The sequence below is a fragment of the Euprymna scolopes genome, chromosome 19 (assembly GCF_053919585.1).
Source record: "Euprymna scolopes isolate OS-2025 chromosome 19, ASM5391958v1, whole genome shotgun sequence".
In the NCBI taxonomy this organism is placed as follows: domain Eukaryota; kingdom Metazoa; phylum Mollusca; class Cephalopoda; order Sepiida; family Sepiolidae; genus Euprymna; species Euprymna scolopes.
Window position 1 is genome coordinate 19,522,530 of NC_136500.1, and position 288,038 is coordinate 19,810,567.

Consider the following 288,038-nt stretch of genomic DNA (forward strand, 5'->3'; position numbering starts at 1 on the left):
AAATAAATTAAATTGTAATTCAATGAATTTCAAAAAACTCTCATTGAAATGAAATGAATTGGTTGAGTTTCATATCAAAGAATTTTTATTATTCTAAGCAAGACAAAGAATGTTTTAGAAAGTTTATCTCCTTAACCTATAGGGTTTCGATGTCTACCATCTCATCAGAGGAGTGAAAATATTAGCAAATAGTTATAAAGGTATGCACCCTATTTGCTAAAGTCAGTGAGACATGGAAAGTCAAAGTGAAAATAATACATTTATCAGAAGTCCTGTAGCAGGAGTATTTGTAGACTTTCCATGTCTCACTGACTTTAGCAAATAGGGTGCATACCTTTATAACTATTTGCTAATATTTTCACTCCTCTGATGAGATGGTAGACATCGAAACCCTATAGGTTAAGGAGATAAACTTTCTAAAACATTCTTTGTCTTGCTTAGAATAATAAAAATTCTTTGATATGAAACTCAACCAATTCATTTCATTTCAATGAGAGTTTTTTGAAATTCATTGAATTACAATTTAAATATATATATATATATATATATATATATATATATATACACACTAGCAGTTCAGCCTGGCTTTGCTTGGGCCCTATGTACTGTTCATAACTTGCCCTATGTGTGAATACACTTTATGTAAGATTTCAGATCAAATTTGTTTGAGTAATTTCGTAGAAACCGTAGAGGTCAATTTTTTTTTTTTAATTTTGACCCCTTAACATTTTGGGGGGTTCAAATCAAATTAAAAAGTTAGAGCCATGTTCAAGTAACCTACATTTAAAATTTCAAGTGTTTAGACCCAAAATTGGCAGAGAAGTTTTCAAAGGTCAAATCGTTGAACAGCCAAATTTCTGGCCGAAAACCGATTAAAAAGATTTTCCCAAATCTCAATACTCCTTATGTCAAATCTCGAGTCTCTAGACCAAAAATTAACAGAGTTATTTGGTAGGGAAATGTATACAAACACACACACAGACATTTTCACTTGCATATATATATATATATATATATATATATATATATATATATATATATACACTAACATTTCAGCCCGGCGTTGCCCGGGTATTTGGAGGTGTATGTTGAGTAAAAAAAAAAAAGCGGTCAATTTTTTAAACTTTGACCCCTTAAGATTTATTGTTTTGGGCCCAAATCTAGTTATTAAGTTAGATCCATGTTCAAGGAACCTATATCTAAAATTTCAAGTGTTTAGACCCAAAATTGTCGGAGGAGTTTGGTAGAGTTCTCAAAGGTCAAATCGTTGAACTTTGACCCCTAAACAGCCAAATTTTTGGCCGAAAACCCATCAAATAGATTTTCCCAAATCTCAGTACCCTGTATATCAAATTTCGAGTCTGTAGACTTAAAATTGACAGAGTTATTGCGTCGGGAAATTAACATAGACAGATACACAGACACGTTCACTTTTATATATATATAGCATTTCAGCTGGGCGTTGCCCGGGTGTTTGGATGTGTATGTTGAGCAAAAAAAAAAAAAAAAAGTGGTAGTAGGAAGGCAGGCTCGAACCCATACCGCAGAGGAGGAAAAAAACGGGGAAAAAACCTGACGTCTATGCTGTTACGATCACCGCCAAATCAGAAGGGACATTTTTTAAAATTAAGGCTAGACAATCGAAAGGAGACGATGACTCTCAAAAATATCGGCGAAAAAAGCGACCTCCCCCTGTATAAAAGTGCCCAGTTGAAGGTGAAGATATTAATGATTTTAGCCAATTTTTCGATATTTGTCGTCTCAAAAGTCGAATTTCAAAATGATACTGATCTTGTAAAAATCCGTCACCTCTGTCGGAAGTTTTAGGCAGACATGCAAACATACATACATTTATATATTATTGCTAAAACATTTTGACCCAAACAGATGAAAAAGCTTGTCCTATCTCTGAATACCCTTTATGTAAAATTTCAAATTTTTAGACCAGAAATTGTCTGAGTAATTTGGTATAGACCGCAGAGGTCAAATTTTTTGAAACTTTGACCCATATTATGACCCCTTTACATTTATTGTTTGGGGCTCAAATCATGTTATTAAGTTAGATCCATGTCCAAGAAACCTATATCTAAAATTTCAAGTGTTTAGACCCAAAATTGTCGGAGGAGTTTGGTAGAGTTCTCAACGGTCAAATTGTTGAACTTTGACCCCTTAACAGCTAAATTTCTGGCCAAAAACAGATTACAAAGATTTTCCCAAATCTCAGTACCCTGTATATCAAATTTCGAGTCTGTAGACTTAAAATTGACAGAGTTATTGCGTAGGGAAATGTATATGCACAGACAGACAGATACACAGACACGTTCACTTTTATAGGGGGGGGGTCGCTTTTTTCACCGATATTTTCGAAAGTCATCCTCTCTTTTCGATTGTCTAGCTTTAATTTAAACCTACATCACTTCTGGTTTGGCGGTGGTCATAACAGCAAAAACGTCAGGTTTTTTTCCCCGTTCTTTTCCTCCTTTGTGGTACGGGTTCGAGCCTGCCTTCCTACTACCACTTTTTTTTTTTTTCTTTTTTGTTCAACATACACCCCCAAACACTCGAGCAACGCCGGGCTGAAATGCTAGTATATATATATATATATATATAGTTGAGTTTTTGCTTCCTCTGACATTAATATTAAAAGCCTACTTTTTCTATTGGTATTTAATTGCTTCCTTACGAGAGCAATATGTGACACAAAGTAGTTTTTAATTTTGGGGTAATCCAGCTCCTCAAAAAGGGGCACTCTGGAAGTACGCAAAAATAAAAATTGCCTTAATATACAAGGGTTTCCTCTACATTAACTAAGGACAAATTAACTTGAGTGTAGCATCAGAACAGATGCTACACTTGGATCTTAGTCTGAAGGCCAGAACCTACTGTTTCTATTTAAAAATTAGTAAAACCAACCTTTTAATATACTCAGTCATGTATATGTGAGCGATTACATGAAAGTTAATTAATTTGCATATTCCTTTGAAAAAAAGGTGTTAATTAATTAATTATTCAATTTTTTTATGATTTCTTAGATGATTGGTTTCATTTCACCATTACGTTGAATTCTATTTATGCATAGTTTCTACTTTCTGCATAATTGCGTAGAATTTATGATAAAAACATTCTAGCACATGGAAATATTTATTTATATATACATATATATATATATATATTTCATTATTCGGAAAAATTTTTTATATATATATATATATATGAAGGCTTCCATCAGTCTTGACAGACTATGGATACCCACTGTAAGGGTGCCTGCGCGTGAAATTTGTGTGGCAAGACTTGCGCAACCTCTAACCACGCCTCTCCTGAGTCAACATTGTTGCATACCAGTGGCAAGTTGAGGTACAAGACGACTGGAAACAATGCCGAGATAAGCGGAGAGCACATACAGCGCCTAGAATTCCCAAATGGTCACCCATCTGGTATTAGCCAGGCTCAACGTTGCTTAACTTCGGTGATCTGACGAGAACCGGTGTGTCAATGTGATTATGCCGTGTATATATATATATATATATATATATATATATATATATATATATATATATATATATATATATATATATATATATATATATATATATACATATATATATATATATACATATATATATATATATATATATATATATATATATATATATATATATATATATATATATACATATATATATAAGTGACCTTGTCAGTGTGTGTGTGCAAAAGTCTCCATCAAACTCCTCTCTGAATACTTGGTCTACAGAGTTGAAATTTTATAGAGTATTTGGTATTTAGCCAGTAAATAAGTGCTAAGGGGTCAAAATTGAAAAAACATTGACCTTGGCCTGCTATAAGTCGTTGGTTTTTTTTCTATGCATGTGCTAATTCAAAGTTTATAGGTTAAACAGCAGTATTTTTTCCAGTTTTTGTATACGCACTGGAGAGTTATATGCTTTTGTTTCGATTCTAAATGATGACATGCGTCAGTTTTTTTTGTTTTTTTTTTAACTTTTGAAATCACTACAATTGACTCTATAATAATAGATACAAAATCTGCATGAATTAAAATACCATATTTAAGCATAGTTTATGACCGAGCAATGCTGGGTGACCTGCTAGTAATTTATTTATATATATTTATTTATATATATATATATATTACTAACAGTAAAGTGTCTTGAAAGTTTTTCAGCCTGTATGAAAAAAAAATGCAAAACTTTTAATCCCAGGTCCTTCTTTGTTTGTAATTCAATCGTTTGCCAACACTGAATCAGTTTGCCTCCAGAAATTAACACTAGTTCTAATATTGTTGTAGGGATCATCAGTTGTCTATCATGAAAAACTGTTTCATGAAGTATAAAAGAACTCTTTTTCTGATCTTCATTAATCATCTTCCAAGTCATATATTTTGAGGTCATTTGTTGACATCTATGAAGAAGATACAACTGTCTATGGCAACACTTTGATGTGCATTGGTGATAATCTCTTTTCTAATCTGAAGTACATGTGTTGAGAAGGAAGCAGGAGTGGTTTATTACTTTTACCACCAACATTCAGGTTTTTATTTTACCTCAGTCGAAATGAATGGGTCGTCCCTTGTTTTGAGAAGCTTTTATGACTGATTTTCATTTCAGATCTAGAATAGACAACTGATATCCAATCTGTTGCTAAAGTTGTTGGAAAAATGGTTATTCTACCGGACTCTTAATGCAATCGTCTACCCATATAAGAGTCAGAGACGTCCTAAAATATATCATTGCCGCATCTTAGAATGTGCTGCTCTGAACACTGTTTCTTGCCTTGACTGACACAAAATAAACTTCGCCATGTAGTGGGGGAGAGATTTCTGTTTTCTACCACTTCTTTCTCACATAGAAGACATTGCTTTCTCTACTCTATCGTTATTTCCATATAGTGCTGGATTGAGCTCCAATCCCTTCATGCTTATAAGACATTCACAGCAGGAACTCTCTTCCTGAAAACAACTTTGCTTTGTGTGCCTTGCGTCAGGTAGAATTTCCATAAACAGAGTTTCTTACCAAGAACATGATCGTCTTTTATTCCAATATATCAACAAATATTTACCACTAGCTCTACCCAGCCATGTGTTGCTGTGGCTCAGCTTGTTTAAATAGAAATACAATAAAAAAAATGAAAACCTGCTGTAAATTTACTGAGAATTTTTATTTATTTCACGAAAAGTTGCATTCTATAATGTTTATATATATACTTATTTTTTACAATTGTTTTATTCTATTGAACACACACAAACACACCTGCACAGACTATAATAAGAACCATTAGCCACACGTTTTTCTATTCATGTTTATGTTTTCAATATTTGTGGATACACAATATTTTGAGACTTGTTAATGTTTATAGCAAATGCCCAGCAAATTGTGAAATGTAACACAAAGGCAGTAATGGTTTAAACATGAAACGAACTTGATGCTGTGCGAAGTAATATGTCTCTTAGTGGCGCCATATTGCAATTTTAGTAACTGTCTATTTATGAAGCATAGAATTGAATTCCAGAAAATGAGAATTATCAGAGCACAGCCAATCACAATGGACGGAGTTTGGCGAGGGAGCCATTATTATTTATGAATTGGAAACTATGAAGATTATGTTAGGTTTATGTAATTTCTAGCCAGTTATGGGCGGTGAGAGCACAGAATCTGTGGAAAGTGTAGAATTTGTTCCAGTGGCAACTGGGAGTAGTGGTATAGATTTAGAGAGAAAAATAGGGATTTCTTCCTCTAAAGATGTTGTGATTGTGATGATGTTGCTCATAGGATGCAATGTAGCATTTTAATATCACAACTGCAATATTGTTCAAAAGCTACATAAGATAGTGGCTATTAGCATAGATATATTGAATTTGTATGTGGCATCTGTTGTTGCAAACCTACAATACTTTGGTCCAGAGGGGAATTTCTGCTGTCATCTATTATATAAATCTCACCTGTCTGTTTAAATGTATGCATGTTTGTATATCTCGCAAAAACTTTTGACAGAGACAATGGATCCTGACAAAATCAGTATAATTTTGAAGCTCAACATCTCAGATGACAAATATCGGAAAATTGGCCAAAAGCATTCATTTCTTCACTCTAAACTTGCCCATTTTGTACAAAGAGGGGTTAATTTTTTTCATCAACATTTTAGCAAGTCATCTTCATCGTAGTATTGACTTTGGTTGATTTCAGTGCTTTTGACTTCTGGTCGCATCATGGAGACATTGGCCAAGATGTCAGATTTTCTTTTACTTTCTTTTCTGCCTTCGTATCACAGGTTCAAGCCTGCCTGCCTACTACCACTTTTTTTTTTATTCCCTCTCCCCGCTACTACCACTTTTTTTTTTTTTAAACACCTCTTCTTCACCCTGGCTGCCTACTATTTTATTTTTGATTTCCTCTCCCCGCTACTACCATTTTTTTTTTTAACACCTCTTTCCCCATTCACAGGTTTTAGTCTGCCTGCCTTCTATCACTTTTTTTTTTTCTTGCTCAACACACACCTACAAAAACCCAGGCAACGCCGGGCACTCAGGTTAGTCTATTATATAAAATGCAAAATAGGCGCGAGTGTTTGTGTATGTCCGAGAAAGGCTTTTTGCGTTGGAGTTCTCGCGTTGGTTAGATTCCGGGAGAAGTTTTCTTATATTTCCTAGATGGTAATATCTCAGATTCACAAACAAATATTGTTTCTACCTTTTTTTTTTTTTTTTGATTGAGTTTTAAAAAAAATTCACGCTGTCTCGTCATGGTGTTTGTTTGTTTGTCTTTTTCATATAAATAAAGCAAAACTATTCGAATGCCAACTCCTGGCTTTCTTTTAGAACTTTTAATTTGTGTATTCATTTTTTTGCAAACTATTATCCTCATCTTCTTTTGCAAACTATTATCCTCATCTATGGGCAGATGTTGAGTCTCTATGGTTCCAGGTGAGCATTGTCTGAAGATAGCGGTTTCAATCCTACCCAAAGCAGGCCAGAGAATTAGTTGGCCAAAACGTGGTGAAACAACAACCACTATGAAAATGAGGATAACAGTCCACAAAAAAGAATGAATGCACAAAATATATGCCACAATACATGCTCATAATAACCAAACTTTGTTTATTCTATTTATCTTACTAGCGGGACCTGTGGAAATTCCACAGCAGACTCTTTCATACGTAATATATTGATGTTGGCATTTTGTAGATGTTCAGTGTAAATGGAGATGCTCTGATATTATTGTAGCTTTTTTGTTAAAACTGCAAAAATATTAAACTAAGCTAGTAGGGATGCCCGGTATAACCCGGTTGTAAAATATGCTTAAATATGATATTTTAATTTATGCAGATTTTGTATATATATTTAGAAAGCCAATTTTCTAGTGATTTTTATATATTATCAAATTGTGATTTCAAAAATAAAAAATACATATTTATATGACTTGGGTGCATCAGCTTGAATCAAATCGAAGCCAAAATTTATGAAGAATTCTTGGTAAAATTATTTATTACAAGAAATGGAAGAAATTAAATGGGAGTTACTTGAAAGAAAAAAGATGTAAGCGTGACACAAAATATCGTATTAATATATAAATATCATTATTCATCATTCAACTGACAATTCATTCATCTCATTAACCTTTATCTTCAAGTGGATTTTGGCCTTCATAAGTATTAACTCATTAATAAAATGCTAGCATCACACGATATCATACAACTGAAGCTACTAATAAACTTCCACATTTTTATGAAGTTAACAATTTAGAACATTAAATCAACTAGAATTGACACAATACCATTTTTGGAGAGCTAGATTTTCTCCATATTAAAAACCGACCTGGTGTCCAACAATGCCTTCATGGGGAGGTATGTAAATAGGTAGTTGTCTGCAAGGAGCCGTGGCGCAGTTGTTAAAGTACAATTGTAAAAGTTATATTCTCCTCAAGGTCCAAGGTTCAAGTCTCAGTGTGGGCAACCAAAAAATACAATTGTGAATTACTTAAGACCTTTATCCAGTCATGGCTGATGGAACAAGAGCATGCTACCCTCGTGAAGTAAATAAAGAGTTCCATTCGAAATTCCGTCCAAATTCCTATGTTCGACAGAAATACATTTGAAGAAGGTCGGAGGTTACATCAACCGAAACATTGTGCTCTCTCCTCTGACCTTGAGCACAAAAAGAAGTGACTGGTTAATTTTAATGCATCAAAAACCAAGTTTCTATCTTTACATCATCAACGCTCTGATCTCCATCTGACATTAATTGAAATGAATGACTCTCGTCTTGGAGAGGCTTCATGTTTTGACAAACTTCGGGGTCTGACCATTACACGTACATCAAATCCATTGCCAAGATCGCTGGAAAAATGGTGGGATCATCTACTGATATCTCATTGCTGATGCAATTCTCTCCCTGTAAAAGAGCCAAATATGTCCAAGGATAGAGTTGTTAAAAGCACCTTACCCTGCCTTGACAGAGTTCAAAATAGACTTTATAGCCTAGTAGTTGGGAATGCCCTTTGCTTTTCCATGAAACCTCTTTCCCACAGAAGGGACGTTGCAAGCCTGTCTCTGCTTTATCGTTATTTTCATGGCAAGTGCTTGTCTGAGCTCCAACTTATGGTCCCCTCCCCCCACCAAACTTTCATGAAAAACACTCGTCTAGCTGAAATCACTATCAATAATTTCCCCCACTCTTTATCTGTATCTAAACCTAAATGTACATTCCATAAACAAAACTTCTTTCTCAGAACTGCACGCCTGTGGAACTCTCTTCCGTTTCCCTGTTTTCCAGCTGACTACAATATGGTCATCTTCAAATCCAAGGTAGAAAAGTTCTTGATGAGTCATCCCCTTAATCCAATTTTACCAAATTTCCACTAATGATTATTACATCATTACGATATTGTCCCATTGACTACTCATTAATCCTTATCCTCGAGTGGCCTTCAGACCTTAATAAGCAGTGATTCCTTTGTAAAAAAAAGAAAAAAAAAAAAAAGATACTCAAGATGAGAACAGTAGTCCGATGAATCCAAATAATATGAATAGGTAACTGAATTTAGAAAAAAAATATTTATGAACGGTTCAAACTATTACATAAAATATTATAGGGATAATTCATATCATTTTAGCTTTATGCATTAAAGCAGGCAAGTTCTTTTTATCAGACTAGAAAAATGCTGACACCTGCCAGTAATCTTATCTCTCTACAAAACCACCATTTTCCCATACATGGAGTATTGTGGCTATGCGTGGTCTGGTGCACCAGTCACTAATCTCTCTCATCTTGACAGGGTGCAAAAAGGAATTCCTAAACGCATAAGTCCCATACTGTCTACTAAGCTTCAACCCCTGTCCTATCACTGCAATGTTGCATTCCTGTACCCGTTTTACAAGCACTTCAACAGAATGCACTCTGACAAAGTTGCCGTACTTGTGACCCCCTCAACATAAATACTCCCTACCAACTCAACAAGCAACAAAATCATTCTCCTTCAATACAGAGGTTTGCAGTTGCAAAGAAAGCTTTCTACTCTAATGGCTTCTTTCCTTGCATCGCTTGCGTTTGGAATTCTTTCCCTGCTCCTTGTTTCTTCGACTGTATCAGTATGCAACAATTTAAATGTCAAGTGCTCAGACAAAAAAAGTCTGGAAATTGGAAAAATCAGAAGTTTTTTTTGATATTGGAATCAGAAAAATTAGTGCCCATTTTCCGATGCAAAAAATGATTCCTTTAATTGCTTAGTGTGTTGGTGCCACTTGCCCTCCTATCTCACTTGCAGACATCTTGTAGCATATGACAGGTTTTTCCGCTGGTCTGGATCCTCCCTGATCCTCCCATTATCCATTTGTGTAGCATTGGGCATCATTAAGTGAGCAGAGAAAATACTCTTGGGATGTCCCCCCGATTAAGGTGATTCCCAGGATTCTCTTGAAGTTGCGCAGGTGGAAGGTGTTGGGTCTGTTTTCTTGCCATGAACAGACGGCCCTGATCTGAAACAAGTGCTTTGCTTTCACTATCCCCAACTGCCAATATTCTATATTTTCAAATTATCTGATTTGTCTATAAATACAAATAAGCATGACTTGTAAAATCGAAAAATAAAAGTCAATTAATTCATGATTTATTTAAGCTAAGTGGCTGACTATATTCGAGAGTGATCTGAAGGCTCCATTTTCATAGGCTGGGGATAGAAGAGGACGTCATTCTATCCCCAGGATTACTCCACTTACCCTTGATCCTCCCCTTATAATGCTGAATGTTTAGCATTATAAGGATACAAATGTGGACTACATTTATTTTCATTTAGTTTTATGCAAAAGGGGCAAAAGGTGTAAAAATCCTATAGCTACACCCTATTTCTGTGAAATTTTAACTATACGTATTAAACATCAATTAATAAATATTCCCCAAATTTTAGTTTGGTCTTTGGGGTATTTTAAAGGCTCCCTAGGGAGAATGATATGTGCACAACGTCCCATGTGAAAACTTCAAATAGATCAGATTTACATTGAATCAGATAAATAAATATTACCTATTCTTACACAGTTGGGTCTCAATATTCATAATAATTGGTTAACCAGTTTAGGAATGAATCCTATATATACAAGTATATAAATATATGCACATACCTAACTTTTTATATAAAGAGATATAAAATATAAAACTCGTATTTCCTTTTTATGGATGCCAAATGCAGAGCAGACCCCCCCCCTTCCTCAGTATAATGTATCCTTTTTTATCAAAATGAAATATAATTATCCAAGTACCCTGTATAATGTAGATTCAGAGTATTTATGGTCATAGGAGTTAGGGTTAGAATTATAAACAAACAAACAAACAAACAAACAGATAAGAATGATAATTTTATATATATATTTATTGTTTTTAACTTTTCTCTCTTTTAAGTAGGAAAATAAGTTGGGTTTTTTTTTGTTTTTTTTTTTCTTGAAAATAAATTTGAAATTCAGAAAAATATTCTGGGGAATGTAAACAAAATATTTGTTTTACAAAAAAAAAAAAAATTCTAACACCAAATTCCACACAAAATAAAAAGGTTTTTATCTTCGAAGGTTGTCATTTTATTTCTTTTAGTTTTTGGATTATTCAGACTATTGTTCTCATTTTCAATGTTATTTTCACAATATTTCAGTGAATGTAACCTCTAACCTTTTTCAGGTATATCTTGTCAACAAGAGACATCTTAAGAAGGCCAAAGTTTACATCAAGCAAAACGTTGTAAGAATAACACTCAAAATGAGAACAGTAGTTTGATTAATCCAAATTCTTAATTCTCATCTTAATTCAGAAACAGAAACTTATTTATTTTCCTTTTTTTCCAATCCAAATCTCAAGATTAAAATTCAGAAATAATGCAAAGATCAGTTTGGAATTGAATTAGAAATTAATTTTCTTTATAATTCACAGCAAACCATTACCATGAAGGGCCAAATGATAAAAAGCTTTTAACAACCAGGAAAAAGGGGGCAATGCCTGTAGTGGGGTCCAAGTGGGCTTTTCTGTTGTGGGTGTAAGAGAGATATCATGATGATGGAGAAGAGAACAGAAGGTCAATCCCGGAAGGGCTTGGGGTCAGGCAACAAGGTCAATGGAAGTTGGGTAGGTGGTAGTGTTAAAGTGTGGCATTTTTTTGCTATGTGACAATAAGAAAGGGTCACTGACAATATAGAAGATTATTGACAAAAGATAAGAGTCACAAAAAAATGACACTGAATTAGGTTTGCTTATAATATAGAGTCACAAGAAAAAAATATTTTTAAGAGGCAAGACAGGAAAAAAAAAGGAGAGTTACAGTGAGAGAGAAAGAAAAGTGAGAGAGAGGAAGCATGAGGGAAAAAGAGAAGAGAGGAGGAGTGAAGGGAAGAAAAAAAGGTGATAAAATGACCCTGGTGTCTAACTCTGTCCTGTGGGGAGGCATAGTAAATAGGTACAATTAAAGGTAAAGAAAATACGGAAAGTTTGTATGACGTATGTACTTGTTATAGAATGAAGATGTCATATTTCAAAAATTACATAAATCGATTAAGTAGTTTTTTTTTTAAACAAAGAAAAGCAACCAACTATTCCTCTCACCTTCATCAGGCAGGAATAGTTGGCTGAAACGTGAAACAACAGCTATGAAGATGAGGATAACAGTCCGCAAATAAATAAATATACAAATTGCTCATCTCAAAGAATTCCAACAATTAATAAAGAAAATCAAAACTTATAATCTTTAGCAATTTTACTACTAAACTATTGAACATAAGGTTGATTTTCGACATCTCAAATTCGATTTGTGTTGACTCCCCTTATTTATTTCATCATGCGCAACAAAAACACTACAACTCGCTTAGTGGTAAAATTTGATTTTCCTTAATAAAAATAACTTGATCAAATTACATAATTTTTGGAATATGACATATTTGTTCTATAATGAGTATGTATACCATCCGGACTTTTCTATATTTTCTTCACTTTTAATTGCCACCATAAATGCCAATTTGAATAAACACTGGAAATGTTAAAGGGGATATCATGAAGTAGAATGAATGTTTGAAGGGGAAAAGAGGAAACAGAGATTTAGTACCAGTAAACAAATAGACAATTAAAATTTAATATCTAAAGAAAAAAAAGAAAGAAAGAGCCAACTGAGGAGAAAAGAAGAAAAAAGAAGTTCAATCTGACAACAAATTGGAGATCAGGGGAGAAAATCTTGTACCTGGATTGACCTCTCACCTCTTCTCTAACCACTCATTTTGATTCTTGTCCAGAATTTAAACTATTTAAAAATACTAAAGTACTGATAAATATTGATGGTATAGGTACTGAACAAAACTGTCAGACTTCGAAAATCACTAAAAATTGATCAAGTAGTTTTATTTTTAACAAAGTAAATAAAATTTTATGCGTAAACAAAAAGGTACTGTCTCCTTCCACCACATCTAACAAACAAAAGCAGATAACTCCACAATAATTCAAACTTGCGAGATCAGCTTTGTAATACTAAAAATTTCACATTAATTGCTGAAACTCTTTTAACAATTATTTTCTTTATAAAAAAAAAACTACTTCATCAATGTATATGATTTTTGGAATATGACATTTTTATCCCATGACGGGTAAGGGTAAGTACATCATTAATATTTATCTGTATTTTTGTACATCAAAGATGTTTCCGGATTTAAAAATTTTTTTTTAATTAGGTTGAACTGTGGACTTACACCCTCCTTTTGTATTAGATCATATCAATCAGGGTCAGTAAGTAATGAGAGGGGAGGAGATGAGCATTTTGTCAGTTTTTAAAATGCAAACTTCTCTTTTTTCCCCCAAATTAGTTGCTCGCCTATTACTAAAGTATCTCGCTTGACTGTGATCTTTTCTTCAAACGAGCAATTGGCTGCATAATGACCAAGCAATTCCTCAATAGCTTTTTCTTCCATCTGAAAAGTAAAAACAAAAAATTCAAAGTGGAAAGAAAACATGAAAATATAAACATTTTTGTAAAAGACTATTTCAGATTTTTCTGTGGATATAATAATTGCAAGAAAATTACTATCTGGGGTAGTTAACACACCTATATCCATGATAGTATGGATTCATCTGGCACTATGTAAGCCAGACATTTCTGCCGTCGAATAAAGAGCATGCACAGAGTTTAACCGTTCGTAGTGAACACCAGGACTCTTTCACCTTAATATTGTGACCCAAACAGGACCACAACACTTATATATGGGAGAAGGCATACAGCAGGTTTAGATTGGCAAATAATGGTAATTTTTTTATGGAAACTGCTTCAGACTTGATGTAAAGGAGCTAACAAGAACAAAAGCTAATTATTGCAAAGACAGGAGATGCCTATTGACCTTAGTTTTGGAAAGACTTAAGCTTTAGGTAGGAGGAAAACAGCAGGAAGAGAGTTCCACAATGCAGTTTTTGGAAGGAAGTTACTGGAATAGAAAGCTGCATTGTAATGAGGTATCAAAACAATGAATTGATGATTTCGGCATAACTTTGGTAAAAATAATCAGATTTTAATGGTGTTTAACTCTTTGGAATGCTTTTGATAGCAGGAATACATTTAGATAAACATTGTTAACATCATTTTCATGTTTTTTGAGACCTGCCTGAAACTGACTATACATATTTGATCATCGTGGTTTTAAAATACTAAAAATACAATGTCTTTGTTTTGAGATAAGATAAAGCGATCAAATAGGGTTTGTTGGGAAGCTTTTCATAACAGGTATACAATCAAATACTGAATACAAAGATTTTTCATTTTATGGAAGTCTAGAGTTGAATTTCGTTATTTGAGTATAGTGGCCCCAAAATATTAAAAATAATAATTATCCAACACAAGGATTAATGGGAAATCCAAATCAAGAATTTGTAAATACCGTTAAATAAAATTATTTTGTTTTCAATAATTTCATTTGTTATTTTGATTTCAATAATTTTATTTTCATACTTTCATAAACATATATTTATGACGTTTCTAAATTTTTGAGATGAGGATTGGTTATTTGTAATGCTATTCATCAGACTAATGTTGACTCACTTGAGTGTGATTTTCACAATGTTTCAGTCGGTATAATCTCCGACCTTCTTCAGATGTATCTTGTCGAACTCGGGAATTTTCCATCCTCAGTGTGGGCAACCAAAAATACATTTGCGAATTACTTAGGACCTCTATCCAGTCATGGCTGAGGGAACAAGAGCACGCTACCCCCGTGAAGTAAATAAAGGGTTCTGTTTGAAATTCCGTCCAAATTCCCGAGTTCAACAGAAACATTCCTGAGTTTGACAAGATACACCTGAAGAAGGTCGGAGGTTATATCGACCAAAACGTTGTGAAAATCACACTCAAAATGAGAACAGTAGTCCGATAATAAAAACTTTTTTTTAAATTAAAAAAAAAAAATTGCTTATTTTTATAATTTTATAAACATATATTTATTATAAAATTTAAAATAAAATAAAAACTTTCCTTTTTTATTAATTTTGTTATTAAAAATGCAAATAAAAACTAATTGTGTTATTTTTATCTTTTCATAATTTTGTTAATTTTTATTGTATACTTTTCAATAATGTCCTTTTCTTATATTTTATTTCAATAAATCGCCTGGGGGTAGAGGGGAGCTTTTATGTGCATGTGTGTGTTTGGGGAGGGGGATCATTCTTCTATCTTGTCATACTCATATCATGAATTTTTTTGAAGTATGACGCAAATAAAAATTAAACTGAAACAGACAGAAGAAAAGAGAAAGAATAGAAAGAAAGAGAAAGAAAAATAAAGAGGAAGAAAAAAGAGGGAGGAAGAAAAAAGAGAGAGGAAGAAAAAAGAAATAAAATAAGCCAAATGGCAAAAAATAGGACATGATTTCATAGAAATAATTTTTTGCTTAAAAAATATTGTTTTCTGAATTTCAAGCAAAAGCAGAATTCTGATTTACAAAAGAGAGATATTTAACTAAAAATCGACGGCCTCACATCCCTGTAGCATGTAAAACAAATTGATGATGATGATGATGACTTAAAAATTTGTTTAAGAATTATATTTCATTCTCTTATGTTTTTCAAAATGTTCCTAAAAAGAAAATTCACTATTATTTTTTAATGACATCATTGCGATCCTAATTTAATGCTTGCCATCATTTAAAAGTCGTCATATTACAAAATTACTTTTGCTTTTGCATTTCAGTTTTTTTTATTTTGAAAAAGATTAAAAATTAAATCAAAAGAGAAATGGCTAAAGAAATAAAACAAAAAAAAGTTACCTGAATATATTTAAGCGGCTTTTTCTGTATTTTGTTGCTAGTTTTCATTTTATTCAACTCATCTTGCATGATGTTGGAAAAATTAGGTTGGATGGAAATATTTTCCTGTTTCATATTCGTTTTCAGCCAAGGATTCTGTGAAGATGATAACGTCGCTGTTGGAGATTTGTTTTCAGAAACTGAAGGTGTTTTCGGGATGGATTTTTTTGCAGTTTTTTTGTATTGGAAATTACTGTAATGAAATCAAACGAATGGGGAGAAACGATTTTTAGAAAACCTATGTAAATGATTTGCAAAAAAAAAATTTTTTTTAATTTGAAAAAAAAGTGCATTTTAAAGAACTGTTATTGAAAAAATTGCAAGAAAAAACGTATGCAAAAATGCATTAAAAACTCTTATGGAAAAATTGCAATTAAAAAAATTATGGAAGAAAATTAAAAATAAAAAATATGGAAAAATTTTAAAAACTTAATGGAAAAGAACTAAAATATAAAAAAAAATTCTTGAGAACAATTGCAATTTTATTCAGAAAACTTATGGAAAATTTTCTCTTATTGGTTCTGTTGGTTGGAAATAAATCTAATAGAGTGCTTGATTATTCTTTAAGAGCGTTATATCTATTTATGATTTTACAAAAGTTTTGATTTTATGGTAGGTTTCATAATGAAACTGGAGCCTGAAGATATTGCTGTATAATCTGTTCCGTTGCTTGTCAGCAATTTCAAACTCTAATTTAGTTGTGAAATTTTTTGTACTATGAAATCTAAATTTTTCTAAAATCACACACACACACACACACACACACACATATGATGGACCCTCCCATCAATTTTGACATATGAGCTCTGCCACAACAACTAAGTGTATCAACATGGTTATTATGCTATATATATATATATATATATATATATATATATGTGTATATAAAATGGTTGTATAATTTGGTTTCCTAGATGTAGATTCATTAAGAAATTGATTATTAAAGAGTGCTCAATGGAGGACAGAGTAGGTATATAGTATGTTTATTATACAAACATTATTAGTAGGGCTAGGACAACAGCATATTCTTTTCATTGTTTTGACTCTCGAGTGTGTATCCATTAATATCTTATATGCTTATTTATAGAGTGATGTAGTTCTTGGTTGATTAACTGTGCCTTACTGTGTCGGATATATACTCGAGAGTCAAAGCAATGAAAAGAATATGCTGTTGTCATAGCACTAATTATCAGTTACATATGTGCATATATGTTTCAATGGAATCTCAGTTTAGAGAGACCCACCTCATCAGAATGAAAAAAGGAAAATCAAGGTTCATTCATTTTGTATATAAAAAAGATAACTGGGTGTGACTAAAACCCTGGAAAAAAAGGAGGGTGTTTAGTTCATGAGGTCAGGTAGGTAAGTGGGATTAGGGGAAAAAGGTGCAGCAAAGAAAGGGGGATAGGGAGGGGGGGATACAATCCAGCCTAGTCAAGGTGTCTCAGTGTGTAGTAGAGGGGGATACGGTTATATTCTATTTTTAGGACTTAAAGTGTCTATAACTTTAATCTGAAGTAGTCAACATCCCTAGATGTAAGAAAGCCTTCTACTCTAATAGCTTCTTCCCCAAAACTTTGGAATTCTCTTCCGGTTTCCTGCTTCCCCAACTGTACTGACATGCAGAAATTCAAGTGTAATGTGAACAGACATCTTGCTGCTAAACTCCCTACATAGTACCCTTGTAACTTATATTCCTGATAGTAGCCCCCTACATCAAAGTGGCAATGTACCTTGTTTGGGGTGAAAATGTAAAAAAAAATGTTTAAAAAATCATACATTCTTTATTTATTAATGTGTATATATTTTTTAATTTCATTTATTGCAGACTATCATCCTCATCTTTTATTAGTTGTTTCACAATGTTTCGGCCAATTATTCCTTTGGCCTTCGTCAGGTGGTAACCACGACAGAATAGAAACTCCGAATCTCCTAACTGCATTCTCAGCAATTACTGCCATCCATAGTTGGTGTCGTCTCACCATGTTTTGGACAAGCAAACCTCTGGTCATCTTTGGGTAGGATTGAAACCACTATGGATGGCAGTAATTGCTGAGAATACAATTAGGAGATTCGGAGTTCCTATCCTACTATCCTATCGCAGTTACCACCTAGTCTGCTATAAATAAATAAATAAATAATACTCATCTCAATAATGAATTCCAATTAAATAATATATATATATGTATATAGTAATTACAGCTAAAATGAAGGTTCATTCATTTTGTATATAAAAAAAGATATCTGGGTGTGACTTAAATCCGGGGAAGGGGGTTAGTTCATGAGGACGGGTAGGTGGGGTTAGGAGGTGATGATGTAGCAAAGAAAGGAACAGAGAGTGAGAGGGGAGGAGGGGAGAAAGAGAAATACATTCCATTCTGGTCAATGTAAGTGCCTATACTTTGATTTGAAGTTGTTCCAGTGTTTTTTTTTTATTATTCTCATTGGGGCTGTTTCTTAATTGTAGACTTTCTGTCTATTTCATGTGTTAATACAATTACTTCGATGCATTATTTATTTCCTTATTTTACTGATAAACTTAATTTATTCTTTTACAACATACGTCTATATAAAATCAACAGCATGTAACATGCATACAATTATTTTTTATATGATTTAAATGAGGGTTGCATTCTTTATATTAATGTGCATATAGTAATTAAACCTTAAAACATAGATGTAAACATTTAAGCGTATGCATAGGTTTTTATATCTATATATAAACTTTATTTCAATGGTTGTCATTCTTTCATTTGAGCCGAATTTGGGTTTAAAGAGGTTCGTAATTTATTCTAGGAATCTATAGGTTTATGCACCAGTCGTTTTTATTTAATTTTCTGCTATTTTATTTATCCCTTCCTCAATACTATATTTTTAATTGTTATAATTTACGATGCTTTATTTTCATAAAAAAAAGCAACATTTAGTTCTTTTTTTTTATTTACTACTGAAAACCATAACTTTAGTAAAAGTATTTTTTGTTTAAACAAAATAATAAATTTCCACTAAGATTTAAATAAAAATAATTAGTTCATTATATTCTGTGATCATTATTTGATAAATACTGAAAATTTCATTAAAATTGATTAATTTCCTGATTTTTGGTGAATTTTAAGTAAAGGGAAGGACCAAAATGTTTATTCATTTTGAGCATCGGCATTCATTTTCTGTCTATATATATATATATATATATATATATACTCGGGGTTTTTTATTCAAAAGTAATGGACTAATGAATTCAACGAGGTTGTTAGATAGTGCTCAATAAAAAGAGCTGATAATACTTGTTTATTGTTATATAAACATGGTCATATCCTGCTGCTACAAATAGCCACTTGTTTCAATCAAACAACAGATATCATCAGGCAGCGACTTGACTATTCAAAAGTTCAATGAATTCATTGAACTTTTGAATAGTCAAGTCGCTGCCTGATGATATCTGTTGTTTGATTGAAACAAGTGGCTATTTGTAGCAGCAGGATGTGACCATGTTTATATAACAATAAACAAGTATATATATATATATATATATATATATATATATATATATATATGATTAGTTTTTTTGGAAAAAGAAATCCAGCAGAGTGCTCAATTAAAAGGAAAATCCAAAAATAAGAGCGCATTTATATTTTGTGTACAGAAAGTTGTTAGATGAGACAAGTCATTGGTACCGTCGGTTTCAAGCCCAATAGTTAGGACCACTTAAGATATCCATATCAAACTCTCTTTAGCCAATACTCATCTACACGGAAACGAGTATTGGCTGAAGAGAGTTTGATATGGATATCTTAAATGGTCCTAACTATCAGGCTTGAAACCGACGGTACCAATGACTTGTCTCATCTAACAACTTTCTGTACACAATATATATATATTTTTTAAGCAAACATTGTTAAAGACAACAGGAGAGCTTTTGTTCAGTTATACCTTTTTGTGTTTTTTACAATTTTTCTGATGATGTTTTTTGTGTATAAATCAAAGGTATTAATAAATGTCCTATAGTTAGATCTGTCTCTCTGAAGTATGTCACGATTTTGTTAGTTTTCGTCTTTTGTCAAGACATCATCAGAATTGTGTAAGATTTGACAGGGCGAATGGTATTAAAAAAAAAAAAAGTTATGTCAGTTACACAACGACCACGTTATCCGATTGCCTTACCATGCATAATGTACAATCTATTGCTATATCACAATATTTACAGAAAAAAAAAACATAACTGCCCCCTCTCCGAAGTTAGAGAAATTTTAGTAGTCGGAAAACGGTTAATATGTGTGAAGCTGTTTGTGCCCAGTGGGGAGTGGAAGGAAGTGCCTAGTTTTGAGGTGAGGGCAGGTCAGAGAGAAGGAAGTTATGATATGCATTTTAAAATGTTTTGGTTGGATTGATAAGTAATCATATTTAGGACAGGTTTCTGAGTTCTTATATATATACTGCTTCCAAAATTTTAAATCTTTTCACGTTGGCTTCATGGTGTATTATTTGTGTGTTGCTGACTAAAATTTCTCTAACTTCAGAGAGGGGGCAGTTATGTTTTTTTTTTCTGTAAATATTGTAATATAGCACTAAATTCTACATCATGCATGGTAAGACAACGCGATAATGTGGTCGTTGTGTAACTGATGAAACCAACATAACTTTCTTTTTGTTATTATAGGAGTTACACTCTCTGACTGTACAAAAGTACCTTACACATTCTATCATCACTTATTCTGTCTACGTGTCCGGCCCAATGTAACTGACACTGTACAAATTTCAATTCCACTGATATCACACTTTTCAAAGAGATCAGCATTGGTCACCTTGTCCTTCAGAGTAAATCCACATATTGTGTGAAGGCAGCTGTTCGTGAAATATGTCTAACTGCATGATATGTGAGCAGTAGGGGCCCAAGCTTCAGCACCGGACAAGAGAGTTATCAGAACAACAGCTTTGTACACTCTGATTTTAATATATATATATATATATATATATATATATATATATATTAGATAAAAAAAAGAAATAGTTTGTGTAGAGCATTGTTCAAATTTCAAGAGCATGCCATAAAAATGAAATAAATACAAATATGCATTTGGGCGTGTTTTCTTCTTTGAAAAAAAGAGGTCTACTCTTGAAATTATTAAACACATTATACCATCCTGATTATATATTTTATCTTTTTATCTTTTAAAATATATGAAGATTTGTAATTAAAATGCTGCCTTTGGTTGTCTGTTTGTTTTTCATTTTCATATATCATGTCACTTCACAGACCTGGTTTCCTACATTGCTAACAGCCTTCTTAAACACTTATATATATTAGATAAAATGATGTGATAGTCAAAATTGATGTTTGACATCGAGTTCAAATTTTATTGTTCACCAACATATATAAAAGAAAGTTTTGGATGGAATTATTCTCCTTTTCAATATTTAAAACAAAATTAAATACCTTTGATGCTTTGGTGGTGTCAGTCGAGACAAATTATTCTGTTCTGTTGCCATGATGTCTGCTAAATTGACAATTTTCGAAGGTGAAAGGACATTGAATGATGATTGCGTTGAAACCATTGTGTCTTCAGTCTTTACAGGCAACATTCTATTCCATGGGTTGTTTTTATCGCGTTTCTTCGTTTGTGGAGAATTTACGCCCAAACAATATACCTAGTGAGAGATAGAAATAATAAACAAATGAATAAAAACTGCTAAGTATTGAGACGGTGGTGAAGAATCAGTGCAGTTCCGATCTTGAGTGTTAAGTAATTCCTAGTAACAAAGATGGCGGCGAAGAATCAAATGCAGGTTCGTGACAGAGACAACGGCGAACTGATTGAATCCAAAATTCGATAAATTTTATAGTAACTTTGAAAGCTTCTGATTGGTTGGTTATTATAACTTGTTTTTATAAAAACGATTGTCGAAATCATTGGTGTCATACCCCATTAGGAGTCAAAAACAGTTTTGCACACCCCTTTTTTGATATAATGGAAAAGTCCTTTCGAATTCAACTTGGTTTGACTTGAGAAAAGGAAAAAATAAATAAATAAATAAAATAAACAAATAAATGAACAAATAAATTTTTTTTGGGGGGGGGGGTTGTCATTATTCTCATTGGTCAAAAAAGAAATATCAATATATTGGTATAATGTGTGCAAAAAGAAGCCATTTTTTTTTATCACATTAAGTTTTTTTTTTTTAATATATATAAAAATAAACACTTTTCAAATATATATATATATATACATACATACATACAAATATAATCCTATTCAAATACATACATACATATGTATATATATATATATATATATATATATATATATATATATATATACTTTCTTTTTTTTTTGTTTAACAAAAACCGGAAACATTCTGTTATGTATTAGTTGGTTAATTTGATTAGTAAGATAAAAATGGTTGCAGTTTAACGTTGTGCCCGGGACAATTTACAATCTATTATTGTTATTTTTTTTCTTTCATGATTAGATTCCAAAAAGTTTGGCTATAAAATTAATTTTATCCTTTTTATAGGTTTAGTGAAAATGTCAGCTATATTATTCTTAGATGTTACATAACTAAGAGTAATAGATTTTTTACTTATTTCATCCCTTATGAAATGATATCTGATATCAATATGCTTCGACCTTTGATGAATCATAAAATTATTTGCTAATAAGATACTACTCTGGTTGTCACAATGAATTACTATAGGGTTTTTACTTAGATCTGGTTTTAAAATAGAGTTTAGAAGGGTGTTCAGAAAAATTGCCTCCTGCACGGAATGGGTGAGGGCCACAAATTCTGCTTCACAAGTAGAAAGGGCAATAATTTGTTGTTTTTTAGTTTTCTAGGAGATCATAGGTTCAGTCTTTGACAGTGTAATTATACTTTTTCTATCCTCAGAGTTACTTCAACCTGAATCTGAAAATTCTTCTAAATTTAGAGGATATGTTGACTTTTTAAATATTAAAGATTGTTCCTTGGTTTCTTTTAGATAATGAAGAATTTGTTTTGCATGATTAAGGTCCTTAATTGTCGGTTTCGATAAGTTTGGAGATAGCTTTGTTACAGTGTAACATATGTCAGGCCTAGTAACGATCATCAAATAGATGAGACTTCCAAGCATTTCTCTGTATAATTGATCGTCTATTAATTTTGTTTCAGTCTCTATATTTTTATTTATATCCATCTCAACAGGAGTTGTATGCGGTTTGCAATCTTGCATTCCGAACTTGAACAGAATTTTTTTAATGTACTGTGATTGGTTCATTGTTATAGTTTCATTTTCACAGGTAAATTTTATACCGAGGAACCATGACAGTCGTCCAAGATCGGCCATTTTAAATTTTTTATTTAATTTATTTTTAACATCTTTTAAAGTGTTGTCACAATTTGAGGCGAGTAATATATCGTCAACCCAAGAAACCAAAATCAACAATTTATTACCTATATTTTTGGTATACATGCATGTGTCCAAGGGACATTGCTTGAATTCTTGTTCTATTAAATAATTATGGAGTGTTAAATTCCAATTGTGAGCACTTTGTCTTAGTCCATATAACAATTTATTCAGTTTCCACACAAAATTTTTATTTTTCATTTTAAATCCCTCTGGGAAGTAAATATAGATTTCACAGTTAATCAGAGCATTTAAATAAGCATTTTTTTACATCCATTTCATGTATTTTTAAATTGTATTGAGCGGCAAATTGTAATAAAATTCTACTTGTCGTTAAATTTGTCATTGATAAAAATGTGGCAAAATATTTAATTCCAGAAATTTGTGAAAATCCTTTTGCAACAAATCTTGCTTGTAAAGTTTCACTGTCAGAAGCTGTGATTTTTTTTGGAGAAAACCCAGCAAGAAGAAATTATATTCTTATCTTTTGATTTTACCACTATTTCGTATCTAGAAGTGTAAGCCATTTGGAGTTTCAGATGGTTCGCTGTTACACACAAGTCCTGGGAGGTGACTTGTTTGTAGTAGACAGTTCCACAGAACAAAATATTCTTACCGTGTCAAAACCCGGGAAAAGAACATGTGAAATTGCTCCAGAAAAGGTTTAATATTTATGAAGCAATTCTGGTTTCTGATTGGTTGGTAGCAGAACGTGAATTAATTTGATTCGTCAGTTCTTAGCAGCATCGTTTATAAATAGAATTGTCCGACTGTGTGGGATCATACCCCATTACAACTCCAAAATATTGCAACATCGTATGTGTTATTTTCAGATAAAACTTTCAATTTGGATTTCATAGCCTTTTCCCATTCTTGGTGATTTTCTGAATTAATCGCCTCATTATAACTTTCTGGTGCACTTTTCAACAAGTAACAGTAATCCACTGCGTAGTCTTGTATCTTCTCAATTTGTAAGAAGTCTGGCCTTTTTCACTCCCTTATCGGGTATTGATATGTCTGTTCCATATTTAAATCAGTAGTTTTACTGTAGTCGTTGTCGTTATTAATATTTTCATTGTGATCGATTAAGATACTAGGTAATATTTCCTCACGTTTTTCATCCACTGGCTCGTCATTTTTTAAATTTAATGTATCATTGAATTTTACACATCTAACCCTTTTTATGGTATTTTGGTCTGGAAAATAGATTAAATATGCTGGACTGTTTTTATCATAACCTACAAAAATACCTTTTTCACTTTTAATATTTAGTTTACTGGTATTTTCTATAAATGCAAAGCAATCTGAACCAAATATATGCATTCAGTTCATTTTTGGTTTTACACGGCAAAACGCTTCATACAGTGTTTTGCCTAATCTTTTATTGAGCGATCTATTTCTGATATATGCTGCTGCTATTAAAGCGTACGTCCATAATGCGCTGATTTTGATTCAATAAATAGATATCTTGCCATCTCAAAAAGGGTCTGCCATGCTCTTTCAGTGGTGCCATTTTGAAATGAGGAATACGGCACTGATTTCTCGTGTTTAATACGATGGTTAATTAATAGAAGTTCAAAATCTTTACTAGTAAATTCAGTCCCATTGTCTGAGCGAATACATTTTATCGAGCTGTACAGGGCAATATCAGCTAAATATTTCTTAGTGGCAAGGATAGTGTTGAATTCTTTTTTTAAAAAATAAACTATAATTAAATCTGTATAATCATCAATAAAGTTCAGAACATGCCTTAGATTGTTTCTCCCCATTGGGCTGATGGGGCCTGCTAAGTCGCAGTACATAAGGGAGAGAATTCTTGTGGCCTTTTTGTCTGGCGTTTTGCTTATATATTTTGTCATTTTCCCCTGTGCACACACATCACAATTTGGGAGATCGTCTGAAGGTATTATTTTCATGCCTTCGACTACATTTGGTATTTTTTTTAATATCAGCTGTATTGTAGTGTCCTAGAATTTTATGCCAGGTTTCCAAGTCGTGACAGGCAGTTTTTGAGGGAACCATACTTTTTAAATAATGTAGTCGGCCATTTTCTTTAATGTCAATACAGTTCCATTAAAGTATATTAATTTTTACTTGTTTTGGCCAAATTTTATATTCGCGCCTTGTTTAATTGCAGCCTGCACGGAAAATATGTCTTGCTTAAATGTAGGTATGAAAAGAGCATTTTTTAGAAAACAGTTACAGATTTCGCCTTTATTATTTTTAGTGATATTTTAGCATCACCTCTTTTCAAGACAATATCATTTATTTGACTACCGTCGGCAAGTTCGACAAAATGATTCTGTTGATTAAAGTTTTAATCAAAATTAATAAAATCAGATTCCTTGGTGACACAGTCTACAAGAAGATTTTTACCATTTGTCGTATTGTCAAAGTTACATGTGAATAGAAATGCATGTTCTTCATGAAAGTTCTCAACTTTTTTTATGGAGTCCATTTTTGAGCTTTTATATCGACATTGGAAACTTTTGTGGTTGGGTCATCCACAATCAATAATAGATAATATATAATTTTATTCTTTTTCTTGGGAAAATTATTTTTGGGGAAAACATTGTGGTAAGATGTGTAATTTGGTTGTGTCGGTTTTCAAGAAGCATTTTTGAACTTCATGATATTGCTAGAATTATTGTCCACGATCATCCAATTCATCTTTTCGTAACTTCGCAATGCCACTTCAAATTCACTGAAATTTATGGATTTGTCTTTTTGCGTTATAACAGTTGTAAATGGTTTAAAATCGGCTGGAAGTCCCTTGAGGATCATTAATATCAACAAGCTATCACTTATTATTTCACCAGAGTTTTAAGGCAGTTGTTTCTGCCCTTATAACGAAGTCGGTAATAGTTTCATCCTCATTATGTTTTAGAGACGTTAGTTCTGTATATAGGGATAAAATTTTCGGTTTCCCTTTTGATAAATAATGCTCTCTTAGTATGTTCAATGCTTTCCGTCCATCACCCAACGCATCTCTTATAATCAGAGACAGACTTCTATTGTCTAAGTATTGAATCAGTTCTGCAAAAACAGTCGCGTTCTTTTCGAGAAATCCAGGGTCATTAGGATTCTTTGTTGGAGATTGTATAACTTTGTGTAGTTTCCGAATCCTTAGATACCCCAGAAATTTTACTTGCCACAATTTGAATTTAGATTCCGAACCGTCAAAGAAAAGACGATGGCTGGGTGCATAACCTGTTAAGTGTTGAGACATTATGTTGAACAAAGATAGCGGTGAAGGATCAGTGCAGTTCCGATCTTGAGTTTTAAGTAATTCCTAGTAACAAAGATGGCGGCAAAGAATCAAATGCAGGTTCGTGACAGAGACGACGGCGAATTGATTGAATCCAAAATTCGACAATTTTTATAGTAACTTTGGAAGTTCTGATTGGTTGGTTATTATAACTTGTGGTTATAAAAACGATCGTTGAAATCATTGGAGTCAAAAACATTTTAACAAAAATATAAAGAAATAATTACTTAATCAAATTTATTAAGTAATAATAGCAATAATTTCATATATTAGAAGCTTTATTGTACATCTTTTTTAGAGAATTGTCCATTAATTCAAAGATTCAGGACAGACAACCCTTAGATATTTCTGAATTATCTCCCATTACTGTTTTGCTTTAGTTTTGGTTAACTTTGAAAATTTAGTACTTGTACAGTTTAAGCAAAAAAAAGGTTATATTGTATATATCCGTTATGGAATGAAGTTTTCCGAAAATAAATTTCACTTAATTTCATTAAAAACTTACAAAAAAAAAACTTAAAAAAAAAAAACTTAAAAAAAAAACAATTTATGATACCGAGCAAAAGGTAGTCATGTTTTGATCTTTAGGAAGAAAAGTTAGTATTAAAGATGGGGAGGGAGTGTCAGCACTTTAAACGGAGTTATCTCCTCGTGACGTGTTCAAAAAATTCAAAGATGGCTACTTTCATTGTGCTCTGATAAAAACGTGTTTTTCCGCTGTAAAAAAAAAAAAAAAACTACTCGGTCAAATTAAGTGAAAAAAATTTTTTTTAGAGATATTCAGTCCAAAACGGATGCGTACAAAATAACCTTTTTTTTTTTATATTTCCATTTTTTAATGCCTTGATTAAACTGTACAAGTACCCAAAATTTAGTTTTTTTTCTTTTTATCTTATACCAATTACTAGATGATAAATCTATTGAAAAATATCTATAGAAACCTTGAAAAAATAACATCTCGTTAAGGGGAATTAGAAATAGCTATTCACAAGACCAACCTATGGTTTAACCTTTATGCTTTACCGGTAGCCTCTTATTTTCATAAATTACGTTTAAGAATTTACAATTGATTAATAAATCTAATTAAATTTAGCACTCCATTTTTGTTAAAAAAGAAAATAATTCAGAAATATTAACTCCCAGTGTTTTGTTTGATCATTTTTATTATTTTTATTTTTAACTAGAACTTAAATCTTTCCCAGCATCAAACATGGCGATTTATACACCTGAAGAAGGTTGGAAGTTACATTGATTGAAACATTGTGCAAATAACACTCAAGATGAGAACAGTAGTTTGATTAATTCAAATAATACAACCAAATTTATTAACAAAAAAAATAGCAACATGCAACAATCTATGATAATTAGAAGATCTTAAATCATGGCTTATCTAGTTTTACTTTAATATAAACAAATTGCTTGTAAAAAGAAAAAAATGGTACAATAAGTTCGTCTATTTATGTGTTAGGTTTAAAAAAACAGCACACACAAAATTACACAAATTCATTAAGTATTTTTTAAATAGGAAAAAACACATTTTAATAGTGAAATGTCTCATCAGCCATTTTCTGCTTACGTTGAGGTCAACGGTCAAGAGACATAATTCAGAATTTAAATATCATACAGTCATCATAATAATACTGGTTAGAATTCGTTTACCAATCAAATTTTATTTTATTTTATGAAAACAAAAAATACTGGATAAAGTTTCAGAATTTTGGTGTTCAGCCTTTTTTTTTTTTTTTTTTTTAACTTAACAGAAGATTGCCGAGTTCTGGTGATATCTGAGCTTCAAATTTTACATAAATTTAAATTGATAAAACACATTTTTTAATGAAAAAATTATATTTTTACAAAATTAATACATATATAACAAACTAAAAACAAAAGATCATTTTAAAGATAATGATCTATAGTAAAATAATAAAATAACTTCAGAAAGATTCAAAATAAAAACTTTTTCAACTTTTAATAGTTTTCCTTTTTGCTACTTCCTCATTTTATTTGTTTTTTTTTTGTTTTGTTTTTTTTGTACTAATTAGTTTAGTTGACATGGTGGATGTCTCTTTAATCACCAAATCTTCTGTTTTCTTTAGTTTCAATCTAAGATCCAAGAATTCTATGAAAGTCAGAAACAATGTTATCATTGATTATAATGTCAATAACATGGTACAAAAATAACAAATGACATTTGGTTATCTGGAATATTATTGTATCTTGTTGTGGCTGCATCAACAGACATATTTAGGGTTGGAACCTTATCATACTGGGCACAGTGCCACCAGTCTCTGGAGGCCATGATAGTCACATCCTGTTTCAAGCAGCAGCTGACCATTTGAGTCAAGTTCAATAGAGAAGAGCTTGACACCCTAATATCTGCATTGTGTGTGAACATTTCTGAACTAATACTGCACTACTTTGAAGTTCTTTTAAAACTCCTATACATTTTATGCACAGTGAGCACTGATACAGGTTTCTTTAGTGAGGATTTCCTTATTCAAGAACCCAGATTTGGATTACTTCTTCGGTACCTTTTCAGAGTCATTACAGACACTGAAATCTTTCTTCTATGTAACTTCACTCTTTATCTTCTCAACTTATTTTATTTATATATATATATATATATATATATATATATATATATATATATATATATATATATATATAGTAATAGGAGCAAAATTCGAAAGATAAGAAAAAAGTAATAGGAGGAAAATTCAAAAGATAAGAAAAGATTAATAAAAAAAAAAACTTTTCAAATTCGAAAGTGCAGAAATATAAATATTGAAGTATATATTTATAGAACAGCAACCTTATCCAGATTAAAAAGTTCAATATCAGTGATAGAGTCTAATATAGGTAGAAAAAGTTAAGATATTGTAGAATTAAATTTATATTTTATTCAAAACAAGGAATGAGAAAATGTTCATATTCCTTGTTTGGAATAAAATATTGTCAATTTAATTCTGCAAGTGTTTGTCTATGCTAACAGTAAAAGGTTGTTCATAAAAAAATCATCATCATCATTAACAGTGACTACTTGGTCAGTCCAACATGCCTTTCCAAAATCAGCAGCAGCCAGCAGCAGATGGGCAATCATGTTGATAACATAAACAGTAAAAAAAATCTTACCTTTTGTGTAATACTGTCATCTTTCTTTCTTTTGTGAACATCTTCAGCAGTTATGATCGGTTTTTTGTCTGCTTCGTCAACACAGTTTCCTACTGGACTGGATGTACTGTCCGTATGAATACAATCTTCTTCCGAGATACTTTTCGTTTTGACACGAGGACGACGCTTAGAGAATTTCTGTTTACACACAGAATCGGGCTTTAAATTCTTTTGCTTCTTGCTACGTAAATATGTCGTTAATGACTTTATGTAATTGTCTTCAGGACCCGAGGAAAACGGCGTCACTAGACGACGGGACATCTTGTCGACCTTGAAAAACAAAGGCAAAAACACTAATACAACAAGAAGCAATAAAAAACAAAGTCGAAACAGTAAAATAGGGTTTTTTATGAAAACAGATAAAAAATTTATTAAATTTTTAAATATTTAAAATGATAGCAGATGACGGAACATTGGGCTATTGAAGTTAAAGACTTTTAGGTATTTTCTTAATTTAACTAAGGTGGTGAACTTTAAATCAAGAACTAATTCCAGATTGGGCAACTATTGATTATCTTGAGTTCAGCTTGGTTTGGTAATTCATTGTGTTGTTTCAGCAGGATGAAGCCACATGTCATGCAGTGAATAATATGATCAATTTACTAAGAGAAACATTTATTAAATGGAGGATTTCACAAAATGAACCTGTCAACTCATTTGTGCAATTTAACCCCATTAGATTATTTTCTTTGGGGATATGTAAAGTTCCAGGTCTATGCTGATAAACCAGACACAATAGAACACTCGGAAGACAATATTTTTTCACATCTTTTTCTTCCTTAGTTTCCCTCTCTGGGTTACTCTAACCAAGTTTGTTGACCTATTCCACAAATCCTAAAACTCCATCATGAAAAATCTCCAAAAAAAATACATGATTAAACCCAGAATTCCAACTTCCAATATAGACACCCACTACCATGCCTCCTTCTCTAACATCAGGGGTCTACGTTCCAACCTTCCAGTGGTTGAAATCCAATTATGGGAGACCAAACCTGACCTATTCTTCCTAAGCAAAACTGGCCCAACTATTGGACAAACTATTTCTCTAGATGAGTTCATAATTAAAGGATATTCTAATTTAACATCCAAATCTGACCGCCCCACCCCAGATCGACATGAGCATGGAATATGTGCCTGCATTAAAGATGGCTTTCCATGTGGTAAAGACATCTCCAGAGAAGACCCTAAATTGCTCTATATGTGCTTTCGGATTGCACTTTCTCACACCACAGCGTTTATATTTGCCCTCTATCGCCCCTATAACAGTGGAGTTAGTATATTTAAGAGCATATTTGAGAATATTGACCACATCCTGCTTGCTCATCTTCCGACTAACATTCACATCTGTGGAAACCTCAATGTTCACAATGTGAAATGTTTAGCCCACTCAAACAAGACAGATGAGGGAAGGTTCTGTCACGATTTTCCCATTGCTTATGACCTAACTCAGACTGTACACGAACCCACCTGTGTGCCTGAGACTGATATGCAAGTCTTCTAGACCTTTTTCTAACAATTTGCCCTGAGCTATGTTCGTCTTCCATTGGGATCTTCAGATCACTCGGTTGTCTCCGTTAAGATAAAAACACAATGAAATAAGTCATCCGACATACCTCTTCATCGTACAGTATACTCTATACTCTATGGCTGACTAGAATAGCTTTCGTACATTTATATCAGATATACCTCTTCGATCCATGTTTAAAAAGAATGTGTCTTCCATAGTATCATGGTTGACTGAATAGTTAATTGTAGGTATAGACCGATTTATACTCTCCAAAAAATTCCAGCAAAAACTTAACAGCCAGTCATGAGCCATAGTTCTCTCCAGAATGTGCTGCAGCTCATTCTACTCCATGAGATCAGGGCCGCCAACCCCCTGTATTTTCTCCTGTGTCTGAAAACACGCTATGCGACATCTGTGCATGATGTTGCCAAGCTAATTAAAAACCTCGATTCCAGTAAATGGCATTCCTATTCTAGTGCTCCAAAAGCTTCAACCAGAACTAGCTGCCATACTTACAAAGTTTCCCAACACCCTGGAAAACCTCATCAATACAGATCAATCAGTCTCCTGTGTGTCATGAGTAAGTTACTAGAATCTGTGTTAAATAGAGAAGTAGTCAACCACCTCAGCAAAAATAACCTCCTCAGTGACATGCGATATACTTTCTGTTCTACTAAATCTACAGCTGATGTGTTAACAGTTATATCTCATAGGATTAGCAAATCTCTTGATGGAGGCTTCCTTTCTAAGGCAATTGCCCTTGACATATCAAAGGTTTTTTGATAGGTTGTGGCACAAAATCTCCAGCTACGGTATAGCTGGAAATGTCTTTTCAATTATTAAATCATTTCTCTCTGATAGGTTCATAAGAGTAGTGGTTGATGGGCAAAAATCTGAAGCTCACAGAATTAATGCTGGAGTTCCTCAGGGATCCACCCTGGGTTTAACTTTCTTTTTGATCTACATCAATGATCTCCCAAATTACATTCTAAGATCATTTGTAGATATTTGGTAGGATCGTTCTACCGTTCCAGTACATATCTCACTGTTGATGCAATTCTCTACATGTATAAGAGCCAAGTACATCCAAGGATGGAGTACTGTTGCCACATCTGAGCAGGACCTGCTAGAAGTAGCTTATCCTGCCTTGACAGAGTTCAAAATAGACTTTGTAGCCTAGTGGGGGATACCCTTTTCTCTTCCCTGGAACGTCTTTCCCACAGAAAAGACGTCGCAAGCCTGTCTCTGCTTTATCATTATTTTCATGGCAAGTGCTCGTCTGAGCTCCAATTTATGCTGCCTCCTGGCCTGACTTTCATGAAAAACACTTGTCTAGCTGAAATCACTATCAATAATTTTCCCCACTCTTTATCTGTGCCTAAACCTAAATACAGATTCCATGAACAAAGCTTCTTTCTTAGAACTGCATGCTTGTGGAACTCGGTTCTATTTTTCTGCTTTCCAACTGACTACAATATGGTTGTCTCCAAGTCCAATGTGAACAAATTCTTGATGAGCCATCTCCTTAAGTAATCCAATTTACAAAATTTCCACTACTAATGATGACTGACATTTCCCCTTGACCACTGTATACTCATTAACTCTTATCCTCGAGTGGCCTCCAGACCTTGATAAGTGGTGACTCCTTTGTAAAAAAAAAAAAAAACACGTTTGACATGTTGACAAAATACAGTATTATTTAATGTGTAAAGTTTGTGAAAATTTTACCTTTAGATTACGTCATATACACACAAGCCATCAGGCCATACGCACAAAATTGTATTTTAAATTATAAACACCAAAAATTAATCTTTGGAATAAACCACATATTTGTATAATAAAAATATTTTCTACGATTTACTTTAATTTAAAAAACATGCTTTATAATAGTACTAGCAGAGGTACCTGGCATTGATCGGGGTAATACAAATTTAAATGGAAGTGAAATTATGTGTAATATCTTTATATTAAAATTTCTACTTCTTACCCTTTCTCTCTCTCTCTCTCTCTCTCTCTCTCTCTCTCTCTCTCTCTCTCTAGCAGTCTCTATGTTTCTCTCTTTTCCTCTCCTCATTTTACGGCCTTTCTTTGTAACCTTTTAGGTATGTTTCATCTAACTCATTCCTCTCTCTTGTTATACTGTGCTGAAGCTAAATGTAATTCATATATTTGAGCAACTCTTTCCAAATGTAATACTGCATCATATTTATTGCTTTTAGGCAACTCAAAATAGAACAAAACAATGATATTCTTGATTAAATGTAATTCCGTTCCCTCCACCCGCTTTCACAATAAAATGCAGAGAAATTAAAAAGAAAAGATCTTAAAAATATATATATGCAATAAAGTAATTTTCAGATCATAAACTGCTTCAGCCATTTCTGGGACTGGCTCTATATACCCCCTCTTAGAAATATGTATGAAATAAATTGATTTTCAGATCGTAAATTGCTTCAGTTATTTCCGGGACAGACTCCATATATCCTCTTCTAAAAAATATATATGTAATAAAATAATTTTCAGATCATAGACTGCTTCAGTCATTATCAGGACTTACTCCATACAACTACCCTCTTAAAAATATGTATGAAATAAAGTAATTTTCAGATCAAAAACTGCTTAAGCCATTTCCAGGACTGCCTCTATATACACCCCTCCTAAAAATATGTGGGTGAGTGTCTGTGGAGCATTGCCTGTGCATTGACCCCCCACACACACACACACACATACACCTAAAAAAAAAAAAATAAAAAAAATCAAAACAACTTTTCTTTCAATCAGATTAGCAGGGAGTGGCCCGTGCAACTGAAAAAAAAAAAAAAAAAAATGAACCGTGATGGTGAAACGCGAAAAAGGGGAAGAAGGCAAAAGCCATATGGTCAAACACTTTTGCCCATATGGCCACGAGTGCTTTGTGATGTCATAACATTGCAAAATAAGCATTTTAAACATAGTTTTAGTTTAATGTGCATGCAGGACTTGCGAAAAGAGACATGAAAAACGGATCCCCTCCTCCAAAAAGTGGTTAAGTTGACCCCCACAGAACAAATTTTTGTTTTCAATTTTAACATATGAATTATTAGGCATGATAACAGTTTTGTGCCAGTCAGATGTGGATGACAAAAGTTTTTAATAGACATACAAACACACACAAACATCTCTCCTTTATATAATAGACTAGCATCAATACTCAGCATTGTCCGGGTTCACTTGAAGTTCGATTTGGACACCCCTGCTATACTAAAAATATTGAGCAGTTTTTCATTATAATATGTCAACTCGATCATGGGCAATGTCGATACCCCCAGTTAAAAACGCATAAAAACACAAAAATGTAATCGTCTCAAAAAAGAAGTATGTGACAACCTCCCCACCAGATATTTCGGCAGAAGGGATACGAAGAGAAGAAGCTATTCTTTGGATATTGAGCACTTTTTGTTGCCTGTGTGCTGACCCCCCCCCCCCCAAGATAAAAGAGTATATAAATCAAAACAACTTTTCTTTCAATCAAAATAGCATGGAGTGCCCGTGCCACCAAAAAAAATAAAATGAGCCGCGGTGTTCAGGCTTGAACATAAAAGGCAAAAGAGAGGAAGAGAAAAAATGAACTGCAATGGGTGAAACACGAAAAAGAGGACTAAGGCAAAAACTTATAAACAAACACTTTTACCCACACGACTACGAGTGTTTATGATGTCAAGATGTTGCAAAATGAGCATTTTAAACATAGTTTTAGTTTGATATGCATGCATCACTAGCAAAAAAAGCAACGCAACAAAAGATCTCCCCTTCCAAAAAGTGATCCAGTTGACCGCCACAGAATTAATCTTTTTTTCTAATTTTTACATATCTAGTTTAATAATAATTAATTGTAATTTTCTAATGTTACGATTTTGCAGCCTTCCATGAGATGCCTGAAATTTTTCACATGCAATATTTAAAAAAAATGCTTGGAGTGACAAGCTTCAATTTTCAGGGTTGCCTAGTTTTTATGATACCAACAATTGGGGAAAGTTTTAAGAAAATCTGAGATGTATTGGAGACATTATCTGGATGATTTGACTCTGCAGGAAGATGGGTAGATAAAGTGATTGAAGTTAAGCATGTAAGTGATTGAATCATACAGATTTTAATATGACCAAACCAACAAAGTCTCCTGTTCTGCACACATTTCCCTATGCTATTCGGATTTAATAGCCTGTCTTAAACACTCACATTTCTCTCCATGCAACAAATGTTCTCAGTCTTTAATTTTCCAGATTTTCCAAGTGCAAAGTAAACAAAGGTCGAGACAGCAAAATGAAAGCCATGAAGAAGATATGATCTACATGTCTAGAATCCAAGGTTTTTTTTTGTTTTTATGTAAATCGTTCCAGGCTAGGCATGAAGCTACTTGATGTAAGGAGCTAAAAATAAATAAGTAAATAAAAAATACTTGAAGGTTAAAAACTAGCCAATGATAAATGTTAGATGGATAGATTCAGACCCAAAAAACAGCAATTCTTCTCCCTTTATCAGAAACATCGTTCATGGAATGTGAGGACTAAAGGACAAAATAAGGGAAGCAGGAGTTATGAATGCTAATGCAATGGATAAAAGTGTTGTTGTACAATACAGCTCAGCTAATATGAAGAATTACTAGACTTTACTGAGGAGAAGAAATTGATACTAGCACAAATTGCATTAAGTACAACAGTTTTTTTTTTATTATTATTACATCATTTTTGGTTTGTAAATTTAAGATATGTTTGTTTTTAAAGGGATATAATTTTTTTTTGTACTTTGAAATTTTCTTCCTTGATACATTCTTTAAGCAGGATTATCTTCCTTGTTAAGAGACACTTAAAAGCAGAATTATATGCCCTTGGCGAGCGACACTAAGGAAGGGTTATCGGTCTTTGCTACACACATTACTATAGGGTAGAATTCAAAATGGATGTTACTGATCACAGTTTATCTACACATAATTTAACCTACATTGTTTTATGTTTCAAATAAATCATTTTCATTTGTTAATTTCTGCATCTCGCATCATTTAACCACCTACTAATTTCAAATAATAAAAAAAACACAAAACTCACCTTTTTCCGATAAAACTTCTCCAATTCTCTGATGACCTCATCACTGACCATATCCAGCATCCTAGACAAGAAGATAAATGATAATTCGAATCATGTAAATATGTAATCACCTATGTAACAATCACAGAGTCTGAAAGTATCGTGGCTGTTTTAAGTACAGAAGTTTTCATTGTGTTCGTAGAAATTGTGTTCGTGCCTTCCTCTGCCTTCTCCTCCTGTAAAATGCCACCAACCCATTGAAATCATTAATAAAATTCACAATGCTTTCTACAATCCAATCATATTTGGTACAAATAAACTTTAGTCTATACCTTACTTGTCCACCAAGTTTCCATCCAGAATGCCCGACAGTTTTTGTTTTATCAATGTGCAATTATTCACACTTTTACATTTCAGTCACACTTGGATACGACTGATTTAGGCTGTGATGGTCCTCTTCAGTTCAGAAATAGTCTGAGTATTGTTTTGATAGCTATTATCTTTAAGAGAATGACACAGATAAAAATCTGGAAGAAGCAGGGGCTTAAGGTCCAGTGAATGTCGTGCCCATATAGAATCTACTGATGAGACGACAACCAAAGTGTCCAACATATCATTGAATGCAATAAAACAAAGACTGTTGGCTACTTAAGATTGGAATTTTGTGGTCAAGTCAGGTTTAGACTTTATACGAAATACACGCCTGGGCGCCTGGCATTGCCCGGGTGTTTGGAGGTGTGTGTTGAGCAAAAAAAAAAAGTTGTAATAGGCAGACAGGCTCGATCCGTGGAAAAGAAAGTGGAGGTGTGTGTAGTAAGCAGGCTCGAACCTGTAACACGCCAGAGAAAAAAGAGGTGAAAAAAAAAAAAAAACGCTCTTATTGATAAGCCTACCGTGGTTGTGATGTCACATGCGGTTGACATAATGCCTTTTATGTGATGTCATTTAGCCGAGCTTTGAATGACTTGCAAAAAATGTCAGTGAAAAAACTGACCCTCCCTATAGAAAAGTGCCCAGTTGAGGGTGAAGGAATTAATGTTTTTGGCCAATTTTTCGATATTTGTTGTCCAAAGGGTCGAGCTTCAAAAGGATACTGATCTCGTGAAAATCCGTCGCCTCTGTCTAAAGTTTTAGGCAGGCAGACATACATACATTCATACATACATTTAAACAGACAGGTGAGATTTATATTATAGACTAGCGGGGCTACCCAGCATTGCTCTGGACCATATAAACAATGAGAAAATTGCATTTGATTTTGAATATATTTGTTATTCTTAGGAGAGAGGAATTTTTAATGTCTATGTATCATTTGCTATTTCAAGCAAAAGAATATTTTACCTAGCTAGGACGGGTATTACACATATGAAATAATTGTATCTTACCTAGGGTAGGTGATTTACAGCATGTATATGAAATAATTTTACATTTGCAAGGACGGGTAATATACAAGACATATTTAAAATATTTTACCTACACTAAGACAGGTAATTTAAATACATATATGAAACAATTTCACATACTTTTTTACCCCAAAATGGACATTACTCTCTCCAACCCAACCCCCAAAAGAGAACTCGAGCACATTTAAAATTAACATAATCATGCTTCTTTCTACCCACCACTAACACCATTTACATCATTCCCGGATGATAACATCAAAAATTTTTTTAAAAATATAGATCACCCCCAACAGAAACTGGTCAAGTAAACTTTCATAGAAAACCAACAATATATATGTATTAATCTAATTTTGAGATCGTAAACTGTTTCAGCCATATCCAGAATCGACTTCACAAATAAAGTAATTTTGAGACATAAAATTGTTTAAGCCATTTGCGATACAAACTTTATAGTCTACTACCCTCATTGAATTCAGAGTGACACTGGTTATTCTGCTATTTGCCCCTATCTCATTCAACCCCGGGCAACACCAGGAATTCTGCTAATATATATTTCCATAAATCTCCTTCAATCTCAGGCAACGCCAGGGATATTGCTAGTATATTTTCTCACCGACCTCATTCAATCTTGAGCAATGTTGGGTATTCTGCTAGTGTATATGTGCCGCTATCTAATACAATCCTGGGCAATGCCAAGTATTTGTCTATTCTGTATTTGTACCAATATCATTAAATCACAGGTGATGCCAGGTATTCTATTAGTATTTATTTACACCTGCCTCATTAAATCCCGGGCAATGCCTGGTATTCTACTTTTATATATTTTCACCTATCTCATTCAATTCCAAGCGACGCCAGGTATTTTGCTAGTATATATTCTCATTTATTTCATCCAATCTCGGGCAATGCCGGGTATTCTGCTAGTATATATCTCCATCAATCTCATTAAATCCTGGGCGATGCAAGGTATTCTGCCAGTATATATTTCGATTAATCTCATTCAATCCCAGGCAACGCCAGGTATTCTGCTAGTATATATTTGCATCTATCTCATTTGATCCCAGGCGCCCGTGCATTCTGCTAGCATACATTTGCATGTATCTCATTCAATCTCAGGTGACTCCGGTTATTCTGCTAGTATATATTTGGACCTATCTCATTGAATCCCATACTTCTTGGATATGTTACTAATTCGACAATCATTTTTTCTGATTTAACCAACAGTATGCTGCCCTCTTTTACTAAAATAATAACTTTGAGACATTGCCTGGGCTTTTTATTTCATTACAAACACATCAATCAAATAACTCACATTTCATCATGTTTCATAATTCTTGAACATATTATTAATTTCGACAATCATTTTTCATGATTGAACCCATATTATCACCATCCCCCTCTTATGAAAATAATAACTTTGATACATTGTCTGGGATGTTTATTTCATTACAAACACACTAATCAAATAACTCATATTTCATCATTTTTCATAATTCTTGGATAGGTTACTAATTTCGACCACCATTTTTCATAATTTACCCCACATTATCGCCCCCCCCCTTACTAAAATAATAACTTTGATACATTGTTTGGGCTGTTTATTTCATTACAAACATACAAATCATATAACTCACAGTGTTTCATAATTCTTGGACATGTTATTAATTTCGAGAATCATTTTTGATGATTTGATCCAGATTATCGCCTCCCTCCTATGACTAAAGTAATAACTTTGATGCATTGTCTGGGCTGATTTCATATCCCCCACTTCACTGTTAAAAATATACATGAAATAAAGTAATGTTTAAATCGTAATTGTTCGCAGCCATTTCCAGGACTGACTTCATATCCCCCACCCCACTGTTAAAAATTTACATGAAATAAAGTAATGTTTAATTCGTTAGCGGTTTCAGCCATTTTCAGGACTGATTTCATATCCCCCAGTCCACTCTTAAAAATATACTTGTTTTCAAAATTAATACATAAAAACATTAACACGGTTAGGGATTAGGCAACCATTACTTCAACATGAATTCCTTAGGGTAGTATCAGTCTCAGCATTCCAGTGACTTTAATCCCCCCTCACTTCTTTAACTCAGGATTACTTGATATATTTACATGATTTTTAGAATGTTACAACTAAGCCCCTAGCATGCACTTATTTATCTGATTTTTGGAATCAGCAGTTCAACCATGTAATTTTTGGAATATGACATCTTACGTCAATTTTTTGTCTCAAAAATTAGTATGCCACTCTGGATTATAATATCACGATAACCTTCGAAGGTGGTTAATGTAAGTATTAAAAGTCACCATGAGAGAGAGCTGATGTCACATTCGGTGACATGACTAAGCATTTTTTTCAAATATGTATAAACAAGAAAAAGACCCTTAAACTTAAAGTGGTCAAGTGGGTGATTTCTCTTGAACTTTGTTGGAGACGCCTCTCCATGGGATTAATGGACTATCTCATGATGTCACTTCCGGTATTGAGTACCGGTGCCCGGCAGTCTGAGTTTGGCATGCGACCAAGGCGGTCGGGTGCAAACACCCAACCGTTGAGGAAGGGTATTGCTCCACCTATTTTTGCCTGTAGTATATGTGAATACATGTTCGTTCTTAAAAGTCCTGCATTCCTTCGTTCTTATTACCATTTCACCCCATAACAGACTTTTGCAAAATTAAGCTTTGTATACTGTTGGAACAAGACTGAGAATAAATTTGCTTTCTTTCAGTTTTGCTTTTTTTTTATGTTGAAAAGCCAAAGAAACACACAGCGAGTGAAAAAAAAATCGCAAACATAGCGTTTAAAAATCGCCAAAATTAAAGGTACACTCAAGCTCATTTCGTAAATCTTAGATATTATAATATATGGAGCATATAAAAAGTTTTAAGAATAAGTGACCCCACCGAGCACCCCCCCTGAAAAAAGCCTTTGCCAGACATACACAAAAACTGCACACACACACACACACACACACATGTTTGCTTTTATATATATAGACTAGCGGGGGGTACCGGAGGGGGGGGGGTTAAATGATAATAAAAAAATGTTTTGGTAGGTGAGTATGAGAATCGAACCCGTACCCTTGAGTTGGAAATTAATGTGTGAAAAAAAAAAAGTGCGATGTTACCATTGGGCCACCGCGACATACAGCGTAGACATGTTTGAATTTATTTATCTAACTATAAAAACAGGCGTGCGTAATAAAAGTTAACTTTGCTGCTTCCATTTGAACTAATTAAGAAGGTCAAATAGAAGTCACGCAGCGTCTGAGTTTGTTTATCGAAATTTGACTGTCTGATATACAAGATCTGATATACAAGATTGATCAAAGCTGATTGCTTCTGGACGTTTTTCCCGGCGCAATGCCGCGAACACGTCCGTTTGAGTTTAGTTTCACTTTATTTATACTAAAAAACCCAATCAACACGCGAGAAGCCAAAATAGCAATAATTTTGTAAAAATCGACGTAAATAAATCTATACGCTACGCGCTTTCCTAATTCCTAGATATTATTATATAGGACCTATATACACAGTTTTAAGCGATAGTAACGACCCCGGGAGCGTGTGCGAGAAAAGCCTTTTGAAGACATACACGAAATGGTCACACACATTTTGCCTTTTATATATATAGACTAGCGGGGATACTCGGCGTTGCCTGGATGTTTGGAGGAGTGCGTGTAGGGGGGGGGGATAAAGAATAAGCGAAGTAATAACCCTGTTTAAACTTTCTTAAAAAATCGAAAAATATAAAATAAAAAAACAGCGAACGAACGTAAAACTTCTTTTAAAAAAATCAGATAAATAAAAACCAAAAAAAAAAAAATGAAAAAAAAAATGGACGAGTTCGGAAAAACAAAAACAAAAAAACACAGCGAAAAGCGAAAAAAAAATGGTATAAATAGCCTTGTTTCAATATTAAAAGTTTAAAAATTGAAAAAAAAATATATCTGATAACTGGGATTGAACCTGCAATCTTAAGATAATGGTATAAACGAATTCAAGGTACAACGTCTTTTGTGCGTGTTGACGCATGCATAGAAGCCATCGTGTCATGAAGATACAATTTTTTTTCCACCTTTTATGGTAGAAAAGTGTCTGGTTGAGGTTGAAGGAATTAATTTTTTTGGCCAATTTTTCGATATTTGTTGGATGAAGGTTTGAGCTTAAAAATGATACCTATCTTGTGAAAATCCGTCACCTCTGTAGGAAGATTTTGCAAGACATACAAACACACATACATACATACACACATTTTCGCTTTTATATATATAGATGGTTGGATTGTAGAAAGTATTTTGAATTTTATTAATTTCATGGCTAGCATTCTATAAATAAATCCATTTTAAAGTTTGTTTTATTTATCTTTTTTAATTTAAGTGTCACCACTTATCAAGGCTAAAAACCACTCAAGTATAAAGGTTAATGTAAGTTATGAATTTTCAATTGAATGATGAAGAATATTATGGGATGATTGAAAATTATGAATGGAATGAACAAAGTTTGAGTATTCATGAGGGCAACATTTGTTGACATTGGACTTGAAGACAGTCATCTTGTAGTTTGCAGAGAAGTAGTTCTGTTGTAATGTGCTCCACAGAAATTCTGTTTAATGTTAGACACATGGAGGAAGAAACAAAAGTTTGTTACAATTGTCGCAACAAGATGAGTTCGTTTGTTATGAAATTTTTACAAAGACTGAAGCTCAGCCGTGCACTTTCTATGAACATAGCAATAGAGTAGAGAAAGACTAGTGACGTTTCTAGGGAGATGGGGATGAAATATGTATCCATGAAAGGTGAATATTTATTTATTTAGGTTGTGGTCTTCATCCAACTCACCTTGATTCCAGTAAAAGCGCCAAATTATCGTAAATAATTTGCAGACACGTCTTTTTCAGTTGATTTGCATTATAGTCAAATGCAAATTCTAAAATTTCACACACATTTTTTAAATTGACTATAAAAAAGAAAATAGAATTTAAATTATTTTTTTACAAAAAACTGAGACAAATCATAACAATCATCATCTTTGGTTTAACATCGGTTTTACAGTGTGAAACGATAAAATTGTTGCACTAGAAAAGATGATATGATTCCATTTCCATTTGATGAAAACCAGTTTTCTTTTTTTGTTACAGACCATCTACTAGTTAGCCAGAGTGATAAGCGCCTTCTATCAATTCTGAAAGTGACACAATATTCAATGAGTGAGATCGGAGATGCACCGCTGTACAATTCATACTCTCCACCAATCCAAGGTATGACAGCAGGACCATTGCCAGCACCCTCAAAATGCAAATCCAGACAGTTCAACGCTTGAGGACAAATCTCAATGAAGTTTCCGGCCATTTTCCGGTCTTTGGTGTGGTTCCAAGTGAGGGCCACATCATGCCACTTTGCATCTTTGAAATCAGCTTAAAAGTCAACACCGAAGTATACCTGGATGTGCTGAAGAGCGTGGTGATCCCCTGGTGCAATCAGGTGGCTGCTGGCGACCCTGGCCCACAAGAACTCGGCGCTGGCCCACAAGTCCAAAAAAACCCAGGCTTGGCTTCAGAAAGAGTGCTACGACTTTGTACCTTTCTCTCATTTGCCCCCCTCCTCCCCCGATCTGAATCCGCTCTTTAGAACAACAAATTTATCATTTCACACTGGACATGCTGGCATGTTTAGCTGGCTTTAAGAAATTGACTTCCAAACTAATCTATCTCTGAACAGATCTTATTTATCCTTTTCAATATGATTAAACCAACAAACATTTCTGTTCTGCACATGTCTGGCCAAATTTATTCTTTCTCTGAGGTCATCAGATCTAGGCCTGTCTTTAAGATCCATATTAACCATCCATCATATTATTCTCTGTCATTAGCACTATGATAATGTACTTTTACTACAATTTATTCTTAAAATTATGTAGTGCCATCTGGACAACTAAGAAAATAGAAACATTTTTCAATCACAATCACAAAAGAATTAAAATTGTCAAAGGAAATAATTGATATTTTTGAGTGAAAAATATAAACACCAGAGTTCCTCTTACAACAAAAACTTTTTTTTTTCCTGCATATGTTTAATACATACGCAAACAAATAAAATTTAAAAACTAACATGATTTGACTGCAGTTCTGAATACAGCTAGTATGTATATATTAGTAATGGGACGATTCCAATATTTTTCCAAATTCCGATACAATTACCAATTCTGATTCCAATTCTTTAAAAATCTTGATGATTAAGCTAGCTTTGATGTTGTGGGAGGTCATTTTGGTGATGTTTTCGATGTATGACCAAATGAAGTAGTCCAGCGGGTTCAGGCTCCTGAAGCACTCCTGAAGTCAAACCTGGGTATCTTTGGATTTGTGGGCCAGCGCCGAGTCTTGCTGCCACACCCTACGTCTGCCAGTGGCCACCTGATTGCACCAGGGGATCACCGCACTCTTCAGCACATCCAGATACACTTTGGTGTTGACTTTCAAGCCGACTTCGAAGATGGGAGGTGGCATGATGTAACCCTCAATTGAAAACAAACCAAAGACCATAACCATGGGTTACCTAATGCATTGAGACGTGCCCTCAAGCACTGAACCGTCCGGATTTGCATTTTGAGATGTTAGCAATTGTCCTGTTTTGATAACTTGGATTGGTGGAGAGCATGAACTGTACAGCGGTGCATCTCTGATTTCACTCGTTGAACTTTGTGTCACTTTCAGACATGACAGAAGGCTGCTATCACTCTTGGAATTTGGACACAACTGACCAACTAATAGATGGTCTGCAACAAAAAAAAAATATAAAACGGTTTTCATCAAATGGAAATGGAATCATGTCTTTTCTAGGGCGACAATTTCATCATTCCGCCCTGTATTAATAAGCTTGTTAAATTCATTGGTTTTTATCTTTGGATACATTTAACCTGACCTGAAATTATGTGTGTGTGTGTGTGTGTGTGTGTGTGTGTTAGGGAGGGAAATGAAAAAGAAAACTAAAAACCATCTGTTTAACGGTATCACTTTTGCATTTTTTTGAGAAAAGGAAGGGCTCACTCTCAAAATTATCCCAGATATTTTTTTTTTATTAATGTTTAGCAGTAAGTCTAATATTCACAAATTTGATAGATTTTTAGAATAGTCTGTGATTGATTTTTGTTTATATTTTCTTTCACCATTGTATATTTTCTGCATTGCTATAGCCTTATATATGTGTGTGTGTGTGCGTGTGTAAAAATTAAATTTACATAGATAAAATGATTTTAGAAGAAATTGAATTTTCATTATAAAAGACATTATTTTCCCGAAAGTTTAGGGAAAACGCTGCAAGTTTCATGATTTTTTCTTTTTCTGTCCAATTTATTCCAATAAAAAAATATATTATTTCTGTTATTACAAAGATAATTCAATGAAAATAAATTGAAAAACAATGTTCTTTTTGTTGTTAAAAATGATACCATTAATAATTATTGGACAACTTTTACAAAACTTTAAGAAAATTAAAATTAAAATCAAGAAAAAAAAAAGACTGTTTTCCTCCTACTTATAGACTTGATCATTTTTAAGACTAAGATCTAAAGGCATCTCTTGTTGTCATATTCTTTGTCTTCCTTCGTCGTCGTCATCATGGCAATGAAGGACAAGAATAAACCCAAGACAATAATATTATACTATTTATGTCTACTGATGAAATAATCGACTCACGTTTACTTTCCTGTGTTTTTGTTTCAAACTCTGGTGACCCTTTTCTTATTCAAATCAAATGCGTGCGGGCAAAACGTTTTCGCACTCCCAACTACTTCACAATAAAAATACAAAATATTTTTACAATGCAAATATTGATTTTTAATAGCTTTCATAATAATTAATACTACAATTTTTTTACAGGCATTTAAAATTGTTGTAGACTCTTGAAAATTCAGTATGTTATTGCTATACATCTTATGAGATGACTGATGAATTTTTATGATTTCAGATTCAAAGGAACAGCTACAGCAGGAATTGGAATACTCTACTAAAGCCTGATTGTCACAGATGGTGAACTTCAAAAGTGCAATCTGGACGTGAAGACACTTTCAAAGAACAATATGCAATAAAATTCTGTATCAAACTTGGAAAAAATGCCACAGAAATGTATGGAATGCTTTAGACTGCTTTTAGACCATCTTACATGAATCGAGCATCAGTTTTTGAGTGGCATAAGAGATTCAAAGAAGGCAAGGAGTCTGTGAGAGATGATGAAAGGTGTGGGAGGAGTAAGGAAGTCAAAACACCAGAGTTGATTGGCCAAATAAAGAATTTCATGGATAAGGACCGTTGTGTATAGACAATAAGTGCCCAATTTGATGTCAGTGTGGGAACTGTACACACAATTATTCACGAGGAACTGAAGATGTGGAAGATTTGCGTAAATGCACCAGTTCCCAACTCTATCCTTGTCATAGACTATTTGACCAAGATGGGCATCAAGACAGTTCCTCACCCTCTCTTTAGTCCAGACCTTGCTCCCTGTGAATTTTGGTTATTCCTTAAGTTCAAGGAAAACCTTAGAGGCTGTTGTTATGAAACAATTGAGGAGATGAAAGAGGCTGTGACAAGAGTCACTGACACGCTCACACAAGATGATTTTCATGGCGCCTTCCAGAAGTTGTTGGAGCAGTACAACAAGTGCATTACAGCTGAAGGAGATTACTTTGAATGGGACTAGAGTTTAATGTGTGTAATATCAATAAAAGTGCCCATACAAAAAAGTCTGGAAACTTATTGAAGACACATATAAATACAGATACAAATGGTTGATAAGTCTTAGCAACTGCTTTTTTTAAGTGATAAAAAAATCAACACAGCATCAATAAGTAATAGCCATTTCATAAAAGAATAAAGGATATTTTCGTTCAACCTAATCAAAAAAACAAAACTGCAGAAAAATCTTTATGATGCGTGTCCCCAACACAAAACAAAAATGCTATATTCCAAAAATCGCATAAATTGATTAAGTAGGGTTTTTTAACCAAGGAAATCAAATTTTATGATTTTTTTAATGATTAATAATATTTTGAAGCCATTACAAGACCGATTAAAACAAAAAAAAAAAATCTCGGTAGTTGAATTGAGTTATTTCTCTTGATTTCTAAAACATTCTAAAATATGACAGATCTGTCTGATTCTTTATAAAATTTGATTTTCTTAGTAAAAGAAAACAAAAAGCTACTTGATCAATGTATATGATTTTTGGAACATGACATTTTCGTTCCATGATTGGTTTTTCTGCATTTTGTTTTTTTACTTAGGTTGAATTCTGAACAAGCACTGATATTTTTTAATGAGAAAAACTTACTCAAAGTTATGATTTCTTTTTCCACCATGTCTTTAAGTTCTGTCAAAAGTAACTGATCCGCCATGATGAGCACTTCACAAAAAAGAGCAAGTGTTTTATTTACTGGAAAAGAGAAAAAAAATAATTAAAAAAAAATATATATATATATATATATATATAAAAATGTAAATGTTGGTTCGTTCGGAGTTAATTGTCTAAAAAAACCACTGGACGGATGGCTTCCACGTTTTGGTATAATATGTTTACTATATCCATGTGTGTTTTTATATATTCCTTTTTAATTATAACATTATACTTAATTTTTCTATGATAAATAGGTGGATTTCTTTTTACCGAGAGGCGATTTTTTTATTTAGGGACAATTACCGCTTCCTGTCACGTGACCAGTGTTACAATTTAGCGGTTTTCCTACTAGATCTGGAGATTTCGTTTACAATCTAGCGGGAAATTCTAGAAAATCTGGAGGTATTTGGCACCCAGAGACACCCGCATTAGATTACTTGAAAATACTTTAAAACATAAAATAAACTCATTCATGTAAGTAAAAAAAAGTAGCATTTATTGCCTTTGGTAACAATTATTTATTGATTATTTGTTTTGTTTTTCACCTTTTTTTCGACTAACCATTCTTAAATCTCACTATAAAATCGATTTTTCCAAGTACATTTTAGGGGGGGGGGCATTCCAATCTCCCCGAAGGGGTTTGTATTACTGTACACGGGTTTGTATTACTGTACACATAGATTCGAAAAAGTTGTCAAAAAACAAATATATAACAAATAAATGTTATCAAAGGCAAGATAAGTTACTTTTCTGCCAAACTGGCTAGCGATTTTCTGGACATTTCTTTCTCCTGATCTCGCGGGTTTTTTTTAAATCTCAGTTGACAACATTGCATCACTAAAAAAACACCACAGGCTTAATGTAAACAGAATGTGTTTACAATATGGTAAATTTTCAATGGGTTTATTGATAATGTAACCATGTGATTGAACTTTAATTTAAATTAACCACACGTGGTCGAAAAATGAATGCCGACGCTCAAAGTGTATACACATTTTGATTCCTCCCTTTACTTAAAAATTCACCAAAAATCCGGAAATTAACGAATTTTAATGAAAATTGCAGTATTTTTCAAATAATGATCGCAGAATATAATGAACTAATTATTTTTACTTAACTCTTGGTGAAAATGTTTTATTTTGTTTAAACAAAAAATACCTTTACTAAAGTTATGGTTTTCAGTAGTAAATAAAAAACGCAAGAATTTATTTTTGCTTTTTTTAAAGCATCGTAATTTGTAACAATAAAAAATAATTTTTACAGTAACATTACGAAAAAAGCCCCTAAAGTCCGTATTAATGTATTCGATATAACTCGAAGAAAAATGAATTATCGGATACTATTCAGGAAATTAAAGATTCAATTAGATTCCTATTTCAGTCACCTAAATTATTTAAGGTGAAATGAGTTTAGGAATTTATAGCCAAACCTAAATATTTTTTTTTTGGTAAATATCCAGATACGCTACTACAGAACACCGACCACTCTAATTTGTTTGGGGGGGGGGGGATGTGATGTGATGTTGGGGCGCGCGCGCGCCAACATCACATCCACCCCAAGTTTGACTATCAGATTCGTTGTCAGCGACCTCAATTACCTATAAAAAAACAAATTAGAGTGGTCGGTGTTCTGTAGTAGCGTATCTGGATATTTACCTTTTTTTTTTCTTGCTTAAAAAAAATAGCATTAATACAGTAAGTTAGGTAAACTGACTTTTTCGTTTAAAAATGGAATTATTTCCCTTTCGCTATTAACTTTTTTTTTTAAATTTTTTTTTTTAATAAATATTTTGTGGGGTTTGTATTACTGTACACATAGATTCGAAAAAGTTGTCCAAAAAGAAATATATAACAAATAAATGTTATCAAAGGCAAGATAAGTTACTTTTCTACCAAACTGGATATATTTTTTGTGTTTTTATTCAATGTAACATGTTTATTCAGCTCAAAAACCATACAGTGTTTACCGATGTATTGGAACATTCAAGATGGCGTCTGATTCTCTCTTTAACACGGTAAGTGTGGGAAAAGATGTTATAAATAAAAAACCGGATAAAATACTGTTAAAAACTCGCTCAATATATTGACATATATTCGGTGGGTTTTTAATAGTATTTTGTATAGTTTTTTATTTATAACACCTTTTTCCATACTTACGGTGTTAAAGAGGGTGTGAGACGCCATCTTGAATTTTCGAATACATCGGTAAACACTGTATGTTTTTCGAGCTGAATAAATATGTTACATTGAATAAAAACACAAAAAATATATCCAGTTTGGCAGAAAAGTAACTTATCTTGCCTTTGATAACATTTATTTGTTATATATTTGTTTTTTGACAACTTTTTCGAATCTATGTGTACAGTAATACAAACACCCATTTTGTGTTTTATATACATAAAGTACAAATGTTGAATGTTACTGTTTTGATTATATTCGTTTGGGGGAGGCACAATTAAAAAATTAAGAAAGATTAAAATGAAGCGAAATTTAAGTTTCCGTTCCATTTTTACAACAACCGTAAAACAGTGCATACTCAGCAAGTTTTATCGTAATTTATAAGCATATTGAAACACTAAATCAACATTTTATTTATTTTTTTGCATAATTAATGATGGAAGTATTTTTCTGTTTATTTTCTTAACATCTGTTAAAAAAAATAAATAATTTGTACATTCTCTTGAAAAAAAGAATCAAACTTTTCTCTACTTTCACATGTGTTCCATTTTAACAAACTGAGCCACAGCAACGCGTGGCCGGGTACAGCTAGTATATATATATATATATAGCTTCTTCTTATTTATTTAGAATTCAATAAAGCTTCCTCCAATATTCTATAATTCCTTAATCTCTTTTGTTCCTAATGAACCTTACGTTAGATGCCGCATCTTCCCCATGCTACCTAGCACCTTCTCTACTCTTCTGATGAGAAGCATTAGGCTTCGAAATGCCCTGGCATAAAGAGTCCCTTCTATCCCCCAAATTTTGCCTGTATTCCATTATTAAATAAATGATCCATTCTATATCTATCAATATATAGTTTTGTGTCTTCATTTCATACTCTTGTTGTCCTATTGTATAAGCTCCAATAATTATTGTTGAGCTTGGCATTATCCGTCAAAATATTTTAATAGATTTGTGGAATTGAACTTTCTCTTTTCCTTTTAAATTAAGCTATATATATATATATATATATATATATATATATATATATATATATATATATATACACACACACAATAGGAAATCCACCATTTGAAAAAAGCATTTCTATTTATTAAAATAAAATTGAAATTTTTTTTTTTAAATTTCCAAATAATAAAATATTCTTCTTCAGGAAATACAGACAGTTTTTTCTTTTTTTTTTACGTGTCATGGTGGAGGTAACACCTGGCACGTAGAATTTGGCGATTGTTGATTCATTGAACCATGAGAAGTGAAGAGTAAGCTTGTACAATATTAGGAAACATTTGACCCCTTAATAAGGGAAAAGGGACGTCAAATAAATGAATGATGTAAAAGATGCTGCACGATTGCCAATAATCAATAGAAGATTACATTTTCTTGCATTTGGTAAAAATTATTTCTTGAAAATTAGTTTGTTATTTTTTCACACCTTTTTTATTGTTAACTATAGTACACAATTGCCAATAATTGCAATTTCATTGTTTAAACATAAAAAACATAAAAGAGAAGAATTTTATCTCTTACCAAACAAACTCGGAACTTCATTTTCATACAAATACTCCATGAGAAAACTTAATATATCTGCCGGGAATGCAAACTTTATAGGTTTTTTTGTGGATGCCTTGAAATTAATAAAAAAAAAAAAAGATTGTTACACATAAAAAAGTCAATGTTATAAAAGAAATTTTGAACATTATTCAGCAATTGACATAGTCAGTCAGTTGGAAGATATCAAAGGAGGAAGCAGAATGAATAAATAACAAATACGGTAGACACTCTCTTACACACACTGTAACACACGTTAACAAAAGTTTCATTGAAAAATCTGATGGGGCAGGTATTACTCTGTGTTAAAAACAATATTTTTTTAACTTTTGATTGAGTTCTTAAAATTTCATATTTAATCCTGATTAACATTTGCTTTTTTTTTGTTTTTCTTCATGAATAAAGGAAATGGAAAGACTCTTCACTCTATATTTTATATATACTCTCACTCAGTTGGCACTGGCAAAATCATTTAATTTAATCTATTAAATAATGTTTGTTGGATTTTAAAAGTTAGCTCTATTTAAGCTGATAAATTCAATTTTAGCCATACAACTTTCATTTGTTATTGTTTCCTAAAGTTATAACAGCTGTAATGTTTACTAATTTTATAGGCATGTCCATGGCTGTTAGATGAATGGAGATCAGAAAAGTGCTCAGGGTTGTTATTGGCAAGATTGTTAATAATTTTGTGGGTGTTTAAGAAATCAGTTGCAAGATGGAGCCTCAATGAATCCAAGTTCAGGGGAAAAAACGTGTTCAGAATATGGCAGGTGTCTGATAGAGGGTATTTACTTGGTTACACATCTCTGAACATTTTATAGGTGGTTAATGTCCTGAGAAAGATAGAGGTTTTAAATGTGAATACTAAACATGGTTGTACCATAGCTGTGTCACAATATTTAGATATAGGGGTGTATAAAAATTATGTTAAAAACAAACTTTTTACCTTAAGGTTAGAGTAAGGAGAAAAGTTAAAAGATTAGAGTCAGTGTTACATGTTAGGATAGTGCATAATAAACAGTAAGTAGCCAGAAATGTGCAGGAGATAAGCTGAAAAAATCTTTCTCATTTTTCAGGATTGCAATAGAGAACAGAGGATGAAGTGGGGGTATTATGCATGTATATACCATATACTGGAAAAGAAAAAGTTACTTTTAAACCCCCAAATGATTTTATGCTTTCATTAATTAATAACTTTTACAACCGCTGTTCAAAAGAAAAAGATGACGACAACGAAAAAGAAGAGGAAGAATGAACTGCTGTTATCTATTCTATCAAGATTATTAAGCTTTTTATATGATGAGCTGTAATTGATGTCATGATAATCTACTAAGATCAAAGAATTAGTTCACTGTGTAATGTGGCTGTTACACTTTAACCGTATTGTTATATTTCAACCACTCAGACCCACACGTCGTCTGGTACCATCGCAGGAACAAACAAATAACAAAGGACATAAAAATATGACTCAGCATATTTTTAAATTGCAAACGAAAAGCATTTATTTGTGATTCTTCCAACAATAATGCATTTCATTATCTTTCAAAAGTGTTTTCGCACACCCATGTGTTTTACAACACTCTGCCATATTAGAAGTTCGTTTTAAAAGTCTCTCTCCCCATCACCTGATGCTGGCCATTGTCAGCGCTTTCTCATCCCAGACATAACACGGCCATCTTCCCTGGGACACACTTTACTTCACACCTTGACCCCATACTGTCCTTTCTTCTTCCAATGACGTCAGCGCATGCACACTTACTGTTAAGTGTCGAGACATTATCTTGAACAAAGATGGCGGTGGAGAAACAGTGCAGTCCAGATACTGAGTGTAAAGTAATTGCCAGTAACAAAGATGGCGACCAAGAATCAAATGCAATCCATGATGTAGTTAACGGCAAACTGATTGAATCCAAAATTCGACAATTTTTATAGTAACTTTGGAAGATTTTCATTGGTTGGTTAGCACAGCCGGTGGTTATAAAAATGATCGTCAAAATCATTGGTGTCATGCCCCCATTAGGAGTCAAAAACATTTAACACTTACTTAATTTGCATATGTGTTAAGATGGCTGCTGCTGTTAATATTTTCGCTAGTCAAAGTAGCTATCCTATGGTTGCTGCTGATTTTCTCATACACGCTATGTGACAACTGTATGGTTTTTAATTTTTCCTGTTTTGAGAACATAATTTTCAGAGCATTCTAATTTTTATGATTTTAAGTTTTATTCTTTCTTTTTTCCGAAATTTTGAAAAGAAAGAATAAAACTTAAAATCATTTATTTCAAAATAAATTTGAAACTTATTTATTATTATCATTTACTTATTTCCAAAATTATGTAATTTTCCAAATTGTTATCTGAATGTATCAAGATTTCAAAATGTGTGGGGTTTTTCCTTAAGGAAAGTTCATTGTTTTCATAAGCTCCTTCAAAATAAATGGCTCTCTCCTTAAGAAAGCATTTTGTCTTTATAAGTTTCTTTGAAATGAATGGTTCTTTCCTTGAAGGAGACCCTTATTTTTATAAAAAAAAAAAATATGAATGGCTCTCTCCTTAGAAAAAAGCTCTTGTTTTACTAAGCTTCTTTGGAATAAATCTCTCTCTCTCTCTCTCTCTCTCTCTCTCTCTCTCTCTCTCTCTCTCTCTAAGGAAGCAACTTGTTTTGATAAGGTCATAGAATTGCTTTTCACTCTAAATCTGAAATGGAAGACTTATATCCAATTGGTTGCTATGGTTGCTTGGAAAATGGTTGGATCATTTTACTAGTAAATATCTGACTCTTTGTGCATTCCTCTCTATAAGAGTCAGATTTGCCTTGAGAAGATAACACTCAGAGCTCTCTTTTTTGCATTAACAACTACATCACTAATTTTGTAATCTCGTGGTGAGGGCGATGATCATTTTCTATTCTCTTTCTTATAGAAGAAATGCTGCTAGTCTTTTTCTCTTCCACCATTATTCTCTATGGAAGCTGTTCAACTGATCTTCAATCTCTGGTTTCTCTTATAAGATATTCACAGCAAGGAAATCATCTTTCTACCACAACAGAAAAGAGCTTTCCTTTGTTCCTCAATTAATATCAAATGGAATTTCTATGAAATCAAATTTCCTCTATTCGATTCATCATTTTCAATGGATGGTATCCGCTTGGTTGTACCTTTATGAATGATTCATTAATAAAAAAATTGAAAAATAAAAAAAGATTTTAGGAATTTTTTTACTCTTGTAGTATTCACCACCAAAACTGGACTAAAGAAAAAATAAAGACGCATTTTTTTTTCATAGGGAAGGGATTGTAAAGGAGTATAAAATGTTGTTTATAAAAACAGAATTGAAATGAACTTACTTCAAGCCAATCATTGGTTAACATACTAAAGAAATATTCTGAACGAATAATTAATATGCATCGATGACACTTAAATTCAGTTCCATCTTCAGCTTCCAGGGTAACATCAGAAAATTCACAGCTTCATGTATAAAACGAGAGAATAGGATAAAATGCAAAAGAAAAAATATGTAAAAAAATAAAATTACTCATGTAAAAAAATAAAAAATAAAAATCCAAATTACCCATGTAAGAAAAAAAATATAAAATAAAATTACCTATGTAAAACAAAATAATTAATGTTACCCATGTGAGAAAAAAATAAAAAAATAAATTACCTATGTAAAAAAAAAAAATAATCAAAATTACCCATGTGAGAAAAAAATAAAATATAAAATAACCTATGTAAAAAAAAAAAAAAATAATCAAAATACCCATGTGAGAAAAAATTTTAAAAAATAAAAATTAAGAGAAAATTGAACTTTCTGGATGAGAATAATTTAAATATTCAAACATTTATTCAGGGTGTTTGGTTTTGTTCAGTTGTTTTTTTGGGGGTTTTTTTTCAAGGAAAATTTTTGTTTTTGCTTTAGTCTTTGCAGGACATGATTGGTTTTTATAAAGAGAAAGGAAAATAAAACAGTACAGTATATCGATACTCTATGGCTGACTGGGATAGCTTCCGTACATTTATATCAGATCTACCTCTGCGTTCCATGTTTAAAAAGGATGTGTCCTTTATAGTATCAGACCTGACAGAATGGTTAATTGTAGGTATAGACCATTTCATACCATCAAAAAAGTTCCAGCAAAAACCTAACAGCAAGCCGTGGTTCTCTCCAGAATGTGCTGCTGCCAGTGCACACAGAAATCACCTTTTCCATTGCTTCCAACATAACAAATGTACTAAGACTAAAGCAGCTTTCAGAACTGCCAGCAACCACTGTAAAAAAAGTAATAAAGAACGCAAGAGAGTTGTATACTCAATCTGTTAAGTCCAAAGTAGCTGAGCAGCGGCTTGGTTCCCACCAGTTTTGGCAAATTGCAAACAGAATCCTGAACAGAAGCATGTGCTCTATCCTATCACAAATGGACCTGAGGTAATCTCGTCAGCATTAGACAAAGCCAAACTCTTTGCCTAGAACTTTGCAGCTAATTCTACCCTTTGCAACCGAGGCCACCAACCCCCAATATTTCCTCCTGTATCAGAAAACACGCTATGTGATATACAAATATTTGTATGCGATGTTGTCAAGCTAATCAAAAACCTTGATTCCAGTAAAGCAACCGGCCCTGATGGTATTCCAATTATAGTACTCAAAAAACTTCAACCAGAACTAGTCCCCATACTTTCAAAACTGTTTAAACGTTGTCTTAAGGAGAATTGCTTCCCATCACCCTGGAAAATCTCATCAGTATGCCCTGTATTTAAGAATTCAGGTGATCGCTCATTTCCCTCTCAGTACAGGCCAATAAGTCTCCTTTGCGTCATGAGTAAGTTGCTGGAATCTGTGTTAAATAGAGAAGGAATCAACCATCTCAGCAAAAATAACCTTAGTGACACACAATATGGTTTCCGTTCTGCTAGATCTACAGCAGATGTTCTTACAGTTATATCTTATAGGATTAGTGAATCTCTCAACAGAGGCAACCTTTCTAGGGCAATTGCTCTTGACAAAGGCCTTTGATAGAGTATGGCATAAAGGTTTACTTCACAAGATCTCCAGCTACAGTATAGCTGGAAATGTCTTCTCAATTATTAAATCATTTCTCTCTGATAGGTTCATAAGAGTAGTGGTTGATGGGCAGAAATCAGAAGCTCACAGTATTAATGCTGGAGTCCCTCAGGGGTCCATCCTGGGCCCAACTCTATTCCTGATCTACATTAATGATCTTCCAAATCACATCCTTACATCATTTGTAGACATTTATGCTGATGACACTACCATTTATGGTAGCACATCTAAGACAGTAAATGACCAAGTTCTCTTCAATTCTCTCCCCTCTGATCTTGAGCATGTGGTACAATGGGGAAAGAGGTGGCTTGTTACTTTTAATGCATCTAAAACCAAGCTTTTATCTTTACATCATCAATGCTCTGATCCCCATCTGGCATCAACTGAAATGAATGGCTCTCATCTTGGGGAGGCCTCATGTTTTGACAAGCTTCTGGCCGCTTGAAAAATGGTGGGATCCTTCTATCAATCCAGTAGATATCTCACTGCTGATGCAATTCTCTATCTATATAAGAGCCAGGTACGTCCAAGGATGGAGTACTGTTGCCACATTTGGGCAGGAGCTGCTAAAAAGGACTTATCCTGCCTTGATAGAGTTCAAAATAGACTTTGTAGCTTCGTAGGGGATGTCTATTTCTCTTCCCTGCAACCTCTTTCTCACAGAAGAAATGTTGCGAGTTTGTTTTTGCTTTATCGTTATTTTCATGGCAAGTGCTCGACTGAGCTCAAATCTATGGTCTCCCCCTCGCCAAACTTTCACAAGAAACACCCATCTAGCAGAAAACACTTATCAATAATTTTCCCCACTCTTTATCTGTGCCTAAACCTTAACGTAGATTCCATGAGCAAAGCTTCTTTCTTAGAACTTCACAGCTATGGAATTGTCTTCTGTTTACCTGCTTTCCAGCTGACTACAATATGGCTGTCTTCAAGTCTAACGTAAACAATTTCTTGATGAGCCGTTCAATCCGTAAACAATTTCTTGATGAGCCGTTCCATATAAGTTAACAAATTTACCGAATTTCCATTACTAATGATTACTATATTGTCCAATTGTCTACTGTACACTCTTTAACCCTTATCCTCGGGTGGCCTTTTGGCCTTGATAAGTGGTGATGCCTGTGTAAAAAAAAAGTAACATCCATGTTGGGTGAATTTTTGATCAGGAAGTTAGTATCTTCAGACAGGCTGATCTGGTAGCAGCCATAAAATAGAACTAAATGAAAGACCGAATGGACAACTTTTGGTGCTCGTTTAGATGGGTGGTCTTTTAAACCAACACATTTCAGGTGAAAACTTACGTGGCATGGCAAAATTAGTATAAATTCAAAAAATTATGAAAAATGACCCAGCAGATATGCTAAATGTATTTTTAACAAAAAATCAACCATAATTACATTCTGAAATGTGGTTGTTTAAAAATGGTGGACCGTTAATTTGTTTGTCATACTGAATTGGTTGCACAACTCTTCCATATTAAAACATGCAATAAAACTAATTTCAACACGACATGTAAGTACATAATAATGTTTTCACCTGAATGTTGGCTTAAAAAATCACGAATGTAAACAAGCAACGAACTTTCTTCTTCTTATCGAGGAGAATTCACAGATTTTATTTTCATTGTTGATTTTTTACAGTCAATGTATAACATGTTTCGCTTGTTAAAAATGAGTTTAAAATTACTAATAATCTTCTGTTTGACTCTTTCCTAACCTTTTAACTTTCCTAAAACCTCATTAAAAATAAATTCTCCATCATCTCTTACATGTAATTCTTTTCTGTTTATTTTTTAAGTTCGGGAATGGTTGCTTGTGGGTGAAGGGAACCGTCAGTTGAGCAGATCCGATTCTGTTTCCACTGATGCCAGCTTCGTATAACACATAACGCTCAAACCAGATAGTTTAATTAAGATCAGAGCAAGATAATCATTTAGACATTCCCTTCTGACGACTCACAGTACAAAAAATAACTTAACAAATAAGCTAAAATTATCGCCCCCAAGAACTTATTTGTAAATGTCCAGTGTTATTAAGACCGGTGGATAGGTTGCCTTGGTAATGGCATTCGTTTCCATTTTATCTTAGTTTAAGAAAGAAAAAAAATCTAATATTTTGAGAATAAACCTACTTTTGGTGTTAAAAACAAATAAATTCAGCAAGTGAAGAATGGCATATTATGTAAATATAAATAGAAATGGATGACTTATTGTGTAAAAAAAAACATAAAATGAATGGTATATTGTGTAAAAAAAAACATAAAATGAATGGTTTATTGTGTAAATAAAACATAAAATGAATGGTATATTGTGTAAAAAAACATAAAATGAATGGTATATTGTGTAAAAAAAACATAAAATGAATGGTATATTGTGTAAAAAAAAACATAAAATGAATGGTATATTGTGTAAAAAAGAACATAAAATGAATGGTATATTGTGTAAAAAAAACATAAAATGAATGGTATACTGTATAAAAAACAACATAAAATTAATGGTATATTGTGTAAATAAAACATAAAAATGAATGGTATATTGTGTAAATAGAACATAAAAATGAATGGTATATTGTGTAAATAAAATATAAAAATGAATGGTATATTGTGTAAATAAAACATAAAAATGAATGGTATATTGTGTAAATAAAACATAAAAATTAATGGTATATTGTGTAAATAAAACATAAAAATGAATGGTATATTGTGTAAATAAAATATAAAAATGAATGGTATATTGTGTAAATAAAACATAAAAATGAATGGTATATTGTGTAAATAAAACATAAAAATGAATGGTATATTGTGTAAATAAAACATAAAAATGAATGGTATACTGTGTAAATAAAATATAAAAATGAATGGTATATTGTGTAAAAAAAACATAAAATGAATGGTATACTGTATAAAAAACAACATAAAAATGAATGGTATATTGTGTAAATAAAACATAAAAATGAATGGTATATTGTGTAAATAAAACATAAAAATGAATGGTATATTGTGTAAATAAAACATAAAAATGAATGGTATATTGTGTAAATAAAATAGAAAAATGAATGGTATATTGTGTAAATAAAACATAAAAATGAATGGTATATTGTGTAAATAAAACATAAAAATGAATGGTATATTGTGTAAATAAAACATAAAAATGAATGGTATATTGTGTGAATAAAACATAAAAATTAATGGTATATTGTGTAAATAAAACATAAAATGAATGGTATATTGTGTAAATAAAACATAAAAATGAATGGTATATTGTGTAAATAAAATATAAAAATGAATGGTATATTGTGTAAATAAAACATAAAAATGAATGGTATATTGTGTAAATAAAATAGAAAAATGAATGGTATATTGTGTAAATAAAACATAAAAATGAATGGTATATTGTGTAAATAAAACATAAAAATGAATGGTATATTGTGTAAATAAAATATAAAAATGAATGGTATATTGTGTAAATAAAATATAAAAATGAATGGTATATTGTGTAAATAAAACATAAAAATGAATGGTATATTGTGTAAATAAAATATAAAAATGAATGGTATATTGTGTAAATAAAATATAAAAATGAATGGTATATTGTGTAAATAAAACATAAAATGAATGGTATATTGTGTAAATAAAATAGAAAAATGAATGGTATATTGTGTAAATAAAACATAAAAATGAATGGTATATTGTGTAAATAAAACATAAAAATGAATGGTATATTGTGTAAATAAAATATAAAAATGAATGGTATATTGTGTAAATAAAACATAAAAATGAATGGTATACTGTGTAATTAAAATAGAAAAATGAATGGTATATTGTGTAAATAAAACATAAAAATGAATGGTATATTGTGTAAATAAAACATAAAAATGAATGGTATATTGTGTAAATAAAATATAAAAATGAATGGTATATTGTGTAAATAAAATATAAAAATGAATGGTATATTGTGTAAATAAAATATAAAAATGAATGGTATATTGTGTAAATAAAACATAAAAATGAATGGTATATTGTGTAAATAAAATATAAAAATGAATGGTATATTGTGTAAATAAAATATAAAAATTAATGGTATATTATGTAAATAAAATATAAAAATGAATGGTATATTGTGTAAATAAAACATAAAAATGAATGGAATATTGTGTAAATAAAACATAAAATGAATGGTATATTGTGTAAAAAAAACATAAAATGAATGGTATATTGTGCAAATAAAACATGAAAGCATTCATAAATTAACTCCAATAAATACTTACAGTTTTAATCGATCAAATTGCAATTTAGGAACAATAGTAAGTTGAATGGAGTGTTTCTTCATATCACGACTGGACTTCTTGTTTTTTAACCTAATAACAAAAATATCAAATTAAAAATGAAATTAATCAACATATAAGTAGATGTAGACATATAAGATGCAGATATAACAGATTTTGTGATTGAACATTTTATAAGCGAGGATTAATAATTCATTTTATTTGGATTAGCCAGACTATTATTCTCATTTTGGTTGGTATTTTTTTTTTTACAATGTTTCTATTAATGCAACCACGTACCTTCTTAGGGTGTAACTTTTTGAACTTGGGAATCCATACAGAATTTGGAAATGAACTCTTTGTTTAATAAATGGATGGAGATAGAGTGTTTCTGTTTTGTCAGGCATGACTGAGTAGATGCATTAATTTTATTTTATTATTTTTAGTTAGTACCTTGAAACTTTAACCCTTCTGAAAACTGTCACTTAGAATTATGACTCAATGTATTTATCCATTGTGTCATAGGTTCATGCAATAGATAAAGATGTTGGGTAAAAATTTTTTCTGGAGGTCGAAGTTTCAATCCTCACTGCAGATGATGATAAGAACAAAATAAAAAAAATCACTTAACAAAACAATCTATCCCAGTGAATTAAATCGAGGGTTTGGTTTGAAATTTCATATAGATTCCCGAGTTCAAAAAGGAAGCTCAAAATTTATACCAGTCGAAATGCTGTGAAAATAACAGCCAAACTGAAAATAGTAATCTAAATAATTCAAATAATACCTATTATTAGTTTTTGTATAGTGTATTAGACTCATATTACTGCTTAGACCTCGTTCAATAATTCTAATATCTCGGGTCTACAGACTCAGACAACCTATTTCTCAATGTAGAACTCAACAAGTGCATCGAAAAGGCATCCACCAGTGTTCCAAAACTGACGATTCGGATGTGGGAAAATATAAATCTCACCATCTCTACAAAAATGAATGTTTACATGGCCTGTGTTATCAGCACCCTTTTGCATGGCAGCAAAGCATGGACAACCTACAACCACCAAGAATGGAAACTGAGGACATTTCACATGTGTAGTCTGCAGAGAATTCTTGGAATCTCTTGAAGGGACAAAGTTACCAACAATACTGTGCTTGCAAGGGATGGTATCCATTCATGTTCACCCTCCTTTGCCAAAGATGCCTATGCTGGATAGGCCATGTGCACCGCATGAACAATGGGCAAATCCCAGAAAACATTCTCTACAGAGAACTCACTACTGGCAAAAAGAAAATAGTCATTCTCACTTCCGCTAAATCAATGTGTACTAACACGATATGAAAGCATGTGGCATTGATCCAAAGCTAAAGTCCACAACATCTGGAAACAAATGGTAGCCAAAGGCCTGACCACTGGGAAAGGTTCATTGTAGAACAGGCAGAGATCAAAAAGACTATTCAAAAAGGCCAGTCAAAAAAATTCAACAGACCTTCAACATGATGCACTGACCTTCACTTGCAACTTCTGCAACCGACAATGTAGTTTGAAGATAGGCTTATCCAGTCACAGAAGATGGTGTTCAACCACCTCTACAGGTGCTTGCTGTGCACATGTCAATCACATGTCTATTTATTTCTGATTTCTATCTTTCAAAGAAAATTAAGCCGCTGATAGAAAGCCCTAAGTAGGGGGCTGCATGGGTTTTAGACATTTAGAGAAGGGGTCACAAGTGCCAAAAGGTTGGGAGCCAATGCACTATACACATATTAGATAATACTGCAAGTAAATCTTGTGATGACAACCTTCTGTCTAATGAGACAATGACGTTCCGCATTTAGTCTGGTGTGGTGCAGCATTTGCTGTAGCAATAAAATCAAAGCTAGAGTTGCCTCTCTGGATGCAGGCCTGGGCAGGTGATGAGGAAACCTAGGTTTGCCTAGTTACCTCTCAGTGTTGCAGACAAAGTCCGATAGAAAGACAAGCCAATATAGCCAGAGCCAGCGCAAATGCAGGAGTTGCCGGAAAGGTGTTGAAGTGCTTCACCATCTGCCTATCGGGACTTCAAGCTGGATTTTTTGTTAGGATTTAATCCCTTAGCCTTTGCTTTTCCCAAAGCTTCCAGAAGACAGTGGAACTATTTGCTCATAGCTGGTGAAAATTTGAAAATATTTCATTTTGACAAAATTAACAGAGATCCTTATTGTAGTCACGATAGTATTAAAATAAAAGCGAAATCCTTAAGCAAGCAAAGTACATCACTTTATGTTTTTTGTTTATGCAGAATTCTCATGGATTTTAGATGTAAAACACCCACCATTTTATAAAGAGGTCTATGCATGAAGAAATGGATAATTGGTTGGTTGGTTGAAGGAATCAGGTGATAAGACAAATGTAAGATATAGATTTGATAGCAAGTTGTAGTTGGCGACTTCAACACAATGTAGCTAAGGTCCTGAATAGTTGCAGCTAGACACCCCCACCTTCAACAAATAGCCACAAGCAACTTTCTAGTTTTGTTTTTATGGAAATAGTGCCAGACAAAATGTGAAGCCACTTAATGTAAGTGTTATATGGTGACCCTTTAGCTATGATTACAGCATAGTGTCTGTGTTATGTTGTGGCAGACAGTGCCAAGGGTGAAAACAATTATCATGATTAATTATTAAATTATTTAGGATAAAAAAATATTCAGAAAAATGCTTTAAAAGAAAAGGAAGTTAGTTAAAATATTTATGTTAAATATTTAACTGGGGAATTTTGGCTCAAGGAAAAACCTTATGAATAGAGGAAACGCATAAACAAAGCTAGTTTGGAATTTGGTTTAGTAAACAACGTTGTGGCTTGCAGACAAACAAGATTATCTACTCTGGCTGATGTAAGGCAGGAAAAATGAGAATTAGGAGTCAGTCTGTAACAAGAATTCAAAGAGACAAGTGTGAGTTAGCTAGCCACTGGGTTAGTTAGCAGACCAGAGTTGTCTCTACGGTCTGATGGAAGCAACTATGGACCAATTAAGGAAAATGTAAGGGAGATTAAGAGCTACAAACTTCTAGACGTGGAACATTTGAAAATAAAGATCTAGAAATGATAATTCAGCATTTTGGGTGTTCCATTCGGAAGAAGATGTTTTCATTTCAGGTGCCTGCTCCAGATAAGAGGAACACTATGAATAAGGCATTTGTCAAACAGACAAGGATGTTATTCGTCATTGTTAAAAATTGTCCGTTTTATTGTTCTGTTTGTTATTGTCATGAATATGTGAAAACACGAACATAGAAAGACTATTAGATATACATGTAACAGATTGACACGTACAGACACGTACAGACACAAAGAAAAGTAACTGTACTTATAATTCTAATCACTAGATGATACACGAGCAATGATTACAGAAACACGTATACCTTATATACAGTAGACACAGTTATATAAACCCAACAACACAACATTTGTTCGATTTCGTGAACAAGAACAAAAGATGATTATCGCAAAGACAAGAGATGTCTATTGACCTTAGTCTCCAAAATCAAAAAGGTCAAAATTAGGGAGAAAACAGTCAATACAAAGAAAGTTCTACAAACTTGCAGCTCTTAGAAAGAAGCTAGTGGATAAGAAGTTGTATTACAAGGAGGCAAAAAAAAACAAAAAAACAGTGAACTGATGAAAACCAACAAGTGAAACAAGTTGGAACTAAGGAAGCAAGAAATAGATAAAAAAAATTCTGAAAAACGCATGCCATAATAGTATTTATAGTTAGAGAAATGATACTCTGGTTGGGTAAATAAACTGTTTGTTTTTTTTATTAATGAATCACAATCTATTCAGACCAAAAACCACCTGAGGATAAAAGTAAATGAGAATTGGATTGACGATGTGCATTTCTTCCAAATGTGACTGAGACTCTTGTAGATGATGCCCTTTTCTCCTCCTTGCATCTTCTTTCCCACAAAAGAGACATCATAAATCTATCTTTGCTCTATCTTTATTTTCAGGGCAAGTGCTCAACTGATCTTCAATCTATGCCACCTCCCTACAAAACATTCACAATAAACACCCGTCTAGCTACAACCACTATCAACAATTTGCCCTACTCTCTATTTGTGTCGAAAACTAAACACAAATTCCATGAACAAAGTTTCTCTCTAAGAACTGCCCGGCTGTAGCTGCCTACAACATGATCCTTTTAAAGTCCAACGTAAACAAACTATGATCCATCCTCTTAAATAATCAAATTCTACCCAATTTCCACCACCACTGATCATTACAATGTTGTCTCACTGACCACCATTAACCTTTATCCTTGAGTGGTCTTCAGGCTTTAATAAGTGGTGATTCCCATGTAAAAAAATAAATAAAATTGATATTTTTCATGAAAAATTTGCTTTGTTGATGCCTAAGAGCATTGCCAAACTAGCAAATAAGAAGAAAGGAAGAAATTTGTCAGTGTACAAACTGCTGCTCTCAGCAGACTCAACTGCAGCATTTCATGTGCGAGACTGATCAAAGTTCACTGGTTTGGTCATGAACTTTGGCATCGACGAGGTCAATTTACCACAAAAGAAGTGAGGGATAAACATCGGATGTTGTCGCAAGGAAAATGCTACACTGTACTCCTGAAAATACGAAAAATATGGAAACGTGCAAGAAAAGCAAAAATGAATCTTACATGTGTGAAAGTCTTACGATTTCCAACTTGTTTGCGATTAAAAGAAGAAGGGAAACTGGATCATTACACAGCGTAGAGTTTTCTATGGAATGTTCCTCGGAGGATGTAGAACTTTCAGATTTAATTACATTAGCAGAATCGTTGCCCGAAGACGTTTTGAAGAAATCAAAATCTATGTATCGTTTCTGTTGAGTCGTCCAAACAAATTCAGTTTGACGCCATAACAAGTCGCACGTGTCAGTGTAAAAAAATTGAAAAAGTTGTTTTACTATATCATCGTGAATGTAACCAATGGAAATGACCGGGTTGGGAGTTCTTTTTTTCTCGAGTAACATTTTTTTCAAATAGTTGGAATGAGAAGCAAGGACGTATTGATGAGCGGGAAACGTTTGTTCACCACACTGAAATAAGGAAATAAAAAATTTTTTTAAATTAAAATTTTCTTTAAAATAAAGCAAAATAAAAAATTTTTAAATCATGTTTAATCAATTAAATTTGACAGATAAAACAAAAGTTCTAAAAATAAGAAAAAAAAAAGAAAAGTTTTTTAAATAAAAAAAATTTTAAAAACAAGCATAAATAGTAAAAACAAAATACTTCTATAAACAAAAAAAGTAAAAACAAAAAATAATAAAACAAAAGACAATATTTGTAAAAAAAATTGAAATCCTCAATAAAAGTTAGAAAAAATAAAAATTTGATTTTAGTACATTTATTTTTTTTTAGTTTAAATTTCATATACACAAAATAAAAACAATCATATTTTTTTAAAAGTTTTTTTTACTCCCACCTAAACAAGGTACAGTGCTACTTTGATGTAGGGGGCTACTATCGGGACTATACATCGCAAGGATGCTATGTAGGGAGTTGAGCAGCAAGATGTCTGTTCACATTACACTTGAACTTCTGCATGTCAGTACAGTTAGGAAAACAGAAACCCAGAAGGGAGTTTCAGGGTTTAGCAGTTTTAGGGAAGAAACTATTAGAGTAGAAGGCCTTCTTACATCTAGGGATCTCGACTGTGTAGGGGTGGGATTTTGCTGATTGTCGGGTTTGTTGGGGGTATTTACATCGAGAGGATACAAGGGCTTGTAGTTTGTCAGAGCACTCAACATTAAAAGACTTGTAGAACATGCAGAGGGATGCAACATTTCATCAATAGGGCAGAGGTTGAAGTTGTGATGATAGGTTAGGATCTATCAGGTTGGTGACTCTCTTTTGAACCCCGTCCAGGAGCAAGAGACTAATAGCAGATGCATCAGCCAAAATGTAACAATACTCCATACATGGGCAAATGGTAGCCTTGTAGAGGTACAGGATACTTTCAGGCGTAAGTAATTTTCTAGCACAGTATATAGAGCCAACCTTCCTTGCAGCAGCCCTGGCAATGCTTTCAATGTATCTGTTCCAACTCATGTTCCCTGTGAACGTTAAGCCAAGGTGTTTGAAAGAAGTACTTTCAGGTAATGTATCTTTAGCCATAGCTATTAGTGGTTGAGAAGGTTTGTTGTAATTATTGAAGGAAACAAGCTTAGTCTTGGCAGCATTGAATGTTACGATCCATTTTTGTCCCGATTCCATTACAGATTGGTGATCTCCCTGTAGTGTTTCTGCCATTTCCTTAGATATGTGTTTTCCCATTGTGCCTGTTGTAGAGCATGGTGTCATCAGCAAATATACCCATCTCAGAGACAATTTTATCAGGGAGGTCATTTATGAATATTAAGAGTGTTATCAATGGACCAGAGGTCATCTCATTAGCATCAGACAAGGCCAAACTATTTGCAAAGAACTTTGCAACCAATTCTACCCTATGCGGCAAAGGCCATCAATTCCCCATATTTCCTCCTATAACACAGAACACACTAGGTAATATACAAATATCCGTGCATGACGTTGCCAAGCTAATCAAGAACCTTCATTCCAGTAAAGCAACTGGCCCTGACGGCATTCCAATTATAGTGTTAAAAAAGCTTCAACCAGAACTTGCTCCCATACTTACGAAACTGTTTAAGCACTGCCTTAAGGAGAAATGCTTTCCGACTCCATAGAAAACCTCATCAGTTTGCCCTGTATTTAAGAATTCAGGTGATAAATTATGTCCCTCTCTGTACAGACCAATAAGTCTCCTGTGTGTTATGAGTAAGTTGCTGGAATCCATATTAAATAGAGAAATAGTCAACCACCTCAACAGAAACAACCTTCTTAGTGACACACAATATGGTTTCCGTTCTGCAAGATCTACCGCAGATGTGCTAACGGTTATATCTCACAGGATTAGTGAATCTCTTGACAAAGGCTTCCTTTCTAGGGCAATTGCTCTTGACATATCAAATGCCTTTGACAAGGTATGGCATAAGGGTCTACTTCACAAGATTTCCAGCTACGATATAACTGGAAGTGTTTTCTCAATCATTAAATCATTTCTCTCCGATAGCCTCATAAGAGTTGTGGTCGATGGACAAAAATCAGAGGCCTGCAATATTAATGCTGGAGTACCTCAAGGGTCAATCCTGGGCCCAACTCTCTTCCTGATCTTCATCAATGACCTCCCTAAACACATACTTAAATCATTCGTTGACATCTATGCTGATGACACGACCATCTACGGCAACACCTCAAAGGCTGTAAATGACAAAGTTCTCTCTGATTCTCCCTCTTCTGATCTCGAGCGCGTGGTTCAGTGGGGAAAGAAGTGGCTGGTTACCTTAATGCATCTAAAACCAAACTCTTATCCTTACATCATCAATGCTCTGATCCCCATCTGGCATCAATTGAAATGGATGGCTCTCGTCTGGGAGAGGCCCCGTGTTTTGACAAGCTTCTGGGTTTGACCTTTACTCCTGATCTGAAATGGAACACGTACATCAAGTCTGTTGCCAAGGTCGCTGGAAAGATGGTGGGATCATTCTACCACTCCAGAAGATATCTCACTGCTGATGCAATTCTCTATCTGTATAAAAGCCAAGTACGTCCAAGGATGGAATACTGCTGCCATATCTGGGCAGGAGCTGCTAAAAACAACCTATCCTGCCTTGACAGAGTACAAAATAGTCTTCGTGGCTTAGTGGGGGATGCCTTTTTCTCCACCCTGCAACCTCTCTCCCACAGAAGAGATGTTGCGAGCCTATCCTTGTTTTATCGTTATTTCCATGGCAGGTGCTCATCTGAACTCCAATGTTTGGTCCCCCCTCGTCAATCTTTCATGAAAACACCCGTCTAGCTGAATCCACTGTGAAAAATTTCCCCCACTCTTTATCTGTACCTAAATCAAAATGTGGATTCCATGAACAAAGCTTCTTTCTTAGAACTGCACGCCTGTGGAACTCTGTTCCGTCTGCCTGCTTCCCACCTGACTACAACCTGGATGTCTTCAAGTCCAACGTTAACAAATTCCTAATGAACCGTCCTCTTAAGTAAACACTTCATCAAATCTCCACACTAACGTACTGTACTTGCAATAACCCTTATCCCTGAGTGGTTTCCTGGCCTTGATAAGTGGTGACCACCATGTAAAAAAGAAAAAAAAAAAAAAGTGTTTCCGGGAGAAGAAAAGGTTATGGAAATAAACTGAGGCACTCCTGCATCCGGTGATACAGGAGGCAGTCAAAGTATATGACAGTTTGGATCTGAAGCTAGATATACAGTGACTTTGTCAGAGTAAAATCTCAATTGTCTGCTTCCTATTCATTTTTGGTCGTCCTCTTATTCCATCAGGGGTCTATTGAATCACTTGGTTGGCAATTCTCTCTAGGGACAATCTAAGAGTATGTCTGACATTTACAGATTATTAACAATACTACCTGTTGGTTAGTGTGGTCATAACTACTATTTTGAAAGAGAAGTTTGGAGATAGGTCCCTCCTCTCATGGGGTTTGTGGTTTAGAGATTAACATTGACTAAATACGGATGCTTGCTATGACAGACTAACAAGATTTAAGCAGGAAGTTTTGGTCGTGAATTAATGCCGTTGAGTCATGGACCTTCCACTCACACCAAGAAAACAGACTCAAAATCCTTCCACCTGTGCAATCTCAGGAGAATCATAGCAATCACCAGGCAACATGACATCTCAAACAAGAGCATCCTTGATCAGGCATGTTCACTCTGCTTACTCAATAGTAATGGATGATTGAGAATCCCAAAGAATATTCTTTATAGTTCTACCATCTGCCTGCAGAAAGCAATTGGCTCCACCATCCATTTAAAGAAAGCAACTGTTTACATCTGTTCACATCTGTTCTAACAGTGAGTTGGTCTGCAAATATCAAAACATAATTCCTTCCTGAAAATATTTGAATTTATGTTAAATAATTTGCATAAAAAATCAATTGAGAAAAAAAAAATTACCTTAATTTGAACATCATACAAATGGCCATCCATTAATTCTTTGAAGTTGAGAGTCATTTGCGTTGTTTTTGTCTCCGGAGACATGTTGATACTGGAAAGGCAGAAAAAGTAGATTGAATGGATGACAACATTCGAAAAGTAATTTAATTTGGATTATTCGGACAATTGTTTTCATCTTGATTGTTATTTTCATAATGTTTCGGCCGATTTAGCCTCCAACCTTTTTCAAGTATATCCTGTCTAACTCGAGAATCTTTTGGTCAAACTCAAAAATTTGCACAGAATTTCGAACATAACCCTTTATTTGTAACGTGGTTGTTGCATTTTAACTCTAACGGACCCAACATATACGTAGATTCAATTGCAAAGAAAAATGATAACAGTACACAACTTTTCTTGGTGGAGGAAAAACGTATTTTGTCATTTATTTTGTCATTTCATGGAATTAAAACAGCTCTTGCTAGCAGTACAGAGCATCAATTTTACAAAGTTTGACTTTTATTATGAGTAGGGAGAGATGGTAGACTTTCATGTGCGCAAACAATTACTGATCAACCTGCCAATGGCAGTTCTCTTTTCCTTTTCTTTTCTCCTCTCTTTTGTCTCCTTGTTCCACCTCCTCTTTTTCTCAGTATTAATATCTTAATATATGTATTTGAACCTCTAACACCATGTTTATGTCATGCCCAAATGGTCAATATTTCATTTTTATTAAAAAAAAAAAGGAGTTATTTAATTGTAAAAGCATATCTATGTAAGGTTCTCTTATATTATTATGATCTGTTAATTTCTTAAAATTTCTAAAACACAGATTCAGTTTAAAAATAAGTCCAGTCGTAAAATATGCTTTAATAATTTTAATTCATGCAGATTTCATATCTACTATTACAGAGCCAATTTTCTACTAAATATTTTATTTTTATATATATATATATATATATAATAGAGAATTGGTTCTGTAATAATAGATATGAAATCTGTATGAATTAAAATTGTTTAAGCGTATTTTACGACTGGACACACACATATATATATATATATAAAAGTCAAAATGTGTGTGTGTGTGTGTGTGTGTGTGTGTGTGTGTGTGTGTGTGTGTGTGTGTGTACACACCCTACCAAATAACTCTGTCAATTTTCGGTATAGAGACTCGAAATTTGACACAAGGGGTATTGAGATTTGGGAAAATCTTTTTATATATATTGGCGACACTGATGTCTCTGTTTTCATATGATATAATCAATTTCATGTATTATTCAAGAAACAATTTTTTGCTAAGTAGCCATTATAGCCAGCTCACATTCACAAATATAAAACTACATAATAAAATAGGAAACCTCAAAATTAGCTTTATTCTTAATTTTCATTAATAGAGAGGTAACATGAATTCATTTTAAATCATATCATATTATATAACTATTGACTCCATTTATCTATTTTATCTTAACTGTATTTAATAAGAGAGTTAAACTAATATTAATTGCTTATTGCTTATCTAGTGAGATTATTATTAAATTAATGAGTACTATAAGTATCTCTTGTTTGTTTTAAATATATTGAAACGTTCAATGTCACTTTTATTGATGGCCAGAAAACTTGAACATGGAATGGTTATCATCTGTTGTTTAGCCTGCTTGAAAGCATCGACTGATAGACAACACTCAACAAATTGCCAGTCGGATTTGGTTGGATAGAATGCAATTTGATAGTATCTTTTAACACTCACATTCATCCCTATCAAGGCATATCACCACTTGGACGTAAGGCGTTACTATTTAAGACCATGTTTAGGAAAGATTAAGAAGATGTTGGTTTACATTACATTTAAATTTCTGCATATCAGTACAATCAGGGAAGCAGATAGCAGGAAGGGAATTCCAAAGTCTAGCTGTTTGAGGGAAGAAACTATTGGAGCTTTCTGGCATTTAGGGACCTTGACAATGAAAGGGTGCGATTTTGTTGCTAAGTGGGTTTATCAGGGATATGTATGTCGAGGGGGCACAAGTGCAACAAGTTCATCAGGGCATATTCCAATAAAATATTTGTAAAACGAGCACAGAGATACAACATTGTGGCGATGGGACACAGGTTGGAGCTTAGTTGACAAAGTGGGACCTATTAGATTGGAGACTCTTTTTTGGACTCTATCCAAGAGAGAGAGATTAATAGTAGATGCATCAGCCCAGATGTGGCAACAATACTCCACGCATGGGCGAATGGTAGCCTTGTAGAGATACAGGATACTCTCAGGTGTGAATAGTCTTCAAGCACGATAAAGGGAACCCATCTTCTTTGCAGAAGCCTTTGAAATTTCCTTAATGTACTTGTTTCAGTTCATATCAACCGTAAATGTTAGGCCGAGGAGTTTGAAGAAGGAATTCTCAGGTAGGGTGTTATTTGTCATGCATATCAATGGTTGGAGAGGCATCTTGTAATTGTTAAAGGAGAGCAGCTTAGTCTTACTAGCATTAAATGTTACTATCCATTTACAGCGTCATTCCACTATGGTCTGGAGGTAATTTCCTAATGATTCTGCCATTGTCTTAGATTTGTGTACCAAAAGGAATTCTAACAACATCTTTTGGGCCATTTGTTTATGATCTTTTTGTCTTTCTGATCATAAAATGGTAAAAGTGACATTAAATTTCTCAATATATTTAGAACAGAAGCCATCATGAACAAAAATGGTAGCAGTATCTCCAGATTCAGATTTCCATCTAATTCCATGGGGATTTTTTTTTTTTACATGGGGGCCACCACTTATCAAGGCCCAAAGGCCACTCAGGGATAAGGGTTATTGCGTGTACAGTAATCAATGAGATAGTATAGTAGTAATCATTAGTATTGGGGGTTTTGATAGAGTGTCTTACTTAAGGGGGCGGTTTGTCAGGAGTTTGTTTATGTTGGACTTGAAGACGTCCAAGTTGTAGTCAGGTGGGAAACAGGCAAGCGGCAGAGAGTTCCACAGGCGTGCAGTTCTAAGAAAGAAGCTTTGCTCATGGAATCTACGTTTGGATTTAGGCACAGATAAAGAGTGGGAAAAATTATTGACAGTAGTTTCAGCCAGACGGGTGTTTCTCGTGAAAGATTGACGAGGGGGGACAAGGGATTGGAGCCCTGCCATGGAAATAGCGATAAAACAAAGACAGGCTTGCAACATCTCTTCTGTGGGAGAGAGGTTGCAGGGAAGAAAAAAAGGCATCCCCCACTAAGCCACGAAGTCTATTTTGTACTCTGTCAAGGCAGGATAGGCTATTTTAGCAGCTTCTGCCCAGATGTGGCAGCAGTACTCCGTCCTTGGACGTACTTGGCTTTTATAAAGATAGAGAATTGCATCAGTAGTGAGATATCTTCTGGAGCATTTTCCCAGCGCCCCATTTGATGTACGTGTTCATTTTAGATCAGGAGTAAAGGTCAAACCCAGAAGCTTCTCAAAACATGGAGCCTCTCCAAGACAAGCCATCCATTTCAATTGATGCCAGATGGGGATCAGAGCGTTGATGATGTAAAGATAGGAGCTTGGTTTTAGATGCATTAAAAGTGACCAGCCACCTCTTCCCCCACTGTACCACGTGCTACAGGACTAGAGGAGAGAGAATTAGAGAGAACTTTGTCATTTACGGCCTTTGATGTGTCATGTCATCAGCATAGATGTCAATGAATGATTTAAGTATGTGTTTTGGGAGATCATTGATGTAGATCAGGAAGAGAGTTGGACCCAGGACGGACCCCTGAGGGACTCCAGCATTAATACTGTGGGCCTCTGATTTCTGCCCATCAACCACTACTCTTATGAGCCTATCGGAGAGAAATGATTTAATGATTGAGAAAACATTTCCAGTAATACCGTAGCTGGAAATCTTGTGAAGTAGGCCCTTATGCCATACCTTATCGAAGGCCTTCGATATGTCAAGACCAATTGCCCTGGAAAGGAAACCTTTGTCAAGAGATTCACTAATCTTGTGAGATATAACCGTTAGCACATCTGTGGTAGATGCAGAGCGGAAACCATATTGCGTGTCACTAAGAAGGTTGTTTCTGTTGAGGTGGTTGACTACTTCTTTATTCAATATGGATTCCAACAACTTACTCATGACACACAGGAGACTTATTGGTCTGTACTGAGAGGGAGATGACTTTTCACCTGAATTCTTAAATTCAGGGCATACTGATGAGGTTTTCCAGGGTGTTGGAAAGCACTTCTCCTTAAGCTAACGCTTAAACAGTTTTGTAAGTATGGAGGCAAGTTCTAGTTGGAGCTTTTTCAGCACTATAACTGGAATGCCATCAGGGCCAGTTGCTTTGCTGGAATCAAGGTTCTTGATTAGCTTGGCGACCTCACGCACAGATATTTGTATGTTGCATAGCGTGTTGTCTGTTATAGTAGGAAATACAGGAAGTTGATGGTCATTGTCACATAGGGTAGAATTAGCTGCAAAGTTCTTGGCAAATAGTCTGGCCTTGTCTGATGCTGACGAGATGACCTCAGCTCCATTGATGATGGTTGGGATAGAACGCACACTTCTGTTCAAGATCCTGTTTGCTATTTGCCAGAAATGGTGTGGACCAAGCCGCTGCTCAGCTACTTTGCATTTAACAGACTGAGCATATAGCTCTCTTGCATGTTTTATTACTCTTTTACAGTGGTTGCTGGCAGTCCTAAAAGCAGCTTTAGTCTCAGTACATCTATTACGTTGGTAGCTATGGAAAAAGTGATTTCTGTGCGCGATGGCAGCAGCACATTCAGGGGAGAACTATGGCTGGCTGTTAGGTTTTTGTTGGAATTTTTTGATGGTATGAATTGGTCTATGCCTATAATTAACCATTCGGTCAGGTCTGACGCTATAGAGGACACATCCTTTTTAAACATGGAATGCAGATGTAGGTCAGATATGAATATACGGAAGCTATCCCAGTCAGCCATAGAGTATCGATATACAGTACGGTGGAGAAGTACGTCTGAAGACTTATTACATTTCATTTTTATCTTAACTGCTACAACAGAGTGGTCAGAGGATCCCAGAGGAGATAGAATGGAACATGAACACAGCTCAGGGGAAGTTGTGAGGAAAAGGTCTAGAAGGCTTGCATATTGACTGGGTGTATCGGGCACACGGGTGAGTTCGTGAACAATCTGTTTTATTTGAGTGGGTCAGCCATTCCACATTATGGACATTGAAGTCACCGCAAATGTGAATGTTAGCCGAAGGATGAGCAGACAGGATGTGGTCAATTTTCTCAGATATGCTCTTAAAGATAGTAACTCCACTGTTGTGGGGGCGATAGAGGGCAAATATAAATGCAGTGGTGTAAGCTAGTGCAACCCGAAAACACATATAAGGTAAATTAGGGTCTTCTCTGGAGATATCCCTACCACATGGAAAGCCATCTTTGATGTAGGCACATATTCCATGCCCATGGCGATCTTGGGGGTCAGATTTAGATGTTAAGTTGGAGTATCCTTTAATTATGAATTTGTCTAGAGAAGTGGTTGGCCCTATGCCAGTTTCATTTAGAAAGAATATGTCCGGTTTCGTCTCCTGTAATTGTGTTTCAACCTCTGGAAGGTTGGAACATAGACCCCTGATGTTGGAGAAGGAGACCTGGTAGTAGGGGTCTACGTTGGTGGATGGGGCTCTAGGTTTATTCGTGTTTCTTTTTTGGATAAATGCTATTTACCTTTTCTGACTATCCTATCAAGTAAAGTAAATCTTTGAAAGTAATTTTTGCTCAAATATAATGTATTTACAAAAGAATTTTGGTAATAAATTAGAGTATAAATGGGACATTCAGGAATTAAGAAAAAAAAAATTGTGAGATGTGTGCAAATTTGACAGACCTAAAGACCTCAACCATTATTTTATTTTTTTATTTTAATCATTTTTTTCAATTTTTTCAGTGGATTTTTATTGAATGGATACTAATCTACCAGATTATCAAAAAAAAAGTTAAACTACAGCCTTTTTTGAATTTCACTTTTTAAAATCATCTCAAAACGGCTTAACTGCTTAAAAAAGGCTAAATTCACCAAATTTAACCTAAAAATGCAGAGTGGTTCTAAAATGGATGATCAATTTACTAGAATGTTGTATTAAAAACTGAGCACCCCCTACAAATATTTAAATATCGACATTTTTTTACATTTATAGTTTTGAACATGTGGTAGACTAGTGATAAGATGAAAATAAAAAAACTAGAGGGAGGGGGGCAAGATTCTTCAGCTCTGTCAAAAATTCTTTAACAGTTAATTAAATTTCAAATTTAAATTAATAATTAAAAAGAAATGTATTTTTTAATTTTACTATTGTTAAGGCCAAGAACTATTCAAAGATAAATAGTAATGAGACTGAAATAATTGTCAGACAAAAGATGAAGAACCCTATCAAAATACTAACATTGATCGATGGTATGAACTGATTATTTCCTATGGGACAAGAATTTGTTGATATTAGATTTGAAGATGACAAAGTAGTAATAAGTACTGAAGCAACTCTGTAGTAATGTGTTCCACATCCAGGAAGACCTTGCAAAGAAGCTTTGTTCATGGAAATTGCCCCTGCAGCTAGACACATGGAGAAAGAAAGAAAAGTCTTTTACTCATTCAAAAGATGTTTTTAGAAAGTAGTCCTAATAACCGACAACACTTATATATAGGATGTCAAAAAAATGTACTCACATTTCAACTGTTATCAGTTTTGTCTTCGATTTGAGCATTTGCGAATCTGAATATGTGATTATATCTGTTTCCTGCATTCAAACCTATTCCATTTCACTCTATGCTTATAAATAGTTTTATCACCATTCAAGGTGTGAGCACATGAGGCACTCTGTACACCCACGCACATATATATAGGAGCAAATAGTTAATATAACATGTTATAAAACACTTTGAAAAAGAGTTAAAAACATATTTAATCTGGAAAGGAAACACTTAATAAGTGGATAGTCCTTAATCCGCAGAGTTTCGAAGAAATACCTTCCTTCTCATCAGAGGATAGGAATTAGCAAAATGCAGGATCGGATTTTGCATACAAAAGTATTTGATGAAACTGCAAACAAGTCAAAGATCTTACTTGATAACAAAAAGTGAAGCAGAGGGAATATGGTGAAGAAAAAGGTGATTTCACGTGAATGTTCATTTTATTATATATATATATATATATATATATATATATATATATATATATATATATACATACACACATATATGGTGTCTGAAAAAATGTACTCACAATTTAACTGTTATCAGTGTTGTTTGGATAATAATGTTCATCAATTTGAATGTTTGCAAACATGATTCTTCAATTATATTTGTCTTCTCTATTCAAAGCCATTCCATTTTACTCTATGTTCAGAAAAAACCTTTTATTGTCATTCGAAGAGCGAGTACATGTGTGCCTTTTTTGAGATAACTTGCAGTACAAATGAATGCTCTAACTATAAAGACAAGTAAATCTTTGAAAGTAATTTATATTATAGTCAGAAAGATTTTTGGTGATAAATAAATGAATAAATGGGGAACTAATGGGTTGATTTAGATTATAAACGGTGTTTATTTGATTACCCTTGAAAAGGATTCCCTTGTGTAACAGCAAAGTTGTTGCCTTGTCTATTGATTGACATGCTTATCGCCCGATGGATGTAAGGGAGACGGTAAAGTTCGATTTCTTCTTTTTCAATTGTTCTTTTTTTTGAAAGAACGATAAAAGGATTTTCGTCATCTTTCGTAACATCTGCAAAACAACAAGGAAAACAAAAACAAACTGTATTATGTTCCTCTACTTAAACCAAAAACCTCATAAATATTATGTTCCCTTACTTATAAACATAATTATTTTCAGTAATATTATCTACTGAATTCATGTTTATTATGTAGTTTTATTAGATTTAGACAAATGCATATTATTTTTTAATTACGTTTATTTATTCAATTTATTGTGTGAAAAATTCATAATTTTTTAAACTGTATTAACATTCATTCAAATTCTTTTCCATTTATTTATTATCATATCTAAAAAGCTCTTTTACTTCCAATATTAATTGTTTCTGTAAAAATGTTTCCATATATAAACTTATTTTCTTTACAAATATATGTAAATAAAAATTTATTTTTAAAAAATCAGTCTACAGATATTCTTATTTACATCTAAAAAAATATTTTACTTTCAGAATTATTTCTGTAAGTATCAGTTTACAAATATTCTTATGTTTTAATCTACAATTTCACTGGGATCTTCAAATTAAATAACACTGTTTGATTCTGAATAGCTTCAAAGCTAGAAGTCATTTGTATCAGTAAATATACTAAATAGCCTTTTAACTTTTCTTTTCACTCACTGACCCGTTCTACTCCTCTGTCTTTTCGTTTAATGAATTTCATCTTAAGAAAATATTTCATTTTAATTATTTCTGTAAAAATGTTTCCGCATATAAACTTATTTTCTTTAAAATTATTTGTAAATAAACATTCATTTAAAAAAAAAATTAGTTTACAGATATTCTTATTTATTATATTTTTAAAAAATATTTCACTTTCAGTATTATTATTTCTATAAAAATATTTCTGTAAATAAACATATTTATTTTTAAAAAATCAGTTTATGAACTTTTGGTAATAGTCAGCTAATGTATTTCCTAATTTCCTGTGTGGCACTACCAGAACCAGTGGAAAGGCAAAACAGTACCTTCGCATTTTTTTGTTATTCAGTCGTAATTTAAAGTGATTTATTAAAATAAAATATAAAAAATAACATTGAAAATTAACAAATTTAGTTTTTATTTATTTGCACTTTTATTTTTTTTATTTTAAATCTATATATATAAAATGTAACTCTTGGTTCGTTCGCAATTAATAGTCTAAAAAACCACTGGACAGATGGCTTCCACATTTTGGTATAATATGTTTACTATATCCATGTGTTTTTATATATTTGTTTTTAATTATAACATTATACTTAATTTTTCTATGATAAATAGGTGGTTTTCTTTGTACCGATAGGCCATTTTTTTTATTTAGGGACAATTATTTATTACCGCTTCCTGTCACGTGACCAGTGTTTCCAATTTAGCGGTTTTCCTGCTAGATCTGGTGATTTCGTTTGCAATCTAGCGGGGAATTCTAGAAAATCTGGAGATATTTGGCACCCACACACCCGCAATTTTAGATTAAAAAATAAAGAAAAGCGCTTGAAAATACCTTAAAACATAAAATAAACTCATTCATGTAAGTAAAAAAAAGTAGCATTTATTGCCTTTGGTAACAATTATTTATTGATTATTTGTTTTGTTTTTCACCTTTATTTCGGTTAGCCATTCTTAAATCTCGCTATAAAATCGATTTTTCTAAGTACATTTTAGGTGGGTGGGGGACATTCCAACCTCCAAAGTTTAGTTTAAAATACGATCTAAGCAACCCCGCTTAATTTAGAAGTATTTAGTCGAAAATTGTAAAAAGCAAGAAACAACAGCAAAAAAAAAAAAAACTTTTACCAATACAGTAGAATTTAATTATCTACCAACCTAAATACTTTTAACATGCTAAAACAAAGTTTTTTTTGTTTTTTTATTTGTCTAATTTCAAAATATGTTGTACCATTATTGTGATGTTTAATTTGCAGTATATTTCAATTTAACTTTTATTATAAAAAGTTTGAGTTTATGATTTGTTTCTTGCAAAAAAAAAAAAAATACCCTCTCTGAAAAAACAGGTAAAACTAGCTGATAAAATATGTAAGCCTTCTAAGGAGCTAACCGCTTCAATATAATTCCAGAAACATATAGTGAGAAAACATGGAACATTTTATATATTGAATATACTATATTTATAATTTTTTTATGGTAGGAAGTTAAAATATGGAGTTTTTTTTTGTGGGAGGGCGTTGGGGGGGGGTGAATTAGCGCTTTTCTGTACATTTCTTTCTCCTGATCTTGCGGGTTTTTTTTAAATCTCAGTTGCCAACACTGCATCACGGAAAGGATATTTTTGTCTCAACACTACAGGCTTAATGTAAACAGAATGTGTTTACAATATCGGTAAATTTTCAATGGGTTTAATCACATGATTATTGATAATGTAACCATGTGATTGAAATTTAATTTAAATTAACCACACGTGGTCGCTTTTCTATCAAATATTCATCAAAAAATGGTAGGTACGATGAATGCCGATGCTCAAAGTGTATAAACATTTTGACCCCCTCCCTTTACTTAAAAATTCACCAAAAATCAGGAAATTAACCAATTTTAATGAAAATTTCAGTATTTATCAAATAATGATCGCAGAATATAATGAACTAATTATTTTTACTTAACTCTTAGTGAAAATGTTTTATTTTGTTTAAACAAAAAATACCTTTACTAAAGTTATGGTTTTCAGTAGTAAATAAAAAACGCAAGAATTTATTTTTGCTTTTTTATATAAATAAAGCATCATAATTTGTAACAATAAAAAATAATTTTTACAGGAACATTACGAAAAAAGCCCCTAAAGTCTGTATTAATGAATTCGATATAACTCGAAGAAAAATGAATTTCTCGCATTCTATTCAGGAAATTAAAGATTCGATTAGATTCCTATTTCAGTCACCTAAATTATTTAGGGTGAAATGAGTTTAGGAATTTATAGCCAAACCTAAATTTTTTTTTTTTTGCTTAAAAAAAATAGCATTAATACAGTAAGTTAGGTAAAATTTGCATAGAATGCTCTGCTTTACGGTTGTTGTAAAAATGGAACGGAAATTTGAATTTTGTTCCCTTTTAAATTTGGTACATTTTTACATTACGTCCAACTCATCGTTCACATTCGACACGTCAACTTTTATAGCTTTTCGGGTATGCAGGTGAGGTTAGCGGTGTCTATTCCGAAAGCCGTTCTTAACATGGGTAGATTGATAGGTGTGTCAGAAATTTTGTGAAAAATAGTGAATAATTCCACCCCATCTTTCCAAGCTTATAACTCCTCGAAAAATGTAACTCAAGCCCTAATTTTTTTTTTTCAATTAAAGGAGCAAGGACCAAGGTTTCATTAAAAAAAAACAAAAAAAACAAACAACATGGTTTTTTTTAAAAAAAGGTTTTAAACTTCGGACTTTACAGGTAAATTTCTAAAAAAACACTACTTTTTTTTGTTTTAAATTTGAATATATTATTTATTGACCTTTTCTCTTCAATTTGTGATATATAACACTTTGGTGAGTAAATTATTTACTTTTTAATAGACATTTCAAAATGGGAGGCGTGAATTATTCGACCCCCCTGTCTTTCCAAGCGAAAAATGTAATTCAAGCCCTAATTTTTTTTCAATTAAAGGAGCAAGGACCAAGGTTTCATAAAAAAAACAAAAGAAAAAACAAACAACGTTGTTTAAAAAAAAAAGATTTTAAACTTCGAACTTTACAGGTAAATTTCTAAAAAACACAACTTTTTTTTGTTTTAAATTTGAATATATTATTTATTGACCTTTTCTCTTCAATTTGTGATATATAAAACTTTGGTGAGTAAATTAATTATTTACACTTGACACTTGAAAATGGGGGGCGTGAATTTAAATTGGAAAGAGCATAAAATTTCACATTAACCCTGAAAATATCGTAAAAATAGAATCAATAGAAAAATTTTGATAGATTTTTAAAGTTTAAAAATTGAAAAATACTGAGTTCATAAATATCATTACTGTTTTTTTTAAAAAAAATATATATTTCTATAACTTTTAAAACAACTTTAATAGTTTATTTTGGAAGTATATAAAAAAAAAAGAAAATAAACAACCCACTTTTAAAAGAGAAATTACGAGTTTTTTATATTTTATTCGCAGTTTCGTGATAGGGGTGTCAAAAATTCCTACAAAAATTCTGATACATCTACTAGATTGGAGTGTTTATTCGTTGTAAACGTACCCGACAACCTATAAATGTTGACATTTCTAATGTGAATGGTAAGCTGGACTTATGTAAAAAAATAACAAAAAGATATACCAAACTGACTTTTTCATTTAAAAATGGAATTATTTCCCTTTCGTTATTAACTTTTTTTTTTTTTTTTTTTTCTTTTTAAATATTTTTTGTTTTATATACATAAAGTACAATTGTTGAATGTTACTGTTTTGATTATATTCGTTTGGGGGGGCACAATTAAAAAATTAAGAAAGATTAAAACGGAGTGAAATTTAAGTTTCCGTTCCATTTTTACAACAACCGTAAAACAGCGCATATTCAGCAAGTTTTATCGTAATTTATAAGCATAATGTTGAAACACTACATCAACATTTTATTTATTTTTTTGCATAATTAATGATGGAAGTATTTTTCTGTTTATTTTCTGAACATCTGTTAAAAAAAATAATTTGTACATTCTCTTGAAAAAAAGAATCAAACTTTTCTCTACTTTCACATAACTATTTACAGTGTTCATGTAAAGCATTCATCTGTTCTTTTTATAATAAAAATTCTGTTTTCAAAGAGAAACGTTTACTGCCAAATTTCTTTAAAAAAAAAAGTGCAAGTTTTCCTGAAAAAAAAACTTTCACCTAACAATTTATAGTAAAAAATTAATCTTTTTTTTTTGGGGGGGGGGGAAATAACAACTTTTATTGATTAAAAAAATTGCAAAAAATAATAAAAGTAAATGAACAAACAAAATGCAATTTTTCTTGAGGAATGTGTTCCATTTTAACAAACTGAGCCACAGCAATGCGTGGCCGGGTACAGCTAGTTTTATAATAAATATATGTTTATGAAATTATATACTTTTCAATAATGTCCTTTTTTATATTTTATTTCAATAAATCGCTTCAAATTAAAAATACTGAATAAAAAAAGTGAAGGTACTGTTTTGCCTTGTCACTGGTTCCAGAATTGTTTATTTATTACATCAAAAAAAAAAAAATCTACTTTTAGCATTAGTTATTTCTTTAAAAATTAGTTTACGAATATTCTTATATTTTGACTGAAATTTTTGCTGGGATCTTCAATTTAAGTAATACTGTTTACTTCTGAAGAGTTTCAAAACCGAATATTGCTTGCCTCAGTAAATATGCTATTTCATCAAGTTGGCTTCTCTTTCTGTTGAAATAACCCTAACACTGCCAATATACATTTACTTAATTAAAAGGAAATAACTCATCCAAACCAGATAAAGTTGTAGTATTATTAAAGAAAAATAAAAAGTACAATGTTTAATTTCAAAATCCATATAAACTTCTGTCAAATAGTTCTCGTTTACAACTGCTTCCATATGCATAGTTGAAATAAAGTGAACACACATCTGACGAAGGTAATGTTCCTGAAATATCATATCATATGTAACTTCCATCAGACTAAACTGACATATGATGTGATAAGAGTATGAAAAAGAAAACATATACATATAACTATAATATTTTTAAAATAAATATTAAGAAAATTTTTTGCTTATAGACACTAGTGTTTCATGCTTATGGTAGTTGGGAGATTTGAACCCAGTTATAAAGTCACCCTTAGCTTCATAGGCTAGTGTCTTTCCTTCAGGCAACCAGCAATTAACACATGAATGGAAGAAAATTAAATCCCTTTAAATGCCATTCCAGTTCGCAGTTGACAGTCAGGAAGTTGGAATGATGCATTTTCACAAAAGTTGACCATTTTTTTTCAATTCCTTAAATAGGGATCTACTTCAATTTCTTAAAGGGGGGTCTTTATAACTATAATATATATATAGTTATATTATATATATATATATAATATATAACTATAATATTTTTTAACACACACACACACATATATTGTACGAACAGGTTGCCCGGCATTGCTCAGTTATAAAATATGCATAAATATTATATTTTAATTCGTACAGAAGCTGAAACATATGCACGTGATTATTATATTTTTTTCTAAAAGTTCATTTTTGTAAGTAAAAATAATACTCGAACCGAGATTGAAACCAAAACCTAAAGACAGCAAGTCAAGTACGATAACCATTAAACCAACATGACACAAACTTTACAAAGTGTTTTCCAACCTACTTATTCTTAACATAAAGAAGCTGTCATGTTTCATGGCTGTGCACGTGCATATATGAAACAGTTAACAAAGAAATAACAATCCAATCACTCCCATATACCAATGTTTCAATTTTGACCCCGCAGCAACCCTTTTTTCCACGATAAAAATGGATTAAAAAGTTTTCCACATGTCTGAATATCCTATATACCAAATTTCAAGTCTGTCGATCAAAGATTTGTTGAGTATATTAGGATGAGAAGTGTCCTCACACACATATTCTCACTTTAATAAATTAATAAAAGATGAATCTACAAAACTCATTCCACCGTTATATGTCTTCATTTGCTTCGGTTTGTGTAAATCCGCTACACCTCTGCATTGTATCGCCTTCTACAAATTATCTTACACATTAAACAATACTTCAAGCAAACTACATTAACTTCTTTTACTAAACATAGTTAAAACTATAGTTGTAAAAAAATTATACATTAACTTCTTGAAAAGTAAATTAGTTTAATTACAAAAGCTAAGAAAGTTATTGATAAAAATTTGTTGAAGAAACACTTTTTTAAATCAATATCAACAGAGAGAAATACAGAGAGAGAGTCATGGAAGTGAGAGTAATAGAGTGTGTGCTTGTAGACGTGACAGACAGAAATTTTATAATAGATGGATCACTTGATGAGTTAATTTCAAACTACAGCTCATTAGAACAATTAAAACAGATTTTTTTTTTTCAAACATAACTCAAGCCCAAAACTAAAGAATTCTTTAACATGTATTTTGTGCAATTAAAATATATATAAAAAAAAACGTTAGTGCTTCTTGATTATTAGTCACAATTAGTATTTCAAGTGAATACACTTCAATGTCCTTACATGTCATGCTGAAATAAGTATCCTCACAAGAAATTAGAAAAAAATGTTGGAGTAGAAGATTGCCTAGAACTTTACATTAAAAATAAACATATTTTCTTGATCTGCCATTGGTAAGAGTATCAAAGTTGCCATAAAGTAGGAGAGGCAAGCCAGTCTTTCATTAATGCAAGTAAAAATGAACAATGTAATACCATAAAACTGTAATTCATTATAAAATTGATTTTTGCTTGACGCCTTTGTGAAAAAAAAAAAAAAAAAAAAAATTAATATTTTGTCCAATCATTTTTTTTTTTTCGTGACAAGTAAGGAAATCCAAGTGCTTTTTAATGTAAATGCGATTTTCGCCCGTGACTAACAGTAAAGAAGTATCAAACTCTCATTGAAACAAACGTTGGTTAACTCAGCTTTAGTTTAATAATAAATAAATATAAGATGAATTATAAGAGTTACATGTAACTTTATTATAACATCAGAACAATAAAGAAAAGTAAAAGAGAAAGAAAAAAAATGAAACTTCTTTAGGCCATGGCATTTCAAAGCAAAATGCTTCTCATCAGAAATTTATCTCTATTACTTTTCCTCATTCTTCTGATGTTATAATGAAGTTATCCATAACTTTTAATATTTATCTTTTATCTCTATATAAATAAAATGAACTCATTTTTTCCTGTCGGATTTTGACCTTAATAGGATTAAAAATCAAGATATTTCATGCAAATATAATATGCACAAACGGCAGAACAATATCTGAGGTGTGTTATAGGCTTATTATTTCTCAAATTCCTCGATAATCTTAGATTTCTATACTTTTTCTGCTGAGAAGTCACGGCCAAAATCGGTTAAGATCAATGGAAGTGGTAAAATATTTTCTCTCTAATAAATTCCTCCTCCCCCTGCCACCACTTAACACCGTTTGGGGATCGTTCACAAGGAACAGTTGAGAAGAGAACACCGGTTTGGCTTCGTAGTTCTTTCATGTGAAGTTATTTAAAATCACTAAACTAAGTTGCAGTGCTCTGTGGCGTAGTGGTTAGCGTGCTGGACAATTCACATTATATTTTCACGTTCGTGCCGACCTACCGTAGTCGTTTTTTTTTTTTTCCTAAACAACTGGAATGGACTTTTCTTGGTGGCCGAACTGTTAACGTTGCAGATGTTTTTTTTTTGTTTTTTTTCACACTTTATTTTCCTACTTTTACTCATGACTCCGGGTTTGATCCTTCCTACTTACCTACCATAACATTTTTAACCCCCCCCCCCCCGTCCCGGAAACAAACACTCGGGCAACGCCGGGTACCCCCGCTAGTTTAATATATAAGATAATATAAGTTTTTGCTAAAAATATACTCTTTGATAACCTAATTGCATAGATATATATATCTACAATTATATAGATGTGTGTGTGTGTGTGTGTGCATGTGAGAGTTTTTATCTTATCTTATAGACTCTGAAACAGAACAGATTTTCTTCAAAATTAACAGAACTTTAGTGTATAAGTTTGGGAGTGATCTTAAGTCTTGTTTCAGAATACCCCCAATAATTACCGATAATCGAAACCGTTAATTTATCTATCATCGGTAAAGCCATTTTTTCCATGTCGCTGTTTAGCAATAATGATAGAACAACAGGCCATGAAAATTCTACTGTGAGTAAGTTGATAGTGTGTTGCTTTTTTTTTTTTTTGGCATGACATGGCCTGTAGGTTCAAACCCCACAAGTAAATTTCTTAATGTTTTTTTTCGTTAACTAGAAAGAAGTTTATATAAAAAAATTTTATAAAAGAAACAGTAGGTTCCCTAGAATGCAATGTAGAACATATATTTTGGACGAACTTACTGCATAGAGGCATATGAAGCTTCCTCCCAGGCGATTTCATGGATTTCCATGACAATAAAAATATAGGAGTGTGAAATATTTGTTGATCATCATTCAATCCTGGGCAACGTCGAGTCTTCTTGCTAGTATATATAGATTTATTAGTGATGGGACAATTCCAAATTTTTTTCTTGATTTGATACAATTATTGATTCTGTCTTAAATTTCCAATTCCAACACATTACTAGTTGCTGTTCCAGATAGAAAATCAATATGGCTATAGGTTGCAAATTTCAGAGGTACAGGTTTGCCACTTAAAAGAAAGCCACTGGAAGACCTCAAAGGACTCGAACACCAGGCAGTTACTCAGTCTCCTACATGTTCAGCTTGCAAACATTTTTTGGCATTGGGATTGTCTAATCGACAATCAGAAGAATATGCAGTTCCATCCATACAAATTAATGATTGGTCAGATTTATTAGTTTAAAAATCAATTCTCAGAACAGAACAATTTTGCAGCATTTCTATGTCCTCTTATGAAGATTAAAAATCAAAGTATAATGGTACTAAACTTATGCTTAGAATCCTCATTCCAATTTTGATAAAAATCCATTACATGATTTTGATTCTAGCAAATATTTAAAACTTTAGGTTTGAATTTAAGAAGTCTTAAGGAGAAATTGAAATTTAGGAAATCTTGCTTGATTGGGACTTAATGACTGTGTACAAAATTCAATGCAAATCTAAAATATTGAAATTTTCAAATGGGAAGTTTTACTCATATAATGCCCCTTAAAACCCCGTTAAAAAGCCTTCAAAGAAACTGAAATTTGGTGAATATTTATTAATTGCTGTCTAATAGCGTTTGTTAAAGTTTCACACAAAAAAAGTAAAAATCAGAGAGATCTGAATTTTCCACCCCTTTTTCATGAAACAAAATAAAATATAGCCTACATTATCCACCTTTATACCTAACAGCGGTGTTCCAAAATTATAATTGGTTAATTAGTTTAGTCATGAATCTTATGCATACAAATATATAAACATATACACATATCTAACTTTACATAAAATAGAGATAAAAATAAATATTTAAAAAAAAATGACTGGGTTATGTTTATTCTTAGCAAATTTTAGCAAAATTAGAAAGATATAAAATAAGAACAAAAAAATCTTTATGAAATACAAAATTTTGTTTCAAATATGCAACCATGGAAAATTCGTTTTTTTTTTTTACTCTTCTGATATCCTAACGATGTGAAAAATCTATGGGTACATCTCAGAATGGCAAACCAGAAAGAACAGACTTACTCTTTTTTTTAATAATCTTTGTATTTTCCCAACTGCCAATGAAAGCACGTCCGTCACGAACAACCAAACCAAATTTTGCATCGCTCATGCAAATTTCAGTTACGTAAATATTTCGGATGTTAAAAAGGCAACATCGGAGAATAGGATCAAATGATCTCCAAATAGAGACCTAGCAAAAAAAAAAAAAAAAAAAAAAATTAAAAAATCATGTTAACTGCTTGCAAGCAACACTATTATTATTGGTACAAGTCCGTGACTCCTATATCCAAGAAAAAAACATCGATGCAACTATACTAATATAGGTAAAATTCGGGAAACCAAAAAAATTGATAAAAAAAAAATATCTATTGACTTTTTGTGTTAATTTCAACTAAAAAGCAATGATATCTACTTAATAGGCATGTCAGAAGTACTTAAATATTACCGCATTATTTTAAAAATATAATGAGTTTTCTTATCTATATCATAAAAAAACCCTTGCCATATTTCTTTTGGGAACACATGGCATAATAACAAAGAAAGTAACTCAGTTATACTAAAAACAATGCAAGTATTTATGATCGTTAATTTATTAAAAATTATCAGGAATTGGCGATAGTTACACGCTATTTATCTCCTCTTGGAACTCAGCAGTGTTTTTTTTTCTTTTTTTTTTGTGTTTATCCATCTCCCCAAGAAGCAGAGTTAGACACAATATCAGTTTTTAATGTGGGGGGAAATCAGCTCCCCAAAAAGGGGTACTCTGGTTAGTAACAAAAATAAAAAAAATGGTACTCTTGCATAATCTGACCCGGATTCTTGGAATTTCCCTAAAGTATGGATCGGGCGAGGCCGGCAATCATTGGTTTAAGCCAAGCAATTGTAACAGATGCAGACTAATTCAAAAAAAAAAAAATATAAATAATCAAAAATAGCGAACCTTTAAAGGACTGAAAATATTTTTATTTTATTTTATTTTTTTTTTTTTGCAAAATATTTATCAACAAAAAGTTTTTTTTTTTTTTCTTCAAGAAAAGATGAAAGTTTTACTTTTTTTTAAACCATAAATTGTTAGGTGTAAGTACAAGATTTTTTTTTTTTAAGACGTTTTGTTCAGTCAATTTGGGGGGGGGGGCCCACAGAATTTTTTTATATATATATTTTTTTAAAGAAAATATTTAAAAATATGTTTACGAAAAGCGTAAATTGTTAGATGAAAGTACAGGAAAAAATTTAGTTTAGAAAACTTAATATATATATATATATATATATATATATATATATAAATAAATATATATATTTTTTTTTACAGCTGTTGATTGCCGGGAGAAGAAATTTCACGAGATGAGGATATTTCCTTAGGAATCCTTTATTTCGATAAAAGGAAATGGAAGTGTTAGAGAATGGATAGAGAGAGAGAGAGAGGGGGGGGGGAAAGTGTGAGTTATAGTGTAGACACGTTGACCGGAAGTCAAGATCAGCTGATTTGATTGCGTGTGAGTCATGTGATCAGATTAGCTGAATCGAGGAGATTTGGTTGGGACTTAGAAGAGAGCGGACGGCTTCACCGTTGTCTCCTCCCCTTCGCTGGTGGGGGGGGGGATGAACGCTGACGTGGTAGAAATAAGACCTAGGAGAAGAAACAACACAGGCCAAATTCACTTTCCAATCTTCTGTGATCGAACTGGAAGGTGAATAGAAAAACTATAGAACCAATTTCTTGTCTTGGAGTGAAATAAATCTTCGTCCCCAAAAAAACAGGTACCAGTCTCCCTCCCAGACGAGATGTTCCAGATTGACCAACAAAATCGCAGAAGGTATGAAAATACATGACATGTCACACACATATTCACACTTAACAGCATATGAACATATGTAATAGAAAGACCACTGGACGATCACACACACAACGACATTAACTCTGATAAGATAATCAAACACTCAATCTTTTATAAATAGACAATACAACAGAAGGAAGCTCCCCAAGAACCAGGTAGCTTTTGGAAATGTGATTTATGATAGAGACAAAAGGATCATTTCCGAATTTTTGTCTCCACATAAATTTACATACCCAGAAGCTCTCGTTTGCTCCACATTCTTGCTTGTTTTACTGTTTTGCTTCCTTCCAACATCCTCTTGATTTGGTACGGTCACAAAAAAAAAAAAAAAGAAAAAAAAAAAGAAAGAAAATCCTTGATGTAAATAAAAAATAAAAACTTGATTTAGCGTTTCAACATTTGAACAACGCTTGGCTGAAACTGATGATTGCCGGTCTCACCTGATCCATGCTTGACAGGAATTCCCGAGAATCTGGGTCAAATTATGCAAGAGTATCTAAAAAATATATCAGTCATGAAGGATTTCTCCTCCACTCCACTGCAGTATTTCTTTAGCCAAACACTTTATTTTCGCTAATTTTCACCAAAAAAATGTTTTCTTTAATAATTTTTTTTCTACTTCATTGTTTTTCATAATTTTTGGATATGTTAATTACTGTGACATGACAAAGAAGTAGCGACCATTGGTTTGCCTTGAAATTTATTATAAAAAAAATTTCGAATTTTGCTATTATAGTGTAATTGCATCAAAATATCTTTATAATGTATGTTTCTATGACAGAGAGAAAATATTGTACACTAAAAATCACGTAAATTGATAAAGTAGTTTTATTTTAAAAGAAAGAATATCAAATTTTATGCTTCAATAATGATCACGCTCTCAATGCCATTTCCCAGGACAAGATAATTCCAAATAATTCAAACTTTCACAAGATTTTAGAAAGCCATTCATAACATTGGGAAAGGTGAGTATTGGAAAAACTCAAATTCACTTTAAAATAATTATTCTCATTTCTGGCAAATTTTTTATTTTTTAATTTGGTTGAATTATTATGTTCTGAAAATTGTTAATTGTTTACTTTGGTTGAATCTTTTTTAAATTTTTTATTTTGGTTGAATTATTATGTTCTGGCAAATTGATTTATTTTTTTACTTTAGTTGAATTATGTTCTGGCAATTTTTTTTTATTTTTTACTTTAGTGGAATTATTATAGTCTGGTCATTTTTATTTTTTTTTTATTTTGGTTGAATTATTATGTTCTGGCAGTTTTTTTTATTTTTTACTTTGGTTGAATTATTATGTTCTGGCAATTTTTTTTATTTTTTACTTTGGTTGAATTATTATGTTCTGGCAATTTTTTAAATTTTTTTACTTTGGTTGAATTATTATGTTCTGGCAATTTAAAATTTTTTTTTACTTTGGTTGAATTATTATGTTCTGGCAATTTTTAAAATTTTTTACTTTGGTTGAATTATTATGTTCTGGCAATTTTTTTTTATTTTTACTTTGGTTGAATTATTATGTTCTGGCAGTTTTTTTTATTTGTTTACTTTGATTGAATTATTATGTTTGGGGAAATTTTTCAATGAAAAACTGTTTTATATAGCGAAGTTGTTTAATGTTGTCTATCATGTCGAAAAAGTAACATTTATAGATGAAGAACAAATAAAAAAAACAACGCTCACTAACTTGACTAACTTACAAACCATGTGAATTTATTATGACTATTATTTATTATAACTGATACAATACATTCTTACAAGAAGGTCAGTAGGAGTGTGTTTTTAACACGTCCGTTCAGCTTATCATCCCAGGAGTGGGAGAGAGAGAAACGGAAGTCGATATCGCTGCCTCTGGGCTGAAACATGTAATTGTTCCAAATAAGGGGCGATAACTGTATTTGTCTCAAACTGAAAGTGTTTGGGATTGTGTTCATGTGTGTACTGCGTGTGAACTAGAGCTGCATAGCAGTTTGACGACACTCTATACATATGTAAAGCCATATGCATCTCCCTCAATAACAATCACCGACTGTGTGTCATAATTTTTCTCTGCTTCATCTTCCATTCTTCTTCTCATTCTGGCCGTATCATTATCTCTCATATTGGTGACTACCAAGGGCAAGCATCGGCTTACAAGTATAAAAATAAAACAGAACAACGCATATTCACAAGATATCAGTTGTACATGTGTGAGTGTGTGTGATACAATTGTGAAAAATGACCCTCCAAACGCTAATATACATACCTTGGTTATCTGTCGAGGTCATCATTGTCAGTCAATTGAAGTCAGTTCATCTTGGGTCGTCTAAAGCTCTTTCGATCTGTCATCAGCTGTACTAAACTGGAAACTGTTGACTTCTCAATTTATTTACTCTGGATTGTTTTCTTCGCAAAGTGATTGATGAGTGAAAATGACTCGGCCTATCAGTCATTTCCAACTGATTACCCATCCCATTTCTGATTGCCTTTGTGTTTCTTTGTGAATTACTTTCTTCTATTGTCCTAGATCATTTATTTCCAACAACTATTTTTTTAGAAGTCACTTGAACACTGCATTGGGGGGGGGGGGCATCCATAGTATCACACATATTTTTTTTTTTGCAAGATAATCACTGGGAGTCGCTACTTATCAAGGCCCGAAGGCCACTTGAAGGATTAATGAGTGATTGTCATTGAGACAACAGCACAATGTTACATTTTTAGTAAAAAAAATGTAATTAATAATTTTTTTATATGTTGTTCGAAATCGAGAGAAAATAAGAGTTTGTTTGGTTTTTTTTTATTTTCATCAATTTTGTTGTCGTCTGCGCTCAGTCAAAAAATAATCACAACGAGAGAGGATGTGAAGAGATATATAGAGAGTGGACAAAAGAAGAAAAGAAAGAGAATAGCTAACGAACGAGCGCTGACAGTAGAGGAGAAAGAAAGAAAAAAGAAAAACTAGCTAGCGAATGCTGGCAGGTTGTATAGAGAGGGGGAGGTGAAAATATATATATGGAGAGAGGGGGGGTTTTAACCTGCGCGCTTACGAAAGACAAAAAAAACAGAGTCTGCCCCTCGCTACCGAGCGAAGCAGTATTCAATGGCGACACTGTGAACAGTTGTAATATTAGTAGTAATATAGCATTGCGGTTGATAAAGCCGAGGACGACGTGCTTAATAAACATTGGAAAGGAGTCCACTTGATGTATTTGGAATAAGTTTTTGCAAAAGGAAGCTGGATAAGACGGAAAAGAATTCAATGAATATTGAAAAGGCGTCTACTTAAGATATTTTGGGGGCCAGTTTTTCGGAAGGAAATCGGATAAGAAGAAGAAAGAAGTAAAGACACTAAGACAGTGAGTGAAACAAAATCTCTCTCTTTCTCTCTCCCTTACTCTTTTTGTTTTGAACTGAGCAGACGATAATGACCAGTGCGAAAATGTTGTATTTAGGTCTGGCATTTAACTTGAACATTCTCTCTTGATAAAGACATTTTCTTTCATGCAATACATTTTAAACTATCAAAATAATGGCATTTTTTTTTTTTTTTACATATTTTTGTTTTTGTGTTGTTATAAATAAACTTTCATTCATAATTCCCATCAGCCTTTTGCTTGTTATTTTGATTGTGCTTTTCTGTCTTGTGTTTTACCGTTGTCTCTGAAGAATTTGGATAATTCCTTCCCGTATTTATTTCTTTTTTAATCCTGGGAAAAATTATTTTTTTATTATTGTTGTGATTCTATCATCTCTACAGTCCCCAGTGGAGATAGCCGAGTCATAACAACAGTAATTGTTAGTGGTGAAAATTTGGGTATAATTTGATTATTTAAGGTGATGGCTCAACAGGAACTTGTTTACATTGAACTTGAAGGTGACCATATAATAATCAGCTGAAAAGCAGGCTAGCAGAACAGAGTTACACAGGAGGGCAGTTCTAAAAAAGAAGCTTTGTTCATGGAATCTGCATTTAGACTTAGGCACAGATAGAGAGTGGGGGAAATAATTGATAGTGGTTGTTGTTAGAGGAGTGTGTTTTTGTTAAAGTTTGACAAGGGGGGAGCCATAGATTGAAGCTCAGAAAAGCACTTGCCATGAAAATAGCAATAGAACAGAGATAGGCTCGCAATGTCTCTTCTGTGAGAAAAAGGTTGCAGAGAAAATGGTATCATCCATCAGGTTTCTAAGCAAATCTTGCACTTTGTCAAGCTAGGACAGATTGCTCCAAGCAGCTCCTGCTCAGATTTGGCAACAGTACTCCATCCCAAGATGCACTTGACTCTTATACAGGCAGTAGATTGCACTGGCAGGCAAATATCTGCTGGAGTGGTAGAATGATCCAACCATTTTTCCAGCTATAGATATCTTTTATGGCACTGCATTTAAGGGACTTATAGTGCAATGCTAAACCTTTTCAACTACTAAACTATTTGGGGTGCTGAATCTATATTTGGTGCAAAGAAAATAAATAAAAGAAAAAGATTACATTATGCAAATAGAAATTTCCATATATTTAAATGTCCATCATGGTTACTCACCTCCCAATCTTCTGTCACAGCCATAATAACAAGTTGGGAGTAACTTCCTGCAGTGAAGCTAGACATCTTAGCAGATGTTGATGTTGGAGACGAACAAACCTCAGAACTGACGTCAAGATTGCCTCCTGTTACAGAAACTTGTTTAAACCAACACCTATAAATTTTTAAATTCAAAATCAAATCATTTTATCTTCAACTTTTAGGAAAAATTTGCAATAAGATTTAAGTTAAAATTATATAATTATGGCAAACCTTAAATTTTACAATTATGTTAAAAACAGAAGACACAAAATAGTACAAATTAAAAACAAATCACTGAAACAATTTGAGATTCATTTGCAAATCAAATAACATCTAACCATTTACTGAGAGTAAAACGGGGACCTAGAGTTCCCTTTCAGCAGTAACTTTAACCCTAACCCTGTTGTATTTTTGTGTATGGTAGCAAGAATTGGAAAACACAGGTGAAATATATTTAAATTTATTTATTTTCGAGAATAAATGGAAGATATTACTGGGGTATTCTGCGATACACTTGTTACATTTTTTACTTACCTCCTTGAACGCACGTGACAGCCGATATCTGAGGAGCCACCAGGAATGAAGGATACCTTAGACAACCTAACAGAGCCTGAAATACCGGGACAATGGTCCCCCATGTGTACGGATCAACACCAGCCCAAAATATCCGACATTCTACCAGAGCAGATGGAATTGGATGACACAGCATCCTCTGGGATGATGGAGATTGAGGAAGATCAACCGGTGTGTCATAGCAGAAGGGTGACACGACCACCCAGGAATCTATTTCCACAGACATGGGGCATGTCGCACGACTACTCCAGAGCCTCAAATCATTGGACCACAACGCGAGTATCTTGTGGCCTCGAAAGGGGGAGGGCATGTAGAGGTGGAATCAAACCCAAAACGCCCAGTTACAAGACCAGAGTGATCTTGGTGTCACACCCCCATAGAAGTAGACTCGCCCGCTTGCATGAAAGGTAAGAGCAGGCTACTTAAACAAGACATTCACAACAACCGGTGTGCTTTCAAATATATATTGTCTTGCCAGCACTTTACAACTATATAGGGAGTTGAGCAACAAGATGACTGTTTAAATTACATTGAGCTGCATGTCAGTACAGTCAGAAAAGCAGGGACCTGGGAGAGAATTCCAAAGTCTAGCAGTTTGAGGGAAGAAACTATTTGAGTAGAAACTTTCTTGTATCTAGAGATTTCTACAGTGTCGGGGTGGAATTTTGCTGCCCCATATTACATCTAGGTTCGAAATAATGAACAGATGACTCATCTCCAGTTACTAGACTGCAATGGAAATATTAATACTTTTTAGTTATGGCATCAGCATTCTTGAGAACCAACCATCTTGCGGATAGCCTGCTTGTCTATGATATCTCAGTGAAAACAGTATAGATCAAACCAGAACGAATGCTAGAGATTATCTCTCTGCTGGACAGTAAGATGTCCATCATGAAAAACATGGTGGAGGAAATTAACAATGAATGCACGAAGAACAGACTTGAAACATTGCCTGGTGTTGTCAACCATGCAGTGTGATATACTAACAGCACTCTCAATCTCAAAACTGGATGAAGAAGAGAAAAAGATTTCTTCACAGTTGGGAAAGAGAATCATCAAAAATGATCTGTACCTCATTCCTTTCTTTTGTAGATATTTTATGCTAGCTCAGTTCTATTGCGTCCATTTTCTTTTTTTTAGATTTTTGCAAATCTGCATAAAAATTAAGACAGAAATCTGAATTAGCTTTTCTAGTTTTCTAATAAACTAGTGGGGGTGGCCAGTGTTGCCTGCGTGTTTAGGTGGTGTAGTAAGGACTCTCAGGTGGGAGGGTGGGTGGGTGGATAAAAACAACAGTAGCGGGGATGCCTGGGTGTATGTAGGTGGTTTAGTAAGGAACCCCGGAGTGGTGTAAAAAAAAAAAAATGGTAGTAGCAGGGAGGGGAGAATCAAAACAACAGTAGGCATAGGTGTTAAAAAAAAAGTTATAGTAGGCAGGCTCGCACCCAGAAGTTCGGAACGTTCTAATTAAGCAAAGTCAATCCAACCGATACGATGACTTGGAAAAATGGCGATGCAAAAAAAAACAGACCCCCCCCCCTCCTTGTAGAAAATATCCAGTTTAGGATGAAGGAATTAATGTTTTTGGCCAATTTCTTTTATATTTATCTTCTGAAGGGTCAAGCTTTAAAATGATACCGATCTCGTGAGGATCCATCGCTTGTCAAAAGTTTTTGTCGGACATACAGACACACACACATTTTCGCTTTTATATATTAGACTAATGGGGGTATCCAGCGTTGCCCGAGTGTGGAGATGTGTCGATGAGTTAAAGTAACAGTAAGAAGTCTGGGTGGAGAGAAGTGTTAAAAAAGTGGTAGTAGTGGGGGTCAAAACAACAGTAGGCGGATCGGGTGTGGTGAGGTGTGTGTGTGTGGGTGGGGGGTAAAGCAAAACAATAATAAAAGGGAAAATAAAGAACAAGTGAACAAAAAAAAATGGCATAAATAACCCTGTTTAAATGTTAAAACTTCTTAAAAAAAATCGGAAAAACAAAAAGAAAAGAAAAAAAACAGCTTACATGATGGAAAAATTTTAAAAAAGGAAAAATAAAGAATAAATGAATGAAAAATAAAGAATAAACGAATGAAAAATAAAGAATAAATGAATGAAAAAATAAAGAATAAATGAATGAAAAAATAAAGAATAAATGAATGAAAAAATAAAGAATAAATGAATGAAAAAATAAAGAATAAATGAATGAAAAAATAAAGCGAATGAAAAAAAAGAATAAACGAATGAAAAATGGCATAAATAATCGTTTAAATATTTACACTTTAAAAATAAAAAAAAACAAAATGTCCGATATGTCAGCGTGAACATGCAACATTAAGTCAACGATGCTATCACTATAACCGGTACTCTACAATCGTGTCAGCGAAGTAACATTGTTTTTTTTCTATTTAAACTAATTCAAGAAATAACGTTCAACCAAGTGTATTGTCATGAAGGAACGATTTTTTGCTACCCTCTCTCATCACGAACGTCTATTTCTATAGGAAATAATTGACCGTTTTTTCCAATCTTAACATATTATTCGACCAAGACATCGCCCTTTCAAATGGTACTGGTTTCGACCCGATTCGATGCCGTTGAGAAAAGTTTTAGGCAGACATACAAACATACATACATTTAAACAGACACTTAAGATTTATATAATAGACTAGTGTGGGTGCCCAGCGTTGCCGGAGTGTTTGTAGGTGCGTGTGTAGAGAAAAAAAAAAGTGGTAAACATGAAAAAAAAAACAGTGTTAGTAGACAGGCAGGCTCGAACCTGTAGCCTTGAGGAGGTGAAAAACAAAGTGAAAAAAAGTGAGATTTTACCACTGTGCCAAGAGCGGAGAGGAAGTGAAAAACATTAAAATTTAGCAATGTTAATCTAAATGCGGTAAGAAGCAGAAAGCAGACATAAAATCACGCACTTAAGTTTGGCTGTAGGCCAGTTAAGTTTTCAGCTTTCAACCTGCCGTATTTATTTCACCATGATGTTGGGGAAAACCAGCGCCCTAGAAAAAGGGAGTGTCCAAATGAATAGCAATTGTTTGATATGAGGGGTTTTCCCCACAGTAATCAAAGCTAATTGCTTTCTGGACGTCCCCGGTATGAAAGCCAGAAAGCTGCTTTCACATTTGATTAATTTTGAAAGCCGGGAAGGGTGCCTTCACTTTCGTTAGTTTCACTTTTATACGAAAAAGCCGAACAAACACAAGAGAAGATGGAATAGCAAGAATTTTGTAAAAGTCGATGTAAATAGATGTAGAGATGACCTCCTTCACAAATCATAGATATTATAATCTAGAGAGCATATAAAAAGTTGTAAAAAATAGTACCCCCTCCCCTGAGACCGCCTTTGTCTTTTATCTATATAGATGATTGTGCTATTACAGCAAAAATGTTCAGCTATGGCTTCTCTTTCTTTGTGAGATACTAAACTTTGTAAATGACCTTCATACTTGCATAGTTCCTGCCTTGCATAGTTCCAGGTTACCCTTGGGCAAGGTGCTAGTCTCCCTTTCAAGTTCTGAAGGATTACTATATTGTGAGAAATATATATATATATGTGCATATTTGCTTGCCTGTGTGTATGTGTGTGTATATGTCCAGCTGCTGGAGAGGTTAAACTCCATGATAATAAAACATGCACACCCTGCCGCTGCTCAGTCATATTTCGGTTTGTCACTGTGCAACCAGTGCTAGGGTTCGAGAGGGTAGAATATGTATAGCACAAGCATGTTGTGTTGCGATCATCATGTGCAGATATATTTCTAAAAGTCCTACGACAATAGATGAGTGGCAACGTACATAGGCTTAGTGGGCTGGAAGTGCACAGCTGCAAATCTGCACATTGGCAGCCAGTGATTTATCTAACATCGTCAACTAAATCACTTATAGGGTGGAAGCAACTTCATTGTATGATCTGGTGTTTGAGCAGTCTTTTCTAAGGATACACTGCTCACCTATGAATTTGAAAGGTGACCTAAACATTGTCTACCTTTTTATTAGCTGGTCGGCTTCCTGCAGTTGGTGACTGCTGCATATTTGCAGGAGAAACAAGAAAAAATTGAAAAATATGAAACTCAAGAAAATCAAAATTTCATCTAGAGAAGAATAACTTAACTGTTGCTATGTGGAATGGGAGAAATTTGCTAGATGTTCTAGATAGTAAAAGAACTAAGTGCAGAACAGTTATTGTTGCAAGAGAGCTCGCTAGGTACAACATAGACATTACGGCATTGTCTGAAACATGCCTGAGTGACGAATATCAATTGATGGAAATGGGTTTGAGATACGCTTTTTTCTGGAAAGGAAAGCCATCAGACCTAAAGTGAGAAGGTGGGATTGGCTTTGCAGTGCAATTTGATTTGGTGTAACAGCCAAGCTATGACAGAATCATGATAATGCACCTCCCTCTTGCACACACACAGTAGGTATATGACAATTTTATCTGTGTTTGTCCCTATCATGGATCATGACGAAGACACCATCACAGCATTTTACCAAGATCTCAGCCATATTGTTTCTTCTATTCCCTTATCTAAAAAAAATCTTAATCATGTGCGATTTAAATGCGAGGGTGGGTAAAGATTACCATACTTGAGACTCTGTTAGCGAGTTTGGTGTGGGCAAGGTCAACAGTAATGGTCTACATCTTCTTCATCTATGCACTCAGTTTGACTTTGCTATCCGTCATACTTTCTCCAGCCACAAAGAAGTCCATAAGTATACTTCAACCCACCCTCATTCAAAGCAAGGTCACTTGATTGATTACATTATTTCCAGGAGGGCAGTAGTGCACATGCATGGAACTGAATGCAGCACAGATCACTTTTTGAAATGCTGGAAGCTGAAAATCTGTATAAGGAGGAAGTATAGTCAGGTGGTGTTAAGATTCCCAGGCGAATTGATGTAACCAAACTGGATGATACAAGTGTATATGAAAAACTTCGATCCGTAGTTAATTCTACTGATTTTGATGGATCATGGGCGCATTTTAAAAATACACTCTATGATAGAAGTGTAGAGGTTCTTGGCTTCCGCAAATCTAAACATCAGGATTGGTTTGATCATAATGATTCTGAAATAACTCAACTCTGAAGTGCTAAAAGTGGGTTGCATCATAAAATGTTTTCTACCTTTCATGAAAATCGGGAATCCCTCCAAAAGTCACTTAAAGCAAACAAAGGTCTTCTCCAAAGGCGACTTTGCCAAATTAAAAATCAGTGGTGGGCTAAACTTTCCTATCAAATTGAAATGTCTTTCAATCATAAAGACTCCATGTGCATGTATCATTTGTTAAAAGCCTTTGGTCCTCAAACATTGTCAGTATCTCCCTTACTCTTGTAGATGAAGACGTCATCAATGGATTTTTACCACAACAGAAGCTTATCCATGAAATGTCTGAGTCCTTTTCTGAGAACGAAATTAGAGATGCAATCAAGGAAGTAAATATTGGGAAGGCCTCAGGGCTTGATGGTATTCCTGCGGAAGTCCTCTTACATGGGGGTGATAAGCTTGTTCATGAAATTCTTCATTTTATTACTGATGTCTGGAAGGGTGTTTCCGTCCATCAGGACTGGGTTGATGCAATTCTTATATCATTGTACAAGGGAAAAACAGATTATGAGAGTTATTGCGGGATAAGTTTGTTGAAAGCAATTGGAAAAGTATTTTCCAAAGTTTTACTCAATAGATTGTTAAAGTATATCTGTCTGTCTTTCATCCAAAAAAAGTCAAAGTGGCTTTTGTTCGGGCAGAGGAACCATGGGCATGATCTTTTCTACCCGGTAGTTACAGGAGAAATGTACTGAATACCATATTCCGCTTATCAAGTTTTTATTGATTTGACCAAGGCATTTGATATGGTGAACAGAAATAGCCTATGGACAATTATAGGAAAGTTGGGATGCCCACCTCAATTTTTACGATTACTCAGGAAGCTCCACTTTTTTCTATTTATTTGCAACTATGCTTTTCTATGCATTTAAAGATTGTTTTCTGGGTGTTTATTTGCATTTCAGAACCACAAGTAAAGTCTTTGATCTTTGTTTTTTTCATGCTTCTATGGGGGTCTTTCAGCACTTGGTTTGTGAATTGCTCTATGCAGATGATGCTGATCTTGTGGCTCATAGCGATGGAGGTTATGCAGAGTATCATGGATTGGTTTTCAGGTGTCTGTAGATCTTTTCGACTTACTATTAGCTTTAAGGTCATGTTCACACCTCCACTTGGTAGCTTGCATGTGGAACCAAATATTTTTGTCAACAACCAGAGGCTTGCTGTAGTTGACGTCTTTGTGCATTTGGGTAGCACTCTTGCCAGAGACAGAACCCTGGATACTGAGATCAATTACAGAATACAGCATGCCACTAAGGTTTTGGTAGCTTAGAGAGGTGAATATGATCTGACAGAGGTATAACCCTTCGTACAAAGATTAGTATCTTTCAATTTTGTATTTTAGCATACTTACTTTACTCTTTTGAAGCCTGGACAACTTATGGTAGCCACATAAAGGTTATGGAGAGAGTACACCAATTTCTGAGACACACTGTGGGCATAAAGTGGAACTCTGTTACTCCTGATACAGATGCCCTCATGCGAGCTGGACATCTAACAAGGATGGATGATGAGAAATTACATAAGTGCCTGTTTTATGGTGAAATTATACAAAGCACAAACCAAAGAAATACTTCAAGGACAACATCAAGGATAATCTGAAAGCACTCAGTATTGATGTATCGAGCTGGGAGAGTACTTCCAGTGATTGTGAAAAGTGGCATGCCATGGTTTATCACAGCTGTGATAGGTTTGAGAAGAAAAAATATGATTATGCAAACATTAAGCATGATATCCAGAAGAAAATCGAGAGGGAGATCTCTCAGATGCTGTTGTGTTGAACCACATTTGTTATTTATGCGGTTAAGATGACTTTATCTGGAGCCGGTTTAGCTAGTCACATGAAAATCTGTCTTTCTTGGACGGGGAAAACACTGCAGAGCATAGATGTCTTATTTACTCTAGGGACTGCAAATCAAACAGGGGTCTGAAGTATCATCTGAATGTCCACAGTGAAGTATTACCAGCATCCCTCCATCTCAGCATGAGTGTGACTTCTGCAACAAACTGTAAGAGCAAGGCTAGTCTTAAGGGTGACTTTCCTGCTCACAGAAGATAGCAACTGCATCTTGATCACATCTCCACATGTATATATGTATATGTGTATAAATAAAAATAAATAAATTTAAAAAAATAAAATAAATAAATATAATTAAATAAAAATAAACTATAAAATGAATAAAATAAAATAAATAAAAAAATATAATAAAAAAAGTACCTGGAAACTGATTAATAATCTACAATAAAGGGAAAGAAGTGACAATCATCGTATATATATATATATTAGTCTTGGAAGTTTTTTAACTTTTAAGATTATAAGAAAAAATTCTAATCCCAAGTTCTTTGCTAGAAAATTGCTTTGTTTGTAAGTCAATTAATCACTTTCAATCACTTAAAAACAAAACAGTATTTTATATCATGGCACCCCAGCAGTGTTGATCAAACACCACCTCCCTTACATATATCACAACAAGACTCATGTCTGTATCACATGTATTATTTACACAAGCGACTTCATTTGACCCATAAGAAAAGAAGAGACTATTTTTTATTTATTTTGAATTTTTACTTACCCTGATGTTATTTTTCTGCATTGAAATTCATGAAGAACAAGTATATAACCATTTTTTGTCAAGCACACGGTTGCTGCATCCGAACAGGTGACTTGCTTAATAAGATACGAGTGTTTCGAAGCAATTTTATCAAATAATGGCGCAGGACGGAGTTGTACTTGGTATTTTTCGTGTTTTGGGAAACCTGTAAAGATTTGCAACAGTGCAATAATAGTTGAACAGCAGAATTTAAGTATGTTTGTTGCAGGGACCAATGACGGTGACTGGTCATACAGCTTGTTAGAGATATAAGACAAAAATGATAATGGCCAAGAATGATGACAAACACAGCAGTTAAATTTCTAAGTAAATGACGAGGTGTCTTAAATAACTTTCCAGACTTTTTTTCATATGGACACTTTTATTGATAGTATATACATGAAGCTCTAGTCCCCTTCGAAACAATCTCCTCCTGCTGCAATGCACCTGTTGGACAGTTCCAACAACTTCTGGAAGACCCCATGGAAGTCCTCTTGTGTTAGCATGTCAATGACCTTTGTCACAGCCTCTGTCATCTCCTCAATTGTCTCATAACAACCACCTCTAAGGTTTTCTTTGAGCTTAAGAAATAACCAAAAGTCACAAGGAGAAAGGTCTGAACTATAGGGAGGGTGAGGAAGTGTCTTAATGCCCATCTTGGTCAAATAGTTTATGACAAGAATGAAGTTGTGGACTGGTGCGTTGGGATAAACTTTACACAAATCTTCAGTTCCTTGTGAATAATTGTGTGTACAGTTCCCACACTGACATCAAACTGTGCACTTATTGCCTCTATAGACACACGACAGTCCTTATCCATGAAATTCTTTATTTGGCCAATCAACTCCGGTGTTCTGACTTCCTTACTCCACCCACACCGCTCATCATGCCTCCCGTCTTCATTGAATCTCTTATGCCACTCAAAAACTGATGCTTGATTCATACAAGATGTTCCAAAAGCAGTCTGAAGTATTCCATATGTTTCTGTGAGATTTTTTTTCCAAATTTAAAACAGAATTTTATTGCATATCGTTCTTTTAAAGTGTCCTCATATTCAGATTGCATTTTTGAAATTCACTAGCGGTGACAATCAGGCTTTAGTAGGGTGTATTCCAATTTCTGGTGTAGCTGTTCATTTTAACCTGAAATCATAAAAATTGGTCAGTCATCTCATAAGATGTATAGCAATAACATACTGAACTTTTAAAAGTCTACAACAATTTTAAATGTCTGTACAAAATGTCTGGAAACTTATTGAAGGCACCTCAAAACTGGCTCATTGTTAAGCTTAATGGTAGTAGTAACTAAAGTAAAAAAAGAGAGTTGCTTCAGTCACAAGAATAGTTGGTGAGGAGTGTATAGTCGAGTTGATCTTTAATGTTGAGCGTGAACATCAAGTTTGGAGACATAGGTTGGTAGGTTTGGTCAACTGCTAGGAAGACTTCAGCAGAAGTCATTCTTGGAAGGACAAGTTCAATCATACAAAAGTATAGACAGTGAGTTGCTCTGTAAAGGGCAGGTTTGTCCTCAAATGGAATGCTAAAATGAGGGCTGTTAGTTGCTGAACAAGTTATGTTTACAGCTAGAAAGGCAGCTGAACAGTACCACTGGAGCTAGTCATTCGTTTTAAAATCAGACAGGGAAGATAGGCTAATCAAAGATAACACATTGTATTAATTAATTTTAATCAACAATAATGTAAACCGACACATTAAATACAAAGGACATTCGAAAAAGTAATGCCTCTTATTTTTTTATTTTGCCTGAATGGATCTGAGAGGATTGCAAATTGCATTGTTATGCTGACTGAACTTATGCATTCATGACTTGAAATTTCACCTCTGTTGCACATATTGAAACTAAAAAAGCAAGCCCTGTTATGAACGTGTGTCAGAAGCAGATACGAGTCATTGAATTCCTGGCAAAAGTTCATTGAGAATGGTAGTGACAATGTAGGAAAATAAATTCTGGAGCACAAAAGGTTGCTTGTTTTAATGGTACTTTTATATATATATATATATATATATATATATATATATATATATATATATATATATATGTATATTGCAATGTTATATTTTCCTTCATTTAACTTTTTCTTCACTGCATGTTGCTTTGATTTCAAAATGTGTTAAAAGGCATTAATTAATAATTAGTTTTAAGTGGCAATCTTCTAGAGATTAAAGGTTTAATTCTTACTACAGTCGATAATAACTAAGAATAACAGAATAATAATTAACACCAGGTCATAGGTGACTGAACAAGAATAATCTACTCCCTTGAATCAAACAATGGGTCCAATTCAAAATTCTGTATAGATTCCCGAGTCTAACATAAAAAAAACCCAAGGTTGAAAACATGCACCTGAAGTTGATCAGAGGTTACATCGGCTGGATTTATGTATGATAAATTAAGGCACAATTAATGGCTCCTGCTGATATTCTATTCGTCTGACATTTAGGCAAACTCTCATGTTCTTTTTTTTTTTGTTTAAAAGTCTTTGTAAAAATAAACAAGGTTAATTTTTTTTCAGACAGATGGTAAATATTTTAAATGAAAACAAGTCAAAGATAAAAAGAAAAATATGTTCCTTTAAGTTTAAACAAAATATTTGTTTACTTTTTTATAATTGTACATTTCTTTATAGTATTTTTTTTAGTAAATGTTTACCAAAAAAAAAAGTGCTGACTTGTATTTTTTTAAAATATTATTCAAAGTCTGAAATTTAAAAAGTGTTGACTTGTATTATTTTTTTAATATAACTCAAAGTTTGAAATTAAAAAAAAAAAAGTGTTGACTTGTATTTTTTTTTAAAATATTATTCAAAGTTTGAAATTAAAAAAAAAAGTGTTGACTTGTATTTTTTTTTAAATATTATTCAAAGTCTGAAATTAAAAAAAAAGCTTGTTTGTTTTTACAAAAATTTTTAACAAAAGAAAAAAAGAAAACACACAGCTTGATAGTCTGCTTAAATTAAAATCAGTTGCTTCATTTTGTCCTTGGCATAATAATTCCAACTTGCTTGAATGATGTTCCAAAACATCACATGAACAGAGATAAGTGCTTTTATCGTGCCTTAATTCATCAAATATAAATAGTAAAACAGTTACATTGTTGTTATTTTCATAATTTTTCAGCCAAAGATGAGAACAGTCGTCCAAATAATCCAAATAATACAATCCTCATCTCAAGAATATCAGAAACATAAAATTTAACAGAAATTAAAATAAAAAATTATTGGATTCTTATCGAGAATTCACCTTATATTAAAAAACAAAAATAAAGAAAAATCCATATGATGTACATACACGGGACAAAATGAAAATATCATATTCCAAAACACATAAATTAATAAAGTAGTTTTATTTTTTATAAAGAAAATACATTTTTAAACGATTAATGGGAATTTGTAGGCATTACAACATAAATCCCACAAGTTTGAATTATTGAATTATTGCCTTTTGCTTGTTTTTTTTTTTTTTAAATTTTTTCAAAATGGCAGACAAGACAGCCACTCTTCTGTTACTCATATAATTTTATTTTCTTATTTAAAAATAAAACTACCTGATCAATTTACATGATTTTTGGAATATGATATTTTCATTTCATCACAGGTACATACATCATACAGATTTTTCTTTATTTTTGTTTTTTTTTTTTAACAGAGAGTGAATTCTGAACAAGCCCAAAGATTAAAACTCACCAAGTTGTCCGCCATTGAAACCAAATGCAAAGAGGATTTTTTCTGAATAGATGACCGTGTGATATCGACTTACACAGATTCCTTTTATTTGTTTCAAATTTTTCAGGGAAATTGATTTTGGAGTGAGGCATTGTGTAGGCGATGGAAACTGGACCAATTGTTGGTGATCATTCAGGCCACACGTATACACCGTTCCTCTAGATTAAATAATAAAATTATCTGTCAAAATCACATAGTTAACAATGTCGATTTTAAGTTTATGTTGTTTTATATATATATATATATATATATATATATATTTATATTATTACATTTTCACACCAAACAAGGCACATCAACATTTTGGTGTAGGGGGCTACTATCAGGGGCAACAGCTACTGTGGTACTATGTAGGGAGTTGGGCAGCAAGATGTCGGTTCACGCTACACTTGAACTTCTGCATGTCAGTACAGTTGGGGAAGCAGGGACCCGGAAGGGAATTCCAAAGTCTAGCGGTTCTGGGGAAGAAATTACTGGAGTAGAAAGCTCTTTTACATCTAGGGATCTCTACTGTGTGGGGATGGGATTTAGCTGCCTGTCAGGTTTGTCGAGGTTGTTTACGTCGTGAGGGCACAAGTGCTTGCAGTTCGTCAGAGCATTCACCATTAAAGTACTTGTAGAACAGGCAGAGAGACACAACATTTCGTCGATGGGACAGAGGCTGAAGCTTAGATGACAGTTCAGGACCTATCAGGTTGGCGACTCCCTTTTTAACCTTGTCTAGGAGCGAGAGACTAGTAGCAGATGCACCAGCCCAAACATGACAACAATACTCCATACATGGGCGAATGGTGGCCTTATAGAGATACAGGATACTTTCTTTTATTATTGTGATGCATTACATCTTAGAAGACTTCAATAGATCAACACTGATGTAAACCATGATAAATAATCCTTGGCTCCAGTGGACAACACTCAACCACCTAATACAAGAGTTGGTCGACCAAAAGTTATGACCAGATGAGGCTACAAAACTGACTGAAATATCTATGAATGTGGAGAGGATGATCATATGATACAAGAGTGTCTTGTCTGCCCTCTACTGCTCAACCAGTGCAGTTTGAAAGATTTTGCAGCATACAACAATAATACAAAGGACAGCATAAAAAAAAGTGGGAAATTGTTGTCTGATCACATTGCTTCAAACTCACACTATAAGGAAGTAGAAAGAGGAGGAAAAAGTATTAAATCGTGGCAATGATGGCAAAGCCCTTGAATGATAAACAAAATACTAAAGCATAGGGGATGAAGAGTTGAGGAGGAATATAGTATTTATGCACGTGCTTCAACACATCAGTTTTCGCCATTTAATCTTCTAATAAAACCAGGTGAAGCTTCCTCAACCATGTTGAATCCCTAACAACATCTCAGGAAGAGAAGTTTACAGCTGTGGATCAGACAGCTAGAGAATGCCTCCCCACTCTCCTACTGACATGGGAATCTCTTTTTCCGAGGTTCTCCCTCTCGATTTAGAAGCATCCTGGCTCTAGTAGAAAACACTCGACTTGAAAACAGGAATGGGTTGACCAAACGTTGCTATGACCGGATGAGACTACAAAACTGACCCAATAATCTGTGAAGAGGAGGACCATATGATACAACAGTGTTTTGTCTGCCCTCTATTGCTCAACCTGCACAGCTTGAAAGATCTTGCAGAATACAACAATCATACAAAGGACTGCATAAAAATGTGTGAATGTTTTATGACCGTGTTGCTTCAAAGTCATGTGTGAAAATCAAGTTATATTTCTCTAAATAGCAATACATATGAAAAAATTGAAATAGCTTAAAATATTTCAATATTGGTATCTATAAAAAGAGCTTGATGAGCTAAGAAAGAATCTTTTTAAATTTTTTAAATCTGATTAAAATTAAGGAAGTTATGACTATTTTTGTGCCTCTCACATTTGGATATTTTTCCCTCTTTAAGACCATATGCGTTTTGTCACATTTTTTACACTACTTTTTCAGTAAAAATGCTATATCTTTGGTAAAATATGATTAAGCAATGAAATTTACCATATAAGTGTATTTTTGTGCTAGGAATTAGAATATGCTATTGACAATCTCCAAAAATTAATGATTTCCAAATAATCTGCAGTAAATTCACATAAATATGCTGCAATTCCTTAAAAATGCCATGTATTCATTAAAAGAAAAGAAGTTAAAGAACTCAAAGCTGAATTGTAATGCATTATATGTACAAATAACTGAAATCTAAATCTAGGATTGTTTAAAAATGAATATATTGCAATATTTCTTTGATATTATTGTAAATTAATACCTTCCGTTAACTCCCACCCTCACTCCATCTGACCATCTCTCCAAAATATGCGATTTTACCTTTGTAGGCAATTATGTGTGAATACCTTAAAAAACTTTAAAAAGATAAAGTATTATTTTAGAATTTAATGTAAAATGATTCCCCATTTTGAGCCATTCTAGCATTTTAGGGCAGTTAACCATTTTTTTCCTATCGGAGATAAATCCTCTGCGCCTTTTTTTTTTTCTAAAGACGATTATGTGTGGTTTTAAGAGGGTCTTTGTGAAATTATGAGAGGGTGGGGAGGTGAACACTCTGACTTTGGATTAATGATAGAGTTAAGAAAAATCATGTGTGAACACCCTGAAGGCTTGATAGAAACAAAACAAAAACAATTTTAGAATTTAGAGTGGGGGTTAGTTTCACATGAATTTAATGTAAAATAATTCACCATTTCTAGCGTTTTAGGACAGTTGACTATTTTTTTATGGTTGATAAATGGTGCCCTTTTCTTTAAGGAAGGATTTTTTTTTTAGACTCTTATATTTAGCTTACCAAGAAATTTTGTTTGGTGAGGAGCTTGCCACTTAGACTTAGCATTATTGTTAGGGCTAAAGAAGGTTTTAAGAGGAGGAGGCTTGCCACTCATACCTAGAGTTAGAGGTAGAATTAAGGGAGTTTATTCTTTTTATTTTTAAGAAGGCATTTGACCCCCATATTTACGCTTAGTGGGTCATAACTATTGGTTTTTTAAAATGTTATGCATTAGATTTTGGACATCAAATTACTTTTAAATATGAAATTTATTTTTGTGTATTTGTCGTAATTTTTAAGGGGTGCGAAACTTAACAAGAATTACAACAAATTAACAAAAATGAATTTCATTTAAAACAATAACCCTTATCCCTGAGTGGCTTCCGGGCCTTGATAAGTGGTGATCACTGTGTAAAAAAAAAAAAAAAAAAAAAAGTGACATCACTAACAGAAACCGTGATGTTTGGAAAACTTATTAAGTATTTTAATATCTAAAAACATTTTTTGCTAAAGCTAACAAATTGTTTGCAAATTTTTGATAGATTTAGTTTTTATTTTCAATTACATTTCTTGTCCGAGTGACACATTATTTCATTAAATTTTCCAGTTTAAGACATTTTTTTTATTTCTTTACCTGGACTTCGGACCAAGATCACAGTGTAGTACTCTGATGCTACACTTTGCCTTTTCTGTCCTGTCAGTGAAGGAGAAATACTTCATGACTGAGGCAATTTTAATGTTTGTTTCTATCCAGATTGACACTTTTTGGGAAGCTGGATTTTCCTCACATTAACTGACCTTGTGTCTAACTGTCCTCGTGGGGAGGCAAGTAAATAGGAACTTAACTAGAAACTGAGCACCTCCTCCAAATATTTAAATACTGATTTTGTATTTTTTTTATATATATATATATATATATATATATATATATATATATAATTGGGTATATTCGATTATAATAAAAAAAATCTTATCATAAATTTTCCTAATTTCTGTGTGTGTGTGTGTGTGTGTGTGTGTGTGTGTGTGTGTGTGACACACAGTTGATCTCAGCCTACAGGCAATGCACCCAGGCAAGTAAGGTACCGAAATGAAGCTTATAACCCAGCGGATGTTTTAGTGATATTTATAGCCATGTTTGGTATATAGAAATGCAAAAAAATGCCAAAGAATAATGATTTTTTTTTTTTTTTTTTTTTTTACATGGAGGTCACCATTTATCAAGGCCCGGAGGCCACTCAGGGATAAGGGTTATTGCGTGTACAGTAATCAATCAGATAGTATTGTAGTAATCATTAGTATTGGAGATTTGATAGAGTGTCTTACTTAAGGGGGCGGTTTGTCAGGAATTTGTTTATGTAGGACTTGAAGACATCCAAGTTGTAGTCAGGTGGGAAACAGGTAAAGAGAGTTCCACAGTCGTGCACTTCTGAGAAAGAAGCTCTGCTCATGGAATCTACATTTGGATTTAGGCACAGGTAAAGAGTGGGGAAAATTATTGACAGTAGTTTCAGCCAGACGGGCGTTTCTCGTATTTTACGAGAAATTGGCGAGGGGGGACCAAAGATTGGAGCTCAGACGAGCACTTGCCATGGAAATAACGATAAAACAAAGACAGGCTCGCAACGTCTCTTCTGTGGGAGAGAGGCTGCAGGGAAGAGAAAAGGGCATCCCCCACTAAACGACAAAGTCTAATGTCTACTCTGTCAAGGCAGGATAGGCTGTTTTTAGCAGCTCCTGCCCAGATGTGGCAGCAGTACTCTATCCTTGGATGTACTTGGCTTTTATAAAGATAGAGAATTGCATCAGTAGTGAGATATCTTCTGGAGCAGTAGAAGGATCCCACCATTTTCCCAGCATCCTTGGCAACAGACCTGATGTACGTGTTCCATTTCAGATCAGGAGTAAAGGTCAATCCCAGAAGCTTGTCAAAACATGGAGCCTCCCCAAGACGAGAGCCATCCATTTCAATTGATGCCAGATGAGGATCAGAGCGTTGATGATGTAAAGATAGAAGCTTGATTTTAGATGCATTAAATGTGACCAGCAACCTCTTCCCCCACTGTACCACGCGCTCAAGATCTGAGGAGAAAGAATTAGAGAGAACTTTGTCATTTACGGCTTTTGATGTGTTGCTATAGATGGTCGTGTCATCAGCATAGATGTCAACGAATTATTTAAGTATGTGTTTTGGGAGATCATTGATGTAGATCAGGAAGAGAGTTGGGCCCAGGATGGACCCCTGGGGGACTCCAGTGTTAATACTGTGGGCCTCTGATTTCTGCCCGTCAATCACTACTCTTATGAACCTATCGGAGAGAAATGATTTAATGATTGAGAAAATATTTCTAGTTATACCATAGCTGGAAATCTTGTGAAGTAGACCCTTATGCCATACCTTATCGAAGGCCTTCGATATGTCAAGAGCAATTGCCCTAGAAAGGAAGCCTTTGTCAAAAGATTCACTAATCCTATAAGATATAACCGTTAGCACCTCTGCTGTAGATCTTGCGGAGCGGAAACCATATTGCATGTCACTAAGAAGGTTGTTTTTGCTGAGGTGGTTGACTATTTAATATAGATTCCAACAACTTACTCATGACACACAGGAGACTTATTGGTCTGTACTGAGAGGGAGATGACTTTTCACCTGAGTTCTTAAATACAGGGCATACTGATGAGGTTTTCCAGGGTGTTGGGAAGCACTTCTCCTTAAGCCAACGCTTAAACAGTTTTTTAAGTATGGGGGCAAGTTCTAGTTGGAGCTTTTTCAGCAATATAATTGGAATGCCGTCAGGGCTAGTTGCTTTACTGGAATCAAGGTTCTTGATTAACTTGGCGACATCACGCACAGATATTTGTATATTGCATAACGTGCTGTCTGTTATAGGAGGAAATACAGGGATTTGATGTTGATGGTCTTCGTCACATAGGGTAGAATTAGCTGCAAAGTTCTTGGCAAATAGTCTGGCCTTGTCTGATGCTGACGAGATGACCTCAGGTCCATTGATGATGGTTGGGATAGAACGCACACTTCTGTTCAGGATTCTGTTTGCTATTTGCCAAAACTGGTTGGAACCAAGCTGCTGCTCAGCTACTTTGGATTTAAAGGACTGAGCATATAGCTCTCTTGCATTTTTTATTATTCTTTTACAGTGGTTGCTGGCAGTCCTGAAAGCAGCTTTAGTCTCAGTACATCTATTACGTTGGTAGTTATGGAAAAAGTGATTTCTGCGTACAATGGCAGCAGCACATTCTGGAGAGAACCATGGCTGGCTGTTAGGTTTTTGTTGGAAATTTTTGGATGGTATGAATCGGTCTATGCCTACAATTAACCATTCGGTCAGGTCTGATACTATAGAGGACACATCCTTTTTAAACATGGAATGCAGAGGTAGATCAGATATGAATGTACGGAAGCTATCCCAGTCAGCCATAGAGTATCGATATACAGTACGGTGGAGAGGTACGTCTGAAGACTTATTACATTTCATTTTTATCTTAACTGCTACAACAGAGTGGTCGGAGGATCCCAGAGGAGATAGAACGGAACATGAACATAGCTCGGGGGAAGTTGTGAGGAAATGGTCTAGAAGGCTTGCATACTGACCAGTAGTATCGGGCACACGGGTGGGTTCATGAACAATCTGAGTGAGGTCATAGGCAGTGGCAAAATCATGACAGAACCTCCCTTTGTCATCGGTCTTATTTGAGTGAGTCAGCCATTCCACATTATGGACATTGAAGTCACCGCAAATGTGAATGTTAGCCGAAGGATGAGCAGACAAGATGTGGTCAATTTTCTCAGATATGCTCTTAAAGATAGTAACCCCATTGTTGTGAGGGCGATAGAGGGCAAATATAAATGCTGTGGTGTAAGCTAGTGCAACCCGGAAGCACATATAAGGTAAATTAGGGTCTTCTCTGGAGATATCCCTACCACATGGAAAGCCATCTTTGATGTAGGCACATATTCCATGCCCATGGCGATCTTGGGGGTCAGATTTAGATGTTAAGTTAGAATATCCTTTAATTATGAATTCATCTAGGGAAGTGGTTGGCCATATGCCAGTTTAGTTTAGAAAGAATATGTCCGGTTTTGTCTCCTGTAATTGTTTCACCCTCTGGAAGGTTGGAACATAGACCCCTGATGTTGGAGAAGGAGACCTGAAACCACGTTTTATTTACTGGATATTTTTCCGGTACAAGGACTCAAGTTTGCCCAGCTGGGCAAATTTTGGTTTTTGTTGTAAAAAAAGACAGAAAAAATATATTGGGAGTGGGGGAGGAGGTACTGCTTGCACCCGTGAAGCAAAAAAAAAAAATCATATTTCACATTTTCATTTTTTTTTCTTTTTTAAACAAAATCCAGTTTAATTCACAGTTAAAAACTAATGTAATGGCTAAAAGATAAATTTAATTTTTAATTCGTTCAGGAATAAAAAACAAAACAAAAAAAAAGTTTGTTTACAGTAAAGTAATTAATATCAGCAATAGTAGCTGCTGCTGCTTCTACAGATGGTTTTTAGATACTTTTTAAAAATAGAACAATTTTTTCCAGGTATCATGATTTTAAATTGCTCGGTACCGCAAGATAAAGCCAGTTACATTTTTATTTTTAACTGATAAATGTAATAAAAAGATTGATTTATTTAACAGTGGGTGTCTGAAGAATTTTTTTTTCAAAATTTCCTAAACTCGGCATGTTGAAGTTTTTTTAACACATGAGCTGTCAAAAGAATTTTGGACAACCAAATCTATTAAAAGTGATATCTCTTCTAGTTAATTTCCAAATTTCATGACAAAATTCTTAAGAGAAACTCGGTATGACCACTTACAAATCAGAGGGTGAGGGGATCATTACAAAATCTTACCGAAAATGCTGTTTTATGATGTTAACATTTTTAGCACTTTATTTGCTTAAAACTCTTAAAATATATAATGTACATTATTATTTATTAATTTATTTGAAAGTATATTTATTTTCGAACAAAACAGTGGTATTTTGAGGACTGAAGTTGCTTTTGTTTTTAAAATATGATGATTTTAGCAGAACCTCCTTGAAATCCGTAATTATTCAAAGCGTTTTATCGTCTGTGTGTATTGCTACTCTAAAAGAGAAAAAAAAATGTCTTTGTTTGCTATTTTGTGAAGTGTTCAATTTTCAGAGAAGCAGTCCCTATCATGGAAAATGCCAATGATGGAAATGCTGCCCATAAAGACAACCAAACCCACACCAGCCGACGCATAGCCGATACAATATCCACTGCTTGATGTAAGGAGATGTGTGTATCGTTTAACTGGTTTTATTGCCCTAGGGAGCTAGTGCCAGGCCAGGAAGAAACAATCATTCTCGATAGGTTCACAAGACACAGATAAGCCAAGGAACTCTCCCTGATAGTTCTACAATGGTGCCATGACTTCATTTTACCTTTCCTAACTTGGCTATTACCTACTTTTGTACTTTTTTTAAGCTTTATTTTTATGCCCCAAAATATTTTCTATTCTGTAATTTTATTAAGTTTATGACTCTCTTTAAATTTTAGTAAATTCCCTGTCCCTACCTTGTCTTCATTTTGTTTTTACATATTTCTGAAACAATGTTTTCATTCCTTTTCAGTTTAAATTGTTTTGTAATCCTTGAAATAAGTGATAATCTGAAGGAACTAGGTCAGAAGAATATGCAAGATAGGGCAGATTTCGTAACCAAATTTTCCCAGAAAATCTTTGGTCAGTAGTGTTGTGTGAGGATGGGCATTATCATGCTGGAAGCTGATTCCCTTTCTGTTGATTAAAGAAGGTCGTTTTATGACCAACACGGGCACAAATATTGCAGAAAAATATGAATAATCTGAAAGAAAAAGTTATAAAGTAATCAATGTGATGTGTTTAAGTAATAGCAATATGCATAAAATAAATTACAATCGTTTAAAATGACCTTTCTGCAAACCGGCAAAAACTTTTGCATTTAATCGATAGACCATGCTTCAGAGTCTTGTCGATTGAGTTTCCATGAAACACACACATCCTGGAGACAGAATAAAGATTGTCTGATTGTCAAAGAAAACGAATTTGAAAATTAACAAAGATTTCGATTTTAACCATTTTAAAATGAATTGTACTCAACTAAAATTCTGTTGCTCTGTCAACAAAATTAGTTTTAAAAACCTACTCATTCCATTCTGTTTATTTTAATGTAATTCTAATGAACATAGAATTGTTACAATTTAAAATCAATGCATTAAGAAAGTTACATTAGTTGGTGATTGTTTAGAAGTCCCCCTATATTAAAAAAACAAAAATAAAGAAAAATCTCTATGATGTACCTACCCATGACGGAAAGAAAAATTATGTAAATTGCTCAAGTAGTTTTATTTTTAAATAAGAAAATACAATTTTATGGCAAAACTAAATGAGAGTATCTTACAACGTCATCTTAAAAACAGTGAAGCTGTACCATGTTATTAGCAACATAATAACATACTTGACTACCATCTATTTTAAGTTTATTTTAGTCCGACATGAACAGCTGGTAATGTGAAACATTTTATAATAATCACCTTTTTTGTTTGCTTTACTCTTTTTCAACCTAAAACAAGGCATATAGTCACTTGGACGTGAAGGGATACCATTTGGGATCAAGTCTACAAGAGACTATGTAGGGAGTTGAGCAACAACATGTCAATTCAATTTTAACTTCTGCAGGTTATATATTCAAGGAAATAAGAAACAGGGCGGGAATTCCGAAATCTATCAGAAACTGATAGCATAAAAAGTTTTCTGACATCTAGAGACCTTAACAGTGAAGAAGTGGGATTTAGCTGCTTTTCAGATTAATCGGGATATGAACGTTGAGGAGGCACAAGTGCTGTTAGTTCATCAAAGCACATTCCGTTGAAATATTTGTAAAATAGGCACAGGGATGCAACATTACTGCAATGGGACAGAGGTTGAAGCTTAGTTGATAGTGCAAGGCCTATTAGGTTGGAGACTATTTTTGAGGTTTTGTCTAGGAGGGAGAAACTAGTGGGAGATGTACCAGCCCAGTTGTGGCAATAATACTCCATGCATAGAGTAAATGGTAGCTTTGTAGAGGTATAAGGCACTCTCAGGTGTGAGTAATTTTCTAGCACTGTAAAGGGAGCCCATCTTTTTTGCAGCAGCCTAGGCAATGTCTTCAATGTATTTTTTCCAATTCGTGTTGCCTGTGAAAGTTAAACAGAGGAGTTTGATGAGCTCTCAAGTAGTGCATTATAGGATTTATTTATTTTACAATTAAAATTTTATTTCTTTCTTTTAGATACATAGATATTCGAATGTTCCATTAAACTTCTTTATTTCTCCAACACTGAGTTCTTAAAAAAATTGTGAACATAATTTTCCTCTCCCCAATTAACCATTTTTATTTCTTGTAGTATATCATTTATTTTGGTCTCTTGGTCTTACTGAATTCCAGGACAAGAATTTATCTAGTCTGGTTGAGTATCCAGTATCGTGCTGTTACGCAAGGTAACATCACTTGGAAAAGGTGCACCATTCCTTGTAAAAGCTAATGTAAGTTAGCCATAGTGAGGAGATCTTATTTGGGCTGCGAATACTATGTGATTTTGAATATTTGGTCAGCGTTTACTTCTAGGGAGAAGTATCCTCATGCCAGGTTGTTCTGGCAAACCCTTGTAGAGAGAGAGCTTAGATACTCGAGGATAGTGTCTAGTAGGCATTCAAGTTCTCTCCTTTCTCTGTATATGTTTTAAAATGTACAAACAAATAAAAATGACTTCATTGCAACCCAGGCTTTATTGCAAAACGATTTGCTTTATCATTAAGGGAAAGGAGTTATGCATGTTCTGATATGAGACTTCATCTTATCTGTCCTTGGTCAGTGAAGAAGAAATCTTTCTCGACTGAGATAATTTTTTGCCCCCGTCTAGAGTGTCCCTATTTAGTTTTGCATATTACGGACCCTATGATGGCGATTAATTTAACTAGTGTGAGTTTTAACAAGCATCACATTAAGTGCAAGTCATGACAAACTTAATCTGTAGGCAAAATTGTTCATGAAATGGGTGAGGCAGGGGCAGCAGATCAAACAGTAGACAAAACAGAGGATATGACGAATGGCATCACATTTTTCAAGCTGGGCGAAAGAAAGATTTTCAAATCAGTCTCTCTGTGAAAGCTGCGCAAATGAGATAATGCCAACAATACAGAATAATCTAAGTGCAATGTTACCTCAAGACTGTCCGTGTATGTCACTCATTTCAGTTAAGTTAATTTACTATTTTACAATGTATTGTTTTACTGTGTACGTTTTCAGTGACCCAATTTTTTTTTTTTTTCCATGTTTAAATTAAAAGATATTTCAAAATTTGAATTTAACTTTAAGTATTATGGTATCTGTTCAGTGCACATTTACCTATAAGTATGGCAAACCACTTAAAATTCAATGGCTGTAAGTTTGGTTTTTTTTTTTCAAGAATAAACAATTATAAACAGAACAACTCATAGAAATCTATCTATATTCTTTTTTTCATTTTAATATACTTTCATAGAAATGTTTCTGCTATGTTCCAATAAACTATTTTCTTTACGTCACAAGTGTCATGCTCATACATTAATTCCATAGCTAATATAACATACTGACCCCTTAGGGGACGTTTTACAACTATTCTATATTACAACTATACTGTCGCAATTTTCTCACAAATAAATCAACTTTGACCTGTTGACAACATATTTTTTTTTTACTGTGTACGTTTTCAGCGGCCTAATTTTTTTTTTTTTGCATTTTAAATTATCCAAATAAATAATTGTTAATACTTTCTGCATTTTTTTTTACATCGTTCATTTTTGTATTACGTTTAAGTTATTTTAACGCAATTTTCTTACAAATAAATTTTTTTTTTTTTTTTTTTTTACACGCTGGTCGCCACTTATCAAGGCCTGGAAGCCACTCAGGGATAAGGGTTATTACAAGTACAGTATGTTTTTCTGGAGATATTTCATGTTGAGGTTTTGGGATTTGTGGAACAGGTCGGCATACTTCGTTAGAGCAGTACAGAGAGGGAAAGTAAGAGAGAAAAAAGACAGAGAAAGAAAAAATTTCAGACATCTCAGACTACTGTTTACCAAGTACTACCGACCTTTAAGCAGCTTTTTCTTCACCCTTTGTCAGAAAAATCACTCATTTGAATGAGGACTGAGGGACAAAAAAGGAGAAGCGAGAGTTACTGGAGCTGCCGATAACACATCCACTGTATTATCTACTCTCCATTTAAAAAAAAAAAAGAAAAAAAAGAGAAACTGGGAGGAGGGGAATGGGTACAAGTGACTTTGGCTCTGGCTCTATTTAGAGTCACTCAGTTTTTTCTAGCAAGGTTTGAACTCTGGGAGAGTGTTTCTTTTGGGTCTGGTAGGGCTTCATTTTTATTTTTACAATGTATTGTTTTACTGTGTATGTTTTCAGCGACCCAATTTTTTTTTTTTTTAATTTATTTTTACGTATAAATTAAAAGATATTTCAAAATTTGAACTTAACTTTAAGTATTATGGTATCTGTTCAGTGCACATTTACCTATAAGTATGGCAGACCACTTATAATTCAATGGCTGTAATTTTTTTTTTTTTTTTCAAGAATAAACAATTATAAACAGAACAACTCATAGAAATCTCTCTATATTCTTTTTCATTTTAATATACTTTCATAGAAATGTTTTTGCTACGTCACAAAAAACTATTTTCTTTACGTCAAAAGTGTCACGCTCATACATTAATTCCATAGTTAATATATACTGACCCAACGGGTCATAGGTAGTCTAGTATATATATATATTTTTATTTTGTTTTTTCAGGAATTTCACTCATCTTCATTTCAGGATATTTTAGGGTGAATGTGGTATTATAGTGGTTGAAGATTCAGTGAGATAGATAATTGATCATCATCTTTTTTCTGAGGTTATCAGTACTTGTTACATGTAAGAACCAGAGACTGAGCTCCAATCTATGGTTCTTCCTGTAAAACATTCACAGCAAGAACTCCTAATGAGAACGTCCAAGGATGGAATACTGCTGCCATATCTGGGCAGGAGCTGCTAAAAACAGCCTATCCTGCCTTGACAGAGTAGAAAATAGACTTTGTGGTTTAGTGGGGGATGCCCTTTTCTCTACCCTGCAACCTCTCTCCCACAGAAGAGACATTGCGAGCCTATCCTTGTTTTATCGTTATTTCCATGGCAGGTGCTCATCTGAACTCCAATCTCTGGTCCCCCCTCGCCAATCTTTCACGAAAAACACCCGTCTAGCTGAATCCACTGTCAAAAATTTCCCCCACTCTTTATCTGTGCCTAAATCAAAACGTGGATTCCATGAGCAAAGCTTCTTTCTTAGAACTACACGCCTGTGGAACTCTGTTCCGTCTGCCTGTTTCCCACCTGACTACAACTTGGATGTCTTCAAGTCCAACGTTAACAAATTCCTAATGAACCGCCCCCTTAAGTAAACACTTCATCAAATCTCCACACTAACATAATGTACTTGCAATAACCCTTATCCCTGAGTGGCTTCCAGGCCTTAATAAGTGGTGACCACTGTGTAAAAAAAAAAAAGAAAAAAAAAAGAAAAAAGAACAGCTATAACCCCTGTAAATAATTTTCTTATCCTCTGTGCACCTTGAGCTAAATGGAACTTCTATGAGCAGAGTTATTTCCAAGAACTACCAAACTGTGGAACACAGTATCGCAAGGCTGCTTTTCAGTTGACTACAATATGGTCTTTATTCAAGTCCAATATTAACAAATTCTTCTTGAACCATCCTTTTAAATAATCGAATTCTGCCTAGGTTCAATTATCATCTCCAATCCTCAAGATGTTGTCTTACTGTCCATCTGACTAACTCATAATTTATTGAGTAGATTCTGGGTCTTGATAAGAAGCAACGTATTAGTAAAAAAAAAATAATTATCAATCAATAATTATCAATTTGAACTAAAAAAATAATGAAGAAAATTGTAGATATTTGCCAAAAATTGTCACTTTGTGCCATTCTATCCCCTTCCTGTGTCATTTCAGTTCCACCCTCCCTCAAGAAAATAAACAAGTTTTTCTTGAGAAAATCTGGCTTAGTCAGTTTTCTGCATTCATGGTCATGCAAAATTTTGTGAAAAACTAATAAAATAATTTCTGAGAAAATCAGAAGAATTAATGGACAAATGGAATAATGAATTTAAAAGACAGTGACAAAAACCCAAGTCTATTTCGATTAACATTGGAGCCCACTTCCAAAATAAAATTTTTTTAAAAATCATACATACTTTTCTGTAAGGATCACAGTATGATTAATGGATGCTGCAATTTGAACACATCTTTCAGATTTCAAAGATTCTATTTTTTCAGGAATCTGAGGAAAACAAAAAATTATAATTTTAATTAGAACCACAAATATAAAAATTTTAATAACCAGGAAAAAGAAAAATAAAGAAATCTGGGTGCAAGTTTAACCTAATTAAAAAAATATATGTATAGTAATCTTTATGATGTACATCCCCATCATAAATCGAAAATATCATATTCCGAAAAATCGTGTGAATTATTCAAGTATTATTTTTATATATAAAATCAATTTTTTACAATTTTAATAGTAGATCGTAGCCATTACAAGGCTGATTTTGTTATCCCCCTTTATTCATTAAACATGGCAGATCAGAACACAACTTATTGCTTCTCATAAAATTTCATTTCCTTAGTTAAAAAAAATAAAAAACCACTGGATCAATTTATATGATTTTTGAAATATGACTTTCTTTCCATGATGGGTACGTACACCATAAAGATTTTTCTGTATTTTCTGTAGTTTTGTTCTTTTAATAAGGTTGAACTCTGGACTTGTACAAAAACGCCAAAATCGAGATGCATGTGTGGACAGAGGACAGCACAAGAAAAAACTGAATAGCACAGAACTTAGAAATAGAGATTTTAGGTTGACAGATAAGCCACTTATAATACTTCCATAAGCAGAGTCTCTTCCCTAGAACTGTCTATCCGTGGAACAATACTGTGAGGCTGCTTCCCAACTGACTATAGCATGGTCATTTTTAAATCTAATGTAAATAAGTTCCTGTTGAGCAATATACTAAAATAATCTAGTCCTACCCAAGTATAATTCCAGATCATATTGTCTCACTATCTACCGAACTCTTATTAGCCCTTATCCTAGAGTAGCCTCCATGCTTTAATAAGCGGTAACCTACCCCCAAAGTAAATAAAAAAATAAATACAAAAAATTTAAAAAAAAAACATAAGAAAATTCTTGCTTGAAAGCCAAATATATTAAAATTAGCATTATATAATTTGAACATCTCACAGGAGAAACGTTGCGAGTCTGTCTATGCCTCAGTCTTACTTCTGTGGTAGGTACTCGACTGAGCTCTAATCTAGGGTCCCTCCCAATAAAACATCTGTAACAAATACTCATCTAGTTACAACCGTCAGCAACTTCCCATATTCTCTGTTTGTGCCTAAAACTAAACCAAAATTCTATGAGCAGTATTTCTTTTTTAGAACCGTTTGTCCGTAGAGCAATACTATGTGGCTGCATTCCGGCTGACTATAGCATGATCCTCTTCCAAGTTTAATATGAATAAATTCTTGTTGAGCCGTCCTCTTAAATGATCTATCCTTACACAAGTTGCATTATTGCTAATTATGTTGTCTCACCATCTACCTAATACTTAACCTTTATCCTAGAGTGGCTTCTAGGCCTTGATAGGCCTAAAAAAAAAAAAAAACACTTTCATTAAACACCTTCAATGTTGATCAGTTATTATGAGAGCACACAGCTCTAGATAGTATCAAGTGGTGGGCCGTGGTTCATAACGGTACTCGCCAATATGAAAGTGACAGGAAAGCTGCTGCAGAGAAACACAGACACGCTAGAAAGACCAAGTAGGCGATAGTTTCATTTCATGGTAAAATTACAACGTATTCATTTTAAGCTTTATTTTTTTTACATATTTTTCTTCTACAAATTTTAGTTAGTTAATTATATTAGTTAAAACTTTTGTAATAGTTTACAGTTCATACATATATATATATATATATATATATATATATATATATATATATATATATGTATACAGTGCCGGCAAAAAGAAAGTCTGCACTTGTATTTTTTTTCAAAAAAAAGCTAAATTTAATGTAACTGTTTAAACAACCTATACCTCATTTGATTCGCCTTTTATTCCTCTATAATTTTCATATTTGACTTTTAATTGAAAAAATAAAGTCCGCAGCAACAAATTCGCTTAAAACCAGCTTAAATTATCGCCCCTAAATCAGTTTAAAATATCCACCAACAGGTAACAAAGCATCTCTAATTGAAATTGTTGTTGTTCCAGGTTATACAGCATAACATTTAGTCCATATGCTATGACTTTCTCTTAGTGATCATCAGGAGCTCATTAATCTCCACTTTTCTGGTTTATCCAATTGAGAAATCAGCCGCAGATTGAAATGTGAGGAGAAAACGGTACAGAAGACTATGCAAAAGCACCAAAACAACGGCAGTGTTCGTTATACCTCTAAATCTGGTCGTACTAGTTACTTCTAACAGGAAGACAATGCTATCAAGATCTGCAGACTAAGAAACAGATTTGAAATGGTTCCTCAAATCCAACAACAGTGCAATCTTGTTAAAAAGTGCTCTCTTTCTACTGTCAAGAACAGATTAAAGGAATTTAATTTGCGAGGATATGTTGCAAGACACAAGCCAATGATTTCTGTAAAAAACAGAAAACACCGTCTGGACTTCATCAGATGCAATGAAGATCATGACTCTTCATATTGGTCAAAAGTGCTTTTTAGTGACGAAAGCAAGTTCAATAGACTAGGTAGTCATGGTAGGCAGTACGTCCATTGGAGGAAAGACAAAGAATTTAATCCTAGGTGCTCAGTTTCAATGCTGCAAGGTGGTGGAGATTCAGTTTTGGTGTGGGGCATTATTAGTACCAATGGTCCAGGGCCTATAGTTCGCTTGCAAGGTCAAATTAATTCGACCAAATACATTAATATGTTGACTGAGCATTTTCTACCCTACACTGGTCGGAATTTGGATGATAATCCTATCTTTATGCAGGATAATGCTGCCATTCACACAACTGACAATGTCAAGAGGTTCCTGGAAGAGCATGACATTCCATCTTTGGATTGGCCTGCACAATCTTCAGACCTCAATCCTATCAAAAACGTATGGCATTACATCAAGCAACAGTTATGCAATTATAAAATTTCAAATTTGGAAGAACTTTAGTCAAAAAATTTTAAAAAGTGGGATGCCCTTTCCCCAGAGTATTGCTGTAGTCTAATTCAAGGAATTCCCAAAAGATTGCAGGCTGTCAAATTACAGAAGGGCTATGTTACTAAATATTAACTAGTTCATTGTGTTCCTGTTGTATTTGTATTGCATTAATGTCCTAAAGTTATATTTAAATAACAATTTTCTATTGTGCGGACTTTCTTTTTGCTTCCCCAATTTGAAGTTATTTTTTTAAATTGACGTGAACAAAAAAAAAGAAAATATATTTCACATTTTAATTTTGATGCCATATTTACTCAAACACATGTGAAATATATTTTAATAAATAATTTACATTTGCTAATAATTTATCCTGAACTAACTGTACCTACTTAGTTTTGCCTGGGAGGAAAAGAAGAAAATATTGACTGACCTGTTTACAAAGAAACAGAAAGTAATGCTGGCAGCTTTAATTTTGTAATCAAATTATTTTCTGAAAAAGGAATGTTTAGAAATTTCCTTTTAGGTGTTAATCGATTAAAAATAAAGAAGTAGTGTGTAATTAATATGAAAACTTTCCATTAATGATTAAAACTCTAAAGTATTTTTGGATAATAATTTGGCAGAAGCTAAGGGAAATAATTCATTACATGATTAGTTCCCTTTAATATTTAAGAAGGCGTAAGGAAAAATGTATCCACCCTGGGTATTTTTACTGAAAATAATTATTAAAACAAAAACAAGCCGAGAATGCAGAGCCCCCCTCCACGAGTGAACCATTTGGGAGCAATTTTACTCCTATAATGCCCCCTAGGGAGCAACCAGAGTTATCCCAGATATCATATTCTGGCAAAAATTTACAGTATTTATGCACTTATTGAACCATACTGCAATAATGCTATTTAGAAAGCGATGCTTAACATGGGGAGAGGACCGTGTTTTGCAACTATTCTGTACTTTCACCTAACAATTTACTAAAAAAAGATATCGTAAAAGTTAAATTTAACTTGAAAATACTATTTAAAAATAGTGCGGTTCAATAAGTGCATAAGCACCAAATTTCTTTTCACTATGACTAACGTTTGCACAAAATTTTCTTAAAAATCCAAGTTGTGAATATTGAGAAAAGTGTGAACAAACAAACAAGAGTTAATTACTAAGTCCAATCTCTCGTTCGTTGGAGGACCAAAAATGATACTAAATAAAAGATGCTCATGCCAATAACATAAGTGACAAAAGAAAAAGCAAGTATAGATGTTTAAATAGATTACTATAATTTAAAAAAAAAAAACAATAAGATAAGCTTATATTATAGAGTTACATTACAGAAAAGACTGTTTATATTTTTTCTACTAATCTTTCTCATCATTTGTATTATCTCGACTTATATATAAACAACACTTTGTCTATGTGTCTGAGAGTTCATTCCCTATAGACTATGAAACAGTTGGGCCAATGTTTTTTTAAATTTCACACAAATATACTTTGTATCTGGGAGATAGATTTTTTATCAGAATAAATCTGATAAGTATCAAAAACAAATAATCAAAAAAGTCCACGTAAAGAAGAAAGAGTCCGATTTTGACCAAAGATATATCCTTATATAGCCTAACATCACAAGTGCATTTGAGAAGTATAATCACCACACAAACAGAAGGGCCTGGTGTATAAAACCAACAATAAGTTTTTAGATAAGACAGGGGCGCATTAGAAATGAATATTTCTGAATAGAGCACAATTGAACCATGGTATTTGACTTTTGCATTTTAAACTTTATTTCAAGCCATTATATGAAAATAATTTTATTCAATCAACAATAGGTTCTCTACAGAGTAATGTATTATAGAGGGGCAGATGAAGTTTCCTCCTGAAGGACCGCAGTGGGTCCCCAACTAGAACAGATAATCATCAATCTGACAGAAAAATGGGCGATTTCAATGATTTTGATGACAATGAAAGTATTGGAAGGTTTTTTTTTTTTTTGTTGGTTTTTACACGGTGGTCACCACTTATCAAGGCCCGGAAGCCACTCAGGGATAAGGATTATTGCAAGTACATTACGTTAGTGTGGAGATTTAATGAAGTGTTTACTTAAGGGGGCGGTTCATTAGGAATTTGTTTAGATTGGACTTCAGAGATCCAGGTTGTAGTCAAGTGGGAAGCAGGCGTGCAGTTCTAAGAAAGAAGCTTTGTTCATGGAATCTATGTTTTGATTTAGGCACAGATAAAGAGTGGGGAAAATTTTTGACAGTGGATTCAGCTAGACGGGTGTTTTTCGTAAAAGATTGGTGAGGGGGGAGGGACCAGAGATTGGAGTTCAGACAAGCACCTGCCATGGAAATAACGATGAAACAAAGATAGGCTCGCAACATCTTTTCTGTGAGAGAGAGGTTGCAGGGAAGAGAAAAGGGCATCCCCCACTAAGCCACGAAGTCTATTTTGTACTCTGTCAAGGCAGGATAGGCTGTTTTTAGCAGCTCCTGCCCAGATATGGCAGCAGTATTCCATCCTTGGACATACTTGGCTTTTATATAGATAGAGAATTGCATCAGTAGTGAGATATCTTCTGGAGCGGTAGAAGGATCCCACCATCTTTCCAGCGACCTTGGCAACAGACTTGATGTACGTGTTCCATTTCAGATCAGGAGTAAAGGACAAACCCAGAAGCTTGTCAAAACATGGGGCTTCTCCTAGACGAGAGCCATCCATTTCAATTGATGCCAGATGGGGGATCAGAGCTTTGATGATGTAAAGATAGGAGTTTAGTTTTAGATGCATTAAAGGTAACCAGCCACGTCTTCCCCCACTGAACCACGCGCTCGAGATCAGAGGAGAGAGAATCAGAGAGAACTTTGTCATTTACAGCCTTTGATGTGTTGCCGTAGATGGTCGTGTCATCAGCATAGATGTCAACGAATGATTTAAGTATGTGTTTAGGGAGATCATTGATGTAAATCAGGAAGAGAGTTGGGCCCAGAATTGACCCTTGAGGGACTCCAGCATTAATACTGCAGGCCTCCGATTTTTGTCCATCGATCACTACTCTTATGAGCCTATCAGAGAGAAATGATTTAATGATCTGAGCTATCACCAGATGGATAAAAATTAAGCGACTTCAAGCTAAAAATGTGTATGTACGCATGATGTGAAATTAGCAGATTTACTCCTGCCAAGGTTAACCTTTTTTTTTTATTTTGACTCCTTAGCAGCCGTTTTTAAAGGCTAAAAATCAAATTGAAAGTGCTCCTAGGGTCCAAATACCCTATATATCAAATTTCGAGGTTGTAAACCAAATATTCAGAAAGGAGTTTGGTAGAGAATTTTTGTACATGCACTGACAAGATCATTATATATATATATATATATATATATATATATATATATATATATATATATAGAGAGAGAGAGAGAGAGAGAGAGAGAGAGAGAGAGAAACATTTCTATGTCTTTAAACGTTTTCATCCTAAATTATACACAATTATGTAGAATGTAAAAACTATGCATAAATCACTATATGTAGGCGATTAATATATATAATGTGATTTCTACATTTGGAAAATTTCACTCCAAAATAAAATCTTTGCCCATAAATAGACTTTTATTTTTTTGTGGGATTTTTGAAGACATATAGCATTGGTTTTGACTTAAATGAACAAAATCTTGATCAATACACTTTTCTAAGTGGTTAGAACATAATGATTTTTTTTCTTGACCATACAGGCCCCAGAACGTTATATAATTCTGTGGCTACTGAAACATTTGTCACTAATAAAAAAAAGAAAGAAAAAGGAATAATAAAAAAAAAATATCTGCATTGAATTGGCTTTTTAAACTTAAAATTTCAATTTGAACAACACTTTCATCACAGAAAAAAAAAATCTTCATAATTTACTTCACGTGCAACCACTTGGACATTTATAACATAACCATTGAAGAAGATTGCAAGGATCTTATTTTTCTTGTGGCACGAGGGAAGAAAAAGAAAAAGGAAACCGTTTCTATCCTGATGATGAGGGTGCTATCATGTTGAAAAGTTTGATTTATAAACAAATAAATGTTTATCTATTTTTTTTTTAAACATCTGCATTGAATTGGCTTTTTAAACTTACATTTTCAATTTGAATAAAAATACACTTTTTTTTTAGAAGAGAAGGCATGTGATAAAAACAAAAAAGAAAGTGGCAATAAATTAGATATAAAAATTCAAATTTTTTCTAATTTTTCATCTGCATTTAAATTTTAAGAGTATTTTCAGAAAAATTTGGAGAAGAGTAATTTTTTTCTTCAAATTAAAAAAGCGAGAAAAGAAAGATAATGTGGGTGATTGTGAATTTGTAAGCACTAACCAGATAAGTATTTTCGTTACCTAAGCCAAGACGTCCACCTTGTCCATGACCGCATGTATAAACACTACCACATTGTGTTAGAAAGACTGTATGATATTTGCATAGTACAACCTGGAAAATAAATTCCTTCATAAAAAATTTTGTAAATGACAAAAAAAATTAAAAAATAAATAAAGTGAAATAAACACTATCAGTATAAATACTTGTTTTTTTTTTCAAGAAAGAATCTTTGGAAAAAAATAATTAAGTTATATTCTGGAATTTTTTTTTAGATGATTCGTTATTTGTATCCGGACTACTGTTTTCATCTTGGATGTTATTCTCATGTTTTTGCTGATATAACTGCCGGCATTCTTCAAATCTGTCTCGTCAAACTGTGGAATTTGTACAAAATTTTGGACAAAACCCTTTATATAAAGAAGTCCCATACATGCACTCTTTGCAGAAACTGTAAAAACCTAATGGTGCCACCCCCCCCTTTTTTACATGGTAGTCGCCACTTATCAAGGCCCGGAAGCCACTCAGGGATAAGGGTTATTGTGTGTACAGTAATCAGTGGGATAATATCGTAGTAATTGTTAGTAATGGAGATTTCATAAAGTGTCTTACTTAAGGGGGCGATTTATCAGGAATTTGTTTATGTTGGACTTGAAGACATCCAAGTTGTAGTCAGGTGGGAAACAGGCAAACGGAAGAGAGTTCCACAGGCATGCACTTCTAAGAAAGAAGCTTTGTTCATGGAATCTGTTCTGATTTTGGCATAAAGAGTGGGGAAAATTATTGACAGTGGTTTCAGCTAGATGGATGTTTTTCATGAAATATTGGTGAGGGGGGACCAGAGATTGTAGCTCAGACGAGCACTTGCCATGGAAGTAACGATAAAACAAAGACAGGCTTGCAACGTCTCTTCTGTGGGAGAGAGGTTGCAGGGTAGAGAAAAGAGCATCCTCCACTAAGCCCTGAAGTCTATTTTCTACTCTTAGAGTGTTTTTAGCAGCTCCAGCCCATATGTGGCAGCAGTACTCCATCCTTGGATTTACCTGGCTTTTATATAGATAGAGAATTGCATCAGCAGTGAGATATTTTCTTAAGCAGTAGAAAGATCCTACCATTTTTCCAGCGACCTTGGCAACAGACTTGATGTATGTGTTCCATTTCAGATCAGGAGTAAAGGTCAATCCTAAAAGCTTGTCAAAACATGGAGCCTCACCAAGACGAAAGCCATCCATTTCAATTGATGCCAGGTGGGGATCAGAGCGTTGATGATGCAAAGAGAGGAGCTTGGTTTTAGATGCATTAAAAGTAACAAGCCACCTCTTCTCCCACTGCACCACGCAGTCAAGATCAGAGGAGAGAGAATCAGAGAACTTTGTCATTTATGGCCTTTGATGTGTTGCCGTAGATGGTCCTGTCATCAGCATAGATGTCAACGAATGATTTAAGTACATATTTTGGGAGATCGTTGATGTAGATCAGGAAGAGAGTTCGGCCCAGGAGAGACTCCAGCATTAATACTGTGGGCCTCTGATTTCTGCCCATCAACCACTACTCTTATGAGCCTATCAGAGAGAAATGATTTAATAATTGAGAAAACATTTCCAATTATACCGTAGCTGGAAATCTTGTGAAGTAGGCCTTTATGCCATACCATTATCGAAGGAAGCCTTTGTCGAGAGATTCCCTAATCATATGAGATATAACCGTTAGCACATCTGTGTAGATCTAGCAGAACGGAAACCATATTGCATGCCACTAAGAAGGTTATTTCTGCTGACTGGCTTGTGTATTTGATATTCACATGAAACGTCTTCCTTTCGTGGAAGCCAGTTTAACCCATGTAGAGTGAGTACTGCTGACATAACTTCATAGATTAAAATGCGTGCTCATTAATATAGCAATTTCTATCACCTCAAAACTTCTATGTACAGATGAAAGGTACACATGAAGCATGTCTGCATGTGCCGATAATTAAAAAAGGACCCATTTAGTGAACCAAAGGAAAATATGTCTACAAGCTCCAGCACATACAGCATCTATATTTTTCCTAAATTTTTTTCTTCATCAAACTTTTTTTTTTAATTATTTAAAGTTTGTTTATTTTTATCTGATACTTTTCCTTCAATTATGTATTTGTGAAATACACAAATGTAACACTTCATAAGCAAAACATCAAACGAACAAATGTTAAATGATGTTGCATAATCACTGCACCTGGAGAGCAATCAAGCAACAACTGAACTAAATAAAAATATGTAAATATGTGCAGTCTAGACATCATTCTTTTCATTGTCACTTCCCCCTATGTGTGACTGTTGATTTGTAACATTGGATCATCAAGTAATTTTAATCTTTTGTTACTCAAGACAAATAAAATTCATGCATGGAAAAATAAGGAGATATATTGATGATTTAAAGGTTTTATTGAGGAGAGAAAATTCTTTCACGAGGAAGAGACCAAAAATTAATCTATTACATAAATCTCACCTTTCTATTTAAATATATGTATGATTGTATGTCTGCCTAAAACTTTCAACAGAGGCGACAGATTTTCACAAAATTGGTATCGTTCTGAAGCTCGACCCTTCGGACAACAATATTGAAAAATTGGCTAAAAACATTAACTCCTTAGTTTTAAAAAAATACTGAACGTTTTTGCCATAGCGTTCCGTCCGCCGTCTTTTCGCTAACTGGTAGCTGGCATATCGTTGTGTCTTTCTAGAGCGTAAGAAGATTTCTATTTCCGGATAACTTGGACGAGTGCCTATCTATTTATAGAATAAAAGTGGTTACGTTCGGATGTGTAAAATATTTAATTTAAGATAAAAACGAAATGTAAGAAACCCTCAGACATACCTCTCCACCGTACTGTATACCGATACTCCATGGCTGACTGGGATATCTTCCGTACATTCATATCTGATTTACCTCTGCACTTCATGTTTAAAAAGGAAGTGTCCTCTATAGTATCAGATCTAACCGAATGGTTATTGTAGGCATAGACCAATTCATACCATCTAAACAATTCCAACAAAAACCTAATAGCCAGCCATGGTTCTCCCCAGAATGTGCTGCTGCTATCGCGCACAGAAATCATTTTTTCCATAGCTACCAACGTAATAGATGCACTGAGACTAAAGCTGCTTTCAGGACTGCCAGCAACCACTGTAAAAGAGTAATAAAAAATGCAAGAGAGCTATATGCCCAGTCTGTTAAATCCAAGGTAGCTGATCAGCGGCTTGGTTCCCACCAGTTTTGGCAAATAAAAAATAGGATCCTGAACATCATATCTCAAACATCATCAATGGACCTGAGGCTATCTCGTCAGCATCAGACAAGGCCAAACTATTTGCCAAGAGCTAATTCTACCCTATACGACGAAGGCCATCAACTCCCCGTATTTCCTCTTATAACACAGAACAAGCTAGGTAACATACAAATATCCTTGCATGAGGTCGCCAAGCTAATCAAGAACCTAGATTCCAGTAAAGCAACTGGCCCTGATGGCATCCCAATTATAGTGTTAAAAAGCTTCAACCAGAACTTGCTCCCATACTTACGAAACTATTTAAGCGCTGCCTTAAGGAGAAGTGCTTTCCAACTCCCTGGAAGACCTCATCAGTTTGCCCTGTATTTAAGAATTCAAGTGATAAGTCATCTCCCTCTCAGTACAGACCAATAGTCTCCTGTGTGTTATGAGTAAGTTGCTGGAATCCATATTAAATAGAGAAATAGTCAACCACCTCAGCAGGAATAACCTTCTTAGTGACACACAATATGGTTTCCGCTCTGCAAGATCTACCACAGATGAGCTGACGGTTATATCCCACAGGATTAGTGAATCTCTTGACAAAGGCTTCCTTTCTAGGGCAATTGCTCTTGACATATCAAAGGCTTTCGACAAGGTATGGCATAAGGGTCTACTTCACAAGATTTCCAGCTACGGTATAACTGGAAATGTTTTCTCAATCATTAAATCATTTCTCTCTGATAGGCTCATAAGAGTAGTGGTAGATGGACAAAAATCGGAGGTCTGCAATATAAATGCTGGAGTCCCTCACAGGTCAATCCTGGGCCAAACTCTCTTCCTCATCTACATCAATGACCTCCCTAAACACATACTTAAATCATTCGTTGACATCTATGCTGATGACACGACCATCTACGGCAACACATCAAAGGCTGTAAATGACAAAGTTCTCTCTGATTCTCTCTCCTCTGATATCGAGCGCGTGGTTCAGTGGGGGAAGATGTGGCTGGTTACCTTTAATACATCCAAAACCAAACTCCTATCCTTACATCATCAACGCTCTGATCCCCATTTAGCATCAATTGTGATGGATGGCTCTCGTCTGGGTGAGGCCCCGTGTTTTGACAAGCTTCTGGGTTTGACCTTTACTCCTGATCTGAAATGGAACACGTACATCAAGTCTGTTGCCAAGGTCGCTGGAAAGATGGTGGGATCCTTCTACCGCTCCAGAAGATATCTCACTACTGATGCAATTCTCTATCTATATAAAAGCCAAGTACGTCCAAGGGTGGAATACTGTTGCCATATCTGGGCAGGAGCTGCTAAAAACAGCCTATCCTGCCTTGACAGAGTAGAAAATAGACTTCATGGCTTAGTGGGAGATGCCCTTTTCTCTACCCTGCAACCTCTCTCCCACAGAAGAGACGTTGCGAGCCTATCCTTGTTTTATCGTTATTTCCATGGCAGGTGCTCGTCTGAACTCCAATCTCTGGTCCCCCCTCGCCAATCTTTCACGAAAAACACCCGTCTAGCTGAATCCACTGTGAAAAATTCCCCCACTCTATATCTGTACCTAAATCAAAACGCGGATTCCATGAACAAAGCTTCTTTCTTAGAACTCCACGCCTGTGGAACTCTGTTCCGTCTGCCTGCTTCCCACCGGACTATAACTTGGATGTCTTCAAGTCCAGCGTTAACAAATTCCTAATGAACCGCCCCCTTAAGTAAACACTTCATCAAATCTCCACACTAACGTAATGTACTTGCAATAAGCCTTATCCCTGAGTGGCTTCCGAGCCTTGATAACTGGTGATCACTGTGTAAAAAAAAAAAAAAAAAAAATTCCTTCACCCTCAACTGGGCACTTTTCTACAAAGAGGGGGTCGCTTTTTCGCTAATATTTTCGAAAGTCATCCCTTCATTTCGATTGATTAGCCTTAATTTAAACCTTCGCTATTTCTGGTTTGGCAATGGACGCAACAGCAAAGACATCACATTTTTTTTTCACGTTCTTTTCCTCCTTCGCAGTGTATGGGTTTCAGTCTACCTGCCTGCCTACTACAACTTTTTCTTTTTGCTCAACACACACCTCCAAACACCCGGGCAACGCCAGGCACCCAGGTTAGTCCTTTATACAAGAAAATCAATTTCTTCCTATTTATTTTCCTTACTTAATTTAAAATTGACTGACGAATGGACAGGTCTCAAAGAAATTTTTCTTAGGTTTCTACGTTGTTAGCACATGCTGTTGCTCGACTTACCCAGCACAAAACTGCCTCAGTGATGCAATTTCCATCTAACATCTGCTTCTTAGCGTGTTCTGTTTTAGCTGAGCCTTGACCTTATCACCTCACTTGTTGGGTGCACTGGGTTTATTTCCGTCGATCATCTGGCCGTCCTGACATGCACTTAAAAAAACGCTCTTGAAATTCATATTGACTTAATCTTTACCTAACTGACATAGAATTCTAATATATAACACAAATATATGGTGAGAAGATGATACTAAGAAATGTTAGTTTTAAAAAGTTTACGTTCATTTTACGTTAAATTATTATAGAAAAGTGATCCCCCACTTTTTAAAACTAACATTTCTTCATATCTTAGAAACTACTCGTTTGCCGTAATTTTAAACGTTATTTTCGTTTTCAGCGACCCCGAAAACCTTTAAGAGTGGTAATTTTAAAGGAATTTTCGAGGGTTGAGTAATTCTTCATATTTACCTTTTTTTTAATTGAATTGTTAGGTGAAAGTACAGAATAGTTACAATACACCCTCCCTTCCCCATGTTAAATAATAGGCTTCTAAATAATAGCGTTAAAAAATAGCTCGGGTCGTAAAGTGCAGGACTGCAGGAGTACCTATAAAAGGTAACGCCGGATCGGAAGAAGAGCTCAAAATGAAAATAAAATAAATTCTCAGCTCAAAATAAGAAATGGGAGAAAAAAAAAGTTAAACGGGAAAAAAAAGGAGCTCAAAATGAAAGAAAAATAAAACAAATTATTTTTACAATTGTAGCCATCCGTATTATAAGATTTGCGTGACGTCACTTCCAAGGTAAACAAAGAAGTGCGGAGCGTCAGGATAACCGCAACCAGCAAATACATAGAAATGTTAAAACTTTTAACGTGACTTTCTGATTATTTCGCTCACAGTTTTTTCCTCTGATGAGAAGAAATAGCATTTTTTGAAACTCAGCGGGTTAAGGAGCACCCAACTTTGGAGTATTCTGCCGAATAATAAAAACTTTTTGTAAAATTCTACTTTACAACTATGTTATTATTATTTATCTCCCTCTCTCTCTCTCTCTATATATATATATATATATAAGATGAATAAACATTTACTTTAGATATTCAAATATATATATACTAGAAAAAGTACCTGTCGTTGACTGGGTTCAAAAACAGCCTACAGAAAATGGACTCTGATTAATGAAAGTATGATAGGTTATGAAAAGGAAGGGTTATAAAGAGATAGCTTCGAATTTGGGGGAATCAAAACCAAAGCAAAATATGATGAAATTAAAAATAAAATAGATAAACCCCATAATTTATTATACCATATCTGTTCACACTGAAACATTTATCACAATATTTTGTGGATCTATATTAAAAAAACTTGTTAAACTTTGTGACATATTTACATTCTATGTGGTCAGGTGCGAACGAACACCCCATAATTTTATTATACCATATTTCTTCAAACTGAAACATAATTATCACAGATAAATATGAAAAGCCTTTATAAAAGTTTGTGCCTATTTCCATTCTATGGAGGCCTGGCGCGAACGCAGACCCCACAATTTTATTACACCATCCCTATTTAAGTTAAAACATACTTATCAAAGTATTCTTATGTACATCTATATCAAAAACCATTGTAAACGTTTTCTTTTTACATTTTTCATTTCCATACATTGTGGACCAGGCACGAACGCAGACCCCACAATTTTAATGAACCACCGATCAAACATACCCATTCCTGTGTCTCGATACATCTTCTATCATTATATGTAATCAGTTTTTTTAAAATAGTCAACTATATAGAAGCCTATTCGTGACCAGAGACACACACACACAGACGTTCAGCTTTATATTATAAAATATATATATGTGTGTGTGTGTGTGTGTGTGTGTGTGTGTGTGTGTGCAAATATCTCTACGTATAAAATAAATATATAAAAACTCAAACCCATACTGTTAAAGCTTATTAGTAGAATTAGAAGAAAGCACAACACATTGCCGCTAAATTTTGACAGGATGCTGTATTTCTTACCACTCTCAACACTCAAGTATACAAGTCGCTCCCTATAGTAATACACACGGACGAAAAAACGCTTTGGATAATCACAGATTTCAAGGTAGTTCTACTAAAATAGCTATATTTTTTAAACCAAAGCACTTCAAGTCTTCAAATTACTACCGTTTTGTTCGGAAATGAATATACTTTCAAATGAATTAATAAATATGAATGTACATTATATATTTTAAGAGTTTTGAGCAAATAAAGTGATAAAAATGTGAACGTCATAAAATGGCGTTTTCGGTAAGGTTTTGTAATGACCCCCCCCTGTTTTCTAAAGGTCCGTACCGTGATTGTATGAAATATTTCGTCATGAAATTTGGGAATCAATAAGAAGAGGTGTTAATCTTAATACTGTCAAGTGTCCGAAATATTTTTGACCATTTCTTTTTTTGTCGTGTTAAAAATAAGACTTTAATATGCCGAGTATCGAACATTTTGAAAAAAAATTCTTCGGACACCCAGTAGTAAGTAAATCAATCTTTTTACTATCTTTATCAATTAAAAGTATTATTTTATGTTGAGTAGGACCACGGTAATTGATAATTTAAAAGGACCTACCCGAAAAAAAAAATTGTTTCTATTTCTCGAATTTGGTCAAATGAAGTTAATATTACTAGAAGCAGCAGCAGCAGCAGCAGCTACAACCTGTAGAATCAGCCATAGCACAGTGTATAAACAAACACGCGTTCTTTAATTTTTATTCAAGAACGAATTAAGAAAAACAAAATGAAACATAATGAAAATAATTAAGAAAAACAAAATGAAACAAAATGAAAACATAATGAAATATGAATATAAATGTTCTTATGTTTAATTAGAGCTATTTTGTTATCAGAATAACATTAGTTTAGAACTATTCGGTTTTCAGAATGTATAATAACAACAATCCCAACCAATTCGGCATTATGAATCTGTTGCAATTTCTCACATTTTTCGTCAAATTTAAACACATGGTTAAAAAAAACAAAATAAACTTTTGTAGATATATAGCTTGCATGCACTTTTATTCTTTAAATTAGTTTTGAACAGCGAATTAAAACAATGTTTTACTGCGAACAGCCACAAATGTTTTTTTTCAAAATCAAAATAAGTATTAAAATCTCGTTTATACATAGATTCGAAAAAGTTGTCAAAAAACAAATATAACAAATAAATGTTATCAAAGGCAAGATAAGTTACTTTTCTACCTAACTGGATAATTTTCTAGTGTTTTTATTTAATGTAACATGTTTATTCAGCTCGAAAAACGTACAGTGTTTTCCGATGTATTGGAAAATTAAAAATGGCGCCCGGCCCGACTCTCTTTGACACGGTAAGTTTGAGAAAAGGAGTTAAAAATTTAAAAAAAAAAAACTATACAAAATACTGTTAAAAACTCACCGAATATATGTTAGCCTATGTCACGGTAACATATATTGAGCGAGTTTCTAGCAGTATTTTGTCTACTTTTTTATTTTTAACTCTTTTCCCCAAACTTACCGTTTCAAGAGAGTCGGGCGGCGGGCGCCATTTAAAATTTTCCAAAACATCGGTAAACACTGTTTTCAAGCTGAATAAACATGTTACATTAAATAAAAACACTAAAAAATTATCCAGTTAGGTAGAAAAGTAACTTGCTTTTGATAACATTTATTTGTTATATATTTGTTTTTTTTGACAACTTTTTCGAATCTATGTGTATAATAATACAAACCCTCAAAATCTATATCAATATTCTTGAAATTTTAAAAGCAGTTAGAAAACACATCAAACTACAATTAGGAAGCTTTTTATTTCGTTAATTTTTTTTTCTACTTATTAAGCGAAAGATATTTTTACAACCTGCTCCAGTGTAGTATAAACGGCCTATGGAATTAACACCTTCAACCTCGAAAATAGAAATCAACAAATTTATGGAATTTTCTTTGAAATTTCGCAACGCAGTTTTTTATTAAATTAAAACTAAATATATAATATAAAGCCAATAATTATGAACCGCTAACAGTAAATATGAGTGATGAACGCTCTCTTTGAAAAAAAAGCTCTCTTAACCTCACCTCTAATCCAAATTATGTGTGGCAAGTCTCCTCCTAAAACACTCTTTAACCCTAACAATAACACTAAGTTCGAGTGGCAAGCCTCCCTCCCCCTCCAACAAAATACCTCTGTAAGCCACATACAAGCATCTAAAACAAACAAACAAAAAATAGATCCTTCCTTAAAGAAAATACACATAAAAATAAATTGGTTAACTGTCCTAAAATGCTAGAATGGCCAGGAAATGGTGAATTATTTTACATTAAATTTTTGTGAAACTAACCGCTCCCCCCTCTAATATTGTTTTTGTTAGCTTTGTCTCTGTCAAGTTTTCAGTATGTTCACACATAATTTTCCTTAGCCCTACAATTAATTCAAAGTCCGAATGGCAACCCTCCACATATTCTCATTGCATAGAAACCCTCTTAAAACTACACATAATCATCTTAAAAAAAAAAAAAAGCATGCATATTTTCCCATAGAAAAAAAAACAGTTAACTGCCCTAAAATGCTAGAATGATCTGTAATAGGAAATTATTTTACATTCAATTCTAAAATAATTTGTTTATCTTTCATTAAAGTTTTTCATGGCATTTTATACATAATTTCCTAAAAAGGTAGAATCACATTTTGGAGGGGTGGTCAGAAGGAGTTGAGTGGGGTTAAACAGAAGGTGTTAATCTATAATAATACCAAAGAAATATTGCAATATATTCATTTTTAAATGGTCTTATGTTTAGATTTAAGTTTTTTGTACATAAAGCACATTACAATTCAACTTTGAGTTCTCCAACTTCTTTTCTGTTTATGGATACATGGCATTTTTAAGGAATTGCTGCATATTTATGCACATTTACTGCAGATTATTTGGAAACCATAAACTTTGGGAGATTTTCAGTTGCATATTCTGATTCCTTGTACAAAAATACACTTATACAGTAAATTTCATTTCTTAGTCTTGTGTTTTAACAAAGATATGACATTTTTACTGAAAAAGTAGTGTAAAAAATGTGACGAAACGCATATGGTCTTAAAGAGGAGAAAATATCCAAACGTGTGAGGCACAAAAATAGCCATAACTTCCTTAATTTTAATCAGATTTTAAAAATTTAAAAAGATTCTTTCTTAGCTCATCAAGCTCTTTCTATGCATACCAATATTGAAATATTTCAAGCTATTTCAATTTTTTCATGTGTATTGCTACTCCCTACTGAGACCACTTCTGCTGATCCATTCATGTAGAAATAGACTTTATTACAAAAGAGTTCCACAACTCTTAAGGATAGAGAAGGGTTAATCTTCCTGCATCCATTAATATATTAACACGTACATATGTACACATAGATGCACAGATTCACACAATCTTAAAACTATGTAATGAAAAAAAACTAGGACAACAAATATGAAGATGGCTTTTTTGCCATCAGTCAGGGAGGAGGAGGAGGAGTTCCTCAGCACCAAAGCTAACAGAGGAGTAATAATAATAAGTAGTAATAAGAGGAGTAACAGAGTCTCGACTAATGTTGAGATGACTTGTTCTCTGGTTCTGTGACACTCTCCCAGACTTTGCCTTCTCACTCTTTAAGAAGGGATCAATTTATTGCTAATCGCCGGAGTTACCCCTATTAGGGAATGTTGACAAATTAAGAAAATGTTTCTGAATTTTTGAGATGAGGATTGATAATTTGTATTATTTAGACACGTGGCATAGTGGATAAAGTACTTGGTAAAATTCAGTTGCAAGTTGAACTCATCTGGAGGTTGAAGGTTCAATCCTCAGTGTGGGAGATACAAAGAATACAATTACTTAAGATTTCTACTTGGTCATGGCTGACAGAACAAGAGCATGGTACCCTCAGGGTTCCATTTAAAATTCTATGCAGACTCTCAAGTTTCACAAAAATTCCAGAGTTCAACAATAGAAGAAGGTCAGAGGTTACATTGACTGAAACATTATGAAAATAATGCTTAAAATGCGAACAGTAGTCCAGATAATCCAAATAATATAAAAAAAAAAGAAAAGAAATGTGTAGGAAAAAAAATCAACTACAGATTTCGATCAAACATTCTCAAACTTATCAAACAGCAAGCAAATCTTGTTTACAGGATTCAGACTGCATTTAATACATTTGTTGTTAGCGGTGTTCAAACATATTTATAATAGCTTCCGTCAATTGATAGGTCTATCATATTTAAAATTTAAATATCATTTTCTTCAGTTGGTAACACTCAAGTTCAAAATAGAATTTTCATCAGTCTGTGATGCTTAAGTTTGAAATAGAATTACCATCATTCTGTCATACTTAAGTTAGAAATAGAATTTTCATTGGTCCATAATGCTTGAATTTAAAATAAAATTTTCAGCAGTCTGTCATGCTTAAGTTTAAAATAGAATTTTCAGCAGTCTGTCATGCTTAAGTTTAAAATAGAATTTTCAGCAGTCTGTCATGCTTAAGTTTAAAATAGAATTTTCAGCAGTCTGTCATGCTTAAGTTTAAAATAGAATTTTCATTGGTTCATTACACTTAAGCTAAAATAGAATTTTTGTTGGTCAGTCAAGGTTTGGTTTGAAATAAATCTTTTTTTTTTTTTTTTTGGTCCATGATGCTTAAGTTTTAAATTAAACTTTCTTTGGTCTTTCATGCTTTTATTTGGAAAATTTTTTTTATTGTTAATGATACAGACTAGCTCTAAGGCAGACCTAATAGATGCATCTTAAGAATAACTTTTGCTACTTCCACAACATTTTAGTCCTCGTGCTCTTCAGACATCTGAAGAAGGCTGGAGAGTATAAAAGTCAAAATGTTGTGCAAATGGCAACAACCAAGATGAGATAAAAAAAATTTTTTTCCATCAAAGAAAACAAACCTGTCTTATGCTTAGTTTCTGACGCCTAAATGTGTCAGCAGATGTTGGGATGAGACGTCTCTGCTCTGATGAGTGGCCTAGGGTACTGTTTAGATTTTCGCCCCACAAAAACAATTCATTAGGATCTGAAGGAGAAGAATTAATCACATTATTTAAAAAAAATCACAATTTTCTTTTTTTTTCGTTAATCCTCCCACCCCAACAGAATTTTAATGTTCCACTCTATCTCCTCTGAGATCTTCCGACCACTCAGTTGTATCAGTTAAGATAAAAATGAAATGTAATAAGTCTTCAGACGTACCTCTCCACCGTACTGTATATCGATACTCTATGGCTGACTGGGATAGCTTCCGTAAATTTATATCTGATTTACCTCTGCATTCCATGTTTAAAAAGGATGTGTCTTCTATAGTATCAGATCTGACCGAATGGTTAATTGTGGCATAGACTGATTCATACCATCTAAAAGTTTCAACAAAAACCTAACAGCCAGCCATGGTTCTTTCCAGAATGTGCTGCTGCCATCGCACACAGAAATCACTTTTTCCATAGCTACCAATGTAATAGGGATACTGAGACTAAAGCTGCTTCAGGACTGCCAGCAACCATTGTAAAAGAGTAATAAAAAAAATGCAAGAGAGCTATATGCTCAGTCTGTTAAATCCAAAGCAGTTGAGCAGCAGCTAGGTTCCAACCAGTTTTGGCAAATTGTAAACAGGATCCTGAACAGAAGCATGCGTTCTATCCCAACCATCATCAATGGAGCTGAGGTCATCTTGTCAGCATCAGACAAGGTCAAACTATTTGCCAAGAACTTTGCAGCTAATTCTACCCTATGCAACAAAAGCAATCAACTCCCCATATTTCCTCCTATAACAGACAACACGCTATGCAACATACAAATATCTGTGCGTGATGTCGCCAAGCTAATCAAGAACCTTGATTCCAGTAAAGTAACTGGCCCCGGCGGCATTCCAATTATAGTGTTGAAAAAGCTTCAACTAGAACATGCCCCCATACTTACAAAACTGTTTAAGCGTTGGCTTAAGGAGAAGTGCTTCCCAACACCCTGGAAAACCTCATCAGTATGCCCTGTATTTAAGAATTCAGGTGAAAAGTCATCTCCCTCTCAGTACAGACCAATAAGTCTCCTGTGTGTCATGTGTAAGTTGCTGGAATCCATATTAAATAAAGAAGTAGTCAACCACCTCAGCAGAAATAACCTTCTTAGTGACATGCAATATGGTTTCCGTTCTGTTAGATCTACAGCAGATGTGCTAACGGTTATATCTCATAGGATTAGTGAATCTCTTGACAAAGGCTTCCTTTCTAGGGCACATGCTCTTGACATATCAATATTAGTGGTTGATGTGCAGAAATCAGAGGTCCACAGTATTAACGCTGGAGTCCCTCAGGGGTCACACCTGGGCCCAACTCTCTTCCTCATCTACATCAATGATCTCCCAAAACACATACTTAAATCATTAGTTGACATCTATGCTGATGACACATAATCTATGGCAACACATCAAAGGCTGTAAATGACAAAGTTCTCTCTGATTCTCTCTCCTCTGATCTTGACCGCGTGGTACAGTGGAGGAAGAGGTGGCTAATTACTTTTAATGAATCTAAAACCAAGCTCTTATCTTTACATCATCAACACTCTGATCCCCATCTGGCGTTAATTGAAATGGATGGCTCTCGCCTTGGGTAGGCTTCATGTTTTGACAAGCTTCTGGGATTGATCTTTACTCCTGATCTGAAATAGAAAAGCCAGGTACATCCAAGGATGGAGTACTGCTGCCACATATGGGCAGAAGCTGCTAAAAACAGCCTATCCTGCCTTGACAGAGTACAAAATAGACTTTGTGGCTTAGTGCGGGATGCCTTTTTCTCTTCCCTGCAACCTCTCTCCCACAGCGAGCATATCTTTGTTTTATCGTTACTTCCATGGAAAGTGTTCGTCTGAGCTACAATCTCTGGTGTCCCCTCGCCAATATTTCACGATGAACACCCATCTAGCTCAAACCACTGCCCAAAACTTTCCCCACTCTTTATCTGTGCCAAAACCAAAATGTGGATTCCATGAACAAAGCTTCTTTCTTAGAAGTGCACACCTGTGGAACTCTCTTCCATTTGCCTGTTTCCCACATGATTACAACTTGGATGTCTTCAAGTCCAACATAAACAAATCCCTGATGAACCGCCCCCTTAAGTAAGACACTTTATCAAATCTCCAATACTAACAGTTACTACAATATTATCCCATTGATTACTGTACACGCAATAACCCTTATCCCCGAGTGGCTTCCAGGCCTTGATAAGTGGTGACTACCATGTAAAAAAAAGAAAATCTATCCTGACCGCCATCCAGTGGACGAAGAATAAGATTTTGTGAAACTTAAATGTTTTGGTGAACTGACGATGTACAGAATCAGATTTTTTACAATTTTTACAGATTTTGTAACTTTTGTGAAATTAACTTTTCGTGGTTAGAAAATCTGATTCTGTCTTTCTTTCCTGGCGCACATACGAAGCTTACTTTTGCTTTTTCAGCAGAAATCAGCATAGAGACGCTGAGTATTTTATGTGAAGATCTCCCGGTACAGATGATCAAAAACCACAGTTTCCGATGAGGTTAGAGGTCAGTTGCTGACCTGAGCACTGGAGGCCTGTCACAATTGGTGCCGTGATCAGGATATGACCCTGAGGGTGTAATTGATTTGCCGCGGAAAAAAAAGTACGATGAACACAAAAAAATAATAATAGACAGAGAGAGAAAAACGTAAAGAAAAGAGAAGGTGAAAAAAAAACACGCGTGAAACGCACATTTGAAAATAAGACAATCGCAAAAAACTGAAAAAAAAAAAAACTATGATAAAATAGAGAAAGAAAATTTGAAAATAAGACAATTGTAAAAAACTGAAAAAAAAAAACTATGATAAGAAAGAAAAGTGAAGGTTATAAAACACAGGGACAGTAGAAGAGAAAAAGAAGAGAAAGAACTTTTTTTCTCTCCCTTGGGACACACGCGCGAACAAGAGAAAATTGTAGTCAATAGTGAGAGAAAGGGAAGAGTTGTCCTTTTTAGCGCGTAACTTGGATTGAGTTATAATTTTGTGTGTTGACTTACATTGAAAGAAGAGAGAGGTTGAAAAAAAAAAAAAGAGAAAGTAGCTTTTAAAGAGATATTGGTGCAGTCTTTTGAGTGGTTAAATTGTATTGAATTTGATTTTTTTTTCTGTTTCAATTGTTTATGTGATTTTTCTCTTCTTGATTTCATTGACTATATTGTGTATATTTGACTGCTTTGGGTGTTATTAGGATGTAGGGAGTTAGCTAAATAATAGGATAATAAATGGATAAATAAATGGATATTAAAGAGGTCACGGGGGTTACGTCCGAGTGTTGGGCATGGGTGCGGATGAACACAGACGCAGATAGTCCTAGGCGGTGGATAGACGAGATCTCTGGGGAGCTCACAAATATGGTAGAGAAGAGTCTGGGTTCATCCAAAGTCACAGAGGCATTTTGAGCTTTACTGGGACACTTGAGAATTCCGAGCTTCCATGGAGAAGCAAGTGAACTTGACGAATGGCTACAGGCAGTCGGAAAGAAACAGACAGTTTATGGTCTTCAAGATGCGGAGATGATTCTTCTTGCATACGAAGCTGCTTCAGGCCCAGTATCCAGATTCATTGGCAGACAATTCCAAGAAAATTCACAGCTGACCTGGCAGCAGTTAAGGTCAGCTCTAATTAAGGAATTCAGCAGTGAAAGAATGGTCATTGACGCCGTCTGGGAATTATTTAGGCTTCGTCAATGAGCCGGAGAAGAGATTAGTGGTTTGGCTGAGAGAGTGTCCAAGCTGGTGATAAGGGCTTTCCCAGACCGGACGGGCCGATATAAGTCCTGCTGGCTGACGTGTTGGGTGAGGCTCTTCTGGATCGGGATATAAGGGCAGACCTGTTGAAGGGTAACCCCGTTAACCTGAGCGAGGCGGTAGAGCTTGCTCAGAACAGTGACTGACCGCGTTTGGGGGCACATTCGAAATTCGAGACTGTGGGAGGAGGTCAGGAAGAACCTTTCCCCTGTGAGAAAGCCAAGGTCAAGACCGGCAACTGAAGTTAATCCCCCTGCCCCGGGAGATAATCGAGGAAGACTGGGATAAGGAAGCTGATTCCAATTATTTGGAATGGGACATTCGTTATGGCCACTATAAGCCCGTTCCTGGAAGAATGGGACTGGTATGCTTTAGGTGTGATTATAAAGGTCATCGGGTGGCAGAATCTCCAACCTGATGGGAAGGTAATCCCTGGGATCTGCAACCCTACTGCTGCAAGTGTCATAAACACGGACACGGATCTAAATGGTGCACAAATGCAAGTGACTGTCGCTTAGGAATTGGCCGATATGCTCAATCAGAGCAACGAGACCCGCCCCCCCCCCACCTGAGGGCAAATCAAAAGGGAACGGACGGGAGGCTCCAAACCAGAGGATGAGTGGCCGGGTCACCTGAGTACAACCCGTCCTAAAACTGGCTCCAGGAAATGCCGATGGGTCGCTCAGGATATAAGGGCACCGGTGACCCAAAAGGTGTCAATGCCCTTGTGCTGTTGGATGTGCGGACAAACCGGTCATATGGCCAGAACCTCTCCGAAACTGCGTTGTTGGAATTGTAGGGAAACTGGCCATTGGAGAAAGGAGTGCCCTCAGAAAAGAAAGAGGTCCCCAAAACAAGGGGGAGGATATCAGAAATTTGGCTGTTAAGGGGTCAAAGTTCAACGATTTGACCTTTGACAACTCTAACAAACTCCTCCGCCAATTTTGGGTCTAAACACTTGAAATTTTAGATATAGGTTCCTTGGACATGAATCTAACTTAATAACTGTATTTGAGCCCAAAACAATAAATGTTAAGGAGTCATAAGTGAGGTCAAAGTTTTTAAAAATTTGACCTCTGCGGTCTCTACCAAATTACTCAGACAATTTCTGGTCTAAACATTTGAAATTTTACATAAAGGGTATTCAGAGATAAGGCAAGCTTTTTAATTAGTTTGAGCTACAAATATATAAATCTATGTATGTATGTTTGCATGTCTGCCTAAAACTTTTTACAGAGGCGATGGATTTTCACAAGATCAGTATCGTTTTGAACTCGGCTCTTCAGATGACAAATATCGAAAAATTGGCTAAAAACATTAATTTCTTCACCTTCAACTGGACACTTTTCTACAGGGAGGGATCGCTTTTTTCACAGATATTTTCGAAAGTAATCCCCTCTTTTTGATTGTCTAGCCTTAATTTAAAGCTACGTCACTTCCAGTTTGGTGATGGTCATCACGTTTTTTTTCCCCATTCTTTTTCTCCTTCGCGGTACGGATTCGAGTCTGCCTTTTTTTCTTTTTTTTTTTTTGCTCAACACACACCGCCATACACCCGGGCAATACCGGACACCTATACTAGTAAATATATAAATTAAAAACAACAAAATATCTCCAAAACAAACCAATTTCCAATGCAGCCATATACACTGTTCCTTGTGAAAGTTGCCATCATATATAGGTTGGTGAAACCCAACATAGATTAGAGAAAAGGTTCAATGAACATAAAAGAGATATAAGAAATAGCAATTCTCTGAGTGCATTATTCTCTCAGTCATTGCAACATAATTTGACTTCAAACAAGCAAAAATAGTTAAATTTATTTCAAATAAACGGAAACGGAAACTTCTTGAATCAGTGCTTATCGCAAATTCAAGCACAATTAAACAATATGGAGGTTTCTACAATGTATTGCCATTAATAAGTAAACTCTTATTAAAAGAAGATAATTTACTTTTAGACACAGGTTAACTCTCTTACCATAGAAAACAACACCTATAATAATACATATAATCAGTCAATAAATTACATAACAAAAATACACTCATCTCATTTCAGTTACATATCCATATTTAAATTATAATGGATGTATTTGTTCTAAAAAGAATATGAACTGCATCATATCTTTTTAAATATATTAACGGCTATATGACGTTATAAAAAAAAATCTTACTCTATTTCACAATGCTATTGAATTTCCAACAACTTTTTCGTTTCTCAAATGGAACAAAGTCATACATTTCATTACATGAAAAATATATTTTTAAATATTTGTAATGATGTTTTGTTTTCTTATTTCATTCATCTCGCAATAAAACACGTTGATGAACACATAACTTGGTTTGTTCCTATTTTTTTATCTCTTTATTATATCATCAGAACAATAGGAATAGTTATTGTGGTAGCCCCCCCCCGCCCAAATGTAAACAGAATTCTTTTAAAACAGGTCTTCTACTTGGTTAATGTCAGTGTGTTACTTACAGAAAAACGGTTAAACTGCAGAAACACCTGTCAAAAACTATACAAGTTCCATAATTGTATACCCCCTCCAAAAAAAGAACGAAAAACATAAAAATGTTTTTGCAAACCACTCGTGAAAACTTAATCAATTAAAAAAGTATTAAAAACTATGTAACAACACAAAAAAAATGAATCACATCTATTTTTCTAAAAAACTTTCTTGTTATTTCAAATGTCTGTTAAAGACTTCTCCGTGACATGACAAGCCACTTTACTATGCGTGTGTGTGTGTGTGCACGAGCATTAACAAAGGTGGTGAAATGGCACAAAATAGTCCCAGGGTCCAGGGGTTAATACCATGCAAACGGTAAATTTGCGACGGGTTTGATTATCGGATTTATTGTCAGTGACCTCAAATACCCCTATCAAAGACAAATTCGAGTGGTCGGTGTTCTGTTGTAGCGTAAGGTAACATTTACCTTAGTAGGGTTATGAAAGTTTTTATTTTGAAGTGGGTATTATTCATACTCGGGGCTAGTTGTAGATTTTTTTGGGTGAGGTTTGTCACTCAGATTTAAGGTTAATGCTACAACAGATTCGAGAAAGGCACTTTTAGAGGGTCAGCTTGTCACTCAGACCTAGATTTAGTAATAGCATGATATATAACATTTTCAAATTGAAAAAAAAATATTTAAAAAATTTGGAGTACTAACTGCTGTAAAAGGCAATAATGACTGCGAAATTGGGGAATTATTATAAATTAAATTTATATGTGAAACTGATCCCTCTCTACTCTAAATTCTAAATTGCTTTAGTTCTCATTTTTGTTTTGTTTTTTCCACCGAGTGTTTTAGGGTATTCACACATAATCACGTAAAAAAGTAAAATCTTTTTTTTTTTTTTTTGTAATTGGTAGCTAGAAAGTCATTTCTTACTACAATAAAGTACACAAGTTAAGCATATTTGAAAACCAATATTTCTTGAAGTAACCAATATTATGTAAAAGGACCACAAATCGCATTACTTTTAAACAAAAAAGTTTTGTTTTTCAAAATAAACCTGTAAACGTACTTTACAAAACTCTTTGATTTCAAACTAAATAGCCGACAGCTTCAGCTGCTAACTAATTAACAATATTTATTGCTACCGTTCAAATTGTTTACTTTCATTGAAAAGCGTTTGAAATTATGGAGGAGAAGCTAATTAAAAATGGCTGGTATCAAAAGAGAAATCAACAGAGAATTATCATTTTGAAACATGAAAATAATAAAAACATGAATTTACTTATTACTTGGCATACAAAAAATATTTAGAAAAATATGTTGTTTTTTTTATTCAATCTTCACCCCAAACAAGGCAAGTGCCACTTTGAAGTAGGGGGCTACTATCGGGGACAATTTGCAGGGGCATTATGAAGGGAGATGAGTAGAAAGATGTTTGTTCACATTACACTTGAACTTCTGCATATCAGTACAGTTGGGAAAGCAGTATCCCAGAAGGGAGTTCCAAAGACTTGCAGTTTTGGGGAAGAAACTATTGGAGTAAAAGGCTTTCTTACACCTAGGAATCTCGACTGTAAAGGGGTGGGACTTAGCTGCTTGTCAGGTCCATCGGGGGTAGTCACGCCGAGGAGGTACAAGTGCTTTCAGTTTGTCAGAGCAGCCACCATTAAAGTATTTGTAGAACAGGCAGAGGGATGCAACATTTTGTTGATGGGACAGAGGCTGAAGCTTAGATGACAGTTCAGGACCTATCAGGTTGGCGACTCTCTTTTGAACCCTGTCCAGGAGTGAGAGACAAGTAGTAGATGCACCAGCCCAAATGTGACAGCAATACTCCATACATAGGCGAATGGTGGCCTTATAGAGGTACAGATTACTTTCAGGTATAAGTAATTTTCTGGCACGGTAGAGAGAGCCCACCTTCTCATATGTATGATACATGTGATGTTAAAATCTTATTCTAAAATCAACAAAAAGACTAATGGACCAGTTTATTTCATACCCTAACAATAAGTGAGATTGATGGGGTTTTTTCTGATTGTTTTTCAAATTTCATGATGAAATTCCTCATAGGGGAATGGTGCCAAGCTTTTAAGCACCGAGCAGGTTAAAAAAAATCTAATGCAAAATGGCTGTTTCATAGCGTTAACATTTTTTATCATTTCCTAAAAACTCTTCAAATATATCATGTAGATTATTATTTATTAAAGCACGCGAAATTTCGAGGGCTTAAAAAGTTTTGGTTTTTAAAATATGACTATTTTAATAGAAATACCTCAAAATCTGTAATTATCCAAATCGTTTTATGGTTGATGGGCATTGCTAATAATAGACACAAAGGAAATGACAATAGCAGAAACTTCAGACACGGAATGTACACATATCCAAGGCAATAGCAGAAAATAACCTTCAGGCTGTAATGGAATGGATCTGCAAATGAATGGTAACATTTAATGCTACTAAGACTAAGCTTCTTTCCTTTAACAACTACAAAAAACTTCTTAACCACTGATTTCCATGACAAGTAAAACTCTACCCAAAAGTTTATTATTTAAACTCCTCAGCTTAATATTCACATGCAACATGAATTCGAACTAACACATTCAGGACATTGCCAAGGCTTTTGTATAGAAGGTGAGCTTCCTCTACTGTGTTAGAAAATTATTCACCAGAGAGTATCCTATGTGTTTAACAATTCGTCCATGCATAGAGTATTATTGTCACATCTGGGCTTGTGCATCTACCACTAGTCTCTCATTCCTAGACAGCATAAAAAAAAAAAAAGCCTCAAGTCTAATAGGTTCTGCACTTTCAGGTAAACTTCAAACTCTATTCATTGCTGCCATGTTGCATTCCTGTGCCTGTTTTACAAGTACTTTAATGGAATGTGCTCTGATGAACTCATAACACTTGTAGTCTTTTGATGTACACGCTCCTAACTAATCAAGCAACAAAATCCCACCCTTTCATTTTTGTAGTCCCAAGATGCTAGGAAGCCTCCTATTCTAATAGTTTCTTTCCTCAAACTGCCAGAATTTGGAATTCTCTTCCTGTTTCCCCTGACTGTACTAACCTGCAACAGTTAAAATGTTATGTGAACAAACATCTCACTACTTAACTCCCCAGTGTCCTGTTAAACACAATCCCAAATAGCAGGCCTTTTATGTTCCAAATGGCAAAAACACACTCTAGATGATGATGTATCAGAATCTCAACATGGTTTAAGAAATGACAGAGAAGTGGCAATATCCTTGCTTGGGATGGAAAAGAGTAAAAAAAAATAAAAAATAAAAAAAAATAATTTTTTATATGCATTAGTTCTTTCTATTTATCTAAAATATCTTCTCATAAAATGTATACAATGCTGTTTTATAAGAATAGTATTTAAGATATATAAAGCGTACTATTCAATTATTGGAATTCTTTGAGATGAGTAAGTTGTATATTTATTTATTTGTGGACTGTTATCCTCATCTTCATAATTGTCGTTTCACAATATTTCGGCCAACTATTACTCTGGCCTTCTTCAAGTGGTTGTTAACCACGATGGGATAGAAATGCTGAATCTGTTAACTGTATCCTCAGTAATTACTGCCTTCCATAGTTGTTGTTGACTCACCACGTTTTGGCCAACTAATCCTCTGGCAGTTTTGAGTAGGATTAAAACTGCTATCTTCAGATAATGCTCACCTGGAACTGTAAAGACTCAACACCTCTATCCACTGCACCATGGGTCCTAAACCTGAAGGGTGATCCAGGTTGGATTTTTTTTTTGGGGGGGGGGGTCTTATAAATCCAAGTTTTTCATTCTTATCTGGTTTTCCATAGTTGGGTCTGTATTGAATGTTATTAGATATTATTATTTTTATTTTATTGGAATCCTTTGAGATGAGTAAATTATATATGAAATGTTTACAAGTAATAAATGCTGGGTAATAAATGAAATAATAACTATGCAAGAAATAATAAAAAGAACTATAAAATGTCTTCAGTACATAATAATAAGAAAAAAATTTTTTTAAAAAACAAAATAAAAAAAAAAATGGAACATTTCAGCAAATATTTTTTCTTTTTTAAATAGTAAGTAGGATAGTTGGTGGGGAAGAAAAAAAAAATCAACATTTTTTTTTGTAAAGAATGGATTTTACTTTTGATTTCAATTTACTTTACGAATATTTGAGATAAAAAAATAGATCTTGTGGCTTAAAAACATCGAAAAAAATTATGGTGGAATAAAAATAGTGGCTAAAAAGACATTGAAGAAATGTTTTAACAAAACCTGGTGAAGATTTTTTTTTCTTGAGGGACACAAATAATTTTTTTTTTTTTTCAAAGAGAAAAAAAACAATGCATGACTTCTCTATTAAAACAATTTCAGATTTCTCGTTTCTGAAAAAAAGGTGGTAAAAACAATGGCTTACCTTCGAGAGAATATTTGAAAGAATTTGAACGATTCATTTGAAGCAATTCTAAAGCTTGTAATCTGTCATGATCCAAAAGGGTAAGAAGAGCAGAATTCTTTTAAAAAAAAAAAAAAAAAAAAAAAAAAACTCAATTAAATCAGTGGTTGCAGCCAAATTTTTTTCTGCATTGTTGAAATAAAGACTTATTTATATTGCACCAGATTTATCGTTGATACAAAATAAGTCAAGAAGAAAAAAGAAACAGATAAATCAAGTTATCTGTGATCTACTTGAATAAGTAACAAAAATGAGTTGTCTCCCCCTGTGATCACTACTACTGGAATAAGTAAAGCATGAATTACCTCTCCTGTGACCACTACAAATTGAATAAAGCAGATGTCTCCCACATGATTACTACTACTTAAATAAATTAAGCAAGAGTTATCTCTCCTGATATCATGAGTGTTTAAATATATAAAGCACGACGAGTTGTCTGCCCCTGAAATCATTACTACTTATTTTAGTAAAGCACAAGTTGTCTTCTTTTATGAATGTACACATAGCCCTCCCCCTTCCAAGTTCATAAAAATAGGAGAGAGTTTGAATGTGTTCTACAAACCACCCTAGAGTGTCTTCACTCTCTCTGTACAAAATTTTGTCAGGACATGCTGACATGAGAAAACTTCTACAAGTAAACCCTGACCAAATATTTCAAATAACATAGTATTCAAAGCCCAAATAATATCTCAATATAGACAGACAATCTTCTACTGATATTAGCACAAGTAACAACATAGTTGAATAGTCACCAGACTAAATGAATTCTGGTCTTTGAATTCAGTAAAACCAAATAAAAACCATACAGTTAATTGGACCATTGCGAAGAGTAAAAATTATTATTCTTCATTGCTTTAATTACTTATAGTATAGAAAGGAAAGAGGAACCTTAAATAAACCTTCAAATGTGTAACATTTTAAACAACTTTGCACATGTGTTTTCGCCAGTGAGCAATCAAGGACAACAAAAACAACAACAAAACAAAGTCTTTTTATACACAAGTTGTGTAAAATATTTAGTGCTTGTCTTTCTTCATAGTTGCTCCCTTTGTTGTTTATGACTGGCCGTAATCCTCATTATGGTTGTTGACCTCTAACCTCTTCTGCTTAACTACACAATGGCGACTTACTAAGACTTTCAAAGGTTTTATTAGACAGAGAGTTTGTTCATGGACGAAGAGATTACCTAGGCTGAAATTAACTCCTTCTTACTTGTTCTTCTACTTGAGAATTGACACAGACAGGCAGACATGAAGGTAATATATACTTCGAGCCTCTCTACATCACCGGATGCAACTTACCTCTCGATTCAGACTGACTAGAAACTCTGTTCTTGTTCAATAATTTCTATCATCATCTTGTTCTCCTGAATTTCTGGCACGATTTGTCTAGGAAGCTTTGACACGCCTACCACCACTGCTTCAATCATACCTCCTGCGGCTGGGTCTATTTCCATTTGCTGCCAGGTCATCCTGATATGTACTTAATGTAGCCTTCGCTAAAATGCATACTAGTTAACATAATCACTACTTACTGGCATAAGATTATAATACATAACAAATGTGTCTCATAAAGAGATTAAGTGCTAGCCCCAAAAAGAGGGGGGGGTTTCATTTCGGAGAACTCCCTGAAGTAAAATGAAAAAAGAAATAAAAATAATAAAACAAACCTGAATAAGAAATCTGGCGATTGCAATGTGGCCATAAAATATGGCTTTATGTAACGCTGTCCATTTTGATTCACCGTCCACAGCATTGATGTCAACCTTTTTCTCTTTCAGTAGCCATTCTACAACATCAAATTTGCCACACACCGTAGCCATGTGTAAAGCTGTCCGTCCATCAAGGTCGGCTTGGTGGCCAGCCGAATGGCACAGTTGAAAATAAGCCTGAATTTCAGGCAGTGAATACCGTGTTATTACAGAGTTCAGTTCAGAGGCATGCTTTCTTGAGTGGCACTTGGGACCACACTCATAATCAAAGACATCCATCACGTTTCCTTTTCGATATTTTTATGGCAGATGAAAAAACTAAAAAATGAAACAAAAATGGAATTAATATTAGTTGCATTAATAATAATAATGATGAAATAAATGTGGCGTTTTGCCTACTGATATCATAATTTTGCATGACTTCTATGTCTCATTACAAAGATTAAAATAATGATACAAGTCTACTGAACCTTATACCTAGAATCCTTATTCACATTCTGAGCAAAATTCATCAAATAATTTTGCTTCTAGAAAATGTCTAAAACTTATCGATTAAGTTTAAATGGTATTTACAAGCAACTGAAATTCAGGGAATCTTAATTGGCAATGGATCAAGTTTAATGCAAATCTGAAATATTTAAAATTAATAGAAATCCACTGTTTAGGAGCACAATGAAAATAGAAATCAAAACATGACAGTTAAAAGATGATGTGCATTATTTTTTCTTAACTATCATGATGGTTTTTTTTTTACACATGATCGAGTGCTAACACACTTAACTGGACGATACAACCTCCATCTCCGCCAAACACCATCATGACAATTAAGAAAAAAACAAAGTGTTGTCTAAACCTTCCTAATGAAGGCTTTTGTAAAAGCCGAAAATTAGAAATTTTAAATACATAAACATTTATTAAAAAAAGTAAAAATAATGCACGTGTCTGATCTTTTAAACATTATGTTTTGAATTTGAAATATATTTAAATTTTAGAAAATTGGATGTTGTTCCCATATCATACTTCTAAAACTTTTCTAAAATAATCCAAAGGAGCTGAAATTCAAGGACATTTATTATTTGGCATCTAATATCTATGGTTAAAATTTAAGAAAATATATGGCATAGATACTATCCCTACGAAAGTATTTCATATAGGCTGGTTATAGAGTTGCCACATACATCAATAAAACTATGCAAAAATGACACCAAATATAAAAGCCATGCAGTTCAGATCATGATCGACAGAATGTTAGTTCTTTTTATTTCAGATAACAGAATACAAAAGAACAAACAAATAAATGTGATCAGTACAAACTTACTTTGCCTTTTTGTTATGTTTTGGAATTTGGTTTTGGTTTGAGATTATTCTTTGAAAATAAAGACTTGGTGAAAAATAGAGTTTATTACAGTAAAAAAGCTTTATTATAAGTCACTACAGAATTACTTGGAGAGAGCTGTTAAATTATCATGATTAATTTATTCATATATCTATACTAGCATGGGTGCCCGGTGTTGCCCGAGTGTTTGGAGGTGGATGTTGAGCAAAAAAATAAAAAAAGTGGTAATAGGAAGGCAGGCTCGAACCCATATCGCAAAAGAACGGGAAAAAAACCCAACGTCTTTGTTGTTACGACCACCGCCAAACCGGAAGTGATGTAGGTTTAATTAAGGCTAGAAAATCGAAAGGGAGGATGACTTTCGAAAATATCGGCGAAAAAAAGGGACCCCCCTGTAAAAAAGTGCCCAATGAAGGTAAAGATATTAATGCTTTTAGCCAATTTTTCAATATTTGTCGTCTGAAAGGTCGAACTTCAAAATGATACCAATCTTGTAAAAATCCGTTGCCTCTGTTGAAAGTTTTAGGCAGACATGCAAACATACATACATACATACATTTATATATTGGTAACTCAAATTTTCGACCTAAACCGATTAAAAAGCTTGCCCTATCTCTGAATACCCTTTATGTAAAATTTCAAATGTTTAGACAAGAAATTGTCTGAGTAATTTGGTAGAGACTGAAGCGGTCAAATTTTTTAAAACTTTGATCCCTATCATGACCCCTTAATATTTATCGTTTTGGGCTCAAATCCAGTTATAAAAGTTAGATCCATGTTCATGAAACCTATATCTAAAATTTCAATTGTTTATACCTAAAATTGGTGGAGGAGTTTGGTAGAGTTCTCAAAGGTCAAATCGTTGAACTTTGACCCCTTAACAGCCAAATTTCTGGCCGAAAATGAATTACAAAGATTTTCCCAAATCTCAGTACCCTGTATATCAAATTTCGAGTTTGTAGACTGAAAATTGACAGAGTTATTGTGTAGGGAAATGTACACAGACACTTTCACTTTTATAGATATGTGTGTGTGTGTATATCTATATATCTATAAAAGTGAACGTGTCAGTGTGTCTGTCTGTCTGTGTATATTTTCCTTCGCAATAACTCTGTTAATTTTTAGTCTACAGACTCGAAATTTGATATACAGGGCAGTAAGATTTGGGAAAAATCTTTGGGATCGGTTTTCAACTAGAAATTTATCTGTTAAGGGGGTCAAAGTTCAACGATTTGACCTTTGAGAACTCTACCAAACTTCTCCAACAGTTTGGGGGCTAAACACTTAAAATTTTAGATATAGGTTCCTTGGACATGGATCTAACTTAACTCAATTTGAGCCCAAAACAATAAATTTTATGGGGTCATAATAGGGGTCAAAGTTAAAAAAATTGACCTTTTTTTTTTGTTTTGTCTTTTTTTGCTCAGCATACACCTCTAAACACCCAGGCAACGCCGGGCACCCATGCTAGTATATATATAAAAGTGAACGTGTCTGTGTGTGTGTGTGTGTGTGTGTGTCTGTCTGTCTGTCTGTGTACATTTCCCTACGCAATAACTGTCAATTTTAAGTCTACAGACGAAATTTGATATACAGGGTACTGAGATTTGGGAAAATCTATGTGATTGGTTTTCGGCTACAAATTTGGCTGTTAAGAGGTCAAAGTTCAAAGATTTGATCTTTGAGAACTCTACCAAACTCCTCCGCCAATTTGGGGTCTAAACACTTGAAATTTTAGATATAGGTTCCTTGGACATGGATGCAACTTAATTTGAGCCCAAAACAATAAATTTTACGGGGTCATAATAGGGGTGAAAGTTTTAAAAAATTGACCGTTTTATTTATTTTTTTTTTGCTCAGCAGACACCTCCAAACACCCGGGCAATGCCGGGCACCCATGCTAGTATGTATATATATATATATATATATATATATATAGATAGATAGATAGATAGAGAGAGTCATCCACATACAGTACTGTTTCGCTATATATATATATGTATGCGTGTGTGTGTGTATATATATATGTATGTATATATCTATATGTCTAAAAGTGAAGTATGTGTGTGTACATTTCCCTACCAAATAACTGTCAATTTTTGGTCTACAGACTCGAGATTTGATATAAGAGGTATTGAGATGTGGGAAAATCTTTTTAATGGGGTTTCAGCCAGAAATTTGGCTGTCAAGGGGTGAAAGTTCAACGATTTGACCTTTGAAAACTCTACCAAACTCCTCCGCGAATTTTAAGTCTAAACACTTGAAATTTTAAATGTAGGTTACTTGGACATAGGCCAAACTTTTTCATTTGAGTTGAGACCAAAACAATGAATGTTAAGGGGCTAAAATTGGGGTCAAAGTTTTAAAAAATTGACTTCTGCAGTCTTTACCAAATTACTCAGCTAATTTCTGATCTAAACATTTGAAATTTTACATAAAGAGTATTCAGAGATAGGGCAAGCTTTTTAGCTAGTTTGGGTCGAAAATTTTAGTTGTCAAGCGGTCAAAGTTCAAAAGATTTGACCTTTGTGGTCTCTAGCAAACTACTCAGCCAATTTTTGTCAAAACATTTGAAATTTTATATAACAGGTATTCAGACATGCGGCAAGCATTTTAATCAGTTTTGGAGCGAAAAATTGGCTGTTAAAAGGTCAAAGTTGACCTTTGCATATTCTACCAAACTCCTCCGCTAATTTGGGGTCTAAACACTTGAAATTTTAGATGTAGGTAACTTGAACATGGGTCAAACTTTATTTTGGTTTGAGACCAAAACAATAAATGTTAAAGGGTCAAAATTGAGGTCAAATTTTTAAAAATTACCTTTGCGGTCTCTATCAAATTACTCAGACAATTTCTAGTCTAAACATTTGAAATTTTACATAAAGGGTATTCACACATAGAGCAAGTTATGAACAGTATATAGTGCCCGAGCAAAGTCATATATATATATATATATATATATATATATATATATATATATATATATATATATATATGTATGTCACAGAAGAACCGGTGGTTTTTGAGATATTTTTTTTGTAAGATACAGAATTTTAATTTGCCGGCCTGTCAGGACAATGCAGGCAGATTCAGCTCACATGTTTTCCAAGAAAGGACCTAAGGAAGACATTTCTACCAAAATTCCTTTCTCTTCAGGACATTTTTATTTCAAAGAAAACAAAACGTTGGAACTTTCTATAAAATTGTGAAGAGTGACTCTCAAAGAAGGAGAAAAAAAAGAAAGAACAAACATTTTTAAAGGATACTTTTCACATCCCCTTTTTTTCTTTCAAGTTTTACCAACAAAGTAAGATTGTTTTTTTTCTGTGTCATTATTTTTAAAGGGACAAAGCATATCTCCTATTTTTAATTTGTTTGGACAATAATTTTAACTTTGTCATTCCATTCGATAGTCTCGAAAATTAGAATTAGTCTTTCTATTAGAGATCCCTTTTTTGTATGTCCCAATTTTTTTTTTTTTTTCTTATTTTTTGATAACCCCTGCTTTGGGAAATAAAAGCAATACAGCATTTTATTTTTCAATAAAACTTGACTAAATTAGTATACTTTTCAGGTCTGGTTTTTATTTTCTCCTTTTTTTGTTTTGCCTCCCCTTTGTTTACGCCATTTTGCCTTTATGTTTTTTTCATTCCCCTTTTTTCCCCTTTCAATTAGTTACTATGAAAAACGGATTTTGATAACGAGTTCAAAATTTCGACAGTAGTCTAGTCACTACTTACTTACCTCCTAACACCAATTTTTTTTTTAATGTAGACAATATCTAACTCCCCAAAAAGAGGGCCTCTAGATTGGAATAAAAAAAAAATTACTTCAGATTGGACGGAGTTCTCCACCTCTGACTAAGTACAGAACAGATCTTAGCCCAAAGTAATCAATAATATTACTTTCAAACAGAAGAGTAAAACCCCTGTTAAGGACAGGTTTCCAAATAATAATGCTATTACTTTGAAACCTAATTTTAACATTTAACAGGGAGGGAAGAGGGCTTTGTTAACTATTCTGTACCTTGACTTGCTGGCTAAAATATTAACCAATATAAAGTCCACATTGACAATTATTATTGTCAACTAAAAGTGCGATAATTATACAAATTATTTACTTAATTATTGAAATAGTTTGTAAATAAAGCAAATAAATGAGTAAATTTATATTTGAGTTCGCAAAAATCACTAAAAGTTAAAGTGGAGTTGATAAGAAGGATAAATGAATGACACTTGAAACTTCAACTTTGAAATGGTCACCATTTTAATGATAATATAATGAATTTTGCAGACAAGTGAACTAGCTATTATTTATTTTTATTTATTAATTTTTTGCTAAAACTTGGTTTTAAGTAACACTCGAAGTGTTCATTCCATAATTGAAATTTCACTCACGTAAATTGGTTTTAAACAAGCGAAAAAAAATTACTTCAGGTAAAATGATAGCTCCAGTTCATAAGTTTATCCTTTGAATAGAAAATTACAAACTAGAGTTATCGTTCTTAGTTTCTATCTCGACTGGTTTATAAAGATGGCAACTATATTTTTAACATCGACTTTCATTTCATATGTACGATGAAACTGGCTACGACTTACTTTTGGGACATTTTGCATTATAGATAACAAAATGAAAAAGTGATATTTATTCATTGGGTTTCTGTCAGTATTTTGTTTAATTTTCGATTTTTGAGCAGTTATCGAAACAACCCAGATGAGACCATCTAATGTCAGCCATTTTTTCTTGTTCTGATCTAAGGCTCGGCACCAATTGCTGTTTCAAAGTAAATAAACGCTTTAAAATAAGTTAAACATAAAAACTTATCCAAGTCGATAGAAGAGTAACTTACCTTGCCTTTGATAAATTTATTTGTTGTATATTTGTTTTTTTTTACCACTTTTTCGTTTTGTTGTCTATACTCTAAAATGCCAAAACTAAATAATTTACGTGACTCAAATAAGAACTTACCACCACAAATTGTTAACAATTAAAATTTAAATATTTTTAAAATTTTATATGACAATCGATTAATGAATAAATAAGTAAATAAAAAAAAAATACTGAAAAAAAATAAAAAAAATAAGGAAAGCTTAAAATAAATTGAAAGTGAAAATGATTGAAGTAACGATGTTTGAAAATTGTTTACATGGCACTTTTTTTTTTACGTACACGAAAGTTATATAAAAAAAAAGCTTTTAGCGAAAGTAAACAACATTTAAAACACGCATTGCACAAATTAATTTAAAACGAATACCCATTTATCTGTACATAAACGATTTCATATTTCAGAAATATTTATACTTACAAGATTTCAAATGCTTTTATTTTCCAATCAGATTCATAAGGTGTCTGAGGTTGAAAGTTGCTGAATTAATAAAAATCGTAGAGTTCTCTCCCTTTGCCAATTGCCCATTGACATCGTTTAATTAGATTAACTTATACAGAGACAGAAAAATACGCCTAAATAGTTCAAATTTATCTATCCTCTATATCCTGTAATAATTTTATTAACTAAGCAGAGCGGTTCAACTAATGATTCAGTCCTGAATTTCATTTCCGATTGTTGTGCAGTAGACACGAGTAGCCGGTGCCAACCTAAAAAGGGTTCTTTCTGAATAATGATCATCTTCCTTTGGACAAACTCGTGAAGAACGATGTCATTTCAGCATCAGAATTTTGGTTAACACAGCATTTTAAGAGAAGAAAAAAAATCATATATAATTTCTGGGTTATTTCGTTATTATAGCGGAATTCAAAAACTGAAATATAGAATTTCAAGTGAAACCAATAGTATCATCTACTGAATTATCATGTCACAATAAAGAAATTATCCAAAAATTACGAAACACTATACATTAGAAAATTAATTATTAATGAAAATAGTTTCAAAATAAATAAAAAAATGTCAAGTGTGTATATAAATTAACAGCATCAAGTCAGAGGAAGTAACTTCGTCCGTTTATTACAATTAATGGTGGATAATCACGAAATCATCTATTTGTACAAAGTACATGTTTTACGTAATAATGCAGTAATATTTAGCAAATTGCGATGACAATTAGATAGATAACATTACTTATTGTTGAAATTGATAAAAACAGTAAGTACAGGGTGGAACGATACAATTGTTGCCCTAGAAAAGACGATATGATTCCATTTCCGTTTGATAAAAACCGGTTTTATTCTCTTTTTGTTGCAGATCATCTACTAGTTGGCCAGTTGTGTACAAATTCCAAGAGCGATAGGAGGTTTTTATCATAACTGAAAGTGACACAATGTTCAATGAAAATCGAGATTTGAAATGCACTGCTGTACAACTCATGCTCTCTACCGATCCAAGTTATGACAACAGGACCATTGCCAGCACCTTCAAAATGCAAATCTGGATGGTTCAATGCTTGAGGGCACAGCTCAACGAAGTTTCCAGTACTGATTATGTCTTTGGTGTAGTTTCAAGTGAGGGCCACATCATGCCACCTCACATCTTTGAAGTCAGCTTAAAAGTCAACACTAAAGTGTACCTGGATGTGCTGAAGAGTGTGTTGATCCTTTGGGGCAATCAGGTGGTCGCTGCAGCACCTGGGTGTGGCAGTAGAACTTGGTGCCAACCCACAAATCCAAAGAGACCCAGGTTTGGCTTCACAAGGAGTTCTACGACTTTGTACACTTCTCTCACTGCCCCCTCCCCTCCTCCTGACTGTAACCCACTGGACTACTTCGTTTGGTCATACATCAAGAACATCACCAACATGACCTCCCACAACACCAAACCCAGACTGATCGCCACCATCCACTGAGTATTCGCTGAGCTCCCACCAGCGCTTGTGGAAAAGGCATGCTCCCAGTTCTGGACCCATATTGAGGCGGTGATTGAGGCTGAAGGAGGCTACATTGAATAGATGTCAGCTCTATTACCTAATCAAGTTAATGAATTGATTTTTTCAATAAAAGTATTAAAAAGTATTAAAATAAAGCTGTAGTGTTGTTTTCTTTAAGGCATAGTTTGTTTTTTTTAATGAAAACTCATTTTTTTGGCTGTCAGATTTCGCTACAGTAATGAAGAACCAATTTTTGTTGGGCTTGTTCAAAACACAAAACAATAATAAAAAAAAATTATATCAACAGATTCATTTTTTTTTTTAATATAGCCACATTACATTGCAACATTTGATACAAATTGTTGGTGCTTGTCCAGAACTACCCCCTAAATAAATAAAGAAAGAACAATCTGTATGATGTACATACCAGTGATGGAAAAATCCCATAAATTGTTCACATATTTTTATTTTAAATAAGAAAATCAAATTTTAGGTCTTAACGATTTTGCAGGGACATCTTGAAAATAAACTGAAGGATTAAGAGAGATAATGCCAAAATTCAAACTTGCGATATTTTAGAAAGCCATTCTTAACATGGTAAGAACGCGGGCATTGGAAAAACTCAAGTTCGCTTAAATGTGATTTTCTTTATAACAATAAAAAAACTATTTAATCAATATATGCAATTTTTATCATACAATATTTTTTTCTGTCATGTTTACGTGCATTATACAGATTTTTCTTTCTTTATGTTTTTTTCATGAGGAATTTTTTCTTGATGATCTTTCACATATAAAGAACTTGAAGCATTAAACCTTTTTTCAAAATTACTAGATTCAGCCTTAAATAAAACCTAAATGCCAGAACGCTTTCTACTTTAATAGTTTCTTCCCTTGAACTTGGAATTTCCTTCCTACTGCTTTCCTGAATGTACTGATATGTAGAAGTTTAAATGTACTGTAAACCAACATCTTGTTTAATTTTCTCTAAACATGATCCCAAATAGTAGCCCCTTATATCCATTTAAAAAAAAAAATTTTTTAAACATAATAATATTAAATTTATATCATTTTTTTTTAATTGCAACTTCAAGGTAAGTTTTTGTTCAATACATGTATTTAAATTTTTTAAAAATAAATATGTTTTACTTATTTGAACTCTTAATAGAAATTTCGATAGATTTAAATACATTTTGTTCAAATTTCGAAATAATAAATAGGGGGGAGGACACGCAGCGCCCTAAAAAAAAAAAATTTTCCCTCGTATATTTTACAGAAACTGCATTTTATATATAATTTCATTCTAAAATGGATAAGTATCGAAAATTTCACGAAAATCTGACCATTAGTTGATTTTTGCTAGATTTATTAAACATTGGTATGTTTTCACGTTCTGAATGCTTACTACATAAGAACGTTATTTTAAAGCGCCAATTCTGTTCAAGTGCAACATGAACAAGCATCTAGCTGTTCATCTCCCTTCATAGTGCTCCTGCAAATTATGTCCCCGATAGTAGCCCTCTACTTCAAAGTGGTACTGTGCCTTGTTTGGGGTGAAAATTGAAAAAAAAAAAAAAATGTAAACACGATTTTCGTCTCGCAATTTCATTATTTTCGTACAATGAAAACAATTTTTTTTAATTATTACTAGTTTATTTTGCCCTTCTCCTTTTAAATGGTACAAAAGTTATATTGATAATATTAATTCGTAATAAAGTTACATCGTTTTACATATGGGGGGGGGTAATTTCGTGGTGGCTTTTGGAGGTGCCTAATGTATATATCAATATTGTAGTACATACCTATCTACCTATCACACACACTTAGACATACACAAAAGCTCTGTCTGACTGTTAAGTATATCATAAGTTAACTCCGCTTCTTAGTTTTTGTAAACATCTACTTGATTCTAAAGTCTTTCACGTCTACGTGATAATCTAAGAAAATGATGTCAGTTGTTTCTTTTTTCGTTTTACATGTTTCTGAACTGGTAGTGAAAAAGAATGTTCAAATGCCATAAAATCGAACTACTTAAATAAAAAGAAAATTTTTAGTTATCATTGAAACAATTCTGGTAGAATCAAATATCTTTCAGACTAAAAACTGAAAAACAAAATAAATTTGGCTTCAACATAATCCTTAGTTGATTTTCTTTTCTTAACTCTATTGTAAAGAAATGTAAAATGTGCTTTAAGAAACAAATTAAAGACTAAATACTGGAACTAGATGCCCATTTTGCCAATAAAGATTCTTTTTTTTTTTTTTATTAAAGTGTTTATTTGAATCTGCAATGAAAATATCTGGTCACATATACATATGTACACCCTACATTTCTGTTTGAAACTCTATTTACAACTTTACATCCCATTCCTGCATGCAACTTTTTGGACACAGACTGTTCTTTTTCACCTAGAGATTGGAATTACATATACATACATCACTTATACACTCAACCTGTAACACTAGTAATGGTACACTTTCGTCACTTTGTTACTGTGATATCCATACTATTTGCTTAACAGCGTTAATTAGGGACCACATGCTTATTTCCATTCCAGATAGTACGCTATTTTGCTTTGATTAATTGTATTTCGATATTTGCTGAATAATGAATTTAATCTAAAATGAAACATCTGCAGAAATTCGGTAGGGCCCAGAAAAGAAAGTTGAAATTACAGAGAGTAACAAATGCTGTTGATAAGACTCACAGGATATCGTAATTTTTCTCTTCCATCAGCTCACAGTAAAACGTATGTGATAACTTCAGCATTAATGCACAATCCGTTTCTCACTCTGAAATATAGAACTGCAGTACCAGATGAGCAACGACCGACTCAGTTAACATTCGAGCATACTGATCCAAGGTATGTTCTGTCTTGTTGTATCTCTCATGATTGTGCTGATTGAAGAGAATTAAGTGATTCCATTTCAAAGGGTCCAGTTCAGATGACAGATTGTAATTTCCTATTAAACCATGAAAACACTGTGGAAAATTTCAGAAAAGAACTATTATTCGACACCGAAAAATAACGAAACTGTTCATCATTCTTGTCTTTTCTATTCAAAGCCTGCTAATGGAGTTTTCTATTTTGCCTGATATTAGCAAAAGTTCTGAGTGTCTATCTTTGTTCCTAGTGTTCTGTTGTGGGGAGGAAGGATGGGGTGTCTGATTATATTGAGTCAATGTTCATATTTACAGCGCATCAGCTGTTTTGAGGGGTTTATAAGAACGAAACAGAATGTACCTTTATACTTTATCTCTGCATCTCTTGACCATGTCAGCTCCCCTGGAATAAAAGCTCATAACAACAACACAAGTTTCATTTCTCTAGGCAATTGGAACTTTATTCGTTTCACGGTAAAAGTTGCGCCTGTTCTCTACTCATCTTTAGAAGGAGGGTGGGAATCTTTCTATCGATTTATCTGCCATACATCGCTACCTCTCATCGCTTCCACGAGAAGTCTTTCAGAATAACTCATGACTGTGTCTGTTGGACTCGAACTGCCTACTCTAACTCGAACTGAACTAAAAAATATACCGTGTGCATTTCTATATATTTTAGGGGTAGAGGCGGAATATGGGTCCCTACATCACTGACACGTCATTATGCACTCAACGATCATCAATGTCAAGGTTGTTCCAGTTTTAAGTTCGAGTCAACCAGTTTGATTTGGTTTGATTTTTTGATCCCGTCTGCACTAGAAAGTCTATTTAACCTCCATTGGCTTACTCTCTTTGTTCCTAGGATTTAATAACAATTGGAGCCATCTATCATAACCTCTAAAGACACATGAACCATCAACTTATCATAAATGTTTAAGAGCATGGACACACATATGGCGGCTGTATGTAAATGCCGAGCCGTGTGTGAAGTGACCTTATGGCGAGGAATAAAAGAAAGATATAGAATGAAGAATGTGTGCACAGACCAAGGATCACATTTTATTTGGGAAAGTACCCGGAAATAAATGTCGTTTCAATGGAAAAAAATGAGCCAAGTAATTCTTAGTCTTGGTCTCCTTTGCAATTGAGTCTACAACGTGTCGGGTCCCTAGTGTCTACATGTTAACATGTGTGTAAACGTGTACTATGTTACATAAAGAGTGTATGATGGTATGGCATGATAAATGGTCGATCAACACTGTTGACTTAGAATCAAATAAACTGATTCAGAAAAAGCAGACATACTGGAGGACAGTTTTATTTTGTTTGATTAATATAATTCAGTTTTTGGCTGGGAGAAATTTAGCCTTCCATGACACAAATGAAAAGCATGGTGACACGTAAAATGGAAATTTTTTCAAAGAAACGAAGCTAATAGCAACATATGATCCTTTCTAGTCATAACATGCCACACACAGTAAGAGTCATGTATTGATCAGTCGTATTCAGAATAAACTTAGCAGCTTTCTTGCTGAGTCAATATGGAAAAAATCATTTCCAAAGTTCATCAAAATATTAAAGCATAATACTATAATGCTCACCTGATATCAGTCACAAAATGTAACTATTCTTGGGGGGGGGTATTTACAGAAAGATGTAGAGCAAAAATATTTGAACACTTCATTGAGTCTCTTGATGTGTGATAGAACCGGAATACACCTTTTTGCCAGCGTGATCAACTTCCTGTCTAAGTATGGCATTGTCATAGAAGACTGCCATGGCGAAGGTATGATAGTGGATCCAACATACAAGAAAAAAATCATGGTGTGCAGGCGCATTTCTTGGGTTATCTGGTAATTGTTGATGCTGCAAGGTCATCAGTTACTCCATTTCTTTGGCTATCTGCAATGTATATACAATTTATTTGCCATATCAACAAAGACTTCCAGACACAAGATGGGAAGCAAAGGTAGAAGCTATTGTTGTTTTCAAACAACAGAGATTTTGGAAACGATTGAAGAATTAGAATGAGTGTCTCTGGATAGTCAAGATGGATTTATCAGAATGGAATGTTCAGCTTTAGCCACTGAAATCAGGAGTTGGTGTTTTTTTTTATTTGTTTGATTACCTGGTATGACTTTCTGTTTCAAATAAAGAAAATAAACATTATAAGTAAAGCGCTACAGAGTTCTTCAATATGCACCAATAGCCAGATTTCTAACATTGAGGCTGGCATGTCATTCATTTTCCAATACAGGCAGAAAGGATTTGCAGTAGTCGAAGTTAAGAGAATTAGCTGATGAGCCGGAAGTGAATTGTACCTATCCAGAACGAATGAGAAAAAAAGAAAACATGTCTCTTCAGATACGAATCAATACACGAGTCAGACCATCAGACTGGTAGAGAAGGATTTCGCCATGAATTTTTCTAATAACTCATGGATACAATTTCACAAAATCTTCAGGAATGGCTTAAAAATGATTTGAAATCAAAGTATGAGTTTTAATGTTGCGCGATTAAAATGAAAGCTACAATAACCTCGGACATGTTACTGCCATGCTGCGCTGCTTTGACAAAAAATGTTGGAGAGAGTGATATTGACAGTGAGAAACTTGAAAGAGAGATTATCAATTTCATAAACTTCATGGACAGTAAGAAAAGTATTACATCTTCCGCTATAAATTATATAATGAAGCACACACTTGTTGATTTATATCCAAACATCAACCGTTAAACTCAGAATTGTAGCTATATTGTCAGTTACAGTGACATCCTGTTAGCACAGTTTCTTTGAATTGAAACTAATTAAAAACTTTCGTTATAACTTTATGTCTCAGAAAAAATTGGCTAGCTTATCTGCTACAAGCATTGAACATGAACAAAGCCGATAAACTGACACAGAGAATTTAATATAAGAGTTTGCCACAAAGCCAGAAAAGAGAAATTTTAATTATAAGGTTGGCAGAGACACAAATTTTCTTCAATTCTATTTTCGGTTTTGGTAACATTTTTTTTTTTTTTTTATCCAAACTAAATCTTTATTCCGACTGCATTTGTTGCTCCAGGGTGTACAAGCTTTTTGCATGATTGAAAACCTGTTTTAATACCATTTTGAAGAAATTTTCATTGAAAGGATGTTTTTTTTTTAAATATGCACATTTTTGTAAATATTTTCACAAAACATTTCATGAATCGTTGATTTAAGTACTCACACGCATTTCAATGCACAGCACTAGGTGTATCAGAATTTTTGTAGGAAATTTTGACACCCCTAAAAGACAGGGGGTCGAATAATTCACTATTTTCACGAAATTTCTGATACACCTAGCACAGCACGCATACAAATTAACATAGTATACATAAAAATACTTTTCTCTGCTTTTTTATTTACCATCAACAGGAATACAAATTAACATGCACTTAAAAAGACATGTTTGCCTTTTCGCTATCATCTAAAGGATTTCCATGTTTAGCTTTTATAAAAGGACAAAATTATATTTAAATCGACAAAAATGTTTTCAGTAGTTTCCATTTGTTTTGTTCTGCTTTTCCCTCGTTCTGATATATTAAATCGTGACGTTTTTGTTTGTTATTGTTAACAGATTTTTGAGATAAGCACATTCGACAAACCTGTTACAGAAGGTGGCAGTGCAGAAATCATCTTTGAAGTAAAATACTTTAATCAGATAATCAGGGAGCTATTTCTACTGTAGAAGTAGAAGATAAATGTTGTTTTTCTGGGGCTAAGTTTAAGCTAGCACCAAAAGTTATATTGATCAAAAAAAAAAAAAACTTCATGCATTTTCTAAGTTTTTATTTATCCCATCAGTTGTGATATCGGGGCCTTTTAGCACTTAATGACTTTCTTCTATATCATGGCAATTTAAAATGACTTGGTTAATTTTAGCAACATTCTGTTAATACTACTAATCTTGTTAATTTTATTTTTATTTCGGACTATTAGTCTCATCTTTTATTAGTTGTTGTTGTTTTTGTTTTTTTTTTTTAATCTTTTTATTGGTTCACAACGTTTCGGCCAACTTCCTCTGGCCTTCGTCAGGTGGTAACCGCGACGGATAGGAACTTCGAATCTCCTAACTGCATTCTCAGCCATCACTGCCATCCGTAGTTGTTGTCGTCTCACCACGTTTTTGACCAATTACCTCTGGCACGCTTTGGGTGGGATTGAAACCGCTATCTTCAGACAATGTTCATCTGGAACCGTAGAGATTCAACGTCTCTATCAACTGTGCCACGGGCCCCGAAGGGCGATCAAGGTTGGATTCTTTGATCTTATAAATCCACATTTATTTATTATCTGATCTTCCATAGTCGGGTCCGTACCGATTGGTATATATATATATTATTCCTTAATTGGAATTTTTTTTATTTTGAGATGAGCATTTTTATGTTAATTTTTATTTTTATTTCGGACTATTAGTCTCATCTTTTATTAGTTGTGTTTTTTTAATCTTTTCATTGGTTCACAACGTTTAGGCCAACTTCCTCTGGCCTTCGTCAGATGGTAACCGCGACGGATAGGAACTTCGAATCTCCTAACTGCATTCTCAGCCATCACTGCCATCCGTAGTTGTTGTCGTCTCACCACATTTTTGACCAATTACCTCTGGCACGCTTTGGGTGGGATTGAAACCGCTATCTTCAGACAATGTTCATCTGGAACCGTAGAGATTCAACGTCTCTATCAACTGCGCCACGGGCCCCGAAGGACGATCAAGGTTGGATTCTTTGATCTTATAAATCCGCATTTATTTATTATCTGATCTTCCATAGTCGGGTCCGTACCGATTGGTATATATATATATTATTCCTTCGTACCGATTGGTATATATATATATTATTCCTTAATTGGAATTAAAAAAAAAAAAAAAACAACTAATAAAAGATGAGACTAATAGTCCGAAATAAAAATAAAATTAACATAAAAATGCTCATCTCAAAATAAAAAAAATTCCAATTAAGGAATAATATATATATACTATTAATCTTGTTTTGATTTAATTCGCCCTCCCCCTCTCTATACCAACATTTTCTGATTTTGTCTCTCCATTTTTCAAATAAACTCCTGAAGTCTAATTTTTTACAGTATATCAAACTTTCTGTAGCAAAATAATTTTTAAAGTTGGGTTTAAATTTTTTGAAAATTCCTTTTAAAACCTTGTAGAAAATCAAGAGCTGAAACGCATTGAAATGGCTATAAAAATAGCTAGGAAATACCAGAAAGCAGATGCAAGTTGTGAAAACATTTGTAATTTATAGCTTTAATACACCAATATTATAATTTCTTCCATTTTTATTTTTTTTGTGATCACAGAATATTTGCATTCTGAGAGTCTGTTATTTTGTTTAAAGGACTATTTATTGTGGGTTCAGTATGTAGGGGGAGGGGGCGCAAGTTGCTTTTTCAGGTAGAGGGTCTGCAAATCGCATTTTGGGAAGGGGAGAGCAGTCTTGCTAAGTACGGCACTAATAGGACAATCAAATAATTTCTTTTATGCATTAACGTTTCTCGGAGAATTGTTAGAACCTCCTTAAAAATACTTGTGAAATTTACTAAAATTCAATTTGTTTGATGATGCATGAAGTTAAATAAATGAGTCTTGCAATAGTAAGTCACTAACTTATTGCCAAAAGTGCAATGTAACTCATTGTATGAACTGCTTTGCTCCTTACCATAGTGTGTAAATTTTATCTTGAATGTAATGCCTGTTGATTTCTAAAGTATATCACCACGTATCCAATGTCCTAGTTATGAAATAGTCAATATTTTATGTTCTCTGACCCATTCAATTCAACTCAATAGTAAAAAAAATATATTCTATGGGACTTAATGAGTTAATTATTTTATTTAATTTTAATTTATTTCAGACATCTATCATGGCTAACAAAACAAAAACAATCTACTGTCATGGATTAAATAAAGGGTTATTTATATGACAACTGGGTTGGAGAAATAAAAACATTACATTTGATATTGGTTGAATGCAATAACTCGATGGAATCTCCACAGCTATTTTAGTAAAAATAAATTTCAGAATATTTATTTAATTTCTGTGTTTTGGACAGTAGATGCAAGTTTAATTGTGGAAATAACTGAAATGTTGGCACAGTTAGAATCCAAAATCAACAAATTTTCCCTTTTTGAATACTATACTTCATTTTTTCTATACTCTCTCGGCAGAGGAGAAATTCTTCTAGACTGAGGCAATTTTTATTTTTGTCCCAATTCAGAGTACCTTTTTGGGGCGAAACAGAAAAATCGACTTTGTGCCTCACAAGCTCCTTTTGTATTTTCTTTTTAGTACAAAAACTTAAATTTGAATACAGATATTTTTCTTGGGAGTGGACGGAAGTGGACTTAACACTTAAACCATTTCTGCTGCTTTTCCTTTTATGCATAGCGAGTCATGGAGGAGTTTTTCGGTTTTCTTTTGAGGCTTTCATCTAAATGTTAAGATTTTGATTTGTTTTCTTTTTTTTTTATTTGTATTAATCTCGTCCTGGTTGCTACTTTCACATTTCAGCCAAAGTAACCTCCGACCTGTTTCAGATGTATCTTTTCAAACTTGGGAATCTTTACACCAAATTCAGGAACTATTTATTTAATCATTGCAGGAAGGGTAGATTGTCCTTGTTTTGTTAGCCATGACTGAGTAGAATTCTAAAGTCAATTTTATTTTAGTATCGCTCGTAGTAAGGATTAAAACATCAATCTGTAGAAGACTTTCACTAGTACATATGAACAATCAGTAGTGTTCATGTTCCTATGTGGTTATCATCACGTTGATTACTGTAAAATAAACCAAAGTTAAGCGGCATTTGAGCTTGATCAGTACTAAATGGGTGACAATTTGAGAAGACCAGGTGGTGTAACAAAACTTTCTTCTAATACAAATTAATCCGCAAACAAATCGTATCAAACACTTATGTACGATTTCAGCATATTGACATGCAATAAAACCCAACAACTACAATAACTTCAAGCTGAAAAGTTCACTAAAGCAAAGTAAAAATAAGATCCAGCGATAACAACTTGGGTTAACTCACTACACATCAGATATCGTGCATCAATCGGAGAGAAACAGAACTCTCTTGCTATTGCCTTTTCACAAACAATTTGCCCTGCTTCGCTCAATCAAAAAATTATTTAATGGTTTGGTTATGCTTTATTGCATATCAAGTCTAATAAGTTACTGAGTCTGTTAACTTGGAGCACAAGCTGGCTTCATCTAACGACAAGCAAACCGCTGTAAATCACAGAATCGGCTTAGGTTGGGCTGGCTTCACAAGAAATAAAACCATTGTAACTTCTAAACGCATAGAAAATCAAGGCAGAAAATCTATAATGCATACATCCTTCCCGAAGTCTTAGGCGAACTTGAATGTGTCAACTAGACTGTAAAATTACATCAGAAAGTAGAAACTTTCCAAAGTCACAGGCCTAAATCTGATAAATTAAAAGGAAGATTAAATGTGAACAGTATAAAACGTCTGCAGAACAGGAGACTTTCATGATATGATCACATTGATAGAATAGATGAAGTTAAAAAAAAAACATGATATAATTAATGAGAACATTTTTTATTACATGTGTGTAGTCTTATACAAAGTTAAAATACGTCTACTAGATTATAAAAAGACTGTCAGGCAGTAGAAACTTTCCTAAGCCACATCATATGCTTCATGACTGATCATAAAATATCCGACCACATTAGTATCGCAGAGTTGTGAAAACTCACTAGCATCCAATTAACATCGTCTGTCATTAAATGTAAAGTCCTGAGATTGTTTAGTCATATTAAGCATTCCAGTATGCGGCTATGCAAAATATGTGTTGAACGCTGAATACAAGGAAGCTGGTTAAAAGGTAGTTAAGAAAAGATGGATAGACAATGCTTGTGAATAGTCGAATATAAACCAAGTAGAGCTTGGAGAACACTCAGCCATGTTAATATGTATTCGGCTGCTAACTGAGCAAATGTTTAATTGAACCCTTTTAATGGTTATTTAATATTGTTAAATTCCAATTGTGAGCATTTGTCTTAGTCCATATAACGATTTATTCAGTTTCCACACGCAATTTTTATTTTTCATTTTAAATCCCTCCAGAGGGTAAATATAGATTTCACAGTATTTAAATAAGCATTTTTTACATCCATTTGATGTATTTTTAAATTGTATTGAGCAGTAAATTGTAATAAAATTCTAATTGTCATTAAATTTGTGATTGGTGAAAATGTTGCAAAATATTCCACTCCAGAAATTTGTGAAAAACCTTTTGCAACAAATCTTGCTTTAAAAGTTTCACTGCCAGAAGCTGTGATCTTTTTGGAAAAAAACCCAGCGTGAAGAAATTATATTCTTATCTCTTGGTTTTGCCACTATTTCGTACGTGTTATTTTCAAATAAAGCTTTCAATTCGTATATCATAGCTTTTTTCCATTCTTGGTGATTTTTTTAATTAATCGCCTCATTATAACTTTCCGGTGCGCTTTTCAACGAGTTACAGTAATCCACTGCATAGTCTTGTATCTGTTCAATTTTTAAGAAGTTTGGCCTTTTTCACTCCCTTATCGGGTATTGACATGTCTGGTTAATATTTTCGTCAGTAGTTCTACTACTTGTTGTCATTATTAATATTTTCATTGTGATCGATTAAGATACTAGGTAATATTTCCTCACGTTTTTCATCCACTGGATCGCCATTTTTTAAATTTAATGTATCATTGAATTTTACACATCTAACTCTTTTTATGGCATTTTGGGCTGGAAAGTAGATTAAATATGCTGGACTGTTTTTATTGTAACCTACGAAAATACCTTTTTCGCTTTTATTATTTAGTTTACTGGTATTTTCTACAAATGCTAAACAATCTGAACCAAATATATACATTCGGTTCATTTTGGGTTTTTCATACAATGTGTTGCCTAATCTTCTATTGAACAATCTATTTTTGATATATCCTGAAATGAGCTGATATGTTGAACTCAGCCTCGACAGAAAACCCAAGACATGGATGTTAGTGCTTAGAATGTAGTTTCCCACAATTGTGTCACACACACACACACACACAGAGTACAACTAATATTTATAAAAAATGTAGGAATCTGTGTTTTCCTTTTGAGTTGTTTTATTTTATTTTTATATACTTGTGAACCAGTGCGCCTCCTTGGCAGTTGTCAATGTGTGAAAGACGTTAACACAACCAGAGCAAAAAAAAAAATGACAGAAAAAAATTCACAGCACACAGTGTTGGAGTCGGCTATGTTGCCGGCGAGGAACATGGTCTTACAATGACAACTAAGAGGTTGACTCCACACTTCCCTAAAATACCCAAATGGGGTCTGACCACCAGATTGCAAGTTTGTGTCTTATCTTAGGCGGCTTGGAGTAGAGAGAGTTGAAGCAGATTTACTGTAAAAAAAAAAAAAAAATGTAGAAAGTGCTGGGAAAGATGGTTTGGGTGGGTTGACGGTGTATTGAAACCCTGACCCAAGTGTGTTGAGGCAAATATAGTCCACACTCAATGGCTATGGTGACAAAATTTTTTGGATGCTTTCCTCTCGGACAGGTAGTTGAAAGATGTACATACACAAAGCAGAAGACAACAATTTGATCTTCAAGCATCTTTTATCAAACTTGAATATGGATCCATCTTCCTCAACTATGAGTAACCTCCAATAAAAATTAACTTCACAGAGAGTCTAAACTATCTAGCAGGATCTTAATGACTACATGCCTTTTCTTGTTAATGTTTCATTCTAGGTCACGTCACATGACTAATTTAACCAATAAGAATGCTTCTTTATAATACCCCTTCAAACACACCACACAAAAAAAAACAATCATATTATTTTCTAAATTGGCCAATTATTGGCATTGGTACTCTAATAATAAGAAACCTTTTAATAATAAAGAGATTTTTTTTAGTAAGGGATTAATAATTTGTTATTAAGATTAATATTTTCATCTGATACAGCATATTCACGTTGACACACCAGTTCCTGCCAGATCATCAAAATTAAGCCACAATGAGCCGGGCTAATACCAGATGGGTGACTATTTAGGAATAATAGGCACTGTATAGGGTGGCAGAACAACACTACTGTCAAAGTTAGACGCCTCCATCCTTCCACTAGTCTGTGGGAAACCCATGGGCAAGATTGAGTACCTACTTCAACCCCCTAATCAGGGTAACATTAGGTCATGAAAAGCAGATGACTGATGTAATACAGAAGCAATTAAGAATAATTCTGTTCAGGGTTTCATATTTTATTGTTCTGGGCAGATTCTTTTGGGTACAATGGTCAAGACAATCATCCAGTATGGGCACTGCTCGAATAGAAAAAAACTGCAACCTACTGTCTGTACAACTGCAAAGAAAGCCGCGGCAATACATCAAAACACTTTTTCAGTGAGGATGGAGAGTTCTGGACTTACCCTTTTTTATTTCTTTTTACTTTTTCTCTTTTCTTTCTGTTTAGTAAGGTTCACAATTTTTGTGGCTGTGGCGTTAACCTGGTCAGACATAAGCAAAATACTTTTTTTTTTACATTTTTCTTATCAGTTTGTTCAAGGCAGGGATGATGCATCCTACCGAATTCCAAACATTCACCCACTAACTCAGATATGTCAACCGAAAGATCTTTTTAAGATTCTGGCCGTCCCTTTAAGTGCAATTGTTAGAATCTCTTTTGCCCTTGGTTCACCAGGTATATTTGCTAGGTAGTTTTTGAAATTCTTTTTCATGAGTCCAGTTGCTCCTATAATAACTGGAATAACAATCTTCCTAAGATTCCAGTTTCTTTTCATCAAGTTTGGTTCCTTTTATGCTCATGAAATCTGGCCACTTCACAAGGGATTATCAGGTTTTTCTACATAAAACAAGTTATACTTTTTGCATCTGCTGGTTTCTGCGCCGGTAGCAGAAACAGTACACGTTCAGTTTCTTTGAGGTAAAACTGTTTATGACATTACTACTACACTTCTTCCTGATCCTATGATGATACATGAAACATTCAGAAGGTGATCTTTTATGCTGTGTGTTTCTCTCTCTCTCTCTCTATATATATACATATATCCTTGCTTTAACCTCCATCTTTCCTTGCATCCTGCTCTAATTAACACTACAACTTATACATTTAATTATATATTTTACTTACCTGATAAAAAAATATTCTTTGCTATTATCAATAAAAATTTATTTGAAAAAAAAAAAAAAAAAATGCAACAAGCTATGTAAAAAGATAGAAAATATTTATTAGTGATGAACTGATTCCAATATTTTCCTGATTCCGATTCTTTATAAATCTCTAAACTATGAAATTGTTATTTTTTTCTGCGATTACTGTAACAACATATGCATATATCTTCTCAAATGCAAAAACGCACTTGTGTGTGTGTGTGGGTGGGGGGGGATCTATAGGTTTTAGCTTTGCTGGTAGTTTAAATAAATAAATATTTATTATTTTATCATCACAACCAGCAGTGGAAGATTTTGTTTTATACAAAAATCAGATAAAATAAAAAAGATAATTAAAACAATTTTTTTTGGCGTCGGAAAATAGGCACAAATTTTTCAGATTCTGATAAAAATTCCCAAGAAGTTCTGAAATCATCCCAACACTAATATTTACATAAAAACACAGACAAAGAACGCAATCCTTCTTCTATTGAGATAAAAGCGATGATGGTACATTTTTTTTTTAAGCTGATCGTGGCAGCTGCAATGATGCTGAGGTGAAAAACTCCTTGATAGATAGTAATTGTCTGTATTTTTGAGATGAGGTGTTTTCATTGATTGAGATTGTCGGACTGACCAAGATGAGGAAGTCAGTTCAACAATCTCAATCCTTGATAGATAGATTTAAATTCTTGTTGATGCTGTTGTATACTAGAATAAGGTCCCACTTGAAGCTTCCACTGCTCAAATAAGAACAGATTTAATGTTCAAAGCTGCTCTTTGTAAGTAACCGTATAAGGTGAAAAACTGAACACACGCCATATGAAAATATCTTTTTTGAAGAGAAGAATTTGTTGCTCACATAGCATATTCAAGAATGGGCTGTATCAGAGTTGTGTATGAGGGGTTATAACAAAGGATTGAGTTAGGTATAGGGGATACTAAGTGTTTGCCGTTAGGTTGAAAAAAGATTTCCAGTTCAGGTAGAGACTTGCTGAGCTTTGGTTGCCATCTCGATACAATGATGCATTAGCTTGAAAAGATTGTCCACAACTGTACAAAAGTCTTTGGCATAAAAAAGAAAAAAAAAAAGAAAAAGCGTTCACTATTTTGACATTTGGGTCTTATGCAAACAATTTTCATAGGCTTCTTAAATTTTGAAAACGAGATATAATAATCATAAAATTTGTTAAATATTTTATTCAGTTTATAAAACAAATGAGAAAATGTTTGTGAAAAAGAACTGAGAAAGATTCAAATAAATTATTTAAAAATTATCTTTAAAGTAAAAAAATTATGAAACTTTTGAAATAAAAGCAAATTAAATTTTTAGGAAAAATAAAATAAAATCAGTGAAAAACAAATTCAGAAAAAAAATCCCAAAGTCAAAATGGTGGAAGTTATTTTAGCCGCTGCAGTCTATTTACAGATACAAATAATACGGCTGCAAATACATAATTTTACTGTGTTCTAGCAGGACTCATGTCCTGACTTGGCTGGAAAAATTATGGAAACCAAGAAACTCCTGCTCCCACACATCCTATATTAATGTTTTTCTTTGAATTTTTTAAAAAACTTTTATTTCATTTATCCAAATTGAATGAAGACATCATAGCTATCATTTATAAAAACATTAAGTTTAACTTAATGAAGAAATTGATGATAAATCTCAAACGTCTGTGTGTTATGCATATGTGCATGATTGTATGTTGGCTAAAAACTGCTGTCCTCTGCATCAAACTGGCACGAAACTGATACCATGTTAAAGGGAAATGTCCCAGATGCATTATACGTGAAAATTAGAAAAAAAAAAGATTTATTCTGTGGGTGTCAACTGGACCAATTTTTAGAAGGAGGGGGGGGGGGTAATTTTTCACAAGTCACACACACGTCTTAAACTAAAATTATGTTTAAAACGCTTATTTTGCAACATAAGCACTCATGGTCATGTGAGCAAAAGCGTTTGCATGTCACTTTTTTGCCTTTTTCCCCTTCTTCCACATTTGACGTTCGAGCCTGGCCACCGTGGCTCATTTTTTTTTTTGGTAACACGGACACTCCCTACTATTTTGATTGAAAGAAAACTTGTTTTGATTTGGGGGTGGGGGTTCCAGCGCACGGGCAATGCCAGGCACCCACCTGCTAATTTAGAATAATTCTTGAAACTGAAGTACATGGTAATAAGAATAATTAGATTTTTTAGTTTGTTTCCATTACATATTAGTCAAACAAAACTGGCCATTTGTATTTAGCAATTTCGTTATCCTGTGAATATCTGGAAAATGATGTAATTGAAATAAATCTTTGGATGAATATAGTATGTGTAAGTGATAAAATTGATGCTTATTCAATTTGCCACTTATGGCAGCAAAATATAAAGAAAACACAGAAAAATCTGTCTGATGTACATACTCATTACAGAAAGAAGATATCATATTCCAAAAATTATGTAAATCGATTAAGCAGTTCTTTTTTAAACTAAGAAAATCAAAATTTCTGATTTTTCGCAATTTTACTACTAAACTGTAATCAACAAAAGGCTGATTTTTACCTTGACACTACAATTTGAATTGTCTCCCCCTTATTTCATTAAACTCAAAGAAAACACTATAACTCGCCTATTAACGAAAGTTCAATTGTAGTAACTAGTCTAAGATCTTGTAACTTTTCTATAATATAAAGGGCCGTTGTCTGTTTGTATGTCTGCCTAAAAGTATAAAAAACAATAAAACAAATATCTACAAAGTTGGTATTTTCTTGTTGTCTGCTCCAGATGAATAATATTTAAAATTTAGAAAAAAAAAAAAGGAGGTCTACATTCCAACCTTGTAAAGGTTGAAATCCAATTACAAGAGACTAAACCAGACCTATTCTTCCAACTATTTCCCTAGATGAGTTCATAATTAAAGGATATTCTAATTTAACATCCAAATCAAACCCCCAAGATCACCATGGGCATGTAATATGTGCCTACATTAGAGATGGCTTTCCACGTGTTAGGGACATCTCCAGAGAAAACCCTAAATTGCCCTATATGTGCTCCCGGTTTGCACTTGCTCACACCACTGCGTTTATATTTGCCCTATATTGCCCCCATAACAACGGTTTTACTATCTTTAAGAGCATATATGAGAAAATTGACTACATCTGCTCATCCTTCAGCTAATATTCATGTCGTAGAGACTTCAATGTTCACAATGTGGATGGTTAGCCCACTCAAACAAGACAGATGATGAGGGGAGGTTCTGGCATGATTTCTCCATTGCTTATGATCTAACTCAGATTGTTCATGAACACACCCGTGCGCCCAACACTGATGGTCAGTATGCAAGTCCTTTTCTTTTTCTCACAACTTGCCCTGAGCTATGTCCATCCTCAGTTCCGCCTTCACTGAGATCTTGTGACCATTCGGTTGTCTCCGTTACCTCTCCATCGTACAGTGTATCGATATTATATGACTGACTGGGATAGCTTTTATACATTTATATCAGATCTACCTCTGCATTCCATGTTTAAAAAGAATGTATCCTTTATAGTATAAAACCTGACCGAATGGTTAATTGTAGGTATAGACCACTTCATACCCTCCAAAAAATTTCAGCCAGCCGTAGTTCACTACAGACCTAACAGTTCTCTTCAATCTAACAGCTAGCCATAATTCTCTCCAGAATGTGCTGCAGCCATTCTGCACAGAAATCACAATTTCCATTGCTTCCAATGTAATAGATGTACTGAGACTAAAGCCGCCTTCAGGACTGCCAGCAACAACTGTAAAAGTGTAATAAAGAACACGAGAGTTGTATGCTCAGTCTGTCAAGTCCAAAGTAGCTGAGCAGCAGCTTGGTTCCCACTAGTTTTGGCAAATAAACAGGGTCCTGAATAGAAGTGTGTGCTCTATCGCAGCCATCATCAATGGACCCGAGGTAATCTCATCAGCATCGGACAAAACCAAACTCTTTGCCAAGAATTTTGCAGTTAATTCTACCCTATGCAAACAGGGCTGTCAACTCTCTGCATTTTTTCCTGTTTCTGAAAACATGCAATGCAACATACAAATATCTGCGTAATGTTGACAAGCTAATCAAAAACCTTGATTCCAGTAAAGCAACTGGCCCTGATGGCATTCCTATTATAGCGCTCAAAAAGCTTCAACCAGAACTAGCTCTCATACTTACAAAGCTGTTAAAGCGTTGTCAAAGACAATTGCTTCCCAACACTTTGGAAAACCTCATCAGTATGTCCCGTATTTACAAATTCAGGTGATTGATCGTATCCCTCTCAATATAGACCAATCAGTCTCCTGTGCATCATGAGTAAGTTGTTGGAATCTGTTAAATAGACTAGTCAACCAGATCAGCAAAAATAACCTCCTCTGTGACACGTAACATGATTTCCATTCTGCTAGATCTATAGCAGATGTGCTAACAGTTATATCTCATGGATTTACTGAATCTCTCAACAAAGGGTTCCTTTCTAGGGCAATTGCTCCTGACATATCAAAGGCTTTTGATAGGATATGGCATAAAGGTCTACTCCACAAATTTTCCAGCTGCAGTATAGCTGGAAATGTTTTCTCAATTATTAAATCGTTTCTCTCTGATAGGTTCATAAGAGTAGTGGTTGATGAGCAGAAATCAGAAGCACAGTATTAATGCTGGAGTCCCTCAGGGGTCCATCCTGAACCCAACTCTCTTCTAGATCTACATTAATGATCTTCCAAATCACACCCTTAGATCATTTGTAGACATTTATGCTGATGATACTACCATCTATGGCAACACTTCAAATGCCGTAAACGACCAAGTTCTCTCTGATTCTCTTTCCTCTGATCTTGATCATGTGGTGCAATGGAGAAAGAGGTGGTTGGCTAATTTAAATGCATGTAAAACCAAGCTTGTATCTATTTAACATCAATGCTCTGATCCCCATCTGGCATCAATTGAAATGAATGGCTCTCGTTTTGGGGAGGCTTCATATTTTGACAAGCTTCTGAATCAGACCTTTACTCCTGATCTGAAATGCAACACATACATCAAATCTGTTGCTAAGGCTGCTGGAAAAATGGCGAGATCATTCTATCACTCAAGTAGATATCTCACTACTGATGCAATTCTCTACCTGTATAAGAACCAAGTACATCAGAGGACGGAAAAGTCGTTGCAAACCTGTCTCTGCGTTATCATTACTTTCATGGCAAGTGCTCATCTGCGCTCCAATCTCTGATCCCAGGGTCTGACGTTCATAAAAAACACCTGTCTAGCTGAAACCACTATCAATTTCCCTCACTCTGTGCCTAAACCTAAACGTAGATTCCATGAACAAAGCTTCTTTCTTAGGACCGCACACCTGTGGAACTCTGTTCTGTTTTCCAACTGACTACAATATAGTTGTCTTCAAGTCCAATGTGAACAAGTTCTTGATGAGCCATCCCTTAAGTAATCCAATTTACTAAATTTCCACTACCAATGATTACTCAGATATTTTCCCATTGACTACCGTACACTCATTAACATTTATCCCCAAGTTGCTTCTGGGCCTTGATAAGTGATGAGTCCTTTGTTTACAAAAAAAAAAAAAGGCTGACTACCCAGTCATAAAAATAAAATATGCTTAAATATGATATTTTCATTTATGCTGATTTTTGTATTTATTATTATATAGCCAATTCTCTATTGATTATTATATTGTACCCAATATATAGTAGTGATTTCAAAAGTTTAAAGATAAAAATAATATGTCTTGTGTGCCATCAGTTAGAATCGGAACCAAAACATTTAGCTTTCCAGCAGTATTCGCTACCATCTGAGCTAAGATGACACGCATATCAAACCATTACAAATCATCTGACAAATGTATAAATTCATATTTTCTTTTTCAGTTGCCATAGAAAGCAAGAGAGGGGGGAGAGAGAGAGAGTGAGGGAGTAAATGATAGAGCGGCAGGGAAAGAATAGAGAGAGAATGAGAGTGGAATAGAGAGAGAGAGAGAGAGAGAGAGAGAGAAAGATATTATAAAAGAAAGATGCTATCCACTTTAAGTCTTCCATTTTGTTGTCCATGCCACCGGGCAATGAAGAAAAACCATGCAAGTGTTCATATAAATGAAATTCCACAAAACAGGATGCTTATTCAGTATAGGTTACAGATGAGAATTGCAGGTAAAAAACTATTAAAATACTTCTAAAACAGGCAGACAGATGCAACATTTCATCGAGGGGACAGCGGTTGAAGCCTAGCTGACAGTGCGGTACCTATTAGGTTTGCGACTCTCTTTTGAACCTTGTCTAAGAGTGATAGACTAGTAAGAGATGCACCAGCCCAAATATGACAACAATACTCCATACATGGGTGAATGGTGAAAGGATACTCTTAGGCGTAAGTAACTTTCTAGCACAGTAGAGAGAGCCCACCTTTTTTGCAGCAGCCTTGACAATGCCCGCAGATTAAATATATAACAAGTAAATGTTACCAAACCTATCCAGCTGGGTAGAAAAGTAACTTATCTTGCCTTTGGTAATATTTATTTGTAATACATTCAATTTTTTGACCACTTTTTTTAATATCTGTAGATTGTAAAACAACCCCTAAAATTCTATTCATTTTTACCAATTTTTGATGTAGATAACTATTTTTGCCTAATATGTAAGTATAACAAATAGTTTTCCTGTTAGTTTATTTGGAACTGCAATTTCATCTGTTCCCCATACTATATGGAAATGTTCCACAAACTGCCAGAATTTTAATTCTGACACTATTCCTTAGAATATTAGTTGGAAGATGTAATTAGTTAATAAAATTGGATGTATGCTTCTTTTTTTTTTTTAGTTCTTATTTAGAATTCAACCTAATTTAAAAAAAAAAAAAAAAAAAAAATCTTTATGATGTACACACCTGTCACTGAATGAAGATGTCGTATTCCAAAAATCATGATTTTTCTATATTTTTGTTGCTTTTCTTCAATTCAGTTAGATTTTAAATTAGAACCAAACATTTGCTTTTAGTAAATCATCTTTTAGAATTTTAATGATATTCTGTGATAATTATTGGTAACAAGATTTTCTTTCCACAAACATCCAAAAGGTTATGTTAGAATTCTGAAATAACGGATAATTTTAATAAACAATCCACAACAAATAAAAATGAACCCACTTTTAAATTTTGTACCCATCTACACATCCACACACAAACTGTATGAATTGTATTTTGAAGTCCAGATAATTTTTTTTTAAACCTAAATAAAAAGAAATTGTTCATGTCTAGAATATAAAAAAAAAAAATAAAAGAAAACTGTCTGATATACATATCCATGTCAAAACGAAAATATCATCTCTCAAAAATCACGTAAATTGATCAAGTAATTTTATTTCTCAATAAGAAAATCAAATCTAACAAAAGACCAACTTTTTTGTCTGCCATTTTGAAAAAAAAGTCGAAGATAAAAAGGAAAAAAAGGGAGATAATTCAAACCTGTAAGATTTATGTTGTAATGCCTACGAATTTCCATTAATCGCTTAAAAATGATTTTCTTTATGAAAATAAAACTACTAGATCAATTTATGTCATTTTTGGAACATGGTATTTACATTTGTCACAAGTACATAGATCATACAGGTTTTTTTTTTTTTTTTTTTTAATATGGGGGAATTATGGAAAAGAACCAAATTTTAATAAACCATCTCCAACAAGATCTTCCTTCAAATAAAAATGAACCCACTTTTCAATTGTATACCCATCTACATTTATTTATATAAAAAAATTGCATCAATTGCATTTTTATTTTAAAGTCCGGATAATTTTTTTTAAAGCCCAAATAAAAAGAAAATTCCTAAAATAAAAAGCCTTAAATGGGCAAAGCATTTTCAGAAAAAAAAATATCTTTGCAAAGAGCTTTGTCCACAAGAACAAGAAAAAAAAAAAATGTTTTTTATACAATTTGGCCAACAGATTGTAGACGCGTCATTTATATACAAACTTTTATTTCTTACAGAGTAACGTTCATCATCATCATCACAAGCAAGCTGTAAGTTGGGATTGGAGGTGGGGTGTAATCCAAGAATTTATTTTCTGTCTTTCCGATGTTAGATGGGCTTGTACAGTAATGTGGTGACATACTTCTTACGGAAACGGTGAGTTGCACTCAAAACCATGACGCCATCCTGAAAAGAAAAGAAAAATATTAAAGCACGTTTACAAATAAATAAAATAGATTTGTGAATATGTATTACGTGTTCATTGCTCTGCCATAACTGTCTCACTTGTATCACTACCAAACCATTTTTTCTTTAGATCGAATAAACTCATTAAACATTATTGAAAAGAGTATAAAAAAACAAAGAAATATCTTTAAAAATTGGTCCATTAGAACTGGAGTTATGACCATTCAAAGTACCAAAAAATGCATGGTTTACTTGACATTTTGTCTGAAGACAATCTTATTCAAATGTATATAAGCTTGTGAAAATGGTAGGAAATTTGCACAATTTACAAACTAATCCATCTTAAAATTCCACAGCACTGAAAAATTTGTCACCGAGAAGGATTCAAACATATACAAAATTATTTTGCTTTATTTTTTATTGTTTTATTCACGCCAAAGACCAAGCTTCTGACTGCTAGTTTCCCTCCAACTGAAAAGCAATCGGTTGATCTCGACACAGAAACCTTCAAAGAGGTTCTACAGTATTTGAACAGAGTTAAATTGGTTGTTTTGTCTTTTCTGATTTAGTTTCAATAGTTTTGTTTCAACACGCATTCTCCCAACATTCTGTCTTCCCACTCGTCGATGGTTTCTTTCCCTTCCTCTTTTATACTCGTTCAACAAACTCCCTCGCCTCTAATTTGTATATTTCACACGTAAAGTTGCATGACCGTCATACATATAAATGCAACGTTGGCATTTTAACTTTTTTTTCTTAGAGGAAAAAAAACATGGAACTCGTGCTATTCAGGTAAGTTACAGTTTTCCCCACAGAGGTCAAGCAGTTTAAATACCTTGGATCCATCATCAAGACCGCGACAGTCCAAGGCTAAGAAGATATCCACAACCGCATCAGCAATGTTCATTTCACCTGTCGACTGACTTTGATCACGGCTCTGGTTCCAGAAGAAGATAAAGCTCAACAAAGATCAGGATCTACCAGGCCTTGGTCTACACTATTCTGCTTTATGGCTGCGAAACCTGGCGTATGTGTGTAAGTGACCTTTGCAAGCTAGAGATATTCGACCATCACTGCCTATGCCACATCCTACGTGTCCGCTGGCAACAATTTATCTTCAACCACATGGTTGGGGCATGATGCAAGGTACGTTCCCTTCAACAATCCCTCCTTGCTAGACGCCTTCGCTGGTTTGGCCATGTGCTTCGCCAAAACCCAGGTGACCTCATTTGTGAAACACTACCACCAAACTGGAAAAAACACTGCGGTGGCCAACTCAAGGCCTGGCTTAGGACAATGTAACAGGATACTGAAATGATCCTTGGCTCCCGTCTCTACGGGCTCTGCCAATGGAACCACAAATGGCTTATACTTGTAGTGGAAACAGCCTCTGACTGCCACACCTGGTCAGTCGTTATACGGGATGCGGTGAATTTGCTGGATGGAGCCGGCCCAACGAATCCAGGGTGAACGCCACAACAACCAAAATGATTTTGCTTCAAAATAATTTTTACAAACCTTAATTGATAAAGCATACAAATGGTTCAGCATCACGTGATTTGGTTCAGGAAGGAGTGTCGGTTCACACTGGAAAGGAAAATAAAACAGCCTGTTGTCATAAAAGAAAAAGTGGTTTCTGTCCTGATATAATATTAAAAAAACAAAAACATTAAAAAAATCTGTATGATGTACGTCCCCATGCTGAAATAAAAATATACTCCCCACCAAAAAAAAAAAAAAAAAAAAAATAATCAAGTAGTTTTATTTAAAAAAAAAAAAAAAAAAAAAAAAAATCAAATTTAATGAGTGTTGGAGAAGTGACCGTTTAAACTGTCATTTTGAAAAAAAAAAAATCAAAACAAGGGAGATAACTCAACAATAATTAAAAACTTGTGAGATTTATGTTGTTATGCCCATGAATACCAATTAATTACTTAAATGATTTTCTTTATAAAAATAAATCTACTTTATGAACTTACATACTCTTTGGAATATATTTTTGTTTGGTCATGAGTACGTACATTAATATAGATTTTTCTTTCTTTTTTTTTAAACTCTGGGCAAGAATCATAAAAGCATTACTTTTCTTTAAAAAAAATTAAAAAAATAAAAATTAAAAAAAAAAAGAATGAAAGAAATGATAAAAATATAATTTCAATCCATTTAACTTGGATGAGCATCCATTTTACAAATATTCAACGTTTCACGGGCTAACAAAATATAACCCACATGTGGCTTTTAATTGAGATTTAAGTTTGATATCATTTTAGAAATATATAATTTTCTCTATTTTAAGGTAAACAGAAACATTTAATGTACAACACAATTATACTGACACACCACTTCTCATTAGATCCTCGAAGTTAAGCAAAGTAGAGTCTGATTACTATCAAATGGGTGACAATTTAAGAATACCAAATACTATATGCGAGAGGATATTGACACCTTCCTGCAAGAATTGTAAAAACCTTAATGTCGTTAGATCTAAATAATACTTAAGTTAGCTAAAAAAAATTTCGATGCTGGCTAGAGAATTTTTATTTGTTATCTATACTCCTATAATTTTTTTTTTGTGTATTGATATTCATATTAAAAATCCTTTTTTCTATTTATTTAAAACTAGCTTGGACGCCTGGCATTGCCCAGGTGTTTGAAGGTGTGTGGTGAGCAAAAAAAAAAAAAAAAAAAAAAAAAAAGATTATGTTCATGCAGATATTTTACATAATTTATACCTGCATAATATTTGTTTAAAAAGGTTATAGTAAACAGAAACCTCTTTCTACATATTTTTATGAATGCGTATATATATTTGTTTAAAAAATTTTGCCTACCAAACTCCTTTGTCAGTTTTTGTTTATAGACAAGAAACTTAATATATAGGGTATTCAAACCCATGCAAAACTTTATAGTCGGGTTTTAGCTGGGGAAAATCGATGCAAAGGTGTGAAAATGAAAAACAATGGAATTTTCCAGGCGAAGGTCGAATGATGGCATTACAAATATGCTTATGTAACGTAATATCTATCGGTTCATGTTATAATTTTCAGCTTTGCAGCAAACATGTTTTCATAGCTCGGCATTAACGTCAAAGGAAAAAGTAAATCATAAGCTAAATGTTTTTGTTTTAATTCTCGGTGGTGGCACACAACTTTTTTTTTTTTTTTTTTTTTTTTAAATCATTACTATATATTAGGTCTAATATAATATATTAATAAATAAAAATCTGCAGTAATCAATATATTATATTTAAGCATATTTTATGCCCGGCATTGGCTGGGCGATCTGCTTGCTGATAATATTCTATTAGATGCGGGTTAGTCTATTTTTGTAGGTTATTTGTAACTTTTGTACAGCATAATCACTAGTTCCCTTAGATCACCGAAGTTAAGCAACGTTGTGCCTAGTCACTACTAGATGGGTGAACATTTGGGAATACTCTGTGCTGTATATCTTCTTTAACCAAAAACTTCCTCCTTCAGTGGAAGCTGGCTTAGTCTGTCCATGGCGACTGACACCCCCAGGTATTACTGAATGTATAAAAAGGACCATTTTAGTTTATATTTCATGGTTTGTAAAGAGGAAGAGAAATGAGAGTGTGCTGCATGAGGGATCACTTTATTTTGCACAAGATATCTCACTACTGATGCAATTCTCTATCTATATAAAAGCTAAGTACGTCCAAGGATGGAATACTGTTGCCATATCTGGGCAGGAGCTGCCAAAAACAGCCTATCATGCCTTGACAGAGTACAAAATAGACTTCGTGGCTTAGTGGGGGATGCCCTTTTCTCTACCCTGCAACCCCTCTCTCACAGAAGAGACGTTGCGAGCCTATCCTTGTTTTATCGTTATTTTCATGGCAGGTGCTCGTCTGAACTCCAATCCCTGGTCCCCCCTCGCCAATCTTTCACGAAAAACACCCGTCTAGCTGAATCCACTGTGAAAAGTTTCCCCCACTCTATATCTGTGCCTAAATCAAAACGCGGATTCCATGAACAAAGCTTCTTTCTTAGAACTGCACGCCTGTGGAACTCTGTTCCGTCTGCCTGCTTCCCTCCGGACTACAACTTGGATGTCTTCAAGTCTAATGTTAACAAATTCCTAATGAACCGCCCCCTTAAGTAAACACTCCATCAAATCTCCACACTAACGTAATGTACTTGCAATAACCCTTATCCCTGAGTGGCTTCCGGGCCTTGATAAGTGGTGATCACTGTGTAAAAAAAATAAATAAATAAATAAAAAAAAAAATGATTAAATTACACTTCACCTCATTTGTATTCCATCTCATAACAGTTCAGCCAATAAAACCTCAGATATTCCTTGTGTGAATTTTCATATTTGTTGTAATTTTAAAGTAAACTCATTATTTAATCAAGTCATTCCTATTTATAAAATGCCTATAAATAAACACTACAGTACTTCTTTTTTTTTTTTTTATCCAGCCATTTTAAATATATTTTATATCATACATTTTAACATATCAAATTACAAACACTTTCGGTTTAAATAAATCAAAAGTGTCTATAATTTGATATGTTGAAACTAGTCATTTGGATAAAAAGTTTGGCACTTGGCCCAAATTCCCCTCCCTCATATAAAAAAAATATAAATAAATAAAAATCTGTATGATATATATACCTGTGATGAAAAAAAAATGTTGTATACCAAAAAATCACATAAATTGATCAAATAGTTATATTTTTATTAGGTTGATGAGAATATTTTTGCAGAATTTTAAATTGTGATTTCAAATGAATTTTCATAATACCTTTATAACTACTTCATTTACTCACATAAAATTAATATACAAAAGTATAAATTTATGCATAAACTTTAATATTTACTTCAAAAGTGCTCAATATGTAGGTAGAGCTAGTTAGTAATTTATAAAATATATATGGGGATTAAGCTACACTGAATAATCCGCGTTTCATCCACTCTAGGATTCTTCAGGCTTATGCACAAATTTTGTGGTTGTCTGTCATTTTTATATATGCACCTTCTATTGAGATTTTAGTTAGCCAATCAGCTTATTAGTATCCATCGCGCCCTTCCTATCAGCCAATGAACATGCACTAACAGAACAAAGGCCCACTTGACCTCTGGTTGACCTGATTCTTTGTATGTTCTATTTAGCCTGGATATCTAGTGTCTTGACCTGTTTTAAATCTAGGTTAGTTTTTTTATGTTATATATATATATAGATATATATATAAACTATCATACATATATATGTATGATAGTTTATGTATATCCATGTTTATTTATTTATTTGTTTATTTTCTATTGTTTTTGTTAGTTTTAAAATTATTTTGTATGTCTATCCTAGAGTAAATTTTAACCTGTGAACACAGTTGTTCGCTATATATCTCCTACAGTTTAATAGATGTTGGGATTCTTTAAAGTGCAGGATAGAAAATTTTTCATGAAGGCATAATCTACATGGGTTGTCTAGGTCTCTACAGGTGTTTGCTTGTCTTACTATTTTCCATTCGCCTACCGGCGAACGGCCGCTTTCCTTGAGTTCCTAGTATTTATTTGCTAGCTTTGTTTTCATACGGTGTTTTTTATTGTTGAATGTACTTTTGTGGTCATAATATCGAGTTTTAAAATCTAAGGAAGTCATACCTATGCAATATTTCTTGTTATTCGTGTTTTCTTTAGCGAATATTGTGGCCTGGTAAACTATGCTTTTGGTTAGACATTTATTTTGAAGTGGGCAAAATGTGCGGTATCTATAGTTGCATTTATCTTGTTCGTTATTAGTATTTTTATTTTATTTCTAGTATGGTTGTTATTGTCTGGAGTTGGTTTATTATTATTATTATTTCTGCTAGTTATATATGTGTCTTTTGTGTTAGTTTTATTTTTGTCATGGTGTCTACTTTTTTATTGTTTATTTTGTTGTTGTTTACATTGTTTTTATTTAATATTTTGCTATGTGCTTTAATTATCATCTCTAAATTTTTTGCAGCAGCTTTAGGATAACTTTAGGGTATTTTTATTGAAAATTTTGTGCAAGAGGTTGGTTGCGGGAAAGTGCTTTTCGATAAGATCTAGAAATTTCTTGCCAAGTTTTGTTTTTAACATTCGATTGTATGGGGCCGTATACCAGATTATATTTATTTGTCTTCTATTTTTAATTTTATTATAGTTATTGGTATTTTGTTGCTTATATTTGATATCAATATTTTTGTATCCAGTATTTTTTAGAGCTGTTTTCTGTTTTTTTTTTGTTTTTTGCAAAACTCGATTTTTGCTAATTGTCTTAGAAAACTAATACCTTTATATATATCATTTTTAAGGGTGTTTTTCACTATCTAATCGTTTAAATTACAATTGTTTTAAAACAATTAGGTATTTTCAGAACGTTGAATACAAAATGGAAATGAGCAAATTCGCACAATTTTCTTATTTTGATTCAAGCTAGGCTGAAAAGCTGCTGAAACAGCTTGTGATATCAACAAAGTATTTGGCCCAGGAACCACTATTAAACACACAATATAATGGTGGTTTAAGAAATTTCACGGCAGCAACAAGTCTTGAAGATGATGAGCATAGTAGTGGTCGACCATCGGATGTTGACAATGATCAATTAAGAGCTTTAGTCGAATCCAATCCATGCACAATTGTTTGAGAACTTGCTTCTGAATTAGACCTAACATATATGACATATTCCAAAAATCACAAATTGATCAAGTAGTTTTACTTTTAAATGAAAAAATCAAATTTTATGAGGAACAGTAGAGTGGCTGTTTTTGCTACCATTTTTAAAAGCAATCTTTTAAAAAACAGAGAGATAACCCAAAAATTCAAACTTATGAGATTTTTGTTACAGCGACTACAAATTCCAATTAATTGCTTAAAAAATGATTTTCTTTTTAAAAAACCTTGATCAAGTTATGTAATTTTTTAATATGCTAATTTCGTTGTCACAGGTAAATACCTCATACAGATTTTTTTGTTTTTGTGTTCTTTGTTCTTTGTTATTGCAATGAAATTTGAAAAATGAAATGTTCAAAAATTACAAAAAACGCTAAAGCAGAAAATTAATTATTAATGCAAATAGTTTTTGAAGACAATTAGAAAAAATTAAGCTATACTAAATCAGCCAAAGATTTTCAGTTTTTTAGAAAATATTTACCTCCATTGTGTTATAATTAGAACTCTCTGGTTTCTGTTTTTTTTTTTTTTTTTTTTGCAAAACTCGATTTTCGCTAATTGTCTTAGAAAACTATTTTTATTGACAATTAATTTTCTACCTTATCGTTTTTTTGCAACTTTTGTATATCTTCATTACTGTGACATGACAATTCAGTAGATACCAGAGGTTTCACTTGAAATTTAATATTTTAATTTTCGAATTTTACTATAATAATGAAGAAGAACTGAATTTTGAAGAAAAAACAAAAATCTTAATATTTGCCAAAATGACTGAATTATCTCCCTTGTTTTCAGATAACACTTTAAACTTAATACAATAAAACTGCAATTAAAGAAAGTAACTTACATGTGCAGGGGTATCCTTATTAAGAATGACTTGAAGCAAATGGGGTGGTATAAAAGGTGGACCGTGGACTTTTTCCGCTCGTCGTGGAGGCATATCTTGTCCGTATGCCCCTGGCGGCGCAGTATTAAAATCATCTGAAAAAGAAAAAGAGGAAACATGTATAATGAGAGAGGAAAGTAGAGAAAAACAGAAAAAGACTAAAAGGGGAGGGGTATGAGTGAGGACTAGAAAACTAAAAACGGGTCTCGTGGTCAGAAAAAAATCTTGTGCAACATGACTTGTAACTTCAATCAGTTACTTAAATAAAAAAAAAAATTTAAGTGCAACTTCGATTGAAAGGCATCATCAACAGTCCCGAAATGAGAAAGGGACAAGGATAGGAGGATGAAAAGAGAGAAGTGACCAGATATGAGCAGAGATGGAAAATGGAGTGAAAAAGAGAGTGTAGGAAAAGCGTAGATAGAGGGAAGGTGTTGTGAAGGGAGAGAGAGTAGTGGAAGAAGAATGTTGAGAAGGAGGGAAGGAGAGTGTCGGGAAGGAGAGTGTAGAGAAGGAGGAGGGAAGGAGAGTGTCGAGAAGGAGGAGGGAAAGAGTGTCGAGAAGGAGGAGGGAAGGAGTGTCGAGAAGGAGGAGGGAAAGAGTGTCGAGAAGGAGGAGGGAAAGAGTGTCGAGAAGGAGGAGGGAAAGAGTGTCGAGAAGGAGAGTGTTGAGAAGGAGGAGGGAAAGAGAGTGTCTGGAAAGAGAGTGTCGAGAAGAGAAGGAAGGAGAAGTAGGGAAGGAGAGTGTCAAGAAGGAGAGGGAGGGAAGGAGTGTCGAGAAGGAGAGTGTCAGCAGAAATAGAGAGAGAAAAGGAGAGAGGAAGAAAAGGAGGGAGAGTGTGGAGAGAGACGAGGAAGGGAAGGAGGGAGAGTGTAGAGATAGAGACGAGGAAGGGAAGGAGGGAGAGTGTAGAGATAGAGACGAGGAAGGGAAGAAGGGAGAGTGTAGAGATAGAGACGAGGAAGGGAAGGAGGGAGAGTGTAGAGATAGAGACGAGGAAGGGAAGGAGGGAGAGTGTAGAGATAGAAACGAGGGAGGGAAGAAGAGGGTGGAGACATAGAGGGAAGGAAGAAGAGGGTGGATACATAGAGGGAGGGAAGGAGAGTGTCGAGAGAGAGAAAGGGAGGAAAGGAGAGTGTCGAGAGAGAGACAGGGAGGGAAGGAGAGTGTCGAGAGAGAGACAGGGAGCGAAGGAGAGTGTCGAGAGAGAGACAGGGAGGGAAGGAAGGAGAGTGTCGAGAGAGGGAGGGAAGGAGAGTGTCGAGAGAGAGAGAGGAAGGGAAGGAGAGTGTCGAGAGAGAGAGAGAGGAAGGGAAGGAGAGTGTCGAGAGAGAGGGAGGGAGGGAAGAAGAGTGTCGAGAGAGAGAGAGAGGGAGGGAGGGAAGGAGAGTGTCGAGAGAGAGAGAGAGAGAGAGAGAGAGGGAGGGAAGGAGAGTGTCGAGAGAGGGAGAGAGAGAGAGAGAGAGAGAGAGAGAGAGGGAGGGAAGGAGAGTGTCGAGAGAGAGAGAGGGAGAGAAGGACAGTGTTGAGAGAGAGAGAGGGAGAGAAGGAGAGTGTCGAGATGGAGAGAAGGAGAGTGTCGAGAGAGAAAGAGAGAGGGAGAGAAGGAGAGTGTCAAGAGAGAGAGAGAGAGAGAGAGAGGGAGAGAAGGAGAGTGTCGAGAGAGAGAGGGAGAGAAGGAGAGTGTTGAGAGAGAGGGAGAGAAGGAGAGTGTCGAGAGAGAAGGAGAGTGTCGAGAGAGAGAGAGAAGGAGAGTGTCGAGAGAGAGAGAGAGAGAGAAGGAGAGTGTCGAGAGAGAGAGAGAGAGAAGGAGAGTGTCGAGAGAGAGGGAGAGAAGGAGAGTGTCGAGAGAGAGAGAGAGAGGGAGAGAAAGAGAGTGTCGAGAGAGAGAGAGAGAGAGGGAGAGTGTTGAGAGAGAGAGAGAGAGAGAGAGAAGGAGAGTGTCGAGAGAGAGAGAGAGAGAGAGAGAGAAGGAGAGTGTCGAGAGAGAGAAAAGGAGAGTGTCGAGAGAGAGAGAGAGAGAGAGAGGGGGAGAGAAGGAGAGTGCCGAGAGAGAGAGAGAGAGGGGGGGAGAGAAGGAGAGTGCCGAGGGAGAGAGAGAGAGAGGGAGAGAAGGAGAGTGCCGAGAGAGAGAGAGAGAGGGAGAGAAGGAGAGTGCCGAGAGAGAGAGAGAGAGGGAGAGAAGGAGAGTGTCGAAAGAGAGAAGGAGAGTGTCGAAAGAGAGAGGGAGAGAAGGAGAGTGTCGAAAGAGAGAGGGAGAGAAGGAGAGTGTCGAAAGAGAGAGGGAGAGAAGGAGAGTGTCGAAAGAGAGAGGGAGAGAAGGAGAGTGTCGAAAGAGAGAGGGAGAGAAGGAGAGTGTCGAAAGAGAGAGGGAGAGAAGGAGAGTGTCGAAAGAGAGAGGGAGAGAAGGAGAGTGTCGAAAGAGAGAGGGAGAGAAGGAGAGTGTCGAAAGAGAGAGGGAGAGAAGGAGCGTGTCGAAAGAGAGAGGGAGAGAAGGAGCGTGTCGAAAGAGAGAGGGAGAGAAGGAGCGTGTCGAAAGAGAGAGGGAGAGAAGGAGCGTGTCGAAAGAGAGAGGGAGAGAAGGAGCGTGTCGAAAGAGAGAGGGAGAGAAGGAGCGTGTCGAAAGAGAGAGGGAGAGAAGGAGCGTGTCGAAAGAGAGAGGGAGAGAAGGAGCGTGTCGAAAGAGAGAGGGAGAGAAGGAGCGTGTCGAAAGAGAGAGGGAGAGAAGGAGCGTGTCGAAAGAGAGAGGGAGAGAAGGAGCGTGTCGAAAGAGAGAGGGAGAGAAGGAGCGTGTCGAAAGAGAGAGGGAGAGAAGGAGCGTGTCGAAAGAGAGAGGGAGAGAAGGAGCGTGTCGAAAGAGAGAGGGAGAGAAGGAGCGTGTCGAAAGAGAGAGGGAGAGAAGGAGCGTGTCGAAAGAGAGAGGGAGAGAAGGAGCGTGTCGAAAGAGAGAGGGAGAGAAGGAGCGTGTCGAAAGAGAGAGGGAGAGAAGGAGCGTGTCGAAAGAGAGAGGGAGAGAAGGAGCGTGTCGAAAGAGAGAGGGAGAGAAGGAGCGTGTCGAAAGAGAGAGGGAGAGAAGGAGCGTGTCGAAAGAGAGAGGGAGAGAAGGAGAGTGTCGAAAGAGAGAGGGAGAGAAGGAGAGTGTCGAAAGAGAGAGGGAGAGAAGGAGAGTGTCGAAAGAGAGAGGGAGAGAAGGAGAGTGTCGAAAGAGAGAGGGAGAGAAGGAGAGTGTCGAAAGAGAGAGGGAGAGAAGGAGAGTGTCGAAAGAGAGAGGGAGAGAAGGAGAGTGTCGAAAGAGAGAGGGAGAGAAGGAGAGTGTCGAAAGAGAGAAGGAGAGTGTCGAAAGAGAGAAGGAGAGTGTCGAAAGTGAGGGGAGAGAAGGAGAGTGTCGAAAGTGAGGGGAGAGAAGGAGAGTGTCGAAAGAGAGGGGGAGAGAAGGAGAGTGTTGATAAGGAGGAGGGGGAAGGAGAGTGCCAGGGAGAGGGAGGGAAGGAGAGTGTCAGTAGAAATAGAGGGAGGTAAGGAGAGTGTCGAGAGAAAGGGAAGGGAAGAAAGGGAGATGGAGAGGGAAGGAGGGAAAGTGTGGAGAATGAGAGAGAGATAGAAAGAGGGATAATTAGAGAGGAAGGGAAGGAGGAAGAATGAGAAAAGCAGGGAATGAGGGAGAATGGGACGGAGGGAGAGTGTGGAGAGAAAGGGAGGTTAGGAGGGAGAGTGTGCAGAGAGAGAGAGATGGGGGATGAGAGAGTGTGGAGAGAGAAATGGGGGAGTGAGTGTGGAGAGAGAGAGAGGGAGTGTTGAGAGAGAGAGGGAGGGAGTGTTGAGAGAGAGAGAGGGAAATGGAGGGAATGTTGAGAGAGAAAGGGTTTGTTTGTTGGTTGTTTTTGTTTTACGGCATATCAACCCTTTTCAGGTTATTTAATGCAGAATCCGGTGATTTTGAAGAAAATTTTTTTAATAGAATATATTTGTTTTTTGCAAGTCAGTTTCTTATTAACCCATAGTTGGGACCCTAACAGTTACTACCACTCCAGGTCAGAGTGGACCTGGGAGCAATGGCAATTAAAGGGTGGCTCCACACTCCCAAGAGCCCGCAAGCTGGGGCCTCACCATCGGATATAGTTTAAGGTCATATCCAGAACCCCCATTGAGGGACTTTTACCCTCTACAGGGGGGCAGTCGGCGTATTCTAATGCCCCACTGACAGGGCCAGAGAGAGAAAGGGAGATGGAAGGAGGGAGTTTAGAGAAAGAGGGAGATGACGGGTGTGTTGTTGTAAATAAAATGTCTATGTCAAGTTAACTATGAGTATCCTCATTTCTTCCAACATTTTCTGTCACTTATGCGCTACACAAATATTCGCCTTTGGGCATAATCTTCTGCAAGGTATTAATAGTTATTATATACCAACATTCATAATGATATAAAAAGAAAATACTAGAAAAATACACATTATATATCCTCATAATAATATATGTGTATTCTGCATATTTCATCTTTGTTAAGAATAATCAGTGTGGTTATGTATAGCTGTTTGCTGGTCACATGATTTAAACCCGAGACCCAGTCAGAATAATTTACCAAGAGCCAACGCCTTAGATAATGCAGCCATAAAGACATCAATACCTTTCTAATTTTTTTCCAATTAAATAAGAAAGAGGGATTATATGTAAGGAGGAAGGTGAAGGAGTAGATGGGAAGCGAGAAGGTGTAATATATGAGGACAATGGACAGAAGAAAAATGCATAGAGAAATGGAAGGTAAGAGAAAGAGAAATCAGTGGTAGAAAAGTGGGTGGGAGAATAAAACCACCAATAACTCAAAATTTTTCAATTAAATAAGTTTAAAAATAATTATTTTGACCCTCCCTCCCCCCAAAAAAATCAAAATAGAAGACATTAAAAAAGACTGATCATATCAAAACTAAAATTTATTCTAAGAAATGAATAAAACCATTTATTAATCTTATTTTTACAATAGATGTCTTTTTCAAAGGTTTTTTTCATTTTTTTTCCTCTTCATTCAACTGATATTAACCCTGATGTTCCCCCACCCCACCCCGTGGAATACAATAAAATATACACTTGATCATACTGACAAACCTAAGTAAAATCCAAATCTAATGTGGTTGGTGCACTTTTGAATAGAAGAAACTGGTCACATCATTGAAAATATTATTTTCTAAAATTATTTAAAGAATAACCAAATAAAGTTATATAATTTTTTTATTAAATGAATATTTGGAAAATTAATCTAACATATATTAATGATTTTTTAATCTAACATATGATTTTTTTTTGGAAAAATCTGAGAATATAATGTAATCTATATATATAAATTAGTAGCGTGCCTGTGTGTACAACTCCTAATGACCAAAGAAAGGTAAATATGAAGAATCACTCCACCCTCGAAAATTCCTTTAAAATTACCACTTTTGAAGGTTTTCGGGGGTGCTGAAAATTAAAATAACGTTTAAAATTACGGCAAACGAGTAGTTTCCAAGATATGAAAAAAAAAAAGTTAGTTTAAAAAGTGGGGGATCACTTTTCTATAATAATTTAAAATAAAATGAGCACCCAATTTGTGGTCACCATGGGGGGTGGTAACTTTCTTTCTACCCTCGGAAAATCTTTTAAAATTACCACTAACGTAAAAAATTCCAGGAAACAAATAGTTTATAGGATATGAAGAAATGCACCCACTTTATGGCCACTGGCATTCAGATTTTACAAAAAAAAAAAAAAAAAACCAGGAGTGAACTGAAAATGCTTTTATGGAAATCACTTCAGGCAAGACATGAAACTATTTAATGTAAGGAGCTATCAAGAACAAAAGGTGATTATCGCAAAGACAGGAGATGCTCAATCTTGAAAACTAAAAAAACAAAACAAAAAAAAACACAAAAGCTCAAACAACTATTTCAAACTTAAATGTGACAAATGGACGAAATCTTTTAGGCACACATAAAAAATTATTTAAAAAAAAATCTATGATGAATTTATAAAGAAAACTTGACAAACAACTTACTTTTTCTTCTGCAATTTTCACTGTCGATCGCAAGAGCTTCAAATACTTCAAAGTCACTTTTTCTCACTAAAACAACGTTATTCAACGTCCCTAATGCATTTGGGACGGTGGGCTGCAGAAATAAAGACAAGTTATCAGAAAAACAAAAATATAAAACAAAAACGTTTTGCAAGATAAAAACAAAAACGCTTTGCAAGATAACAAAAACATTACACAACACAGAACCAAAAACAAAACACAGAACCAAAAATTAAAGACTTTCTTCAGCTTTCACTCTGTAAAGACTATATTATTCTAGTAAAATCATGTTTGGTGAAGTTAAAAACAGAAAGTACTCCCTTTTGATGCAAGTACACATAATTTACACAATCAAATAAAAAATATGATACTCAACACTAGAGATTTTGAATGTTGATTTCAGTATTTTTTTTTTTTGTTACGTGCTGCACACAGAAAAGACTAGACACGTTAAGATTGCGAAACCAGATAATAAACTATTCATCTTCATCTGTTAGATGGTTTTGTTTTATGGCATATCAACCATTTTGGGTTCAGTTATTTTGGTAAACGTTTTTATGCTCCAAGTTCTTTAAATCTCCAAATATTTATTCATGGTATTTGGTTTGGTTGTTTTTTGCTTTTAGCTTTGTTAAACATGATTAAGTTTTGCAAAAAGAAAAAAAAATGATATCAATGTTTGGTGTATTTTAGGTTAGGAAGCCAGTCTCTTCAGACCTTCATGTATTTATTTAGTCATTTAGCACATGAATTCATGGATGGAATTAGATTTTGAACAAAATCATTATCATCATCCCATTTTGATATTAAGATTATGCAAGTATCTCCATGACAGGCAACACTTAGCTATGTTTCAAGCCTGCTCTTCATGAAGTCCAATCTAAATCTATCAATATTAAATCAATATCTTTACATGAAGTTAAATCACTTAATAGTTTGCCTTGGCCTACCATGCTCTGTAGTGTTCATACAAGAGGTAGGTTTTTAAAACTAAATTTAATCTTTCTCATCATCCGATTTTGGTATTTAAGGTGCTGTGAGTTGTTATCTGCTGTGATTGTGTAAGCCTATCCTGTATTGCCAGGCTCTGTAGCAGATGGCGCAGATATAGATGGTGTCTAGTTGCCACCCTGTTCTATGCAATTTCCTTTTGTAATAGTAATTCTTCTAATGCACTCACTTCCAAAAGATAGAAAGTCTGTTTTGTTTGCTGTTCAATACACAGGGGCTAGAAGAGGAGGAAGAAGTAGTAGGCAGGATTGGTTTTATGGAAAAGAGGGCGAGACTAACTGCGAGAATTCCCGAAATTTGAGAGGAATAAAAGACCGAACTCGGACGGATAGGTGACGCTGCTTTTGCTCAAGCAGAGAAAACAGTGAGAGGCGAGGAAAGTCCCTTCTTAAAGAAAGTTTCGGCTCAAAGTGAGAAAGAAAGCGAAACTGAAGGACCCAGCAGTTTTCACCTTTCCCTTCACTGCTGGTCTCTCCTTTCTTTACTCCTCTTGTTTTTCATGTTTACTTCCTTTCTTTCTCTCTTTCTTTTCTCTCTATTTAAATGTTTATTTTTCTCATGAGTCTTCAGTCACTTTTTCTTTTCCATTATTTCCTAAATTTTTAAGATATTCTTGAGATATACAGGTATAAGTGTCGCGCTATACATGAACACAAAGCACATAAAGTATCCACAATCCCACCAATCTGAAGTTTCTAATTAAGCACGGTTGAAGAGATCCTTTAAATTTGTAACCATGCATACACCTGACTATGGCAGCGTTGTTATGCCCAAACCATTGCATATCAAAAGCATTTGGAGCGCATATGTCACTACCATGCAAGATGAGTTATTTACTTCCTTTCCACCATAGGAAGATGTGACACAAGGTCAGAAATGTGGAGAAACAAAGTGAAGCCAGCGCTCCTAAAGGAGAAATACTCTGGCTATTAAAAAATTGCCTGGGTAGCCCTTGTTGGCATTCTCTAGTAGGGGTGCCTCAGGCAGTAAGCAATAAATTTACTCCACCCAAAAGATGGAAGGCAACGACCTGGGAAACTGGACCTTTCAGGACTACTCGAAACCATGCTCCATCGGGAGAGATTCAAGATCATCATATTCACAAATGGCGAAGACTACCTTACTGTGTCGAAGACATAGCCTTGACTGGTATGAATATAAGCTACTCTAACTGAAAAGACTGCTCAAATCTTAAAAGAAACGTGCAAGAATATAAGAATTGGCAGCAGCTTTATCTTCAAGGAGCATAGCACCAAGCAAACACTATCCAAGTAACAGAAAAAAAAATTTTTTTTTACATTCTCTCATAAAGGGTTAGACACAATGTCAGGTGTGGGTTTATAAAAGTGTTTCTGCGGAACGAAATGGGTTTGAATTTAGCACACCCAGCATTTCAGTCCATGTTATTAACCACTTAGCCACCGTTGCACACTGATAGCATGTTCACAATCACAACCTAAGTAGCAGAAGGTGGCTTCAATATCAAGTAGACAGTAGAAACTATCAATATATTTATTCAAAATTAGCTGTAACTACTTGGTAATGCCTGGGAGTTTTGTTTTAATTTCAGCTCCACTTAATCAAAAAAAAATAAAAATAAAAAATATTAGATTTTTTTTTTAGAAACGAGCCACTTCTTATCAAAGTCCTGAAGCCACTTGAGGATAAGAGTTAATGAGTGTACAGTAGTCAATGGGAAAATAAGAACTTGTTCACGTTGGACATGAAGACAACCATATTGTAGTCAGTTAGAAACTAGGAAAACGGAACAGAGTTCCACAGGCGTGCAGTTCTAAGAAAAAAGTTTTGTTCATGGAATCTACGTTTAGGTTTAGGCACCCTTTGCCAAGAACTTTGCAGCCAATTCTACCCTTTGCGACCAAGGCCGCCAACCCCCAATATTTCCTCCTGTATCAGAAAACACACTATGTGATATACAAATATCTGTATGTGATGTTGCCAAGCTAATCAAAAACCTTGATTCCAGTAAAGCAACCGGCCCTGATGATATTCCAATTATAGTACTCAAAAAACTTCAACCAGAATTAGCACCCATACTTACAAAACTGTTTAAACGTCTTAAGGAGAATTGCTTCCCATCACCCTGGAAAATCTCATCAGTATGCCCTGTATTTAAGAATTCAGGTGATCGTTCATTCCCCCTCTCAGTACAGGCCAATAAGTCTCCTGTGCGTCATGAGTAAGTTGCTGGAATCTGTGTTAAATACAGAAGTAATCAACCATCTCAGCAAAAATAACCTTCTTAGTGACACACAATATGGTTTCCATTCTGCTAGATCTACAGCAGATGTGCTTACAGTTATATCTCATAGGATTAGCGAATCTCTCGACAGAGGCAACCTTTCTAGGGCAATTGCTCTTGACATATCAAAGGCCTTTGATAGGGTATGGCATAAAGGTTTACTTCACAAGATCTCTAGCTATGGTATAGCTGGAAATGTCTTCTCAATTATTAAATCATTTCCCTCTGATAGGTTCATAAGAGTAGTAGTTGACGGGCAAAAATCAGAAGCTCACAGTATAAATGCTGGAGTCCCTCAGGGGTCCATCCTGGGCCCAACTCTTTTCCTGATCTACATTAATGATCTTCCAAATCACATCCTTACATCATTCGTAGACATTTTTGCTGATGACACTACCATCTATGGTAGCACATCTAAGACAGTAAACGACCAAGTTCTCTCCGATTCTCTCTCCTCTGATCTTGATCACGTTGTACAATGGGGAAAGGAGTGGCTGGTTACTTTTAATGCATCTAAAAGCAAGCTTCTATCTTTACATCATCAACGTTCTGATCCCCATCTGGCATCAATTAAAATGAATGGCTCTCGTCTTGGGGAGGCCTCAAGTTTTGATAGGCTTCTGGGCTTGACCTTTACTCCTGATCTTAAATGGAATACGTACATCAAATCTGTTGCCAAGGCCGCTGGAAAAATGGTCGGATCCTTCTATCGATCCAGTAGATATCTCACTGCTGATGCAATTCTCTATCTATATAAGAGCCAGATACGTCCAAGGATGGAGTACTGTTGCCACATATGGTCAGGAGCTGCTAGAAAAGACTTGTCCTGCCTTGATAGGGTTCAAAATAGACTTCGTGGCCTGGTGGGAGATGTCCTTTTCTCTTCGTTGCAACCTCTGTCTCACAGAAGAGATGTTGCAAGTTTGTCTCTGCTTTATCGTTATTTTCATGGAAAGTGTTCAACTGAGCTTCAATCTATGGTCCCCCCTCGCCAAACTTTCACAAGAAACACTAGACTAGCTGAAAACATTATCAATAATTTTCCCCACTCTTTATCTGTACCTAAACCTAAACATAGATTCCATGATCAAAGCTTCTTTCTTAGAACTGCACACCTGTGGAATTGTCTTCCGTTTTCCTGCTTTCTATAATATGGTTGTCTTCAAGTCCAACGTGAACAAGTTTCTGATGAGCCGTTCCACTTAAGTTAACAAATTTACCGAACTTCCATTACTATCGATTACTATATTGTCCTTTTGACTACTCTACACTCTTTAACCCTTATCCTTCAGTGGCCTATCGGCCTTGATAAGTCGTGACGTCTATATATATAAAAAAAAAAGGCACAGATAAACAGCGGAGGAAATTATTGATAGTAGTTTCAACTAGACGAGTGTTTTGTTGTGAAAGTCAAGCCGGGGGATGAGCACTTGCCGTGAAAATAATAAAGCAGAGACAGGTTCGCAACGTCTCTTCTGTGGGAAAGAGGTTGCAGGGAAGAGAAAAGGGCATATTGTTTGGTCATAAATGAACCCAATCGTTACATAACTGATTTCGTTCAAGTAATGTTGTATTAAAAGTCATATTCTGAAATGAAGACAGATTAACTAATCATGCAGAAACATTGAAGTTGAGTAAGACGTGTGTTTGTAAACTATAAAGAAGAGAAAGAGGAAAGAAGGGGAAAAGGAGAAAAAGAAGGAGGAAAGAAGGCAGAAGACGTCAACTAAATATTTCTTCAAAATTGTTGGATATAAAAAGCTTCCAATCTTTTAATGCGTATGAATTTGCTAAGAATTTTAAGGCTAGAAATTACTTTATATTTGACAGTTGAAATGCTTTCCAAATACAGTTCTGTTTAATTTTTCTGTATATACAGCGTAATCAGGTTGATAAAGTGGTTCTTGCCAGATAACCTAAGTTAAGCAAGTATCAAGTGGATAATGATTAGGGAATAATAGGTGCTGCATAGAGTATGGGAGGCAGCACTACTGTCAAAGGAAGAGTAAGCCGCCTCTTTTCCTTCGATAGTATGTGAGAAATCCTTGGGCAAGGTTGAGAACCCACTTCATCCTCTAAATCAAGGTAATGTGAGGTCATGGAAAGCAGGTAACTAATGTAATCAGTAAGCTATCACAAATAATTCTGTCCATGGTTTTGTATCTCGTGGTGCTGAACAGAAGATTCCTTTGGGTTATAATAGTCAGAACAATCGTCCAGTATGAGTAGTGCTCGGACAAGAAAAAATTGCAGCCTACTGTCTGTACAACTGCAAAGACAACTGTGGCAACACATTAAACACTTTCAAGAAACAGCGTGAATGGGGTTCTGAACAATGAGCAACAATGAATTCATGAATGCTTCGAGGGAGAGAGATAGATGGAGAGTTGTAGCCGTCTATGTCTTTACAAGGTAGACCATTTGAATGAATGAGTGAATTTTTATTTTTTACACAGCATGTTGCACTTTGCTTTTTGGCAATGAATCTGGTTTGAAATAAAAGCAACAAAAATCAAGCGGCATAATTGTTGCGTTAGTTCAGACAACAAATTCAGATGCATTTATTTATCTATCACACTGGTCAACACAATATTTTTGGCAGGCAAAGTAAGACTGGTTTCTGGGGTTTTCAAGGGCGCTGAATTCGAATCTGACATTAGTTTTTTCAAATTGGCTCTAGTTTTTGAGATATCACAGGGGGGTCGTTTGTCTGAAATCACCCATTCGCGACCATAGATAAACGTACAAAAAACGGCTAAATAGTGCATAAATGTCAGATATTGATTTTTATGATAATCTTAAACCACAAAGACAGTGTAAAATCTCAATCTAACAAGTTAAGTTAGATATAACATCATTTCATTTATCCTATAACTGAACACTTTTCATAGATTTCGAGGATATACAAAAAATTTGCTAAAAATTTGCTGAATTTTAATTCTCCAAGTGAAAAAAAACATTTACATAATCAGTTATATATCATAAATTAATGCAAAGCATTATACACTAGATTCTTAGTTACAATGAACACACAAAACAATATTTTATTCACAAAACTAAAATTGACGTTTATACAATTTTCGCTTGTGAGCAACTTTTGGGCAGTCTCTCAAAAGGTTTCAGCAGTGGTCTGCCATCATGTGCTCATCCCATTTGCCTTGATACCTCTCTTCCATTGTTTTGATGTATTGATGGAATCTCTCTCCCTGCTCCTCACTGTAATCACCAAGATTACCAGGAAATCTGTCGAGGTGGCTAAGCAAGAAATGAACTTTAATGCTCATATTTGCCCCTAGTTTTCCGTATGCAGTAAGCATCTTACGGACCAATTGCTTGTAATTGTCAGCTTTGTGATTTCCCAAAAAGTTTGTCACTACATCTGTGAAGGACACCCAAGCATTTAACTCAACCGTGTTCATATGATTAGTGAAGTCAGAATCCCTCATGAGCGTTCGAATCTGAGGTCTATCGAAGATGCCACCTTTAGCTTTTTAGATGGAAAAACCTGGAAATTGCCTGCATATGTACTTGAAGCAATCCCCATCCTTGTTCAACGCCTTAACAAACTGCTTCATGAGCCCTAGTTTTATGTGCAATGGAGGGAAGATAATTCTATCCCTGGGTACCAAAGGCTCATTGATGACGTTGGCTGTGCCGACTTCGAGACTTTCTCGTTCTGGCCAGTTCTCCCTTCTCCAGTGCTGGATTCTTGCTCTGCTATCACACAAACAAAGAAAGCAGGGATACTTTGTGTACACACTTTGTTGACCAAGCAGAAAATTCACCATTTTCAAGTTCACACAAATCAGCCATTTATGAGTGTTGTAATTCAGCTTTTCAAGAACAAATTTGATAGCATCATACTCTTCTTTCATCTTGGTAGAATGGCCAATTGGTACAGGATCAAACTTATTGCCATTGTGCAAAAGTACAATTTTTAGACTTGCTTTCGAGCTATCTATGAAGAGACGCCAATCTGCTGGGTCATATGATGAGATCCCCATGCAGTTAAGAAGTGCAGAAACGTCATTACAAAAGACCAGGTCGTCTTCTTTAGAAAAGAAACGAAGCAAGCTGCCTTCCCTTGTCCTATAGTATGTTACTTTTGTGCCAGAATCAAGAATGTTTTTCTCTTGGAGTCGTGATGCAAGAACTTCAGACTGCTCCTTCGACAAACAAAGGTCTCGCACTAGGTCATTAAGTTCAGATTGATTGAAAAGCTGAGGGCCATTTGAGGGTTCTTCATAGTCACTACAGCTATCATCACTTGATATTGAAAGATCAGCTGGAATCTCTTCGGTTTCATCGATTTCAGGCAAACTGGTGAAAACAGGCACAGGTAGATCCTCAGAGTGCGCAACAGGACGGATAGCAGAATCCAGGCTCGGATACTGCCAATTTGCTTTCTTGTGTTTGTTAAACCCCGTCATGTCATTGAGACAGAAGTAGCAGTCATCAAAATGATTGTTGGGCTCTCTCCACACCATTGGTACAGCAAACTTCAACTTCAGCTTACCGTTGGTCCAACCGCGGAGACTTTCTACACAGGTTTTGCACACCATATGTGGGGCCCAAGACTTGTCTTGGTCACCAAGTATCATATCGAAGTATGCTTTGTATGCCCTCTTGACAAAGTCTGTAATATTCCTCTTTTGTTGTGCCATCATATACTGTCCACAGATGTAACAAAAGACATCCGGTTCATATTTGCAACATATTCTAGAAGAACTCATTTTCTCTCTGGAACTCTTTTCAACTGTGGAATTAAAAAGAAAATTCTTAATTACTGTTTAATATATACTGCAACTATATTTATGGAACATGTTATTAAGTAATTACAGTATATAATTATATAAAAATTCTCCCCATATAAATAATTATATAAAAATTCTCTCTGAAATACTTCAATATAAACATAATCATTATAATGATTCAATAATATGAGAAAATTATTATTTACTGCTTCTATATTGAAGTATTTCAGGGAGAATTTTAGCAGTTTAGGCTTATTTGGGGCTATCAGCATCTTCTAAACTAGAGCCAATCTGGCAAAAACAATGTTATATTCGTAATCAGCGACCTTCAAAACCCCAGAAAACACTCCTAGATGGTCTGCCAAAGAAAAAAAATAAAAATTTGTTGACCAGTGTTATTTTTGCATATCACATACCTCGTCTGGATCGTGAACCCAGAGACCGTCAACTAAAAATTTATACTGATGTTCTCCTTCGGGCAAATTGAGAATCGTAAAAAAATCACCATTGCTGAAAAAAAGAAAGAAAAAAAATATACAGCTAGAATGAAAAAATATTAAAAATGTTTTGCATTAAACACTTGTCAAGATAAAGATTGTCGACTCAGAGTGAATTTGCAAACACAGTAGGGAAATTGACAATTTTTTATTTTTTTAATCTTCTATTCGCCTTAAACAAGGTACACTGTATGAAAATGTAAGAGGATGCTGTGAAATAGAAGTTAAATTTATAGGGACATATTAAGTGGGGAGTTGTGCAGCAAGATGTTTGTTCATATTATATACAGGAAACTTTGACACATGCAATAAATAAAAAAATTCTATTTTTTTAACTCATTCATTCTGAGTTGGTATCTTATTTTAATTGATTAAAATTAGTCAACATTACATAGAACAAATATAGTGAGGACCATTGCCAAGGATTTTGCAAAGGTGGGCTTCCTTTACCATGCTAGAAAATTATTCACACCAAACAGTATCCTATGTTTTTTTCACAATTCATTTATGCATGGAGTATTGCTGGTGCATCTACCACTAATCTCACCCTCTTAGACAAATTTAAAAAAAAAAAAAGTTTCACATCTAATAGGTTCCACACTATCGGCTAAGCTCCAACTTCTGTCTCATCACCACAATGTCACATCCCTGTGCCTGTTTTACAAGTATTTTAATGGAATGTGCTCTGATGAACTCATTGCATTTATGCAATCTTGATGTACATGCTCCCGTCTAATCTGAAAATCAGCAAAATCCCACCCTTTCACTGTTGAAGTCTCTAGATGCTGGAAAGCCTTCTACTCTAATAGTTTCTGCCCTCAGACTGTTAGACGTTATAATTCCTTCCCAGTTTCCTGCACTAACCAGCAAAAGTTTAAATGTGATGTGAACAGACATCTCGCTACTCAACTCCCCACAGTCCCCTTTTAGACATGATCTCAAATAGTAGCCTTTTATGTCCCAAGTGGCAATATGCCTTGTTCGGGGTGAAATAGAGTTAAAAAAAAAAAAAAAAAAAAAAAAAATTATGTGACAAAAGAATGAATTGCTTGTTTTGTGATACACGGCTGAGTGAAGAGTTTTATAAAATACTTTGCACAATTCAGCAACTTCTGGTTATTTAACCAATGCCATAAAGGTGACAAATCGCACTGGGTTGTGATATACCAAGCTCGCTTAATACTTCCCGGATTTGTCTGTATGCCTTAGAACACAGGTTTTTTAGAATGCAAGCTGGCCTGATTGTCACCGTAACCCGAGCAGAATCTTCTGAGCTGAAATCAGAGCAAAATTTCCTGGCCAAAAACACACAAGTAAAGAAACATACTTTCATCCTGTACATTTTAATCAAACAAAATATTCCTTAGTTTTGGGATAGAATTATATATTTTTTTTAAATTCCATTTTAATTGTTCTAATAGTGTACAGGGTGTTCCAAAAGTCTTGGGAACATTTCAAGTTCTCATATCTGCTTAATGTGCCCAAGACTTTTGCAACACCCTGTATTATAAACAAATGAAATATAATATAAAAGTAAAAAGATTCATTTTTTTTTTATATATAAATCTCATATGTCTGTTTGTTTGTTTGTTTGTATGTTTGCCTAAAACTTTCAACAGAGGTGAGGGATTTTCATGAGATCGATATCATTTTGAAGCTCGACCCTTCGGATGACAAATATCGAAAAATTGGCCCAAAACATTAATTCCTTCACCCTAAACTGGACACTTTTCTACAAGGAGGGATCGCTTTTTTCACCAATATTTTTCAAAAGTCATCCTCTCTTTTTGATTGTCTGGCCTTAATTTAAACCTATGTCACTTCCGGTTTGGCGATGGACGCAACAGCAAACACATCACGTTTTTTCTAAATTCTTTTCCCCCTTCGTGGTATGGGTTCGATCCTGCCTACTGCTACTTTTTTTTTTTTTTTTTTTGCACAATACACACCTCCAAAAACCCAGGCAACACCGGGCACCCAGGCTACGTTTTTATAAACCACAAATAATATTGTAACAGATATGCCACAGTTTATGAACTTTCAAATGAAATCAAAAATGGGATAAATAATAATGCCCAGTATGAGATAAATCTTTCTAGATATTTTGTAAAGAGCACTGTATATATATATATATATATATATATATATATATATATATATATATATATATATATATATATATATATATATATATAAAATGGGTTAATAAATTCCAACAAAAGAAAGATGTATATTTAAATAAGGGAGTAGTCACCAACAATGTGTATTTTTTAACATTACTTTATTATTCCGTGTCTTGGTTTTTCATTGAGAATTATGTTTGGATCATTGTAATAATGTTTTTAAGTCATTGAAATCGTTTACGTACGTTTCAGACGGTCTGATGCGTCCTCTTCAGAAATTATTTTCAAATGTGTAAAAATGACGATTTTCCAAGTTAGTTTGAAGTTTTTCCAAGGGGTGGAGGCTTGTAAGTGTTTATTATACATTGGTATGCTGAATTTTTATTGCTTTTTTATTTGGTTTGTCCAGGGAGATTTTGACCTGGCTGTAGTCAGTCGCTATCTCTTTCTGCTAATGTGTTTTTCTTTTCCTTTAGGGTGGGGTAGGGTGTGTGTATGTGTGTGTGTGTGTGTGTGTGTGTGTGTGTGTGTGTGTGTGTGTGTGTGTGTGTGTGTGTTTATGTGTGCGTGTGTGTGTTTGCTTTTATTGGTTTGGGAATGTGTATATTGTTTTATAGTATTTTGGGGTTATTTGCTTCCTTAGGAAGGCGGCTGTGGTCCGGTTACTAATGTGTATGTGTGGGGAGGGGGGACTGGCTCTTATGAAGTAAGGGTAGGGGTGCTTTCATTCTATTTTGATATTTATTTTTTGGATTCTTGGATTTTAGTATTGTGATTTTTCGTTTTAGTCTTATATTATGTTTGTTTAGAAAGAGGGGTGTATTTAAAATAGGGGATTTTTTAATGTTTCTATTTGTCTCCCCATGTGGGTATGGCCAGACCCAGGATCGGTTCCTAGTGTGGGGAAGATTTTGTTCCCCAGGGGGAGGGAGTATTGGGGGGTGTAGGTATGGGAGGGGGATGATAGAAGGGAAGATAGTCGTTTCAGTCATGAGGGGGTTCTCCTCCCCTGACTGAGGAGGGGGCGAGGTGTTGGAACAGATATTATACTATGGTTCTAGGTGTCTCCTAGTGTTGTTGGTTTCAAGGTTAAGTAGGGTTGGTATTGTTCAGTGTGTTGTATTAGAGATAGGGGTGTTATGTCTGTGTGTGGTTGTATGCGCGCACGTGTGTGTGTGTTTTAATGTGTCGGTTCTGATTTATGTGTGGGTGTGTGTATGTGTATGGGTGTGCATGCGAGTGTACCTTGCATTTCATGTTTTTGTGTGATGGTATTAGGTTCTGTTCAGTTCAGGAGTGAATTTGGTGATTTTCTCATTGTTTATACGGTCCCAAGCAATGCCGGGTAGCCCCGCTAGTCTATATATATAAAAGTGAAAATATGTGTTAGGGTGTGCACTTTTTCTGTATGTCCACAAAAGGCTTTTTTCGAGGGGACGCTCAGTCCGCTCACTCCTTAAAAATTTTTATATGCTGTCTAAATCATAATATCTACAACTTAAGAATGGGGGTCACGTCTATCTTTAATTTGCCCGACTTTTACGCGCTATTTTCGAGATTTGTTTTTGATAGCCGCGTGTTGATTCGGCTTTTTCATATAAAAGCAAAACTAATTTGAAGCTGGCATTGTTCCCGGCAAATGTCCAGAAAGCAACCAGCTTTGATCAATGCAGAGTTTCTCCTTATATCAGACAATTGCTATTAAATTTGGACAATCCCCTTTTTTAGGGGAGCTGATTTCCCCTCCCCAACATCTTGGGGAAACAAACCCAAAAAAACTGCCCCACAGTCCGCTACTTCTATTTGTCCTCATTGAAAAACTGCGCCACAGTGAAAGTTAACTCCGCTACTTCTATTTGACCTCATTAAGTCATTAAGTGTGGGCACCTGTAACTTCTGTTTCTACTTAAATAAATTTAAACGTGTTTAGTTACTCTTTCTTGCTGGCTAAGTGGTTAACGTGTCACGTTTTTTTCACACTTTATTTTCCAACTTCGCCTCAAGGCTTCGGGTTCAATCCTACCTACCTACCAAAACTTTTTACCCCCGCCACAAACATCCAGGCAACAATTTTTTTTTAATAAGTTTTAACATTGTTTCTTTTTATATAATATTTAAAAGGGTAATTACTTCGCTTATTCTTTTGTTTTGGGTTATCTAAAAATCAAATCCAGGCTATTGACATTGGGTGCATATATATATATATATATATATAAATAAAAATGGAAATTCTGAATTAAATGTAGAATTATAAAATTTATTGTTTGACAAGGAGTACAAAATTTTTAAGTTTTTTTCCTTAATCCATGGATTTTCAATGAATAGCTCATCACATCGGAGGAAATGTTATTAGCAAAACCGATGTGGATAATTATAAATGTTGCTTATTAGCACATGAATTGAAAATTAAATTTAACATGGTAGTGTGAAAAGATGAATGAATGAGGATGCAGGAACAAATTTCAGAATTTCATTTAATATATATATATATATACTAGCATTTCAGCCCGGCATTGCCCGGGTGGTTTGGAGGTGTACGTTGAGCAAAAAAGCGGTCAATTTTTTAAAAAACTTTGACCCCTATTATGACCCCTTAAAATTTGTTGCTTTGGGCTCCAATCAAGTTATTAAGTTAGATCCATGTTCAAGGAACCTATATCTAAAATTTCAAGTGTTTAGACCCAAAATTGGCGGAGGAGTTTGGTAGAGTTCTCAAAGGTTAAATCGTTGAACTTTGACCCCTGAATAGCCAAATTTCTGGCTGAAAACGGATTACAAAGATTTTCCCAGATCTCAGTATCCTGTATATCAAATTTCGAGTCTGTAGACTGAACATTGACAGAGCTATTGCGTTGGAAAATGTACACAGACACACACACACATTCAATTTTTTATCTATATATATATATAAGTAGTAATCCATTAATAGAAAAAAAAGGCTTAAGGCAAACTTTTTTATTAGACAAGATTAACAAGTACTTGAGAGCAAATTCTAGATTCTGACAGGTTTTAACTTCAACATTCTGTTTTGTGCCTGGCACCAAATTCTGACTTGTGCTGATGCCAAAATTTCCTAGTTGTAGCTCAGAGCCAAATTCTGGTTTGTATGCAGAGTCAAATTTCAGAAATTTCCTGTACCAAAGAATTAGTATGAAGTATTATTTGGCAGCATGCTTTAAAAGTTAAGTGTAGATATTATTACAAGACATTTGTTTACAAAATATATGTCTATAAAACAAATTAATCTATAAATAAGGATATGATTAGCCAATGGCAATAAAAAAGCTGAAATCAAAATGAATTATCCAACCCCACCTTTCACACGCACGTGTGTGTGTGTGTAAGGAAAAGCAAAACAACAACAACAAAAACAACTGACGACACAGTGCACATGTGAGAGGAAAGAGACAGGAAGTCATTCTTTAACGAAACAAAAGGCATCCCGTGCCACTTTCATAAATCCTTTGAAGTTTTTAATCTTTCTTGCAAAATTAACATTTTCAGTTTTCAGAGAGAACTGTTATGAGAAGAATAAGGAAGGCAAGACAAGATGAAGCATGAATGAGGAAGAAAGAAAGAAAACAGGAATAAAGTAAGATAAAGCGAGTGAGAGTGGGGGGGGGGGGTAAAATCCAGCCAAATAGCAATTAAAAAAAAAAAAAATGAGGAGGCAAGGCTTTAGTGAATTGACAGAAATCAGCTTATTCTCATTTAAACAAAAAAATGGATTTTGACCAAAAAGCAGAGAACTTGTATCAGTGGAAAAAGAAAAAAAAAATCAGAATTTAGATAAAAACTCAAATCTCTTTACAAACTAATTTTTAAAAAAAAAAAAGTACAGTTGTAGTAAAAAATTATCTGAAGATGGTTAACACGCTGTTGTACTCAACAACTAATCATACTCTACACACAAAAGTTGACCCCAAAGCTTATAATCCATTAATCATACCTAATCTGTCCAAACCCGACAAATAACATTTTGTGGAAGGATTTATACTGAATTACATTTTCTTATTTTTAACATACTACAGTGATACACAAGAAATGCTGGTGTATCAGAATCAAATATTGACTTTTGTAGGAAGAAAGCTGTTGGTGGCAAAGAAATGGTAAAGACACAATTTTCCCATATATATATATATATATATATATATATATATATATATATATATATATGTGTGTGTGTGTGGGGGGGGGGTCAAAGAACTATATAAGGATTCTTTAAATGGTGACTTTTCAATATAATGAAGAGCTTGACATGCAAGTGGAGCTTAGATACAAGAGGAAAATACATTTATAATAGAAAAATATATACTGATGCATATAGATATAATCCTTATCTTGTTACCTAGCACCTTCCTTCCTCTTCTGATGTGAAGCATTAGGCTTTGAAATGTCTGCCATAAAGAGCTTTCATAACTCCTATATATGCTGTATTGTATTCTCTTGTTTCAAATTGATGAATAAATCTATATACACCAGCATTAGGGTAGGTCGATTTTGAAACCACGGCAAGACTGAGGTAGAGAAAGTTTCTAAATAACATTTATAACAACACTGCAAAATACTTTTTCCCAAAACCTCGTAATTTTTTGAGCAAATGAATTTAAAGATTGAAAATTTTCAATATCCTGGCTGTACATCGCTAAATGCCGGTGTTAAATGAAAGAATAAGCATGTCATATTAATACCGCTTCTTTTTAAGAAAAATATGAAGAAAGTATAGGCAATATTTTTTAAATTTGTTTGTTATGTATGTTATCTTCAGAAAACTTAATGAGTACCGGAAAAAAAAGAAACTCCGCTAAAGATTTCATTTAAAATAAATTTTAAAAATTTATAACAAGGGCTTTATTTTACCCGGTTCATCTTTCCTTCAACACCGTCTACTAATTTGTTTCATTTTCTCGCTCGCTCGCTCACGTGTGTTGTGTTTACTCTTTAGTAACAGGCTGATTTCAAATACAAAAACTACATTTTGCATTTTATATCTAAGCACATTTTAATTAATAAGAGAAAGAAATATATATTTTATATCTTTGTGCTATTTTACAGGTTTTTTTTATTAAAAATAACATTTTTCTACGCAAGGCTATTTGTGTGTGAATTAATCGACTTGTGTTTTTAAACTGTTTTCGGTGAGTAAAACCATTATTATTTTTTTATATATATTTATCTGTTTTTCCTAATTTAAATTAATAATTTTCTATTTTCTATTTCTTACAATATCATTTAATATATTTTTGCAGATATTTTTCTAACAATGAGTCGAAAACGAAGTATTTCTACACGCAGTACTGATTCTACAAAATTTGCAGGCCCACCTTCTCCATTAAAAACTACAGAACCCCCTACTTTCCGTCAAGTTATTAAATATAGTTACTTTATGGAGAAATCTCAGCCAACTCTAAATGCATTTTCTCTTTCGAAATTAATGGCAAATAAAATTGTGGATATTTGGAAGGCAGTAAATCCCCGTTTGCCCCTATTGACTGAAAAATGGATTATATATAAAGTGCAAGATACTTGCTTTAGAAAAGTTAAGCAAATAAACAGAAAATCCTTATCAAAAGTCGCTAAAAATATTATGGTCGAAAAACTTGACAAATTATTTGACATTTCATCATGTTCATGTGATTTACCACTTGCAAGATTTAGTGACAAAAATGTTAAATGCAGAAAAGAAAATTGTCAAGCAAAGCACATAGTGTGTACCTGTTCTATCACAAAGAAGGTAAGTTTACTTTTATTTATTTTAATTTTCAATTATTCGTTTTTATTTTTAAAAAGGTTAATGTCTATATCATACATATCTTAAATTAAATGAATTTCGATACTTGTAATCATATTAATTACAAGTATCGAAATTCATTTAATTTAAGGTATGCATGATATAGACATTAACCAAATGAGAAAAATTCTTACAATTTTTTATATGTAAAATAGCATTATTTCTAAGACCAGAGTAGAATAGAATTAACATTTGTCAAATTGTATATTTCAGGTTCCTCTGGAAGATCGGGAATATTTGAAGGACCAAAGAAATAAAATTGGACCCAAAGGCAATTTTCAACTGGGACCTGTTGATAAAGCAGCAGTAGCAAAATCTAAAAAGTTATTTGTGTCAAGAGAAAAGCAAGTTGATTCATCCTCTCCTGTTGCTTCAACATCCCAAGGCCAAAATATTCTTCCTTCAGAAAATAGTGATGAAACAGATGAAAGTTTTGAACCAGAGGGAGAATGTAAGAGTATTTACAGCCTTATAAAAATTCCGCGTTATGCAATTGAACTCATCAGGGGTGATGTCTCGTCCAATTTAGGAGCAAGTCTCGCAAATGCTTTTCTTTTAGATCTGCAGGCTGTGGGCCTTCTGAAACCAAACATTGATTTAAAAAATATTTTTTTGGACAAATCCAAAATTGATAGGGAAAACGAAAGAACAAAAAATAGTGCCTATCAAAAGCATAATGAAAAAATTAGCAATCTTATCTGCATTGGTGTCGATGGGAAACACGACAAAGATACATTATTTTACCAAGAAACTGTTGATGATAAAGGGAACAAAATACAAAGAAAATCTAAAAGACAAGAACATCATTTGACTTTTCCAAAAGAGATGGGATGCGGAAGTAATGGGAAATACCTTACTCATAGAGTGATCCCCACTGTTGGAGCCACAGGTGCTGTTCTGGCAAATGAGGTGTTCCAAGTGTTAAAACAATATGAAAGTGTTCAAACACAAAAGGCTGTCCTTTTGGACAACACTAGCACCAACACAGGATGCAAATCAGGACTAGTCTCTTCCTTAGAAGATAAAATCAAAAGGAAACTACACACAATTGGATGTTCCCTCCATCAGAATGAGCTCCCTTTTAGGGCAATATTTAAATCCATTGATGGAAGTGGCAAAAGCCCAACATCTTTTACAGGCCCACTTGGAAAATTATGTGCCAGCAATCAACATCATTTGCCCCAAGTTAACTTTTTACAAGTGAGTAGTCCTTTAGAGACTATTTACTCTAAATTAACAGAAAATAAGGATCTATCTGGTGACCAGAGATTACTGTTAGAATATTCAGTAGGAATTTCGAGGGGCAAAGTAAATCCTAAGTATGCAGCCTGGAGGATCGGACCATTGAATCAGTCAAGATGGCTTACTCTGGCAATCAGATGAATGTGCATATGGACACGAAAAAGTTATGCAACAGAATTAACCACAAAAATGCATAATCTGATTAAATTCATTGTCCAAGTCTATGCAGTTTGCTGGTTTGAAATTAAATTAGATAACAAATTTCATAACCAGCAACTGTATATTTTTAAAATGATTGGGCAAATAAAAAAGCAGCCATCAGAAATTCAAGAAATAGCATTGAAAAACCTTAAATTCAACGCTTTTGCCCTTTTGCCTGAAAATATTATTTTCTCAATGATAAAATCTAATGAATTGGAAGTGAGAGAAGAAGCTATTAAAAGAATTTTAACCATAAGGTAAGTAAACATTTGTTCATATAAAACTGATCAAATTGTTTACACTGATTTATACATTCATTTTAACAAAAAATTTAATTAAAATAAAAATTGTGTTTATTTGTTGAATTCAATATAATAATTTCTTTTTTTCAGGAATGGGGAACCATCGAAAAAGCGTCTGAAAAGAATTTCAGATATAAATTTTAATGCTTCACATTGGTCGGATTTGATAGACCTTTCTCAAAATGGAGTGTCAGAGCCAGCTTTGACTGAAGACTTATCAGACAATGAACTTCGCGAATTCTTGATGAGTGGTAGAAAGCCAGATTTGCCTGATTTGCTCATTCACAAAGTGTTGAAAGGGCTGTGAAGTTGACATCAGAAGCCTGCCATTCAGTCTATGGACTTGAAGCAAGACATAGACATATTATTGCTAAAGTTTTATGCCATGAAATGAGGCCATTTTTTGCTTCAAAAGGGGCTTATAGAGAAACCTTTGACATTATGTTACAAAAATAGTTTGATTTTTGTACTTTTTTCCCTAGAAGTAAGAAATGTTTTGGATTTGTTTAAATTTTTTTTTTCCCCAAACAATTAAAACTTTTCTTCTTTTTATTGACAACAAAAAATTCAATTCCTTTTACAATTTTTTATAATTATAACACACAGTAAGGTAAAATATGCCATTTCCCCCAAAAAATGGGGGGGGGGGGGGGCAGTTATAAATTTTTTAATATTTACCATACCAGTTATTATATAGTTTATTTAAATAAATAAACCCACTCCTTGCTATGATCAAAACTGCAAAATACCAAATAATTTCACATGTAAATCTTTCACAGATAAGGATTTTTCCGTTTCAAAACAGACAATCTTTAAAATACAATGCTCATCTAACGGCTGATGTTAGAAACCTAGTTTTTATATATTTGTACTTCCCTCATGTGGGTGCAACTTTCTCCACCTAGGTCTTTTACATTTTCCAAAAAAAGTTAAAAATCAACCTACCCTAACCAGCATATATTTTTCTATTATAAACATATTTTCCTCATATATATATATATATATATATATGGTAAAACTGATAATTAGTAAAAACTTGAAAAGAGTGCTCAATACTATTGCAGAGCAAATATGTGTTTTATTTTTTTATTACCATTTTATCTGTTTGGTTACATGTGTTTTGGATGTTGGACTATGTTTACGATCCAACAGCCTCGTCAGACCTTACAGAAATGGTTGATAGTATTTGGAAGAAGTGTTTTAGAAGAAATATAAGAAAAAAAAAGGGGGGGGGGAAGCAATAAGCGAGAGGGAGACGGGTATCGACAATATTTCAGTTTTGAAGGTTAAAATACATTAGATTGTAATGTGTGTGGGGGTAGCAGATTCAGGTAGGTGTGGGTAAGACATGGATATAGGGAGGTGGAGGGAGGATGGTAAAGAAAAAATAAGGGGGGGGTAATGAGAGAAGGGGGGAGGAGGAGTTTCAATTTTTAGGTTTTAAATTTTGACTTTTTGCTTGTTCAACCAGGTATATGAAGTAGATGAAAGAGAGAGAGAGAGGTTTGTGTAGGTGTCATGTGTTTGACAAGTAAAAGGTTCCATTTAACATTTTTGTAGTCGACTTGTTCATTTCAGTTGACAATGAGTTGTTTTTAGGTAGTTAAGGATTAATACATAAGCTAACACACGTGCAAATATGCATACATACAGACACATTTCTACAAATCAATATATAGACACATACACATATATATAAACAATGTATATGCAGACATACATACACACAACTCTTATATATATATATATATATATATACACACACACACACACATACATATACATGGAAATATAGATCTCCAATAAGAAGTAGATGTACATATACATACATACACACACATGTACTCATATACACGTATATACAATTACATAAATATACATATTTATAAAAGATATAAATAGACACACATATATATATATATATATATATATATATATATATATACATACATGCACACACACACACACAGACGTGTATATTTATACAAAGTAAATAAAGTAAAGTTAGGATAAATAAATAAATACAAGGGTGTAGTTAATTATTAACTCCACCCTTGTATTTACTTATTTATCCTAACTTTATTTACTTGGTATAAATATACATATTTATATAATTGTATATACATGTATATGGGTACATGTGTGTGTATGTATGTATGTATGTATGTATGTATGTATGTATGTATATGTACATCTATTTCTAACTGGAGATCTATATCTCCACGTACATGTATATATGTAGGTGTGTGTGTATGTATATATATATATATATATATATATATATATATATATATATATATGTTTCGTGGTTAAATTTTAAATTCTGAAAAAACATATAAAGACATATATTCGATTTAAGAATTTATTGTTTGACAAAAGGAATATATAGAAGGGGTTATTTTAATTTCCTTAATCCATGGATTTTCAACAATGGCTCATATCAGAGGAAATGAAATGCAAGCAATATATATATATATATGTGTGTGTGTGTCTATGTATATATGTGAGTATGTATATGTGTATAAGAGTTGTGTGCATGTATGTCTGCATATACATTGTTTATATATATGTGTGTATGTGCATATGTGTCTGTATATGGATGTGTAGAAATGTGCATATGTATGTATTTGTATGTATGCATGCGTATTAGCGCGTGTGTTAGCGTATGTATTAATCCTTAACTACCTAAAAACAACTCATTGTCAACTGAAATGAACAAGCCGACTTACAGCAAATGGAACCTTTTATTTGTCAAACATATGGCACCTACACAACCCCTTTCTCTCTCTCTTTCCCATCTACTTCATATATCTGGTTGAACAAGCAAAAACAATCAAAATTTAAAAGCTAAAAATGGATATACCCCCCTCTCCTTACCCCTCTTTCTTTTTTTTTTTTTACCATCCTCTCTCCACCTCCCTATATCCATATATCTCCACCCACGCCTACCTGAATCTGCTACCCCCCCCACACACACATTACAATCTAATGTAGTTTAACCTTCAAAACTGAAATATTGTTGATACATGTCTCCCTTTTACTTATTATCTCCTACCCACCTTTTTTTTCTGGTATTGCTTCTAAAACACTTCTTCCAAATACTAACAACCATTTCTATAATAACTGATGAGGCTGTTGGATCGTAAACATAGTCCAACATCCGAAACATATGTAACCAAACAGATAAAATGGTAATAAAAATAAAACATCATAGCAATTCAGTCGACTAAAATAAGATGGAAAACGGGGTGAGGAAAAAGAAAAACAAATGGGGGAAGTTACATGTAACAAATGTACAATTCAGTAAAATAAATAAGTCGATTAAAAACAAGATCGTTAAAATACACCCGAAGCGCTTTTCGTTCAGACTAACTTTTCAAGGGTATAAGTCTGAAAATTCTTTTTTTTTTTTTTTAGAATATTTGGTAGTAGAATGAAGTAAGAGCGGAGAGGAGGTTAAAAAAAAAAACAAAAAAAAACTATTAGGTACCTTACCACAGGTTCCTAGGACCAGGTACTGACCTAGATTACAAAAAGTACCTTCCTCCCCTAAATCAACTAGACTGGGCGGCCAAAAGGCACGACTTCAACTACGGCAAAGGGAGGACAAAAGAAGCGGATGAACAATTCTACAAGGACTCTGCTGGAACAGGTCTGCTGGGAACTTTATCACGAGGGGCGCTCAGAGCGAAGCATTACCTTGGACTCGACGACTACTTCGATCCCCCATCTAAACAAATTAAGCTTGATCCTACTATCGTTGCTAGCTGCGAAGCAGTTATGGAAGTCGATACGGACGCAAGTACGCAGGCGGCGGAAAGCGGAAGCATGGGGAGGAAACGAATTCTAATTGAAGCCGGAGGTTTCTCTGCTTGCACAAAGTAGGGGTCTGGGAATGATGGCAAGTGCTTAGAGGATAGACAGGTGGAACTTTGTACATCCTCGGTACAAAACAGAAAACACTCCGGAGAGAATATTTTACTGAATTGTACATTTGTTACATGTACCTTCCCCCATTTTTTTTTTCTTTTTCCTCACCCCATTTTCCATCTTATTTTACTCGACTGAATTTCCGCTATGGTTCACTTCTTTACAATTATTCTAAAATTTTGCCAATCGAATAAAGAGTTATACATATATATGTGAAAATGTATAAAAAAAGAATACAAAAAGTATAAAAGCTTATAACTTTTCTTTATTCATTTTCTATTGGTGCTGTGCAGGAATACAAAATATTATGAAAAAAAATTAAATACTCTATTTACAAGTACATAATTTCAACCGATCCTTCAGTCTTCATCAGTGTAGTGAAAGTGATGAGCATACACGGGAGAAAGGAAGAGGAAGAAGTATATATATATATATATATATATATATATATATATATATATATATATATATATATATATATTAGTGATAGCACAATTCCATTCTTTTTTTGCCCGATTCTGATACAATTTCCGATTCTATTCTAAATTCCTGATTCCAATTCTAATTAAATTTTGAAATAGAAATTTTTTTTTTTTTTTGTTGGAGCAGAGGAGTGTAGGTGCCACAAAACCCATCTAAAATGTGTATATGTTTTCGCAAATGTAAAAATACACTTATGAGTGTAACTTACACGTTTTAGTTTTACTAGTAGTTTAAAAATCAAAAAATATTTATCATTTCATCATTAATACGTGGAAAATTAAGTTTTAAACAAAAACAAAGAAATAAAAATGATAGAATCATTTGGGGCATCAGGAAACAGGCACACTATTTTTCAATTCCCCAAAAAGTTCCGAGTTCCTCCCTCCCGATTCAGATTCATCATCCCAATACTTATATAAGTAGTGTGCAAAAGTAGGTATACAGTAGTATCACATCAATAAAATTAGTGGCATAATATGCTGAAGCGAAGATGACTCCTTTTAAGTAATGAAAATAATGTACAGACTATACTTTTAGCCATTGTTGTTCAATAAAAATACATGTATTTTTATTTATTTATTCATTTAAATTATATTGGCCACTTTAACCATGATTGGTAATTTGATGGACAAGCAGCGTAAATGGATTTTAAAACAACACGGCTCACGATATATCAACTACATGACAAATTTGAATAAACAGCATGCCAAAAAGTGGTCGACCAATTACTGTGACCACACCATACCATCAATTTAAAGTTGCTGAAGCATTTACTCAGAGCCCACAGAAATCGAAACACGGGGCCTCATCTGAATTTGGTATTGAGCACAGATCTTGGGGGGGGGGGGTCTGATGAATCGTACCAGACTAAAGATGTACACACCTCAACTGATACAGGGTTTATTGGAAAATGATCGTTGTTTACAATTTTCCAAAAACATCCCGAGTGAAGAACGTGGGAGTGACGGTATTCTTAACAAAATTCTATGGTCTGAAAAAATTTTTAAATTATCAGGTGATGTTAATTGAAATTGACACAATTGTGTTTTTATTATGCAACTGAAAACCTCCACATCACTATTGAAAAACTACTTAATCAACCTGGAGCAACAGTATGGGCTGGGCTTTCCTGTAAAGATGTCATTCGACCCATTACTCAACACACAACTATCGCTAAAAATGTGTATTTTGACACTCGATGTGTGTGTACTACTTGACTTAGAATTTCTCAGCAGATGGATTGGACACCACAGTGCCATTGACTGGCCGCCATGCTCGCTAGATTTTATACCTATGCATTTTTTTTAGGGGGGTGGGGACTGTTACGGATAAGGTTTTCACACGCATGTCACACACTGTTGGAGGCTTGTCAGGAAGGAAATGGATGTCAATAAAGAACTTAGTTCTAGAGTGTGTATGAGTGCCCGTTCTTGATTAGAGGAGTGTGTGAATGCCGACGGCAAACAATTTAAGTACCTAAGAGATTAGAGCCTCTTATTACACATGTATCTAATTACATCTGCTTCTTAATACATATTAATGCAAAATTCATTTGTTTGTATAATGAATGCAGTGTTTAATGTATTTGTTTTCTCTTTTTTTATTGCTGTATAGCACCTCCAATAGTGTGTGTGTGTGTGTGTGTGTGTGTGTGTGTGTGTGTGTGTGTGTGTGTATATATATATATATCATAATTTAGGAATTTAAAATTTGTGATTTGAAAAAATATATATAGAAATTTTATTGTATGCAAGACAAAGAATACAGTATAGTAAAATATATTTCCATAACCCATGAGTTTTCAATGTTTATACATCGCGGAGGAAAAATATTAGCAAGTATTATAAAAGGTTTGCACCTAATTTGCTATAAGTAATAAACATAGAAAATTAAATTAAATGTTTTTAAATCATTTTAGCTACATAGAATAAGGGAAATTTGATACTGATGCAACAAAAATAGAAAAGATATTGAACTTCAAATCGAAAGTGTGTGCTAAATCCTGTAATGGAAGTTCTTGGTATTCGGCAGGTAAAAAGATCCAACGTGTATTGTAATAAATCCAAGGAAGCTGGTAACAATCCAATATAAACATATTTCCACAGTTTTTCTTTAGTTTGATTGGATATCCGGCAAATCTTTGATTATATCAATCTGGTAAAAGTTTTTTTTCAGATATCAGTTTCAAAATCAGTTCAAGTTTTCAATCAATTTGTGAAAAAAAACTATATATATATATATATATATATATATATATATATATATAAATAAAACAAACTAAATTAAGATATTGTGATGCATCAATGAACTGTTACACACACACTATAGAAAGATTCATTTGGGAGGGGGGAGGTTAAGGTGAGGGTTAGAAACAAATAAGCATCAACAAATTAGTAGAAATAAAAATGATGAGTGGCTAAAGTAAATAAATAAATGAATAAAACAACCTGGAAGTCGGGTGCAGCTTACAAAAAAAAAAAACCTTTTAAAATTATTATTGTTAGAAGAATAATGGTTATTTTTGTTAGAAAAGTTATATATTTGCTTTAAATTAAACCATGAGAGGAGAAGGAGGGGAGGGCGATAAAAAGAAAGCGGGAGAGAGAGAGAGAGAGAGAGAGAGAGAAAAAGAGAGAAAGTGAGAAACCCAGCAAGAACAAGGAGGACAACAACAATTACCCTTCTTCTTCTAGTCTCTGTTTGTTGCGATCAGTCTGTCGTACATTGCTGTTGAAACAAAAGCAGGTTTAAAAACTATGAACAAAAAAATAAATCAAATCCAAACTGGGGTAAAAATAAAATTTTAAAAGATAATAAAAATAAAATAAAATAAACAACAATAAAATAAAAGTAAAATAAGCAAAAATAAAATTAACAAAAATAAAATAAAGACAAAAATAAAATAAAAACAAAAATAAAGCAAAAAATTTTAAACTAGTAGGATCACCAGGCTATAAAAAAAAGATTAGTATTATTTGGATTCTTCAGACTACTACATCTTAAGTGTTGTTTTCATATTTCAGTTGATGTACCCTCTGACCTTCTTCAGGTGTAGCTTGTTAAACTCAGCAATCTGCACAGAATTCCTGACGAAACGCTTTATTTAATCCACAGGGATAGCATGCTCTTGTTTAATCAACAATGACTGAATAAAAGTATTAAGTAATTTGCAATTGTATTTTTGAGCATCACCCACACTTGGTTCTTTAGCTTTCAGAAAAGATGTAACTGTTACAACTGAATTTTATCACATACTTTATCCACTATGCCATGAGAACTGATAATTTGTATTATTTTGATTATTCAAACAAGTATTCTCATCTTGGATGCTATATAAAACAAAAATACATAATACATTATATATGTATATATTAGTATGAAAATATATATTTATAGTAAGCTACACAGAAACGTTTTAGTAGAGAGATGAGTTCCTGCTATGAATGTCTTACAAGGATGCATTGATACATTTCCTTTAACAATAATAACAATATAAAAAAAACCCTGAAAATAATTTCTCCTCATGCCAAATTTTGTGTAATTCTAATCAGTTTTTTTTTGTTGTTTTTTGTTTTTAATATCCATAAGTAAAATTCATTGTCTACAATTAGTTACTATTTCACTTCTATTATTTAGTAATATTTAGGGATTTGAAAAATTTTAAATATCTAATTTTTCATTCAAACAATCTACACGAATTGCCTAAATACCTGCATATATCATATTTTCCATTAGACTAATAGATGAATGTATATCTTTTTAGAACTTTCAATGATGGTTCGATAATGATGTTTGGAATCTGTATTTACTGACATTGAATTTCCTTTTTGGATTATTATATCCAGTTTTAAATTTAGGGTGGGTTCTCCTATGCAGTATTTTTTCTTATTTGGATTTTCATGTACAAATATAGTGGCTAGGTAAATGATGCTTTTGCTTAAGCAGTTATTTTGTAACAATGTATGTGAATTCTACAATTACAGTTTTTCTCTCAATTATTTTCTTATTTCTATTAGGGTAACTGCTATAACTGTCGGAGCTGTTACTATTTCTTGCCTTTGTCATTATATTTATTACTGTTTCTATGCATTTTGTTTTTACTACTTTCAACTACTATTTTGTTATTGTGGATGTTGATTATAATTTCTAAATTTTTACAGAAACTGTAGGATAGTTTAAAGTTATTTAATCTAAGTATTACTTACAAAATAATCTTTCAATTAGATTAAGAAATTTCTTGGCAAGTTTAGTTTTTATCATCTGGTTATAGAGAGGGGTGAACCAAAGAATGTTTCTCTTTCTTCCTTAATTTTTATTGTTATTAGTACCTTGTTGCTTATATTGGATTTAGATATTAAAACACCTATTTTTTTTTTGAGCTGTGTTATTCTACTTCTTAAATACCTTTTAAGTACTAGAGTTATTGCTAAGCCTATGTTCGATAGAATTAGGGTTATGTTTTATAATTGATGACAAGTGATTGAACTTTAGGTACATATATTAATAACTGGCAGGGTGACCAGACGTTGCCCAGGATTGAATGATGATCGATGAATGTTTCATACGCCCATATTTTTATTGTTTCCGAAATCAGTGAAATCACCCATTTTTTCAATAAAATCGATTGATTCTCTGCTCTAATTGGGGATCCATTGTGGTGCACCAAGAGAAAGCTCACATGCCTCTTGCAGTGACTGAGTTACAATATATTGTAGTCTACATTACATTTTACAGAACCTACTGTTGATTTTATAAAATTATTTTTTATATATACAGTAGAACCCTGGGATACGGTGGCCCTAGGGTAGGTTTTTTTTTCAGATTACGATGTGGAATATGATGTTTTTCCGGGCCCTGGTTACAGTATTTGCGCTGCCTTATGGTGTTATTTATAATGTCATTTAATTATATACATGCATATTATATACTGCTGTATTTTATTACTAATTCTTAAGATGTACTGTATAAAATTTTTTTAGGCCACTTACGATCCCCAATCCCCGGAACGGATTAATGCCGTATCCTGGGACCCTATTATAATGGCTTGAATTAAAGTTTAAAATACAAAAATCAAGTATCATACTTCAATTGTGCTCTAAAGAGAAACATTCATTTCAAACACACCCCTGTTATATACAAGAACATACTGTAGATTTTATATGCTGAGCCTTTCACCTTGTGTCGTAATATAACTTCTCAAATGCACTTGTAATGTTAGGCTGTGTAAAGTGTTAACTTTGGTCAAAATCGCCTTTTCCTTCTTTTCATTGGATTATTTAAATTATCACTACTTATCAAAGACATTCCAATACAAAACCTATCTAAGAACACTTGTAACGGTTGAGGTGTACACATGCAAACATATGCATGACAGATGGTGGCAAACACACTGAACGATGAGGTCAAATTGCCAGATGGAGATCGGCAAGGTGAAACGTCAACTACTTGGCGCATGCACCTGTCAGAGGTGAGGCCTGCAAACAAAGCAGGTCACATATATAATCCAGAGAAAAAAGGAAAAAAAAAAAACAGAAGTCGCAGTCAGTCAAGAAATCAACACCACACAAGTGCTGCTCTAGTCCACCCACTTTCCCACTCAGTTTCTGGCTAGGCGCACGCGTTTATGACACAGTAATAACGAACCAGCAAATAAAAGTTTTATATTTTTATACAAAAACGAATGTATAAGTTTTGCTTTCTGGCTGATGAAAAATCGACTGCATGATACATTACACACTGCGAGGCATATACAGTACCTTCATGTGAGATTTCATAAAAATCGACCCAGCTGTTTTTGAGTTGATAGGGAAAAATTTACAGACCAAGTTCCTTTTATATAATAGTCAAGATAACCAGACAGTGGATAATATAACAAATCTGATTGGTTACTTAACTCGAGAAAACACTACTTAGATATAAAGCAACTACCAAAAATACATCTATGCATTTAGCTTAATGATTTCTTTTGGGAATTAAACACTAACATTACTACTAAGCTCTACATATGTATTGAGCACTACTGAAGTACTGAAAATATAGATACACAATATTACCTTACGATATTGTATATGTACATCTATTTATATATATATATATATATATATATATACTTGAAACAACAAATGATATCTACATCTATATAATACAGTAATAAGTAATAATACTACAAGTCTAAAAGAAAATTAGGTTTAAATCTCAAAATTCTCTGTCGCATAATAGATAAATATGTTAAGTACAAGCAGTTCTAAGTGTCTTTTAGAGAATGAATATATAATTCTTAATGAAGAAATTAAAATAACTTAATACCTCCACCCGGTCATAACTGATGGAATGAGAAAGATCTACCCCCTTAGATTCAAGTACGGTGGAATTACAGGTAGTTTATATGGAAACCAGTTTGTGTAGAAGAAGTGTAAGATGATGAAAACAGATGAGAATTCCAATGGTGAAGCTGTTGAGGTTGTCTAAAAGTTTTGCTACCTCGGAGATACCACTGAAGCCACAGGGAGGAGGTCATGTTGGTATGATTGCAAGTGTTAGATAAAGTTCAGCAATCTTCTGCCACCATTAAGCAACAGAGTGTTATCAATTTAAGAGCTTATCAGGTATGTGCACGCAATGTGATGACATATGGATGTAAAAGCTAGTTAGAAATCATTGAGGATATGTGTCATATTGATTGATGGTTGGTTGGTTTTGTTTTACGGCATATCAACCCTTTTCAGGTTACTTAATGCCGAATCTAGTGATTTTTAAGAAAAAGTTTTTAATAGAATATATTTGTTTTTTTTCAAGTCAGTTTCTATTCAACCCGTAGTTGGGACTCTAACAGGTACTACCACTCTGGGTTAGAGTGGACCTGGGAGCAATGACAATTAAGGGGTCGCTCCACACTCCCCAAAGCCCGCAAGCTGAGGCCTTACTATCAGATATAGTTTAAGGTCATATACAGGACCGTGCTGTATTGAGAAATGATATGAGAATTAGCAATACACATGAAAAAATTGGAATATCTTAAAATATTTCAATATTGGTATGCATAGAAAGAGCTTGATGAGCTAAGAAAGAATCTTTTTAAATTTTTAAAATCTGATTAAAATTAAGGAAGTTATGGCTATTTTTGTGCCTCACACGTTTGGATATTTTTCCCTCTTTAAGACCATATGCGTTTCGTCACATTTTTTACACTACTTTTTCAGTAAAAATGTCATATCTTTGTTAAAACACAAGACTAAGAAATGAAATTTACTGTATAAGTGTATTTTTGTACAAGGAATCAGAATATGCAACTGAAAATCTCCCAAAGTTTATGGTTTCCAAATAATCTGCAGTAAATGTGCATAAATATCCAGCAATTCCTTAAAAATGCCATGTATCCATAAACAGAAAAGAAGTTGGAGAACTCAAAGTTGAATTGTAATGTGCTTTATGTACAAAAAACTTAAATCTAAACATAAGACCATTTAAAAATGAATATATTGCAATATTTCTTTGGTATTATTGTAGATTAACACCTGTTTAACCCCACTCAACTCCTTCTGACCACCCCTCCAAAATGTGATTCTACCTTTTTAGGAAATTATGTATAAAATGCCATGAAAAACTTTAATGAAAGATAAACAAATTATTTTAGAATTGAATGTAAAATAATTTCCTATTACAGGTCATTCTAGCATTTTAGGGCAGTTAACTGTTTTTTTTTTCTATGGGAAAATATGCATGCTTTTTTTTTTTTTTTTTAAAGATGATTATGTGTAGTTTTAAGAGGGTTTCTATGCAATGAGAATATGGGGAGGGTTGCCATTCGGACTTTGAATTAATTGTAGGGCTAAGGAAAATTATGTGTGAACATACTGAAAACTTGACAGAGACAAAGCTAACAAAAACAATATTAGAGGGGGGAGCGGTTAGTTTCACAAAAATTTAATGTAAAATAATTCATCATTTCCTGGCCATTCTAGCATTTTAGGACAGTTAACCAATTTATTTTTATGTGTATTTTTCTTTAAGGAAGGATCTATTTTTTGTTTGTTTGTTTTAGATGCTTGTATGTGGCTTACAGAGATATTTTGTTGGGGGGGGGGTTGCCACTCGAACTTAGTGTTATTGTTAGGGTTAAAGAGTGTTTTAGGAGGAGACTTGCCACACATAATTTGTATTAGAGGTGAAGTTAAGAGAGCTTTTTTTCAAAGAGAGCGTTCCAAAATTTGTTGATTTCTATTTTCGAGGTTGAAGGTGTTAATTCCATAGGCCGTTTATACTACGCTGGAGCAGGTTGTAAAAATATCTTTCGCTTAATAAGTAGAAAAAAAAAATAACGAAATAAAAAGCTTCCTAATTGTAGTTTGATGTGTTTTCTAACTGCTTTTAAAATTTCAAGAATATTGATATAGATTTTGAAGGTTTGTATTACTATACATATAGATTCGAAAAAGTTGTCAAAAAAACAAATATATAACAAATAAATGTTATCAAAAGCAAGTTACTTTTCTACCTAACTGGATAATTTTTTAGTGTTTTTATTTAATGTAACATGTTTATTCAGCTTGAAAACAGTGTTTACCGATGTTTTGGAAAATTTAAAATGGCGCCCGACTCTCTTGAAACGGTAAGTTTGGGGAAAAGAGTTAAAAATAAAAAAAGTAGACAAAATACTGCCAGAAACTCGCTCAATATATGTTACCGTGACGTAGGCTGACATATATTCGGTGAGTTTTTAACAGTATTTTGTATAGTTTTTTTTATTTTTAACTCCTTTTCTCAAACTTACCGTGTCAAAGAGAGTCGGGCCGGGCGCCATTTTTAATTTTCCAATACATCGGTAAACATTATGTTTTTCGAGCTGAATAAACATGTTACATTGAATAAAAACACAAAAAATATATCCAGTTTGGTAGAAAAGTAACTTATCTTGCCTTTGATAACATTTATTTGTTCTATATTTGTTTTTTGACAACTTTTTCGAATCTATGTATAAACGAGATTTTGATACTTACTTTGATTTTGAAAAAAAGAAAACATTTGTGGCTGTTCGCAGTAAAACATTGTTTTAATTCGCTGTTCAAAACTAATTTAAAGAATAAAAGTGCATGCAAGCTATATATCTACAAAAGTTTATTTTGTTTTTTTAATCATGTTTTTAAATTTGACGAGCAATGTGAGAAATTGCAACAGATTCATAATGCCGAATTGGTTGGGATTGTTGTTATTATACATTCTGAAAACTGAATAGTTCTAAACTAATGTTATTCTGATAACAAAATAGCTCTCATTAAACATAAAGAACATTTATATTCATATTTTCATGTTTTTCTTAATTTGTTCTTAAATAAAAATTAAAGAACGCGTGTTGTTTACACTATGCTGTGCTATGGCTGATTCTACAGGCTGGAGCTGCTGCTGCTGCTTCTAGTAATACTAACTTCATTTGACCAAATTCGAGAAATAGAAACAATTTTTTTTTCGGGTAGGTCCTTTTAAATTATCAATTACAGCGGTCCTCCTCAACATAAAATAATACTTTTAATTGATAAAGATAGTAAAAAGATTGATTTACTTACTACTGGGTGTCCGAAGAATTTTTTTTTCAAAATGTTCAATACTCGTCATATTAAAGTCTTATTTTTAACACGACAAAAAAAGAAATAGTCAAAAATATTTCGGACACTTGACAGTATTAAGATTAACACCTCTTCTAATTGGTTCCCAAATTTCATGACGAAATTCTTCATACAATCACGGTACGGACCTTTAGAAAACGGGGGGGGGGGTCATTACAAAACCTTACCAAAAACGCCATTTTATAACGTTCACATTTTTATCACTTTATTTGCTTAAAACTCTTAAAATATATAATGTACGTTCATATTCATTAATTCATTTGAAAGTATATTCATTTCCGAACAAAACAGTAGTAATTTGAAGACTTGAAATGCTTTGGTTTAAAAAATATGGCTATTTTAGTAGAACTACCTTGAAATCTGTGATTATCCAAAGCGTTTTTTCGTCCGTGTGTATTAATACTTCAATCTGATGGCCTCAGAGGAAGATTAGATCTGGATAGTAGAGAGAAATGTGTGCAGAGCAGTTGTCTTTGTTGACTTGCTCACATTTAAAGAATAGATGAAAATGCTTGGGTTAGCAAATGTAGAACAGTTGAGGTGTTAGGGTTAAGGCAGGAGAAGATCAAGGAAAACATGAGCACGAGTAATAAACATGGATTTGAGAGAAAGCGATAAATAATGATCTTATGAACTTATCTCCTTTGCTTTTTCATATCTTTTGTGTTTACGATCACCTTGGTTCTCACCATATATATATATTATATATATATGCGCGCGCGCGCGCACACACACACACACACACACACACACACAGGGGGGTTGTTCTAAAAGTAAAGCCTCCATTTTTTTGAACTCCAAAAGTTGAAGACCTATCAAGACAGGTGTGGTACCATTAAAACAAATGACCTTTTGTGTTCCAGGATTTATGTTCCTACATAGTCACCACCATTCTCAATGCACTTTTGCTAGGAATTCAATGACGCATTTCTGTTTCAAGTCTATGACAAGTTGTTTTATTAGTCTCACACTGTCAATACCTGCAGAAGAGAGATGAAATTTTCAGGTCATTAATGCATAAGTTCAGTCACCATAACAATGCAATTTGCAGTCCCTTTTTAATCCATTCAAGCTGAATAAAAATAGGAGGCATTACTTTTGGAACGCTTCTCATATATTGTATGTGTGTATATATATATATATACATATATGTATGGTAAAAATGGTAATTAGTAAAACCCGAAGAGAGTGCTCAATACTATTGCAAAGCAAATATGCGTTTTATTTTTTATTACTGTTTTATCTGTTCAGTTACATATGTTTCGGTTGCCGGACCATATTTACGATCCAGGTCTGACGAGGCTGCTGGATCGTAAATATGGTCCGGCAACCGAAACATATGTAACTGAACAGATAAAACGGTAATAAAAAATAAAACGTATATATAACGGTTGAATTGCTGATCCACAAAATAGTGAAGATACCTTGAATCCGAACTCTTAAATTTTTTTTTTAACTTTCAGCTTGATATCGTCTTGAATCATCGGATACTTTTTACGGATTTGACTTTGCTAAATCTTTAAAGCTTGGATTACTTTGTTTTTATATTTTTATTTTATTCTACTTTTATTTCTATTCCTCTATTTTTTCATTGTACTTTATATTTTCTATATGTCTCACCCTATGCATTTTCTCTATTCTTTTATTTATTCATATGGCCTATATTTCTTTCTATCTCTATTATCACCATCCTTTCTGCTTCTGTATACAAGTAGTGGATCTTTATTTCATTTGTAAGCTCATGTCCTTATGCCAACTTTTTCTTTTTTTTGTTTATATAAACCTGGTTTCTTTTCTCTTCTGATAAGAATTATGCTTTGAAATATCATGACTTCAAGTTTGTTTTTTTCTCCTTATTGATTTGATGATGTAACAAAGTTTTATTTAACTTTGAATTATCATACTTTATTTATGAGAGGGAGAGAGAAAAGATATTCAAATAAATTATGTAAATAAAAAGGTATAGGAGAAAATTTAAAAAAAAAAAAAAAAAAAAAAAAAAAAATGAAACTAAAAAATAGTTTACTTTTCTTTCTTAATTTTTTGTTAACAGGCATAAAGAAATCAAAAATATGTTTGGGATTTGGTGAAAAATAAATACAAAATAAAACTTTAGAAAATTCATGCACCAACATCTTGTAAAAAAAAAAAAAATAAATAAATAAAAATAAAAAATTAAATATATCACTACACCAAATAAGATCTCTAAATTTGATGCCCCCCCCCAAAAAAAAGAAGGTAGAAAATAAAAAAAGGAAAAAAAAAAAATAAAAATTTTCTTCTCCTTTCATACCTTTTGGCCAGTTGAATTTTCGTTTTCCAATTGTTAAAACTTCCTGATAAATAAATTTCTTTTCCACCTCCTTCCCATCGGAAAACTGTCGGTAAGACCTTTTCTGTTTGAACAGGACTATGGGTGACAGTGTTTGAACGAGGTCTCTGATAGTGATCTATTGAAAGATCTCTACTACCTCGCTGGAAAAGAAAAAGATAAAAAGAAAAAAACATTAAAATCAGAATAACAGAATAAGTAGTGTTGAAGACAAATACATGCATATTCACCTGTGTATGTCTGTGTGTGTGTTTTCATGTGCTTGTGTGCATGTGTATGCTAGCAGAGTTACCCAATGTTGCTCAGGAGCAAGAATAGCATAAAATTAGTGTTCAAAATTCTTTTTATTTACTTTGAGATAGTGTCTGTGGGGATTTGAGCAGTGAGATGTTTGTTCGCATTATATTTAAACTTCCAGAAGTTAGTATAGTCAGGGAAGCAAGAAACAATGAGGTTATTCCAAATTCTAATAATCTAAGGGAAGAAACTATTAGAGTAGGATTTCCAGCATTCAACAGTGAAAGAGGACTATTTTCTTGCTGGCCAATTAGTCAGGGGCACATATGTCGAGGAAAATCACTCAAAAGTTATAGGAAGTATATTATTTATAGTGATTACATGAAAGTACTTGCTAAAGAGGTACAGGGATATGACATTGCAATAGGATAGATGTTGGAGTTTGGCCGAAAGTTTAGGACCTATTAGATTTGAGACTCTTTTTTAGGCCCTGTCTAAGAATGAGAGACTAGTGGTAGATGCACCAGCCCAGATGTGGCACACAATAATATGTGTAACAAATCTAGTGTGATACTATAAAGTGGACCTGAAATGGACTTGAGTCACAAAGAGCTGAAAGGAGGGAGGGCAATAGATAAAGGAATAGGAAGTGTCCTACAATAAACAATAAAATAGGAAGTAGCAAACAATGAATCTGTAGGTATTTTTAGATGAAGCCTGTAGATTTGACAATGACAATACAAGCCTACAGATGACAAGGGAAGGGCAGCTTCCGGGTAGCACGGGGGGGATGGCGACTTCAGATACCAACGCAGAGAAGATAGTTAGTTGACAACTAGATGCCGTTCACGGCAGATGGGAGCTGATAGTGACACGTATGGACAGTTTTTGGAGCTGACTGCGAAATAAAGATGAGACGAATTGCCACTAACAGACGAGCCTAGCCTTGGTAGTATGCAGGGATTGGACTACAGTTTCATACACACCCAGATTTCAACTGATATGTATGTGAAGCATTGGCGTTGTGTTTTTTTGTGTTTGTTTTATTTCAATATTTCGACTTTGTGAAACCATGTGTGTCCCCATCGACAGTCGCCAGCGAGAAAATGACAATCTGGCCATAAGAAACACAGTGAACGAAAAATACCATGACACACATGACGTTGGGGGTCAGCGATCAATCAGGGCCACACACGTTTGGTCACACTAGTTCAAATTACACATCAAATCAAGTGAATACGTTCTTATTTTAGTTTTACCATATCTATACTTAAATCTATTAAAAAGATATTCTTTATTTGATTCTTTGTAGGCTTAAGTGAATTGTGGTCTCCGTTTTACATGAAGACCAAAATCTAACATTCTAATTTCATTTTGGACCATTAACATGTACTTATTAGTTCATTATTTTTTTTAATTTTTTTTTTTTTTTTTTTTACATGGAAGTCACCACTTATCAAGGCCCGAAGGCCACTCGGGGATAAGGGTTATCACGTGTACAGTGATCAATGAGATAATACCGTAGTAATCGTTAGTAATGGAGATTTGATAAAGTGACTTACTTAAGGGGGGGGGCGGTTTACCAGGAATTCGTTTATATTGGACTTGAAGACATCCAAGTTATAGTCAAGTGGGAAACAGGCAAACAGAAGAGAGTTCCACAGATGTGCACTTCTAAGAAAGAAGCACTTGTACCCCCTTAATGTAAATATCTCCAACTAAACCGACAAGCAACAAAATTCCACCCCTACACTGTTGAGATCTCTAGATGCCGGAAAATAATTTCTTCCCTTGAACTGTTAGACTTTGAAATTCCCTCCCAACTCCCTGCATACTGACTGTACTGACATGCTAAAGTTCCAGTGTAATGTGAACAAACATCCCTACAAAGTATCCCTGACATTTGGTCCCAAATAATAGCCCCTTACGACAAAGTGTCAATGTGCCGTGTTAAGGGTGAAAAAAATTAAAAATAAAAATAAAAAATAAACAAAATGTAATGTTTGCCAATTGTCAGCTGCTGTGATTTCATTGGCTAATCATTTTTGTACCTTCCAGCAATTTACATAACTTACTCAGAATATGCTGATGATAACACAGTACATATTCTGCTAAAGTATCAAAAATTATCATTTTGTGAAAGAAAAACATGAACACTTTTTAACACGTCTCTGCTCTACTGAAAAACTTAAATTTGTTATTCACATAGAAATCATACTGATTAATCACATAAAATTCCTAGAAGAAAGAGAAGAAAAGTTAATCTTGGAGTTGCTGTTGTAGAAATAGTAACATTATAGCAAGTATTTAATTGCAGAGAGGTTAAACATGAAGTCTGTATAGCATGAATGAGGTAGTCTGGAAGGTTACAAAAATAACTGAAATCAGACTTTTTCAGCATCTCCTCTCCTATAAGAGGATGGAAATGCTTGGGAGGATGCAGACACCACCACTTCAAAAACTGAGTAAACATACTTTGTAATTTGAAGGGATAAATAGTTGGAAATTGGGGGGGGGGTATTACTGATTCTTATTTTAAGTTAGGAAAAAGAAAGAAAAGCACATGAACCCCCCCCCCCACCCTCACCCCACCCGACCCATTGTAGTTCACATTGGAGGTGGGGAGGGGTTTATTGACCTACTTTGCTGCACTGGCCTAATTTCATTGCTAGCAAAAGAAATTAGGCAAGCACCTCCTCATGTAATAAATGCCAACCCCTCTCCCCATTAATACACATTGCTGTCTTGCAGTTAAAAGGACATACTCCCTTTCCGAATGTCTTGAAAAAAAATTGAATAAAAAATATTTCATTTTAAATTATGTAAAAAAAATTACAGACATTAAGTGAAGAAGCAGTGTAATATACACAAATAGGATACGGGTGGATGGGTGGATTGGAAAGAGGGAAACAATACTGATACTTTTTTTTTTTTTTTTTAAATGGATCAATCTATATAATATTCTGCTTGTTCCTTCCTTAGCCCATATTCGTGGGCTTTGAAAAAAGCTAAATTGAATGCCAAACGGCTTCAAAAAAGGCCAAATTCGCAAAATTTGGTTATAAAAAGACCAATCTGGATAAGAGTATAAGAGTGACCTCCCTTTGATCTAGCCTAGTTTTTGAATATCACTATAATAATAATATGACTTGTTACAGTGGAACGAGAAAGGAACACGTAATATTAACGGCAGTGGTTTTCTTCACTGATGAAAGAAGTCAACAAAATGCTACATATAAAAAGGGAACATTCGAAAGAAACAGAGCTAAAAAAGAAAAGAGAACATTGTCTGCCAAGATGTGCTGGACTGAAGAAGTAAATTAAATATTATCTCTTACAATGTGATTTTATTATTTATATTGAACTATGTAGCATAATATTATTTTCCGAGTATTTATTATTACTTATTAATTTATTTTATTTGGGTCAACTCTATATTTAAAATACAATGGACACTATTTTCATAGAAACGTCAATATACTAATATTTGCTGTATGTTGTTGGTTTTTCTTTCCATAAAACTAATTTTTTTGCCCTCCTCAGAAAAAATATCAGCTTTATAAAAAAACATTTGTTGATTAAATATATTTCTCATTCCGTCAAATTTCCACAGGTCCTACTAGTACTTATCAACTTGTTAATGTAAATAAAAATATGTGTCAACGATATGCTTGTTTGGTGTACAGTAAAAATGTCTAGTGAATAAATTAAAAAAAAATTAATTAAAACAATTTAAAAAAAAGAAAAAAAGTGAAGCATGCATGGTCCCTTGTGACTGCGCCATGAATGAGGCATAAAAAAATGACTAAGTTCAGTATTTGCACCTCACCCCCTCCATTTAGCCCCAAAAGTCCCTAGGGGACGTCAAATCCTAGTGAAAATGAACAAACGGTGCAGTTTTAGGCCTTAACATATGTAAATTTGAGTTCTGCACCATGCAAAAAAAGAAATGACCAAGTCCATCATTTGCCCCCCCCCCATTTAGCCCCAAAAGTCCCCAAGGCCTTAACATATGTAAATTTGAATTCAGCACCATGTAAACCTGCTAAATAGACATACACAGAAAATTTTGGACAAATATGGTAAAATAGTCCCAAAAATGAAGTGTTTTTATTAGCCCTAAAAGAGCCCCTGAGGCACACCCAAGAGTTATTGTGAAATCCAGACAAACAAAATTATATAGAAATCAGTTAGTTACAACTTTTCAGAAAGTTTTATAAACATCCAACACATCAATTTTTTTAATAAACACAAAAGTGTCAATTTTAGCCATTTTAACTCAAAAGGCACCCCTAAGAGGGCAATCAGAGTTTTCCCAGAAAATCCGTTCTGTTACTATTTTTACTCATATCATGTTTAATGTTTGGGCAAAAGTTAAAAAAAATTCTAGGTGTAGTTATTAAGAAAAGTGCAGACAGACGAAAAAACAAACAAACGAACAGACAAGGGTGAATTTACAGGTCAACCCTTCTTTTGTCGGGGCACAAAAAAAAAAAAAAAAATGGCAAAAAGCAGAGGTTTCTAACCTTTCTAATATTAAATCCTGGTAATCACGTCGTTTCCTGACCTATGTAACTTTATCAGAAAGACGTATGCGTATATGTACATTTTTACAATTGGAGCTCCAAATTTTAAAAAGGTAGGAAAATACTGTTCTTCTTTTGAAATAATTGTTAATCAATTAAAAAACGCCCACCCCCCACACGCACACACACAAATTGTTGGTACTTTCGATTTCTAAGCACTGCTGGGTAGGGTGGAGAGTTCAAAATTTATTTTCACAAAATTATTTTCTGAACTGAATTTATTCGTCCATGCAATAATGTGGAAAATAAAATCAATCTATTTTCAGGAATTTATTTTGGGGACAAAAAATTCAATAAAAACTATAAAAGAAATGAACAATGCTTTTTTTTTGTTTCTTTTTAAATGTTCTGTTTTCAAAAATGTTTTACTGAACAGTTTTTTTATGTACTGATTAAAAAGTGCTTATTTATTTCTTGTGTGTGTAGCACTAAATTGATTTTAACAGAAGTCATAATCTTAAAAAAAAAATACAAATTTTGAGCTACTACATATTATGTTTCTGATAAAATTACATGTTAGAAATCGAAACGTTTGCCAAAATTTATTTATACCTATTTTTTCATTTGCATTACAAATTTGAGTACTTCAACTTCTAGGCACAGCCTCCTAAACAGAAATAAAAATCATATGACCTGCTAACGTCACTGAAATCTAATGGTCACAGGCCTACAATACTGACTATTATGAAGGATGATTATTTTCTGTTTCAATTCTCAAAAAATTACTGAGATCTCCCCAATTCTCAAAAAATTACTGAGATCTCCCCAAAATTGGCGTAAAAGGGACTGTATTTTATTTTCTGAAAGATAAAAAATGATTTGAGATTTGGATACGTACAAGGGAGTATTTTTTGCTGGAAAATACTCCCTTCTAAATACTGTGATGTTTTATTATATGTTATTTACATTTGCTAAGATTAATTACTAATTCAAACGTAACTTTAATTTTAAATTAAAAATCCACCAGTTTTCGAATATTTTTAAATAAGATTTCTTTTACAATTCTTTTTTTTTTTTTTTTATAATACAGCAAACAATGTTGAATTATTTATCTTTTAAGTGTACATTTTCTTATAAGAATCTATATAAAAAAACAAAAACAAAAAAAAACGCGAATTTTTGGCAAGAAAGTCGAAAATTAGATTGGGGGTTTGTTTTTTTACGAGTTAAACAATTTTTACACGAGATTTCTTTTTTCTAGTCAGTTCTCTTAATAGATAACATTTTTCATAGTATATTCATATATTTTAAAAAGATCTTTAGTTTTGGATATCGGGAGTCAATAAACATGGTTTCTCATCTGCAGATGTTTAACTTGTTCATTTCTTTCTTTTAAATTTATTTATTTTTTTTTTTTACAAAAGAGTCATCAGTTATCAAGGCCAGGAGGCCACTCGAGGATAAGGGTTAATAAGCGTACAGTGGTCAATGGGAAAATGTCGTAATAATTGTCAGTAGTGGAAATTTAGTAAATTGGATTACTTAAGGGGAACAGCTCATCAAGAACTTGTTTACATTGGACTTGAAGACGACCATAGTATAGTCAGCTGGAAAGTAGGCAAAAGGAAGAGAGTTCCACAGGTGTGCAGTTCTAAGATAGAAACTTTGGTCATGGAATCTACGATGAGGTTTAGGCACAGATAAAGCGTGGGGGAAGTTATTGATATTGTTTTCAGCTAGACAAGTGTTTCTCGTGAAAGTTTGGCGAGGGGGGACCATAGATTGGAGCTCAGATGAGTACTTGCCATGAAAATAACGATAAAGCAGAGACAGCCAAATAATCCAACATTTTTCTATAATTTTGACTTAAAAGAATATATTTCTGCACTAATAACTGTATTCAATTAATGTTTTTGAATTTAAATCATTTTCATTTAAACATTACTTACGCCTGCTTTTACTTTGGAAAATTCATCATTCACTTTCATTTTTAAAAAATCATTGTTCGATTTTAATTTGCCAAATTATTCCCTAAATTCATATTTCAGTTTGTGTAGTATTTGATTGTCTCCTGTTTTGAACAAACATAATTTTATATACATAATTCTTGCTTATAGTTTTTAATTTATACTAAATAAAGTTCAGTTTTAGTGTAAATCTTATTTTTGTTTTTTAAGTAAACCTCTTTTTGTTTTTTAAATCCATGAAACAGAAAATGTTTATTTACAGAATATTGTTTTGCAGACAACTTTTTCCTTTTGAATTAATTCTCAATTTGTTTTTTTTTAATCAATATTAAATTACAATAGAAAAATGCGAGCATGAAAAGTAATATGGTTAAGCTTAAACACGGAAAAGAAAAAGACAAGATGTTCTAGTAAAAAAATATAATAAATTTTTGACTTAAAATATTGCAGCATTAAGAATTGATTATATAATGGTAAATTAAATTTTTAAAAATTCTTAATGCTCCAATATTTTAAGTTAGAAATTTATTATATTTTTTACTAGAATATCTTATCCTTTTCTTTTCCATGTTTAAGCTTAACCATATTACTTTTCATGCTTGCATTTTTCTATTGTAATCCATGATTTTTCCAGGCTTCTAGTAAATTCACCTGTTCTTTGTTTAATTTCAGTCTTATTTTTTTGACTCCATAAACATAACACAAACATATGTAAAACAATGTACAGCACTTGTTTGCTTTCATTCCGTTTCACTTGTTACTTCTCTTTTCGCGAGAGCGGTGAATTAGTAGCAACATGGTTACTATGGAAATCAGTCATAAAAAACGTCGCTCATCTCCTCACGAATTTTTACGATTTTGAACACCAGTAAATTCATCATAACTTTTGTTCTTGAACGAAAATTGAATTTTTTTTTTCACAATATAGCTGAGAAGGTGATCTATAAACTGTAAGAATTGTTTGAAATTTGGTCGAAAAAGGAGTTTGCGGTGAAGCTTTAAAGCAGTTCTAAAGGACTAAAACTGCCACTTAAACACGGTAGTGTTTGAATGAGAAGTTCAGTTTCAGTATACAAATCATGTTTTTTTTTGGGGGGGGGGTTCTCTTTTTCAACGCAAGCTTTAAAGTTTTTAAAAATATTTTTGTAAAAAGCTTTAATTCATTATCGACAGTTTGACTATACGACAGGTCTTACTTGCTCGGACTTCAAGTAAGACGTCATTTTTTCAGTGTCAAGCCCTTTTATTTATGAAGGTTATACCCTAGCGCTGCCAATATTGACTCAATCGAATTCTAAAACAGTAGAAAGAGGGATGGTGGTGCTATATTGAAACACAGACGTCATGACCACCAATATGTGTAACGAGACTCGTACTTAGGTAAATGGCAGGAAACTGAAGCTAAATTAAATGTATGTGGGTCACTGTCAAGACGTCTTAATAGTTTTTACCTTTTGCTTCAATGCTGGCATTCTTTTTTTTTTTTATAGTTTCATTTGTTATGAAACTACATTTTCTTGTGTAATGTTTAAATTAATTAAGAAAAAAAGGTTGCATCTTTCTTTTCATTACAAAAAAAGAAAGGAAAAGCAACAACAGTTCCAGAGAAATTGAAGTTCTGGTACTCATGCAGTGCAGTGCACTTATTGATCCGTGCTGAAATAATAATGTTATTATTTAAAAAAGTCATTCATTCTTAACATGGGGAGAAAAGGGTGTTTGTACCTATTCTGTACTTTAACCTTACAATTGAATAAAGAAAAAAAAACATAAAACTTTAATTAAACTTGGAAATACGATTTAAAAAATAGCGCGGATCAGGGGTTTGTATTACTGTACACAGATTCGAAAAAGTTGTCAAAAAACAAATATATAACAAATAAATGTTATCAAAAGCAAGATAAGTTGCTTTTCTATCTAACTGGATATGTTTTCAGTGGTTTTATTTAATGTAACATTTATTCAGCTCGAAAAACATACTGTGTTTACCGATGTCGGCGATGTATGTATTGGAAAATTCAAAATGGCGCCCGACTCTCTCTTTAACACGGTAAGTTTGGGAAAAGGTGCTATAAATATAAAATTAGACGAAATATTGTTAGAAACTCACTCAATATATATTACCGTGACATAGGTTGACATATATTCGGTGGGGTTTTAATAGTATTTTGTCTCTCCACTGTTCTCAATAACCTTTGCAAATGATTCTTTTATCACAATAGCTGCTTGCTATTGATTTGCTGCTTGTTCTTCATGATTTTGATTACGAATAAACTCCTCGCGTGATTGGAAATGGATAAAAACAATAATTACCAAATTAACAAAAGAGGAAACGCGGTACTGGTCGCGATTAGAGTTCCCTGCCGAACACCCTAAAAAAACACTGACTTCTCCCTACGCATGAGCAAAGGACATGTTTTAGTTGCCATAGTAACTAAACGATCATGAATTTTTATCGACTTTGTTTTACTGTTTATGAATATTGAAATAAAAGACATTAACTACACATTTATTAATAATATCTCACTTTTAATCACTTTTATCGACTTTTTGGGTTTGTATTACTGTAATACTGTACCTATTTACTATGCCTCCCCACGGGACAGAGTTAGACACCAGGGTCGTTTTTTAACGTGGAGAAAAGGTACAAAAAAAAAATTGTCTCAGTCGTGAAGGATTTCTCCTCCACCGAAAGAGAACAAGAAATAGAAGTGCAGCTGCAGCACTGCAGCATCTTGTCCCGAAGGCCAAGAACTACTGTACACAGATTCGAAAAAGTTGTCAAAAAACAAATATATAACAAATAAATGTTATCAAAGGCAAGATAAGTTACTTTTCTACCTAACTGGACATATTTTTCGTGTTTTCATTCAATGTAACGTGTTTATTCAGCTCGAAAAGCATACAGTGTTTACCTATGTATTGGAAAATTCAAAATGGCGGCCGACACTTTTTTAACACGGTAAGTTCAGGAAAAGATGTTATAAATAATAAACTAGACAAAATACTGTTAGAAATTCGCTCATTATATGTTACTGTGACATAAGTTGACATATATTCGGTGGTTTTTAATAGTATTTTGTCTAGTTTATTATTTATAACACCTTTTCCCAAACTTACCGTGTTAAAGAGAGTGTTGGGCGCCATTTTGAATTTTCCAATACATCGGTAAACACTGCATGTTTTTCGAGCTGAATAAACATGTTACATTGAATAAAAACACAAAAAATATGTCCAGTTAGGTAGAAAAGTAACTTGTCTTGTCTTTGATAACATTTATTTGTTATATATTTGTTTTTTGACAACTTTTTCGAATCTATGTGTACAGTAATACAAACCCGTAATGTCTTATTTCAATATTCATAAACAGTAAAACAAAGTAGATAAAAATTCATGATCGTTTAGTTACTATGGCAACTAAAACATGTCCTTTTGCTCATGCGTAGGAAGAAGTCAGTGTTTTTTTAGGGTGTTCGGCAGGGAACTCTAATCGCGACCAGTACCATAACATTTATTTATTAGACATTTGTTTTGTGACAACTTTTTCAAATCTAGGTGTACAGCAATACAAACCCAAAAAAATAAAATAAATAAACAAAAAGTTTTTAATATCCGGAACTCAATTTGACCGAACACCGTTTGCTGTGACGGAGTCGTGTATTCTTCTGGTTTGTCGACTTCATTCTTTACGATAAGATTTTCAGTTTAAAAGCTACATCAAAATTCAATAATATTTAGTAATAAAGTAAAAATATAAAAATTTAATTCAACATTGATCTTTTTTTTTTTCGTGCTAGTGCAATAATGCATTCATTACGCTATTTTTAAAATGGTATCATCAAGTTTCATTAAAATTTTATATCTGTTTTTTTATGAAATTGTAAGGTGAAAGTACAGAATGGATAAAAAAAACAAAAAAACTCCCCTCCCTATATTAAGAATGGCTTTCAAAATAACGTTATTATTTCAGCACAGATCAAGTGCAAGTACTTTTTTTTTTTCAAGTTTTAAATTTGGATTTGTTATCCTAGCCTATATCTTACTAATGTGCGTAGTTTTTTAATTCAATATTTATGCTATAAAAAAAAATATATATATATTAAAAAAAAAAAAAAAAAAAAATCAAGAATTAACTCTTTGGTACTCGAACAATCACATAAAATGGAGACTTGAAGAAAAGGATACGTGACGCTGAAAACGTACACACTTATATACACCTTGTGCTTTGTACGTATTTTACGATTGGAACATCACTTTTAAAAAGTTGGGAAACATAAATAAAATAAAAATATAACTTTACAGAACAATATAAATCAATGCCCATGTTGACTTGGTAAAATCCGTTAATGAGTTATGACCAGTTGTTGACAATGCTTGAAGCCAAACTTACAGGAAAAAAATAAATAAATAAAAAGAACAAAAGCCGGGCAACACGTTTTCGGTTTTATGCATGCTGCCTGCTTGCTGCTGCCCGCCACAAATCACCATCAAGGTTTTGTCTTAAATGACTTGGATTAACCAATTAAAGAAAACCATGAAAAACGAAAATCAATAGATTACTACTTTAAACATTTTGTGGGTTTGTATTACCGTACATAGATTCGAAAAAGTTGTCAAAAAAACAATATATAACAAATAAATGTTATCAAAAGCAAGATAAGTTACTTTTCTACCAAACTGGATATATTTTTTTGTGTTTTTATTCAATGTAACATGTTTATTCAGCTCGAAAAACATGCAGTGTTTACCGATGTATTGGAAAATTCAAAATGGCGCCCGACTCTCTCTTTAACACGGTAAGTTTGGGAAAAGGTGTTATAAATAATAAACTAGACAAAATACTATTAAAAACCACCGAATATATGACAACTTATGTCACAGTAACATATATGAGCGATTTTCTAACAGTATTTTGTCTAGTTTACTATTTATAACACCTTTTCCCAAACTTACCGTGTTAAAGAGAGAGTCGGGCGCCATTTTGAATTTTCTAATACATCGGTAAACACTGTATGCTTTTCGAGCTGAATAAACATGTTAAATTGAATAAAAACACAAAAATTATATCCATTTTGGTAGAAAAGTAACTTATCTTGCCTTTGATAACATTTGTTATATATTTGTTTTTTGACAACTTTTTCGAATTTGTGTACAGTAATACAAACCCCATTTTGTACGATTTAAATGCTTGCCGATTTTCCCCCTTTCAAAATACAATTACGATTAAAGTGTAGTATCTGTTCTGTACTTGTACTTTATTTTCTCAGTAAGTGAAGGAAAAAAATGGTGCTTATTTAGATCAGCACTTAAGCACTTGACAATAAACAAAAATGGAAGAAAAAAAAATTATAGGCCGACGTAGTGCTACCTACCCCACTTGCGAAACACGCATCGGCTCCGATATTGAACGTTGTTCGGCCGAGGGAGAAGTCATTATTTTTACAAGGAAAGAATTTTTGCGCGTGTGACCTAGTTTGTTTTATTTATTTTGGCTTGAAATTTGCGCATGATTTTATGTTTTTTGGACGGGTATTTTTTTGCCAGAGTTTATGTAATTATTAACAGGAAAATTGGTGAAAGTCAAAATGTTTTGCCTTGCTTTGATTTTGTTTGTTAAATCCGGCAAAAAATAAATAAATAAATAAATAAAGTAAAAATAGGTAATCGTAAAACTTTAATTAAACTTGAAAATACTATTTAAAAATAGCGCGGGTACTTTCAACTAACAATATAATAAGAACAGGTAACGGTAACATAAGTGCATAAGCACCAAAATTTTTGTTTTCTTTTCATTTTGTTTATTTGTTAAATCTAGGCAAATAAAAAAGGTGCTAATGCAGAGTGATCCGCGCTATTTTTTTTAAATCGTATTTCCAAGTTTAATTAAAGTTTTATGACATGTTTTCTTTATTCAATTGTAAGGTTAAAGTACAGAATAGGTACAAAACACCCTCCCCATGTTAAGAATGGCTTTTTAAATAATAACGTTATTATTTCAGCACAGATCATTTCTCTGCATGAGTACCTACCAACAAAAGAAAACAAAAAAGTAACTTGAAAGTTTTATTTATATAGATAAACTAGCGGGGGTACCCGGCGTTGCCCGAGTGTTTGTTTCCGGGACGGGGGGGGGGGGGAGTTTTAAAAAATGTTATGGTAGGTAAGTAGGAAGGATCAAACCCGGAGTCATGAGTTAAAGTAGGAAAATAAAGTGTGAAAAAAAAAAACAAAAAAAAAACATCTGCAACGTTAACAGATCGGCCACCAAGAAAAGTCCATTCCAGTTGTTTAGGGGAAAAAAAAAAAAAAAAAAAACGACTACGGTAGGTCGGCGCGAACGTGAAAATATAATGTGAATTGTCCAGCACGTTAACTACTACGCCACAGAGCACTGCAGCTTAGTTTAGTGATTTTAAATAACTTCACATGAAAGAATTACTAAGCCAAACAGGTGTTCTCTTCTCAACTGTTCCTTGTGAACGATCCCCCCCAAAAAAATAACGCAGGTATCGTAAAACTTTCATTAAATTTGAAAATAATATTTAAAAATAGCGCGGATTCCATTTTGACTTTGAACAATTTTCCTGTTAATAATTGCATAAACTGCGGCAAAAAAAATATCCATAAAAATCCTGTGCAAATTTCAAGCCAAAATAAATAAAACAAACTAGGGTCAAGGGACTTTCAAAATTCACCACAGAATTACCCCCCCCTATATGTAGCACGATGTAACTTTATTATAAATTAATATTATCAGTATAACTTTTGTACCATTTAAAAGAAGGGCAAAATAAACCAGTAATAATTAAAAAAAAATTTTTTTTCATCGAACGAAAATAATGAAATTGCGAGACGAAAATCGTGTTTACATAATTGGTGCTTTAAAATAACATTCCCATGTAGTAGACATTCCGAACAAGAAAACATACCCGTGTTTAATAAATCTAGTAAAAATCAACTAATAGGTCAGCTTTTCGTAAAATTTTCGATACTCATCCATTTTAGAATGAAGTTATATATAAAATGCAGTTTCCGTAAAATATATGAGGGGAAATATTTTTTTAGTGCGTGTCCCCCCCCCTCCATATTTATTTTTTCGAAAAATCTATCGAAATTTCTATTTATTATGAAACATAAGAGTTCAAATAAGTAAAAAAATATTTATTTTTTTAAAATTTAAATGCACATATTGAACAAAAATTTACCTTGAAGTTGCAATTAAAAAATGATATAGATTTAATATTGTTTTTTTTTTTTTTAAATACCGTTTTTTCGAATTAATATATACTATAATCAGTTGAATTGTCAAGAAAAAGTAACTTCGTAAACATTAATTCATTTTTAAAAGATTAAATGATTAAAATTCCATTATTTCAAAATGTTCTGTGACAACATAGATTTTCAATTAATTGTGTTTAATTTTTTTTTTTAAATATCAAGTTTTTACATAAACATGGCTCTTGTCAGCTATTTTATCGCCAGATTAAAACCAATTTGAAAATATTGCACAAATATTAAGCATTTTTTGCCCCCCCCCATTTTGTTCATCTTTTCTTACCAAACAAAATATGAAAGCCCGTAGGTAACCAAAAGAACATTCAGTAAAACGGGATTTAAAAAAAAAATTTTTTATAACATTTTCACCCCAAACAAGGCACATCGCCACTTTGATGTAGGGGGCTATTATCAGGGACATAAGCTACAGGGGTACTATGTAGGGAGTTGGGCAGCAAGATGTCGGTTCACGTTACACTTGAACTTCTGCATGTCAGTACAGTTGGGGAAGCAGGGTCACGGAAGGGAGTTCCAAAGTCCAGCGGTTCTGGGAAAGAAACTACTGGAGTAGAAAGCTCTCTTACATCTAGGGATCTCTACTGTGAAAGGGCGAGATTTAGCTGCTTGTCTGGTCTGTCGGGGGTATTTTACGTCGAGGGGGTACAAGTGCTTGCAGTTCGTCAGAGCATTTACCATTAAAGTACTTGCAGAACAGGCAGAGGGATGCAACATTTCGTCGATGGGACAGAGGCTGAAGCTTAGATGACAGTTCAGGACCTATTAGGTTGGCGACTCTTTTGGACCTTGTCCAGGAGCGAGAGACTAGTAGCAGATGCACCAGCCCAGGGATGACAACAATACTCCATACATGGGCGAATGGTGGCCTTATAGAGGTACAGGATACTTTCGGGCGTTAGTAGCTTTCCAGCACGGTAGAGAGAACCTACCTTCTTCGCAGCAGTCCTGGCAATACTCTCATTGTAATTGTTCCAACTCATGTTTCCTGTGAACGTTAGGCCAAGGAGTTTAAAACATGTACTTTCAGATAAAGAGTCTTTGGCCATTGCTATTGGTGGTAGAGAACGTTTCTTGTAATTATTGAAGGAAACAAGTTTAGTCTTGGCGGCATTGAATGTGATCATCCATTTTTGTCCCCATTCCACTACAGATCGAAGGTCATTCTCTAGTGTTTCTGCCATTTCTTTAGATATGTGTTCATTTGTTTTCCTGTTGTGTCTGTTATAGAGCGTGGTGTCATCAGCATATATACCTATCTCACAGATAATTTTGTCAGGGAGGTCATTTATGAATATTCAGAATAATAGAGGTCCAAGGATAGACACTCCCGTATTTATATCATATTGTTTAGATGTACGACCGTCGAGGACAACCTGGATTTTTCTCTTATCTAAGAAGGATTTAATTATGTTAAGTATTTTTCCAGTGATACCGTATGATCTGAGAAGACCTTAATGCCATACCCTGTCAAAAGCCTTAGATATATCTAGAGCTATCGTTCTATCCTCCCCCTGCTTTATCCAGTGAATGGTATATACGTTCAGAGATTACAGTTAAGATGTCTGCTGTGGAACGGGCTTGCCTAAATCCATATTGTTGGTCAGTCAGAAGTTTAGTATCTGTAAGGTAACGGACCAGAGCCTGGTTAATTATGGACTCAAATATTTTGGCAAAAAGTAGGAGGAGGCTAATGGGGCGATAATTTGATGGGTCAGTTCTTTTGCCAGAATTCTTGAAGACTGGTACAACAAAAGCAGTTTTCCAGCAGGCAGGAAAGCAAGATTCGTTGAGGCATTTGTTGTAAAGTTTGGAGAGAACTGGAGCAGAGCATTTTTTAAATAGCACAGCCGGGATGAGATCAGGTTCACATGCTTTTGAAGTGTCAAGATTTTTTATGATAGCATGCACCTGAGAAGGGGTGATTTTCAGATCGTCTAGTGTGTCTGTCCGCAAAGGAAAGTCAGGGAGGGGGTGGTTGGCAGGGTCCAGTGTGGAGTTGGAGGCAACCGACTGGCAAGCATGTTAGCCTTCTCAGTTGCTGAGCAAACAAGCTCATGATTGTTGGATAGTGGGGGAATAGTTGATTGTCCATTATTTACTACACTTGTAAATTTTCCAGAAGTCACGGATTCCCAATTTCTGTGCTTTGATGCGTTTTTTGTGGTTTCAGTAAATTCTCTTTTAGCTGTTGCTATTTCTTTCTTACAGTTACTTCTGGCTTCTATATACTTCTGTCTGTTTGAACTGGACTTATGTCGGTTAAATCTTGGGGAGAGTGGAGCTTGCTATAAAATTTCTGTGCTGGAACATGTGCTTTAATTGCCGTTTTGAACCATTCAGTGGTCTCCTTGGCGCAATGTTCAATATGTGTATTTAAACTTTTAAAAAATAAATATTTTTACTTATTTGAACTCTTATGTTTCATAATCAATAGAAACTTCAATAGATTTAAATATATTTTGTTCGAATTTCGAAAAAATAAATAGGGGGGGGACTACAAAAATATTTCCCCTCATATATTTCACGGAAACTGCCTTTTACATATAACTTCATTCTAAAATGGATAAGTATCGAAAATTTCACGAAAATCTGATCATTAGTTGATTTTTACTAGATTTATTAAACACGGGTATGTTTTCTTGTTCAGAACGTCTACTACATGGGAACGTTATTTTAAAGCGCCAATTATGTAAACACGATTTTCGTCTAGCGATTTCATTATTTTCATACGATGAAAAAAATATTTTTAAATTATTACTGGTTTATTTTGCTCTTCTTTTAAATGGTACAAAAGTTATACTGATAATATTAATTTATAATAAAGTTACATCGTGTTGGGTGGGGTAATTCTGTGGTGAATTTTGGTAATCCGTACTTGTCACAGAATGAAGATGATATATTCAAAAAATCACAAAAATTCATCAAGTATTTTTTTTTTTCATCGAAAAACAAATTTACAATTTATTTTGTTGTTGTTTTTTTTTTTTACTGATTAGTGAAGGCCGAAGCCATTTTAATATTCTTCAAATTTTGTTTTTAACTTATATAAAATGGCTTTTTTAAAATAATGTTTTCATTATTTGCAAATTTTGTGTGTGAACCTGTATGAGAGTGCCCACTCCTTAAAAATGCATGTTTTTCACCTTTAATAATTTTTAAAGTTTTTGTTCCGATGATTATCATAGATTACAGACTTAAGTATCATATTAGGAGTTAAAATTTAGAAAAAAAAAAAAAAATGTAATGACTTTTAAGAAGTGGTTTTAATCATGTGACATGTCAGTAAAGAAATGGACAGCAAGTCCAGTAGCAATAATGTAGAACGTTATAACGAGAAAGTCAACCCCCTTCTTAAAAGTGATGATTTTTTTTTCCTGTTAATATGATACTTAAGTCTAATGTATGATAATCGTTGAAAAAAGTTTTAAAGAAGGCATAAAACATTAGTTTTTAAGGGGTGAGCACTATCGTACAGATCTGCCATTTCATGTTCTGAAAAATAAAAATAGAAAAATACACGTTATGTTTATCAATTAATGTTTGGTTTTAAATCATACGTTTCAGTTGTCTTTCCGACATTTTTCAAAAAAAAATTTTTAAATAAAAAGGCGGACGTTTAGGAAATTAATTCCCACCTCTAAATTCCACAATTTACACTTTTTTCACGTTAATCTCATCGATTACAAACTTAACTTTCAAATTGAAAAAAAATAAATAAATAAAAAATTTATGACTTTTATCGTCCAGAATCAGTTTTCAATTATAACATTCTACTAAATTGAACACAAAAATATTGCGATTCTCACGCGACCGATGACTATTTTCGTTAAAAAAGAAAAAAAAAAAAAAAAGGGTTAGGATTATAATTGGGCTACCAAAAATCATCTTGGAGGAATATATCTATTGAAACTCGTTTGATTTGGCATCCTTCTTTGTTGGTTTTAAATAGCTCTCTAGCTACTGTATGCAATTTGCAAAGTAGTCCTTCAAGCTGTGATAGGCAGAATCAAATTGTATGCGCATGCTCTTGTTAAACACCCCTTGAGGTATAAGAATGACTTGCAATACATGGATAACTTTAGAGTCATTCGGCAGTGACGTCGTAGATTGCATATAGTACATGCGACAGTGACGTCGTAGATTGCATATAGTACATGCGACAGTGACGTCGTAGATTGCATATAGTACATGCGACAGTGACGTCGTAGATTGCATATAGTACATGCGACAGTGACGTCGTAGATTGCATATAGTACATGCGACAGTGACGTCGTAGATTGCATATAGTACATGCGACAGTGACGTCGTAGATTGCATATAGTACATGCGACAGTGACGTCGTAGATTGTATATAGTACATGCGACAGTGACGTCGTAGATTGCATATAGTACATGCGACAGTGACGTCGTAGATTGCATATAGTACATGCGACAGTGACGTCGTAGATTGCATATAGTACATGCGACAGTGACGTCGTAGATTGCATATAGTACATGCGACAGTGACGTCGTAGATTGCATATAGTACATGCGACAGTGACGTCGTAGATTGCATATAGTACATGCGACGTCGTAGATTGCATATAGTACATGCGACGTCGTAGATTGCATATAGTACATGCGACAGTGACGTCGTAGATTGCATATAGTACATGCGACAGTGACGTCGTAGATTGCATATAGTACATGCAGCAGATTGCATTTACAAGGAGTTGGTGCGGCAGATTAAATAATGGAGTTGGCAAAAATAAGTTCTGACACTTTCTTTCTTTTTTTTTTTGCCTAACAAGCTATTTCAGCATTATGGCTTTCAACCTGAAGCTTGTACCCCTGCTTGAATGCTGTGACACTAGGAAGTCAATGGAATGGTTAGAGAGGGCAGAACCGATATGTTAGTGGAGTGTAGTAAAGCGTATCGAGTGCGTCATCTCGGTGCATTTGTCTGGCAGCGCATAAGCTGAATATCAGCAATCAAGCAAAGAAAAACATGCAGACTTCAACTGTCAAAAAAAAAAAAAAAAAAAAAAAAAAAATGTTGTACACAGCTTTATTTAACCCTTTTGCCGCATATAAGCAATTTACAGCACCAGGCGAAATGGTCGCTGTCTTCTTGGCAAAACTAGGCAGATTGTTTGGCAGCATGTCCGATCAGTGCATTTATTACTAGATTGCCTGAAGATGCTGGAGAGCTCTTATGAACATCCTCTTGAATTTGCCATGCATGCCGACATGAGCTCGTGCCATCTTGAAGAACTGTGTTGGAGTTACAGAGCATGCTGCAGTAGCTGTACAGGTGTCAGAATGTACATAGAAAGAGATGGATGCCCCAACTCTGATGGACCTTATTATAGGACAAGAGATGCTGTTTGGGGTCAAGAATCTATGCAGAAGATGTACAACACAGTTTAGCAAGGGTAGAGTATAGGTACAGTGGCAAAAATCAATGGCCCGCACTCAGTCTATTAACAGAATGCTGCATGTGCAGGGAAAATTGTTCAGTCAATGATCGCATAACTTTCTAGGAGGATGAAGCCCTCGATGATGTAGGAAAGATTGGGTGAGGAAAATTCTTAAAAGAGAGATGAACCCGACGAACCAGAACATATGCAATGACCATCACAGAAAAGACTATCATCAAGATAAAAGCAGCCTTCCCCACAGTGTCATTTGTGTGATGTTGAGATCAGGAAGAAGTGTGACGGAAGTGCCTGTGAACGAGTAGGTACAAGTGTTTTCATTGGACACTTCTTAAGGTGCAAAAATGCACTCGCCCAAGTGCAATATGAGGATGACTCTAGAATCATTCAACAGTGATGGCATAAATTGCTCATATGCAGCAAACAGCGTTATGAGAAGTTGGTGCTACAGATTGAATTGTGGAGTTGGCAAAGAAGTTCTGACATTTTGGGGGGGGGGGATAATTGAAATTAATGTGCCCTGGAAGCTGATTGGTCCTCATATGGCCAAATCAACTGACAGGGGCTGCTTTCTGAGAGAAAAAATAAATGTCATTATTTATGACTGCTACAACATTCCCTGCTTAGACAGAAATCCAACAGATTTGGACAATCTTATTTATAACTATGCGTTAGGACAATCAACCAATGAGAAGCCTCCGACAACCTCATTATAAAAATATTGAATTTTGGAATCCAGTCAATTCACTATCAGTCTCCATCTTGACATGACTGAACCACTGCTGCTCGTAACTGTATTGATTCTTCGCCAACTGGATTTACTACCACCATCTTTGTTTTACAGAATGCCTCAACACTTAAAAGGTTATGGGCTCAGCCATTGACTTTGTTTTGACCGATAGGAATCTAAATTCGAATTGTGGCAGGTGAAATTTCTGGGGTATTTGAGGATACGAAGACTACACAAAGTTATTCAATCTCCACCAGAGAATCATAATGACCCTGAATTTGTAAATTGTCCCGGGTATGACGATAAACTATGACCATTTTTTTCTTGTCTTCCTAACCAAATTAACAAACTAAAAATATTTAACAGCAAAGAAAGAAAAGTGATTTCTTTCCTCTTCCTTCTTCAGAAAACCCTTTCTTTAAAAAAACAAAAACACATTGTATGAATATAGATATGTATGTATATGTATTTAAACAATTGAATTAAAAGTGTCATGGCTTCCTCTTACAACATACATGTTCTGTATATGTATGTATAAATACTGTATAAAGTACTGTGTGTGTATGTATATCGATTTATTTGTATATATTTAAAAATAAAACTTAACTGAATTAAAAATGGCTTCTTTACATATATTATATCAATATATTTATATTTTTTTTTTCTGATCAATGAAAATGAAGATAAATCCAAAAAATAAAAAAAAAATGAAAAAAAGGAGGGGGAAATATATTTTTTATTTATATACTATTAAAACCAAATTCAGTCCAAAAGGACTTTTTCATTATATCAAAAAAAAAAAAAAAAAAAAAGAAATTGTGTGTGTGTGTGGGGGGGGGGGTAAAATGTTTTGGATCGATATGGAGGGTAAGACTCCCAGAATTTGGACGATCTTAGTTATAGCTACATGTTAGGACAATTAACCAATGAGAAGCCTCTGACTTCATAAAATCAGTCTTCATCTTAACACGACTGAACCACTCACTGCTGATCAGGACTACATTGATTCTTCACTGACTGGATCTACGGCCATCATCTTTGCTCTACCGAATCCACCAACACTGTGATTGCATTGATTCTTCATCGACTGGATTTACTGCCACCATTTTTGTTCTACAGAATGGCTCAACACTTAACATATATATATATATATATATATATATATATATTTTATTAAATTTATTTATAAAAAAAGTTAAGAAATATATATATATATATATATATATATATATACATATATACTCGGGGTTTTTTTTATTCAAAAGTAATAAACTAATGAATTCAACGAGGTTGTTAGATAGTGCTCAATAAAAAAGAGCTAATAATACTTATTTATTGTTAAATAAACATGTTTACATCCCGCTGCTACAAACAGCCACTTGTTTCAATCAAACAACAGATATCATCAGGCAGCGACTTGACTATTCAAATGTTCAATGAATAATTCATTGAACATTTGAATAGTCAAGTTGCTGCCTGATGATATCTGTTGTTTGATTGAAACAAATGGCTGTTTGTAGCAGCGGGATGTAAACATGTTTATTTAACAATGAATAAGTATATATATATATATATATATAGATAAATATTACATAGTCGCTACATTGAACATGCTAATATTTCGGATAATTGGTTGGCAAGAACTAAACGTCCTCGTCAGGCGACGTAACAAAGCTTATGTGGCATGAAGAGATCTGGTTTTCAAATGGAAGAAATGAAATATATTTTCTTTATAAAATAAAATGTTAAAATGCTAAATTTAAACGGGAGGTGATGGTAGGTTAAGTGATATTTTAGACTCTAAACACAGAAAGCGATAGAAGGAAAGAGAATGTCAAAACTTAACAGGATAAAGAGGAGGAATAAAAAGGAAAAGAAACAGAAAGAACAGAGACGTAAGAAGGAAAACGGGGTCAGCATGATTACACTGCCACAAGGAATGAGAGGGGGGATGAAAACATTTGAAATCATCTTTAATTAAGGGTTGGAAGTTAATGTGTCAAGAACATGAGTTTTGTCTACTATTGAGGAAATACAAAAGGAAAGAAAGAGGTTGGCGCAATATATATATATATATATATATATATATATATATATATATATATATATATATATATATATACTAGCATGGGTGGTAGTAAGCAAGCAGGCTCGAACCCGTACCGCGAAGGAAGAAAAGAATGTGGAAAAAAAAAAAAAAAAAGTCACGTCTTTGCTGTTGCGCCCATCGCCAAACCAGACGTGATGAATGTTTAAATTAAGGCTACTCAGTCAGAAAGAGGAGATGACGTCCAAAATATCGGCGAAAAAAAAGTGACCTCCCCTTGTTTTAGGTAGACATACATACATACATACATACATTTAAACAGACAGGTGAGATTTAATCATCCACATACAGTACTGTTTTGTTGTATCACAGCTTGTCAACGCAGCTAGACAGGCAACTACCTCAAGCTAGGATCGAAACCCTAACCCGCCCAAACGACAGTCAAGGCTTCTTACCATTACGCTATATGGCTGTTGCTGTGTGGGTAGTGAATTAACAATGTTTTGACATCATCCAAATGCGCAAGCTCGATTTGTTTACACAAAGAGCATCGCTTAATATGCTAATGGCAGTTTGTATATCACTTCCAAATATGCTCAACCCAAGATAGGGAGCATTATAGTCATCTACATTACTGTTTTGCTGTATCACAGCTCACTAGTGCGGCTAGACAGCCCACTCGGCTCGGGAACGCTGATCATGCAGTGATAATAGTTGAAATCGCCCTTAACTCTAGAGTCAAAACTGAACAGCCAGTGCTCAAAACAACAAGATATTATAAAAAGGCTGACTGGGAAGCCATCAGGGAACTAATTAGAGATGCCCCATGGAGAAATATTTTCTCTCTCCCTGCTGAACAATGTGCAAACGAGACCACTGACTGGTTCAAAACTGCAATCGAAGCGCATGTTCACATGCGGAAATTCTATAGTAAGCCCCACTCTCCCCAATGGTTTACGTCGACTTGTGCAACTGCCATTGCTCAAAAGCAGCATGCATACCATAGGTTTAACCGACATAAGTCCAGTTCAAACAGACTGAAGTATATAGAAGCTAGAAATAACGTTAAGAAAGAAATAGCGACAGCTAAGAGAGAATTTACGGAAACCACTAAAAAGCACATCGAAGCACAAAAACTAGGAACTCGAGACTTCTGGAAAATCTACAACAGTGTAGTAAATAATGGGCAATCCACAATTCCCCCACTAACCAACAATCACGAAGTTGTCTCCTCAGCAACCGACAAGGCTAACATGCTTGCCAGTCGGTTTGCCTCCAACTCCACACTGGACCCTTCCAACCACCCACTACCTGACTTTCCTATGCGGACAGATGCCACGCTAGACGATCTGAAAATCACCCCTGCTCAGGTGCATGCTATCATAAAAAACCTTGACACTTCAAAAGCATGTGGACCCGATCTTATCCCGGCTGTGCTATTAAAAAAGTGCTCAGCCGAAGTAGCTCCAGTTCTCTCCAAACTCTACAACAAATGCCTTAATGAAGCTTGCTTTCCGGGCTGTTGGAAAACTGCTTCTGTTGTACCAGTATTCAAGAATTCTGGCGAAAGGACAGACCCATCAAATTATCGCCCCATTAGCCTCCTCCCACTTTTTGCCAAAATATTTGAGACCATAATTAACCATGCTCTAGTCCATCATCTTACAGATGCTAAACTACTGACTGACAAACAATATGGATTTAGACAAGCCCGTTCCACAGCAGACATCCTAACTGTGATCTCTGAACGTATATACCATTCACTGGACAAAGCGGAGGAGGGCAGAGCGGTAGCTCTAGATATATCTAAGGCTTTTGACAGGGTATGGCATGAGGGTTTCCTCAGGAAAATTAGATCATACGGTATCACTGGTAGAATACTTAACATAATTAAATCCTTCTTGGACAAGAGAAAAATCCAGGTTGTCCTCGACGGTCGTACATCTAAACAATATGATATAAATGCGGGGGTGCCCCAAGGTTCTATCCTTGGGCCTCTATTGTTCCTGATATTCATAAATGACCTCCCCAACAAAATTGCCTCTGAGATGGGTATATATGCTGATGACACTACACTCTATGGCAGGCACGACAGGAGGACGAATGAACACATTTCTAAAGAAATGGCAGAAACACTAGAGGAAGACCTCCAATCTGTAGTGGAATGGGGACAAAAGTGGTTGGTCGCGTTCAATGCTGCCAAGACTAAACTAGTTTCATTCAATAATTACAAGAAACCCTCTCTACCACCCATAGCAATGGCCAACGACTCTTTATCTGAGAGTCCATCTTTCAAACTCCTTGGCCTAACGTTCACAGGAAACATGAGTTGGAACAATTACATTGAAGGCATTGCCAGGGCCGCTGCAAGAAAGGTGGGCTCTCTCTACCGTGCTAGAAAACTACTAACACCCGAAAGTATCCTGTACATCTATAAGGCCACCATTCGCCCATGTATGGAGTATTGCTGCCACATCTGGGCTGGTGCATCTGCTACTAGTCTCTCGCTCCTTGACAAGCTTCAGAAGAGAGTCGCAAACCTGATAGGCCCTGAACTGGCATCTAAGCTTCAGCCTCTGTCCCATCGACGAAATGTTGCATCCCTCTGCCTTTTCTACAAGTATTTTAGTGGTGAATGCTCTGACAAACTGCAATCACTTGTGCCCCCACTACGTGAGCACCCTCGACAAACCCGACAGGCTGCTAAATCCCACCCCCACACTGTAGAGATCCCTAGATGTAAAAGATCTTTTGACTCCAATAATTTCTTCCCCAGAACTGCTAGACTCTGGAATTCCATTCCCGGTCCCTGCTTCCCCAACAGTACTGACGTGCAGAAGTTCAAGTGTAACGTGAACTGACATCTTGCTGCCCAAATCCCTACATAGTACCCCAGTAGTTGTTGCTCCGGATAGTAGCCCCCTAAACCAAAGTGGCAATTTGCCTTGTTTGGGGTGAAAAATGTAATAAAAAAAAAATATATAATAACTACCTCAAGCCTATATATATATATATATATATATATATATATATATATATACACACACACTGAGAGAGAGAGGGAGGGAGGGGATCAAAGAAGTATATAAGGATTCTTTACATGGTGACTTTTCAATATAATAAAAAGCTTGACATGCAGGTAGAGCTTAGATACAATGTTGTGTAAGTTCTATATACGAGAAGAGAGAGAGAGGAGATTATTAGGTAATTATGATATTTTAAATATGCTAGACTGAAACTTTAGTAGGACGATAGAAGTATGGAGTACGCTTTAAGGAGTAGGTACTATATGTTATGGAATTTCATTAACTCATTAATTAATCAATTAGAGTCTAATGAGAGTAACATGTGTTGATCTATACAATTAATATCTTCAACCTATACAAAATCACCTAATATGCCTACTGCTAGACGTCACATCCTTATCTTGTTACCTAGCAACTCATCTCCTCTTCTGATGAGAAGCATTTGGCTTTGAAAAGCCTGGCATAAAGAGCTTTCATAACCCCTACATACTATTGTATCCGCTTGTTTCAAATTGATCAATAAATCTATATACACCAGTATATATTTTTCTATTATCAATATATTTTCCTCTTAGATATAATATTTTCTCAAAAACTCTGGCTTTGATGGAGAGGAGACTAAAACTTATTGCTATGATTCCAAATGATCTGAAATAACAGAACAAGATTTCTCATGTTATATCTCGTCTTTTTTTGGAAATAGGGTACGATTATGAATATCTCCAGTATCAAATAATCCTTATACACTGTGAAATTTACTTTATGTATGAAAACCAAAGAGGGGAGATATAACATATGAGAAATATTTGGAATCAGGTTTCCCCTTGCTGTTATTTCAGATCATTTGAAACCATAGCAGCAAGTATTAATCTCCTCTCTATCAAGTCCAGAGGTTTTGGTTGGTTGGTTGTTTTTGTTTTATGGCATATCAACCTTTTTCAGGTTATTTAATGCCGAATTTAGTTATTTTGAGGAACGATTTTTAATGGAGTATATTTGTTTTTTTAAGTCGGATTCTATTTAACCCATAGTTGGGACCCTAACAGGTACTACCACTCCGGGTCAGAGTGGACCTGGGAGCAATGGCATTTAAAGGGTGGCTCCACACTCCCCAAGGCAAGAGGTTTTGGGGATATATAAGATATTTTGTAATTCATATGCAAAACTAGGAAAACAAATGACTATGATTAAAACATTTTATGGCTGTAAAAAAGTGGCAAAAATAGGCTCTGGGTGATCCCCTTAATGTGCGACCTTAAGGGCAAACGCCACATAGCCCACTACATAATTCAGGTCGTTAGCTTTCCAATGAGCCTTTTGTTAAATTCTGATCAATAGTTGCTGAGATTTAGAACTTATAAATTGCCAAAAAAGGTGGTATATGTATATATCTATACTAGGTTTGTACCGATTAATCGGCAGGTAATCGATCTAATCAGCCACTTTGCTGATTAATCGGCTGATTAATTATATTTCTTTTTCCTATGAAATTTAAACCCTTTGATCACTGCCAAGTGACTCATCAGATAGCCTTTACATATTAACATAGTAACTTCTAATTTAACTTCACATTTGTTAAGTGTCTGGCCACTTTATGGTTTTTTGCCTTTATTAAATAAAATTACAAAACACAAAGTACACTTTCCAATTCTTAAATGATTATAATCAAAGAATTAGATAAGAAAAAAAGAAATTACAAACCAACTACAAAGTACAAATTTTAATATTTTTAAGTTAATAACTATAAGCTGAACTTCTACACCTGCTGCTTTACTTCTTCTATTCTTGCTGTCTGCCTCCTCTGCTCTCAGTCTCCTCAGTATTTAAAGTTGAATACTTTTAAGTTGTAATGTAAAAACATTAATTTCTCCATTCTTAGCACACAGCCTGTTTCTTGTAAGTTCGTACACATTATCACCTGTACTAAAGAGCATCTCACTCTCCACAGATGAAAGTGATATGCTTAAATATTTTGAAGCCAGTTTACTCAGCAGTGGTAAGGGCCCTGTCGCTGAGGCATTAGAATACGCCGACTGCCCCCCTGTAGAGGGTAAAAGTCCCTCAATGGGGGTCCTGGATATGACCTTAAACTATATCCGATGGTGAGGCCCCAGCTTGCGGGCTCTGGAGAGTGTGGAGCTACCCTTTAATTGCCATTGCTCCCAGGTCCACTCTGACCCAGAGTGGTAGTAACTGTTAGGGTCCCAACTTTGGGTTAAATAGAAACTGACTTGCAAAAAACAAATATATTCTATTAAAAAATTTTTCTTCAAAATCACCGGATTCGGCATTAAATAACCTGAAAAGGGTTGATATGCCGTAAAAAAAAAAAAACAACCAACCAATCAGCAGTGAGTAGGTCTTCTTCCACCACTTAAACAGATCATCACCTCTCCCGAGTAGTGGTAAAGTTATATAATGATCAAGTTCTTTTTGTGCACTTGAGCATAAGGGATTTACTCCTTTTTGAGTTTAGATTGTGAAATTTTTATTTCTGTTGTAGTTGTAGTCTCCACATTTAACTCAGCTTCTACCTGCTCTAAGTCTTCATTTGTTACTGTAGGCTTAAAAAAGATACAGTTTGACTTTCACTTTGATTTACTTGACCCTCGACAGAGCTTGAAGTGTATCCTTCTGATTTTGCTTCATTATCATCAGTAGAAAAGTACATGATGTAGAACCAAATTCTTAAGTGTTTTTCATGTCATTCTTTTGAAATTTAATTTTAATCTTTGTTATATCCTTATTTTAAGTAAGAATACAGCAAGAAACACGGGGTTATGAGTGAAAGACAAAGGGGTTTATTTACAAGGGAATAGTTGGCCGAAACGTTGTGAAACAATATCTAAGAAAAATGAGGATTATAATCCACAACAAAATAAATGTATAAATAATACTCATCTCAATGAATTCCAATTAAATAATATATAGGACTGGTTTGTTTTGTTTTGTTGACATTAAACTTTTTTTCTTTTTTTTTTTTTTAATTGAGTTTCTTTAGTATTATATTCATTTAAGTTTTCAACTTCATGTTTTTGACAAAGACAATTTAAAATCCTATTAAAATCAAAGGAGTAAAACAAAGTGCATATTGTGTGCAATAATCGACTCCAGATTTTAATATGTAATAAAAATATAAAAATTTATTAGATAATCAGTCTTGAAAAATTGCGTTTTACTCCTTTGACTGTCGCATTTGTTTATATCTGAATTCGGTCAGCTTCCAGCTTTTGTCAGAAATAAGCAAAAACCTCTCTAGTTTTTGACTATTAGAGATAGTCAAAAAGTATTTATTTCTAACAAAAGCTGGGAGCTGACCGAATTCAGATATAAACAAATGCAAAGAAGTAAAATGCAATTTTTCAAGACTCTGATCATCTAATAAATTTTTTTTTTTTTTAAATTTTATTAACAAATGCGACAGTAAAAAAAAAAAAGCAGGCTATGCAAACTATTATCTGCCTATATATGCTCAACCTAGTTGCTATGGTAACAAGCAAACCTGTTTGAACTGTTATTCTCTTGTTCAGCAAGGCGACATACACACACAATGCAAATTACTGCTATTATCTAAAAAATTTTTTCACTAACACGGGGCACAGTCTTTCTATAAAAATAATGGACATTAAATTGAATACAATGATGATTTCAGTTTTTTGTTTAGAATTTGTATTATTATTATGGTCGAGGTTTTTATTTTAGTTTCAGTTGATATACTCTTTGACTTTCTTCAGGTATATTTATTCAAACATGGCAATCTTTGTCAAATTCTAGAACCTACATGAAATTTCAACGTGAACCCTTCATTTAATTCACAGGACGAGATTGTTCTTGTTTCGTCATCATCTAGAAGACTGTCACTTAAAACTGATTGTAAATCCATATCTTCATTCATTGCGCTTTAAGTTCATATGAACAATTTTAGTGCAAATTTTCAAATCTTTAAAGCTAATTTAAAAATTTTTTTGTTTTAGATGTGTAGTATTATTATTAATATATATATATATGTACATATTAAGGTGGGGTGAAAAAAAATTTTTTTTTTTTATTATGGGTCTAGAAAGTTGTTAATAGGTGTCATTAGCAATAGTATGAAGTTTGGCTGTAGAATTTTTTTCCTTAGGAGGCCAAACCTTTCGTTACATATTCTTTTACATACATACATGTATATTATATAATTATATGCATTTCTTACAGTAGGCATTATTATTATCATTATTAACAACAATAATGCCCCCCCCCGTCTCACTGTTAGGACTAGAGTTTTAAATATTGACGATGATAAAACAGACTGAAAACAAAAATCAATGAAAATGAAAGTCCTAAACAGGATTTAAAATTTTCTTGTAAACATAATTTTAATTGTATCAACTGCTAATGTAAACATAATTTCCGAAGACAAGATTACTAATGTGAACCTGTTTCTAAGTTATAACATTATTAAAACAGAATGAAAAATAATAGGATGACTCATGTATTTTGTAAAAAATATCTTATGAACGAAATAAAAAATTGGCTGCTAAACGGAGTTTGAAGCATTGAAGGTTTTGTAGCACCAATTCCAGATGTCATATTGCTTACTCAGCAAGGATCAGATGTACCTTTTTTTTTTTTTTACAGGGTAGTCACCACTTATCAAGGCCTGGAAGCCACTCGGGGTTAAGGGTTATTGTGTGTACAGTACGTTAGTATTGGAGATTTGATAAAGTGTCTTACTTAAGGGGGCGGTTCATCAGGAATTTGTTTATGTTGGACTTGAAGACATCCAGGTTGTAGTTAGGTGGGAAATTCTGAGATCATGCTTAATGGTACAAAATAGTGCTTCACAGTCATCTGAAGATGATCTGGAATATATCAGGCATGCAGGACCTGGCAAAATGCACAATGCCAGATGGTTAACACGGACAAACAGAATTCTAAGATTTTATATGTCTCAGTAGCAGTCGTCTAAAAATCTTATTGATGGTAGAGTACATTATTAATGTATATGCACCATCACGATTTCATATCAAAAGTTGGAGCACCTAAACATAAATCAATCATCCAAAATTCTGCACTAATGTTTTTTTATGAACTATAACAAATTTTAGGACCCATAACTAAGCTTAGAAGTATAGTTATATTTTTCACCTCAGCCTATTATATATTTTGGCAGCAAGTCATTATTCATGCACGTCTGATTGAATCCAACAGAGTTCTTTTTTTCCCCCGATTTTGTTGGATATCTTTTCAATTCGCCGAGTGGTCTTTATTTTGGCTGGCATGTTGTATATTATCGCGGCCAAAAGTTGTTGTTCAGCCATATTCTCCTCAAGCACTTATATTAGTGTTGGGATGATTAATCAGAATCAGAAATCATAAAAATCGGAACATTTGGGGATATCAGAATTGGTATCGGAATCGGAAATATCAGTGCCTATTTTCTGATGCCAAATCGATTCTTTTAATCGTCTTTTTTTTTTTATTTGATTTTGTTTAAAATAAAATCTTCGATTCCTCGTAATATTGATAAATTAGTAAATATTCATTGATTTTAAAATACAAGTAAAGCTAAAATCGATAGATCATCTTCCATAAGTGTATTTTGACGTTCAGGAAAATATCTGCATAATTAACGTATTTTTACGAAAATCGAGGAAAATAATCTCATAGTTAAATAATTAGAGATCTATACAGAATCGAAATCAGGAATTTAGCACAGAATCGCTCCAAATATTGGAATTGTTCCATCACTAATATATAAGCCCCCTTTTCTTGGTAACTGATATCATATCTGAGATTTTTTTTTTCAAATCAGTTTCTATTTAACCCATAGTTGGGACCCTAACAGGTACTACCACTCCGGGTCAGAGTGGACCTGGGAGCAATGGCAATTAAGAGGTGGCTCCACACTCCGCAAAGCCTGAAAGCTGGGACCTCACCATCGGATATAGTTTAAGGTCATATCCTTATGTCATTGTGTGTGTCTGTGTAATTAACCTGTACAACAAAGTTGTCTCCCTTTGACAAGTTAAATTTAAATAAATTTAAAATAATATATGCATATAACCCATGCTTAAGTTATATTTTAAAGACCAACTGACAGAATCATTCCCCAACTAGAATTTTTTTTTTTCATGAATGTCTATATTTTTTCTTATCATGGTGGAAACTATAGTCCTTATGTCGTCATATTGCTCCTTAGAGATGAACAGAAATAAAAAATCATCACAAATATGAAGAGCCGAAATAAAGGAGGATACTCAAGAAGAAGGAGAGGGGAAATTAAAAAAAACTTGAAACACTTCAAAGGTGTTTATATATTTATATATATATATATATATAATGTCAAGAGGAGAATATATAGATATAAAATCAAAGGATCTTAGCAGATGAATTTCTCAAGTTGGGGGTGGGAGACAATTTCCCAACCAGAGTTTGGATCTTAACTTATAATATCGTTGATGGTGGTAGTTATGGGGGGGGGGGTATTTAACGAAGGTAGTTAATCTACAATTGTTTTTTTTTCATACTGAAAATATAGACTGATATGTTTCAAACGAGATGGAAAGTTATTCATTGATGAAACAAAAGTCTTCTACCTTCCCTATCAATGAATCGTTTGAAATATGGTAAAATTAACATTTTCAGAGATGGGAAATGGAGGTGAAGCAAGACAAGGTAAAATGTGATGAAGAGATAACAGAGAGAGAGAGTGAGAGAAAACAGGAAAAGAGAAAGAAAGTTAAAAACTCTATAACTGTCACTAACTCTAAACTAAAGTGGAACCACCACACAAACTCCCATACTCCTATTACTAACCGTAAGTCTGAGTGGCAACCTTGTTTTTCATATTGAAAATATGAACTGATATGTTTTAAAGGAGACAGAAAGTTATTCATTGATGAAACAAAAGTCTTCTACCTTCCCTATCCATGAATCATATGAAGAATGGTAAAATTAACATTTTCAGACAGAGAGAGAGAGAGAGAGAAAATAAAGGCGAAGCAAAACAAAACATGACAAAGAGAAGAAAGGGAAATAAAATTGGGCCAAAATAAGAATGCAAAGTTCTAGCAAGTTTGCCTTTTCTTATTAAAAACAATAAATGGTAGGCGTGGACTGCAATTTTTCTGAATTACAATGAAGAATTCTACTAAAAACTAGAGAACCTGCATCCCAACAAATCTAAGATTTATTCAATGTTTTCTCCCAACTCCATACTGTTTTGAACGACTCCTGGTGTGGTAACATATTAGGGACTATATCAATAGCGATTAAGCTAGCTAGTGTGAATTTTGATAAAGGTCATATTTAGTGCATGTCAGGATGAGCTTAATGTGCAAACAGCATCATTCCCAGAGATGGGTGATGTAAAGCTGAGGTGGTGGGCAGAGGTCAAACAATGAAGAATGATGTCACATTTTCAAGCAGAGAGAAAACTAAGGTTTTTCAGATAAGTCTCTCTGTGGAAGTTGTGCTAACAAGACGCCGCCTACAATGTAGAAATAATCTAAGAGGAATGTTAGCTCAATGTTTCTGTCTGTGTGCATCATTCATTTGAGTAAGTTAGGAAGTTAGCAAGTAAGTAATTAGTCTCCTCTCCTTCATTTTCTCCAAATAAAACCATAAAAGAAAACTCTCAGGAAACGTCTCCTTGTGTCTTATTTCTATAGCTAACACTAGGTAGACTGGCAATGATGAAGCGAAGTAGAAGCATCAGATAAGCACATATAAACACTAACGTGTAAAGACTTTATTTTCATTTGTTATTGAAAATATTAAAGTACTACTTGTCCAGGATTGAACGATGATCAATGAATGTTTGCCTGGTTTAGTTGGGAACCCATCGTGCTGAGTAGTTCACAATATGCTGTATTCTACATTGCACAGTAGAGAACCTACTGTTGATTTTAAAAAAGTATTTTTGATATATAACGGCTTGAATTACGGTTTAGAATGAAAAAGTCAAGTATCATGGTAAAATTGTGCTCTAAACAGAAACATTAATTTCCAACACACCCCTGTAATACCAAAGAACCTACTGTTGACTTTATATGTCAGGCTTTTCTGCTTGTGTGATAATAAAACTTCACTTATGATGTTAGGCTGTATAAGGTGTTAATTTGGTTAAAATCGCCTATTCCTCTCTTCCATCCGATTATTTTGATTATCAATACTTATCAAGGACATTCCGATAGAAAATTTATCTCAGAACACTGCCAGATACATATTCACATTTGTGTGAAATTTCATAAAAATCGACCCAGCCATTTCAGAGCGAATAGGGAACAAACACATACATACAAAGATCCTTTTAACTTATAGATAGATATCCATATAATATTACCAGAGATTGTAATTGATGAATTTTAAGATATTAACGAGGAAAATCTTAACATTTTGAATCTTAAATGAAATTTCACTCATAAAAGTCATTTTTAGAAACATACGTACATATAAAATGATATTTATTTCTGGAGAAGGATTTAAATGTTTGAAATTATAATTTATGTTTTGAACTTTTGAAATTTACATAATGCATACAATTTTCTTTTACCATTTCATGTATATACACATAAGTAATATATTGCATGTATATTTTGCCAGTATTTACTTCAACAGTACTCAATATGCGAGTAGAGCTTAGTAATAATATTCATGGTGTTCATGTTTCATTCCAAAAGATAATCATTAAATTGCCTGATGATTTCTCCCCAAGAATGAATCATGAACGTTTTTGTGTAATTTACTTATATATATATATATATATATATATATAAGCTGAATGTCTGTGTGTGTGTGTGTGTGTCTAGTCACGAATAAGCTCCTATATGGTTGACTATTTTATAAAACTGATTGCATATAATGATAGAAGATGTATCGAGACACAGGAATGGGTATGTTTGATCTGGCAGAACGGTGTTTCATTAAAATTGTGGGGTCTGCGTTCGCGCCTGGTCCACAAAGTATGGAAATAAAAAATTTAAAAATTAAAAAAAAAAACGTTTACAAGTGTTTTTGATATAGATGTACATAATACTTTGATAAGTATGTTTCAACTTAAATAAGGATGGTATAATAAAATTGTGGGGTCTGCGTTCGCGCCTGGCCTCCATAGAATGGAAATAGGCACAAACTTTAATAAAGACTTTTCATATCTATCTGCGTAAGTATACTTTGATAATTATGTTTCAGTTTGAAGAAATATGGTATAATAAAATTATGGGGTGTTCGTTCACTCCTGACCTCCATAGAATGGAAATATGTCACAAAGTTTAACAAGGTTTTTTAATATAGATCCACAGAATATTGTGATAAGTGTTTCAGTGTGAACAGGTATGGTATAATAAATTATGGGGTTTATCTATTTTATTTTGGTTTTGATACCCCCAAATTCGAAGCTATCTCTTTACAACCCTTCCTTTTCATAACCTATCATACTTTCATAAATCAGAGTCCATTTTCTGTAGGCTGTTTTTGAACCCAGTCACCAACGGGTACTTTTGCCAGTATATATATATATATATATATATATATATACACTAGCCTGGGTGCCTAGCATTTCCCAAGTGTTTGGAGGTGTGTGTGGAGGAAAAAAAAAAAAAAAAAAAAAAAAAAAAAAGGTGTAGTAGGCAGGCAGGCTCAAACCCGTGACGCAAAGGTGAAACATAAGTAGAGGTGTGTGTAAGGGTGTGTGTTGAGAAAAAAAAAAAAGTGGTAACAGGCAGGCAGGCAGACTCGAACCCGTACAGCGAAGGAGAAAAAGTGAAAAAAAAAAAAAAAAAAAAAAAAAAAAAAAAAAAAATGTGACGCGTTAGCCGGAAGTGACATAAGTTTAAATTAAGGTTAAACAATCGAAAAGAGGCGATTAATTTCGAAATTATCGGCGAAAAAAGCGACCCCTCCCTATAGAAAAGTGAACAGTTGAGAGTGAAGGAATCAATGCTTTTGGTCAATTTTTCGATATTTGTTGTCGGAAGGGTTGAGCTTCAAAACAATACTGATCTCATGAAAATCTGTCGCCTCTGTTGAAAGTTTTAGGTAGGCATACAAACATACATACATACATTTAAACAGACAGGTGAGATTTATATTATAGAAGATATATTATACATGTATGTAAAGTTAGTGGCAGAGAACCTAAAAGTCTTCTATTAAGAAAATCTAAAAAATAAGTGCATAGTATTTATTCATATATGCGTTACAGAAGATTAGAACAACATCAGTACCGTCGATTTCAAATCCAAACCAAAGGGAACCAAAATCTGGTCGCCTCGGTCACACAAAGTGACCCAATAGCCATTTCTAGGGAGACAGATATAAACAAAGGCTGAAGAGAGTGGTATATGGTCGACCAAACATTGGTTCTTTTTGTTTGGATTTGAAATCGATGGTACTGATGTTTTAATCTTTTGTAACATATATCTATATTAGTAATGATACTACATATCTAATAATAAGATTAGGTTTAAAGTTCCCAAAATCCATACCAGAATAGTTCACAGGTTTTCCAGAGTTTGACAAATTTCAAACTAAACCAAATATGCAAATTATAAATTGCTAAGACAAAATAATCCTTTTGCCAGATTTCTGATTTGTACCCGTTTTTAGGTGTATCAGAAATTTCGTGAAAATAGTGAATAATTCCACCCCATCTTTCCAAGCTTATAACTCCTCGAAAAATGTAATTCAAGCCCTAATTTTTTTTTCAATTAAAGGAGCAAGGACCAAGGTTTCATTAAAAAAAAAAAAAAAAAAAAAAAACAATGTGTTTTTTTTTTAAAAAAGGTTTTAAACTTCGGACTTTACAGGTAAATTTCTAAAAAACGGGTTTTTTTTTTTGTTTTAAATTTGAATATATTATTTATTGACCTTTTCTCTTCAATTTGTGATATATAAGACTTCGAAACATAAATTAATTATTTACCTTTTAATAGAAACTTGAAAATGGGGGGGGGGCGTGAATTTAAAAAAAAACGTTTGTCTAAAATATTATATTCAGTTTATTGGAAAGAACATAAAATTTCACATTGACCCTGAAAATATCGTAAAAATAGAATCAATAGAAAAATTTTGATAGATTTTTAAAATTTAAAAATTGAAAAATATTGAGTTCGGAAAATTCATTACTGTTTTTAAAAAAAAAAAAAAAAATTTCCATTACTTTTAAAACAACTTTAATAGTTTATTTTGGAAGTATAATCCATAAAGAAAATAAATAACCCACTTTTAACAGAGAAATTACGAGATTTTTATATTTTATTCGCAGTTTCGTGTTAGGGGTGTCAAAAATTCCTACAAAAATTCTGATACACCTAAAACATCACCAGCTTCTATTTCAACAAAATTGCTTCTTTGCCATCTTCCACTATTTCATGAACATACCTTATTCCAACTTCCATTTGCAGTCCACTTTACTCTAAAAAAAATTTTTTTTTTTTTTTTTTTTTTTTTTTTAAATCGCACTGGGACCCTAAGTTCAAGTAGTGACAGATCCTCCCCTTAAACAACAACAAAAAAATAATAAATAAATAAAAATAATTATTGGCCATTAATTCCAACCTCTTTTTGCAGTCTTAATCCCACCCCCCAAAAACAGAAAATTTCAATTAAAAACATTGCCCTCTCCTGGATAATTCTATCAAAATAATTATTATCGCAGACGCTAAATCATCCCAACCCCACTCCGCCGCCTCATACACACAAATATGACATTCTACTTTGGTTGAGGTGATTAATAGGCGACTTCTCTAAATAAATAATTCATAAAGTAACATAATTGGCGCTTTTTAAAATAACGTTCCCATGTAGTAGATATTCCGAACGTGAAAACATACCCGTGTTTAATAACTCTAGCAAAAATCAACTAATGGCCAGATTTTCGTGAAATTTTCGATACTTATTCATTTTAGAATGAAATTACATATAAGATGCAATTTCCGTAAAATAAGTAAAAAATATTTATTTTTTAAAAGTTTAAATAAACATATTGAACAAAAATTTACCTTGAAGTTGCAATTTAAAAAAATGATATAAATTTAATGTTTTTTTTAATAGTTTTTTTTTAAATTAATATATATTATATTTTTTATTAATATATCCTATAATCAGTTCAAGAAAAAGAAACTTTGTAAACATTAATTCATTTTTAAAAGATTAAAACGATTAAAATTCCATTATTTCAAAATGTTCTGTTACAACATAGATTTTCAATTAATTGTTTAAATTTTTTTTTTAAATATTAAGTTTTTACATAAACATGGCTCTTGTCAGCTATTTTATCGCCAGATTAAAACTGATTTAAAAATATTATTGCACAAATATTAAGCATTTTGTATACTCCCCTCGTATTTTGTTCGTCTCTTTTTACCGAACAAAATATGGAAGCCCGTAGGTAACCAAAAGAACAGTCAGTAAAACCGTATTTCATATTTAATATACAAATGTTTACAATATTATTTATCATTAAACTGTGTAAATTTTAAAACCTAACAAAATTATAACAAAGATTAAGTATTAATTGCAGTTTGAAGAAGATAAACAAAGGTTTTAAAAAAATCATTAAGTCGCTTCTGCTTTTCCATAGTTCGTATAGTTAATACAAATCTGACGTCACGGGAACATGCGTTCCGTTTTTCACATTATTTTGGGGACACCTAAAGTATATAATGCGAATTTTTATCTGATACTACGGACTTTTTTTTCTTTTTTGGAGTCGTCTATTCTTCTGATTAAGTATGAACAACTTGAAACACTTGTCAGAAAAAAAAAAACAAAAGTTAATCAATTTAGAATTTAGAGCGGGAGATCAGTTTTGTGTGTGAATTTAAAATAACATTATCATCCATTTTTGGGTCCATTTTAGCGTTTTAGGGCTGTCGTACTCATGCAGAGAGTGATCCGTGCTGAAATAATAACGTTATTATTTAAAAAGCCATTCTTAACATGGGGAGGAGATGGTGTTTTGTACCTAGTCTGTACTTTAACCTTACAATTGAATAATAAAAAAAAACAAACATAATAAAACTTTAAAATACGATTTAAAAAATAGCGCGGATCGGATCACTCTGCATTAGCACCGAAAATTTTATTTTTTAGACAATTATATGTAGTTTTACAATGGGTTTTTTTAAAAAGTCTGAGTCGCAAATCTCCTCGAACTAAAAACCGTTTTTAGTTCGAGGAGATTTGCGGCTCAGACTTAGGGTTAGTGGTACTGGTAGAGATAAAGTTTTTTTTTTAAGTGGCTTGCCACTCGTTTAAAGTTTATTGGTAGGGTTAAGGGAATTTTTTAAAAGGTGTTTTGTCACGCGGACATAGGGTTAGTTTTTTTGGGGTTTTTTTAATGACGTTTGCCAGTCACTAAGACCTAAGGATTAGTGGTGAAATTAAGGAGTTGTTTTCGGGGGAGGGGGGGATTGAAAGATAGTTATTTTTTCAACATGAAAAATATTCCCTCTACCTACCCTCAAAATGCACAGAATTTATCTCCCATAGCTTAAAAAAAAAAAAGAAAGGGGGGGGGGCTAATGCACTTACTGATTCGGATTCGCGCTATTTTTTAAATCGTATTTCCAAGTTTAATTAAAATTTTATGATATTTTTTTATTCAATTGTAAGGTTAAAGTACATAATAGGTACAAAACACCCTCCCCATGTTAAGAATGGCTTTTTAAATAATAACATTATTTCAGCACGGATCAATAAGTGCATGCTGCAACTGCATGAGTACCGAAAAACGTGTATTAATTGCGTTAAAAAACTAGAATGGTCGTTGAGATATGTTTATTAAATTGATATACATAATCGTTTAAAAATCTGGAAGCATGCTTTTTTTTCAAAAAAAAAAAACATTATTATTTTTAACATTATTTTTCAATAATTTTCAGATTCCGTAAATTACACACGGTCGCACACCACGTCCCACGCCCAAATTATCCGAGAAGTCAGTGCGTGTTTTCTTTTCTTTTCTTTCTTTTTTTTTTTTAAGTAAATTATTTCCATCTTTGTTTCACATTTTGTTTACAATCTTTTAGAAGTGAGAAATTGAGTTCTGTTAAATATTTTGTCACGATTATTATTGTTGTTGTTATATCGTAGTTAGATAAGATTACCACCGCCCCATTACGGCAAAAGAAATTAGGCTAAAATCAAAAACACAAATAAACACGCACTAAAACAATAAAACAAATAAAAACACAAAAAGGCCCAACCTCGGGACATTTAATAAATGACCTTGAAAACATGGGATATAGATGTAATGGGGGGGGGGGTGATCTAATTTTCTTCAACATATTATGTCAACAATAAATAAAAACAAAACAAGTATCAAATAAATCTATCGAGAAAAATAAACTCCTACACTAATTATACATTTTTTTTTAATGAATAATAAAAAGTAATTAAATAATAAAATAAACAACAACATCAATGGGAGAATAAATAAATGATAAATAACACAAGCTGGGTCGAGGACGGCAGATTATAAATAGATTGTTTTTCTTGAATAACATTCATTTTCATTTTTAATTAACTTATTGTTTTTTTTGGGGGGGGGGTTATGATTGTAAAAAAAAAAAATGGTGCTATTTCAACAAGACGAACTTATTTTAAAATATTTTGCCATCACGTACGATGTTATTTAATCTGGATACATGATGATGACATCGCCTGCTGATTTCCTTCGGGAATGAAACAAATGATTGTGTATTTCGCTTGTCATGTGACGTATACAATGAAACAGCGATTAATATATATCAAGACATTGACAAATGCAATGCATAAAAAATAATTAATGTACGTTGTACGGGTACTTCTGCAGTTTACGGACCGTGCTTTTTTTAATAGGATTTTCAAGTTAAATTAAATTTTTACGGTATCTTTTGTTTATTAAATTGTTAGATGAAAGTGCATAGTTAAACTCCCATCTCCGTGCTAAGAATGGATTTCTAAATATTTAGAAATCCATTCTTAATGTTATTATTTACTAAATAATAACATTATTTCAGCATGCTTCGTGCACGCACGCGCACGCACGACAGAAGTACCCAATGTGCTCCTCCTTAATAGTCAATAAAAATACGTGTATTCATGAGTACGTTAAGCAATATTTCCTGTTTTTTTTTTTTAATAAATAAATGGATGGATGCTAATGCAGAGAGTGATCCGCGGTATTTTTAAACCGTATTTCCACGTTTTATTAAAGTTTTAGGATATGTTTTCTTTTTTATTCAATTTTAAGGTTAAAGTACGGAATAGGTACAAAACACCTTCCCCTCCCCATGTTAAGAATGGCTTTTTAAATAATAACGTTATTATTTCAGAGGGAGAGGAGAGAGCTTTGTAACTATTCTGTACTTTCACCTAACAATAAACAAAAGATGCTGTAAAACTTGAATTTAACGTGAAAGTACTATCTAAATAAATAAATAAATAAATAAATAAAATAACAAGGTACTTTTCTTGTAAAGTACCCGAATTTCTTTTTTGTATTATTCGGGCTAATCACAGCGTTTCAGCCGATGTAACCACTAAAGGGGATTTCGTCTTTAGATATTTTTCCTGTTTCATCTTATTGGGATTGATCGTTGTTGCAACAATAATAAAAAAAACAAATTAATCAATTAATGTCTTCTTGTTTTATGTCACGTTGTCTGTTCTTACCTTAAACACAGCTGAATAGTCAAAATCGGCTTCTTCAAGAGAAGTGTCTGCGAGACGATTGTTTGCTGTGATTGTCGGACCGGAATCATCGCCAGAATTATGACGTTTCCCAGACGTTGTGTTACCCATTTGTCCTTCTCTTTTAACAAAAAATTTTTACCCGCGTTACTCTTCAATGCAAACCATTAAACAACCCCCCCAAAGAAGAAAGAAACCCTTCAAACCGCTCTATATTTAAAGAAATAAAGGACTTCTTTTTTTTTTTCTTTTTTAAAGAGATCCAGCCATAAAACTTAAATTAAACAAGAATTAAAAAAAAAAAGTGCCTCCCCTTTCCATTAAAATGAGGGAATGTTCATGGAAATTATTAAAATGGGAATCCTTCCAGATGTTAAGGTGATGAGCTAAAGATAATGCAAGGAATGAAAGAAATCGATTTCGGTGTTTGTTTTCCAATTCCGAAAGAGAACGAACAGATAAGAAATGATGATTTTCGATCTCAAATGCGAGTTAGTTCCCTTGGAAGTCTCACAGGGGAGGTAATTTGACAAAAATATGGAATATTAGAATTTTTGAACCTATACGAAATATTTAACTGGCTACCTTGTGATATAAGGCATTTTGCCTTATACAGCAGTAAAATATAATTTTGTCATGCATTCAAACCAGCCATCGTGTCCGATATTAACTTTGTCTTCGAGAGAAATATTGGTTTATTATCGATTGCCTGAGGTGCCTCCACCAGGGAATGCTGACGGAGGCAACTATCCTGCTTTATGGAGGCGAGCATTCCACACTTTATGCTTATAAAATCAGTCTCGTGTCATATCCACTTCTTGGTGAGAAGAAGGGTAAATAATTATCTGTCTCCTCATCAAAAGAACTGGATGCAACAGAAGGTTGACTTAATGTAGAATATTCCAGTCCCCCCTCTGCAACGAAAGACACAGGTACTATAAACTGATATAAAATAACCATATTTAAACCCATCGGCATTAATTGGTAAGGGCGCCTCTGCCGACATGTATTAAAACTTTCCTCTCTGAAACTAGAATGTAAAGCTGGAGAGGATGGTCTCCTGAACAAGAACAGTACCAATCTCTGTTAGATTTAGCAAACACTCATCGTCTACACAACTCAACAGGAAAATATATTTCAATATTAATTTTAATAAAAATGAAAAAGAATCTAAACGTTAGTATTGCAGAAAAAAGATAGGGTTGTTTTAGCACAAGACACTTATAGGTCTGTAAGCTCTACCCTTTAATTTGCACATGTATAGCAAACTTACCCCCCCCTTCTAAAAAAACTCTTTAATCCTACTACTAACCCTAAGTCTGAGTGATAACCCCCCCTTTCTAAAAAAAAAAAAAAACTTTAATCCTACCATTAACCCTAATTGCGAGGGGAAAAGCCCCCTTAAAATTTTTTTCTTAACCTTACTAATAAGCTTATGGTCCGAGTGGTAAGCCTGTCCTAAGAAAAACTTTCTTAACCCTACTACTAACTCTAAATCCAAACAGTAAGCCCTCTTTCAATAAAAATCACTGAAAAACCACATGTAATTGTCTAAAAAGAGTAGAATCTCTAAAAGAAAAATGCACAAAATTTATTATCCATAGCAAAAAAAAAAAACTCAAAAAAATCAAGAAAACAATTTGATTAACTTCCTTGAAATGCTAAAATAGCCACCATCCTTAAGTTCCCCTTTTCAATTCAAGTTTTATAGTCTAATGAAATACACACACGTTTGTCATAAGACTTACTCTAATTGTTACAGAGATGAATGTTTCTTACAAAGCTGTTATATGTGGAAGAAAATTCGGACACTCGAAACCAATGTTACCAGGTATAGCATCTATCCATACAGCTTCTAAGACGGATAGCAAGCGAATAATACTTTCTACCATTACTAGACCCTTGATAGGTGTTAATGTCACAGAACCGAGGCAGTATTTTCGCAAAACACTGTCAGGACTCCAATCAGACATTTTTTTTCACACATATCCATCCCAAACTAGGCACATTGCCACTGACACATAAGAAGACACTTTAAGGGAGTTGAATAGCAAGATATCTGTTTATATTACACTTAAATTTCTGCATGTTGGTACTGTTGGAGAAACAGAAAACAGGAACGGAATTTCAGTCTTGCTGTTCGAGGAAAGAAACTATTTGAGTAGAATGCAGGGTATCTCTACAGTGAAGACATGAGATTTTGCTGCTTGTCGGATTAGTTAGGGATATTTACGTTGAGGGAGCGGGCACCAGTTCTACGAGTTTGTTGAACCTCATTCCATTAAAGTATTTGTAAAACAAGCAAAGGAATGCAACATAGCCGTGATGGGACAGAGATTCTAGGCTTGTTTGACAGTGTGGGACTTATTAGATTGGAGAGTAGTGATTGATGCAGATATATGACAACAATATTCAATGCATGGGCAAATGGTAGCTATGTAAAGATATAGAATACTGTCAGGTGTAAGCATTTCTCTAGTACAGTAGAAGGAGCCCATCTTCTTTGCAGCAGCCTTGGCAATGACTTCTATGCTTTGTTTCAATTCATGTTACCTGTGAATGTTAGGCTGAGGTGTTTACATGACAAACTTTCAGCTAGTGTTATCAGCCATAGCAATTGGTGGCTGGAAAGGTTCTTTATAGAGGTTTCTTTTGACTGCTCCCTCTTTTCTGTGATTAAATAGTCAAGAGTTAACTATTCTACACTTGCCAAGTAATGATTTCCACTGTCAAAACTCAGTTGCCCAAATCTGTCACACTGCTGTCAAAACTCGCTGCTCCAAATCCGACACTCTACCATCAAAACTTGCTCCTCCAACATCCAAATCCAAACTGTCCGCATCTCTGAAAAATCAGCTTTTTTTTATTCAAAACCGGAAGCCTTTCATTTGCATATCAAGTGACAAGATTACAAACATGTAAAGAAAAGTAGCAGCCACTTTTTTCTTTTCTTTTTGATTGCCAATGAACACTACAGGCTGCATAAAAAAGGTTTATACCAATTTTCTTTATCGATGAGAAAAGTTAAACTCTTGAGACTATTGATGACATAAAGATTTTAAAGGGAAAACCTTTGGAAAATTAATTTGGGTTTACCTGCTCATGTGTGACGTATCTGAATTAAAAACAATTTAATGGAAAATATAAGTATGTGAAGTTATGGTTAACAGTGAGTAAATAATCATCTGTCAGCAATGTTACGACCATGGCCTGGGATTTTTATCCTTGGCTGCCAAAATCACCAGAGATTAGACCATTCCTGTAATAACTTGATCCCTATTGATTGTGGTGTGATACTGGTTCTGTGCAGTTCTAGAAGGTCCACCCTACCAGGCTTTGCCTTCTCTTTTTGGGAAGGGGTTAGTTTATTGCTAATCACCTGAGGTGCCCTGCCGGTTGCACAGGCATCTTGTACAGAGTCAGAGGGCTCCTCATCTGAAGTTTTGACTTTTTCAATCTCACTTTCCGGCCCCAGTATCACAGTTCTTGTGATGGAGTGAACTAAATACACAGCACAATCATGTTCACACACCGGTTCTCGTTAGCTCCATGAAGTTAAGTAACGTCGAGCCTGGTCAGTACCAGATCGATGACCTGACCTTTTGGGAATATCAGACCCTGTATATAGGAAGATGTTGACACCTGTCTGCAAGGACTGTAAACATCTAGCTTTGTCATTTCCCCTCACAGAATATACAAACAACTGGAGACCACTTGTGAATTTGATATTCCCATGGAATTTTGTTCTTTGGAGGAAGCCGAGGGGAATGCCACTTCCTTCAGATATGTTATGACTGGACTGGAAGGATTTAATTTTATGATAAATAAGGACCAGATACTTGACTTCTATTTTTGAAATTTTAAAATTTTGATTTAGGATATACAAGGTGCCTTCAATAAGTTTCCAGACTTTTTCATATGAACACTTTTTATTGATTGAAATATAAAACTCTAGTTCTCTTCAAAGTAATCATCTCTGGCTGCAAGGCACTTGTACCATTCTAACAACTTTGGAAAGGCTTCATGGAAGTCCTCTTGTGTGAGCGTATCAATGACCCTCATCACAACCTCTTTCATCTCCTCAATTGTTTCATAACAACAGCCTCTAAGGTTTTCCTTGAGCTTAGGGAATAACCAAAAGTCACAGGGAGCAAGGTCTGATCGATAACTTCAATGTTTATACTTTTTATTGAATATGCATTCCTTCATTCAAGTGGCGTCCTGTCTGGTACAGGACTATGGCTCTCCATCTATCTCTCTCCCTTGAGGCATTCATGAATTCATTGTTGCTCATCATTTTTGGTGTTGCCCAGATGTTCAGACTGTCAATGTATGTTTCTTGCTGAATATAAAATTGTTTTTATACACAAATAGGTCATAAATAAATAAGTAAACCAAAACCAATTCGTTTGAAATAATTTTCCAACTGTATTACTGTTAACATCTTTGAAGTCCGAAATAGTAACGATTACTGCAGGCAGGACCATGAATTTTATTAACGATTCCAGGAATGACATTTTAAGAAGTTGGGAGGTTATCCTATACATGTGGATCGGTTTGTCTCTTTTACAACATATCAACACTTTTTAAAGTTATTTAATTCTGAACTGTCTCTTATAAACAGTTCATTCAATTAAAATTTTTTCAAAACAATCTATGTCAGATGTTGATGGGATTTGATTTTTTTGTAACAATAAATCGGAAGAAAAAAATGGGGGGAAAAAAAACAAAAACAATAAAAGTTGAGCAAATAAAAAAGGAGTAAATAAAAACTATACCCGAAAAGTAAATTAATATAGTCTTATTATTAATATTATATACAATTCTATGAAACAAATTTGAACACTGTCACAAGCAACAAGCCTCGTGTTGACACACAAAAAAACGGATTTTACAAGCAACTGTCATGGACGGACATATTACAAATCCTCACTACTTCGAAGTTTCTAAATTACAACTGACACACATAAAAGAACCTTTCTTTTATTTCAATGAATATTTTTGGTTTTCTTCCGAAAACTTTTCCAACAGGGGGGTAACTGTAGCAGCCGACACCCGCTACAAACAGGCAGAAGCTACTTCTCACAACTTTGGGATTTGAAATCCATTTTCTCCCTGGCTTGTCCAATCACAAGCCAGCTCTCAGTAACGTGACCGAGTATATAAAAGGCGAAATCACAAACCCTTATTCCTTTTTCTCATGGCCTTTCCAAGCAGCACACACCACCGGAGGACTTTGGGCCCCCAGACTGAACGTGAGTACTACAAGCTAGCTATAGCTCTCTGCAAACTTACATTTATTTCCACGTGCATTCTTTGACATGCTAAAGAACTCACACTCACCGACGGCAACACGTCAATGCACTGAGTACAAAACAAGCTTCTCTTCAAACTACTACTTGCTTCCACGTGCCGTACTCAAACGAACATTCTTTGTCATGCTAAAGAACTGTCCCCAATGATACAACTCACACACACCCATGACAACATGGCAACACACTGAAGTCTTTGCCCTTTCTTTCTCTCTAATCGGCTTTCTTTGCCCCGGCGACTACTAGCTATAAACTAGCTATAAACACATGTGGACTGAGTTGTTCTCTTCTTCAACCAGCCGGCATGATATTAAATCTATCTTCATACAAGAACACTTCAACATACTAACCGTCTTTCTCTTGTACTCTCTCTTGTACACTCTACTAACGAAAATAACAAATAAAGTTTGTTTATCAAATGTTAAAATGAGACTTCCTTTCATTGTCTTCATTATTGGATAAAAGTCTGTAGCAGTCGAAACTTGCTACGATAACTCGAGATTTAAATCAACTGTCTCCCTGGCTTGTCCAATCACAAACTAGCTCTTAATTACGTGACCGAGTATATAAAAGGCAAAAGCCGCAAATCTTTCTCCTTTTTTCTCCCTGTTGGCTGGCAGCAAACACCGCCTAGTGTTGTAGATAGTCAGATGTATTTTGTGAAAGTTTGGCAAGGGGGGGGGGGATCATAGATTGGAGCTCAGATGAGAACTTGCCTTGAAAATAACGATAGACCAGAGAGAGGCTCTCAACGTCTCTTCTGTGGGAATGAGGTTGTAGAGAAGAGGGAAGGACGCCACATACTAGGTTTTAAAGTCTCTATCAAGGCAGGATAGGATAATTTGCACTTATATTTTTCATATCGCTTGTACTGATAATTGAACCTTCAACCTCCAAAAGAGTGTCACTTACAATTGTATTTTACCTAGTACTTTATCTGGCCCTTCTAGTATGAATTTTGTAAGTCTTATATCTATTCTTTGTTTTAGATGCGCAATCTTACTATAAATCACAACTTATTACTACATATTATATCTATAATTATAAAATATTAATAATTATTTTTTTATACCTATAAACACTAGTGTTTCATGTTTTTACAATCATCAATACAGGAAAATGCAGGTCAAAAGATTTGAATGTAGCTATGATATTACCTTTGACTCCATTTGCTAGGACATTACTCCTAGGCTGACAACAGTAGTGAAAATTAAGGAAAATTAAACATCTATAAATGTCAAATGTGAGCAGTACAGAGAGCAGTCAAATGATTAGAAATCATGAATGTGCATAATGTTAGTTGATTGCCTTTTTTGTTTTGTATTTCCCAAACAGTGCTCAACTTTAAGAATCTTAAAGAGGCTTATAATTATAAAATATTAATAATTATTTTTTATTTATTTATTTTTCTTTACCTATTAATCATAATTAATGGTTCCCACATTGCATAAAATTCTATTCTAGATCTGCTTATTAGCTGATTGTCATCCAATATATGCGTCGCTTGTTCGAGTCGTCTTTCTCTCCATCATTCTTCTCTGTCTATAATTTTTACTTCATCCCATAAGGTAGATAGTTTTCCTTTCCCCTTCATATATGATCAGTGATATCAAATAATTAATTAAATACTGTTACTATACATGAAACTATGACGTATGTATAGAAAAATGTGACAATGAAATTACAAATAAATAGCATCAAACATTAATTTATTATAAACTGTTTAACAAATACCTATGCAAATTATGCATACAAATAACTGTGTTTGGGTTGTCGGTCTCTATATATTTAAAAACCTCTATCTCACAGAAGAGATGTTGCGAGTTTGTCTCTGATGTATCGTTATTTTCATGGAAAGTGTTCAACTGAGCTTCAATCTATGGTCCCCCCTCGCCAAACTTTCACAAGAAACACTCGTCTAGCTGTAAACACTATCAATAATTTCCCCCACTCTTTATCTGTGCCTAAACCTAAACATAGATTCCATGAACAAAGCTTCTTTCTTAGAACTGCACGCCTGTGGAATTGTCTTCCGTTTTCCTGCTTTCCGGCTGACTACAATATGGTTGTGTTCAAGTCTAAGGTAAATAAGTTCTTGATGAGCCGTTCCATATAAGTTATTAAATATACCAAATTTTCATTACTAATGATTACTATATTGACCAACTTCTACTGTACACTCTTTAACCCTTATCCTTGAGTGGCCTCTGGGCCTTGATAATGTGGTGATGCCTTTAAAAAAAAAAAAAAAAAAAAAGTTATAGTGTGTTATTGATTTAAGTAACAGAGAACCATGTTATAGTAATATAGGTGTGATAAATAAATAAAAAACTTTCTCATTTATTGATATAGAAGTAAAATGAGATTTTACCCTATTCTATTGACCGGAATAGCTTAAATAGTATGCATTGTAATTGTTATTTGATGAGTAATGTAGGATGCTTCTGATGTTGACACCTTTGCGCCTTCATCACTGACATAATCAGCAACAAACCCTGGGCATCAAGCTGTGGCAGTCGAGAACTGCAAACAATCGAAATATGCCGCCCTTCTCAACAGATTTGTGTTTTTACCTGATAGTCAAGGAGACGAGGAGAATAAACCTTGCCACACCCAACTTCCTTAACAGCATGGGACTGTTAATTTACATCCAAAAATTTTATAAATAGATTAAAACATTACTTTTATAAAAATTATAGTTCATCATGGCAATGATTGGAGTGATAGTCCCAACCACATGCAACTTCCTCAATAGCAAGGTACTATTAATGACATATCACACCAGGGACCAATGTGGGTTGAATTGGTTTTATGAGCCGCTCTCCGTTGCCAATATTCGTGGAAATGCCCTGAGCCTGCTCTCAGCCTTCCAAGCCAGCAGGATATCCAATGAAACTTCCTGATGTTTTTTGGTTTTGGGACGAGTCATTTTATGTATTATTTGCCTCCATGTTTTTCTTCTGATTTTTAATAGTTAACTATTATTTAACGTTTGTTACATCTTTGAAATGTTATTAACGTTGGACATTTCCCCATTTTGATTCGTAGTTATTGCCCTTGCCTATTATTTATTTTTAAGTGTATATAATTTTTAACTGTAATAGAAAGTTTGATTGCAAGAATATTTTATATTTATGATTTAAAAAATAAATTCTTTATTAAAAAATTTTTTCCCAATTTTGCATTTGAATGTGTTTATTGTTGATATATGATGCAACATGTTTACCTGTTATAGAAAAGGGAAAATGTGTATTAGTTTGTATGTGTGTCTGTGTGTGTTTGTATGTCCAAAAAAACTTTTGACAGAATTGGTATCATTAAAAAGATCAATCTCTTGGATGAAAAATATCTAAAAATTGGCCCAAAAGATTAATTCAATGCTGGTCAACTGGGTCGTTTTTTTGTAAGGATGGGTCACTTTTTATGTCGAAATTTCTGCACGTCATACGCTTACCAATATCAACACACGTTTACAAAATGTTATTTCAAAGGCCTGTGACGTCATAAGTCGCCATGGCTGAGAAAGGTACCGTGTCCTTTCATCTCCTTTTCCTCTTTCGCATTACAGACTATTTTTTTTTATGCTCACACGGGCACTTGTTGCTATTTTGACTGAAACATATTTTTTTAGGGCTGGGTTTCTCAATAGCCTTAGTATACCATCTCTCTCCACCCGGGAAATGCCAGGTAATATGCTAGTTATTTAATAAAACAAATATTTAATTAAAATATTCATACAATCTTGGACAATATTCTCATTTTTTATGCCGGCATCAAGATAAATTGAGGAGTCTAATATGTCAAGTATGTCCTCTTGAGTAGAATACATCTATCATAAAACATGTTTAAACTCACATTTATCATAGCAGCAGTGCTTCCAAACAATAACAATATAAGTTCTGCCTAGCCTTAAAAACTAACCCTCACTGCTCACTGTTTCACTTCCTTTGCATTACAGGAAAATGTGGCATAAGGTCAGAAGGCAGGAGGGAGAGTCAAGCCAGCACTCCTAAGGGTGTATTCATTCAACTCTATTAAAAATTGCCTGGGCAGCCCCATCGGTATTTTCTGGTAGGGGTGCTTAAACAGTAAACAATAAACTTACTCCCCCCAAAAGATGGGAGACAACAGCCTGGGAGGATACACCGCCTAGGACTGCAAAAGACCAATAGCACATACTGCGGTCAACAGGGAAAAAGCCATTTCAGTAATAGCCTAGACCAGGGGTCTGCAACTGTTTTGAGCATGAGGATCAAAAGACTAAGCTGATTATAAGAGGAGGGCCAAACAGCTTTGACTGATGGAAGACATCAATGTTATTAAATATGTAAATAATTTTTCTGTGTGTTTGAACAAAATAAGTACTAAATATAATATGATTATATTTAAATATTCTTAGAATTTATGCCCCTCCCCCCTGCTTCCTTATCGATATGTCATTTCCTTGACCCTTTTGGCTAGTAGGATTTAAAAACATCCTCACAAGACTGTACCCTTTCTCTTTCTTTCCCCCCTTTTTTGCTGGATCCTGCAGCCGAGCATGGCTGAGGCTTGGTGAACTGAACACTATTTGTGACAAACCCAAGACAGGATTTATGAGTTAGCCATCTTTTATCACCAAATTCCTGCTGGATTGCAACAAAGTCTCACCCAAAAGGACCCAGATTCGAGGGACACACACATACCACCTGTTACTCGAACTTTCCAACCCAGATAAGTTCTCACAAAGCATGTTTTTCACAAATCTTCTTTTCTGTCCAAGTAACGTTTTTTTTTATATCACCCACTCTCAAGGGGAAGAGGTGCCTGTGTGTAAAATATGCTTAAATATGATATTTTAATTTGTTCAGATTTCATATAGTCATGATTTCAAAAGTAATAAAAAAGTATTTAGGTGCCATCAGCTAGAATCGAAACTGAAACTGTAGCATTCAGAGCTGGTGATGTTACCACTGTACCAACATGACCACATATAAACCAATTAAAAATTAAAAATAAACTAAAATAAATGTACAAAATGTTTAACAATTTTTTTAATTTTGACCCATTTTTGACCCTTTAAAACTATTTTAACCGGCTAAAGACCCATAAAAGAACGGCTCATCAAAAATCCAACCATTTGAGACCCCTAGCACTGCTCTGCGACTTTTAGTTTCAGAAAAGATAGAGTTTGAAAATATGGAGACAGACAAACAGACAGATGTACAGGAAGACAGACATATAGCAGTTTATATATTAGATTTTTTCACTCAATAAAATCGCCTTAAATATTGTACACACTTGTTGTGTTTCTTCTTGCAAACCAACCATCGCCATTTTCTGTTTCAGAGCTTATCCTTGATTTGTTACTGCATTCTCACATGTGAGAATTCAACTTTTTCTCAGTCCCAATGATATACCACTCATTTTATTAGAGGATTAAAAAAAAAAAAGGCTTAACTTGGCCCATGAGCCAGAAGTTGATAGCCCCTAGTTTAGACTCTGCTGGATTTGGGGTCGAGAGTAAAGCAAAATTACAAATTAGGGTAAACACCTTGCCTGTTGTTTTATATTTCATTGTATAGTTTTGATAACTCAAGCGCATTGTCTGTTTTGACCAGTTTATCTAGATAAAAATTCTTTTCTAAACATGTCAGTACAAATATCAGGAGGAACGTATTTCGTGTGGTGTTTTATCACAAAATTTAAGATGAAAGGACGGGTATTAAAACCGAAAACAATGGTTGATCATATGTAGAAAATAAGCTAATCTCTGTCGTTCATAAAAAAAGCAAAACCTAATATGACCTTGAAATAAACAATTCTTATCATGAGACGAAGCCATTTGTATATCTGCTTACATATATATTGTATCTCAATAACAGTAACTTGAGCATGTCTGCCATTAAATTGATGCCTGCTTCGTGCAGTGGATATTTTCACTAAGTTTTTAGTGAACAGTTAAAAATAGGTTTAATTTTTGTTGTTGACTGCTTCTCTGTTTTAACGAAAGGCTTATAGGTTGTCCAAATATAATTTATAAAGTTTTTGAATGTCACACCAATCTGTTCAATTATACATTCATGTTTCTGTCGTTGCAATAGGTCTGCGGGATCTTTAGGCATTTTTTACAATAGTCAACAAATCACAATTGAGTGAAAATAAACAAAAACAAATAAAGCCTGCATGGTCCCCCGTGAGTGCACAGTGAACGAAGCATAAAAAAATGACTAAGTTTAGCATTTGCCCCCACCCCCATTTAGCCCCAAAAGTCCCCAGGGAACATCAAATGAACAAACGGTGCAGTTTTAGGCCTTTACATTATGTAAATGAGTTTTGCACCATGCAAAAATAAGAAATGACTAAGTCCATCATTTGCCTACCCCCTCATTTAGCCCCAAAAGTCCCCAAGGCCTTAACATATTTAAATTTGAGTTCAGCAGCATGCAAAACTGCCAAATAGACATACACAGAAAATTTTGGACAAATATGGTAAAATAGTCCCAAAACTGGAGTGTTTTTATTAGCTCTAAAAGAGCCCTTGGGGCACACCGAAGAGTTATCGCGAAGTATAAACTAACAAAATCATATAGAAATCAGTTACAACTTTTCAGAAAGTTTTTTTTAAAAATTCAAGGCATCAACGTTTTTTTTAATAAGCACAAAAGTGTCAATTTTAGCCATTTTAACTCAAAAGGCACCCTAAGGGCGTAACCAGAGTTTTCCCCGGAAAATCCATTCTGTTACTTTTTTACTCATACCATGTTTGATGTTTGCACAAAATTTCAAAACAATTCAAGGTGTAGTTATTGAAAAAAGTGCAGACAGACGAACGGACAGACGTATATATATATATATATATATATATATATATATATATATATATATATATATATATAACAAGTAAATGTTACCAAAGGCAAGATAAATTACTCTTCTACCTATCTGGTTAAGTTTTTCTCTGTGTGTGTGTGTGTGTGTGTGTGCGTTTTAACTTATTTTAAAGCGTTTATTTACTTTGAAATAAAAATATTGTGAGGTCTGTTGAGTGAGAACAAAAAAATGACAGTCTTATTAAAGCCATTTGAACTTTCGATAATTGCTCAAAAATCAAAAATTAAATGAAATACTGACAGAAACCCATCTAATAAATGCCATCAATCAAGTGAAAATTTTATGTTCTGCCAATACCACTTCGGATAAGTATTGTAGGAATGTATGCATATTAGCATGTCTGATCTGTCTTTGAGAGAGTGCATATATGAACTGTGAACATGAGTCCGTTTAGTAGTGTGTATATGCTGTTGGTATGTCTAGTAGTTTGTGTATATCTTTCATTGTGTGCATGCCACGTGCCAAGGCCCTACATGCTAATGGAAGCTAAGCTGGATTGTAACATGCGCACATGGGTCAGATCCAAAAGAAAAACAGCAAAGAGAAAGAAAATCATCATGTTTGGATTTTCATCAGATTTGGCCATTTCAGGCAATATATTATATACATACATGTACAGTAGAACCCTGGGATACGGTGGCCCTGGGATGTGTTTTTTGGCAGGTTACAATGTGAAATATGATGTTTTTCCAGCCTCTGGTTATGGTATTTGCCCCGCCCGACGGTGTTATTTATAATGCTATTTGACTATATACATGTGTATTATATACTGTACTGTATTTTGTTACTAATTCTTAATATGTACTGTATATAATTTTGCTTAGGCGCCACCAAACGACGATTTCACCTTACGATCCCAACCCCAGAACGGATTAATACTGTATCCTGGGGTTTTACTGTATTGTTATACTAAACTCGAAAAATATCTCAGACAGAACAATTTTGCACCACTTTTATGTCACCTTATGAAGATAAAAATCAAAATATAATACAACTAGAAAATTTCTCAGAGTTAGTTTAAGCTTAAGGAAGTCTTAAGAAGAAATAGAAATCTCAAATATCTAACTTTTCAAATGAAAGATTCGGCTCATATTATGACCTCCTCTCCCCCATAATAACCTACTATAAAGCATAATCACGTTGACACACCAGTTCTCATTAGATCACCAAAGTTAAGCACCATTGAGCCTGATCAGTACCAGATGGGTGACTATTTAGGAATATCAGGCACTGTATGTAGGAGGACGTCGACACCTCCTTGCAAGAACTGCAAAAACCTAATATTGTCGTCTCCCTTAATAGGGATATTAATGTGACTGGGGATCGTTTGTGAAATAGATATTCCCATGAAACTTCCTTCTTCAAAAGAAGCTGGTTCAACTTGCCCAAGGTAAGTTCTGATTTGGGTCGGCTAAAACTTATTATTAAAATTTCACAAAAATCACAGTTATCTGAATTTTCACAAGCAAATTAAGCTAAATATAGCCCACATTATGCCCCCTTTCACACCTATTAGCTATGTTCCAAAAGTCGTAATGATCAGTTAATTAGTTTCAGTTTGAATCCTGTATGTACAAATATATAAACATATACACATTACCTACCTTTTTATATAAATAGAGATGTTTTGCGGAAGCTTTTTCACGTATACCTTAACGACACAAAATACATACTAAAATATACTTTAGTTCTGGGATTGGACTATGTTTGAAAAAGAAATTAATTAATTCTAATTAGCTGTAATTCATAATTACTGAATAAGTCACCGCTCTATCTTTCTTTGCTATCTATGTATTCCTCTTACCCCATTGGTATATGTTGATTCAAGTTATATATATGGTATATGTTGATGCAAGTGCTCGTCTGAGCTCCAATCTCTGGTCCCCTCTCACCAATCTTTTACGAAAAACACCCGTCTAGCTGAAGCTACTGTCAAAAAGTTTCCCCACTCTCTATCTGTGCCTAAATCAAAACGTAGATTCCATGAACAAAGCTTCTTTCTTAGAACAGCACGCCAGTGGAACTCTGTTCCATCTGCCTGTTTCCCACCTGACTACAAATTAGAGGTCTTCAAATCCAATGTAAACAAATTCCTGATGAACCGCCCCCTTAAGTAGACACTTTATGAAATCTCATAACTAACGTACAATGTACAGTACATGCAATAACCCTTATCCCTGAGTGGCTTCCAGGCCTTGATAAGTGGTGACCTCCTTGTAAAAAAAACAAAACAAAAAAAAAATTCTCTAATACTTTTTCATACCTCTGTGAGCAGGTAGAGAGAGGCTGACTCTTTCCAACAACTTTCAGTTATATAATGGAACCCTACGTTAGCAGACTAGCAGTTTTAGCTAGTACAGAGATATAGCTTTTAGAAACGGGCCCCATTTTTAGTTTGATAAATTGTTAAGTTTAAAACCTGTTGAACACAGGCGCAGACAGCTGGGGTGACAGGAAAGGGTCACTGGAGTTACATCAGAGACGTTAACAGATGGAGGGTAGCACCTGCAGCATTGGAATGTGATTTGACACGATTTATAAGATCATGTAATGGAGATTAAATTTTGGAAAAAGTTTTTTTTTAGCCAGTTTATTTTTGGATGCAAGAGAACATACACATAGTTTAAGATGTAGTAGTGAATTTAAAACTTCAACACTCCTTAAGATGAACGGCTTAATGAGGGATTTGGTGATGTGTCTCCAGACTGATGTGTGAGATCAAATAAACTCAACAGCATCAAAAGAAAACACAGTCTTGGTCTTTTTATTGTTACACATATCACCAAGTTTCCTTTTGCAGAGAGAGGAACTAAACTAAGATAAGTATCACACGTTTTTTTTTTTTTTTTTTTTTACTGTTATTTCACTCTAATGTGACTAATTCAACCGAGATACTATGCAGGGAGTTGAGCAGCAGTAAGATATCTGTTCACACGACACTTGAACTTCTGCATTTCAGTACACTCAGAATGCAGGGATTCAGAAGAGAATTCCAAAGTCTAGCAGTTCGAGGGAAGAAACTATTAGAGTAGAGGGCTTCCTGGCATCTAGGGAACTCTCCAGTGTAGGAGGAGATTTTGCAGCTAGTCGGATTAGTTGGGTGTATTTACATCAAAGGGATACAAGTGTCTTGAGTTCATCAGAGCATATTCCATTAAAGTATTTGTAAAACACGTACAGGGATGTAATATTTCGGCAATGGAACAGGGGTTGGAATTTCGTTGATAGTGCTGCACCTATTAGGTTGGAGACTCTTTTTGAACCCTGTCTAAGACCGAGAGACGAGTGACAGATGCACCAGCACAGATGTGGCAGAAATACTCCATGCATGGGCGAATGATGGCTTTGTAGAGATATAAGATACTCTCAGGTGTAAGCAGCTTTATAGCACAGGTTCAAAAGATGTAGAAGCCCAAACGTGATGTAAGTACTTTTGTTGTATGTATGAAACTTTTATGCTACACTTCACATGTTTTGTGAATGGCGGACATTGCAATGATAGATACTTGATCAGTGGAAGAGGAGGTGCAGAGAGCATAAAATATATCTTACCAGCAAGACCACCCAAGAGATACTCTGTTTGGAAAATAAATACCTTAGTGAATAGGGAAAGTCCTGCTGGGATCGCCTTTGTGAGAAAAACAATATCTAAGCCTGGGGAAAACGAACAGTGACTGCTAACTGAGGGCCAGAACCAACCAAGAATGAAAAGATCCCAAGAGAACAGAAGAAGAGTCAGTCATAGCCAACCGTCCCTCTCAAAAAAGGAGGAGGAAAAAGGTTAATTGAAAGTTTAGAGAGTGAATAGTTGATTTTCCAAAGCGTAGCCAGGAAGTCAATTTTCGGTGGTCCTCAAGAACAGAGGCTCTGTTGTGTAGAGTTGGACTGGTGTTATTCAGTTGGCTGGGATAGAAAGGAAAGCCTCTAATTTCTGCAAGTCAGCTATTCAATGTTGGTGAAACGAGTACCACTATTCCAAAATAATAAACATTGTTATTGTTTGTAAATTGGACTTGTGTTAAATAATGGTGTTGGGTGATGCCAGAATGGACAGGTTTGGTAACAAAAAATCTTGGACGATGCTAGGTTTCTGACAGAAGAGCAAACACGGGAAACCAGCCCAGTTTCTGACCTATGACATAAATGGAGACGTCAATCGTAAACAAAGGAAAACAATAAATGCAATCGTAATAAAAACAAATGCTTTTGGGTCAATCGTACAGATAGTTATGAAGGTCAATCACCGCTTGCTACGCCTCGGGATGTTGTCGCCACATTCCCTATGTCTTTCTCTTAGACAACCACACACATCAACTGTCAAAACTTTGTTTTTATAGACAAAAGAACTTGTCAGTTATTTGATAAAACTTATTTCATAAAACTAACTATACACTCATGCACAAAAACCGCAGAGCAGACTTGCTTGTTCTCCAACAAAAATATAATAAACATTGCTATTATTCATAAATTGGACTTATATTCTTTTGTTTTGGATAAAGGACTCTTGATTGCAGCATTGACTGGGAAAAATCGGCAGACTGTTTTGGCTCGGCACAACGTTTAAGGCAATTGTGGCAGGTGAGAGCACATTTGCAC

General features: G+C 34.0%; 2 protein-coding genes and 1 pseudogene across 4 annotated transcripts; all 3 read right to left on the reverse strand.

The window, feature by feature from the left end:
* Positions 1-3,394: 3,394 nt before the first annotated feature.
* LOC145240405 (5S ribosomal RNA) lies at positions 3,395-3,511 on the reverse strand (annotated as a pseudogene).
* A 7,339-nt stretch (positions 3,512-10,850) lies between these two features.
* Positions 10,851-158,740, reverse strand: LOC145303471 (inhibitor of Bruton tyrosine kinase-like). Its single transcript, XM_080144819.1, has 23 exons — positions 158,454-158,740; positions 151,771-152,130; positions 150,063-150,159; positions 139,297-139,421; positions 126,858-126,968; positions 119,534-119,619; positions 105,389-105,585; positions 101,668-101,851; positions 93,386-93,539; positions 87,046-87,214; positions 76,630-76,798; positions 69,066-69,156; positions 64,716-65,116; positions 60,055-60,144; positions 54,075-54,195; positions 50,706-50,802; positions 46,933-47,034; positions 42,448-42,565; positions 36,219-36,279; positions 29,592-29,900; positions 21,245-21,456; positions 15,772-16,003; positions 10,851-13,434 (listed from the first exon to the last, which is right to left on the reverse strand). Exons 2-23 carry the CDS (start codon positions 152,089-152,091, stop codon positions 13,294-13,296), a joined length of 3,588 nt encoding a protein of 1,195 aa, XP_080000945.1. The 5' UTR covers positions 152,092-152,130; positions 158,454-158,740; the 3' UTR covers positions 10,851-13,293.
* A 23,026-nt stretch (positions 158,741-181,766) lies between these two features.
* On the reverse strand, positions 181,767-271,769 carry LOC145303472 (5'-AMP-activated protein kinase subunit beta-2-like). Of its 3 annotated transcripts, none has more exons than XM_080144820.1 (8): positions 271,240-271,767; positions 230,313-230,494; positions 221,079-221,126; positions 204,247-204,340; positions 195,785-195,896; positions 189,722-189,855; positions 183,727-183,795; positions 181,767-182,208 (listed from the first exon to the last, which is right to left on the reverse strand). In XM_080144820.1, the coding sequence occupies exons 1-8, from the start codon at positions 271,366-271,368 to the stop codon at positions 182,131-182,133; spliced, it is 846 nt and encodes a 281-aa protein (XP_080000946.1). In that variant the 5' UTR covers positions 271,369-271,767; the 3' UTR covers positions 181,767-182,130. The 3 variants fall into 3 exon arrangements, with proteins under 3 accessions (XP_080000946.1, XP_080000948.1, XP_080000947.1); XM_080144822.1 differs by lacking the exon at positions 271,240-271,767 and adding an exon at positions 241,382-241,537; XM_080144821.1 differs by lacking the exon at positions 221,079-221,126 and having other exon boundaries at positions 271,240-271,769.
* Positions 271,770-288,038: the final 16,269 nt, after the last annotated feature.

Coding starts and splice junctions, on each gene's coding strand:
- LOC145303471 (XM_080144819.1), bottom strand. CDS start 152,091: ATGGATGTCTTTGATTATGAGTGTGGTCCCAAGTGCCACTCAAGAAAG. Junction 150,160..151,770: donor TCGCCAGATTTCTTATTCAG/GTTTGTTTTATT, acceptor TTTTTTTAAAAG/AATTCTGCTCTTCTTACCCT. Junction 101,852..105,388: donor TTTCAATGGCGGACAACTTG/GTGAGTTTTAAT, acceptor AAATCTTTACAG/GTTTCCCAAAACACGAAAAA.
- LOC145303472 (XM_080144820.1), bottom strand. CDS start 271,368: ATGGGTAACACAACGTCTGGGAAACGTCATAATTCTGGCGATGATTCC. Junction 204,341..221,078: donor CAGAGACTAGAAGAAGAAGG/GTAATTGTTGTT, acceptor TCTTTTTTTCAG/CAATGGTGATTTTTTTACGA. Junction 183,796..189,721: donor ATAAGGATACCCCTGCACAT/GTAAGTTACTTT, acceptor TTTCCTTTCCAG/TGTGAACCGACACTCCTTCC.